The sequence below is a fragment of the Trichomycterus rosablanca genome, chromosome 19 (genome assembly GCF_030014385.1).
Source record: "Trichomycterus rosablanca isolate fTriRos1 chromosome 19, fTriRos1.hap1, whole genome shotgun sequence".
In the NCBI taxonomy this organism is placed as follows: domain Eukaryota; kingdom Metazoa; phylum Chordata; class Actinopteri; order Siluriformes; family Trichomycteridae; genus Trichomycterus; species Trichomycterus rosablanca.
Genome location: NC_086006.1, coordinates 14,920,115 through 15,163,907, shown reverse-complemented (window position 1 = coordinate 15,163,907; position 243,793 = coordinate 14,920,115). Strand labels below are relative to the sequence as shown.

The following is a 243,793-nucleotide window of genomic DNA, read 5'->3' as shown; positions in this document are numbered from 1 at the left end:
TTGTGTACTGCTGCGGGCAGGTGGTGGCGCTCGTGCACGCTGCTGTTTCTATAGAGCAGCACGCGAACGTTTTCACGCCGTTTTGCCACCTCGCGCTCATTTGCTGCTCTGGAGCCTCAATGAATGTACGCGCGGAATGACAATAAGGACACGGAGATTCTCCCGTTTTTCTCTATTTCCGTGCCTGAGAAACTGCTGAGAAATTTTGGAGCCCTTCATTTCTAATTTCGGACCCGTGGAAACGTTAAAAAGAGGAAAGAAATCGAGGGGGAAAGAGAGGGAATGAAATAGGCGCTTTTAGAGCATCCTCAGAGCTGGTGTACCTGGCGCGCGGATGCAGAGGTGAAGACGCCTCGGTCGCTTTTCTTCTCCGTGTGAAAGCTGAACTGCTCTGAGGAAAAAAAACAACAGAATTCAGCATGTTTGCCTCACCCGCCGACTTCCCACCGCGGAGTACAGCCAGCTGAAGAGGAACCTTTTTAAAGAAGGACGCGTGAAGTACGTTTTCTTATATTTCCTTCTTATTTACGTTATAACGGTCTGTGAGGGTTTTTACTTGAATGCGTTAGTATGGAATAATAATAGCGCGTCCCATGCGCGCGCGTGCGTGTGTGTGTTGTGCGTTTTGATGTGCTGACTGACAGGTTTGTGTGTGTGTGTGTGTGTTGTGCGTTTTGATGTGCTTGCTGACTGACAGGTGTGTGTTGTGCGTTTTGATGCTGCTGAATGACAGGTTTGTGTGTGTGTGTGTGTGTGTGTGTGTGTCATCGCATATATGACCAAAAGGACTTATGATTGAACCAGGGCCAGGCAGGAATACACACTTGAATACACAGGACATCAGTTTAATGCACGGCAACACACACTTATGTACACACGTAGTGGAGGAATTAGATTAGCCAATCCACCTTCTGTATGTTCTTGTGAGGTAGTAGTAGAGCAGAGTACCAAAATCAAAACCAATGAGAGAACATGTGAAAGATCTTACAGAGAGTAAACAGAGATAAGGATTAAATCCATGTTGCATGTTGTGTGGTACCCACACCATCTACTGCACCACTGTTCCACCTATTTTACTATACTTTTTTGTCTAGTAATATTAGTAATATGTAGTAAATAAATAAGCTGTAACAATGTATTTTACAGCTTCTTTTAATATGAATGCATTTTTTATGCATTAGGTTGAGCTTTATCTCAGTAAACCTTATAGTTATATGTTGCAAAATCTCTTTTTCTCTAAATTCTGATGTCATATTGCTCAACCAATCAAAAAAGATTTGTATTTTGACTTTTAAATCAAAATCTTAAGCAGGGTATTGCATCATAAAGACCAAAAGTGGCATTTGCTGTGTAGTAAAATTCTCTGTAACCCCTACTGGAACGTTGGGAAAAGTAAGTTTTATACTGGTTGCACAGTATTTCACAGTGCTCAGACCCTATCACTATTTAAAACAGCTGACATTCATCCTTAAATTTTAAATGAATCATATCCTAGTTAAACATAAATCATAAACATCTGCAAACTGTGTTGTCCTTTTCTTTACAATTTACAATTTAAACTAGAACTTAAACTTGATCATGTAATAAGCAAATCTGGGAACATATATGAGCAGTAGTCATATTATCTGGGTGGTTTGTGTTTTATTAGGAATCTTTTTGTTGTAGTAAAATGATCAATTATTATTTACAAAAATGCACATCTTACCTTTAAAAAGTATTGATATATAAAGAGAAGACAATTTACAGTGATATTTACATGTTGTACTAAAGCTGCAATACATGTTGTTATGTTAAAAATCGAAGATGCATTAAATAATTTCTCAGGGTCCTTATTATAGTTTGTATAAAAATGGTGGTCTAATAGTAGTAGTCTAAAGCATCATGGTACACACAGGGCATGCAATGTTGTAAAAAGTAAGTTTTATACTGGTAACTTAAAGTATTTCACAGTGCTCAGACCCCATCACTATTTTAAAAAGCTGACATGCATCCTTGGATTTTATATTGATCATATTCTAGTTAAACATAAATCATAAACATCTGCAAACTGTCTTTTTCTTACAATTTAAACTAGAACTTAAACTTGATCATGTAATAAGCAAGTACAGGAGCATATATGAGCAATGTATATTATTACATTGCAAAGCCTGATGTCTTCTCGTGGTAAAACTGATTGTTTTTTAATGTAGTAATTTAAGCAGTTTTAAAAGCTATTAAACAAGCTATTTGTGTTTAGATAGATAGCTTTTTGTGTTTTAATAGGAATCTTTTTGTTATAGTAAAATGATCAATTAATAATAAGAAAAAAACACTTATTATGCTTAAAAAGATATTGATATATAAAGAGAAGACAATTTACAGTGATATTTACATTTGCATTAAAGTACTGTACATATTCATTTATTAATAATTAAAGATTCATTATAATTTATCAGGGTCTTTATTAGAGTGGTCTAATAGTAGAAGTATTGTGAGGTAGGACTGCTGCAGGTACACATAGGGCAAGTATTTCACAGTGCTCAGACTCCATCACTATTTAAAACAGCTGACATTCATCCTTGAATTTTACATTAATCATATTCCAGTTAAATCATAAACATCTGCAAACTGTGTTGTCTTTTTCTTACAATTTAAACTAGAACTCACATTTGATCATGTAATAAGCAAATACAGGAACATAAATGAGCTCTAGTCATATTATCTGGGTGGTGAAACTGATTGTCATGTTTAAAATTAATTTAGGCAATTTTAAAAGCTATCAAACAAATATCAGTACATAGCTTTTTGTGTTTAGATAGATTTTTTGTGTTTTATTAGGAATCTTTTTGTTGTAATAAAATAATAAATTAATACTAACAAATGTACACATCTTGTAAGATAGTATTGTGAGGTAGGGCTGCTGCAGGTACACATAGGGCATGTAATGTTGGAAAAAGTAAGTTAAAGTATTTCACAGTGCTCAGAGTCTATCACTTTAAAACAGCTGACATTCATCCTTGAATTTTATATTAATTATATCCAGGATAAACATAAATACATCTGCAAACTGTGGTGTCTTTTCCTTACAATTGAAACTAAAACTCACATTTGATAATATATTTTTGACATTTTGTAATATAAGCAAATACAGGAGCAAATACAGGAGCATACATAAGTAGCGGTCTAACTAATACATTACAAAGCCTGAAGCTTTCTGGGTGGGAAAACTGATTGTGTTTTTATTTAGTCAATTAGGCAACTTTAAAAGCTATCAAACAAATATCAATACATAATGTTTTGTGTTTAGATAGGTAGCTTTTTGTGTTTTATTAGGAATATTTTTGTTATAATAAAATGATAAATTAATATAAAAAAATATGGACATCTTACCTTTAGGGAAGATTCATTATTATAATTCATCAGGATCCTTATTAGAGTTAGTAAAATAGCAGTTTAATAGTAGTAGTCTAAAGTACTGTGAGGTAGGGCTGCTGCAGGTACACATAGGGCATGCAATGTTGGAATGGTAACTTAAGTATATCACAGTGCTCAGACTGCTGACATTCATCTTTAAATTTTAAATTAATTATATCCTAGTTAAACATAAATCATAAACATCTGCAAACTGTGTTGTCTTTTCCTTACAATTTAAACTAGAACTTAAACTTCATGTAATATAAGTAAATACAGAAGCATAAATGAGCAGTAGTGATATTGTTACATTGCAAAGCCTGATGCTTTCTATTAATACATAGTGTTTTGTGTTTAGCTGTTTGTGTTTTATTAGGAATCTTCCTTCCGAAGTCAAATTATGGCGATATTTACATGTTGTATTAAAGCTGCAATACATACTCTTATGTTAATAATTAAAGATTCATTGTTATAATTTATCAGGGTCCTTATTATAGTTTGTAAAAAATAGTGGTTTAATAGTAGTAGTATAAAGTATTGTGAGGTAGGACTGCTGCAGGTACACATAGGGCATGGAATGTTGGAAAAGTAAGTTTTATACTGGTAACTTAAGTATTTCACAGTTCCCCGACCCCATCACTATTTAAAACAGCTGACATTCATCCTTGAATTCTAAATTAATCATATCCTAGCTAAACATAAATCATAAACATCTGCAAACTGTGCACTCACATTGTGAACTCACATTTGATCATGTAACTTAAGCAAATACAGAACATAAATGAGCAGTAGTGATATTGTTACATTGCAACGCCTGATGCTTTCTATCAATACATAACGTTTTGTGTTTAGATAGATAGCCATTTGTGTTTTATTAGAAATCTTTTTGTTGTAATAAAATAATAAACTAATATTAACAAAAATGCACATCTTGATATGTAAAGAGAAGTCAAATTACGGCTATATTCACATGTTGTATTAAAGCTGCAATACTTGCCTTATTGTTAATAAGTATAGATTCATTAATATAATTTATCAGTTTGTATAAAAAATAGTGCTGCTGCAGGTAACCCTGGAAACTGTCAAACGTGAAGTCTATATACAATGGATTCAGAGAGTGTTCAGACCTTTTGACATTTGCACATGTACACTTTAAGGTGTTACAGATTTAATTGTAAACGGATATAATTGCATCCATCAGCAATGGAAAAGTCTTGGCAGAACCTTGAAGCTTTCTAAGAATTGGTCATCAGTGCAAGAAAGGCTCTTGTCAGGAAGGTAAAAGAACCCAGTAGCCACGCCAAAGGAGCTGTAAAAGCCCTGTGCAAATGCTGGAGATGCTATTGGATGACATTTAGAGTGGCCACTGCTAAGTAAAGAAAAAGAACTCTGGCAATGTAAGGAAAAATAATTTCTGGTGGTTGAATTTGAAAGTGCTAGAAGAGAGAACCCATCCGACCTTACCTCCCTCAGACACAGCCAATGCTTTGCAATATGGAGAGTCATGCATGCCCTATGTGAATTCTCCACCGCTCATGCCGGCAACTTAACAGCACACAAAGTTTGAATTTTGAAGTGCTGTGAGGAGAAAACCCATCTGAACATACCTCCCTCAGACACAGCCAATGCTTTGCAGTATGGAGAGTCATGCATGCTCTATGTGAGTTCTCCACCACTTATGCTGACATCTTAACGGCACACAAATGTTGAATTTTGAAGCGGCTATAAGGGGAAAACCCATCCGACCTAACCTCCCTCAGACACAGCCAATGCTTTGCAGTACGGAGAGTCATGCATGCTCTATGTGAATTCTCCACCGCTCATGCCAACAACTTACCGGCACACAAAGGTTAAATTTTGAAGCGCTGTGGGGGGAAACCCATCCGACCTTACCTCCCTCAGACACAGCCAATGCTTTGCACTACAGAGAGTCATGCATGCCTTATGTGAATTCTCCACCGCTCATGGTGACAACTTAACAGCACACAAAGGTTGAATTTTGTAGCGGCTATGAGGGAAAAATCCGACCTTACCTCCCTCAGACACAGCCAGTTTTGCCATGGGGATGTCGTGCCGGATTGGTGGTGAGCTAGCTTATTAGGCTGCTGTGCCACTCGAGCACCCACTCATTGGTTTTATTTTCTTTCCTACATCTTGTTAAATGTATGGAATGTCACACTTAACACAGATAAGTGTTACATTGTGTTTACCATAAGCATTATTTTTTATTAATTACGTCCAGGTTTAAAATACCACTGTCAACTGTGTCTACACCTCTTTATTTCACACAAAAAAGTTAAAAAAAAAATTAAACACAAGTAACATAGTGAATATTTCTTATTTAAACATTTTTTAACTTTGTCCACACAGATTTGGTAGCATTTTTGGTGTCATATTTCATATTATGGAAATGTCCTCAAGTACCGTGATATTTTTGCCATAATCTTACACCCTTAGTGAGTGATCAAGCTGAGATCATGTTCTGCTTAAGTATTCCAAGAGCAAGCTCTCCACTTCCTGTAAAAATGCCACGCTGGATTGTGCTTCTGAATTTTTAATAGAAACATATGGTTTCTGATTTCGCATGAATTATTTACCTGAAGAGTTCGTTACATACAAAGACCTCTCGGCAGCTGATCAAAAATGTTGATTGCTTCTCAGCCGGACTTATGTTTGCGTTGGTGAATTGATCCGATATCATAACCCAGGACAGATTTTATTTCAGAAACTCAGGCTTGTGTCTCCCTCACCTGTCTGCTTAATTTTAGCTCTAGAATCAACATTATAATTATCATAATACTGGTTGCTCTTGAACAAATCTTGCAATCATTAAATGTGCCAGATGTTCAATATGACACATCTGCCATACACAGAATAAATGGATTTCAAAAGTATTTGCCATATGGAGCATCCACTCTTGAGTGCTGTTGTCTGAGCTGTTTTTAACCTTTTTTAACTTCCAAGAATATGTTAATTGTTAAAATACCATCTAAATAAACATTGGATTTCATTGCAATTTGCCGGGCGTAAAGGTTGTTGTATTTTACAGGTAGTGATCATGCTTTCAAGGCACTGATAAACAACCAATGGGAATGGGACCTTGAATTTTAATGAAATTAGAGAAGCATTCTGAGCCTTTTTCCTGACATAATGAGTGTCTATTACCCTAGGCTGAAAGAAGCATGTGTAATAAAGAAAACATTTTAATTAAGGGTGGAAGTATCAGATTGGCTATAGATTACAACCAGCTGATCTTTAGACCAGCCAATACTTCTTCAATTATGTCAATATTGAAGGCATAGTGTGCTGCCCAAAATCAACTACAACAGCAGAGGTAAATATCCACCTTCACAAACTCTTATATCGTTTATTTGATAATTATTTTTTTTTTACATTTACCTTTAGCTCTCCCTTTAACAAATAAAATGACGTTTGCTGTCTCCCAGTCATCTTTGATGAAGTGCACAGTTTTGTCGCCATACTGATTTATGACTCCACTGTACAACTTGATCACAGGTCTGTAGTAAAAAAGAAAAAAAAGAACATGACTTTATACATCTACACCTCCAGCTTGCTTCGGTGTTGTTGGTATAACGTTGGTTTAGCAACTGACCTGATTTATTATTGTTCTCGAAGCCATTGTTTTAATTATTGCTTTGAAAGGTTATTTCTTGACTGTCTATAGAGGAATCATGTCCTCGCATTGGTGGATTATTATTGCGTTAGTAATGTCGCTCAACAAACCGCACAGTATATAGTGGTTTACACTGTGTCAGAAATAAAAAAAAAATTCTAAACTGCCGGCACGGCTCATTTTTTTGGCAGGTTCTTCCGGTGCATTGTTGGTCTCCCTCTCTGTTTATTTTTTCCCCACCATATCGAGGAAGCCTCTCTCATCTGTTAACACTGGCTAACTAGTGAGCTGTACCTAATCTGCACAACGCTCCATAGCTCTTTTAGCAGCGAACAATATTATATGATTTGCGTCCTTTTGAAGCCCACAGCTGTTGTATTAACTGTATGTAACTGTACTGGTATGGCGGTATATGAAAAATCCATACCGTACGAGGAATCAAAGCCGGTATACCGAATGTACTGTCATACCGCCCAGCACTATTCTTGACCATTACAATTGTTTTAGCAACAGTGAATTTTGAGCCTTGATTTGTCAGTCAGCTTATGTTAAGTAATCAGTAAATTACAGTAGATTTTTACACACAACAAAGATAACACATATAATGCTAGGAGAGCACAATTAATATTATAATAAAATCTAGGGCTGGCACCGATCCGATACTCTGTATCGGTTTCGGTCCGATATTGGCCCAAATCGCTGGATCGGATATCGGAAGGAAAAAAAAGTGTAATCCTATCCGATACTGTTGCTTAATGTAAATAACACTTCATGTAAATAACACTTCATGTAAATAAGGCCATTGTTTGTGTGTAAAGCAAATAACACACAAAGATACGTTCCAACACAGTGCCGTTTATAGCCACTCACTCTTGATGACATCATTAACATGTGCCACTGATGTACAACTCATCTCTGATCTACTTCAACTTTTAGCATTTTAAAAAATCATATACTACTGCCACATCTAAAACACTGTTTAAACACAATAAAAATCGCTTCATAAATGTTAAATCGCTCACCTGAGATAAAGTAAATCTATCCTGTCCTGGCTTGGAGATCTCTCACATCCTCAACGATTAATCAATTAGTTTTATGAAATAAAACAAACTACACCAGCAGGGTTTTTAATAATCTAAAAATGTGACAGAACATTAACGGAAATTTCCATCGCGTTTGATTGACATCCACATCTTCCACTTGTAGACAGTTTTGTTAAACAAGCCAAAAATGCTGCTAAATGTTGTCTGTGTAAAAGTTACAATAAAAACAGCAGTTTTGCATAAGTGTGATGTTGTAGGTTCTGTATTTATTCCTTTAGAATATTTGTTTCACAGTCTGAGCATTGTTCTTTAGATAGCTAATTTAACCATGGTGCATTGAGACATGTATTATTAATGCTTAGTTGTTTGAGAGGAGAAATGACGGTATTGGATTGGTATCGGTATCAGCACATACTCAATTTGCAGTATCGGTATCAGACATAAAAAAAGTGGTATTGAGCCAGCCCTAATAAAATCATATAGTATCTTAAAGCAAATTCACACAAAAACAAACGTTCACATCAGAAAGTAGTGCTGTATGAAGTAGTTCATACAGTTGGCAGTTGGCATTAAATAGTGGAGAAGAATATTTAAAACAGGGTTTGTTATCCATCTAATGCTAGCGGAGTTAAGAGAACAACAACTGTTAGTCAAACACCTGCTTCCAGTTGCCGAGGCATAGATGAGGGGTTATCTAACACTTTTTTGTCATATGTTGTCATTATAAAATAATGATCATTGTTGGCTAAGAATACATTGATCCTACGCACCACTCTCCCAGACTGTTGTCATGTTTTGCTGGGCATGGTAAGGTGGCTAATGATCTGTGTTTCTAGCGATTATAAATATCGCTCCATTACTACGGGCGGTCACCGTAACTTCAGTACAGTGAAACCATCATTTGTTACACTTTAATGATTTTAGAACCAAGACTGTTTCCATTATTTTTTCTTGTTATCATTTTTGCAACATTTACACAGTAAAATCTGCTACATCTGACACTAACCTCACAGCTGTTTAAGTCAGAACGTAAAATGTGTTGCTTTTGTGGCTGGAATAATTTATTTTTAAGACCATCCTCAGCTGCAGAGGTGCACAGTGCTTTTATGCCATCTGTGAAACTTAGTTTAAAACAATGCTTAGAGATGAATGGTAATATGTGGAACCTGCTTTTTAGGGAATACTATTAAAACTTTTCTTTTAGCTATGCTATGACAAATGTGTCACAAACACAATAATTCTGGATTTTCTTCTATCTTTCTTCTAAAAATGTGATTTGTCTTTTTTAAATGTTATTTAATTGATATAAATGCAAGCATCTACAGAGTTATATAATGTCTGTTTTTCGAAGTTGAGCCCATGTTGTTGTAGCATGATCTGAGGGCCCAAAGGTCATGTATGAAAACAGTGGTTTCTGACCTTGTGCTAAACAGAATTGCCCAAAATCTCAAGGTTTGGGTGCTTTTATATGACAAGCAGCAAAACCGCAGTTTTTCTATGGAACTGCACTTCCTTCTTTTAAAGTTCACCTGATTAAATTTTGAGACAGTTTGCCCCTGATGTTTTCAGAGTGCCTTTAATGACACAAACTGTTTGATATGACTAGGGCTGGCTCGATACCACTTTTTTATGTCCGATACCGATACTGCAAATGAAGTATCTGCTGATACCGATACCAATCCGATACCGTCATTTCTCCTCTCAAACAACTAAGCATTAATAATACATGTCTCAATGCACCATGGTTAAACTAGCTATCTAAAGAACAATGCTCAGACTGTGAAACAAATATTCTAAAGGAGTAAATACAGAACCTACAACATCACACTTATGCAAAACTGCGGTTTTTTATTGTAACTTTTACACACAGAACATTTAGCAGCATTTTTGGCTTTTTTAAAATAAAAAATTCAGTTAAAATAAAATGTAAAGTGCAACTGTATCTGTATTTAACAATTATAATTATAATGAAATTATAATTTCAATATAAAATTCGAGATCTGTCAACTCTCAAGTCTACACCTTGAAGAGGCAGCAAAAAAAAATTATAAAATAAATAATCAAAAAAATATTATTTATAAACAATAAAAATAAAACAATTAAATAATAAAAAATAAACAAATGTATCTATCTTGTCCCATCTTGGAGATCTCTCACATCCTCAACGAAATTTAATCCATTAGTGTTATAAAATAAAACAAACTACACCGTTTCCCGTTTAGCCACAGATGTCCTCTTCACAATCCAGGAGGGTTTTTTAATAAGCACGCCTTGGTTTTTAATCATCTAAAAACATGACAGAACGGAAAATTTCAACCAAACTCTTTGTCAATTCTAATTGGTCCATCGCGTTTGATTGACATCCACATCTTCCAATTGTAGACACAAATAGAACGACATGCCGTAAAACAGTGGTTTTAGATGTGGCAGTAGTAGATAATTTTTTTAAATGCTAAGAGTTTAAGTAGATCAGTGTGTTTTAATTTCTAAATGACCTTATTTACATTAAATGTTATTTACATTAAGTGTTATTTACATAAAGCAACAGTATCGGATCGGATTACAATTTTTTTTCCTTCCGATATCCGATCCAGTGATTTGGGCCAATATCAGACCGATACCGATACAGAGTATCGGATCGGTGCCAGCCCGAGCTATGACATGGTAAAAGCGGCTCAGTACAAAAAACTCTTAATGTGAAAAATAAAGCTTAACGTGGCTTGTTGTACTAAAACAACGAACGAGGAATTTCAACAGTAAAAAAATACCTACAACTAGGGATGTCCCGATCACGTTTTTTTGTTCCCGATCCCGATCTTTAATTTTGATTCTCAAACCGATACTTGTATTTTCTAGATATTGTCTAGATAAGAACTAGATAACACTGTTTACACAGTGCACACTTCAAGTACATTACAGTTATTCAAATTAATTCAATGTACATGTTTAACAACTGAATAGCTCTGCAGTGCTGTAGGGAAAAAATTGCCTGCATCCAAGCTATTGCTTAATGTTCTTTTACAAAATAAAAGTAAACAAACCTAGTGCAGCATTGTAGTAAAAATGAAGTGAGATAATTACAGTTTCACTTTGAACTTTATATTCAAAGAACATAATTGTGTTTAATGCAGTGATACACTAAAAATGAACAAAAATCTCCACTCACAAGTGGTGTAGCAGCTTAACTTGAATATAAAAAAAACAAATAAGTTACTTAACAGCATTACAGTAAAACCTGAATACCAAAATAAAATGGAAAGTCACTCTTTTGTTATGAAGGAAAGCCAGTTCTTAAAGTGCTTGTATTGTGACAATGGTTTGATGGACGGGTCTACGCAAAGTGAGTGTGTTTTGACCCTTTGGGGCTTCCATAGTGCATGGGATAGCGTGCTCGGCTCTGGCTGTCCGCTATTCGGAACAGAAGAAGTTAATAAAGTGTTTTGCTCCCGACAATTGGTGAATATACCGTGTATTTTATTTCTTTATTAAGCGAGTGCATCACTACGACGCTCGGTTACATAACTAAGCCAATCAGAGAGCTTGATACTGAGATGTCGTTCAGTCTTGTAACACGTAAACTTGTAAAAGCTGTATGTTATGGTCCTGAAGTTTTCATACTCGGATTAAAAGTTATTGTTTTGTAAACCGGAGTGATCCTCGACTCACACACCATATAAATAGTAAAATTCTACAGTAATGAATGCAGCTCTGCTCCTATCGCCTCGTGAAACGCTCGCATTACAGACATTACACCGCTGTTGGACAGCGGACATGCTGACGTAAAACAAAAGATCGGGTTATGATCGGCATTAGTAAAGCCGATTTCCGATCAGTTAAAAATTCCTTGATCGGCCCCGATCCCGATCTGTGAGATCGGATCGGGACATCCCTACCTACAGCCTGTAAGAACCGAAAGAAATGTAGTGTTCTTATGTCAACTTTTAGTACATTAACCACATTAAGCTTTTTTTACAGGAAGCTTTTTCGACCCTCACGAGAAGCTGATTCTCAGCACCCGAGCTGCATAACACAAGTAAAACCACCACACAGTGAAGTAAATACAGCTAAACATAGATATATGTGGATGCTTTTAGAGTGGATTTGATGGTTATTTCAGACAAATAGATGTTCATGTTCGTGAAACAGTGTAGTGATGTGAGCACAGCGGCAATTTGGGTTGAGGGTCGCGGTGAGAGAAGCACAAAACGCTTCTCATGAATGCAACAATGGCGACAAACACGAGGAACGGAGTCGCCTTCTACGTCCTCTTATCAACAGTTAATAATTCGATGATGACGCGTGCTTGGCTGCCAAAAACTGGTGGGCCAATTCTCTAAAAACACCAAGGTTCAAAGAAACCCAAACAGAACCAGTTCAAGAACCAGAGTTCTTTTGGTGGAAAAGCGCTAAAAAATTTGCAGAATGTGGTGAGCCATGGTTCATCTTTGCATGTTAAGACAATAATATTTCTTATTGTTAAGTTAGCTTCAATATTCTATACACTATTTTGTGTGTGTGTGAGTGTGTGTGTGTGTGTGTGTGTGTGTGTGTATTTATAAACTCAAACCCAATTCCAGAAAAGTTTGGACATTTTGTAAAATGTAAAGCTTCATTGTAGTTTGTAAATATATAAAAAATATTTTAAATTTGATGCCTTCAACACACTTCAAAAAAGTTGGGACAAGAGGGATATTCCGCTAGCACACCAGCATTGAGATTCTGAGCACCCTAGTTCGAATATCGTCTTTGCTACCAGCCACTGTGTCTGCTGGGTGGGGAAATGACCGGACCAAGTGGGTGGGGTCTTGAAATTATGTGCAAGGACACTGGTTAGCAGATCGACAGACGTAAAGAAGGAGTCCGCTAGGATTGTGCACGCGTTGGAGGGCACGTGAGCAGCAATGTACCTTCCCCGAACGAAATCAGGGATCCACTGCAGTGGAAGACATATTGACTACGCTAAATCAGGAGAAAAAGGGAGAAAATGCATAAATAAAAAAAATAAAAAATCTTGGGACAGAGAAAGACTAGAGATTCTTTCACAAGTATTCATAAAGGCAGACAGATGATATGATTTTATACAACTGTGGGAATTGGACTAATTGAAACCCCTTAATTTAATGATTAGGAGGTGAGTCCCAATTAATTCTGTCAATTACCAAACTTTAACATCCCCAGGAACTGTTTACACACTCATCACTTTAACCTGTCTATAAGCTCGTCCAATTTGCACTACTGTTTATAATTGCACTGGTCATACCCAAAGACTAATCTGCATTATGTCACTTAATATCGGGACCTCTATTTTTCATATTTTACGACTCAGTGTAAATATATTTTGCGTTTTAGTGTGTTTATTCAATTCTTTTATTTTTCATATATTTTAGGTTTAGTGTTTATTTATTGTTTATTGTTGCACCATGGGTCTGAGAGTAATGCAGTTTTAATCCTCTGTATGTCCTGTACATATTGCAGTATTGACAATAAAACAGACTTTGACTTTTTTGTCCATAGTCAACACCTGGGCATTGTACGGCCCCCGGGCCACATCTGGCTGTCCCCAACTGGCCCGCATGAGGTCAGTGGTAATTGGAAATCAGACGTAAATACGTGTACATCATATGTGCAACACAATGCCACTGTTTTGATTTTATTCCATTGTTTTTAACAAGACATGGACTTCTAAGTATTTATTTACTGAAGTCAGATATAAAGCAGTGTGTTTAGTTTATGAAGAACAGGCCACTGTGTTAAAGGATTACAATTTAAATGCCATTACAGTTCTAAACACACTGAGAAATATAAGAACTTGAACTTGATATACAGTAGAGTGGGCATGGACATCTGAAGCTTTGCTAGCTGAACTGCAAAAGCAACAAGGACTTTTTTATAAAGTAGCAGTCCATAGCAGCTTTGTGATTTAAAAAAAGAATGTAAGAACAAAAGACTGAAAAACAGCAGCTGAGGTAATTAGACTCAAAACAAAAATAGCAATAGCGTAATAGTGTAGTGTAATAGTGTAAAGTTAAACACGTGCACATTTGAAAGTTAATTAAATAGTGATTATAATGTTGATGTTTTTACTCTGTCTGCTTCTCATTTCATTGCCTGATTGTAACATCTATTTTTAACTGTACATTTTACTGCCTTTTTAAAAGAGATAAAATAAGTGTTGAGTGGAATTAAATTCAACCTATTGGTACGGCCCTCCACAACAGTCCCAGTTTCTAATGTGGCCCCTTGCAAAACTTAATTGCCCACTCCTGATATAGTCTGTGTGTGGGGAAGGGGAGTGTATGAATATGCATGTATGTATACCCTGATTAGGCATAACATTTAAACCACCTCCTTGTTTCTACACTCACTGTCCATTTTATCAGCCCCACTTACCATATAGAAGCACTTTGTAGTTCTACAATTACTGACTGTAGTCCATCTGTTTCTTTGCATGCTTTGTTAGCCCCTTTTCATGCTGTTCTTCAATGGTCAGGACTCTCCCAGGACCTCTACAGAGCAGGTATTATTTGGGTGGTGGATTCTCAGCACTGCAGTGACACTGACATGGTGGTGGTGTGTGTTGTGACACCTCACTGTCACTGCTGGACTGAATATCCAGATATCCAGCCAACAGTGCCCCGTGGGCAGCATCCTGTGACCACTGATGAAGGTCTAGAAGATGACCAACTCAAACAGCAGCAATAGATGAGCGATCGTCTCACTGACTTTACATCTACAAGGTGAAGCAACTAGGTAGGAGTGTCTAATAGAGTGGACAGTGAGTAAGTGAGTGGACACGGTATTTAAAAACTCCAGCACCTCTGCTGTGTCTGATCTACTCATACCAGCACAACACACACTAACACACCACCACCATGTCATTGTCACTGCAGTGCTGAGAATCATCCACCACCTAAATAATACCTGCTCTGTGAGAGTCCTGACCATTGAAGAACAGGGTGAAAACAGGCTAAAAAGGTATGTAGAGAAACAGATGGACTACAGTCAGTAATTGTAGAACTACAAAGTGCTTCTATATGGTAAGTGGAGCTGATAAAATGGACAATGTGTGTAGAAACGAGGAGGTGGTTTTAATGTTATGGCTGATCGGTGTAGATTTGCCCACAAACCACTTCAGCTTTTCAGAAACAAAAAGCCATCTTTACGTTAAGCCTAAACTGATATGTCACTATTAAATCAGGTTGTCATCTGTTTTATATAAATTGCCTGTGGGCAACGCGCGAAGAAGAGAGCCAAAGATGATTTGTGAGAAGCCCTTTGTGAATTCCCTTCTCAGAACAACATTTTTGTGTGCTGTTTTGATGCCATGCTCTGGTAGCCGTAGAACCCACATTCTGGGTTGACAGATATATATAGAGAGAAAGGCTGCTACGTTGTTATTAATGGTTCTGTGTCATAGCAGAGCTGAAAGTCTCAGTCATTACGCCCAGGGATTTATTCCAATAGCCCCACCACAACTATTACTCATAGTCACTGAGTGGTCATCAGCAAATAGCTCTATTCATGTAAGGCTTTTCGCAGATGGGGTCAGGCTTTTTGAAGTGCTATTGCTGAGCTTATATCCGCGGCAATAACTATTGGCAATGTGATATGGAATCACGCTCAAACACCATTTGTTGCCGCATTAAATAAAAATGTATTGCTCATTTCAGCCAAGTTTATTGTATCGAGCCAATAAATAAACAAAAGAATACAATTTGTTCTAACTGAATTGCTCTTGCAGTTTATTAATTAGGTAATTCAGAGTTTATTAAAAGTGTTTAACACAGTTTTCCAGGATTATTGCCCAGGTTTATTTTAGCTAAAGAATCTGCTGTTTTTAATAAGCATTTTCTTATTTTTGCATACTTTATGCTGTCACTACTAAGGCTGATTCGATTACTAAAAATCATCGATGCAAGCGTCGTTTAATCCATACAAATATACACCGATCAGCCATAACATTAAAACTACCTCCTTCTTTCTACACTCACTGTCCATTTTATCAGCTCCACTTACCATATAGAAGCACTTTGTAGTTCTACAATTACTGACTGTAGTCCATCTGTTTTTCTGCAGGCTTTGTTAGCCCCCTTTTATGCTGTTCTTCAATGATCAGGACCCCACAGGACCACTACAGAGCAGGTATTATTTGGGTGGTGGATCATTCTCAGCACTGCAGTGACACTGACATGGTGGTGGTGTGTTAGTGTGTGTTGTGCTGGTATGAGTGGATCAGACACAGCAATGCTGATGGAGTTTTTAAACACCTCACTGTCACTGCTGGACTGAAGATAGTCCACCAACCAAAAACATACAGCCAACAGCGCCCCGTGGGCAGCGTCCTGTGACCACTGATGAAGGTCTAGAAGATGACCAACTCAAAAAGCAGCAATAGATGAGCGATCGTCTCTGACTGTACATCTACAAGTTGAACCGACTAGGTAGGAGTGTTTAATAGAGTGGACAGTGAGTGGACGCGGTATTTAAAAACTCCAGCTACGCTGCTGTGTCTGATCCACTCATACCAGAACAACACACACTAACACACCACCACCACGTCATTGTCACTGCAGGGCTGAGAATGATCCACCACCTAAATAATACCTGCTCTGTGGTGGTCCTGTGGGGGTTTGGATTACAAAAATAATTGATAGCTACAGCCCTAGTCACTACCATAACTCATTAGATGTGCATTATGCCAAGCTGACAACATGACATCAGTTTATTTGATCATTTTATAGCTCACAATCACATTTTGTTCACACTATACGACTGTCAAGGTGTTTAGATCGCTGTACAGTTCACACCACACATCTTGATCTCTTAATCGGGATTCATTTAAGTCATTTTGGTTTTCACACCACACGACTGATCGGCGATAGGGGGTCACACACTACACGATCTGTCACCAGGAAAAATCTCAGACGAGTCTATCTGGTTTTATCACAAAAACATACGCAAGTATTGACAAGGGGTTTAATGATACCATGTCCAAAAATGCACGTCAACAAGAAGCGAGCGATCAGAGTTGTTTGTGCGCTGATATGCAGCATAAAAGCAAAGAGGAAAGAGAAATGAATTTGGCTGAAGTGGATTTTGGCTACGCAGCCAGCAAGTCTATTCTGTTCTGCAGAGAGTGTTGGGAGTCTAATAAATATTTTTTTGCAATGCATCGTTGGTATTATGGTTTGGCGTGGACGATAAGTCACAAATACTGTAAAGCTTGTGTGTGCCGATGTATTCTGATAGAAACTATATTACGCCCCTCTTCCACACATTTACATCTCCTCCCCCGGGTTTTCCTTCTGTATTTTGCGTTCACATCAATCACAACCTGATCGCAACACCTTTCACACTAAATTTTAAATCACACTGATTTTGAGTTGCCGACTCTGTGAGTCTGTGAGTGATCGGCGAGTCGCTCGGATCGAGTCATTGAACAGTTCAAACATAGCGATCGAGAGCCATATTTTGAGACCCGATCGAATGCCGATTTGCCTCCGAGCTGCCACACACTGTTAGCCCGGACTTTATATCAAACATTTTTAGTACAACATACATAAATTATGTATGTTGTTTTTTTTGCTCTACTATAAAATGCAGAGTACATTGTACTCATTTGAGTACACATCTAAATGTGCTAAAAGATTTAAGTTTACTAAACAAAAAAAATTACTTTTCAATCAGATTAACTTAAAAAAGTTAAGTTAAGGTAATTAAACAGAAAAACACCCACCATTTACATGTAAGTCCGCCTTTATTCAGCTTGCTGTTGGTGAATCAGGCAAAAATGATTTTCTTGTGTTCGGGTAGCCATTTGTTTTAACTTTTGTAACCTGTTGTTGCAAATTGCTTTTTACTTTTCATTTAAGGCTTTTTGCAAAAGTAAACTTGTCTTTCTCAAATGTCTTTTGTGAAGTGGAACCTTTGTTAAACTAAGTCGAACATTTTCTTCCTCATTATGCTATTTTTGAGTAGCATGTACACCAGTCTGATGGGGCTTTTTCATCTTCCGTCTAATTTTGGTAAGTGTTGTACTTTACTTAACAATTTTGTTTAAAATAAATGATCTTAATGTTGACACTAAATAAATAATCAAACAGCGCTGCTTTATTTGCCGTATTTAGGCTACATGCTAGCATGTTAGCATGCTGGCCTTCATACGAAGCAAAGAGTGTGCTGGCTTGCTTTATTTTAATCCTTAAATGAATGGTATTAATGTTGATATTAATACTTCTGTTTCTTGTTTCTTTGTTTTGTTTTAGAGAGCTGCAGCAAAACGTTAAGAAATCAGCTTGCTGTGTGAAACTGAGTACAGGTTCATGGTTACTGTGAAGAGCTGTTTGTGTTTCATCAGAACTTTATATACAGTTTGTACAGTTTTTAAGATGTTTTCTTGACATGTTGTATTTTAAGTAAATACTTCTGAAGTGAAATAAAGAAAAATAATTTTATAATTCTGTCTGTTTTTCTATAAACATTTGTAATTGATATTTAAAATGTAAATAACATGAAAACTAAGAAGAAATCAATATTTTTTTCTATTGAGCTCAAGATAATAAGTAGAGTTATTGGGAAAAACAGTTGGTATAACAAAAAAAATTAAGTTTAATCAGCTTGCCTTTTAGGTGTAATAACTTAATGTTTTAAGTTATGCTAACTCAAGTTTTCATTATACATTACTTAACTTTTTTAAGGCAACCGGTTTCCTCAAAATTTTTAAGTAGATTGAACTTATCCGGGCTTATCTGGCAGCGAACTGCCGGTGAAAATTAGGGCAAAAATCGTATAGTTTGAACTAGGCATTACATGTACTTATAGGTTACACAAGATTCATCAGTTCAAGTTCAATGTCAAACACGTGGACATCATGGACAATTTTGTATCTCCAATTCACCTCACTTGCATGTCTTTGGACTGTGGGAGGAAACCGGAGCTCCCGGAGAAAACCCACACAGACACGTGAAGAACATGCAAAGGAGTGGAGGAGTTAGAGGAGATTTTAGAGCAGGGGTATTCAACTAAAATTTAAAGAGGTCCAGTTAGAGAAAATTTCTTGAAGCAAAGGTCCGGAATGTTATATATATATATTTACATTTTCAGCAGACGCTTTTATCCAAAGCGACTTACACAATGAGCTGAACACGATGAGCAACTGAGGGTTAAGGACCTTGCTCAGGGACCCAACAGTGGCAACTTGGTGGTGGCGGGGCTTGAACTATTCTGTTTAATAGTCCAGTACATTAACCACTGAGCTATCACTGCTATATATATATATTATAACATATATATAACATATATATATATATATATAACATATATATTGATATATATTATATATAAGTAGCCTAGTAGTTGTATCAACATCTGCATGTAATCAATAACTGACTGTCAAATCAGATGTCTGTTTATTTATTAGGATTTTAACATCATGTTTTACACTTTGGTTACATTCATGACAGAAACGGTAGTCACTCATTACACAAGACTCATCAGGTCACAAGTTTATATTGAACACATTCATGGACAATTCAGTGTCTCCAATTCACCTCACTTGCACGTCTTTGTACTGTGGGAGGAAACCGGAGCACCTGGAGGAAACCCACGCGGACACGGGGAGAACATGCAAACTCCACACAGAGAGGACCCGGACCGCCCCACCTTATCAAACCTTTCTCTTATCAAATTAAGAGAAAATAAAAATTAATTGTGCTCCAGTGGGAAGTAAGAACAGAGATGAGTCTCTCCATCACGGATTAAATGCTGTAATTTCGCTGTACACGTTTCTTTTTTGGAGAGCGCTATTTGTCTCCTGTCTCACTCGTCTTTTTCTCAACCTTCTCCTACACAGTCGTCTGTATCTCTCCCTTAGTTTTTTCTACGTTCGCTATCTTTCTTTTTCTTTCCACCGTCTTTTCACATGTAACTCGCCTCTAACTCTCTCATCTGTCTGCACTGTAGAGTCGCAGTGTTTACCGGCTGGAATGCACAGACTTGATTGGCTAAGTGGTGTCACGTGATTGGTCTGTGCGTTTTCTCATCCGCTAAACCGCTACCGTAAAGACTACAAAAGCTGCGCCGGTTAAAATAGAAGCGCTCCGTCAGGTTTCAAATAATAACTTTCTGTTTTGGCTGTAGGTCCGGGTCCGTATGGGACAGCTTCTGGGTCCGGACCCGGACCGCGGTCCACCTGTTAGTGACCTCTGTTTTAGAGGATAGATTTTTTTTTTTTTCATTTTTCATCGGCACCCTTGATGCATTGTGCATAGTCCAGATCACAAAATAACAACACATCAGTTTGATGGTATCGCAGCCAACTTACAGAAATCAATTAACTGGAACAGAAGGTAGACTTAATCATCTGTGAAGCACAGTGTTTTGCTGTGTGCACACCAGTCTTGTTACAGTGTTATAGTACTGCTGTAATTATTGGTAATACTGATTTACCAATAACCAACTAATATAATTTATATTTGCTTAATGGCTGTTTAAAAAAGTCACTTAATTTCCAACGGCTATTAGTTGAGTTGACTTGATAGTGGATCTACAGATCTCTATTCTCAATCTCTACTCTCAATAGAACTGAGGGTCCTATATGTAGCCATGTGTGTATGTTGATGTTTGTGTATATACACTGATCATCCTTGTTTCTACACTCACTGTCTATTTTATCAGCTCCACTTACCATATAGAAGCACTTTGTAGTTCTACAATTACTGACTGTAATCCATCTGTTTCTCTACATACGTTTTTTAGACAGCTTTCATCCTGTTCTCCAATGGTCAGGACCACCACAGAGCAGGTATTATTTAGGTGGTGGATCATTCTCAGCACTGCAGTGACACCGACATGGTGGTGGTGTGTTAGTGTGTGTTGTGCTGGTATGAGTGGATCAGACACAGCAATGCTGCTGGAGTTTTTAAATACCGTGTCCACTCACTGTCCACTCTATTAGACACTCCTACCTAGTTGGTCCACCTTGTAGATGTAAAGTCGGAGACGATCGCTCATCTATTGCTGCAGTTTGAGTTGGTCATCTTCTAGACCAGGGGTCACCAACCTTTTCGAAACAGAGGGATACTTTAGGAGTACTGAGTAAGCCGAAGGGCTACTTGTAGGATACAAACTTCCTGAATACCATAAAGTTGCATGGTTCACCTTTAATGATAATATTATGATAATAATAATAATAAATATTATATATATTTATTATATAATAAATAAATAAATAAATATAATAAATAAATATAAATATATATATATGTATATATACTGTATGTGTGTGTGGGTGAAGAGACTGTCTGATCACATGTTAATCATTCCTCACAATTATTAACAATGATTTAACATGGCAGAAAACACACATATATTTAAACATGTAACATTATTTATTTCTGTTAACCTCAATCAGTTTCAATATTTGAAAGTCAGTCATTACATCTCTGATATTTGTGTAAATATCAGACAGTTTTGTTGACAGTTTTGTATGAATGAGCAAATTTGTATCCCGTTTGTATCCCGTTTGTACAAATCATGTCCCGTTTGTACTTATCACTACCTTTGTAATAATATAAACATATAAACATACAACATTTCTGTTTTTAAAATGTTATATTCACTATTGTCATTTTCAAATCTACTGTACATCAATGCAAGTGTTATTGATTCAAAAAGAACAGCAACACAAATACAATTTTTAGACGGAGCTCTATAGTCACTAGTACTATTTTAGTGTCCTGTGACCGGGTTGGTGACCCCTGTTCTAGACCTTCATCAGTGGTCACAGGACCCTGCCCATGGGGCGCTGTTGGCTGGATGTTTTGGTTGGTGGACTATCTTCAGTCCAGCAGTGACAGTGAGGTGTTTAAAAACTCCATCAGCACTGCTGTGTCTGATCTACTCATACCAACACAACACACACTAACACACCACCACCATGTCAGTGTCACTGCAGTGCTGAAAATGATCCACCACCCAAATAATACCTGCTCTGTGGTGGTCCTGGGAGAGTCCTGACCATTGAAAGCGAGCTAACAGATGGACTACAGTCAGTAATTGTAGAACTACAAAGTGCTTCTATTTGGTAAGTGGAGCTGATAAAATGGACAGTGAGTGTAGAAACAAGGAGGTGGCTATATTGGCCTGACTCACTGTGCAATACCGTCACATGCCACTTTACTTGTCACATGCCACTTTACTATTTAATCATTTAATTACTATTTAAGGCTTACTTTTCATGGAAACTTCACCTCCTGCACATTCATTCATTCATTCGTTCATTCATTCATTCATTGCCTATAACTACTACACTGTACAGACGTGTTTGTGACACGGCAGTACTCATATATAGTCGTAATGTTGGCTGCTACAGTTATCCATTATATGTAAAGTTTGTACTGTTATTTCTTTGTTGTATCAGGATAATTAGGCTTTAATTTTCTTCGGAATCATTAAAGTATCTCTGTCTGTCTATCTGTCTGTCTATCTATCAATCTGTATCTCTGTCTGTTTGTCTGTCTGTCTATCTATCTCTCTCTATCTGTCTATCTATCTGTCTGTCTATCTACCTATTTGTCTATCTATATATATCTATGTATCTGTCTGTCTGTCTATCTGTCTGTCTATCTACCTATTTGTCTATCTATATATATCTACAGTGGGGCCAAAAAGTATTTAGTCAGCCACTGATTGTGCAAGTTATCCTACTTAGAAAAATGAGAGAGGTCTGTAATTTTCATCATACAGTGTATCACAAAAGTGAGTACACCCCTCACATTTCTGCAGATATTTAAGTATATCTTTTCATGGGACAACACTGACAAAATGACACTTTGACACAATGAAAAGTAGTCTGTGTGCAGCTTATATAACAGTGTAAATTTATTCTTCCCTTAAAATAACTCAATATACAGCCATTAATGTCTAAACCACCGGCAACAAAAGTGAGTACACCCCTTAGTGAAAGTTCCTGAAGTGTCAATATTTTGTGTGGCCACCATTATTTCCCAGAACTGCCTTAACTCTCCTGGGCATGGAGTTTACCAGAGCTTCACAGGTTGCCACTGGAATGCTTTTCCACTCCTCCATGACGACATCACGGAGCTGGCGGATATTCGAGACTTTGCGCTCCTCCACCTTCCGCTTGAGGATGCCCCAAAGATGTTCTATTGGGTTTAGGTCTAAAGACATGCTTGGCCAGTCCATCACCTTTACCCTCAGCCTCTTCAATAAAGCAGTGGTCGTCTCAGAGGTGTGTTTGGGGTCATTATCATGCTGGAACACTGCCCTGCGACCCAGTTTCCGGAGGGAGGGGATCATGCTCTGCTTCAGTATTTCACAGTACATATTGGAGTTCATGTGTCCCTCAATGAAATGTAACTCCCCAACACCTGCTGCACTCATGCAGCCCCAGACCATGGCATTCCCACCACCATGCTTGACTGTAGGCATGACACACTTATCTTTGTACTCCTCACCTGATTGCCGCCACACATGCTTGAGACCATCTGAACCAAACAAATTAATCTTGGTCTCATCAGACCATAGGACATGGTTCCAGTAATCCATGTCCTTTGTTGACATGTCTTCAGCAAACTGTTTGCGGGCTTTCTTGTGTAGAGACTTCAGAAGAGGCTTCCTTCTGGGGTGACAGCCATGCAGACCAATTTGATGTAGTGTGCGGCGTATGGTCTGAGCACTGACAGGCTGACCCCCCACCTTTTCAATCTCTGCAGCAATGCTGACAGCACTCCTGCGCCTATCTTTCAAAGACAGCAGTTGGATGTGACGCTGAGCACGTGCACTCAGCTTCTTTGGACGACCAACGCCAGGTCTGTTCTGAGTGGACCCTGCTCTTTTAAAACGCTGGATGATCTTGGCCACTGTGCTGCAGCTCAGTTTCAGGGTGTTGGCAATCTTCTTGTAGCCTTGGCCATCTTCATGTAGCGCAACAATTCGTCTTTTAAGATCCTCAGAGAGTTCTTTGCCATGAGGTGCCATGTTGGAACTTTCAGTGACCAGTATGAGAGAGTGTGAGAGCTGTACTACTAAATTGAACACACCTGCTCCCTATGCACACCTGAGACCTAGTAACACTAACAAATCACATGACATTTTGGAGGGAAAATGACAAGCAGTGCTCAATTTGGACATTTAGGGGTGTAGTCTCTTAGGGGTGTACTCACTTTTGTTGCCAGTGGTTTAGACATTAATGGCTGTATATTGAGTTATTTTGAGGGAAGAATAAATTTACACTGTTATATAAGCTGCACACAGACTACTTTTCATTGTGTCAAAGTGTCATTTTGTCAGTGTTGTCCCATGAAAAGATATACTTAAATATCTGCAGAAATGTGAGGGGTGTACTCACTTTTGTGATACACTGTAGGTACACTTCAACTATGAGAGACAAAATGAGAAAAAAAAAATCCAGGAAATCACATTGTAGGATTTTTTAAGAATTTATTTGTAAATTATGGTGGAAAATAAGTATTTGGTCAATAACAAAAGTTCAACTCAATACTTTGTAACATAATCTTTGTTGGCAATGACAGAGGTCAAACGTTTCCTGTAAGTCTTCACCAGGTTTGCACACTGTAGCTGGTATTTTGGCCCATTCCTCCATGCAGATCTCCTCTAGAGCAGTGATGTTTTGGGGCTGTCGCTGGGCAACACGGACTTTCAACTTCCTCCACAAATTTTCTATGGGGTTGAGGTCTGGAGACTGGCTAGGCCACTCCAGGACCTTGAAATGCTTTTTACGGAGCCACTCCTTCGTTGCCCGAGCGGTGTGTTTGGGATCATTGTCATGCTGGAAGACCCAGCCACGTTCCATCTTCAATGCTCTCACTGATGGAAGGAGGTTTTGGCTTAAAATCTCTCGATACATGGCCCCGTTCATTCTTCCCTTAACATGGATCAGTCGTCCTGTCCCCTTTGCAGAAAAACAGCCCCAAAGCATGATGTTTCCACCCCCATGCTTCACAGTAGGTATGGTGTTCTTGAGATGCAACTCAGCATTCTTCTTCCTCCAAACACGACAAGTTGAGTTTTTACCAAAAAGTTCCATTTTGGTTTCATCTGACCACATGATATTCTCCCAATCCTCTTCTGGATCATCCATATGCTCTCTGGCAAACTTCAGATGGGCCTGGACATGTACTGGCTTAAGCAGGGGGACACGCCTGGCACTGCAGGATTTGAGTCCCTCTCGGCATAGTGTGTTACTGATGGTAGCCTTTGTTACTTTGGTCCCAGCTCTCTGCAGGTCATTCATCAGGTCCCTCCGTGTAGTTCTGGGATTTTTGCTCACCGTTCTCATGATCATTTTGACCACACAGGATAAGATCTTGCGTGGGGCCCCAGATTGAGGAAGATTATCAATGGTCTTGTATATCTTCCATTTTCTTACAATTGCTCCCACAGTTGATTTATTCACACCAACCTGCTTGCCTGTTGTAGATTCACTCTTCCCAGCCTGGTGCAGGTCTACAATTTTCTTCCTGGTGTCCTTCGACAGCTCTTTGGTCTTGGCCATGGTTGAGTTTGGAGTCTGACTGTTTGAGGCTGTGGACAGGTGTCTTTTATACAGATAACGAGGTCAAACAGGTGCCATTAATACAGGTAACGAGTGGAGGACAGAAGAGCTTCTTAAAGAAGAAGTTACAGGTCTGTGAGAGCCAGAAATCTTGCTTGTTTGTGGGTGACCAAATACTTATTTTCCACCATAATTTACAAATAAATTCTTTAAAAATCCTACAATGTGATTTCCTGGATTTTTTTTTCTCATTTTGTCTCTCATAGTTGAAGTGTACCTATGATGAAAATTGCAGACCTCTCTCATCTTTCTAAGTAGGAGAACTTGCACAATCAGTGGCTGACTAAATATTTTTTGACCCCACTCTATCTATCTATCTATCTATCTATCTATCTATCTATCTATCTATCTATCTATCTATCTATCTATCTATCTATCTATCTGTCTGTCTGTCTGTCTATCTCTCTATATATATCTATGTATCTGTCTGTCTGTGATAGCTCAGTGGTTAAGGTACTGGACTAGTAAACAGAGGGTTGCCGGTTCAAGCCCCGCCACCACCAAGTTGCCACTATCTGTCTATGTATCTATCTATCGCCACAGTGTGCTGAATTGTGACTCACCTTTACCTTTAGGGTGCTTAGTGCGTATGTACCAGTTTTGTTAACAGATGCATCCAGAGTGCACTCTGCATTTCCAATCTGATCAACTTCTGTATGCAGTTTTGTGTGCCTTGAGACAGACGTGCTTGGTGTTACCCTGCACCATTGCCTGGATACAAATGAAAGGAAAATAATACCAAAAGGAACAAAAAATAAAACTCGAGAAATTAATAAAAACAAAACAAACACAAACTAGAATAAAGCGGATAGTCAAAAGCAAACTTTCAAATAGAAAAGATAGTCTTGATAAGTAGATTTTATCAAGAGAGCAGAAACACTGCTCCCCACACAACACGGTCACCAGAAAACCATGGGGAGCAAAGGGACAAACTCAATAAGAAACAACAGACCGTTTGGGTGCAACTCAGCCAGTTACTCAGTTCAGAAGCAGAAACACGACGGGAAACCTGTGGCAACTATAAAACTTATGCTACAGAAATGCTGTTGTTATAATTATATTTTATTATTTTATTCATTTTTTATGGGATAAACCTCATTTTATTTGAATTGTGTATTCAATACATTATTTTGTTAATTTTAAATAAAGGAAAAATGTATTAGGTGGATCTGCTCCCCATTTCTACATTTTATTTATTAGTATTGGCGAAAAGGTACATTCGAATTATCCAATGTGGATGTCTCTAAGGCTGCGTTCACAAAAAAAGCATTTTGCTTGTCATTTGTTTGCCACGAGGCTAAGTCATATTGCCCTTTATGAGTTTTGAGGCACTTAAGTGTTTCTACATCATCACCATGTGCTACTAAGCGGCAAACCTAAATAACTGGCAATTTATTTTCATGCAGTTTATAGAATTTTTGCTCATTCAGTCAAAAGAGGATTTGTAAGATCAGACACTGATTTTAAATATGAAGCCCTGGCTCACACTGTTAAAATGCATCCCAATTGTGTTTACTGGGGTTGAAGTTTCTTCATACCAAACTTGTCAAACCATGTTATTAGAAACCTCACTTTTTGTACAGGAGGACAAAGATGCAGGATCAGAAAAGCTCATTACTGAACTGTTGGCTGTATGATGTATAATTACGTATCATTTATTGATTTATTGATGTGTCATTTATCTCATTTGATCAAAAAAGTAATATTGTGTCACTGTCTAAAGTAGAAACCCCATTTTCAAAAAAGTTGGGACACTTTAAAAATGCAATAAAATTAATATCAATGTCTTATATAGAAACCACATTTTCAAAAAACAGTTAGGACACTTTCTAAAATGCAATAAAAATAAAATCACTGTCTTAAATAGAAACCCCATTTTTAAAAAACAGTTGGGACACTTTCTAAAAATGCAATAAAATTATAATCACTGTCTTAAATAGAAACTCAATTTTCAAAAAAGTTGGGACACTTTCTGTAAATGCAATAAAATTAAAATCACTGTCTTCAATAGAAACCCTATTTAAAATAAAAAAAAGTTGGGACACTTTCTAAAAATGCAATAAAATTAAAATCACTGTCTTAAATAGAAACCCCATTTTCAAAAAAGTTGGGACACTTTCTATAAATGCAAAAAAATTATAATCACTGTCTTACAGAGAAAGCCTATTTAAAAAAAAAAAAAAGTTGGGACACTTTCTAAAAATGCAATAAAATTAAAATCACTGTCTTAAATAGAAACCCTATTTAAAAAAAAAAAAAGTTGGGACACTTTCTAAAAATGCAATAAAATTAAAATTACTGTCTTACATAGAAACCCAATTAAGAAAAAAAAAAGTTAGGACACTTTCTGTAAATGCAATAAAATTAAAATCACTGTCTTAAATAGAAATCCCAGGGGCGGCACAGTGGCTTAGTGGGTAGCACTGTCGCCTCACAACAAGAATGTCCTGGGTTCGATCCCCAGGTGAGGCGGTCCGGGTCCTTTCTGTGCGGAGTTTGCATGTTCTCCCCGTGTCCGCGTGGGTTTCCTCCGGGTGCTCCGGTTTCCACAGTCCAAAAACATGCCACCAGGCTAATTGGAAACACTGAATTGTCCTATAGATACCTAGCCGCTAGATGCACAAACCAGTGCATTGTAGTGCCGGTCCCAAGGCCGGATGAATAGGGAGGGTTGTGTCAGGAAGGGCATCCGGTGTAAAAAAAAATTGTGCCAAATCGATGCGCAGATCGACCCCGCAACTGAACGGGACAAAGGCCAAGGAAAAGAAGAAGAAGTCTTAAATAGAAATCCCTTTTTCAAAAAAGTTGGGACACTTTCTATAAATGCAGTTAAAACTGAAATCGGCATTTTGTTAATTTACTTGAATCTATATTTGACAGACAAAAGGGACAAAGAAAAGATTTTCAGTGTCTTCAGTGATAAACGTAATTCTATTTGATAAATATAAAAAAAATAGAAATTGATGCCTGCAACACACAAAAAAAGCTGGGACAGACGCGTGTTTACCACTGGGTCACATCAGCTTTTTTTTCATTACAGTATTAACAGTATCCTGCAGTATTTTTTTTATTTACTTTGGCTTGTATTTTATTGCTTTTTTGGCTTGTATTTTAGGGACAGTATGAACCTGAGATATTTCATGTTTTGTCTGCTCAACTTTATTTCATTTATTAATAAACATCCATTCCTGCATTTCAGGCCTGCAACACATTCCAAAAAAAGTTGGGACGGTAAAGCATTTATTACTTTGTAATGTCGCCATTACATTTCATCTTCATCTGCAGTCCTTTTCATCTTTGGGCCATAGTACCTAGCATCTATTTCTACCATAGCATCTATTTCTCCCAAAAAAGATTTAAAGTACTGATTTGTCTGACCACAACACACATTTTCACTATGCGATGGCCCATCCCAGATGCATCTAAGTCAAGAGAACTTCACACATGTCTCTTGCCCATGTGGTTATATTAGCTATTGATGAATGACGTTTCTTGATGCACTGCCATCTGAAGGATAAGAGATCATGGGTGTTCAGTTTAGACTTGCGCTCTTGCTTCTTATGCACTGAAGTTCCTTAAAACAATTAATGATATTATGCACTGTATAGGGAGAAATATGTAAATCTTTTCCAATTTCTTTCAGAAACATTTCATTAATTTTCTCATGCATTTGTGCGAACTGGAGATCCTCTGCCCATATTTGCTTCTCAAAGACTCAGCCTATTGATGCTGCTTTTGTATCAAATCATGATTATAATCACCTGTTGACATCACATGTTTGATCTTACATCATTATTTACTTTTTTAACTGCACTCTAAATCTTTAAATTGCCCCAATACCAACTTTTTTTTTAATATGTTGCAGCTTTATTTTTTAAACTTGGTATTTACCACTGGTTTAAGTTTGTATTTGGAAATAATGGCTCTCATTGTTGTTTGCGTAGAGCCGTAGAGTCGTAGAGCATTAAAATAGCTTTATTACTCCTACTAACATAATTTATTTGATCATGGCAAGGTTGAGACCTTTCAGCCCATCTCACAGCACTGGAAAGATTCTGTGTAGGTGATGTTAAGAACCAGCAAGGCTGGTGGTAATCAAGGCTGGGTGTGTTTAATTTAGTTCAACTCAGTTATCAGTTACATTTGGTTATTTGGTTGATTAACAAAGAGCACAATAGCAGTGGCGGCTCCTGCCAAATCTCTCAAGGGGGGACAATTGTTGCGATGATGGCCAAGGTGACCCGTTCAATGGGTAAATTAAAGCTTAAATAATTAACATCTTAAGTCATCTGTCAGTTTGGCCTCACAAATAACTTTGAACATGGAGAGAGACCAGCTTTACCATTAATCATAAAATTAAGTAAAGCCTTCACACTAACAATTTAATCAGATAGCATTTTATTTTAGGTGCAGCAGATCCAGAATAAAGATTGGCATCGGGGCTGATGTGCAATGAATAAAGAAGTACAATTAAACAATTGGGGAGATACAATAGGTGCAATCACAATTCACAATTTATAAATTACATTACTTACTTGTAATTGACTTGTAACTTATATGATTTTCCCCCCTTTGTAGATGCTTGATGTTTAAATTTGGTCTGGGTGGCCCTAATTCTTTAGTTGCTAATTTATCCTGATTACTACGACGACTGAATAGCATTTCCCTTAATGACACGATGGAGTTGCTCCAAACTGAGGTAATGGTAGTCATGGTGACGAGATCGCAACACCAGGTTACGTGTGACGCAAGCACGTAAGTGCGAGCCCTCCTGGAACCCATACAGATTGTATTGCAGCGCTTGCTGTTCAAAAAAAAGTGCCTTAACATGAGAGTCTATGAGAGCAATCCGGGCGATTTTCAATCAGACTGAAATCGCCCAAAAGGGGCGGTACTGTACAGATCACAACTCGACGCTGATTGGACTACGATATTTTCTGAGGCAAAACAGACTGTCCAGAACAGTCACAGCTAGTGTAACACTGGTTGAATGTGATAGAAAAATTTCTTCCCTTTCGCCCTTTGGTGGTGCGTCGCCCGATCGCCCTAAGGAACACGCCCATGCACAGTAGAATATTTTTTTTTTTTATCCACAGGGCCTATTAGTACTGTGTAGCTCTTGTTTCCTTAACTTCTTCTTGTTCCTCAGCCTTTGTCCCGTTTTTCGATTACGGGGTCGGCATTTCCGGCTTCCTCGCCGGCGGGATTTGGCTTAGTTTTTACGCCGGATGCCCTTCCTGACACAACCCTCCCTATTCATCCGGCCTTGGGACCGGCACTACAATGCACTGGTTTGTGCATCTAGCAGCTAGGTATCTACAGGACAATTCAGTGTTTCCAATTAGCCTGGTGGCATGTTTTTGGACTGTGGGAGGAAACCGGAGCACCCGCAGGAAACCCACGCGGACACGGGGAGAAAATGCAAACTCTGCACAGTAAGGACCCGGACCACCCCACCTGGGGATCGAGGCCAGGACCTTCTTGCTGTGAGGCAACAGTGCTACCCACTAAGCCACCGTGCCGCCCCCTTGTTTCCTTAACTAAAAGACGTAATCATTTAAAAAATATTGTTTAGTTTACTCTGGTTTTCTTTGTGTTATATTAAGCTTTTTTGAAGATCTTAAAGTGTGACAATGGCAAACAAACAAAAGAATTGTGGCAGGGTGAATACTTTTCACTATTTGTCCACATTTACCCTGAAATATTCTCACTGATGCCAAGCCTGATGCCATGAGGCATTTTGGAAATCAATATAAGTTTAAATGTCACATCAATATAACTCAACCTGCCGAAATTGGTGTGTGTTATCTGAGGTTTGGCTTATTGTATTCCTTCAGTTTAAGCACTGCTCAGGCTTGGAATAGTTTAGATTAAGGCTATTTTCTATGTCTAAAAATGGCAAGGTGTCTGCTTAACGCTGGATAATTTACTAGCTGATAAGATATTATGATTGCTGTGTGCCTCGGGCTGCTTTTAGAGGAAGATTTTCTAAATACTGTACTCACTGCTGCATTGATCCTCCAGCAGTTATGATAGTTCTGAAACATTATAACTTAACAAATATAATAAAGTTTTCCTTTGGTTACCGGTATTGTTGAAACGCTGAACATGTCAAAGAAGATGCTTGGTGATATTATATTATTATATTTTTTCCTGATTTTGCATAAATATAATCAGCACAATTCTGTTTATACAGCACTTTACTGATTATTTTCCACACTCGTGTCATAATTTGATTGAGCACAAGGATGTTTTCAGGATAGATTCAGAAAGGATTCAGGCAAGATTAATGTTCTGCGTAAGTTTACTTGAAGCTGTTTCTATGTGTGTGTATATATATCTTTTCTGAACTTGTTACATCAAGTCTATAAGATGTAAGATTTTTGAAGGACTTCAAAAAGGGATTCATTTTTTATTTAGGGATTCATTGTTTGGTTCTAACAGGGTTTCAGCAGATTTATATTCTTGGACTGTTGTCTACTTAAACTAGACTAAGGTACTGTCTGCTATGGAAGCACTTCTGTACAGGGTGTAACTACTGGGGGGGGGCAGGTGCACTGGGGCCCATGGCTGAGGGGGGCCCTCCGTTTACATTTATATTTTTGGCATTTAGCAGATGCTTTTATATACAGTTGAAGCACTTAAGGGTTAAGGGCCTTGCTCAAGGGCCCAGCAGTGATAACCCGGCAGTGGTGGGGTTTGAACTGGCAACCTTCTGATTACTAGCCCAGTACCTTAACCACTAGGCTACAACTGCCCTCCACGACATGAACTCAACCCCGAACTCAAAGTTGTTATTATTATATTACAATATTGTTGCGGCGATATGTGAGTGACATTCAGCTTAGCCAATCAGAATGCAGAATGCAGCACCCGGTTTATACATGTGGGTTCGGACGTTCTGCAGTTAGTTAGTTTTGTATATGAGACTCACCATTTAAGTTCGGGTGTTGGAGCTAGGCAGTCTAAAGTGTTGTAACGCTCATTGAAGTCCTGACTAAACAGTTAAAATGAACTCTACCTTGTCGTGTGCCTTTATTCACACAACTCCACCACCGCACACAGCGAAAGACCCGTAGCATCCCCGCCGGATGAGCAGCACTCGCAGCGGCTAGGTGAGCCGCCCCTCTGCAGTAGCAAGTGGCTAATACTAGCGGTAAAGTGCAGCGATAATGAAAGTAAAAACACGAAAAATTTTTGTTAAGTAAAATATTAAAATAACTAAAAGACAATGAAATATCAGAAAACGTAATCAAAATATACAGTGAGTGCACAGCAAGGGATTTTGGGAATCTGTGTAACCTGCTTAACGTTACTAGACCAATATATATATATATATATATATATACAGTATATATACAGTGTATCACAAAAGTGAGTACACCCCTCACATTTCTGCAAATATTTCATTATATCTTTTCATGGGACAACACTATAGACATGAAACTTGGATATAACTTAGAGTAGTCAGTGTACAGCTTGTATAGCAGTGTAGATTTACTGTCTTCTGAAAATAACTCAACACACAGCCATTAATGTCTAAATAGCTGGCAACATAAGTGAGTACACCCCACAGTGAACATGTCCAAATTGTGCCCAAATGTGTCGTTGTCCCTCCCTGGTGTCATGTGTCAAGGTCCCAGGTGTAAATGGGGAGCAGGGCTGTTAAATTTGGTGTTTTGGGTACAATTCTCTCATACTGGCCACTGGATATTCAACATGGCACCTCATGGCAAAGAACTCTCTGAGGATGTGAGAAATAGAATTGTTGCTCTCCACAAAGATGGCCTGGGCTATAAGAAGATTGCTAACACCCTGAAACTGAGCTACAGCATGGTGGCCAAGGTCATACAGCGGTTTTCCAGGACAGGTTCCACTCGGAACAGGCTTCGCCAGGGTCGACCAAAGAAGTTGAGTCCACGTGTTCGGCGTCATATCCAGAGGTTGGCTTTAAAAAATAGACACATGAGTGCTGCCAGCATTGCTGCAGAGGTTGAAGATGTGGGAGGTCAGCCTGTCAGTGCTCAGACCATACGCCGCACACTGCATCAACTCGGTCTGCATGGTCGTCATCCCAGAAGGAAGCTGACGCACAAGAAAGCCCGCAAACAGTTTGCTGAAGACAAGCAGTCCAAGAACATGGATTACTGGAATGCCCTGTGGTCTGACGAGACCAAGATAAACTTGTTTGGCTCAGATGGTGTCCAGCATGTGTGGCGGCGCCCTGGTGAGAAGTACCAAGACAACTGTATCTTGCCTACAGTCAAGCATGGTGGTGGTAGCATCATGGTCTTGGGCTGCATGAGTGTTGCTGGCACTGGGGAGCTGCAGTTCATTGAGGGAAACATGAATTCCAACATGTACTGTGACATTCTGAAACAGAGCATGATCCCTCCCTTCGAAAACTGGATATCCAACAGGATAACGACCCCAAACACAACCTCCAAGATGACAACTGCCTTGCTGAGGAAGCTGAAGGTAAAGGTGATGGACTAAACCCAATTGAGCACCTGTGGCACACCCTCAAGTGGAAGGTGGAGGAGTTCAAGGTGTCTAACATCCACCAGCTCCGTGATGTCATCATGGAGGAGTGGAAGAGGATTCCAGTAGCAACCTGTGCAGCTCTGGTGAATTCCATGCCCAGGAGGGTTAAGGCAGTGCTGGATAATAATGGTGGTCAAACAAAATATTGACACTTTGGGCACAATTTGGACATGTTCACTGTGGGGTGTACTCACTTATGTTGCCAGCTATTTAGACATTAATGGCTGTGTGTTGAGTTATTTTCAGAAGACAGTAAATCTACACTGCTATACAAGTTGTACACTGACTACTCTAAGTTATATCCAAGTTTCATGTCTATAGTGTTGTCCCATGAAAAGATATAATAAAATATTTGCAGAAATGTGAGGGGTGTACTCACTTTTGTGATACACTGTATACTATATACCAATATATATATTTGAAGTTTGTGGAGGGGGCCCATGCACTTTTTTTGCACTGGGGCCCATGAGCTCCTAGTTACACCACTGATCCTGTAAGTCGCTCTGGATAAGAGCGTCTGCTAAATGCTGAAAATGTTGAATGTAAAATGTACATTTTTTATACAACTAAGCTGCCAGTTTATCTAAGTTGCTTACTATGTCCTCTGTTCTTCTTGCTGAAGTCCTAAGTCACATAGTTGTTTCATAGCTTCATAACTGTAAGATCAGCTTCCAGACTGCTTATGCCTAGTTCACACTACATGATTTTTGCCCTGATTTTCACTCGCCAACTGGTCAACGCTCAGAGGCAAATCAGCCTTCGCTCTGGGCTCGGAAATCGGCTCTAGATTGGTATGTGTGAACTGTTCAGCGACTCGATCCGAGCGGCTCGCAGACTCAAGAATAATATCTAGAATGCTAAATGTCTAGACCTGTCAGCGACTCAAAATCGTGTAGTGTGAAAGGCGTTGCATTCAAGTTGTGACTGGCAGTGAGTGCAGAGTCGAACTACAGCCAATGAGAACGCAAGATACAGGGGAACAGGGAGGTGAAACCCAGGGGAGGAGTTGTAAATGTGCATAATATAGTTTCTGTTAGAATACATCGGCACACACACGCAAGCTTTACAGTATTTGTGACATTATCGTCCACGTCAAACCATAAAACCTTTCTCTACAGAACAGAACAGACAGACCCTGTTGGCCACATAGCCCAATCCACTTCTTCACCCAGATTCTTTCTTTTTCCTCTTTGCTTTTACGCTGCATGTCAGCGCACAAACAACTCTGATCGCTCACTTCTTGTTGACGTGTATTTTTGGACATGGTATCATTAAACCCCTTGTCACCTCTCGCATGTGTTTTTGTGAATAACGTAGTTTGGCCAGACAGACTTGTCTGAGTTTCCTCCTGGTAATAGATCATTTAGTGTGTGACTCCCTTTTGCCACATGTGAACTGTAGAGCGATCTGAACACTTTGAAAGCTGTGTAGTGTGAACTTTTTAAATAAATATGGCATATGTTTTTTTGATGTGTTTTTTATGTCTGTTCAACGACTCAATACGAGCGGCTCACGATCACTTGCAGACTCTGTCTGAACCTGTCAGTGACTCAAAATCCTGTAGTGCGAAAGGTGTTGCGATCAGGTTGTGCCTGGCAGTGAGTGCAGTCAAACTACAGCCAATAAGAACACAAGATACGTGGTGAGGGTAAACCCGGGGGAGGAGTTGTAAATGTGTGGAACATGTGCATAATATACACTGATCAGCCATAACATTATGACCGCCTCTTTGTTTCTACACTCTCTGTCCATTTTATTAGTTCCACTTACCATATAGAAGCACTTTGTAGTTCTGCAATTACTGACTGTAGTCCATCTGTTTCTCTGCATGCTTTGTTACACCCCTTTCATGCTGTTCTTCAATGGTCAGGACCCCACAGGACCACTACAGAGTAGGTATTACTTGGGTGGTGGGTCATTCTCAGCACTGCAGTGACACTGACATGGTGGTGGTGTGTAAGTGTGTGTTGTGCTGGTATGAGTGGATAAGACACAGCAGTGTTGCTGGAGTTTTTAAACACTTATTGTCACTGCTGGATTAAGAATAGTCCACCAACCAAAAATATCCAGCCAACAGCGCCCTTTGGGCAGCGTCCTGTGACCACTGATGAAGGTCTAGAAGATGACCAACCCAAACAGCAGCAATAGATGAGCGATCGTCTCTGACTTTACATCTACAAAGTGGACCAACTAAGTAGGAGTGTCTCATAGAGTGGACAGTGAGTGGACACCTAGAGCAGCACTGCTGTGTCTGATCCACTCATACCAGCACAACACACACTAACACACCACCACCATGTCATTGTCACTGCAGTGCTGAGAATGATCCACAACCCAAATAATACCTGCTCTGTGGTGGTCCTGTGGGGGTCCTGACCATTGAAGAACAGGGTGAAAGCAGGCTAAAAAGTATGTAGAGAAACAGATGGACTACAGTCAGTAATTGTAGAACTACAAAGTGCTTTTATATGGTAAGTGGAGCTGATAAAATGTACAGTGAGTATAGAAACAAGGAGGTGGTTTTTAATGTTATGGCTGATCGGTGTAGTTTCTATCAGAATACATTGGCACACACACACACAAGCTTTACAGTATCTTTACAGATCTTATCGTCCACGCCAAACCATAATACCAACATTGCATTGCAAAAAAAGAAATATATATTTACCTCACTACAGAACAGACAATGTAGGGACAGTGGTAGCCTAGTGGGTAGAGCTTTGAACTATTAATTGAAAGGTTAAGAGTTCGAATCCCACTGTTGGGCCCATAAGCAAGCCGCTTAACCCTCTCTGCTCCAGGGGCGTCGTACAATGGTTGACCCTGCGCTCTGACCCCAGCATCCAAACAAGCTGGGATATGCGAAGAAAGAATTTTGTTTTACTGTACATGTGTATATGTATATATAACAAATAAAGGCATTCTACTTCTAAATTACTGCTGGCAACGTAGCCAAATCCACTCCATCCAGATTCATTTCTCTTTCCTACTTGCTTTTACGCTGCATATCAGCACACAAACAACTTTGACCACTCGCTTCTTGTTGACGTGCATTTTTGGACATGGTATCATTTAACCCTGTGTCACTTCTTGCGTGTGTTTTTGTGACAAAACGTAGTTTGGGAGACCAGACAGACTCGTCTGAGATTCCTCCTGGTGATAGATCGTGTAGTATGTGACCCCCATTGCTGATCAGTCGTCTAGTGTGAAAACCGCAACAACTTAAAAGACTCCTGATTAGAAGAGATCCAGTTGTGTAGTGTGAACTGTGCAGCAATCTGAACACCTTTAAAGTTGTGTAGTGTGAAATATGGCATACATTGATCAGCCATAACATTAAAACCACCTCCTTGTTTCTACACACACTGTCCATTTTATCAGCTCCACTTACCATATAGAAGCACTTTGTAGTTCTACAATTACTGACTGTAGTCCATCTATTTCTCTACATACTTTTTTAGCCTGCTTTCACCCTGTTCTTCAATGGTCAGGACCACCACAGAGCAGGTATTATTTAGGTGGTGGATCATTCTCAGCACTGCAGTGACAATGGCATGGTGGTGGTGTGTTAGTGTGTGTTGTGCTGGTATGAGTGGATCAGACCCAGCAGTGCTGCTGGAGTTTTTAACCCTCCTGTTATGTTACGGGTCAAATTGACCCATCTTAAGTTTCAAGCTATAGAAAAATATAGTTTAAAATATTTTTTCGGGATGAAACTTCTTCTGCTTGGCTTATTTAGTGAAATCAACATGTAAAATAAAAATGGTTTATTTCACATATTTGCAAACCCCCCACCCCTGCACGTTTATATTACATCAATGGTGTTCGGGTCAATTTGACCCGGCCATCAAAATGGAGCCTTAAAGGGGTCAGAAGTGTCAATTACTATTTGTTTCTTTGCAACTGTGAGACATATTTCACCCAAATCACCCCCCCCCCCCCACACACATACACACACACACACACACCCTGCGCGTGCATGCACACACACACACACACACACACACCCTCTTTATTCTCATGATTTCTTTGGCAAAGTGTGAAAATGTAGGTTTTGTTATGACTGTTCCTGTGTGCAAACTCCACTCACATTGAGTGGGCACTCAGTAAAGAGGGGGCAAAACATACACTATATTGCCAAAAGTATTCGCTTGTCTGCCTTCATTTTGCCCTCTCCACCAAACTTTACTTTATTTATAAAGTTTATAAAGTTTATTATAACTTTGTTATAATACCACTGACAGTTGACTGTGGAATATTTAATAGCGAGTAAATTTCACGACTGGACTTGTTGCACAGGTGGCATCCTATCACGGTACCACGCTGGAATTCAATGAGCTCCTTAGAGTGACCCGTTCTTTTACTAATGTTTGTAGAAGCAGTCTGCATGCCTATGTGCTTGGTTTTATACACCTGTGGCCATGGAAGTGATTGGAACACCTGAATTCAGTGATTTGGATGGGGAGTTAATACTTTTGGCAATATAGTGTATAAAGATTCTCTGCAAGCTCTGTCAGAGCTTTACAAAATGAGCAACCAAAGTAAAGGCCTGTCAGCCCAGGAGGTTCGGGAAATCATCTGACAATGTGAAGACGAGTATGACCTGTGTAAAATGTGCAAGATTAATTTGCACAAAGCACATTGTCATGACATATCACTCATGCGCTGTGTAGATGCACATACATGCACCTAGTTTAGTTCCATCTAGTAAATATTTATAATGTTGTTCTAGTTCTAAACATTGCACAGTGTTTACTGTGCACCGTGTTCATATTAGTAATCTTATTATTTTATCATAATTATATATATATATATACTGTATATATATATATATATATATATATATATATATATATTTATAATCATTTATTTTGATCATTTCTGGTTTAAAAACAGAAATATAAGTTTATTTTCAATATAAATCCTCATGACTCATTTGTATTGATTTTAAGTGGGTCACTCCATAAAAAGAAAAAAATCCCAAATGTAAAATAATATAAAAAATATATCAATGACAATATTAAATACTACTGTATTTAATATGTAGTTCGTTCAAATTTACATTTAAAAAGCTTTAACATGCATTTTTTATGCATTTTTTATTAAAAACAAATGAATTGTCTTTATTGAACCATGATCTGTGAGAGGTAAAGAACAAAATTGCACTAACTATTGATTGAAATAGTTAGTAATTGAGTTAATAATGAGATATAAACAATGATTATTGGGATTTTTTGGTTTCTGAAACTTTTGGAGAATTAAACATGCCCCGGGTCAAATTGACCTGGGAACATCATTGCTGTTTCTGAGAAACGAACATAACAGGAGGGTTAAATATCGTGTCCACTCACTGTCCGCTCTATTAGACACTCCTACCTAGTTGGTCCACCTTGTAGATGTAAAGTCAGAGACGATTGCTCATCTACTGCTGCTGTTTGAGTTGGTCATCTTCTAGACCTTCATCAGTGGTCACAGGATGCTGCCCACAGGGCGCTGTTGGCTGGATATTTTTGGTTGGTGGACTCTTCTCAGTCCAGCAGTGACAGTGAGGTGTTTAAAATACCAGCACAACACACACTAACACACCATCACCATGTCAGTGTCACTGCAGTGCTGAGAATGATCCACCACCCAATTAATACCTACTCTGTAGTGGTCCTGGGAGAGTCCTGACCATTGAAGAACATCATGAAAAAGGGCTAACAAAGCATGCAGAGAAACAGATGGACTACAGTCAGTAATTGTAGAACTACAAAGTGCTTCTATGTGGTAAGTGGAGCTGATAAAATGGACAGTGACTGTAGGAACAAGGAGGTGGTTTTAATGTTATGAATGGTCAGTGTATGTTCTTTTACAAAAGACCCATGTTCTCTCATGCTTGCACTTACTAAAAACCTCATAAAACTTATCATAAAAGACAAAGTTAATGATCTCTTACAGCTATTTAAACAAGTTCCCAGTGGCTTCTCCTCTACAGATTTAATCAAAATGTAATCCCAATTGCAAATTAGATTCAATAGCAAAATTTACAAACTTTTAACTGATTGCAATAAACCAACCAAACAAGAATAACTCAACAGAACTAATATAACAAGTGGTTTCTCCAAATTCAACACAAAATGCCACTTTTAATGACTTTTAATACTGCAGTCTCAGAATTATTCAACCCCTTCATGACAGGCATCTTTAAGACTTAGTAGAGCGCCGTTTTGCTGTTATGACTTGCTGCAAACATGATGCATAGCCAGACCTCAGCTTTTGGCAGCGTTCCTGAAGAGTCTAGATTCATTCCTCATTCTTGGGTTTGCATGCTGCAACTGCCTTCTTCAAATCCTTCATGTTTTATGGACTCATTTAAAATTACTTAAATTTACAAACAAAGTGGTGCATATATGAGGGATCTTCGAAAAGTTTCCGCACTTTTATATTTTTGTTGGAAACAGTGAGGGTGAGAGGAGTAGTAATTGATCATGTCTGAGAGACTAAGAGAGAACTTATAGTCTGGATTTAGCGGCATCTGATTTTCACCTTTTTGGAAAAGAAGCTTTAAGGGGAAGAAGTGGTGCATCAGTGGCTACACGGCATCTGAAGGTGACTGTAGAAAAGTGATGTCATTTGTTTTTTAAATTCTTTAATAAATAGAGTTTAAAAAGTGAGGAAACTTTTTGAAGAACCCTCGTAGATTGCATAAAGCATTTGGGAACATGGTGGACATGCCTTTTTAGGATCCCTTTTTCATGTACTCGGTAAAGTACGCTAGCTCACCAGAGTTGGGGTTTAGAATACATCGTATCGAATCTCAGCTCTACCTTTCCGGCTACATGAACAACGATTGGCTGTTGTTCAGGGTTAGAGGGCAAGAAAGTCGGATCATAGGTCCTCATAACTGGCGGCCCCTGCTGGCTGACTGATGGCTCCTGCACAGGGCTGAGGAATAATGCTGATGGGGGTGTGGCCCTCCGTACACAGTGCCCATCAAGTGTATGAACTTGAATACACTATCTGTATTGATTGTGCATACCGGAAGGGGGCGCATGTCAGTTGAGAGGCGTCCTCAGTCAGCGGTGAAGGGTCAAATCAGTATAGAGGACGCATTCAGGGTAATTGGACACGACTAGACTGGGGGATAAAAATTGGGGAAAAAAGTGGTGGTGGGGGGGTGATGCAATTGTTAATGACACTTGAGTACTCATGCTCATATTACTATACGGTACTTTGTACTGTTCCTCCCAATAGCACCCTAGGATCCTCTGGCACAGGCCTTCTAGTGGTTCCCTGTTTTAGACTTGTGTCGATTGGTGTCAGGTCAGCCCCCAAACTCTGGAACATTCCCAAATTTAGTCATATCCAATTACCTGATGGCATTACACTTCCTCTCTACTGATGCCTATCCCCACTGCTGTTTGAGAAGAGCAAGACTGACACATGCTTCCTCCGACACATGTGCAGTAGCCGACTGCATCTTTTCACCTGCACGAGGCGAGTTCATATGCGGATTAGCTTTGTGTATGGAGAGCCACAGCCTGATCACATTATCCCTTGACTCTGTGCAGGCACCATAAGTTGGTCAGCAGAGGTCGTAATTGCATCAGTTATGAGGTCCCGGCTTCCCACCCTGTATGAACAACAGGCCAATCGTTGTTCATGTTTCCGCCCAGCCAGATGGCAGAGCATCTCCTCCTTTAAAGGCCAACTAGAAACTTTCCTCTTTACTGCACATTATTCTTTATTCTCTATGTGTGAGTTTTGCTGTTTTTATAATGATGTTTTTTTTATCTTTCCTTTAATATTTACATTGTAAAGTGAAAAGTGCTACATAAATTGAACTTCTTATTACTGTAATTATTATTATTATCACTGCCATCCAACACAATTACATTAACACTGCGAGAAAAATTAATGCACAGTAAAGTTTCTCAAGCAAGATAAATACTGTAGCTGTAATACACTGATCAGGCATAACATTATGACCACCTTCCTAATATTTTGCCAGCTTGCCTTCTTCCCATAGTGCATCCTGGTGCCATGTCTTCCCCAGATAAGCAACGCACACTCACCCAGCCATCCTCGTGATGTAAAAGAAAACGTGATTCATCAGACCAGGTCACCTTCTTCCATTGCTCTGTGGTCCAGTTCTGATTGCTCACGTGTCCATTGTTGACGCTTTCGGCAATGGACAGGGGTCAACATGGACACCCTGACTGGTCTGCGGCTATCCAGCCCCATACGCAACAAACTGCGATGCACTGTGTATTCTGACACCTTTCTATCAGAACCAGCGTTAACTTCTTCAGCAAATTGAGCTACAGCAGCTCGTCTGTTGGATTGGCCAGCCTTCATTCCCCACGTGCATCAATGAGCCTTGGCCACCCATGACCCTGTCACTGGTTTACCACTGTTCTTTCCTTGGACCACTTTTGATAGATACTGACCACTGCAGACCGGGAACACCCCACAAGAGCTGCAGTTTTGGAGATGCTCTGACCCAGTCGTCTAGCCACCACAGTTTGGACCTTGTCAAACTCACTCAAATCCTTATGCTTGGCCATTTTTCCAGCTTCTAACACATCAACTTTGAGGATAAAATGTTCACTTGCTGCCTAATATATCCCACCCACTAAGAGGTGCCTTGATGAATAGATAATCAGTGTTATTCACTTTACCTGTCAGTGGTCATGTTATGCTTGCTATGTTGTGTGTTCAAAGGGATAGTTGACAGTTTTCCATCTGTTACTCAGCTATTTGAAAACTACAAATCCCATATCATGTTGTAATAGGCAAAAATAAAAACAAAACAAAAAATAGTTCTTGTCCCAAATTTTTATGAGTGCTTTGCAGGCATTACAATGGCAAAATACAAATAGATACAGTGTATCACAAAAGTGAGTACACCTCTCACATTTTTGCAGATATTTAAGTATATCTTTTCATGGGACAACACTGACAAAATGACACTTTGACACAATGAAAAGTAGTCTGTGTGCAGCTTATATAACAGTGTAAATTTATTCTTCTCTCAAAATAACTCAATATACAGCCATTAATGTCTAAACCACCGGCAACAAAAGTGAGTACACCCCTTAGTGAAAGTTCCTGAAGTGTCAATATTTTGTGTGGCCACCATTATTTCCCAGAACTGCCTTAACTCTCCTGGGCATGGAGTTTACCAGAGCTTCACAGGTTGCCACTGGAATGCTTTTCCACTCCTCCATGACGACATCACGGAGCCGGCGGATATTCGAGACTTTGCGTTCCTCCACCTTCCGCTTGAGGATGCCCCAAAGATGTTCTATTGGGTTTAGGTCTGGAAACATGCTTGGCCAGTCCATCACCTTTACCCTCAGCCTCTTCAATAAAGCAGTGGTCGTCTTAGAGGTGTGTTTGGGGTCATTATCATGCTGGAACACTGCCCTGCGACCCAGTTTCCGGAGGGAGGGGATCATGCTCTTCTCAGTATTTCACAGTACATATTGGAGTTCATGTGTCCCTCAATGAAATGTAACTCCCCAACACCTGCTGCACTCATGCAGCCCCAGACCATGGCATTCCCACCACCATGCTTGACTGTAGGCATGACACACTTATCTTTGTACTCCTCACCTGATTGCCGCCACACATGCTTGAGACCATCTGAACCAAACAAATTAATCTTGGTCTCATCAGACCATAGGACATGGTTCCAGTAATCCATGTCCTTTGTTGACATGTCTTCAGCAAACTGTTTGCGAGCTTTCTTGTGTAGAGACTTCAGAAGAGGCTTCCTTCTGGGGTGACAGCCATGCAGACCAATTTGATGTAGTGTGCGGCGTATGGTCTGAGCACTGACAGGCTGACCCCCCACCTTTTCAATCTCTGCAGCAATGCTGACAGCACTCCTGCGCCTGTCTTTCAAAGACAGCAGCTGGATGTGACGCTGAGCACGTGCACTCAGCTTCTTTGGACGACCAACACGAGGTCTGTTCTGAGTGGACCCTGCTCTTTTAAAACGCTGGATGATCTTGGCCACTGTGCTGCAGCTCAGTTTCAGGGTGTTGGCAATCTTCTTGTAGCCTTGGCCATCTTCATGTAGCGCAACAATTCGTCTTTTAAGATCCTCAGAGAGTTCTTTGCCATGAGGTGCCATGTTGGAACTTTCAGTGACCAGTATGAGAGAGTGTGAGAGCTGTACTACTAAATTGAACACACCTGCTCCCTATGCACACCTGAGACCTAGTAACACTAACAAATCACATGACATTTTGGAGGGAAAATGACAAGCAGTGCTCAATTTGGACATTTAGGGGTGTAGTCTCTTAGGGGTGTACTCACTTTTGTTGCCGATGGTTTAGACATTAATGGCTGTATTTTGAGTTATTTTGAGGGAAGAATAAATTTACACTGTTATATAAGCTGCACACAGACTACTTTTCATTGTGTCAAAGTGTCATTTTGTCAGTGTTGTCCCATGAAAAGATATACTTAAATATCTGCAGAAATGTGAGGGGTGTACTCACTTTTGTGATACACTGTAGGTCAGTAAAACACTGTAAATTTTTACTTTTTTACCTTTGTCAGTTAAGCAAAGGTTCAAGAGAATGAACAAATCACTCATTCTTGTTTTTATTGCATTTTACAAAATGTCCCAACTTTTATAGAACGTGGGTTTGATGCACATTGACACTAATATTTTCTATTATCTTAGTCTTGCAGGTCAGGATTTCCTCTAAAACAACTTTCCATTTGCAACCTACTGGATGCCGGAACACTGCCTTGCCTCTGGCAGCTGAAGATGAGGATAACATGGACACCGTTTTTTCTGCTGTCAGTCATGGAGTATCTCACAGGTAAAAACTGAAGGCAGTTTTATTTGATTTTGAGTGGGGTCTGACCTCTTGCTGGACAAGCCCCTTGTTAGAAAACACCTACAAGCTGGTGTTCTGTTTGGTTAGCTGGCTTATGTGATCTTGATCTTGTGTGTAGGGCTGGGCGGTATGACCAAAAATGTGTATCACAGTATTTTTAAAGATTCTGATGGTGTCACCGTACAGGTGCTGGTCATAAAATTAGAATATCATGAAAAATTTGATTTATTTCAGTAATTCCATTCAAAAAGTGAAACTTGTGTATTATATTCATTCATTACACACAGACTGATATATTTCAAATGTTTATTTCTTTTAATGTTGATGATTATAACTGACAACTAATGAAAACCCCAAATTTAGTATCTCAGAAAATTAGAATATTGTGACAAGGTACAATATTGAAGACACCTGGTGCCACACTCTAATCAGCTAATTAACTCAAAACACTTGCAAAGGCCTTTAAATGGTCTCTCAGTCTAGTTCGGTAGGCTATCATGGGAAAGACTGCTGACTTGACAGTTGTCCAGAAGACGACCATTGACACAAGGAGGGCAAGACACAAAAGGTCATTGCTAAAGAGGCTGGCTGTTCACAGAGCTCTGTGTCCAAGCACATTAATAGAGAGGCGAAGGGAAGTAAAAGATGTGGTAGAAAAAAGTGTACAAGCAATAGGGATAACCGCACCCTGGAGAGGATTGTGAAACAAAACCCATTCAAAAATGTGGGGGAGATTCACAAAGAGTGGACTGCAGCTGGAGTCAGTGCTTCAAGAACCACCACGCACAGACGTATGCAAGACATGGGTTTCAGCTGTCGCATTCCTTGTGTCAAGCCACTCTTGAACAAGAGACAGCGTCAGAAGCGTCTCGCCTTGGCTAAAGACAAAAAGGACTGCTGAGTGGTCCAAAGTTATGTTCTCTGATGAAAGTAAATTTTGCATTACCTTTGGAAATCAAGGTCCCAGAGTCTGGAGGAAGAGAGGAGAGGCACAGAATCCACGTTGCTTGAGGTCCAGTGTAAAGTTTCCACAGTCAGTGATGGTTTGGAGTGCCATGTCATCTGCTGGTGTTGGTCCACTGTGTTCTCTGAGGTCCAAGGTCAACGCAGCCGTCTACCAGGAAGTTTTAGAGCACTTCATGCTTCCTGCTGCTGACCAACTTTATGGAGATGCAGATTTCATTTTCCAACAGGACTTGGCACCTGCACACAGTGCCAAAGCTACCAGTACCTGGTTTAAGGACCATGGTATCCCTGTTCTTAATTGGCCAGCAAACTCGCCTGACCTTAACCCCATAGAAAATCTATGGGGTATTGTGAAGAGGAAGATGCGATACGCCAGACCCAACAATTCAGAAGAGCTGAAGGCCACTATCAGAGCAACCTGGGCTCTCATAACACCTGAGCAGTGCCACAGACTGATGGACTCCATGCCACGCCGCATTGCTGCAGTCATCCAGGCAAAAGGAGCCCCAACTAAGTATTGAGTGCTGTACATGCTCATACTTTTCATGTTCATACTTTTCAGTTGGCCAACATTTCTAAAAATCCTTTTTTTGTATTGGAAGTAATATTCTAATTTTCTGAGATACTGAATTTTGGGTTTTCATTAGTTGTCAGTTATAATCATCAACATTAAAAGAAATAAACATTTGAAATATATCAGTCTGTGTGTAATGAATGAATATAATATACAAGTTTCACTTTTTGAATGGAATTACTGAAATAAATCATTTTTTTCATGATATTCTAATTTTATGACCTGCACCTGTATATCACCTGAGACTCAGAATATAAGTCACTCAGAATATAAAGTTTTAATTTCACCATACACCGATCAGGCATAACATTATGACCACATCCTTGTTTCTACACTCACTGTCCATTTTATCAGCGCCACTTATTATATACAAGCACTTTGTGGTTCTACAATTACTGACTGTAGTCCATCTATTTCTCTACATACCTTTTTAGCTTGCTTTCACCCTGATCTTCAATGGTCAGGACCCCCACAGGACCACCACAGAGCAGGTATTATTTAGTTGTTGGATGATTCTCAGCACTGCAGTGACACTGACATGGTGGTGGTGTGTTAGTGTGTGTTGTGCTGGTATGAGTGGATCAGACACAGCAGCACTGCTGGAGTTTTTAGATACCGTGTCCACTCACTGTCCACTCTATTAGACACTCCTACCTAGTTGGTCCACCTTGTAGATCGCTCATCTATTGCTGCTGATATTTGTGGTTGGTGGACTATTCTCAGTCAAGCAGTGACAGTGAGGTGTTTAAAAACTCCAGCAGCGCTGCTGTGTCTGATCCACTCATACCAGCACAACACACACTAACACACCACCACCATGTCAGTGTCACTGCGGTGCTGAGAATGATCCACCACCCAAATAATACCTGCTCTGTAGTGGTCCTGTGGGGGTCCTGATCATTAAAGAACAGCATGAAAGGGGGCTAACAAAGCATGCAGAGAAACAGATGGACTACAGTCAGTAATTGTAGAACTACAAAGTGCTTCTATATGGTCAGTGGAGCTGATAACATGGACAGTGAGTGTAGAAACAAGGAGGTGGTCATAATGTTACGCACACACGTTGAGTTTAAGGGTACAATTCTCTCGTCAAAGATTTCGAGTTTAGATGATGTCGAGTTACAAGGTACCACTGTACTGTAAAGCACGAGAGATTACACCATGCTGTATTGAATATGTTTGCTCCTCAGCTCTACAGTTTGAGAATCATTAACTTTAGTCACAGTAAACTAACAAGATAAAGTGTTTTTTTTCTTCCTGGTGGTAGAAGGAGCAATTATGCACTGTCATTTTGAAAATGTATGCCGTTGTTTGGCACAAGGGTTAGGACTCCACAGTGTAGTGCTTTCTCTTGGGAAATAAAAAATAGTATGTCACAGTTTAATAGCCTCACTTCCTCATGATGGGGGTGTAGAATTATCCCTCTAAAATTTTATCCCGTAGTGTATCATGGTTTTCTTAAGATTTTTCATTTTCAGATCAATGTGAATTACCACGGAGAAATTTGTAGCCAATAGGGAGAGGAAATCAGTAAGGGTATTAGCAATTACTTTTACGACTGCATTAGGAAAGCATAAACACAAAAACAAGCCATTGAAACCTTAATTAAATAGTTATAAAACATGCAAATATATTTTTCATGTTTGCTAGCTTTATCAACTGCTTATGGGCTACCATTGTTTGTTTGTTTGTTTATTAGGATTTTAACGTCATGTTTTACACTTTGGTTACATTCATGACAGGAACGGTAGTTACTCATTACACAAGGTTAATCAGTTCACAAGGTTATATTGAACACAATTTTGGACAATTTAGTGTCTCCAATTCACCTCAGTTGCATGTCTTTGGATTGTGGGAGGAAACCGGAGCACCCGGAGGAAACCCACGCAGGCACGGGGAGAACATGCAAACTCCACACAGAAAGGGCCCGGACCGACCCACCTGGGAATCAAACCCAGGATGTTCTTGCTGTGACGCGACAGTGCTACCCACCGCACACATGTCGGAAGGGGGCATGTGTTAGTCATGGCTCACCTCATTCAGGAGTGGAGGTCAGCATCAGTAAAGAGGAAGCGTACTGCAATCAGGTAATTGGATACGACTAGATTGGGAGGAAATTGGGGGGAAAATATTAATTAATTTATTTATTTATATATTTATATTTTATTGACAATATTTATAAAAGCAAACCAAACTTTTTAGGATGTACCCAGCTTTAAATGCATTTAAGTTATGCAAATATTGCAATACATTTACAATTAAAATGTATTTAATTACAATGTATTTAAATTACAATAGTTAATATAGCTATACCAGCTTATTGATTAAGAAAATCGGTCCTGTCTAATGTAATATTTCTTATTAATATATTAGGATTTTAACGTCATGTTTTACACTTTGGTTTCAATCATGACAGGACAGGTAGTTACTGGTTACACAACATTCATCAGTTCAAGTCTTTAATATCAAACATACTCACTCTCACTTTCTTAACCGCTTATCCAATAAGGGTCGCAGGGGGGTGCTGGAGCCTATCCCAGCTTTTCAATGGGCGCAAGGCACACAGTAACACCCTGGACGGAGCACCAGTCCATTGCAGGGCAGACACACATACACACACCCATTCACCTATAGGGCAATTCAGTGTCTCTTATTAACATTGACTGCATGTTTTTGGACTGTGGGAGGAAACCGGAGCCCCCGAAGGAAGAACATGCAAACTCAGCACAGAAAGGACCCAGACCACTTCACCTGAGAATCTAACCCAGGACGTTCTTGCTGTGAGGCGACAGTGCTACCCATCGAGCCACCGTGCCGCCCATATCAAACACAGTCATGGACAATTTTGTATCTCCAATTCACCTCACTTGCATGTCTTTGAACTGTGGGATGAAATCGTAGCTCCCGGAAGAAACTCACACAGACACAGGGAGAACATGCCACACTGAAAAGACCTAGACTGCTCCATTTGGGAATCGAACCCAGGACCTTCTTGCTGTAGGGCGACAGTTCTACCTACCGAGCCACCGTGCCGCCCATATCAAACACAGTCATGGACAATTTTGTATCTCCAATTCACCTCACTTGCATGTCTTTGGACTGTGGGAGGAAACCGGAGCTCCCGGAGGAAACCCACACAGACACAGGGAGAACGTGCAAACCCCACACTAAAAGGACCCAGACCACTCCAACTGGGAATCAAACCCAGGACATTCTTGCTATGAGGCGACAGTGCTAACCACCGAGAATACCAAATTTGTCATTAACATAGACTATAGATACAATGGTGATAAACATAGTGCACTATGATCTTAAATCATTAATTAAATCACAGCCTGCTAGCGTTTCTGTAGTCAGACATCTGCAATGCAGATATCTGTAGCTCAGCTAAGGTTAGAAATCAAGACTCCACAATACTACATAGAGTCGGCAAAAATTCATGGAAGAAAATCACTGCAAGAAAAAAAATCTGTGCTTATTTGACATTTGCAGGAAAAAGAAAAGCACCTGTATGGGAGGATAGTTTTTTTTTTGGACAAACAAATCAAAATTGAACATTTTTGTTTTGGACTACAAGGATTTTATTATGTTTAATAAAGAAAACGACATTATTTCATAGTAAAAGCATTATCACTGTTTTTTAATCTATGCTTTCACATATTTTGCTCATAAATTCCACTGGCCCTGTGCAAAAGGCCTTGATAGTGGTTATACAGACTTTTTTGTTTTATAAGCTCTAAGAAAAAGAAAAACGTGGAATTTTGCAATTTCACTGATTCAGTGATAATTGCTGTCTATGACATTTTTAAGTGTTTGCTAGTGTTTTTAGATCATTTAGTCTGAGAGAAGACATACATATACACTGACCAGGCATAACATTATGACCACTGACAGGTGAAGTGAATAACACTGATTATCTCTTCATCACGGCACCTGTTAGTGAGTGGGATATATTAGGCAGCAAGTAAACATTTTATTCTAATAGTTGATGAGAAAAATGAGCAAGCGTAAGGATTTAAGTGAGTTTGACAAGGGCCAAATTGTGATGGCTAGACGACTGGGTCAGAGCATCTCCAAAACTGCAGCTCTAGTGGAGTGTTCCCAGTCTGCAGTGGTCAGTATCTATCAAAAGTGGTCCAAGGAAGAAAGAGTGGTAAAAAAGAAATAGGGTCATGGTTGCATGTGGGGCGCAAAGGCTGGTCCACGTTGTCCGATTCAACAGACAAGCTACTGTAGCTCAAATTGCTGAAAAAGTTAATGCTGGTTCTGATAAAAAGGTGTCAAAATACACAGTGCTGCACAGTAGCGTATGGGGCTGCATAGCCGCAGACCAGTCAGGATGCCCATGCTGACCCCTGTCCACTGACAGAAGTGGCAACAATGGGCATGTGAGCATCGCACGTGGACCACAGAGCAATGGAAGAAGGTGGCCTGGTCTGATGAATCACATTTTTTTTTGCATCACGTGGAAGGCCGAGTGCATGTGTGTCGCTTATCTGGGGAACACATGGCACCAGGATGCACTATGGGAAGAAGGCAAGCCGGCGGAGGCAGTGTGATGCTTTGGGCAATGTTCTGCTGGGAAACCGTGGGTCCTGCCATCCATGTGGATGTTACATTGACACGTAGCACCTACCTAAGCATTGTTGCAGACCATGTACACCCTTTCATGAAACGGTATTCCCTGATATCTGTGGCTTCTTTCAGCAGGATAATGCGCCCTACCACAAAGCAAAAATGCTTCAGGAATGGTTTGAGGAGCACAACAACGAGTTTGAGGTGTTGACTCGGCCTCCAAATTCCCCAGATCTTAATCCAATTGAGCATCTGTGGGATGTGCTGGACAAACAAGTCCGATCCATGGAGGCCCCACCTCACAACTTACAGGAGTTAAAGGATCTGCTGCTAACATCTTGGTGCCAGATACTACAGCACACCTTCAGGGATCTAATGGAGTCCATGCCTCGATGGGTCAGGGCTGTTTTGGCAGCAAATTGGTGACCAACACAATATTTAAAAGGTGGTCATAATGTTATGCCTAGTCAGTGTATGTGTTTTTATTTAATATCTTAATTAGTTAGTTTAGGTGTTTTAGCCATACCCACTGCAAACAGGTGTATAAAATTATTAATATACTCTATTTATATACTTATAACTTTGTGGCAACAGTTCAAGAATGGCTTTTACCTGTTTTAGCATAATTCTGCCACTGTATACAAAACAAAGTTCATAAAGACATGATTTGTTGATTTTAGTGCAGAAATTCCAGTGGCCTACACAGAGCTCTAACCTCAACCCTACTAAACACATTTGGAATGAATTACAGATGTTATAAATGTCATCTATAAATCTCAGATTATTGCTTCGAAATAAGACACCTTAGTAGGCAGCATTTCAAGGCATCTAAGAATTGAGACAGCCTCCTTCTCGGCTGCACCCGTAAAATGCTGTCTATGTATTGAGCTCACTAGGTTTTCATACAGACCCATTATCTGTGTAGGCATGTAGACTATTAGCAGAGCTAAGATTCGAACTCGCAAGCTTGTGATGTCAGTTTTGGTAGGTTAGTGTGCTTTACCGTTGCACCACCCAAGCACATTACAAATTGTCATTTCCATAGCCACACGATAAGATGTCTATATTTTTGTGATTGTTGTATTAGAATTGTTACAGATGGTTAAATAACCAGTAGTTAACACTATTTTGTTCTTCTCATTTAGACTGTTTGGATTTTAAATCTTTTCATGGGCCAAAATGGCGAATGGAGCCCAGTGATTTGATGGTACCCGTGGGTTTACCAGAAGAAGAGGCTACACTCACTTGTGATGCCAAGGGTGTCCCTACTCCTCAGTACAGGTACGTTTCTTGTTCACAATAATGGTTCGCAATAATGCATTTAAAATGGGTTAAGGAAAATTAAATCAAGTATTGCTGACTTGACAAGTATTGTAGTGCTTCTCGCCAGCACTGTGTGTGTGTGTGTGTGTGTCTGTGTGTGTGTGTGTGTGTGAATGTACCAAATGGAATGTACCATACTGAGTGTGCTCTCTACTTACTATACAGTCAGGGCAGCAGATTTTTTTTTAGCGCATCAAATTGCCCAATTGCATCATGCTTCCTCTCCACCAATGCCGATCTCCGCTCTGATTGAGAAGAACAAAGCTAACCCACACCCCCTTCGACACGTGGGCAGCGGCCGTATGCATCTTGTCACCTACACTTTGAAGAGTGCAATGTGGATCTGTGTACGGAGAGACACACCCTGACAGCACTCTTTTCCTGTCTCTGTGCAGGCGCCATCAATCAGCCAGCAGAGGTGGTAACTGCATTAGTTATGAGAGAGTCCCTATCCGGCTTAATATCCCACTCCTATCTGAACAACAGGCCAATCATTGTTCATGTGGCTGCTCAGCCCAGCCGGCAGAGCTGAGATTCGATACGATGTGTGTGTTTTACCGCTGCACCACCTGAGCAGCTAGGGCAGCAGATTTAACACCTGAGGTCAGTGAAGCACTTTTCAGTCCATTGACAATGTTCAGTAAAAAAGGGGTTTTCAACCGATTTGGACATGCGCCCCCCCTGCCCGTTTTTGCAACCACATCATAGAAATTTGGTGTTCAATATCAGTTACACCTAGTCGTAAATTCTAAGCGGTACTTGCTTTTTACGTATATGAGGGCAGAAAATGTTACTTCACAGAGTCAAGTAGAGGCAATAGTACATAAATTGCTAAGCTTGCTAGTTTAGGATACTGTTCTTTGACCGACAGACAAAAGATGTAGATTGCCCAATTGCGTCACGCTTCCTCTCCACCAATGCCGATCTCCGCTCTGATTGAGGAGAACAAAGCTAACCCACTCCCCCTCCAACACGTGTGCAGCAGCCATATGCATTTTGTCACCTACACTTTGACGAGTGCAATGCAGATCAGCACGGTGTACGGAGAGACACACCCTGACAGCACTCTTTTCCCCGTCTCTGTGCAGGCGCCATCAATCAACCGAACTTGCCAGCGTCACATCTGAGGGCTCCTCCATGTCACGACATGCCCACCCATTATGTTTTACCCCCCCCCCCCCCCTCCTTCCCAAGCAAAGTGGTCCAGAACCGGGGTTGATGGCCTCGCTAGTGGAGTCCTCCGCTGAAACAACGCAGGGTTACCTTTCCTGATTCCCACTTTCTGTCCGTAGTCAGAAAACTAATGGGAGCTAACGTTTAGTTACACGGACAGAACGAGTCTGACTTGGCTCTGTGGTATACCCATTTTAATTTAAGCCTCCCACCTGTAAAAAACAAACAAAAAAGAACACACCCCTGGACAGGTACTCCACGAAATTTGAATTTCACAGCAAATTGACCATATGTGGATTTGATTTGTGTGTATTTCTTGTGGTGTTTTATACACACATTTTTGTAATTTGCATCATGTCCCAGTATAAAAGTAAACCTCTGCTCACCATCTTATAATAACCACATGTCAGGAAAAGCTTTATTATACCGACTGCATTGCTATTCAATTTTTAAGCATGTTTAGTTAGCACTTTGCTACCGACTGTATAAAATCTTCTGAACTAGTTTTGCTCGCAGTGATTAAATTCATCTTAGGCTGCTTTCACAAGATAAGCATTTTTAGCACGTCATTCACCGTGAGGCTGGGCACACATACTGTCGCTTATCACAGCGTTTACACCTTTCACACGTTACAGACAAAACCAGCTTCTGCTGGCTGTTTCCCCAAGCAGCGAGTTTGAAATAATAAACACTATTAACATTATTGACTGACAGTACTGACAGTTTATTCACATGCAGTTTTGAATGAAATGTATTTGACTTCGTACATGAAAGCTCTGCAGTGGTCGTCATGGAGACATGACAAGATGAAAAAACCCAGCTAAGGAATAAAGTGGCTTGATGAAACTTTATCGTTTGGTTAATCTAAGGGTGAATTAATCATATCAAAGTCACGACAAGTGATTCCAGGATTAGGAAACTTGCTATCTGAAATGCAAACCTGGTTTTAACATTTCACAATATACTAATCACCTTGCTGGATTTTTCTGGATCGTAATGCTAAGTTTGAGTTTTTCTCCGCCATGTCTGTACTTCTCTCCTGATTTTCTTGTAAAAACAGTAGTTTTAAAAAGGATAGTGGAAAACTGGGTCAAATTTTAAGCAGTAAAACAATTGGCAAAAGCAATAACTATGCATGGTGCATGACACTAAAGGTAGCGGTAAAACACACTAGCACACCAGAGCTGATATCTCAAAGTCGTCGATTCGAATCTCAGCTCTGCCATCCGGCAGGCTAGGCTGGGCGCCTACATGAACAACGATTGGCTTGTTGTTTAAACGGGGGTGCCAAAGGGGATTCCTTATAACTGATGCAATTATGACCTCTACTGGCTGATTAATGGTGCCTGTACAGAGACAAGGGATAATGAGGATCAGGGTGTGTCTCTCCGTACACAATGCTGATCCACTTAAGAACTCGCCTCGTGCAGGTGAAAAGATGCAGTCGGCTACTGCACGTGTTAGAGGGGGCGTGTGTTAGTCACGGGTCTTCTTAGTCAGGGTGGAGATCAACATCAGTAGAGAGGTTCCTGATTGGGAGCCGATTCGGGTTTTTGTTTTTTTCGTTTTTTTTCTGTTAAAGCCAAGATGCGTGGTGGCGTTGGTGTGTTTACACTGAGCAGGAGGGGAGGGGTTACAGACACACAAACACACACACACACAGCGAGCACACGAACAAGAGGGGAGAGAGAGAGAGCAAGAGAGCTCGGCGCTTTACATAGCCAGACATTACACGCTGGAAAGGTGAGGAAAATGAGTGACAGGAAACATAGTAAAGTTTGGACATGAGAAGCCCCTTTTACAGAGAAGTGCAGACCCACTGAGCTGGTGGGAGACCAAGTGTTCAGTCTACCCACATCTTATACATGTGATGGCACATAGACTGTGTATTGTAGCAACATCTGCCTGAGAGAATCTTTTCCAAAACAGGGCAGATCATAACATAAAGGAGAAACAGGATCAACCCCTCAAGGATGAGCTCCTTGGTTTTTCTGAATGCCAATCTTCGCTAAAGACTTCACCTGAATGCTGCTTTTTCTTTTTGCACATTTTCATTTATAATTTATCATTTATAAAGTGATGCTTTGTTGATGCTGTGTTGTTTCACTCTAGATGAAATGTAGAAATAATATACACAATCAGACCTTTTTGTCTAATTGAGATGGGTCTTTGTTTTTGTATTTTATAATTTATTGTTGTAGCACTCTGTTCCATGTTGAGTATATAAATAAAGCCATTTAAATAATAACCATTTGATACAATGTTTTTACATTAGTAATTCATTTTACATGTAATTTGGCAATTAATTAATTTAAGCAACAAAAAAATCTAAGGAGCCACTTGGGAGCCGAAAGAGCCGGCTCTTTTTAGTGAGCCGAACCAAAAGAACCGGCTCTCTAAAAAGAGCCGGAATTCCCATACACAGCACAGCCTACCTTGATAGTTGAATGTAAAGCTAAAACATCCAGCGAGGCTCCGTCTTAAATATGAAAATACTCTTTCTTGTTTTGACATCCCCCCCCTCCCCTGCGTCCACAGAATTGGTTGGGAGTTTTCCAAACTCAGTTACTGGAGTCATGTTTTTAGCTGCTTTAGTCACATCTTGGCATTTGACTAACCGATTGCTAACCGAATTGCTGTAGGATTGTTAAGAATGCCTCATAGTGCAAATTAACCAGTAAACGTAAGACACTTGGAAGCTACGCAAATGAAAAACGTTAAACGTTAAATTTCATAGCAAATTGCATATTACACGGGAAACGGCTCACTTTACGGTCCGTGGCGAGATTTTCATTGCTGTGAATTAGATAGGGCCTTAGTAATAATGGTCAGTTATTACTTACAAGAAATTGGCAAATTTTGCATCCATAATTAAATTACTACATTTATTTTTGCTATAGCCTACTGTACAGTGATGTGTTTCCAAGCTGGATCACAATGTGTGTGTGTACATGTCGAGCCAAGCTGTGGGTTTGTGTGTGTGTGTGTGTGTGTGTGTGTGTGTGTGTGTGTGTGTGTGTGTGTGTGTGTGTGTGTGTGAAAGGGATTTCTTTCCCGGCTGGATAACATATAATCTGCCAGAGCTTGGTCATTGTACAGGTGCATGATATCTGTGAAGACCGGTGGAGAGTGAGAGCTGAGCAGATGAGCCCAAAGCTCTAGAGCCCAGAGGGTCAGTCTCATCAACATGTGTCTTCCTGAAATTGCAGTGAACAGCAGGGGTTGAGTAGAGTTCATCCACTGTTACACATAGGGCTCTGTGCTCTCCAAAAAGACCCTGAGGTGCTCATAATCACACTTCACACCTCGATCTCTACCTCTCTTGCTCTCTCACGCTGTGTGGGTGTCAATTTGCGACGGCTCTTCACAAGAGCTGATTTTACCTGTGTCTCTTTTAAACTATCTTATAGGAGTGAAACAGGATATCATGTTAAACAGCACTCCTCTCAGTTTCCTATTAAAAGCAGCCTGTGGTGTGATAGCGATTGCCACTACTTTAGTTATGATGCAAGGGACACTGACAGGGATAAATCGGTGGTAAAACATGAAAGTGAAATGGATCTCTAAACAGGATTTCTAAACAGTGTTGCCTCAGAAATAATAATTCCTTTTGTTTTCCACAACATGCATAGGTGTGGCTGTGGCATTTTTTTCATGCATTCCTTTATACATTTTCTCTCATTTTTAGGGTAGTCAATTAGTATTCAGCTGCTGGGGATCCCGATCGTGTCCAAGGAAGGTATGATTGCTTGCCCCACGCTCCCTCCGAATTATCTTTCGACCCCTTCTTATTCGCCTGACCTCTGTAAGGCGCCTCAGGCTGCTAACCAGGGTCCTTGGACAGCTTTTGAAGAGCTCACCAACTTATTAGTCCGGTCTTTCCCACCCAGCAGACTGGTAGCCAATTTTGTCTGCTGCAGACACAGCCAATTGTGCCTGATAGAGGTTGCCCAGCCAACCAGTAGCACAGCCGAGATTCGAACCGGGGAGTTCAGAATCCTAGCACTCGTTTGCTGCCACCTGGGTGCCCTTGGCTGTAGCATTTTTAAAACAACATTCATTTGAAAAGGATTTTGTGTGTGTTTGGGTGGCACAGATGTCTAATATGCTTGCCCACCAGCCTGGCTGGAAACTTAACATGCAGCTAGCCAGGTCTGAGATAGAGAAGGCAGGATGGGTAATCATCTTTCTGCAGGTGCAATGGTCGGTGCAACGGTCTGATTGAAGCACTTGCATAAGCAGTAACAAAGACAAGTGTTTAAGAAAACTGAGACCAATATAAAACAAAGAATAAATAATATAAGACTAATATTAAGAGCGGGCGGCACGGTGGCTCGGTGGGTAGCACTGCCGCCTCACAGCAAGGAGGGATTGGGTTTGATCCCCAAGCTGGGTGGTCTGGGTCCTTTCTGTGCGGAGTTTGCATGTTCTCCCCGTGTCTGTGGGGGTTTCCACCGGGAGCTCCGGTTTCCTCCCACAGTTCAAAAACATGCAGTCAAGTTAATTGGAGACACTGAATTGCCCTATAGGTGAATGTGTGTGTGTGTGTGTGTGTGTGTGTGTGCGCCCTGCGATGGACTGGCGCCCCGTCCTGGGTGTTACTGTGTGCCTTGCGCCCATTGAAAAGCTGGGATAGGCTCCAGCGACCACTCGACCCTAATTGGATAAGCGGTTAAGAAAGTGAGTGAGTGATATTAAGAGCACTGTTTTGTAATGTAGATATGATTAAATAAGAATTGAATATCTACACCAGCATTAGAGTGTTACAGTTTTTTCCACAACAGTAAGGTAGACAGTAAAGTGCAGCAGCAAACTGTGCTAGCCCATTGCCGCTGAGATCTGTGAAGGTTGTGTCACGAAAGGCATCCAGCATTAAAAACTCTGCATACCAAGTCTGGTATGCGGACCAGGTCCTCTGTGGCAACCGCTAAGTATGGAAACTGACGAAAGAAAAAAAACTACTGTGTGTTAAATAGAGATGTTAATGGTTAGTCAATACTCAAGAAAGAAGTCATGGTTCGATTAAGGCTATTGATTAAAAATGTTATTTCAATTCATTTCCATAGGCTGACGTTTGATTTGAATTGAGACTGGGACTACAGACTACAGTCTAAGCAGTCTTACCCACCCTGAGTATGTACACTGATCAGCCATAACATTAAAACCACCTCCTTGTTCCTACAGTCACTGTCCATTTTATCAGCTCCACTTACCTTATAGAAGCACTTTGTAGTTCTACAATTACTGACTGTAGTCCATCTGTTTCTCTGCATGCTTTGTTAGCCCCCTTTCATGCTGTTCTTCAATGGTCAGGACTCTCCCAGGACCACTACAGAACAGGTATTATTTAGGTGGTGGATCATTCTCAGCACTGCAGTGACACTGACATAGTGGTGGTGTGTTAGTGTGTGTTGTGCTGGTATGAGTGGATAAGACACAGCAATGCTGACAGAGTTTTTAAACACCTCACTGTCACTGCTGGACGGAGAACAGTCCACCAACCAAAAACATCCAGCCATCAGCGCCCTGTGGGCATCATCCTGTGACCACTGATGAAGGTCTAGAAGATGATCGACTCAAACAGCTGCAATAGATGAATGATCGTCTCTGACTTTACATCTAATAGAGTGGACAGTGAGTGGACACACAGCACGCACTAGCTGCTGCATTGCTGTGTCTTATCCACTCATACCAGCACAACACACACTAACACACCACCACCATGTAATTGCCACTGCAGTGCTGAGAATGATCCACCACCTAAATAAAACCTGCACTGTGGTGGTCCTGACCATTGAAGAACAGGGTGAAAGGGGGCTAACAAAGTATGTAGAGAAACAGATGGACTACAGTCATTGTAAAACTACAAAGTGCTTCTATATGGTAAGTGGAGCTGATAAAATACACAGTGAGTGTAGAAACAAGGAGGTGATTTTAATGTTATGGCTGACCAGTATGTGTCAGATACGTTTAAAGAACTACGTAACAAACGTAATAAACATTGAAACGTGTCAGTGTGGTGAGCATCATTGTGACAACCTCAAGATGCCGTCATGCAACCGCTGGGGAAACTCGAGAACAGAACGATGCTCATGGACACTGCACAGTCAAAAAGCTTATACCATTTACCGACTGAGCTACATCCAACACAAGCTTCAAATCGCCAGCGAAAATGCTAGCAAAAGAAAAAGAGTGTGTATCAGGGAGTCAGGCAGAGTTCAAAGAGAACTATACTGTGTCGACCTGCGCCTCACTACCCACTGGCTACGTGGGTATGGCAGGTTTCTTCTTGTTTCTTCCGCGGACCACTGATGATTCATTTTTGCTGGGGGTTTTTTCCTGCGGTTCTCCTGCTTTTAGCTATAAATGGCAGAAAGGTGGGTAAACAACGTTACACTGGTGATGCTAGGACCCCCCGCCAATCAGCTGCTTGCGTCATGGTGTTTTTGGTTCCAGACTAACAAGACTGTCCAGAATGGCATCAATTTTTTTGACTAAAAACCTGTGATTGAGGCGATGTTTGGGATCCGTTTGGGATTTTTGCACCATGCCGGTGGAAAAGTGCTGTCAGAAAACCAGCAGTAGCAGGATAATCCACTAGCACACCAGTGATTCTGAACTCCCATGTTTGAATCTTGGCTCTGCTACCGGTCGGCTGGGCGCCCTCTATCAGGCATAACTGGCTTATGCCTGAAGCAGATACAATTGGCCTCCAGTCTGCTGGGTGGGAAATGACCGGATTTAAAAAGGGGTGGGCCTGTGTAAGGACGCCAGGGCGCCTGCACAGAAGTGGAGGAGCGCAGAGGTCGGGGCGTGGCTCTCCGTGCGCAGAGCCGACCTCACATGCAAATTCATCGAAGTATTGGTGAATAAGAAGGGATCAGTGACTGCAAGACTGCACACACATCGAAGGGAGTGTGTGTCAGTAAAGACACCTCCTCCTTTGACACCGATGGGGTCCCCAGATAATAGATAATCAAAAAAAAGAAAACCAGCAGTGACTAAACAACCCAGAAAGCTGCCATGTCACCCCAGAAAAAACCCCACAAGAACAGAAGGATGCCCCCGGCAGCTACAGATCCAGAAATCGATCTGTTTACTGACTAAGTTCCCAAAAACAAAAAAAAACAAAAATGCTAGCAATAGAGCTAGCGGGAGCAACAGACAGAGCAGAGGACTTAGCCCAGCGCTGTGTCCCAGGTATGCTTTTGAACTGTTTCCCTGGGTGTATTGATGTGTAGTTTATAGAGAACTACACTTTCAACCTGCATCTCTTTATTCTGCCAGTCAGTGTTTTTATGGCAGGAAACTATTATGAATTCAAGTCAGTAATGGAAGCTGTTTTGTAAAGGAACTGCATTAATAAGGCGTGTGTGGGTCTTTGTTTAAGATTAATTTTTACATAAATGATTTAAATATTTAGCATCATGAACTCTGCTTACCATCTTATTTTAACCAAAGTTAAATATCTTTATTATTTTATACGTTTACTATTCACTTGTAATGAACTGTTTATAGCCGACGTGTAAAATTCTATATCTAAGGATGCTTGAAGGGCACGGTGGTCTAACACTCCAGTGCACCACTGTGGAGTTTTGGACTCTGGGGGGTTTACATGGAGCTTAGCGTGGCTCTCCATACATAATATCTGTGTGAAATCCCAATACTGGAAGGTGATAAGAAACTACTGCAGATTAAACATGGTGGAAAATGGATCTGATAGTTCTTGGTCAGTACGGGTGTTCCGCAAGCCGCAATAAATTCAAAATTCTCAAACAAACCACTAACTTCCATAATTCTTTAAATTCACAACAGAGATGAAGGGTTTGGCTATCTGGCACAAATTGAAAGCCATTCTCAGCTTCAGCTTTCAAGAGTTCCATAACCTTTCACATCATTTTTATAACATAATGGTTGAAGACAATATTTGTACTTGCAAACTACATTTGTTTAATATAGTGCAAAGCACCTCATGCAATGAGGAGACGAAAGGTTTCTGTTAATACTAGTTTTATAGGGATTTGCGCATCACATAATATTCCAGGTATTACTTTGTGGGTCTCTACTTTCTTTTTTGTGAACTTGCATGTGTTGTTATACCTAAGGTGATGTGACATCATGCATCACATGACATTGGTAAGATGTCAGACATAGTATGTACGAGGTTGCATGCATACTGCACACTTGCATACTGAAAGAGCGTACTGCTTTACCGACCGGTCACGAATTTAGTACGTACTGTTTAAGTGTGCGATTTTGGACACAGCCTGAGTTAGCATCTACCAGAAGTGCAAATTGTAGCATTGTGCAAAAAAGTAAAGAACAGAAGTAAACTTATACATCTATGGATTCTACAGTATAATAATTATAACTAGATATATTTACATATATGGTATTAGGTCTATATACATAGTAATATAGTAATATATACATAATAATAATAAGCATAAGAATTGGAATACTTGGTATGTATAATTATTAGGACTGTTGTTAATTGCGTTAATTCATGCGATTAACATGTTAAAATTTTAATCTTGATTAAAAAATTGAGAAATCATCACTAGACAAAACTACAGTTATTTGATCCAAGTCTTTTGACGCTTCACTATCATCTTAATACATTTATCATAACTGTTTTAGATTTTTTATTGGTAAACATTTTCTTGCAATAAAAATATGCATAACTGTTTTGCTTAGTTATTTTTGCAGTCGATTAATTGTGATTAATTTGGTTATTTAATAACGATTAAAAATTTTATTTGTGTGACAGCCCTAATAATAATAATGTAATATGTAAAATAAATAACTATACATAGGGGACTTAATGGGTATATAATTGTGCAGATATGTGTAAGGTAGACAGCTTTATGTAATGTGTAGGTGGTAAATGCTAATACATAATAGGTCCAGTGTGTAGTCCAGGGTGTTAGTGGTGTTAATGGTGTAGTGTTGCGTTCAGCAAGGTGATCGAGGTGGGGAAAAACTGTTTCTAAGCCGACTGGTCCTGGCACGGATGCCGCTGTATCTCCTCCCAAGGGTTAGGCTTCTTTATTTCCAGGATCAGTTTCTGTGCAGACGTATTTACTAATAGCCTGCTAAAGAAAACGACTGGCAAGCTAGGATCCTCTCTGGATTTTTTATTGAGCTTCCGCAGGATCGAATGGTGTTACTCTAGCGGGCACCAGTCTAGCACCATGGCGCATGAAAGGAGCACTGATAATGATCAAAATTTGTAATTAAAGACCAGTAAAGAAAAAGACTGAAGAAGTGCAAATGCCAACTAACTGGCAGACGTAGTGCGATACAGGCGTAGACGTAGACGATAAGTATATATGAAAGGGGGCTCAGGTGGCACAGCGGTAAAACACACTAGCATACCAGAGCTGACATCTCGATCTCATCTGTTCGAATCTCAGCTCTGCTACCGGCAGGCTGGGCGCCTACATGAGCAATGATTGGCTTGTTGTTCAGAGAAGGTGCAGGAGGGGATTCCTCATAACCGATGCAATTACGACCTCTGTTGGCTGATTGATAGCACCCACACGGAGACGGGGGATAATGAAAATAAGTGCGTGACTCTTCATGTGCGAGCATGAACTCACCTCATTCAAATTAAAAGAAGCAGTCAGCTACTGCACACGTGTCAGAGCGGGCGTGTGTTAACATCAGTAGAGAGGAAGTGTAATGCAATTGGGTAATTGGATACAACTCGATGGGGGGTTGGGGGGAAAAAGTATTTATCTAAGTATGTGACCATGAGATTGTTAGACATCCCACTCCAAAAAGCATAACCAATGCAAAATTTTGCACTGTGTTAAATATAATCAGGCCGCTTAGGTGGTGCAGCGGTAAAAACACACGCTGGAACCAGAGCTAAGGCTGAGCGGCCACATGAACAACAATTGGCCTGTTGTTCAGATATGAGCGGGACTAAGCCGGATGGGATCTCTCTCCCATGACTGGTGCAATTACGACTCTATCTATCTATCTATCTATCTATCTATCTATCTATCTATCTATCTATCTATCTATCTATCTATCTATCTATCTATCTATCTATCTATCTATCTATCTATCTATCTATCTATCTATCTATCAACTCTGCTGGCTGATTGATGACGCCTGCACAGAGATGAGAAAAGTGTGCTCTCAGGGTGTGTCTCTCTGTACACAACGCTGAGCTGCACTGCACTCTTCAAAGTGCAGGTGATAAAATGCATACGGCTTGCTGCCCACGTGTCGGAGATTGGTGGAGAGGAAGCATGACGCAATTGGGCAATTGGACGCACTAACGGAGAAAAAGGGGAGAAAAAAAAAAAAATATATATATATATATATATATATACAGTATATAATCATATGTACAACAAAGATTACAGACTGGTAGTTAATAGCCTAGCTAATTCTCTGCTAATAAGAAACTTGTGAGCTTCTGCAGACCCCACAGCCCTCTGACTAAAGCTAACCACCTTATTTTGTTATGCAATCATAATAACTAACAGCAAGGCAGCTTTGTACACTTAATTTGTAAATGTTTACTCGTAGGTGGACACTGAACGGCACACTTATCGATCTGAGAGCTGATTATCGACGCCGTCTCTCTGGAGGGAACCTGGTGATTAGGAACCTTGATCGAGCTTTTGACACTGGAATCTATCAATGCACCGCTTTTAACCCAGTGGGAGCCATTCTTAGCAGGAGAGCCAGCCTTCAGTTTGCATGTAAGTAACCTGTCAAGTGTAATGATTGCTTTATGCTATTATGTGTATATGAGTAAATGCTTGTACATATATAAGGCTGATGGTTGGTTAAAAAGAGAAAGGTCTTGCTAGCCCACTACTGCTGGGATCCAGGGATTATTGGGAGTCTACCTAAAGACAGGATTGACTGTGTCTTAAGGGGTGGTCAAGGCTCTGCAAAGAATCGGCATCCTGTCTGAGGTGTGTTAATGCATTGCACCATGTGATTCCAAGGAAGCTGGACCCACTGTGACCCTGGCTAGGATGAAGTGGTGGTAAAAACATGAAAATAAACTGAAAATTTGGCTCTAAATCAGAGGTTACCAACATCTCAGCCTGCCGTCCAAGTGATTGGTTATTAAACATGTATGAGTGGATGTGGGCAAACCTTTAACTTCACTGCTGGGCTAATAACAGGAGTCTGTGCCCAAGCACTTTAACAAGGCAAAACATTCCAAACTGCTACTGTACAAGATAGTCGTTTTCCATTTAGGACCAAGTGTATTTGTTAAGTAGAGTATAATGAGGTGGACTTGAGGTGGAAACATGACCCGAGGTGCAAAACAACCTAATTACAGTAGACACTTGACTTACGAATTTAATTGGTTCCGAAGGGCTGTTCTTAAGTCAAAATGTTCGTTAGTTAAACCTATTTTTCCCATAAGAAATCATGTAAATAGAATTAATCCATGCCAGACCTCCCAAACCACCCCCTTACCTAACCTCTTTAATGTCTTAAATGGTTTATTTTTTTGTTATAAGTATATTTTTCCTTAAATCTTAAATTATAAAATAGACATTCCTGTAATAAACAATAATAAACAACAATACACAGTAGTACTGTACAGTACATAAACACACATCACATTTCAGTACAGTACGTGTGCTATACTATACACCATAATACATTTCCTTCTTTTTTTTATAAAATGTATCTACCAGAAACAACAATAGCTTTCATATTTCTCTATTATTTCCTTCTTTATTTCAAAAGCATTGTATTTTGTAGGTGTAACTGCACGAAAGAAAGAATACTTTACTCAGCGGCTTCCTTCTTCTCTCTCACTCACTGTCCCCTCTGTCTAATACACAGTGACAGCTACTGGCAGGAGTAATTATACAACAACAAGTAGTAATAGATTTGTTAATTTTCTCACACTACGCTTTCTCTGCACTATCATTTTAATATAGAATTTTACAGAATATAAAGAAAACACCGAAAAACACACAGTCCGCTGTCCGAATGTTTGCTCACTGTATATATATATATTTTGGTTCGTAATCCGAAATTTGAAAAACACAAACAAAAACAAAAGTTGAAAAAGATCGTTCGTAATCCAAAATGTTTGTATGGTAAACGGTTTGTAACTCAAGGGTCTACTGTATAATTAAAGAAAGGGAAAAAGCCCTAGGTGGGACCCGCGATTATGGTAAGCCAACCAGCTTCTCAATCCACCGGTCAGCTGACACACGAGCCTGAATCCCGAATGCTTAAATAGTATATAAAAAAGAAAGTAAAAAAAATCGGTATAATGAGAAATCGACTCGCGAGTCAGATTCAAATAGAGAATCGAGTCGCGACAGGATTTACTTTCACCAAAGTAAGGGCATCTCAAAGACGGGAGCAGAAACACTACTTTCTTTTTAACTATAGCGCTAAGAGTATTCTTTTAAATAAAGCAGGAGACAAGTAAACGTTCACTGTCCAACTACCTTACCGACTGAGTTTGTCTCAGCACAGAGTAACGCTCTGGTTTTCCTTATGCCTAGTTCACACTACATGATTTCTGCCCTGATTTTCACTCGCCGACTGGTCGGCGCTAGATTTGCCAGCTCGGAAGCAACTCGGCGTTTGCTCAGCGATCGAAACTCGCCTCTCAATTACTGAAGCAATATTTCTAGCATGTCAGATATCTGGATCCGAGTTGCCCGACTGGCAATGAGTGCTATGTCGAACAGCCAATGAGAACGCAAGATACGGTGTGAGGGGAAATGCAGGGAAGGTGGGACAGGGGCATAATATAGTTTATATCAGAATACATCGGCACACACACAAGTTTTACAGTATTTCTGACCTTATCGTTCTCTACAAAACATAACACCAATGTTGCATTGCAAAAAATATTTATTAACCTCCAACTCACTACAGAACAATCCAGCCAAATCCACTCATTCATTTATTTTTTCTCTTTGATTTTACGCTACACATCAGCGCACAAACTTTGATCGCTCACTTCTTGTTGACGTGCATTTTTAGACATGGTATCATTAAACCCCTCGACACTTTTCTCGTTTGTTTTCGTGACAAAACGTAGTTTGGGAGACCAGAGAAGCTCGCTTGCGATTCCAGTTGGTGATAGATCGTGTAGTGTAAAACCCCCTATCGCCGATCAGTCGTGTAGTGTGAAATATACACCGACTTGAAAGACTCCCGATTACAAGAGATACAGTTGTGTAGTGTGAACTGTACAGCGACCTGACGACTTGAAAAGGTGTAACGATGCACCTTTTTTGTGTGTGGGGACATTTTACCATTTTTGCCAATGCCCTATTGCAATTTCCTTGTCACTTTGCACTACCCCTTGCTCTGGCCCGGGGAGTGCTGCTGGCTATCATGTGCCTGACTATCACTGTGACAATCTTTTTTTGTTGTTTTACCTGGCAGCGGCGCATTCCCACAGAGAGCCAGAGCCAGCAAAAAGAAAGCCACACTATGCCATTTTTAAATCATCCACCACTCGTATTTTATTTTAGTACAGTAGACCCTTGAGTTAGGAACGGTTTACCATACGAACATTTTGGGTTACGAACGATCTTTTTCAACTTAATGTACGAACAAATTTCGGATTACGAACAGAAATTCGCGAAACATATGACGTCACGAACAAGTTGACTCCAACCATCTCTCTCTATATATATACAATGAGCAAACATTCGGACAGCGGACTGTGTTTTTCCGGTGTTTTCTTTATATTTAGTAAAATTCAATATTAAAATGTTCTCAAAGAATGTGCAGAGAAAGCGTAGTGGTGAAAAAAATTACTATTTGTTGTGTTGTGTAATTATACCTGCCAGTAGCTGTCACTGTATCAGACAGAGGGGACAGTGAGTGAGAGAGAAGAAGGAAATCGCCCAGTAAAGTATTCTTTCTTTCGTGCAATTACACCTACAAAATACAATACTATTGAAATAAAGAAGGAAATAATAGAGAAATATGAGAGTTATTGTTGTTTCTGGTAGATACATTTTATAAAAAAAGAAGGAAATTTATTAAGGTGTTTGGTACAGCACACATACTGTACTGAAATGTGATGTTTTTTATGTGCAGTACAGCACTTTAAGGTTTAAGGGAAAATACATTTGTATTTATAACAAAAAAAGACCATTTAAGACATTAGAAAGGTTAGGTAAGGGGTTTGGGAGGTCTGGCACGGATTAATTGTATTTACATGATTTTTTATGGGAAAAATAGGTTTAACTAACAAACATTTTGACTTAAGAACAGCCCTTCGGAACCAATTAAATTCGTAAGTCAAGGGTCTACTGTAATTAGAATCAGGTCCAATTTAGTTTGAATCTCTATAAACTGTAGCTGTGTGAATAGGAGGACTGCTACTGTATATTCACACCACTACACAAAAAGCCCGCTAGTGTGAAACCACTGCAGTTGGTACAGTGTTACATATCCACAGCAGTTAAGAAGGAACAAGAGTCGTGTCCTTTGAAGGCAGAGATCACATTGTTTCTATTAATTAATGCCAAAACATATATTGTAGGTAATTTGTCAAAATGTGACACCAGTTTACTGAGTGTATACTAGAGTGCAGTGATTTGGATCTGAGTTTCATGTTCGGGTGTAAACATTACAGCCTAGCTCTGGCTTGTTAGCAAATCTGCAAGGCTTATAGCCGCTAATCAGATTTCAATTATATAATTAAAACTTAATTATCTAAGTTTACTCGGCTAATGCTTCCGTAAAAATTCAACTTTTTAAACCATAATGCTAAAACCAGCAGCCCCAAGTCACTAGCAACACACACACATACACCGATGAGGCATAACATTATGACCATCTTCCTAATATTGTGTTGGTCCACCTTTTGCTGCCTCATACACAACAAACTGTGATGCACTGTATATTCTGACAACTTTCTATCAGAACCAGCATTAACTTCTTCAGCAATTTGAGCTGCAGTAGCTCGTCTTCGCTCTTTGGCTTCGGCCAGCCCCACGTGCATCAATGAGCCTTGGTTGTCCATGACCCTGTTGCTGGGTTACCACTGTTCTCTCCTTGGACCACTTTTGATAGATACTGACCACTGCAGATCGGGAACACCCCACAAGAGCTGCAGTTTTGGAGATGCTCTGACTCAGTCATCTAGCCATCACAATTTGGCCCTTGTCAAACTCGCTCAAATCCTTACACTTGCCCATTTTTCCTGCTACTAACTCATCAACTTTGAGGATAAAATGTTCACCTGCTGCTTAATATATCCCATCCACTAACAGGTGCCGTGATGAAGAGATAATCAGTGTTATTCACTTCACCTGTCAGTGGTCATAATGTTATGCCTAGTCGGTGTACACACAAAGAAGCAGTATATTACAGACCTGCCTATAAACTAAACCAAAGCAATTAAACTAATAAATGCACATTCGAATAAAACTGCTCGTTAATGTATGTAATTTCTCATTATAAATCTCATAATTATCTCATAATTTATTTATTTTCTCATTTAATTTTTCATCATTACACTAATGTACACATGTCAAAATGGTTGAAAATTACATCTAAATGAATTGATTGGTTTAAACTTTCTTAGCTGATGTGCTCCTGATTTAACCAACGGTCTGTGTATTATTTTAGAATTATGGATTCTCTTGTGATAAACCTGTGTGCTTGTTATTGTTTATCAAGTTTATTTCCAGATTTGCCATGATGAAAATCTAAATAATAAAAACATTTTCTTACATTTACTTTGACTTTATTTGATTGCAGACAGGATGAACCTGAGATATTTCATGTTTTATCTGCTCAATTTCATTTCATTTATTAATAAACATCCATTCCTGCATTTCAGGCCTGCAACACATTCCAAAAAAAGTTGGGACAGTAAAGCATTTTCCACTTTATAATGTTGTCATTCCTTTTCACCACACTTAAAAGACGTTTTGGCACCAATGATACCAAGTGATTTAGTGTTTCAGCTTTTATTTTGTCTCATTCTTCCTGCAAACACGTCTTAAGATGTGCAACAGTACAGGGTCGTCGTTGTTGCATTTTTCATTTCAAAATTCTCCACACATTCTCTATTGGGGACAGGTCAGGACTGCAGGCAGGCCAGTCCAGTACCCGTACCCTCTTCTTCTGCAGCCATGCCTTTGAAATGTGTGCAGCATGTGGTTTTGCATCGTCTTGTTGAAAAATGCATGGACGTCCCTGGAAAAGATGACGTCTTGAAGGCAGCATATGTTGGTCTAAGATCTCAATGTACTTTTCTGCATTAATGCTGCCATCACAGAAGTGTTAATTACTTTTGCCAAGGGCACTGACACTGCCCCATATCATGACAGACCCTGGTTTTGGACTTGTTGCTGAATGGACTTGGACTTGTTGCTGAACTCTGGATGGTCCTTTTCGTCTTTGGTCCGGAGCACACAGTGTCCATTTTTTCCAAAAAAGGCCTGGAATGCTGTGTCATCTGACCACAATACACATTTCCACTGTGTGATGGTCCATCCTAGATGCCTCAGAGCCCAGAGAAGTCGACGCCACTTCTGGACATGGTTAACATAAGGCTTCTTTTTTGCACAGTAAAGTTTTAAGTTGCATTTGAGCATGTAACTCTGTATTGTAGTGCTTGACAAAGATTTGCCAAAGTAATCCCTCACCCATGTGGTTATATCAGCTATTGTTGAGTGGCGGTTCTTGATGCAGTGCCGTCTGAGGGATAGAAGATCACAGTTGTTCAGCTTAAGCTTGCATTGCATCTGTTGACAAACTGGAGATCCTCTGATCATCTTTGCTCATCAAAGACTCAGCCTTTCCTGGATGCTGCTTTTGTACCAAACCATGATTACAATCACCTGTTGACATCACCTGTTTAAAATTGCATCATTATTTAGTTTTTTCACCTCATTACTAGCACGAAATTGCCCCGTCCCAACTTTTTTTGGAATGTGTGTCTGAAATGCAGGAATGGAGGTATATTAACAAATGAAATGAAGTTGAGCAGATAAAACATAAAATATCTCACGTTCAAACTGTCTGCAATCAAATAAAAGTCAAAGTAAATGTAAGGAACACTGTATTTTTACTTTATCTGCATTTTCCATACTGTCCCAACTTTTTCTGATTTGGGGTTGTAAAATATTGCTAATACAAAAAATGCCTATTTGTAGCATTTTAGATATAAAAACAATTCAACTGTACTGGAATTGCTTATGTATGTTTGTCACTGTTTACACTTTTTTTTATTTTTTGTGATTTATTTAACTTATAAGTAACATAATCATCTTTTTCTTCCCCCAAAACGATAGACTTGAATTTCACAACTCAAACAAGAAGTGCAGTGTCAGTCCGTCAGGGACAAGGAGTAGTGTTATTATGTGGAACACCTACATATGCTGGAGGTAAGACTCTGAAGTTATACTTCTACAGTAGTACACCATGTTTCTATGTACAGATGATTCACAGTAGCAACTGGAAATTCTCAACCCTCTTACTTTAAAAGGTATAATGGTGATGTACAGTATATAGAACTAAAAGAAAATAAATATCAAGAGGCCTAATTAAACACAAAGAATATTTATTAATACATAAAACATGTAGTTCTCTTGACAATCATCCATGTACACTTTTATTCAAACCCACAGCCTCACTGCTTGATGGAACATCCTTTTGCCTTGATAACCTCTAATAAGTGATTTCAAAGTGCAAGTAATAAGCAATCTTGTGAAATCTTCACCCATTCTTCTCAAGCAAAAGCTTCCATCTAATTGAAGCAGTCTGGCTTTCATGCCCAAACTGCTTTCTTTAAAACCTGCCAATGATTTTCTATGGGATTAAATCTGAAGACTGAAAATGCCACTCCAGGATATTCCAGGACTGATTTCTTAGCCAAGCTTTGATTGACATGGGATCACTGTCTTGCTGGAGGCTCCAGTTTTTGGCAAGGTACAACTTCACCACAGAATGTGTAATATTTCTCCCAAAAAAGTTTTGCTATTTCTTTGAATCCATTAAACCAGCGACGTGGTCAAGAATGCCAGTTCCTGCAGCAGAAAAAAACATTCCCACATCATCACTGACTGACCTCCATGCTTGACTGTGGGAAAAGTGTTTTTCTGGTCATTACTCTCATTTTTCTTGCACCAGACAAACCGCTGATTTGTTTGGCCATACATTTCCATATGTTTTGATTTGTCACTCCACAGAACTGTGTCCCACAAAAGGGGAAAACAGACATCAAAACAGATATACATAATGTGGTGGCATGAGTGTGCACACCTTCTTATAACTGGAAATATGGATACGTTCAGAATAAACCAACCACATTCAATCTCACAGGTATCAATGAAATCTCATTATTGAAATGTATCAGTCAGGTGAAGGATACAAAAAAATTCAAGGCATAACATATACCATGGAACAAATGTGGCACAGTAATGACATTACAAAGAACTGGACATCCATCCCAAATTGATGAAAAGACTCTGCAGAAAAGTAGTAGGGCAGTTGTAGCCTAGTAGTTAAGGTACTGGACTAGAAATCGAAAGGTTGCTGGTTCAAGCCTCATAACTACCAAGGCCCTTAACCCTTAACTGCTTAGACTGTCAGAGTATTGTAAGTCGCTTCGGTTAAAAGCTACTGCTAAATGCTAAACATGTAAATTTTACATCCTTTTTCCACACATGTTCAGAGGTCAGTAGAGGTTTCCAACAGAATGCTTATCCAACACAATAGAGCATGCTCTGCTCTTTGTATTCCTTCACCATGCTTCCTGCTGGTGCTGCAATTGGACAGTAGTGTAGCCGGTGCAACAGCATAAAAATGATTCCCCATTCAGCCTTTTCTTTATCTGCAACTGTGTCTGTAGATCACCCGATCAGTCTGGTGGTATATAGCATATATAACCATTAAAACCACCTCGTTGTTTCTACACTCACTGTCCATTTTATTACCTCCATTTATCATATTGAAGCACTTTATAGTTCTACAATTACTGACTGTAGTCCATTTGTTTCTCTACATACTTTATTAACCTGCTTTTACTCTGTTCTTCAATGGTCAGGACCCCCACAGGACCACCACAGAGCAGGTATTATTTAGGTGGTGGATGATTCTCAGCACTGCAGTGACACTGACATGGTGGTGGTGTGTTAGTGTGTGTTGTGCTGGTATCAGACACAGCAGCGCTGCTGGAGTTTTTAGGTACAATGTCCACTCACTGTACACTCTATTAGACACTCCTACCTGGTTGGTCCACCTTGTAGATGTAAAGTCAGAGGCGATAGCTCATCTATTGCTGCTGTTTGAGTTGGTCATCTTCTAGACCTTCATCAGTGGTCACAGGACGCTACCCACGGGGTGCTGTTGGCTGGATATATTTTTGGTTGGTGGACTATTCTCAGTCCAGCAGTGACAGTGAGGTGTTTTAAAACTCAATCAGCACTGCTGTGCCTTATCCACTCATATTAGCACAACACACACTAACACACCACCACCATGTCAGTGTCACTGCAGTGCTGAGAATGATCCACCACCTAAATAATACCTGCTCTGTGGTGGTCCTGGGAGAGTCCTGACCATTGAAGAACAGCATGAAAGGGGGCTAACAAAGCTTGCAGAGAAACAGCCGGACTACAGTCAGTAATTGTAGAACTACAAAGTGCTTCTATATGGTAAGTGAAGCCGATAAAATGGACAATATGTGTAGAAACAAGGAGGTGGTTTAAATGCTATTGCTGATCGGTGTATACTTAGTTGTATATACTTGGATATACTCAGTTGGGGCACAACTGAGCCCCAACTTCTATTTTTTATTAATTAACTGAGCCAAATGCTGAAAATGTAAATGTAAAAGTAGAAATGTATAAATCTTTATTTTTGGGGGCTGAATTTTTCCGAATACAACTGTACTTGTGTTTACAATATTTACTTTATCATGATAAATAGCTTGCTGTCTGTATTAAAGATTGGTAAATCATTTTTATTGCATTATTTGTAATTTTACATCAATTAATTTAGTAAAATATTCAGTAAACATATATTACCTAATTAGTTCTTTATTGATTTTAATAGATGTGTATTAAAACTGCATGCATTACACATAACATTCTACACTGCCTATAGTGGTTTATGTATTTATACATTTACTCTTTAAACACTTCAAAGTAAACCCTAGATATTATATCACATCACAGATTCATACTGTTAATATAACACAATGTTCATAGAAATGCAACTGTGACTAACACTTTGCCTCTTGTCACCTTTTCAGAGCTGTCTTTTGCCTGGGTGTTCAACGAGTACCCATACTTCGTCCAGCAAGACAACAGGCGCTTTGTCTCTCAGGACACTGGAAACCTTTACATTGCTAAAGTGGAGCCCTCGGACGTAGGAAACTACACGTGTGTGGTTGTAAACCGCATTACGAAAGACAAAATGCTAAGCTCTCCTACTCCACTGGTGCTGAGAACAGACGGTGAGGATATTTTTACTCTGTACATGATAGGCTGTACATCCCATTCCAAAAACATGTGCATGAATCCCCTTTTTTTCAGCTATAATAGCCATCATTCTTTTGGTAAGCCTTATCCAAGATTTTGTGTGTGTGTTGGGGGTTGTGTTACTAGGATTGAAGAGGAGGAAAGTATTTAGTATCTTGTTATGCTTCTAACGTCTATATACATCATAAATACAGTGTATTTTCTGTTGTTTTCCTTTTTTGCTTCTCATGTAAACATGTCCAGTTCATCACTGCATTTGCGAGCAGCCGAATATGCACAGCACCCATGCTGGGCCGACAAAGGCTGCATGCTGTTACATACTCCTTTACAAACATGTTCAGAGGCCAGTTAAGGCTTATCCTGCACAATAGTTTCTTTACCTCTGTATTACATGTTCTCATACACCGATCAGCCATAGCATTAAAACCACCTCCTTGTTTCTACACTCTCTGTCCATTTTATCAGCTCCACTTACCATATAGAAGCACTTTGTAGTTCTACAATTACTTTGTTAGCCCACTTTCATGCTGTTCTTCAATGGTCAGGACTCTCCTAGAGTCCTGGTATTATTATTACTACAGAGCAGGTATTATTTGGGTGGTGGGTCATTCTCAGCACTGCAGTGACACTGACATGGTGGTGGTGTGTTAGTGTGTGTTGTGCTGGTATGAGCGGATAAGACACAGCAATGCTGCTGGAGTTTTTAAACACCTCACTGTCACTGCTGGCCTGAGAATAGTCCACCAACCAAAAATATATCCAGCCAACAGCACCCCGTGCACAGCGTCCTGTGACAACTGATGAAGGTCTAGAAGATGACCAACTCAAACAGCAGCAATAGATGAGCGATCGTCTCTGACTTTACATCTACAAGGTGGACCAGCTAGGTAGGAGTGTCTAATAAAGTGGACAGTGAGCGGACACGGTATTTAAAAACTTCAGCAGCGCTGCTGTGTCTGATCCACTCATACCACCACAACACATTACCACCATGTCACTGCGGTGCTGAGAGTGATCCACCACCCAAATAATACCTGCTCTGTTGTGGTCCTGTGGGGGTCCTGACCATTAAAGAAAAGGGTGAAAGCAAGCTAAAACAGTATGTAGAGAAACAGATGGACTACAATCAGTAATTGTGGAACTACAAAGTGCTTCTATATGGTAAGTGAAGCTGATAAAATTGACAGTGAATGTAGAAACCAGGAGGTGGTTTTAATGTTATGGCTAATCGGTGTATGTAATCCATCCAAAACTCTAACAGTGGTGCATGTACAGTAGTGTAAGGTTATCAGATCATGAGTTTAGTGTCACTAGTTGGTTCAGTTGTGTCACCTCTATTAACAATCAAGGGGAAATGGCCCTATTGTCATGTATACACGTACAGTGAATTGAATTGTTTCCGCATATCCTAGCTTGATTGCAAGCTGGGGTCAGAGTGCAGTTTCAGCTATTGTATAGTGCCCCTGGAGCTTAGAGGGCCCAACAATACCAGAGCTGGAATTTGAACGCATATCCTTCTGTTTGGTGGCCCAAGGTTCTACTCACTAGGCTACCTCTTACAGTTCATCATCTGTGAAACTAGGAACATACAGGGTGACACAGTGGCTCGGTGGGTAGCAGTGTCTCCTCACGGCAAGAAGTCCTTGGTTTCATTCCCAGTTGGATTGGTCTGGGCCCTTTCTGTGTGGAGTTTGCATGTTCTCCCCGTGTCCGGAGCTCCGGTTTGCTCTCACAGTTCAAAGACATGCAAGTGAGGTGAATTGGAGACACTAAATTGTCCATGACTTGAACTAATTAACATTGTGTAACCTGTTCTGTCATGAATGTAACCAAAGTATGTAAAGCATGACAGGTATACCTTTACTTTTATTAAAAATATTTATTTACTTCATTCCTTTTTTTAATGGAATTCTCAAAGGATGTGAGTAATCTGCACTTTGTGTAACAGATGTGTTAAAAAAATCCTTCCGTTGCTCATAAAATGAACATCGTCTAAAGAAAATATTTCTTTACAGTGCAAAAGCAGCAGCAAACACCGTGCATTGCCACGCCATGTCAGCTTCCAGATTGGCACATATAATTTTTGGCCTTTGTATTTCGGCAGAAAATCATACTGTTCTCCCACTTTGCATTCGTTCGTGTTCTTTTGAAGTTTTTAGACGTTTAAATATACATGAATTATACATGAATCTTGCTGTTTTCTGTGTCGTAGGAGTGATGGGCGAATATGAACCTAAAATAGAGGTACATTTTCCTGACATGGTTCCAGCTGCCAAGGGGTCTATTGTGACACTGGAGTGTTTTGCACTAGGGAAGTAAGTGGAATTTAATGCATTACATCAACACGGTTGTTTCTTATTCATTTACAGGAGTCCTGCCACTTAATTGCACTGTTTTTTAAGTGTAATTAGAGATGAATGTACAACCCCAAATCAGAAAAAGGACAGCATGGAAAATGCAAATAATGAATGTTTCTTACATTTACTTTGACTTTTATTTGATTGCAGACAGGATGAACCTGAGATATTTCATGTTTTGTCTGATCAACTTCATTTCATTTATTAATGAACATTAATTGCTGCATTTCAGGCCTGCAACACATTCCAAAAAAAGTTGGGACAGTAAAGCATTTACCACTTTGTAATTTAGTCATTCCTTTTCACCACACTTAAAAGACGTTTTGGTTTTATTTTGTCCCATTTTTCCTGCAAACACGTCTTAAGATGTGCAACAGTACAGGGTCGCCGTTGTCGCATTTTTCATTTCAAAATTCACCACACATTCTCTTTTGAGGACAGGTCACGACTGCAGGCAGGCCAGTCCAGTACCTGTACTCATTTCTTCCACAGCCATGCCTTTGTAATGTGTGCAGCATGTGGTTTTGCATTGTCTTGTTGAAAAATGCATGGACGTCCCTGGAAAAGATGAAGTCTTAAAGGCAGCATATGTTGCTCTAAGATCTCAGTGTACTTTTCTGCATCACAGAAGTGTAAATGACCTTTGCCAAGGGCACTGACACGACCCCATATCATTTTCATTCATTTTCATTTTCAGCATTTAGCAGACGCTTTTATCCAAAGCGACTTACACAATGAGCAATTGAGGGTTAAGGGCCTTGCTCAGGGACCCAACAGTGGCAACTTGGTGGTGGCGGGGCTTGAACCGGCAACCTTCTGTTTACTAGTCCAGTACCTTAACCACTGAGCTATCATGACAGACCCTGGCTTTTGGACTTGTTCCTGATAACAGTCTGGATGGTCGTTTTTGTCTTTGGTCCGGAGCACAGAGCGTCCATTTTTTCCAAAAAAGACCTGGAATGCTGATTCATCTGACCACAATACACATTTCCACTGTGTGATGGTCCATCCTAGATGCCTCAGAGCCCAAAGAAGTCAACGCCACTTCTGGACATGGTTAACATAAAGCTGCTTTTTTGCACAGTAAAGTTTTAAGTGGCATTTGTGCATGTAACTCTGTATTGTAGTGCTTGACAAAGGTTTGCCAAAGTAATCCCTCACCCATGTGGTTATATCAGCTATTGTTGAGTGGCGGTTCTTGATGCAGTGCTATCTGAGGGATCAAAGATCACGGGCGTTCAGCTTAAGCTTGCGCCCTTGGTCTTTACGCACTGAAATTCCTTCCGATTCCTTGAATGGTTTAATGATATTATGCACTGTATAGGAGAAATATGCAAATCCCTTCCAATCTTTCTTTGAGGTACATTGTTTTTAAACGTTTCAATCATTTTCTCACACATTTGTAGACAAACTGGAGATCCTCTGATCATATTTGCTCATAAAAGACTCAGCCTTTCCTGGATGCTGCTTTTGTACCAAACCATGATTATAATCATTATTTTTCCACCTCATTACTAGCCCTAAATTGGCCCCGTCCCAACTTTTTTTGGAAAGTGTTGCAGGCCTGAAATGCAGGAATGGAGGTATATTAACAAATGAAATGAAGTTGAGCAGATAAAACATGAAATATCTCAGGTTTATCCTGTCTGCAATCAAATCAAAGTCAAAGTAAATGTAAGGAACACTGTGTTTTTATTTTATTTGCATTTTCCACACTGTCCCAACTTTTTCTGATTTGGGGTTGTATAATAGCCACTCTTTTTGCCAAAGAGAAATTCTGCTGACTCGTCCCATTAGGGATCATTGCCTTAGGGAATATGGATTTGCCTTTTTGCCATTGGTCTTGCAAAATACTTAACAGCAGTCATGTTTGGTATAGTTGTATTAAATGTTTTAAGTACTTACATAACGGCTCTTTAAATATGCACTCAATTAAAGGCATCAGTACATCACTATGCAGTTACAATGGCGTAAACTATTTAGAATCATGAATTTTTCTAGAGGTCTTTAGGTTTACAAACTCTTACTACTAATAACACCATGTAGCTCATGTCTATACAGATATGGCACTGTCAAATTATGGTTTTAATTAAAGTACACTTGTTTTCTTTTAACTGCTTGGATGTTCATTGCTCATTTAGGAGAAAGTCATGCATATAATTAGAAAGTGATTGCATAGTTTTTCTCAATTATTTAAAAAAAGAAACATAATCACTTAAGCCTGTAAATTCTGATAAGTAAAAAGAGACCATGTGATTCACCGTATTATTAAACACGTTTATTATGCACCCTAGTGGAGCAGCGGTTTATTCCACTAGCACACCAGCGCCGAGATTCTGAACTCTTCATTTTGAAACTCGTTGTTGCCACCGGTCAGCTGGCCACCATCTAGTGGGCATAATTGGCAGTGCCTGCAGCAGACGCTAATTGGCCACCATGTCTGCCAGGGCGGGATGACCAGTCTATGTGGGTGGGGTCTTTAAACGCTCTGCAAGGAGCCTGATTGGCAGATAGAGGCACCTGTGCAGAATGCATGGGCGAAAAGAAGGGGTCCGCTAAGGACTGTGCATGGGTCATAGGAGTCGTGAGCAGAAAATATACCCTCCTTGAATGCAATCAGGGATCCCCCAGCAGCAGAAGACAAATTGACTATGCTAAATTGGGAGAAAATAGGAGAAAATGCATAAATAAATAGAAAAAAATGCAATTATTATTTACACTATCTTTCGCACTAGAAAAGGTAGATGAACCTCTGTACCTAATAGTGAGGTAGTGATGAGGCTGGTGAGGAAGACTTTTATGTTATACATAGGGCCGCCCTACTAAATTCATGGGAAAATGTGCTTAATTTCACTAACCTTGTATTTCAAAAATGCACAGATGTTACAGATTTTTTAAGAAAAGTGCCACATTTTACGACAGTCACATCAAATACTCGTAAAGTAGTAGTGTTTTTAGCTGCTTTACACTTAGACATCTTGGACATTTTGACTTACCAATTCTAACTGAATTGCCGTAGGATTGCCAGTATAACAGACTTTTCTGTGGTGTAGTGTGCTGACAATGATGATGTATGCGTTTACATATTGAGTGCTTTTTGTTCCTTTGGGGATTCCATAATCAATGGAAAAGTGTGCTTCTCTACGCACATGATCACCTCTCTGTAGTCTGTGCTGCGCCTCAAAAGAACAAGCCAGTAAAGTATTTTGCTCCCGATAGTTTGTCTATTTATAGTTTATTTCTTAATTTATGAACTCAGCAAACTCTAGAGACGCTCGGGTTCACTAGGACCGCCTCATAGTGCAAATTAATCAGTAGTCGTGAGGCACTTGGATGCTATGCGACTGAAAAATTAAATTAAATTAAATTGCTAAACACAAACCTTAACTTTTGATTTTTTCCCCCTATTTTATTTATGCATTTTCTCCCATTTTCTCTCAATTTAGCGTAGTCAGTTTGTCTTCCGCTGCTGGGGGATCCCCGATTGCAGTCGAGGTGGGTATATTGCTGCCCACGCCTCCTCCGACCCATGCGCAGCCCTTAGCGGAACCCTTTTTCACCCATTCATTCTGCACAGGCGACGCACTATCTGCTAACACAGCATTTGAAGACCCCACCCACATAGTCCGGTCATCCCGCCCCTGCAGGCACTGCCAATTATGCCCGCTAGATGGCATCCAGTCGATTGGTGGCAACGGCGAGTTTCGAACCAAGGAGTTCAGAATCTCAGCGCTGGTGTGCTAGCGGAAAATCCAACTTTTGAATTTTGCAGACATTACACACCCTCAACCAGGCATTAAGAGTAGGATAAAGATTTGTTGTTGGTGTGCAGTTTCTTCCGTATAGCTTGGCAGTGGGTTACAGAATAAAGTATCATGCCCACCTGCAATGCCACTAATATCTGGCAGGGCACATGGAGGCACATATGACTGACAGCACTGATTTTTTTCCTCTGGGTTTCCTGCACTTTTTTCTCTTGAATTTGTTCACAGGCGTGTATGTCAGCAGTCCTTATCTTCTTTCCAGGAAACTCAGCCAGAGATGCTGTTCTTTTTAGTTTTGGCTTTTTGCCTTTATGGTGAAAAAAAAAGCAGACTGGCAAGCTGCCTCCTGGGGCGGCATTACGGCACCTCTATTAGCACATTTCACATATAAATCCATGCTGGAAGCAAACGCCTCCTCTGGCACCTCCGTTGTGAGGCGCACTCTGCTCTGTTACACTTTGGGTTCAAAAACTTTGTTGAACATCAAAGTGATTCTTTGCAAACTTGAGATAAAAATGTTTTTGAAGATTAGTAGATTATGTTGTTTACCATTTTTGTATTATTTTTTTACATAATGGACACAAACTACAGTTATGGATCAAACAAAGTAATTGTAATTGGCTCATCTGCCATATAGCTTGGCTGGGGGCACGGATTACAGTATTATACCCACCTGCCTTGCTCCATGGGCATTTAGGGTCAGATCTCTCATTAGTAAGGCCCTACCTAACTACATATTACATATCTCATCTACTAATATTTACTGCAATTACACTTTTTTATATTACATACTATATTTCTTATTCTATTTATTTAATTACATAGTGTTGTACAATAATACAGTAGTACCTTGACACTGGGACTGCGGTTGAGTTTTAAAGGCGTTGAGTTTCAAGGTTTTTTTCCCCATTAGGATGTATGGGAAACCTGTTAATGCGTCCCATGCTCCCGTAGACTTGCATATATTTTAGGCTAATGTATAATAATGGGGTTGTTTTTGACAGGTATACACTAAAAATAACACAAATATAATATAAAACACTGAAATTAAAAGCTGATTCTTACAATTTCTCAGAACCCCGGGCTATAACACAAGTTTAAAAGTGAAACAGGAAGAAAATCCAGATAAACACAGATACATGGTGGAGCTTTGAGAGTGAATTTGATGGTTATTCCACACAAATGCAGATTCATGTCATATTCACACTTTGATCATGTTTTACTGCATCGCTGAACAAAACAGCTGTTTATTGTTATTTGAGATGAAATAAATAACTTTTAAAAAAATATATGAGTTTAGGGGAAATGTTGAGTTCAAGGGTACAAATTTTTCGACGAAGGGCATTGAGTTTCAAAGATTTTGAGTTTAGGGGACGTTGATTTACAAGGTACCACTGTACTTGTGTACTTTAATACTTTTTGCCTTAATGTATTTTGAGCTGCTGTAATAACTGACTTTCCCTATGGGATTAAAAAAGTGATCTATCTATCATGGGTCTTGCTCAAGGACCCAACAGTGGCTGCATAGCAGAGCCTGGATTTGAACCGCCAATCTTCCGATTGATAGCCCAAAGCTCTACCCACTAGGCTACCACTGTCCCTATCTATCTATCTATCTATCTATCTATCTATCTATCTATCTATCTATCTATCTATCTATCTATCCATCCATCCATCCATCCATCCATCCATCCATCCATCCATCCATCCATCCATCCATCCATCCATCCATCCATCCATCCATCCATCCCTCCATCTATCTATCCAACTATCCATGGGGGTGTCAAAACTCGGCCAAGAATGTTCATCTTTTAGATTGAGTCTCACACTGTCGCTGAATGTTCTAGGCTTACATTCAACTATTAAGGTAGGCTGTGCTGTGTATTGTAGCTTCCATTTATTGTGTCATTCAATTTATGAGTGTAATTTAATGACTGCCGTGAAATGTGGCACTTTTCTTTAAAAAAACAGTCCTTGAATTTAAGCACATTTTCCTGTAAATTTAGTAGGACCCTAATCATTAGGCATTGATTCACTTCAACTGAAGGAGTCTCTTTAAATCCCAGCATCATTGCCAGATCTTGCCTGTCTTTTCTGTTTACCCGTTACTTTCTTAAAACCATGATTCCAGTCTTGGTTCAGCCTGTGTCTTTTTTCTGCCGGCACATATGTCATTATTTTTATGTTCTGGTAAACTCAGCCCATGCAGCAGTACTTTGGCTGTGGCTCTTTTGCTGTCACAGTGAAATTACCCTATAAGGCATCCCCCACACAGGAATACTATTTAAGCGGTGTCATTAGGTGAAGTGGCTGTTCCGCTCTGTCTTTTCTTTTGTAACCGCTGCCAGTTTCCACTCAGTTCACTCCCTTTATTCTTTTTTTGAGAACTCTGGTTGTCACATTCTAGTGGATTGAGCAGCTGGCACATGGGTAACAATTTTTTTTTTTTTACTTTAGTACTTTGACCATTTTGTATTTTGCTATTAATGGCATCTTTATGTTGTGTCTTTTTAGCCAAATTATTGTTCTAACTTTAAAATAAATTAAGCCTCCTGCATATTGGAATCATACCTTAAAGGTGTGAGGCTCTATTCCTGTTAAAGTGTAAGATAAGTGTAATTTTATTTCTCTTCCTGTAATTCAAAAAAGTTACAGATCATTTGAATAGTTTAGAATCACATTACAGTACAGACTTTTTAGACAGTTTAACTATTGCTATGTTAAGATAAGATTCCTTTATTGATCCCCAAGGGGGAAATTCACGTGTTACATCAGCTCCAGCACAGAGTAAATACAGTTAGGGTAGAATTAAATAAAAATACTGACTATATAATGGCAATGACTTAAATAGTCAGACCGCATATTACAATAAATAATTCAGAGTCACAGCAAGAAGGTCCTGGGTTTGATCCCCAGGTGGGGTGATTTCCTCTGGGAGCTCCAGTTTCCTCCTACAGTCCAAAAACATGCAGTCAGGTTAATTGGAGACATTGAATTGCCCTGTAAGTAAATGGGTGTGTGTATGAGTGTGTGTGTGTGTGTGTGTGTGTATGTGTGTCTACCCTGCGATGGACTGGTCCCCATCCAGGGTGTTACTGTGTGCCTTGGGCCCATTGAAAAACTGGGATAGGCTCCAGCACCCATCGCAACCCTTACTGGATAAGCGGTTAAGAAAGTGAGTGAGTGAGTAATGTGTAATGGTCATACCTTGCCATTAAAGCAACCAAGGTCACAAATGAAAGACACAAAACATACACAGCCAGCAACAATGAAAGTGGATAGAAAAGGGATGGCACATGAATGAAAACTGGTAGTCATAATACGGCAAGCTGCTCAGAGCACCTGCAACAACCCAGTTCTTAAAAAAAGAGTAAACCTAAAACAGGGCAACTCAACAACAGCTGATTCCCAGACAGAAATAAAGAGTACCAGCACATGTATGGGTGGAATACCAGACCAGATCAAGCCCAGTATCACAGTTCCAAGAGAAATGCAGTTTGGCAAGTTCAAAAGTTCGAGAGAGGCTTTATTGTTATTGCAGCTATATACAGGTGCGTATTGAAACAAAACAACGTTCCTCCAGGACCAGGATGCAACACAGAACACAAGTGCAAAACAATACAATATACACAGTGCAGATAAAAAACAGTACAATAAATACAAGAGATGGTTCCAAACTAAAGTAAATGAGAGAGACTAGACTAGAGACAAGAGTAGTGTTGGCCAGTACATGGTACTGGTAATGAGAAAATAATAAGTGAGGTAAACAACATACAGTATTCTGTTATACAGTTAGAAGCGTAGGGTTTTTCAGCAGCAGAAATATAAAAAGAGTAAGGTGCAAAGAAACAAAATAACAGTGGATAAATCAAAACACTTCCACCTTGAGCGAATTAACACTTAACGAGGCGCAGGTAGTTAGGAGGAACTGACAAGCCAATCTTCTTTGCCTCTATGACTCCTCTGCTGGCCACAAATGGCAAGGCAGAAGGGCATGATTCTGTAACTGTAAGCACCCCCACCCCTCCCCTTTCTCTCACGGTATGTGGGCCCATTATTTATACGAATGATCTTCAAAAAGTTTCCGCACTTTTATATTTTGGTTAGAAACAGTGAGGGCGGGAGGAGTAGTAATTGGTCGTGTCTGAAAGACTGAGAGAGAGCTTATAGTCTGGATTTAACACCATCTGATTTCCACCTTTTTGGACCACTCAAAGAAGCTTTAAGGGGAAGAAGATTTTTATGTGATGACGATGTGAAAGCAGTGATTTATCAGTGGCTACGCGCTCAACCAAAAACATTTTTTGCTGATGGCAATAAAAATGCATCAGGTGGCACACCAGCACCTCGGTTTGAAACTCGGCTTTGCCACCGGTCGGCTGGGTGCCATCTAGTGGGCATAATTAGCAGTGCCTGCAGCAGACACGTTTCTGCTAGGGCGGGATGACCGGACTATGTTGACTACGCTAAATTGGGAGAAAATGCATAAATAACATAGAAAAATATGCAACAGAAGGTGACTGTAGAAAAGTGATGTCATTTGTTTTTAGAATTCTTCATAAATAGAGCTTTAAAAGTGCTGAAACTTTTTGAATAGCCCTTGTAATATAAATGTATACATGTAGAAATGTATTACCATTGCACTTTATGGCTAAAAGGATGTGGGAACCAGTACTAAGCAGTCCTCATTATTTTGTCTTCTTTTCCTACCCCAGTCCAGTTCCTGAGATAACATGGAGAAGAGCCAATGGAGTTCCTTTTCCCAGCAAAGTAAAGATGAAGAACTCTAATGTTGTTCTGGAGATCCCCAGTTTTCAGCAGGAGGACGCAGGTGGATACGAGTGTGTGGCAGAGAACAAAATGGGCAAGAACACAGTCAAGGGACGACTCTCTTTTTACGGTAGGTTTCTAAATGTGTGGGATTGCATATTCTATAAAACAGTTTGGTTTGCTTAAATTTTTGTTGGACAGTCGCTGAGCTACACCAATCAGCCATAACATTAAAACCACCTCCTTGTTTCTACACTCACTGTCCATTTTATCAGCTCTACTTACCATATAGAAGCACTTTGTAGTTTTACAATTACTGACTGTAGTCCATCTGTTTCTCTACATGCTTTGTTAGCCCCCTTTCATGCTGTTCTTCAATGGTCAGGACTCTCCCAGGACCACTACAGAGCAGGTATTATTTAAGTGGTGGCTCATTCTCAGCACTGCAGTGACACTGACATGGTGGTGGTGTGTTAGTGTGTGTTGTGCTGGTATGAGTGGATCAGACACAGCAGTGCTGCTGGAGTTTTTAAATACTGTGTCCACTCACTGTCCACTCTATTAAACACTCCTACCTAGTTGGTCCACCCTGTCGATGTAAAGTCAGAGACGATCGCTCATGTATTGCTGCTGTTTGAGTTGGTCATCTTCTAGACCTTCATCAGTGCTGCCCACTGGGCGCTGTTGTGTGGATATTTTTGTTTGGTGGACTATTCTCAGTCCAGCAGTGACAGTGAGGTGTTTAAAAACTCCAGCAGCATTGCTGTTTTATCCACTCATACCAGCACAACACACACTAACACACCACCACCATGTCAGTGTCACTGCAGTGCTGAGAATGACCCACCACCCAAATAATACCTACTCTGTGGTCGTCCTGTGGGGGTCCTGACCATTGAAGAACAGCATGAAAGGGGGCTAACAAAGCACGCAGAGAAATAGATGGACTACGGTCAATAATTGTAGAACTACAAAGTGCTTCTATATGGTAAGTGGAGCTGATAAAATGGACAGTGAGTGTAGAAACAAGGTGTTATGGTTGATCAGTGTAGTCTTAGTAATACTAGTCTTAGCTTTGCATTTAAAAAGTATGTTTCATCGCTGTCATGATTTTTAATTTTCATGAATTTTATAGTAACGAAACCTCATCAGAGTTTCATTTATTTCTTTTTTAGCACTTTTCTAATCTGTCATGACTCATATAGTTTCCATGACTACATAGTCGAGAACAAAAAAGAGCCTCATATAATTGGTGTTGGCAACACAGTGTTGGGTGCAATAACAAGTGTCGGTAGTGTTAAATGTTGTTGGAAACACAGTTTAGTTTATTTTAAAATTTTTAAAGACAGTAGGCCTAAACAATAGCAACTGTGCAAATTAATTGCATAGAAATTTTTTTGAAGATGTAAAATCTCTTCATAGTTTTAGTAGAAACTTAAGTCCCTAAGCAAGACACTTTACTTTCAGTTGCTTGTATGAGCACTGTAAGTCACTTTGAATAGAACCATCTGCTCAATACCATTTAAGTAAATAAGTAAAAACAACACATTTTGTATTGGTGGTGGTAGCTTAGTGGTTAAGGTCCTGGATTATTGATCAGAAGGCCACTGGTTCAAGCCCCATCGCTGCCAGTTTGCCACTAACACTCAATTGCTTCAGTTATAAGTCACTATGGATAAAAGCATCTGCTAAATGCCATGAATGTAAAGTAATGCAGAGTTGACAAAGCTGTTAGAAGGTGGTAATTTGCAGGAATCCACAATCTTAAATCAGAAAAAGTTTGGACAGTATGGAAAATGCAAATAAAAAGCAATGTTTCTCACATTTAATTGGACTTTTATTTGATTGCAGACAGTTTGAACTCAAGACATCTCATGTTGTGTCCTGTCATATTTATTTCATTTGTTAATGTACCTCAATTCCGACATTTCAGGCCTGCAACACGTTCCAAAAAAAGTTAAAACGGGGGCAATTTAGGAGTAGTAATGAGGTTACAAAGAACCTAAATAATGATGTTATATCTTTATAACAGTTGATGTGAACAGGTGATTTTCATCATGATTTGGAAGAAAAGCAGTACCCACAAAAGGAGTTTTTGAAAAGAAAAGTTGGGCATAGGATCCTTAGTTTGTTATTGAAATTATTGAAAAACAACGTTCCTTAACGACGAAAATGGGTTTTCATATTTCTTCCTATACAGTGCATTATATCATTAAACAATTTAGGGTCTCTGGAGAATTTTTTGTGCGTAATGGAAAGGGAGTACGCATAAGCTGAACATCTGTGATCTCTGATGCCTCAGATGAACTGCATTGCAAGAACCTGCATTGAGTTCTTCAACAATAGCTGATATAACCACATGGGTGAGGAATTACTTTGGCAAACCTTTGTCAAGCACTACAATACAGAGTTATATGCACAAATGCCACTTAACATTATACTATGCAAACAAGAAGCCTAATGTTAACCATGTCCAGAAGCTGTGTCAAGTTCTCTTAGCTTTGCGGCATCTGGGATGGACCATCACACAGTGGAAATGTGTATTGTGGTCAGATGAATCAGCATTCCAGGTCTTTTTTTGGAAAAAATGGATGCCGTGTGCTGCGGACAAAAGACAAAAAGGACCCTCCAGACTGTTATCAGCAACAAGTCTGTGTGTCAGTGCCCTTGGCTAAGGTCATTTACACTTCTGTGATGGCAGCATTAATGCAGAAAAGTACATTGAGATCTTAGGGCAACATATTCTGCCTTCAAGACGTCATCTTTTCCAGGGACATCCATGCATTTTTCAACAAGACAATGCAAAACCACATGCTGCACACATTACAAAGGCATGACTGCAGAAGAAGAGGGCCTGCCTGCAGTCCTGACCTGTCCCCAATAGAGAATTTTGAAACAAAAAAATGTGACGACGAGCCCGTAATGTTGCACATCTTAAGACGTGTTTGCAGGAAGAATGGGACAAAATAAAAGCTGAAGCACTAAATCGCTTGGCATCCTCGGTGCCAAAACGTCTTTGGCACCTCGGTGCCAAATGCGACAACGGCGACCCTGATCTTAATACGTGTTTGCAGGAAAAATGGGACAAAATAAAACCAAAACGTCTTTTAAGTGTGGCGAAAAGGAATGGCAACATTACAAAGTGGTAAATGCTTTACTGTCCCAACTTTTTTTGGAATGTGTTGCAGGCCTGAAATGCAGGAATGTATGTTAATTAATAAATGAAATGAAGTTGAGCAGAAAAAACATGAAATATCTCAGGTTCATCCTGTCTGCAATCAAATAAAAGTCAAAGTAAATGTAAGAAACTCTGTGGGTTTTTTTTACTACGTATTTGCATTTTTTATACTGTCCCAACTTTTTCTGATTTGGGGTGGTAGAATTAAATAAAAAATATGACAAGAAGTCTCAGTAAACAGAGAAATATTATTTATTGAAACAACATTATTTATTGGGAACATTTGTTTACCTAATTTTCAGTTTAAATGAACATCTAGTTCTCTTGACAAACAGCCATGTGCACTTTTATTCAACCCCTAGCCTCAGTACTTCATGAACCTGGTGGAACTTTCTTTTGCCCTGATAACCTCTAATAAGCAATTTCACTAAGTGCTAACAAGCTACTGACACCTCTCCTTTGGAATCTTCACTCATTCTTCTTGTGAAAACGCTTCCAGCTTATTGAGGTTTAATGGCTCTTATGCTCTGACTGTGTTCTTTAAATCCAACCAAATCTTTTCTATGGAATTAAATATGGACACTGGGAAGGCCATTCTACGATATTTCATGACTAATTCATAGACCAAGCTTTGATTGACTTGGAAGTGTGCTTTGGGATTGTTGTCCTGGTGGAAAGACCAGTTAACACAAAGGTTCAGTTTTTATCACAAAATGCATAACATTCTTTCCTAAAAAGCATTGGTGATCCAAAAGACAGTGGAAACGTGTTCTGTATTCAGATGAATCCATGATTCAGCTTGTTTTTGGGCATAAACAGGCGTCAAGGTTTTCTGTGTCAAAGATAAAAAGGACAATCCAAACTATTATCAGCAAAAGGTGCAAAAGCCAAAATCTGTCATGGTATGGGGGTGCATCAATGCCCATGATGTGTGACGGCGTATATTGGGATTTTAAAGAAACACATGCTGATACCAAGGCTGCGTCTTTTCCTTGGACATCCATGACCATCAACCATGAACCATGACTTTGTACACACAAAAGTACATGTGCTTGACTGGCCTTCCTGCCGTCCAGATTAGTCTCCTATTGACAATGTATGGTGCAGCATGAAGAGGAGAATCAGACGATGGCAACCATAGACTGTTGAGCAGCTGAAGTTTTGTATCAAGCAAGAATGGACAGAATTTCCACTAAAACTGCAACTATTAGTGTTCTCCATTAGTGATTCATTTTTGGAGTGTGTTGCAGGCATCAAATTCTAAATTTGATCAGTGTTGATCAGTGAAAACATCGGAAATGTTTTCTTTCTACTTTTATAAGTTTAATAAAAATTTAAGAGAATTAACAAATCACAAATTCTTCTTTTTTTTTATTGTGTGTCACACGTCCCAGCATTTCTAGAAATTGGGTTTTAGGGTATACGCCATTTTAACATATTTAATATACACTGCCTGGCCAAAAAAAAGGTCACACACTCTAATATTTCATTGAACCGCCTTTAGCTTTGATTACAGCAAGCGTTTCCACAAGCTTCTGCAATGTCACAACATTTATTTCTGTCCAGAGTTGCATAAATTTTTCCCCAAGATCTTGTATTGACGATGGAAGATTTGGACCACTGCGCAAAGTCTTCTCCAGATTCTCAATGGGGTTCAGGTCTGGACTCTGTGGTGGCCAATCCATGTGTGAAAATGATGTCTCATGCTCCCTGAACCACTCTTTCACAATTTGAGCCTGATGAATCCTGGCATTGTCATCTTGGAATATGCCTGTGCCATCAGGGAAGAAAAAATTCATTGATGGAATAACCTGGTCGTTCAGTATATTCAGGTAGTCAGCTGACCTCATTCTTTGGGCACATAACGTTACTGAACCTAGACCTGACCAACTGCAGCAACCCCAGATCATAGCACTGTCCCCACAGGCTTGTACGGTAGGCACTAGGCATGATGGGTGCATCACTTCAGCCGCCTCTCTTCTAACCCTGATGCACCCATCACTCTGGAACAGGGTAAATCTGGACTCCTCAGACCACATGACCGTCTTCCATTGCTCCAGAGTCCAATCTTTATGCTCCCTAGCAAATAGAAGCCGTTTTTGCTGGTTAGCCTCACTGACAAGTGGTTTTCCAACCACATTCCTTCCTCGAAGATGATGTTTCCCCACTGTCCTTCCACTTTTTAATACTGTGTTGGACAGTTCTTAACCCGATTTTAGTACTTTCAGCAATCTCCTTAGATGTTTTCTCTGCTTGATGCATGCCAATAATTTGACCCTTCTGAAACAGATTAACATCTTTTCCACGACCACAGGATGTGTCTTTCGACATGGTTGTTTAACAAATGAGAAGCTACTCACTGCATCAGTTAGGGTTAAATAACTTGTTGCCAGCTGAAACATAATCACCCATGCGGTAATTATCCAATAGGAGGCTCTTACCTATTTGCTTAGTTAAATCCAGGTGGTTACCTTTTTTTTGGCCAGGCAGTGTATTAACACTGATGCTAATTGGTTGGTGAAATAGTAAAATACTCTAGTCCACTACCGCTAAAATCTAGGATATCGAATCTCAACTGTGCTATTGGCTGCCTATATCTGAAAGGGGATGACCGAACTGCTTAACCATGGTGCACTTGTCAGTGCGCTGTCAGTACCATCCCAAGCCCAGATTAAATAGAACAAATTCTTTCTTCGCACCAGCTTGTTCTGGAAGCTGGGTTCAGAGCACAGGGTGAGCCATTGTACAGCGCCCCTGGAGCAGAAAGGGCCTTGCTCAACGGTCCAACAGTGCCTGCATGGCAGAGCCAGGATTCAAACTCTCAACCTTTTGATTAATAGCCCAAAGCTCTACACACTAGGCTACCAATGTCCCAAAGTAAGTAGGGTTGCATCAGGAAGGGCATCCAGCATTAAAACTGTGCCAGACCAGGAACTCTTATCAGAATGATCCGCTGTGGTGACCCCTAAATACATGAGCAGCCAAAGAAAATTATTTATTGATACTAATAGGATGATAATGAGACTTAGCTGTCAGCCTCCACCCCTACAAATTAACAGTCACCTAACCTCACAAAAACATCCAGGGTAAGCCTGGTGATGTGATACAGTCTAATGATCTCTTTATGAATTAATGAAAGAATTAAAGAAAGAAAGTGTTAAACAATATATAATGATATCATTTAAATGTCATTTGTCCCACAATGTCACTGTTAACAGCCGATTCTAATTAGTGTGCATAACTATAGAACATAAATCAGTCTGTTATACCAGGCAACTATTCTGCTTTCTACTGTCAAACACTCATAGCTGTGTAGTGTGCTGCAGAAAAGTTCCTTTCCATTTAAATGGACGTGTGTAAGCAGCTAAAAACTGAAATTTGTAAATGTATTAATTCACTTTTCTTTTAATTATAATATTGTTGCAGTTTTGTCAATTCTTGCTGTATATAATATTTGACCAGCTCAACAGTTTGTGGTCACCATTGTCTGATCCCCCTCTTCATAGTGAGCCATACATTTTCAATAAGATACAGCTCTGGACTGCAGGCAGGCCAGTCAAGCACTCACACTATATGACTATGTGTAACGTTTGGGCTAGACGAGACAAGAGAGGGCGGACACACACACAGAGACGTTTAACAGTTTTAATAATAACAAAACAAGACTAGACAAAGGTACACCAGACAGGATTATACAAGACAAGACAAACAAACATGTGACCTATGCTAATGCTAACGCTAATCTAAATACACAAACAATTCTAAGGCTAAGCTAAATGCTAATACTAATCTAAACTAAACACACATGAACAAGGCTAAACAGGAACTAGACTAAAACAGGACTAAACAGGACCAAACAGCTAAACATGGCTAACAAACAAAGGCTAAGACGAAGGCTAATGCTAATGCAAAGGCAGGCAGGCAGACAGACAGACAGACAGACAGACAGACAGACAGACAGACAGACAGACAGACAGACAGACAGACAGACAGACAGAGGCTAACAAGCAAACCAAACGGACAGAACAAAGGCAAATCAAATCCAAAATAGTCTCAGATGAGCCTTCCCTAGCTGCCTCCTTTTATTCCTTTATTCCTTATTTTGGACCAATCCAAATAGGGGCGTTGTCAGGAGACTGAGAGGGGCGTGGCACTTAAACTCCCTCTAAAATAGACATGGAGTTCCTTGGAAAAGATGTGGCCTTAATGGCAATACATGTCTCCAAAATACCAGTGGTACTTTTACATATAAGCCCTGGACACTGAGCGCACAGTCATATGAGAAGCAGCAAAACCAGTTTTTGTGCTGGCTGTGCCATTGTTTCCTATAGAATGTGGCAGTGCTGCTTATCTGGCATCCCTAAGCCGTGCGCATCGTTTTTTGCGCTGACCTATAGACACTGCATTTGTCATTAAATTCTGTAGTAATTATAAGCCACTCAATTAAACAAATGACATTCATTATGTAAATAAACTAAAGGAGCAATAAAAAGCAGCATGGGAGGTTTTAATAATGAAATGGTTAAGATTAACCAGTGTGATATTGATTCCTGAATTCTCATAGGTGTTTCAATCAGCAGGTCAACAAATGGATATTGGACTTTTTGCATGTGACAGGTTGCAATCAAACAAATCAGGGCTTGCTAAGACATGGCTAGTCCAGCATTTGTGCCATCACCCTGATGTGTAGCTTTAGGTTTCTAACATGGCAAAACCCTTTAGGTAACCACATATTACCAAATATCACATCTAGTTGTAACTAAACTTGGGAATGTAATAAAAATTCAAGTAGGCTCAGCATAATGTTTCTAAATAAAAGACCTGAGTTGTATGTACGTACCCAGATAGCCTAAACTAAGTGTCTCATATTTGCAGATTTGTTAGAAAACTCTTCACAAAGTGTTTTTGTGCAGCCTGAGCTAATTGAATAGCCCCGCTGTAAAGTGACAATAGTACACTTATGCCCACAAGAGACCAACTCGATGTCATTAGTGAGTTGCCATATCCTAATGTGAAAGTAGCTTTACAGCTTATTCTCTTTGCCATTTCACTACTTTCTTTGTACCCTCCATTAAATATCTGCAAGCTGGGTTGAGAAGATGTGATATGACATAAACTGTCATGATTTAGTGTGCTTTTGCACAGATATGCCAGTTTTGCCTGTCAGCAAAACATTTTATTTGGGGGGAATGAGCTGGAGTTTTCAATACTTATTTTACTTACTTTATTTTGGATTTTAAGGCTGCTTGAATAAAAACAAAAAACAAATACAATATATGGATTTAAGTATGTGGACATCATAGGTGATTTCATCACACCCATCTCTTACAGGGGTGTAAGTTTGTTTGTTTGTTGATTAGGGTTTTAACATCATGTTTTACACTTTGGTTATATCAAACAACAATTAAGCAATTAAGCATCTCCAATTAGTCCTCACTTGCATGTCTTTGGACTGTGGGAGGAAACCGGAGCACATGCAACATGCAAACTTCACACAGAAAAGACCCAGACCCACAGGGGTGTAAGTTACATTATATGCTTCCAAATGTTTGGCAGCTATTTGAGCTTGAGTTTTGTTCCGCAGTAATTAATAAAGACATGCTTTGGTGTGAAGTAACCCTGACCTTCAAAACACAAGCCAGGCCTTCTCATCCAACCAACCTGATTAGATAAATGCAGTTTTTTATTTATTTTATTTTATTTTTTTGCAATTATTCCCCCAATTTAGTCATATCCTATTACCCTAATTGCATTACGCTTCCTCTCTACCGATACAACCCTCCACTGCTGACTGAGGAACACCACAACTGACACACGCCTCCTCTGACACGTGTGCAGTACCGACTGCATCTTTTCACCTGCACGAGGCGAGTTCATATGCAGATCAGCTTTGTGTATGGAGAGCCACACCCTGGTTAACGCATTATCCCTCAACTTTGTGCAGGCGGCATCAATCAGCCAGCAGAGGTCGTAATTGCATCAGTTAATTAGGGAACCCTGGTCTGGCTTTCCCATCCTATATGAACAATAGCCAATCATTGTTTATGTAGCCGCCCAGCCCAGCTGGATGGCAGAGCTGAGATTTGAAACGATGTGTTCGAAATCCCAGCTCTGGTGTGCTAGCGTGAGATAAATGCAGTTTTAACTGGTTAAAGTTAAGAGCCAAAGTGATCATCTCAGTAGACCACTATCTATCTATCTATCTATCTATCTATCTATCTATCTATCTATCTATCTATCTATCTATCTATCTATCTATCTATCTATTTATTTATTTATATACGAGGGATCTTCAAAAAGTTTCCACACATATTTTTGTTGGAAACGGTGAGGGCTGGAGGAGTAGTGTTTGGTCGTGTCTGCATCGGAATGTGACTATGTACAAAAGAGATGCAATTTTTTTTTTTTATTCTTAATAAATAGAGTTTTAAAAAAGTGTGGAAACTTCTTGAAGAACTTCATATGCTTCCAACTTTTTGACAGCTGTGTGAGAAAGACCTTTTGTTCTCCAGTAGTTTAAAAAGAAATGGTTAGAAAAGTTTGGTGTGAAGAAACTAGACCTGAACCTCTCTGAAAACCTTTCGGATGAATCTGACTATTATTTGCAAGCCAGACCTTCTTATCCAACCCACCTGATTAGACAAATTCAGTTTTAACTGGTTAAAGGTGTCAAACAGCACAGCCAAGAGCCAAAGTGCCAGGGACCAGCGCAGTACACCACTACGACACTTGAGCACCAAGTTATAAATCATTATTTTGTTTGGGTGGTTAAATATTTCTAATTGTAACTGTATATGCCAGCAGCTTCACGTTTACATGTACATCATTTAGCAGACGTTTTTCCAAAGCAACCTACAATTGTGACCATATACAAAGTAAGCAATTGAGGGTTAAGGACCTTGCTCAGAAGACCTTCTCAGTGACCTTCTGATTACTAGTCCTGTTCCTTAGCTACCACTATCTCCACCCACCACAGTTTGACAACATAAGGTCTCAAAAACCATTAGTAGAGACTAAACACTGTAAAACCATCAGCAGCTATCAAAGAGCCACTTGTTTCCATTGTGGATTTTTATTCGGGTGCATGTATAGGAGTCGCATGAGCTGCCTCCAGGGTAAAACGACCAAAGCCAAAAGAGTGCCACATCACTGTCAGCGTTTCCTCAAAAGAAGAATGCTGACATGAGCGCTGGCAGAAAAAGCCAGAACAGATTGAGTCCAGCATGACAGTCTCAAAGAAAGGAAGAGCAGGAAAGCAGCCATGAGCTGGCAATGAGGCTGGAATTTAAAGGAACTCCTCCAGCTGAAGCAAATTAACGCTTAATGAGGCGGAGAGATTGCAGTAAAGGAATCGATACTGTCAGTCATCTGCGCCTGTAGAATGCCCTTATTTGTGTCATATATACATAAACAGGTGTACAGTACAACAAAATTCTTTCTTCGCATATCCCAACATGTTTGGAAGCTGGGATCAGAGTGCAGCGTCAGCCATTGTATGGTGCCCCTGGAGAAGAGGGTTAAGGGCCCAACAGTTGCTGCATGGCAGAGCTGGGATTCGAACTCTCAATCTTTCAGTTGATAGCCCAAAGCTCTTCCCACTAGGCTACCACTGTCCTATATATTCCTACTCTGTGCTCCCTGACAGCCCATAGTGTCATGGCAGGTGGTCATTATACTGTAATCTCTGCCCCCGCCCCCTTCTATATGACAGGTTTGGTCCATTGTACTATCTGGGTGCAGTTTGGCATGTTTCACAGTGCTTGTCAGGGTTTCCTTTAGGATTTGAAAGTCCTAAATTGAAAACATTTTCACTCATTTATTATTCTTACCTACCACTGCTTCTTGATCAGAGTCGCAGTGGGTTTGGCACCATCCAGAAACACTGGTTGCCAAGTAGAAATATACTCTGCAAAGGGGGACAATTTATTGCAAGGCAAAACCTACACATTGGGTCTGTCCGAAAACCTAGTGAGCTCTCTACATAGACAGCATTTTAATTCAGTACTTTTTTATTTAGGATTTTAAGGCTGTTTGAATAGCAGTGTTTAGTTGTCTGACAGTTAGTTTAGTTGTGGCATGGCAGGTGGTCATGATACTATAATCTGTGCCTCCTGCCCAGCTATACCTATATATATGGTTGGCACATTACACTATCTGTGTGCAATTTGGCATGTTTCAAATTGCTTGTGTGGTTTTCCTTTAGGGTTTCTTAGCAACTGATGTAAACATTTTCACTCGTTCATTATTTTCACTAACCACTGTTGTTTGATCGGAGTCGCAGTGGGATTGGCACCACCCAGAAACACTGGTTACTGAAGAGGAATTTACTCCTGAAAGGGGGTCAATAAATTGCAAGGCAAAACGTACACATTTTACAGCATTTTACATCACTCTACGCTCACTCCCGAGAAGAAGGCTGTCCGAATTCTTAGATGCCTTACAATGCTGCCTAATAAAGTGCCTTATTTCGAAGCTATAAAGTGCCTGAATAACAATGAAGTGAAGGCCATACCGGCATTTAGTGCGGCACTTTTCTCATAGACAATTACAAATATGCCGGACGGATGCAGGGCAACGAACAAAGAGCTCTTTTCAAATGTAAATAAATTCTCATTCTCATTTGTATAAAGGTGTGCAAGTGTCATTTATTTGCAAATTCTGGCTTGGCAGTGACAGTTTAACCATTTTCAGTACACAGAGGGAGGGTTTGTGCCACCTCAGCCCATTGGTTTGAATGGCTTGAGACTAACTGTTTTAGCTTTGTAAGCAAAAACTGCGGTGACGTAATAGCTGTCTATTTAGTGTGTCTGAATAATCTGCCTAATACACGATCAGCCATAACATTAAAACCACCTCTCTGTTTGTACACTCACTGTCTATTTTATCAGCTCCACTTACCATATAGAAGCACTTTGCTTGTAGTTCTACAATTACTGACTGTAGTCCATCTGTTTCTCTACATATCTTTAAAGCCCCCTTTCATGTTGTTCTTCAATGGTCAGGACCCCCACAGGACCACTACAGAGTAGGTATTATTTGGGTGGTGGATCATTCTTAGCACTGCAGTGACACTGACATGGTGGTGGTGAGTTAGTGTCTTTTGTGCTGGTATAAGTGGATCAGACACAGCAGCGCTGATGGAGTTTTTAAACACCTCACTGTCACTGCTGGACTGAGAATAGTCCACCAACCAAAAACATCCAGCCAACAGCGCCCAGTGGGCAGCGTCCTGTGACCACTAATGAAGGTCTTTAAGATGACCAACTCAAACAGCAGCAATAGATGAGCAATCGTCTCTGACTTTACATCTACAAGGTGGACCAACTAGGTAGGAGTGTCTAATAGAGTGGACAGTGAGTAAAAGATATGTAGAGAAACAGATGGACTACAGTCAGCAATTGTTGAACTACAAAGTGCTTCTATATGGTAAGTGGAGCTGATAAAATGGACAGTGAGTGTAGAAACCAGGAGGTGGTTTTAACGTTATGGCAGATCAGTGTAAGTTTGATGTTTTATTAGAATCCTCTCTACAGCAAGGCAGCTCACTAGGTTTTTGAACAGACCCATTCACTTACTTTCTCACACCAAGGGGCATTGAGATGTAGTAATGTGGAGAAGGGTGGATTAAGCCCAGGCTGTGCGGTCTTTTCCATCTGTGCTACTCTTGAAAATATGTCATGAATGTATTGACAACTATATATCACTAAATGTAATATTGTTTGAATAAATAAGTAAATGTGTGATTTCCTGCTTATGGCCCGGTCCCTTGTTTGGTTGTATTTCTAATTTACACTCTGCGTCCGACTATAAATCCAAAACCAAGTTTTACACAACACTTCTGCTTCGTCATGCAGCAGTGTTGACAATATTTCTCTCTGTTAATTAACACTTACCCCCCATCAGAGTTAATCAATATTGATATATCTTCCAATGCAAGACTTTTTTAATTATCTAGGATGTCTGTTTAATCACTGTCACTTATTTAGCTTGATAGCTGTCCAAATCCCGCATTAATGTAGCCTAGTCACAAGAGACGAAGTGCATGTTCCAAACCTCCTGCCAAAATCCATTCTAATGAGGCCCATTCCAAGATAATCAATGGAAGCAGAGACGGGCACTCTGACAACTCACTATTTGATCCTTTGTGAATAGGGGGGGCAGGGAGAGAATTGTAGCACGGCCGGTAGTGCAAAACAGCCTCTGGTTACTTCATGTTGTGTAAAGTTTGGCATGTTCTCTCCATAGTCTTGTGGGTTTTCTCAGTGTAGTGCAGAGGTCCATCCTTCCAACATGCAATTAGGTCAAATAAACACTTTAATGTACTTTCAGCTGTAATTGAATGGATTTGTGTACGCCTGGATGCCTGGTCTGTTGAGGTGGACGTATGCCCAAGAATCACATCGTGCATGGATATATACACCGATCAGCCATAACATTAAACCTACCTCCTGGTATCTACAAACACTGTCCATTTTATCAGCTCCACTTACCATATAGGAGCACTTTGTAGTTCTACCATTACTGACTGTAGTCCATCTGTTTCTCTACATACTTTTTTAGCCTGCTTTCACCCTGTTATTCAATGGTCAGGACCCCCACAGAACCACCACAGAGCAGGTATTATTTAGGTGGTGGATGATTCTCAGCACTGCAGTGACACCGACATGGTGGTGGTGTGTTAGTGTGTGTTGTGCTGGTATGAGTGGATCAGACACAGCAGCGTCACTGGAGTTTTTAAATACCGTGTCCACTTACTGTTTACTCTATTAGACACTTCTACCTGGTTGGTCCACCTTGTAGATGTAAAGTCAGAGACGATTGCTCATCTATTGCTGCTGTTTGAGTTGGTCATCTTCTAGACCTTCATCAATGGTCACATGACGCTGCCCATGGGGCGCTGTTGGCTGGATATTTTTGGTTGGTGGACTATTCTCAGTCCAGCAGTGACAGTGAGGTGTTTAAAAACTCCATCAGTGCTGCTGTGTCTTATCCACTCATACCAGCACAACACACACTAACACACCACCACTATGTCAGTGTCACTGCAGTGCTGAGAATGATCCACCACCCAAATAATACCTACTCTGTAGTGGTCCTCTGGGGGTCCTGACCATTGAAGAGCAGGCTGATGGTAAGTGGAGCTGATAAAATGGACAGTCAGTGTAGAAACAAGGTGGTGGTTTTAATATTATGGTTGATTGGTGTATGTATGTATGCAGTCCCAATAAGACTGCAAATTCCAAGAGTTGCATCACTTTTCAGTACTAATGCATTGCACTTCTATCCGGCCCAACAGTTGAAATCACAACCCAAATTAGGTTTATTAGCAAAAACAACAAAAATCCTTTATCTGTTTGCAAAAACAAATTGTTAGAACATCAAGAAATCTTTGTGCTTGGACCTTCTACTCCAGTGTCATTTGCTGAGTGTAAGAGAAGAAGCCCTGCAAAACCTTGAGTGTGCACAGGAACTCACACACAGACAGTCAGAGTACACTTCCGTTTTGTTGTAGTAGGAATTGAGTGTATATAGATGATCTGTACATGAGAATGTAAGCCCATGCCTAAGCTTATTTGAAGTTTAATGGTAGAGCACAAAGAGCCCAGAACCAAGTTTAAAAAAATGTTCAGGGGGCACTTGACAAGCTAAAGACACATCCTGTGTTAGCCCCAGTGCTAAAACTGCCTGACCTTGAGGTCCCTTTCATTAGCAGGGTTGATGCCTTTGATGTAAGGGTCAGGGAAGTCATGTCCCAACTCGCAGGGCCTGATAACAAACAACACCACTGCATATATTTTTCTCGATGCTTGTCTCCATTCAAGAGAAATTATGGTGTTGGGAACAAATAACTCTTAGCAGTCAAACATTCGCCCGTGAGTCAGGGTCTTGGTGGATTGAGTAGCTAAGGCACTGACCATGGTCACAGAGTTCACTATATATAAAGGAATCTTCATAAAGTTTCCACACTTTTATATTTTCGTTGAAAACGGTGAAGGCGGGGGGAGTAGTAATTGGTCATGTCTGATAGACTGAGAGTGAGAGCTTATAGTATGGATTTAGCGCCATCTGATTTCCACCTTTTTGGACCGCTCAAAGAAGCTTTAAGGGAAAGAGGATTTTCATGTGATGATGTGAAAGCAGCGGTGAATCAGTAGCTACACACTCAACAAAAAATTTTTTTGCTTATGGCATTAAAAAGTTAGTTCGACTCTGTGACCATGGTCAGTGCATTGGCTTCAATATATACAGTAGTTTAGAGTTTAGTTGGTAGATTGGAAAGGTGACAGATAGATGGATGAAGGGACTCAGTACTGACGGTACTGGCAAAAAAAACATTCCTTGGGTAGTGTTATAAGCCAAGCTAGACTAAAAACAACATTTATGTTTTTCAGTATAAACAAGATTGGCAATTAAGAAATACACCGATCAGCCATAACATTAAAACCACCTCCTTGTTTCTACACTCACTGTCCAGTTTGTCAGCTCCACTTACCATATAGAAGCACTTTGTAGTTCTACAATTACTGACTGTAGTCCATCTGTTTCTCTACATACTTTTTTAACCTGCTTTCACCTTGTTCTTTAATGGTCAGGACCCCCACAAAGCATATATTATTTAGGTGGTGGATCATTCTCAGCACTGCAGTGACAATGACATGGTGGTGGTGTGTTAGTGTGTGTTGTGCTGGTATGAGTGGATCAGACACGGCAGCACTGCTGGAGTTTTTAAATAGTGTCCACTCACTGTCCACTCTATTAGACACTCCTACCTAGTTGGTTCACCTTGTAGATGTAAAGTCAGAGACGATCGCTCATCTATTGCTGCTGTTTGAGTTGGTCATCTTCTAGACCTTCATCAGTGGTCACAGGACGCTGCCCATGGGGCGCTGTTGGCTGGATGTTTTTGGTTGGTGGACTATTCTCAGCCATGAGAATTCTCAGTCATTTTTATGTTTAAAAACTCCATCAGTGCCACTGTGTCTTATTCACTCATACCAGCACAACACACACTAACACACCATCACCATGTCAGTGTCACTGCAGTGCTGAGAATGACCCACCACCCAAATAATACCTGCTCTGTAGTGGTCCTGTGGGGGTCCTGACCATTGAAGAACAGGGTGAAAGCAGGCAAAAAAGTATGTAGCAAAACAGATGGACTACAGTCAGTAATTGTAGAACTACAAAGTGCTTCTATATGGTAAGTGGAGCTGATAAAATGGACAGTGAGTGTAGAAACAAGGAGGTGGTTTTAATGTTATGCCTAATCAGTGTATATGCTGTGAAAGTAAAATTAGAATTAGATTTTGTGGAACTATAGTTCTTTCACAAATTGAACTGTATTATTATATTGGTTTATTTGATAAACATACCAGAATGTTGGTCAAATAAGTTTTTGTTACAGCTGGGGATATGGGCATACATATTTCTTTTTAAAATTATTCATATAGGCATTGTTTTGTACATTCACACATTACATTTAATCCCAAATGTGTTTAATGGGGTTAATGTCAAGGTTCTGTACAACCCACTGGAGATCCTCCAAACCAAACCATGTCTATATAGACTTCTTATAGTTACATATTATTGTTTGAATTAGCATTTAAAAGATAATAATAATTAAAATGGTTCAGTCCAATAAAGTATTTATTAGTTTTGTAATGATTTCTTTACTTTTTAATCCCTTTAAACAGTCCTGTGCATTGCGAATTGTAGCTTAAGGCAACACATCCTGCAGGAATACTGTGTTAATGCTTTCCCATTTTTTGTTTGGGATAATATCCACTCATTATAATTTTACTACTGCTATTAAGCCAGCTTTAATATGTCCATATTCTTTGCTTTAAGATGTGGAAATCAAATTTTCCCCCGGAGTCCTTTAACGTTTATTATGTCTGTGCCATTGGCATTCATCACTCATATAAAATAGTAGCAGTTATTGCTGTGAAATACTTGTAGTGTACCATGAAATAATGATATTAAATAAAGCTTTGTGTGAAAGGTAAAACCTGTTTTATAAGTGGTAACACCCTTCACAGCGACCATGGTCCGTCTTAGACCTTACACACCATCATTACACACTTACTCACACATTTACTCCCACTTACACCTAGGGACAATTCAAGTTAGCCAAAGAAAAATGGATGGTTTGTTTCAGTAAGTGGAAGATTATAAGAGTATACACCAATCAGCCATAACATTAAAACCACCTTCTGGTTTCTACACTCACTGTCCATTTTATCAGCTCCACTTACCATATAGAAGTTCCATCTGTTTCTCTACATAATTTTAGCCTGCTTTCACCCTGTTCTTCAATGGGCAGGACCAGCACAGAGCAGGTGGTAGTGTGTTAGTGTGTGTTGTGCTGGTATGAGTGGATAAGACACAGCAATGCAGCAGCTAGTGCGTGCTGTGTGTCCACTCACTGTCCACTCTATTAGACACTCCTACCTAGTTGGTCCACCTTGTAGATGTAAAGTCAGAGACGATCGCTCATCTATTGCTGCTGTTTGAGTTGGTCATCTTCTAGACCTTCATCAGTGGTCACAGGACGCTGCCCATGGGGCGCTGTTGGCTGGATATTTTTGGTTGGTGGACTATTCTCAGTCCAGCAGGAACAGTGAGGTGTTTAAAAACTCCATCAGCATTGCTGTGTCTAATCCACTCACAACACACACTAACACACCACCACCAGATCACTGCAGTGCTGAGAATGATCCACCACCCAAATAATACCTACTCTGTAGCGGTCCTGTGGGGGTCCTGATCATTGAAAAACAGCATGAAAGGGGGCTAACAAAGGATGCAGAGAAACAGATGGACTACGGTCAGTAATTGTAGAACTACAAAGTGCTTCTATATGGTGGAGTGGAGCTGATAAAATGGACAGTGAGTGTAGAAAGAGTGTTATAACATCATTAATGTTATAAAAAGAGAGTAATGCAGACATAGGAGGAACATGCCAATCTTTAACTGGGGGTAATGTCCCTGGAGCTTCACAGCATCAACACTGCCTGCTGTACCATCATTCCACCCCTCTAAATGTTCAGTGTAATTTAAATATTCAAAGGATAAAAAAAGAAGAAGCTATAATTCGGCCTCCCCAGCAAACGTGGTCTTTAAAACCTTTTAAAAGCAGTTCAATTTTCTAGATAGCTTTATCAGTAGTCTAAAGCAATCAATTAGTGAAGTGGTGTGTTGCCACAAAAATGCACACACAATGATTCTCTGGAATTGCAGTTGCAGACCTTTTGTTTATCTAAGTGAATATTGATCATGGCAAATTGTCTAATGTCCTTCCAAGAAGATTGTATAGCTTGGTTCAGCAGTGGAGATACGTGATACGATTGAGCCCTGGGGAGTGACACTGATATCCCAGTAGGACTCTGGAAATAAGCTCACTTCCAATAAAGACCACCCACTGCTGTTGCGCATATTTACATGCGGTTATTTACATGCCATTAGGCACAGTTGTGCGGAACCTTTTCATGTTTTGCATCCAACACATTTTACAAGTGTTGTCTTGCTAATAAGCTCAGAGGGTCTTAAGTAGGTTTGCATCAACCTGCACTTTTCACAAGGGCTTAATTTGCTTGTAATGACAGCAGCATATGAGTGCTGTAAGAGGAATGTAGACAGAGGTAGACATGTTGTTAATGCATTGTTAAAATTTGTGTTTTTGAATGCACAGCTAAGCCTCAGTGGGTGCAGACCATGCGCGACAGTGCCTTGTCCATAGAGGAGCGGCTGTTTTGGGAATGTAAAGTCAACGGAAAGCCCAAGCCCTCGTACAGCTGGCTGAGGAACGGAGAGCAGCTTGCATCAGAGGTAAAGTAACACTATAAATAAACTTATTAAAAAAGAATAATTATGTATTGGCTGTGTGTTTGTTACATAACAGTGCTGCCAATTTTGGGGGTTTGATTGATGAACATTTATATTAAGATATTAAGACCTCTGCATGTATTAAAATGTTTAAATTTGTCTGCAATTGCTTTTTATGAATTTTAAGACATCTTAATATGAATTATATTGTTCTAAATTAGATGACAAACAGTTTAACTTGTTTGGATTCTCACTGGCTAAAACCTCCCTTTACTTCTGACTCTAAAGCAGCGGCCCCCAGCCGCTTTTTTGCACCACGAACCAGTTTCATATAAGATATAATTTCACGAACTGGTGGGAGGATTAAAAATAAAATTATTTAACGAGCATAATAAAAAACACAAACTGCATAACAATACTACTCACCAGTGATGGAAAATCAATGGGAACCCTGAGCTTCTTTGCAGCCAAGAGAAGCTCCCACCTAGGGGTGATAGTAGTTATGTCCAGTCTACTCCGTATCTTTGTGAAGCGGGATTTTCTGCCAGTGACGGCAACCAAAACAAAGATAGGATGTTGGAAATGGAAGCAGTGTTTTCCTTGCTTTTGTAGCAATCTCTGGATATTCTGCCTTGATTTTAATCCAAAACGCTGGCAGGTTTGAAGTTGACTGAGGAATACTTTTAAGGCCACCGTCATTTGCAATCTTCAGCAGTCGATCCTCTTCCAGCACTTCGTTAGTCATTTGTGGTTGGGAAGTAACACTCGAACTGATCTGAGAATCTGGTTTTTCAAAATAAAGCATCTTTTAGGGTGTGATTGTCAATGAAATAGAAGAAAATACATTATTTATTCTTTCTATCCGGACCGGTAATAGATGATTGGTCCATGGCCCGATGGTTGGGGACCACTGCTCTAAAGCACAGTGCATACTTTGCCATAAAACTTTAAAATGGGTACAATTGGAGTCAGTATTGTCTACACTTGAGCAAGTGTCATATTACCAGCTGTTGTGCTCCAACACTTTGTCTCAGTCAGTCCTCCACAAGAAAATCAACATTAGTGTCTGACTTTTGCTTAGCATATCATCTCCAGTACAGAGATCATTTAATTAGGCTTAAATCAGTTGGATTTGCTGTTTTTTTATGATTTTAATGTGATGTTTTTACACACTTTGGTTACATTCATGACAGGACAGGTAGTTACTGATTACAGTACTTTCATCAGTTCAGTATCAAACACAGTCATGGACAATTTAGTATCTCCAATTCACCTCTCTTGCATGTCTTTGAACTGTGGGAGGAAACCGGAGCTCCCGGAAGAAACCCACACAGACACGGGGAGAACATGCAAACTCCACACAAAAAGGACCTGGACTGCTCCACCTGGGAATTGAACCCAGGACCTTCTTGCTGTGAGGCGATATCTGCTATAAAATCAAACAGACAGTTTTCTTAAAATGGAATAATTTAAAAGGTGTTCTTGAATATCTTGATTGTATAATAAAAATGCCTAAATTGCATTTGAGATGCCATTAAATTCAAACAGAAGATGCATGCAGATAGCTTTTACAAATCTTACAGTCAGAATAACTTTGTGAAGGCAAAATAAATAATCATTGTGTTAATGTAACACAATGTACTAAACATTTATTGTGATGTACAATACAGGGTTCAAATGAACTGCACACCCAAACATCTATGCAATGTTTGCTACCCATGATGTCCTCTGTAGGGCTTTTTATTATATTTTAATACATGATTAATACTGACAGTGATGATGGTGATCAGTCTGCGCTTAAAGTCGCTACTCCAATTAGTGCCTAAATTACTAGTACTTTGATCAGGGGCTTCAGATTTAGCAAGCAGAACTTATGTTGAAACAGGAAGGTTCTTTACTTAATCTTTGCCATAATCTTATAAATAGGGCCCAACTAAATTCATGGGAAAATTGGCTTAATTTCACGGACCTCAAAATTCACTGATTTTTACAGATTTTTCACATTTCATGGCAGTCATTAAATAACACAGAACAAATGAAAGCTACAATACACAGCAAAGCCTACTTTTATATTTGACAGTAAATACAGCGTTCATGTTTTGACACCCCAACCCCCTTTACATTTCGACATCTCAGACATTTTGTCTTAACGATTGCTAACTGAATTGCCGTAGGATTGCTAGGACAACCTCACAGTCCAAATTAACCAGTAAATGTAAGGCACTTGAACACTACACGAATAAAAAAATTGTAATTTGCTAAACACAAACCTTAAATTTTGAGTTTCACAGCAAATTGCATATTACACAGGGCTCATTTCATGGTCCGTGATGCGATTTTCACAGCCGTGAATAAGATGTTTTATATGTAAGCACACAGTTCTGTATAATTTAGTTCTATTTTTATTTACTGAAACTGGAAGGGGTCCAGCCTAAAGGGACCATAGTAACTGCAGTTGCAAATTTCATGTGTCATTATACTAACTGTCCGATGGCAAAATGTCATTAGAAAACCTAGATTTTAATGCTCTAAGAAAAAAATATTTCCTGTATAAACAATGTTCACCATCAGAAAGTATTTTTAAAAGAACTATGTGCCTTATGGTCTCACACTGGATTTGATGCACTTTGTATGCTAGGGACGCCTCACTAGCTGAAACCTGGGCTGATATGGGCGAAATGGCTATGAAGTATGCCTTTGATTTTCTTTTTACCTTTTCTGTCTTATTTGTGTGTGTGTGTCTGTTTGTGTGTGTGTGTATTCTGCAGGATAGGATTCACATAGAGGAGGGAATGCTGACTATATTCTCAGTGAACCTGTCTGACGCCGGCATGTATCAGTGTGTTGCTGAGAACAAACATGGCATCATTTATTTTAGTGCTGAGCTAGTGGTGTTGGGTAAGACTGATCTTTCTCTCCCTCTCTCTCTATATTATGTGTTTTCTTACCCTTTTATGAGGCCCTTTTATTTGTACCACTGAGTGGTTTTGTGTCAGGAGTTTGGTATATGATGCACTACACTCTGAAATGCTTTACTAAGATTTTAGCACTGTTGTACTTAGGTAAAAAGATGTCAATGATGTGTTTAGAATTTTCGCAATCTGCATGGTATTCTACACTATTATTAGTACTATTACAATAAAATGCATTCACATGAGAAGTGTTTTGGTCTGTCCAAACTGCCGCAGAGACTAATCTGCATTTGTGGAATAACCATCAAATTCACTTTGAAAGCATCTGCATACATGTAGGTTTAGCTGTATTTTTCTCACTGTTTCACTTTTAAACTTGTGTTATAGCTCGAGGTTCTGAGAAATTCTGAAAATCAGCTTTTCCGAGAGAGTCTAAAACGCTTATCATTAAAAAAAAGAAAACCTTAATGTGGTTTAATGTACTAAAAGAGTGACATAGGAACACTAAACCTCTCATAATTATTACTGGTTATAGGTTCTAGAAATTCCTTGCTCATTGTTTTATTACAATAAGTCACGTTAAGCTTTGTTTGTGTTAAGCGTTGTTCGTACTGCCTAAGACACGTTTACCCCGTCATATCAAACAGTTCGTCTTATTGGAGTCAAACTTAAACTTTGAGCATCATAGCAAGCACAAAAATCGCGAGCCCAACGAGACAAAAGGGCTCTCCAAAGGAAACAACGGCACAGCCAGCCAACAGTGGTTTTGCCGCTTCTTATGTGAATGCGCCCTTAGAAGCACATACTAAAATTCACCAACCTCACCAACACAAGCCTAATATGTTGACATAAAGCAGGGTGGGTTACTTGATTTATGCTCTTGATACCATTTTCTGATCTGCATGTTATAGAAAAACACTCATTTCTAAGACCAGACAAAGCCCCCACCCCTCCAAGATTATAGTCATAAATACACATTACAGTGTGGTGGTAACTTACTAGTTACTGTGATTTAGTGTACTATTTGCTTTTTTAAAATAATAACTAAAATGCATTTGCAGCAAGCTTAATCAATTGACAGATTATTCACACAGTTTTTACTAAATGTTTTAATGTATTTTGGTTTAAAGCTCTGGATATAGTCGTAATTATGATAAAGACCCAGTGAAAAAGAAAAAGGGTTCAAAAAACCTTATTGTTTTGCCAAGGTTTCATCTTATAAAAGAGCTTTCACAAGCCCAGACAAGCTATTCCAGGTAAATATTTTAGGCTGGACATTACATTTACATTTCTGCCATTTACACTTACAGTTGTAACCAATTTTAGTGCAAACTATTGAGGGTTAAAAGCCTTGCTTAGGGGCCCAACAGTGGGAACTTGGCAGTGGTGGGGCTTGAACCAGCGACCTTCTACCATTACTTTAATCACCAAGCTACTTTTTCCCTTGATGGAAACAAGACTGATGGTCTCTATGATACAGGGTTTCTTAAATATGTTAGAATCAGTTTATCCTCTGTGTCTTTACATTGCATCCATGTAGAAAAAAGCTCATTGTTGGCCATTTAAAAAGGTTAGAGGCTGATTGAACTTTCTGATTAATCTTTGAGCACAGCGGCAAGCACTAAAGACAAAGCTCCAAAGCACTGAATCCACATGGTGCACGATACTCAAGGTAGAGCTTCACTCCTTAAGAAACATTGGACACACCAAAAATAGCGGGAGAAAAAGGGAGAAAATGCATTAAAAAAAAAAGACTCTAAGAGTATAATTTATTCACACTGACATTTAGAATAAATTGATGCCTGCATAACATCAGAAATAAGGCAAACACGGGTAAAAAGTTAATATTTCAGTTACAGTGTTTTGAAACATTCCACAATGGTCTCTTTTTGCAAGCAACAATGGGTAGTTAGTGGCTTACTGCTTTGTGCCAAACTTTGTGTAACAATTGTCAATCAAAAAAACTTTTCACAACCTAAGATAAATAATAATAATTTAGATATTTTAACATCTACCACACATGATCTTGTCAGAAGATTCAGGGAATCTAGAGTTCATGGAAAACTGTTGTCACCTAACACAGTCCACCATTTCATCAAGAAAGGCAACCTGAAACTAATACACGCACAAAGAGAAAGCCATACATCAACTCTATGCAGAAACTTACAGAGGTATCTGGGCTTGACCAAAAGACAGTAGAAAAAGTGTGCTGTGGTTAGAGGAGTCCACATTTCAGCTTGTGGGGAAAAATGATGATCTCTGTGCCAGAGATGAAAATAACCATGCAGACTGTTCATCAAAAGGGGAAAGAGCCTGCATTTGTGGGTATATGTGTGAGTGTACCATTCACATAGTTGATAGTGGCTTAGTGGGTAGCACTGTCGCCTCACAACAAGAAAGCTGGGTTCGATTCCCAGGTGGAGCGGTCCGGGTCCTTTCTATGTGGAGTTTGCATGTTCCTCTGGGAGGTCTGGTTTCCTCCCACAGTTCAAAAACATGCAAGTGAGGTGAATTGGAGATACATAATTGTTCATGACTGTGTTTGATGTTAAAACTTGTGAACTGATGAATCCTGTGTAATGAGTAACTACCGTTTCTGTCATGAATGTAAACAAAGTGTAAAACAGGACGTTAAAATTCTAATAACCAAACAAACTGTACACTTTATGAGTAACAGCATGGCTTTGTAGATGCATAGTGTGTGTGCTGGACTGAACTGCCTGCAGTCAAAATCTGTCTCATGAGGAGAGTCAGACAGTGTTGACCACAGACTGTTGTATCAAGCAATGAGCACCAATTAGTACCCCCAGTTTCGAAACAAATAAAAACTTCAATTAATAGGACAAGATGTAAATATGCCTCTGTGTCAGGCATCAAATTCCTTATTTGGTCAATCCATTAAATGAATGTAAATAAATATAACTAATGACAGACTTCTAGTTTTACTGTTCACGAATTATCCAGAATCGGGTTTGTATAATGGGAAGAGAGGAGAGTATATGATTGATCCCCAGACCCAGTAGCTAGGACAGGATATTGGAGGTCTAGCAAGTGGATGAGACAATTGCCAACCAACCCAGGGAGAAAATCAAGGTAAAAATCAATAAAAAAAATAACAAGTGCACCTCTGTAGACAGCTACTTACTTGCCTTGAGGGAAATCTTTAGCAGAATAATGAAAACAGGAAATCTGAACCAAAATAATAAAGCAGGAGAGCAACACAAATAACTCTTCATTCTATCTCTTTTCTTTTTGTTTTCCAGTTTTGTTATGTTAATCAAGTTTTGGCAGAGTGAAAAAATGAGTGAAGGAAAAATACCCGTAAGCTAGCGTTGACACTTGTCTCTCTCATCAATTCTGAGAGGCATGAGATAAGAGAGATGAGAATGAGAGTGGAAAAACAAACGACTGATATCAATGCTCTTCCAGAACCAATGTGACAAGTGTTGCCATTCTAATGTCTAATGACGTTTGTTCAGGGTTTGTCCGACCCCCACAGGTTAACTAAGTAATAGCACGGCTACCTCACAACGCAGTGGCCGTCAGCAAACCAGACACAACTATAAATATCCATTAGAATTGCTTACAGCAAGGACTCTTTGATCAGTTGGCACACTTCACTGCTCTCAAATGAGCTGGTGCTTTCTGTCGCCCTTGAATCAGATGACTTGGGCTGAGGTAATCATTTAAAGTATTCATCAGTGAAATTATCACTATCAGCAATATAATCTATGAAAGCGGCATTAAAACATACACCGATCAGCCATTACATTAAAACCACCTCCTTGTTTCTACACACTTTGTCCATGTTATCAGCTCCACTTACCACATAGAAGCACTTTGTAGTTCTACAATTACTGACTGTAGTCCATCTGTTACTCTGCATGCTTTGTTCATGCTGTTCCTCAATGGTCAGGACTCTCCCAGGACCACTACAGAGTAGGTATTATTTGGGAGGTGGATGATTCTCAGCACTGCAGTGACAGTGCACTGGTGGTGTGTTAGTGTGTGTTGTGCTGGTATGAGTGGATAAGACACAGCAATGCTGATCAAGTTTTAAAACGCCTCACTGTCACTGCTGGACTGAGAATAGTCCACCAACCACAAATATCCAGCCAACAGTGCCCCGTGGGCAGCGTCCTGTGACAACAAATTCAGTCCAGCGCATAAAATGTTCATTAATAGTGGTATATTAGTGTATTTGTGTTTTGTTTTTCTGTTTGCAAGCACATACGCTTTAGACTGACGCATAGAGCTTAATAAAGATAGCTTTTTTAATTGTTTTATTTGGAACAGTTTTATTTTAATTAAATATGCAAAAAATAAGTTGAACTAAAAATATGAACAAATGCTGGTTGGAGATGATCGACACTTGTTTTTTCTCAAATAGTCTTAGAATTTTATTTAATGAATTCACTGGACCTGCAAGCAATGGTTTGGGCTAACTTTGATTAATTAAGAGGGGTGTTTATGTACATTTGGCCATACAGTGTAGCTTCAACAACACGTTTTTGTTTTTGTAGTGGATAGAGTGCATCCTATGTCCTATATATGTATATATTTTTTTGCATTGTTCCCCCAGTTTTCCTCCCAATCTAGTCGTATCCAATTACCTGATTGCATTACGCTTTCTCTCTACTGATGTTGACCTCCACTCTGACTGAGGAGAGTCGTGACTAACACACGCCCCCTCCGACACATGTGCATTGTTTTACCTGCACAAAACGAGTTCATATTTGGATCAGCTTTGTGTACGGAGAGCCACACCCTGTGCACATTATCCCTCGTCTCTGTGCAGGCGCCATCAATCAGCCATCAGAGGTTGTAACTGCATCAGTTATGAGGAATCCCCTGCGGCACCCTCCCTTGAACCAATGGTTGTTCATGTAGGAGCCCAGCCAGTCGGTAGCAGAACTGAGATTTGAACCGACGAGTTTGAAATTTCAGCTCTGGTGTGCTACCGTTTTTTAATGCTGCGCGACCTGAGTGCCCTCTACATCCTAATTTAAGATATTAAGTAGCAGACCGGCCAATAATTTTTAGGTGTATGTATAGACACGTTTGGTCATTATGGCATTAAAAGCAGCAAAGCCAAAAGTTAATGTGTAAGCCACATCAAGGGCTTTACATTTTAAAAATATGTTTAAAAATGGAACATCTGGTTTAAGTAAGAAATGTAGCTTGATCAAGCATGCTATTACAGAAACAAACAGGGTGGTAGCGGAAAGACCATTTACCATCATTTTTCAGTTCAACAGATTAATTTAGACTATACAACAGCAACATGTCGATAATTACACATCAAAGTAGGACATCCTCCATAAGAAAAGTTCTGACTTTCACTTGAAGCATGGCAGAAGAATTCTATTTAACTGGGCCACTGTCGCCTCACAGCAAGAAGGTCCTAGGCTCGATTCCCAGGTGGAGCGCTGCAAGTCCTTTCTGTGTGGAGTTTGCATGTTTTCCCTGTGTCTGCGTGGGTTTCCTCTGGGAGCTCCGGTTTCCTCCCACAGTCCAAAGACATGCAAGTGAGGTGAATTGGAAATACAAAATTGTCCTTGGCTGTATGTGATATTAAAAAAAGGCTTGAACTGATGAATATTGTGTAACCAGCAACTAATTTTGCTGTCATGAATGTAACCAAAGTGTGTAAAACATGACGTTAAAATCCTAATGGAATAAATAAATTCTATTTAGCTTTATTCTTTATTTACAGTCACATAAAGACTGTATGGCCAGGATATCATAACACTGACAGCTGTAAAGTGTCACGTTTTGGACACCCGGTGCCTGCAAATCAGGTCTGCAGAACTGAACATTCACTATCTAAGTTTAAAGCTCCATTATGACTGTTATGAGTCTTTAAGCTGTTAAATGATTGGGCAAAAATGTCCCTGTAAAGGAACTGCTGCTTTAAAAATCATAATTAAGTAATGTTTCGAAATGGGTGAGTTTACACATATGTGGAATTTAACCTGCTAGCCGCACAATTTTACCATATTAAGTATCTAACAGTGCTGTTGTATAAGTAGTAGTAGTTGTGCTTGTTTTATTAATTATGTTTTTGGGATATTGTAAAATCATCTAAATATTTGTATTTAAGATTGCTTATCTAAAAGCTTACAAGCTTACACTATTTTTTTATTTCCCTACAATTAAAACATGATGGAATGTTATCATTAAGACTGAATTCACTTCAGTCAGTATACAGTAAAACCGCTTTTGCACAGGCTGCCACTGTTTCCAATGAATCGAGATGGTGCCTATTTTCTTACCACTGCACAATCTTGAGCCACTTTACAGCTCGGTTTTTACTGCTTGCCACTGCACAAGAAATCTTTAAACAAAGCTTAATTAAAGCCTAATTAAACTGACCTAGTGTATTGTTGACTTTTTTAAAGCAAAACCAATAAAGCAAATTGTTTATTTGATGTAGTCAAATGCAAAGCCTAAAAATGGAAGAAACTGATTCTCACTGTTTCACAAAACCATAAACTGTTTAACTTTAAATTAGAACCATAGCATTGTGAGGAAAATACAACACGGTGACTAGTAGGCTGTGAATTGTGGAAACCAGTTTACGAGGGTTCTTCAAAAAGTTTCCACACTTTTTTTTACCCTATTTCTTAAGAATTTCAAAAACAAATGAGATCACTTTTCTACATAGTCACCTTCCCAGGCATTTTTCCCAGCGTCTAACCAACTTTTTAATGCCATCAGCAAAAAATGTTTTTGGTAGAGCGTGTAGCCACTGAAGCACCGCTGCTTTCACATCATCATCACATGAAAATCTTTTTCCCCTTAAAGCTTCTCTGAGCGGTACAAAAAGGTGGAAATCAGACGGTGCTAAATCCAGACTATAAGCTCTCTCTTAGTCTCTCAGACACGACCAATTACTACTCCTTCCGTCCTCACCATTTCCAACAAAAATATAAAACTGCTTAAACTTTTTGAAGACCCCTAGTAAATAGTAATTCTACATTAGCTAATTCTGGAATTGCTTGTTGTGGCTTGGTAGGTTTTTAATGAGATGTAATGTGCAGTTTAATTGAAGCAATTTTTTCTCATGTCTCCAAATAAAGAGCTTTTCTTCTTTTAAATTCAAATACTTTTTATTAAAATCGGCATGTGAATAAACTGTCGATACTGTCAGTCACTATTGTGTATTGCGGTGTAAACGCTTGTGTATTGCAGTGTAAACGCTACAGTAGGCAGCAATATTCACCCAGCCTCACAGCATAATTATCACTAGGGCATCGATATGACCAAATGTGTATATTTATATTTAGCAGACGCTTTTATTCAAAGTGACTTACAGTACTGTGACAGTGTATTGTCTAAGCAGTTGAGGGTTAAGGCCTTTGCTCAAGGGCCCAACAGTGGCAACCTGGCAGTGGTGGGGCTTGAACCAGTGACCTTTCAATTACTAGTCCAGTACCTAGTCTGTCAGTACTTTCTGCTCTTAGTTGGATGTTCTCCGCTGCTTTAAGATCAATTTGTTGTCTCCACAGCGCACACATCAGTCGCTGTTCTTTGCTGCACTCAGACCTGTTTGCCTTTAATCACTCAGCTTTTTTCCCCTTCCAGCCTCACCTCCAGATTTTTCCAGGAACCAACTGCGAGCACTATTGAAAGCTAAAGCCGGCAGCACGGTGTCTATGGAGTGCAAGCCCCAGGCTTATCCCACTGCCATCAGCACCTGGAGGAAAGGCAATGAACTGTTACAAAGCAATGAGAGGTGAGAATATTACCTTTTTCTTCTCCTTTTCCCTTGTGGGACTTTTTCCTCCTTTCTTATTTCTTGTTTTGTATTATCATTCTACCTGCTCTCTCTCAGCAACACTCACTCCATCATATCTGTAGCGAATGCTACCCTTCCTCACTCTCTGTTTCATTGTCACTCCAGCCCAGGCCTCTTTCTCACTGTCGCCTATTGCTGGGAGCTTGCTGCATCCTAACAGCTATCAAAAAGTGGCAGAGCAGCCGCAATTGTGGTGGCCCACTGACCATAGCACTCATAAATTATAAAAGAGTCCATCAGCTTTGCCTGGTGGGTGTGTGTGTGTGTGTGTAGGGGGTGGTGTTACACATTTTGGAGCATTTCTGTGAGCTATGAAATGATTCGTGGTAGGAGTCCTTTTTTTTACTAATGAAGTTGGATTAAGTTGTTTGGGGATTATTGTGTTGAGGAAATTGTGGGCAACAGAGCAATTTGCATTATGCCATAGTGTGTTTGTCTCAAGAGCTCTCAGCAAGACATCCCCAGTCCAATTTAACCACCAGCACACACACAAACACTTAATCTAACAATATGATCGCATTTCCTTATAGACTATGTGGCATTTCATCTTTTTTCTTGTTTTTACCACCACTTTATTCTGGTCAGGGTCGGAGTGAGTCTGGTTTCCCCAGAATCACTGAGCGCAGTGGAGTAACACACCCCAGACAAGATGCCATTCCATCTTTACCCTCAAACATAGCCAGTCTATGTTTATATGTCTATATGTACACATTAAATAGCGTAATTTACCATTGTGCCACCAAGGCACCAAAAGCTCGACGTGTTAAATAAAATAAATAAATAAAAATAAATCAGTTTAGTTTGAAGTGACACTTTATATGCTTCTAGTTTTGTTTTAAACTAATAGTTTAGCAGTAAGCCACCCCCAAAACCAGAAAACACCAGCTTTGCAAAGTGCTTATGATTAATTTTAATTGATTAAATAAATATATCATAATCAATATATCACTTTGACCCCATCATTCCCCCAGACATAGCTAATCGTGTGTGTGTACACATCTGTCTGGCAGTTGTAGCCTAGCGGTACTGGACTAGTAATAGAAAGGTTGCTGGTTCAAGCCTTACCACTTTCAGGGTGCAACTGTTGGGCCCCTGAGCAAGACCCTTAACCCTCAATTGCTTAGACAAAACCCTGTGATGGTACTGTAAGTCGCTTTGGATACAGAGTCTGCTAAATGCTTAAAATGTCACAGGAATCACTGAGTGCAGTGCAGTAACATACCTGGACAATATGCCATTCCATCTTTACCCTCAAACATAGCCAGTCACACCTATAAGTAGACACTGGCTACATAATTTACCATTGTGCCACCCAAGCACCAAAAGCTTGACATGTTAAATAAGATTAATAAATAAATATAAACCAGTTTAGTTTGAAATGACACTTGTATCTGCTTCTAGTTTCGTTTTAAACTAATAGTTTGGCAGTATGCCACCCCAACCAGAAAACACCAGATTTGCAAAGTGCTTATGATTCATTTTTATTTATTTTATTTTCACCAAACACTTTATCCTGGTCTTGATCGCAAAGCCAACCCATCACAGAGATCCGGTCATTCCCCTAGACATAGCTAATCATGTGTGTGTACACATCTGTCTGGCAGTTATAGCCTAGTGGTACTGGACTAGTAATCCAAAGGTCGCTGGTTTAAGCCTCACCACTGCCAGGTACAGTCATGGTACTGTAAGTCGCTTTGGATAAAGAGTCTGCTAAATGCCAGGCTTTCCTGGAATCACTGAGCGCATCACACTCTGGACAAGATGCCATTCCATCTTTACCCTCAAACATAGCCAGTCACACCTATATGTAGTGCAAGGACTCTGATTAGCATAGGCGCCTGTGCAGAATGCATGGGCGAAAAAAAAGGAGTCCGCTAAGGACTGCGCACGTGTCGGAGGGCGCGTGAGCAGAAAAATATACCCTCCTCGAATGCAATTAGGGAACCCCCAGCAGCGGAAGACAGATTGACTATGCTAAATTGGGAAAAAATGGGAGAAAATGCATAAATAAATAGAAAAAAAAAGTAGCAAATACACTTTATAATACATTGTGTATGAAAATATGTAGTCTATTCCCTGACACTGGGGGTGTTCATACTTTTGGATAACACTGTACCTTTACTGTTTTTTGTCCTGCTCTTAACTAATGTGCAACTAAATTATATGTTGTATTATTGAATACTGGTACAGTAGTCCTCTCTTACCTGCAAGGGATATGTTCCAAGACCTTTTGCAAATGCCAAAACCATGGATAATACAGATTATGTAGTTATCAGATAATGCAGATAATTTCTATACATGTATAATTATGCTAAAGTTTAGTTAATAAATTAGGCACAATAAAAGATTTCTGAAAATAAAACAACAGTAACAATATCATAATGTAGCAAGTCAAGAGTTTTGGATACCCACAACCAGAAAACATCAGCCTTGCAAAGTTCTAATGATTTTTTTTTTTCATTTTCACCAACCACTTTATCCTGGTCGGGATCGCAAAGCGAATCCATCACCCTCTCTTTATCATGTCTGCGTACAAGTCTGTCTGGACAACAGCTTTGCTGAGATTCGAACCCTGGTCTCAGTGATAGTGGGCTTGCATTTTAGTTCATTGAAAGCTGTGCCAGCTGAGCACCCATGCTGCATAGACACTTAGGGTGCATTCACATGAGAAGCGGCAAAACCAAATGGCTCGGCACAAATTGTGCACCACGACATGAATATGCATCAAATGTGTACAAGCCGTAGTCTAGTGGTTAAGGCACTGGACTAGTAACCAGAAGGTTGCTGGTTCAAGCCCCACCACTGCCAGGTTGCTGCCGTTGGGCCCTTGAGCAAGGCCCTTAACCCTCAATTGCTCAGACTGTATACTGTAACTGTATACTGTAACTGTAAAAGTTGCTTTGGATAAAGGCATCTGCTAAATGCCGTAAATGTAAATGTGCCAAATAACCGTCAAATTCAGTCTGAAAGCGTCCACATGCATGTGCGTTTAGCTGTATTTTCCTCCTGTTTCACTTTTAAACTTGTGTTATCGCTCGGGGTGATGAGAAATTGTGAGAATCAGCTTTTCAGAGAGAGTCTAAAATGCGTATTGTTAAAAAAGCTTAACGTGGTTTAATATAGTAAAAGAACAACATAGGAACACTAAACTTTTCTTAATTATTACTGCTGTACCTCATAAGTGCTCTCCACTAATGAAATTCCTTTTTTGTTGTTTCAATACAATGTCACATTAAGCTTTGTTTACGTTAGGCATTGTTCGTACTGCCATATCAAAAGTACATCTTATTGGCGGTGCTTTGAAAAGGTTAGCGGCAAATTAGGACAAAGTTCAATCAGGTGAACCTTTAGCGCCACTGCAATGTGCCAGAAGTGTGTCTCACTCCATAAGAAACACAGCCAGCGGAAAAGCAGTTTTGCCACTTCTCATGTGAATGCGTCCTCAGAAAGTTAAATGTCGGCAGCAGGTTAATGTGTAAGAGTGACGTTACAGTGCTGAAGGCTACCTAAGTAATAGCATGTAGATGGGTTTGGAAATGCTGTGCTCCATTACAGGCTTCGTCAGCCTCTAGCATTCTAGGGATTTTTTTTTACTTGTAGTCATAAACATGCCTCAAAAATGCAACAGCCACCAAGAAGTGATTCATAGCTAGCTCCAGTGAAACACACCCTTATGACTCTTTTTTATGCTCCAAAAAGCAAAGATGAAACATTTCAGTGATCAGACTCACACTGTTATCTGTGTAGATTTGATCTTGGGTGACACTAGGTTCTGTTTTACAGGATAATTCTTCTCCCTGATGGAACACTAAGAATTGTAAATGTGACCAAGACAGATGGGGGCAGCTACACGTGTTTGGCTCGGAACCAGTTTGGGATGGCAAGTACCAGCGGAAAACTGCTGGTCACAGGTGAGTGTGTTGGTTTGCACTTTTTTTGGGTAGGGTATACAGGTCCTTCTCAAAAAATTAGCATATTGTGATAAAGTTCATTATTTTCCATAATGTAATGATAAAAATTAAACTTTCATATATTTTAGATTCATTGCACACCAACTGAAATATTTCAGGTCTTTTATTGTTTTAATACTGATGATTTTGGCATACAGCTCATGAAAACCCAAAATTCCTATCTCAAAAAATTAGCATATCATGAAAAGGTTCTCTAAACGAGCTATTAACCTAATCATCTGAATCAACGAATTAACTCTAAACCTCAGATTCCTGAGGCTTTTAAAAACTCCCAGCCTGGTTCATTACTCAAAACTGCATTCATGGGTAAGACTGCCAACCTGACTGCTGTCCAGAAGGCCATCATTGACACCCTCAAGCAAGAGGGTAAGACACAGAAAGAAATTTCTGAACGAATAGGCTGTTCCCAGAGTGCTGTATCAAGGCACCTCAGTGGGAAGTCTGTGGGAAGGAAAAAGTGTGGCAGAAAACGCTGCACAACGAGAAGAGGTGACCGGACCCTGAGGAAGATTGTGGAGAAGGGCCGATTCCAGACCTTGGGGGACCTGCGGAAGCAGTGGACTGAGTCTGGAGTAGAAACATCCAGAGCCACCGTGCACAGGCGTGTGCAGGAAATGGGCTACAGGTGCCGCATTCCCCAGGTCAAGCCACTTTTGAACCAGAAACAGCGGCAGAAGCGCCTGACCTGGGCTACAGAGAAGCAGCACTGGACTGTTGCTCAGTGGTCCAAAGTACTGTTTTCGGATGAAAGCAAATTTTGCATGTCATTCGGAAATCAAGGTGCCAGAGTCTGGAGGAAGACTGGGGAGAAGGAAATGCCAAAATGCCTGAAGTCCAGTGTCAAGTACCCACAGTCAGTGATGGTCTGGGGTGCCATGTCAGCTGCTGGTGTTGGTCCACTGTGTTTTATCAAGGGCAGGGTCAATGCAGCTAGCTATCAGGAGATTTTGGAGCACTTCATGCTTCCATCTGCTGAAAAGCTTTATGGAGATGAAGATTTCATTTTTCAGCACGACCTGGCACCTGCTCACAGTGCCAAAACCACTGGTGAATGGTTTACTGACCATGGTATTACTGTGCTCAATTGGCCTGCCAACTCTCCTGACCTAAACCCCATAGAGAATCTGTGGGATATTGTGAAGAGAAAGTTGAGAGACACAAGACCCAACACTCTGGATGAGCTTAAGGCCGCTATCGAAGCATCCTGGGCCTCCATAACACCTCAGCAGTGCCACAGGCTGATTGCCTCCATGCCACGCCGCATTGAAGCAGTCATTTCTGCAAAAGGATTCCCGACCAAGTATTGAGTGCATAACTGAACATAATTATTTGAAGGTTGACTTTTTTTGTATTAAAAACACTTTTCTTTTATTGGTCGGATGAAATATGCTAATTTTTTGAGATAGGAATTTTGGGTTTTCATGAGCTGTATGCCAAAATCATCAGTATTAAAACAATAAAAGACCTGAAATATTTCAGTTGGTGTGCAATGAATCTAAAATATATGAAAGTTTAATTTTTATCATTACATTATGGAAAATAATGAACTTTATCACAATATGCTAATTTTTTGAGAAGAACCTGTACACCTCCTATAGAACAGTGGCGGCTCCTGCCAAATCTCTCAGGGGGGGGCAATTGTTGCGATGATGGCCAAGGTGACCCATTCAGTGGGTAAATTACATCTGTCAGTTTGCCATCACAAGTAACTTTGAACATGGAGAGAGACCAGCTTTACCATTAATCATAAAATTAAGTAAAGCCTTCACACTAACAATTGAATTCAGTCTTTATCAGATAGCATTTTATTTTAGGTGCAGCAGATCCAGAGGTAATGGTAGTCATGTTGACGAGATCGCTAGCTGCTCCAATTATCGCTACACCAGGTTACGTGTGACTCAAGCACGTAAGTGCGAACCCTCCCGGAACCCATTCAGATTGTATTGCAGTGCCTACAGTTCGAAAAAAAGTGCAATCAATCAGAGCAATACGGGCGATTTTGAAAGAGGGGAAAAAATATCAATAAAAAAACACACTGGTTGAATGTGATAGAACATTTTTTTCCCTTTCGCCCTTTGGTGGTGCGTCGCCCGATCGCCCGAAGGAACAAGCCGCCCATGCCCTAGAACCACAATGCCTTCAGAACTTTGCTGTTTTAAAGTAATCAGGCCGTGTATGCCCTTAGGAAAGTCACAAAGTGGTATGAATTATGCATCAACATAGCTGCTTGACCTCTACACACCCGCTGGCTGCCAGAACAATAAATAGATTCAGACAAATTGTTGCCTGTGAAGAGAAATTGCAAAAGTGTTGTGGGCGTTGCGAGGTCTTGGGTTTATCAAGAACCTTTCTTCACTTTAATGTATTTGGAGAGGAAAATTCTGCCGGCTTTTCCAGCTTTCCATTCAATACCAGTATTTTGTGGAGCTTTACAGCAATATGCCGTTACGCCTGCCAAATTCAGTTTATCAGCTCTACTCAACAGGGATGCGATGCAGTTGCTTTTTTTTGTGTGTGTGCTGGTGTAATTACTTGTTTCACGCTTCACTTATGGCCTTGCAATTACCCAGCATTGCAGTTCAGGTTTATTTCTGTCTGTAGTGTGTACACACAGTGATTGTGATACCGTAGCATAAAAAAAAAAGTTTGAAATGAAAATAAATGACGCGTCTTTGTGTGGAGTTCGTTTTCTTGCAGATTGTGCTGAAATGAGTAACTGTATGAATGAAGATTAGCCTTTGTTTAAAGCAAATTGTTTACTGAATTGCTTATTCTCTTCAATTGTCAGGTGCAGGGATTCACAGTTAATAACATTAGCTTCTTTAAAAAAAAAAAAAATGTGAGTAGAGTCAGGCTGCATTCACATAATACGAGGAGGGGATCTTCAAAAAGTTTCCGCACTTTTATATTTTTGCTGGAAATGGTCTTTATCCTCGCAAAACTACTCAAGTATTTACAAAATCCAGGACCAACAGATACAAAAACCCCTGTTGAGCAAGCCGAGGGTGACAGTGGCAAGAAAAAACTCCCTTAAAATTACAGGAAGAAACCTTGAGAGAACCCAGACTCAGCAGGGCCCATCCTTCTTGGGTGGTCTGGAGGATACTTTAAATAAATAGGATTTACACAAATCATACAATCACAGTCTCGACTTCATTCCTTAACCTCAGGCAGGTAAACAGGTTTCTATCAGAACGACCTTGGGGTAAAACAACAGAAACTGTAGTTAAAAATGTTAAATGTGAGTTGAGTAAAATATCAGTTTTACAGAGAGTAGCTTTAGACTCCAGCACCCCTAATTATTACTACAGTGTATCACAAAAGTGAGTACACCCCTCACATTTCTGCAAATATTTTATTATATCTTTTCATGGGACAACACTATAGACATGAAACTTGGATATAACTTAGAGTAGTCAGTGTACAACTTGTATAGCAGTGTAGATTTACTGTCGTCTGAAAATAACTCAACACACAGCCATTAATGTCTAAATGGCTGGCAACATAAGTGAATACACCCCACAGTGAACATGTCCAAATTGTGCTCAAAGTGTCAATATTTTGTGTGACCACTATTATTATCCAGCACTGCCTTAACCCTCCTGGGCATGGAATTCACCAGAGCTGCACAGGTTGCTACTGGAATCCTCTTCCACTCCTCCATGATGACATCACGGAGCTGGTGGATGTTAGACACCTTGAACTCCTCCACCTTCCACTTGAGAATGCACCACAGGTGCTCAATTGGGTTTAGTCCATCACCTTTACCTTCAGCTTCCTCAGCAAGGCAGTTGTCATCTTGGAGGTTGTGTTTGGGGTCGTTATCCTGTTGGAAAACTGCCATGAGGCCCAGTTTTCGAAGGGAGGGGATCATGCTCTGTTTCAGAATGTCACAGTACATGTTGGAATTCATGTTTCCCTCAATGAACTGCAGCTCCCCAGTGCCAGCAACACTCATGCAGCCCAAGACCATGATGCTACCACCACCATGCTTGACTGTAGGCAAGATACAGTTGTCTTGGTACTTCTCACCAGGGCGCCGCCACACATGCTGGACACCATCTGAGCCAAACAAGTTTATCTTGGTCTCGTCAGACCACAGGGCATTCCAGTAATCCATGTTCTTGGACTGCTTGTCTTCAGCAAACTGTTTGCGGGCTTTCTTGTGCGTCAGCTTCCTTCTGGGATGACGACCATGCAGACCGAGTTGATGCAGTGTGCGGCGTATGGTCTGAGCACTGACAGGCTGACCTCCCACGTCTTCAACTTCTGCAGCAATGCTGGCAGCACTCATGTGTCTATTTTTTAAAGCCAACCTCTGGATATGACGCCGAACACGTGGACTCAACTTCTTTGGTCGACCCTGGCGAAGCCTGTTCCGAGTGGAACCTGTCCTGGAAAACCGCTGTATGACCTTGGCCACCATGCTGTAGCTCAGTTTCAGGGTGTTAGCAATCTTCTTATAGCCCAGGCCATCTTTGTGGAGAGCAACAATTCTATTTCTCACATCCTCAGAGAGTTCTTTGCCATGAGGTGCCATGTTGAATATCCAGTGGCCAGTATGAGAGAATTGTACCCAAAACACCAAATTTAACAGCCCTGCTCCCCATTTACACCTGGGACCTTGACACATGACACCAGGGAGGGACAACGACACATTTGGGCACAATTTGGACATGTTCACTGTGGGGTGTACTCACTTATGTTGCCAGCTATTTAGACATTAATGGCTGTGTGTTGAGTTATTTTCAGAAGACAGTAAATCTACACTGCTATACAAGTTGTACACTGACTACTCTAAGTTATATCCAAGTTTTATTTCTATAGTGTTGTCCCATGAAAAGATATAATGAAATATTTGCAGAAATGTGAGGGGTGTACTCACTTTTGTGATACACTGTATATAACTAAAAGGGAGAGCGAGCAGGTAACAAGATCATGAAGGCTTTCACAATACATCAGCACCCGACTCCCCCACCACCATCAAACCTGAGTGATCGGACAAGAGGCAGAACGACATGAGTATTTGTGTAATGAACAACTTGACTTAATTGAAACTAATGAAACAACTATATTTTGATAATATGCAGTAACTCAAAGCCTATTGCTCACTTTATCTTAAAATGCTGGATAGGGACCTCATAACTGATGCAATTATGACCTCTGGCTGGCTGACTGATGGTGTCTGCACAGAGTCGAGGAATAATGCTGATCAGGGTGTGGCTCTCCGTACACAAAGCTGATCCACATATGAACTCGCCTCGTGCAGGTGAAAAGAAGCAGCCGGCTACTGCACACGTGTCCGAGGGGGCATGTGTCAGTTCGCTCTCCTCAATCGGGGTGGGGGTCAGCACCAGTAGAGAGGAAGCATAATGCAATTGGGTAAAAATTGGACACACTAATAATCAGGAGAAAAAGGAAAGAAAGGAAATGCAATAAAAAAAATGACTAATGCAGCACAGACAAGTAGAAAAAATTGGAAAATGTATAAATGGCTTTGTAATTCAACTTTGAAACATCCATATTACTCATAGTAAGTACTATTTTTAAGCAACTTAGGACAGAAACAGATGTGGATTAAAAGCATCAGTTTTATTTTCAGTGAAGTTCTCTTATTATTGTATGAGGGATCTTCAAGTTTCTGCACTTTTATATTTTAGTTGGAAACGGTGAGGGTGGGAGGAGTAGTAATTGGTCGTGTCTGAGAGACTGAGAGAGCTTATAGTCTGGATTTAGCGCCATCTGATTTCCACCTTTTTGGACACTCAAAGAAGCTTTAAGGGGAAGAAGATTTTCATGTGATGATGATGTGAAACCAGCGGTGAATCAGTGGCTACACGCTCAACAAAGAACATATTTTGCTGATGGCATTAAAAAGTTGGTATGACGCTGGAAAAATGCATCAGAAGGTGACTGTAGAAAAGTGATGTCATTTGTTTTTAAAATTCTTAATAAATAGAGTTTAAAAAGTGTGGAAACTTTTTGAAGAACCCTCGTACATAGAAAAATGCTTTTAAACTGGCTAGGAAGTAAGTCGATACCTTGAGCATTACACACCACACAGATTTGCTGCTTTGATGCTCGGTTTTTACTGCTTGCCGCTGTGCAATCTGTTTAAACTATGACCCACTTTGCCTCTGACATTTTCAAAATCGAAATCAAAACACATACATGATGTAGAAGAACTGATTCTTTACTCAGCTTTAAATTAGAATCATGGCATTGTGAGATGTGAAAACCAGGTTTGCATTTTTAGATTGCAATCCAACATTTACTAATCCTGGAATCTGTTGTTGTGGTTTTGTAGCTCTATAATATGACTTAATGTGCTGTTTGATTGAAACAATAAAGCTTCATGAGCCTATTTCCTTTTTTATTGTTTTATTTCTCCAAATCGCAGCTGTTTCTAGATACATCTTATCAAAATCCGCATGTGACTAAAATGTTGATACTGTCAGTCAGTATTGTGTATTGTTTTTAAGCCTGCCGCTCAGCACAGTCAGTACAAAGCGGTTTGGATGCATATCGTGTAAAAGACGTAAACCACAGTAAGCGGCTATATGCGACCAGCCTTGCTGTGAACTAAGTGCAAAACCCTTATCGTGTAAAAGCAGCCTTAAGATTCTGAGCTGTGCAGACTGCCTCTTTCATTTAATGTTAGCACGGTGCTAAAAGGGTGCTGCTATTTCAGACAAAAAAACACACACAAAGTTAAGTGATCGGATAAGCTACGCTTTGCTTAGTGCTTAATAATAATAATAATAATAATAATAATAATACATTTTATTTATATAGCGCTTTTCAAGATACTCAAAGACGCTTTACATAAGACAATGCCACATGCACCCACTGGCACACTGGCAGACACATAAAAAAGACACACACACTTCTGCATACACAACATTCAACTCGTACGAGGGTTCCGCAGTTTTTGAATTCTATTTATTTTTTTGATATATTTTATTTATGCATATTTGTGCTTTTTCTCACTTTTAGCGCGTCCAATTGCCCAATTGCGTTATGCTTCCTCTCCACCAATGCCGATCCCTGCTCTGATTGAGGAGAATGAAGCTAACCCATGCCCCCTCCGACACGTGGGCAGCAGCCGTATGCATCTCATCACCTGCACTTTGACGAGTGCAATGCAGCTCAGCGTTGTGTACGGAGAGACACACCCTGAGAGCACTCTTTTCTCATCTCTGTGCAGTCGCCATCAATCAGTCAGCAGAGAGAGACCCCATCCGGCTTAGTCCCGCCCATTTCTGAACAACAGGCCAATCGTTGTTCATGTGGCCGCTCAGCCTTAGCCGGCAGGCAGAGCTGAGATCTGATACGATGTATTCGAGATCCCAGCTCTGGTTCCAGCATGTGTTTTTACCGCTGCGCCACCTGAGCGGCCCAAATTCTATTTATTAAGAATTTCAAAATAAATCACTTATCCTCATAGTCACCTTCCAATAGTGTCGTACCAACTTTTTAATGCCATAGCAAAAAAAATATTTTTGGTTGAGCGTGTAGCCACTGATGCACCACTGCTTTCACATCATCATCAAATGAAAATTTTCTTTCACTTAAAGCTTCTTTGAGCGCTCCAAAAAGGTGGAAATCAGATGGAGCTAAATTCAGACTATAAGCTCTCTCAGTCTCTCAGACACGACCAATTACTACTCCTCCCACCCTCACTGTTTCCAACAAAATATAAAAGTGCAGAAACTTTTTGAAGATCCCTCATACAATAATAGAAAGAACATCAGCACTGAAAATAAAACTGATGCTTTAAAACCACAGCTGTTTCAGTCTTAAGTTAGTTAAAAATAGTACTTACTTTGACTAATAAGGATGTTACTTAACGTTTTGAAGTTGAATTACAAAGCCATTCATAGATTTTCATCCAATTTACTTACTTTTTTTTTTTTTTTTTTTTACTTGTCTGTGCTAAAACAGTAATTTTTTGTGGTTAATGTAAAAAAACTGCCACTACACTGACTAACTAACATTGGTTTAGTGCACCTTTTAGTACACTCATCTCATACTTGAGCATTTTTGCCGGGATCAAAACATGTTTAAATGATGTGAGCACACAATTTTTAAACATTGTGGTTATTGATTTTTCAAAAGGGTTAGTGAAAAAATCCGATTAATTATAAATGGCTAAAAGCAACATATTAAAAAACTATTTGAAAAATAAGCTTACCATGGAACACAGCAAAAACAACTGAAGTAAAATAAATAATGAGTAACTTAAACTTGTTCTATTCAAATCAGTGGTCAAAATAAATGAATAAATTGTAATCATTGTTTGGTACAAAAGCAGCATCCAGGAAAGGCTGAGTCTTTGATGAGCAAAGATGATCAGAGGATCTCCAGTTTGTCAACAAACGCGTAAAAAAATGATAGAAATGTTTAAAAACAATGTACCTTAAAGGAATATTGGAAGGGATTTGCATATTTCTCCCTCTACGGTGCATAATATCATTAAACCATTCATGGAATCGGGAGGAATTTCAGTGTGTAAAGGCCAAGGGCGCAAGCTTAAGCTGAACGCCCTCAGACGGCACTGCATCAAGAACCGCCACTCAACAATAGCTGATATAACCACATGGGTGAGGGATTACTTTGTAGTCAAACATTACAATACAGAGTTACATGCACAAATGCTACTTAAAACTTTACTGTGGAAAAAAAAAGCCTTATGTTAACCATGTCCAGAAGCGGCATCGACTTCTCTGGGCTCTGAGGCGTCTAGGATGGACCATCACACAGTGGAAACGTGTATTGTGGTCAGATGAATCAGCATTCCAGGTCACTTTTTTGGAAAAAATAGACGCCGTGTGCTCCGGACCAAAGACAAAAAGGACCATCCAGACGATCCACTGTTATCAGCAACAAGTCTAAAAGCCAGGGTCTGTCATGATATGGGGCGGTGTCAGTGCCCTTGGGAAAGGTAATTTACACTTCTGTGATGGCAGCATAATGCAGAAAAGTACATTGAGATCTTAGAGCAACATGTGATGCCCTCAAGACGCCATCTTTTTCAGAGACGTCCATGCATTTCTCAACAAGACGATGCAAAACCACATGCTGCACACATTACAAAGGCATGGATGCAGAAGAAGAGGGTACGGGTACTGGACTGGCCTGCCTGTAGTCCTGACCTGTCCCCAATAGAAAATGTGTGGAGAATTTTGAAACAAATAATGCGACAACGACGACCCCGTACTGTTACACATCTGTTGCACATCTTAAAACGTGTTTGCAGGAAGAAAGAGACAAAATAAAAGCTGAAGCACTAAATCACTTGGTATCCTCGGTGCCAAATTGCCTTTTAAGTGTGGTGAAAAGAAATAGAAACATTACAAAGTGGTAAATGCTTTAATGTCACAACTTTTTTTTGGAATGTGTTGCAGACCTGAAATGCAGGAATGAAGGTTTATTAATAAATAAAATGAATTTGATCAGAAAAAACATTAAAAAATATCTCAGGTTCATGCTGTCTACAATCAAATAATTGTCAGTCAATGTAAGAAACTCTGTGTTTTTTATTGTTTGCATTTTCCATGCTGTCTCAACTTTTTCTGATTTGGGGTTGTACTTTAAACTCACTTTTGGAAGATAATAAAATGGTGTATCCTAAACTGCTTTTTTGTAGTTAACTATATACAATAAAAGGACAAAATATGCACCCCTGAGTGTCAGATTTTTACGTGTAAAATCAAATTGTGTTAACAATGGCTTGGCGGTAAGCAAAATACAAGGATTAAGCAAAATTGTCTGTGTTGTTTAACAGATCCCACACGAATCACACAAGGCCCAGTGGATATGGAGATCATAGTGGGTGAAAGCATTGTGCTGCCCTGCCAGATCGCTTGTGATTCCTCTCTGGACGCGTCCTTCTCCTGGGCCTTCAATGGCCAGCTTCTGAACAAACTCGATCCACACTATGAGCATGTTGGTGGGGTAAGTTTGAGCATTCGATTGGATTTATTGAATTTTGGACTGAATGGTTATACATACACCGATCAGGCATAACATTAAAACCACCTCCTTGTTTCTACACTCCAACTGTCCATTTTATCAGCTCCACTTACCATATAGAAACAGTAGTTCTACAATTACTGACTGTAGTCCAACTGTTTCTCTACATACCTTTTTAGCCTGCTTTCACTCTGTTCTTCAATGGTCAGGACCCCCACAGGACCACCACAGAGCAGGTATTATTATATTATTTTCTCAGTCCAGTAGTGACAGTGAGGTTTAAAAACTCCATCAGCACTGCTGTTGCTGTGTCTGATCCACTCATACCAGCACAACACACACTAACACACCACCACCATGTCAGTGTCACTGCAGTGCTGAGAATGATCCACCACCCAAATAATACCTGCTCTGTGGGGGTCCTGGAAGAGTCCTGACCATTGAAGAACAGCATGAAAGGGGGCTAACAAAGCATGCAGAGAAACAGATGGACGACAGTCAGTAATTGTAGAACTACAAAGTGCTTCTATATGGTAAGTGGAGCTGATAAAATAAGACAGTGATTGTAGAAACAAGGAGGTGGTTTTAATGTTATGGCTGATCGGTGTATATATTACGCCTGAAATTATTACCAAAATGCTTAGTATTATGCCAGATTATAAGCTTAGATGCATTAAGTCTTTAATTAATGGTATTAGTGATTTCCTGTTTAAAAAGTGTGACTGTAAAGAAAGAAGAACCAGTGTTTCATGTCAGTGTTGGTAATTTAATTAGTCTTAAATCTAATCAGCCCTTCAAATCAGTTTAAATCTTATTTATATAATAATGAATCACAGAAACTGGAATTGAATTGTGTGGATATTGATGCATTGTGAAATCGAATGTTGATAGCAATCATGAAAGAGGGTTTTTTTCTTTTGGCTTGGTTGCATATCTGATTAGCAAATTAGATCATACTTAATGGGACAAATCAGTCAACCTTTAGACAGATGTTTCCCCAAAAACCTGCATATGCACACATTACTGCTATGTAAGACCTAGCAATAAATTCTATTTGCAATCAATGTCATTTTTCACGTATTCTATAATGTCACTCATCTTGTGGGATTATCACTCTCAAGTTCACAGCTTAGTTTACTTTATTTCCATAATGAAAGCTAAGCTGCAGATGTGCATGCTGTTGTTTAAAAAGCCATATTAACTCCCAGACACTCGCTCCTACTCTCATTTTTCATTTTGTTTCATATTACCGAACTGATTAATGTGTGAACCCACATTGTGCAGATGAAAAGAAGCGGTTGGCAACTGCACAAGTGTCACAGGAGGTGTCTCCTCGGCCAGGGTAGGGGTCTGCAACAGTGGAGGAGAGATATAATTAAGGCCCTACCTAATTCATGACTGTGAAAATCGTGTCACGAACTGTGAAATGAGCCGTTTCTTGTGTAATATGCAATCGCGTAGCGTTCAAGTGCCTCACGTTTACTGGTTAATTTGTGGTCCTAACAATCCTACAGCAATACAGTTAGCAATTGCTTAGTCAAAACGTCAGAGATGTTGAAGTCTAAAGCAGCTAAAAACACTACTAAAGTAACTGAGTTTGGAAAACTCCCAACCAATTCTGTGGACGCAGAGGGGGGTGTCAAAACACAGACGAGAATTTTGGTCTTTGAGACAGAACATGAAGCCTCGCTCCACTTGCTGGATGTTCTGGGTTTACATTCAACCATTAAGGTAGGCTATGCTGGCTGCTCAGGTGGCACAGCAGTAAAAACACACGCTGGAACCAGAGCTAGGATCTCAAATACATCGTATCGAATCTCAGCTGTGCCTGCCGGCTAGGCTGAGCAGCCACATGAACGATTGGCCTGTTGTTCAGATATGGGCGGGACTAAGCCGGATGGGGTCTCTCTCTCATGACTGGTGCAATTACGACCTCTGCTGGCTGATTGATGGCGCCTGCACAGAGATGAGAAAAGAGTGCTCATGGTGTGTCTCTCCGTACACAACGCTGCGCTGCACTGCACTCGTCAAAGTGTAGGTGATAAGATGCATACGGCATGCTGCCCACGTGTCGGAGGGGGCGTGGGTTAGCTTTGTTCTCCTCAATCACAGCAGGGATCGGCATTGGTGGAGAGGAAGCATGACGCAATCGGGCAATTGGACGTGCTAAAAGGGAGAAAAAGGGGAGAAAATGCATAAAGAAAATATATATTTTTCAAAAAAGGCGCTAACTGTAACCAGGATGGATCTCACATGGCAGCACAAAATAAAATGTTGCCTGCTGAGTTCAAAATAAAACACCAAAAATATCAAACAGGTATTCAAAGCCCACTCATGGCTGCATTAAGATAATGCCTAATGAGGTGCGGAGACTGCCAATTAAAGAACAAACACTGTCAGTCGTCTGCACCTCCATGCCCCCTACAGACTGATAGTAACCTGGCAGGGGGCATGATACTGTAATCAGCACCTCCTGCCGAGCTATACAGCAGGTGGGCCAGTTACAGACACGTTAAATTGGTTCAGATCATCATACAACAAAACATGTTGAAATGCACAGCACAGTTTTCAAATTCATCATTTATTTATTGAAGGAAAAAGGCTTGTGCAGCATGTACATACTGAAAAAAAATCTTCTTGTGCCAGCTTTTATCAGCATCAGCTGCAGCCAAACACTAAAATCTGGTTTTTTTTTACATTGCTTTGGAGGAATTGTATCCACTCTTGTTATGAAATGGCTTTAATTTAGCCATATTAAACAGCTTTCAGACATAAACTTCACGATTAAGGTCCTGCAACACCAGCTGAGTGAGGTTCAAGTGAGGACTGCCTTCGTAACTCCAGCACATTAATGTACGGTGGTGTTCAAAAAAATAGCAGTCCAACACCATTAACCTGATGAATCACTGTTTTTAGTAGAAGTGATATGAAAACAAAACAAACCCAACAATTAGAACATGCATGCTGCTCATTCTGAGTAATCAAAGCATTGATTGAAAGGGGGTTGTTCAAAATAATAGCAGTGAGGAGTTCAATTGGTGACGGCATTCATTCTGCAGAAGAACAGGTGTCAATTTTGGCCCTTATTTAATATAGGAGGGTGGCAAATGTTGCACAGGTTGGTCATAGTGCATTTCCTTTTGAAATACTGGGTAAAATGGGTTGTTCCAGACATTGTTCTGATGAACAGTGTACTTTGATTAAAAAGTTGATTGCAGAGGGAAAAAACATACAGAGAAGTGCAGCAAATTATAGGCTGCTCAGCTAAAATGACCTCAAATATCTTGAAGTGACAACCAAAACCTGAAAGACACGGAAGGAAGTGTGGAACTACTGTTTGAATGGATCAAAGAATAGCCAAAATGGCAAATACTCAGCCAATGATCACCTCCAGAAAGATCAAGGAACATCTGAAGTTACCAGTGAGTACAGAAGATGATTAAGTGAAGCCAATTTACTAGCAAGAACTCCTTGCAAAGTTCCGTTGTTAAGAAAAAGACGTTAAAAAAATTTTTCTTTTTGGGTCTAGTGGCCGTAGACAGTATGTCAGACGACCCTCGAGCACTAAATTCAAGCCAAAGTACACTGTGAAGACAGTAAAGCATGGTGGTACAAAATTATAATATGGGATGTTTTTCTTACCATGGTGTTACGTCTGTTTATCGAATACCAGGGATCATGGATCAATTTAAATATATCAGAATACTTGAGATCATCATGTTGCACCTATGTCGAAGAAGAAATGTCCTTAAAATGGGTGTTTCAACATGACAATGTCCCAAAACATCTTGGTTACAGACAAACAAGATTGAGGTAATAGAGTGACCAGCCCAATCCCCTGACTTCAATCCCAGAGAGAACTTGTGGGCTGATATCTGAAATGCATTTTTTTGAGGCAAAACCCAAAATTGCAGAAGAACTGTGGAATGTAGTCTAATCATCCTGGACTGGATACCTGTTCAGAGGTGCCAGAAGTTGGTCGACTCCATACAACACAGATCTCGGAAACAATTGTAATGCCACTAAATATTAGTTCAGTAATTTAAAGTAAAGTGAAACCTCAAAAAAAAAATTCAGTTTTTTCAGTGCATTTGCATTTATGGAAATAAAAGTTATTATAATGATTTTGTGCTTTATTTGCTTTTTTTAAATCACTGCTATTTTTTTGAACACTACTGTAGTTTCTAATTTTACACCAGATGTAACAGGACCCCAGTTTTACTTATAGTCAACAGCATATTTCAAAAGGCAATGAAGCCATTAAGGGGTCTTTGGAAAAATGTAAGCTTATTCAGATTAGCAAGATTTGCAGTTCCTTAGAATTTGTCTGGGGTTTTTTTGGGGTTTTTTTTTTGTCACTTCACTCGAAGAGTCATCAGATGTGCCTTTGTAAGAATTTTGATTGGCTGGTCACTGCTGTTAAAATAATGGTAAAATGTATCTCAATGTGGTTTCCTGGAGACCCAGAGCCTTAGAAATTGCTCTGTAACCCTTTTCCTTCCTTTTGTTTTAATTGCCTCTAGAATATTTTTGCATAATATGATACAGTATGTTGCTTTAATACAGCATTTCACAATACAGTGGTACCTTGAAACTTGACGTCAGTTGGTTCTGGGAGTGACGTCGAGTTTAAAAGACAATGAGTTTCAAGGTATTTTTTCCCATAAGAATGTATGGAAACCTGTTAATGCGTTCCATGGTCCCTTGGAACTGCATATATTTTAGGCTAATGTTAAATAATGGGGTTGTTTTTGACACTTATACACTGAAAATAACACAAATATAATATAAAAACACTGAACTACAATTTGGGCAGCACGGTGGCTCGGTGGGTAGCACTGTCGCCGCACAGCAAGAAGGTCCTGGGTTCGATCCCCAGCCGGGGCGGTCCGGGTCCTTTCTGTTCAGAGTTTGCATGTTCTCCCCGTGTCTGCGTGGGTTTCCTCCGGGAGCTCCGGTTTCCTCCCACAGTCAAAAAACATGCAGTCAGGTTAATTGGAGACACTGAATTGCCCTATAGGTGAATGGGTGTGTTTGTGTGTCTACCCTGCGATGGACTGGCGCCCCGTCCAGGGTGTTACTTTGTGTCTTGCGCCCATTGAAAAGCTGGGATAGGCTCCAGCACCCCCCGCGACCCTAATTGGATAAGCGGTTAAGAGAGTGAGTGAGTGAAATACAATTTAAAAATGTTAAAAAATCAACATAAACATACAAAAAAACCTGCACTTTACCTTTACTTCTTTGTTGTTTTCTTATGCTTCTTCATTAGTGGTGACAACCTATGAGCAGTAATAATTAAGAAAGGTTTAGTGTTTCTATGTCATTCTTTTAATATATTGTCACATTAAGCTTTTTTTACGATAAGCGTTTTAGATTCTCTCAGAAAAGCTGATTCTCACAATTTCTCAGAACCCGAGCTATAACACAAGTTGAAACAGGAGGAAAATCCAGCTAAACACTAGTGGTGGTAAGTTTGATTTATTTTATGGACTCGGGTTAATCTGAGTCACACACTAATGTGATCCGGTTCACTTGAATCACTTCAGTCCCCCCCCCGTCCAATAAATAACATAAATTACCATTGTAAGGATCCACAGACACATTATTAGGTTACAGATGTTTATTTTAAATTGAACCGATGTTTATTTTAATTTAAATTCCACACACCAAAAACATATAAGTTAATCAAAATTAAAATATGTTAAATGTAGAACAACAACCAAATGAGACTCCTTAAGTGGTACAGTCCTAAAGTAGCCACATAACGAACACCAGTGTGTTTAACCGCTTGTTTATTGTAATATTTAATTTATTACTTAGATTCACGGACTGCAGTAAAGTCGGTTTAGCCAAATCACAGTCCGCGGTGTTTTTAGTGAGTCTGCTCAGTCGTCTTGTGTACTTAGCAGCAGCCAGTCAGAGGACTCGTAGGATCCGGGTTAACTGAGACCTCGGACTTGTGATTCCTGATTCAGTACAAAGATTCAAATCATTAACCCGGGTGATTCAGGAACCACCCAGCTCTACTAAACACAGATACATGTGGACGCTTTCAGAGAGAATTTGACGGTTATTTCACACAAATGCAGATTAGTCTCATATTTGCACTTTGATGATGTTTTACTTCACCGTTCAAGCCAAGCGCTGAACATAGCGGCAGTCGTACACACATCGAGTTCAAGGGAAACGTCAAGTTTAAGGGTAAAAATTTCTCAACCAAGGGCGTTGAGTTTAGGGTATGTCGAGTTACAAATGTATTGCAGTCTTATTTGTATATAGTCATACATTTATTTTACTAAAAATAGTAAGACTGTTAAACCATTCTCAATTTTATAATCTCATAATCAGAAATTTTAAGATAAATTTGCCCATGTTTAAGTAATTAACACATTGACTACAGATAGCAGTTGAGTTCCAGAGTTGTTTTTATTTATTTATTAAATGGAGAAAGAAAGAAAGTAGAGCTGATTCACCAGTGTAGTGTATGGTAAGGTCGTTCTTGTGCCCTGGATGCCTCCAAACCTCGTGTGGCATCTCTGTGTGATATCAATCGATGCCAAGCAGGTGAATTGCTTTGCTCAGGGGGATCCATAGTGAGAAAAGAGAGATGTTAGTGCCAGGTAGTTTACCAAACAGAGAATTGATCTTCTCCTTTTTCTCTAGCATGCAACTCTTTTGTTCTTCCAGATTAACTCTTTAATGCTGTGCTCAACCATTTGATTGATCTTAGTTTTGAGTCTAAATACTTGGGTGAAGATAAGCTGTATTTAAATAATCTTGTTTGGGCTGTATGTAGTCATTGGTTGACGTGTTAAACTTAAAAAATATTGGTAGATGGTTTTAAGGAAACCTATATGTCAGCTTAAAGCTAGCAGCTGAAAAATCATCCATGAAAAGTTCAATCATTTGTGTGATCATCTCAACTGTTTGGCTTATAAAAAAATACTGTGTGGGCCACTCAGGTGGCGCAGCGGTAAAACACGCTAGCTCAACAGAGCTGGGATTTCAAATACATTGTATTGAATCTTAGCTCTGCCATCCGTCTGGGCTGGGCGGCCACATGAACAACGATTGGCTGTTGTTCATAGGGTGGGTAAACCGGACCAGGGTTCCTCATAACTGGTGCGATTACGAACTCTGCTGGCTGATTGATGGCGCCTGTGCAGTAATGCTGTATCAGGGTGTGGCTCTCTGTGCATGAGGCTGATCCGCATATGAACTCGCCTCGTGCAGGTGAAAGGAGGCAGTTGGTACTGCACACGTGTCGGAGGGGGCGTGTGTCAATTGCGAAGCTCCTCAGTCAGCAGTGAAGGGTTGTATTGATGGAGGTGAAGTGTAACGCAATCAGGGTAATTAGATGTGACTAGTTTAGGGGAGAAAATTGGGGGGGGGGGGGGGGGATTTGGAGAAAAACAGAAAAAAAATACTGTTTGCACAAGTACAAAAAAATATTTATTGTTTGTTGTTGGTATACACTGATCAGCCATAACATTAAAACCACCTTACTGTCCATTTTATCAGCTCCCCTTACCATATAGAAGCACTTTGTAGTTCTACAATTACTGACTGTAGTCCATCTGTTTCTCTACATACTTTTTTAACCTGCTTTCACCCTGTTCTTCAATGGTGAGGACCCCCACAGGACCACCACAGAGCAGGTATTATTTAGGTGGTGGATGATTCTCAGCACTGCAGTGACAATGACATGGTGGTGATGTGTTAGTGACACTGCAGCGCTGCTGGAGTTTTTAAATACCATGTCCATTAACTGTCCACTCTATTAGACACTCCTACCTACTTGGTTCACCTTGTAGATATAAGGTCAGAGACGATTGCTCATCTATTGCTGCTGTTTGAGTTGGTCATCTTCTAGACCTTCATCAGTGGTCACAGGACGCTGCCCGCGGGGCGCTGTTGGCTGGATATTTTTGATTGGTGGACTATTCTCAGTCCAGCAGTGACAGTGAGGTGTTTAAAAACTCCTCCTGTGCTCCTGTGTCTGATCCACTCATACCAGTACAACAACACTAACACACCACCACCATGTCAGTGTCACTGCAGTGCTGAGAATGACCCACCACCCAAATAATACCTGCTCTGTAGTGGTCCTGTGGGGGTCCTGACCATTGAAGAACAGCATGAAAGGGGGCTAACAAAGCATGCAGAGAAACAGATGGACTACAGTCAGTAATTGTAGAACTACAAAGTGCTCCTATATGGTAAGTGGAGCTGATAAAATGTGTGTAGAAACAAGGAGGTGGTTTTAATGCTATGGCTGATCGGCAAAGAAATGCAAAGAAATATTATTTAAACATTATTTTCTTGGTGAGACCATTAAAGGGTTAATTCTCCTTTAGCTGGAACTTATCCTTATGCATGTGATGTTGCTGTTCTTGGTAAAGTTAGACTATGTTGCAGGAGGTCCAGCTTCAGTCTGTGCATTGCCTGTAACAATAAATGTAAGTGGAAGTCTTGCCAGTTTCCCATTCCTAGTGATGTATATTAAAAGCTGGTTTCAATGCCTGCAACAGAAGCTAACCAGTCATAAATTCTTCTTTAAGCACATATAATTTAACAGTAGTATGAACAGAACCACCACTTCAGTTGCCCAGAATGAAAACTTCTGCTCGCTGCACACTGTGTTCTTTTTTATTAATAAATTAACAAATGTGTTTCATTTTGTGATTGTGGATTCGTATTCATCTCATGCACTGTTACATATTGCAGGGCGTCTGTACACCAAATCCAATCACCGTGCCTCTTTAATGTGATTAAACTCTAATTAGGGCCTATTAAATGCAAGGTTCAGTGGCTGGTTCCTTCTCTGTGTTGCTGGAGCCAGAAGAATCACCATGGGAAATGTTTATTCATCGAAGAAAATTCAAACACTGCAGTGCACAGATTTTCCTAAAAGAAGTCCAGCAGTTACAATACACTTTCTTCCAGGCTGACACAACATTTGTGTGACGCAAACTGAATAAATGCACATAACAGCATTTCTTACTAAAAATTAAAATCAGAAGGTCTGATTGGTTCAGAAAGCAGTCTTTCAACCATTAGCGCCAATTCTGTAGGAGTGTTCCATTCATCCCAGTTGTTCCTGTGAAGTGCACTATGTAGGGTATTCCACCATTTAAAGTGAGATTCCAATCCAAAGGTAACAAAAATGTTCAAATGAAGTGAACTTCAAACTGTGTAGGGAGTAGGGAGCGACACTTCATCGCTACGCTGGAAGCTGGCTGTAACATTTACCCATTGCGTGCGTTGTGGGTTAAGACGGCCGGAGCGTTATTAGAGAGCAGAAAATGACACAATCAGAATGATGTCGGATCGACGTTTCATTCATCTTTAATAAAACTAGCAGTAATGTGACAATAACCAGTGAACGTCCAGAAACGCTGCACAATCCACCAAAAACACAAATGTAGCTCGTTAACTTTTATACCGTTAATCACAAACAGTAAAACACCATGTGATGACGTCACAAAGCGGCTGTACGGCGATAAAATCAGGTTTATTCCCAGATGACATCACAATATGATAGACGGCTGAGCTTCATTAGTTTGATAGTTTAGAAAATAAAGAAACATTCAAATGCTTAAAGAAATTTTGGTAACAAGACATGTCATGTACGTGATGACGTCACAGGGCGTCTGAATGAATTCGTTTAACCTGCATAAGATCACATGATCAGTGTGTAGGGAGCACAAGGGCACTCAGTAGGGACCATGTGGCTAGGGACTCTTGTTGTTTAAGATTTTGTTGTTGTCATTTTTTTTGCGAGTCATCAGTCGAGTCTGAGTCATTTGAAACGAGTCCAAGTCAAGTCTGAAGTCACTGTCTGTGCGACTTACGTGCAACTTGTTTGTTTTCTGATGTTTCTCACCTCACACGCCAACGTCTATCTGTTCAATGAAACAGAAAACATAACTCAGCGGAGAAGACAACCCTTTGCCAATCATTGAAGGTCCAATACTGATACTGCAGTGAAAATTGAAGCCTTTTTTGCCCATGCAACTTCGTTAGCAGAGGTGCAGTGACCGTCCATCTGATTCAGAGCCCCATACGCAGTAAGGTTTTCTGAACTGTTTTCTGAAAACATATGTCTAATATGGCCAGTGATAGCTCAGTGGTTAAGGTACTGGACTAGTAAACAGAAGGTTGCCGGTTCAAGCCCCGCCACCACCAAGTTGCCACTGTTGGGTCCCTGAGCAAGGCCCTTCACCCTCAATTGCTCATCGTGTTCAGCTCATTGTGTAAGTCGCTTTGGATAAAAGCGTCTGCTAAATGCTGAAAATGTAAATGTCTGGTAGCCCCCCAGTTCATTTTGGTGGTGAGCTGCTTCATTGTAGCTCATTGGTCCACCCTCACGCACCTTTATAGCCGGCGTTCACTTCTCACATCAATTACACGTGGTGAACCGCAGTTTTCACTTCACTTATTCTCAATGGTGGTATTTGTCCGCTCACAATACACCACCACAGCAGCATGTGAACAGTTAACAAACTGCACAGTTTCAGAAATACTGCCATCCTTGGCCCGAAAGCTTTTACCCATGACAGCAAAAAGGGATATGTGTGCAGACAGCCTATATACCTTATATACACCAAGCCAGCTCACGAAACGTGAATTCCTTCATGAGCTACGTGCTGCCGCCTTCAAAGTGAGACGTGGTCATAATAATGTGACTCGACAGTGTATGTTCTGCATTTACATTTGCAGCATTAAGCAGGTGCTTTTATCCAAAGTGACTTACAATTATGACTGAATACAACTTGAGCAATTGAGGGTTGGAAGCCTTGCTCAGGGGCCCAATATTGGCAGCTTGGCAGTGGTGGGGCTTAAACCAACAACCTTTTGATCACTAGTCCAGTACTTTAACCACTAAGCTACCACTACATAATCTGCAGAATTTCTGTGTTCACAGTGTGTTTGATAAACACGTTAAGTTCAACCCCTAGAATCCTTGACTCTAAATATATTTAGGTACATGTAGTTAAGTCTAAGTACCAATGTGTCTACTGTCTGGAAACCTGAATTTTAGTCGGCTGGCGACTGCTGTTTAAAGTTTTCATTTAAAGATGGTAATAATAGATCTCACTGTGATTTTCTGGAGACCCAGAGGCTTAGAATTGCTCTGTAATCATATTTATTTAGGTACACGTAGTTACTCTAAGTAACAAAGTGTCTGCTGTCTGGAAATCTTGACAAAACTTTAATACTGGTACAGAATGTGGCTTAGTTGTGCAATACCTACTATATATGCTGTAATATCTGTAAATGTGAAATGTATAACACAGATTCACTTTTTATACACTTTTTATTTACTTCTTATATACACTTATCAGCCATAACATTAAAACCACCTCCTTGTTTCTACACTCTCTGTCCATTTTATCAGCTCCACTTACCATATAGAAACACTTTGTAGTTCTACAATTACTGACTGTAGTCCATCTACTTCTCTACATACTTTTTTAACCTGTGTTCACCCTGTTCTTCAATGGTCAGGACCCCCACAGGACAACCACAGAGCAGGTATTATTTAGGTGGTGGATCATTCTCAGCACTGCAGTGACAATGACATGGTGGTGGTGTGTTAGTGTGTGTTGTGCTGGTATGAGTTGATCAGACACAGCAGCGCTGCTGGAGTTTTTAAATGCTGTGTCCACTCACTGTCCACTCTATTAGACACTCCTACCTAGTTGGTCCACCTTGTAGATGTAAAGTCAGAGACGATCGCTCATCTATTGCTGCTGTTTGAGTTGGTCATCTTCTAGACCTTCATCAGTGGTCACAGGACGCTGCTGGCTGGATATTTTTGGTTGGTGGACTATTCTCAGTCCAGCAGTGACAGTGAGGTGTTTATAAACTCCAGCAGCATTGCTGTGTCTGATCCACTCATACCAGCACAACACACACTAACACACCACCACCATGTCAGTGTCACTGCTGTGTTGAGAATAATCCACCACCCAAGTAATACCTGCTCTGTGGTGGTCATGGGAGAGTCCTGACCATTGAAGAACAACAATAAAGGGGGCTAACAAAGCATGCAGAGAAACAGATAGAGTACAGTCAGTAATTGTAGAACTACAAAGGACTGCTGTATGGTAAGTGGAGCTGGTAGAAACAAGTAAGTGAGTGTAGAAACAAGGAGGTGGTTTTAATATTATGGCTGATGTGTGTTTATCACTCTTTCTCTCTCGTGTTTCTTTTTCTGGTCTGTCTTTGTCTCTGCTGGTTAGCTGTAGATCTCTGCATATATTGGATGTATCTGCCTAGACACATTGTTGAAATTGACAAACAAATTATAGTTAACTGTTGAAAATTGATAAAAAATAATTATTTATGAATTATCACTCGATGTATGTAGGTGGTAAACAAATGACTGATTGATGTTCGTCTGTGCGGTAGGTGTTGTAAAATAGTCAATAAATATATGTACCAAATAATTGTACCCAGGGGTGAAAGTACTGCGGTCCACTAACACTAAAAGATTCAATGGCAATATGCAGTACCGGAAAGAGGAGAGAGCAGCTGCCTGGCTGTCTGACCAATCCCAAATTCACTTTAATCAAGGAAACACATCTGATAACATCATCTCCTTATTAATTGCTTCTAAGTCGTTCTGAATTGCTTCAGAACTGTCCCTGCTGTGTTTTGATCCGTGCTGGAAGAAGCCCAGCTGCCTTTTATTTCTGCATGTTAATGTTAGAGCCATCATACCACGTTGCAGCTGACTGATATCCAGTGCTGTGGGGTATTGGCAGGCAGGCGTTTGCTGTAAAATCTTCCAAATTAATGTGTAGTATATTCTGTTTTATTCCAACAACACAGACAGCAGCTCAGGTACAACATACACTATATTGCCAAAAGTATTCACTCACCCATCCAAATGATTGAATTCAGGTGTTCCAATCACTTCTATGGCCACATGTGTATAAAACCAAGCACCTAGGCATGCAGACTGCTTCTACAAACATTTGTAAAAGAGTGGGTTGCTTTCAGGAGCGTGGTACCATGATAGGATGCCACCTGTGCAACAAATCTAGTCGTGAAATTTCCTCGCTACTAAATATTCCACAGTAAACTGACAGTGCTATTATAACAAAGTGGAAGCAATTGAGAACGGTACTTGTCTGATTGCATTGTGTCAAGTGTAAAGTTTGGTGGAGGTGGATTATGGTGTGGGGTTGTTTTTCAGGAGTTGGGCTCGACCCCTTAGTTCCAGTAACAGGAACTCCTAATGCTTCAGCATACCAAGAGATTTTGACAATTTCATGCTCCCAACTTTGTGGGAACAGTTTGGGGATGGCCCCTTCCTGTTCCAACATGACTGCGCACCAGTGCACAAAGCAAGGTCCATAACGACATTGATGAGCGAGTTTGGTGTGGAAGAACTTGACTGGCCTGCACAACTCAACCAGAGTCCTGACCTCAACCAGATAGAACACCTTTGGGATGAATTAGAGTGGAGACTTCTCGACCTCACAAATGCGCTTCTGGAAGAATGTTAAAAAAATTCCCATAAACACACTCCTAAACCTTGTGGAAAGCCTTCCCAGAAGAGTTGAAGCTGTTATAGCTGCAAAGGGTGGGCAGACATCCTATTAAACCCTATGGATTAAGAATGGGATGTCACTCAAGTTCATATGCGTGTGAAGGCAGACGAGCGAATACTTTTGGCAATATAGTGTATATCTCATAAGCTGCATGTTAGGTGACGATGTAATTCATATGTACGGTACGTAAATGTGCATACGAGTCTTCATTTACTTAATTTACTTCCTAAACACAGTGCCTGTTAAAGCATACATTGATTTACTGTACTGTTCTTTTATTTTATTAATGTCATTTGCACCAGAACAGGGCAAATAATAAATAATTAATTCTTTGTATTTATTAATAAAGGCTGCACCTTAACTATTACAGCAATTTTTCGCTATACATAAGGTCGTGTTTCTAATTTTTTCAGCTTCACACAACTATTAACATATTAAAATATTTTATTTAAGAATGCATGAAACCGAGGTGATGAAGGTTGTGGTAGTAGTACCGGCAATGGATCCATGGATCAGACTTGTTTGTCCAGCACATCCCACAGATCCTTGATTGGATTGAAATCTGGGGAATTTGGAAGCCAAGTCAACACCTCAAACTTGTTGTTGTGCTCCTCAAACCATTCCTGAACCATTTTGCTTTGTGGCAGGGCGCATTATTCTGCTGAACGAGGCCACAGCCATTAGCGAATACAGTTTCTATTAAAGGGTGTACATGTAGTGCAACAATGCTTAGGTAGGTGGTACGTGTCAAAGTAACATCCACATGGATGGCAGGACCCAAGATTTCTCAGCAGAACATGACTGGTCTGCAGCTATGCAGCCCCATACGCAACAAACTGCGATGCACTGTGTATTCTGACACCTTTCTTTCAGAACCAGCATCAACTTCTTCAGCAATTTGAGCTCCAGTTGCGCGTCTGTTAGATTGGACCACACAGGCCAGCCTTCGCTCCCCACGTGCATCAATAAGATTTGGCCACCCATGACCACTAATCCTTCCTTGGACCACCTTTGATAGATAATGACCACTGCAGACTGGGAACACCCCACAAGAGCTGCCGTTTTGGAGATGCTCTGACCCAGTCGTCCAGCCATCACAATTTGGCCCTGCTTCTAACACATCAACTTTGAGGATAAAATGTTCACTTGCTGCCTAATATATCCCACTCACTAACAGATGCCGTGATGAAGAGATAATCAGTGTTATTCACTTCACCTCTCAGTGGTCATAAAATTATGCCTAGTTGATGTATGTATATAAGGCATTATTCTACGTCTACTTGTAGTTATTTAGAACCAAGTAAGGTCACTGAGTTTTCTAAATCAACTTTAATTAACCAGATACGTTGAGAATATTTCAGAACATAACACAGAAAAAAATTAAGAAATTTCAGATTAATTTGATTCCAATAATATGAGCTTCATCTGTTTCGAAGCATGTGGAGATAACCATATGATCAGACAGTTTGTGTGTGGTTTGTTTTTGTGTGTTATTACAGAGGGCAGCTGGAGATTTAATGATACGGAACATTCAACTGAAACATGCCGGAAAGTACGTCTGCGTAATTGACACTGATGTGGAGAGTCTGTCTGCAGCTGCCATACTGATCGTGAAAGGTAAAGAAAAACTGTTTAATAAAGCTCGTATTCATGAAGCACGGTGATTTGGAAATGCAGTTGCGTTACACATGAAGAGAATGTTGTATGAAAATGGCTTGATGCCCTTAGCTACTTTTTGTAATAATAGAGCACAACAAAACCATGGAAATAGGTTGTGTACACAAAGTTGGGACATTTTGTTAAATGCAATAAAAACAAGTATCTGCGATTTGTTCATTCCCTTGGAGCGATTCGAGTCCTTTCTATGTTGAAACCCGCATGTGTGGGTTTCCTCCCACAGTCCAAAGACATGAAGGTTAATTAGAGCTACTAAAATTTCCCTAGGTCTGAATGTGTGGGTGAATGTCTGAATGATTGTATGAATTAAATTGTAATTAATTAATAAAAAAAAAATTCTATTATGACTTCTTGAGTAAAAAATGACAATTAATTAATTTCCAGTCTAATTACCAATGTATAAAAACTCAGTGGGTCTGAAATCTGTCTGAATGCATTAAATAAGTAGATAATCATACAGTGGTACCTTGAAACTCAATTGGTTCTGGGAGTGGTGGCGTAGATTTTTAAGGTATTTTAAGGATGTATGGGAAACCTGTTAATGCGTTCCATGGTCCCGTGGAACTGCATATATTTTAGGTTAATGTAAAATAATGGGATTGTTTCTGACACTTATACACTGAAAATAACACAAATATTATATAAAAACACTGAAATACAATTGCAAAACACTTAAAAATAAATATAAATATAATAAAAACCTGCACTTTACCTTGACTTTTTTTATTGTTTCCTTATGCTTCTTAATCATGGAGATGCTTGATCTTGGAATTCTGTTCAGTAAAGGCGCATTCACGTGAGAAGTGACAAAACCGCATTTGCGCCGGCTGTGCCGTTATTTCCACACGTGGTGGTGTACAAAGCTTATATATTTTTTGTTTATGCATTTTCTCCCCTTTTTCTCCCTTTTAGCGCGTCCAATTGCCCGATTGCATCATGCTTCCTCTCCACCAATGCCGATCCCTTCTCTGATTGAGGAGAATGAAGCTAACCCACGCCCCCTCCGACACGTGGGCAGCATGCCGTATGCATCTTATCACCTGCACTTTGACGAGTGCAGTGCAGCTCAGCATTGTGTACGGAGAGACACACCCTGAGAGCACTCTTTTCTCATCTCTGTGCAGGCGCCATCAATCAGCCAGCAGAGGTCGTAATTGCACCAGTCATGGGAGAGAGACCCCATCTGGCTTAGTCCCGCCCATATCTGAACAACAGGCCAATTGTTGTTCATGTGGCCGCTCAGCCTTAGCCAGCAGGCAGAGCCGAGATTCGATACGATGTATTCGAGATCCCAGCTCTGGTTCCAGCGTGTGTTTTTACCGCTGTGCCACCTGAGCGGCCCAGTGCACAAAGCTTAACGGGACTTATTGTACTAAAACAACAAGCGAGGAATTTCATTAGTGGAGAGAACTTATGTACCAAATAATTAAGAGAGGTTTAGTGTTTCTATGTCGTTCTTTTAATACATTAAGTTGTGTTAAGGTTTTTTTTTTTACGGTAAGCATTTAAGACTCGGAACAGTTGATTCTCACAATTTCTCAGCACCCTGAGCTATAACACAAGTTTAAAAGCGAAACAGGAGGAAAATCCAGCTGAACACAGATACATGTGGATGCTTTCAGAGTGGATTTGACGGTTATTCCACACAAATGCAGATTCGTCTCATATTCGCATTTTGATGACGTTTTACCACACCGCTCAAGCCAAACGTTCATTGTTCATTTGAAATTAAATAAATAGTTTTGTTTTTTTTAGTTGAACACGTTGAGTTTAAGGGAAACGTCGAGTTTAAGGGTACAAATTTCTCCACAAAGTGTGTCTAGTTTCACAGATTTAAGTTTAGAGGACGTCGAGTTACAAGGTACCACTGTATTGCCTTAATACACACTGCTACATTCATATGAGTGGATTGTTGAACATCAGGATGAAGTCAAGAGCCATTTGTTGTCTGCCCAACCAACCAATTTAAACATTTACTACATAAACAAAATGATTGGGACATCTACACATCTAAAGTAGCTTTTATGACACCCCTATATAATATATTTATAAATCCATTTGTTCTTTGGTAGAACAAGATGAGACATCCTTGGCACTACTCCCAACTCATAAAAAACTGCCATCACATTGTATTAAGATTACATGTGCTCTACAAAACAAAGAACTTTCTAAAGCAGAAGATTTCCAGAGCACGAGAAGTTCAGCAGCTTAGGTTTAACCACCTAGACGAAGTGTTCACCAGCAAATATTTCGATTCATATAGCCTGAGGCTGCACATCCAGTGTCCCTCCTATCAGTAGTCTTAAACAGTTTGGTCCCCTGTTCGTTAACAGTGCACTGGATCTTTTCTCTGTGCACAGACTTCCAGTACTTCTCCTACATATACACCCAGGCAGTCATATATACAGGGGTTGGACAAAATAACTGAAACACCTGTCATTTTAGTGTGGGAGGTTTCATGGCTAAATTGGACCAGTCTGGTGGCCAATCTTCATTAATTGCACATTGCACCAGTAAGAGCGAGTGTGAAGGTTCAATTAGCAGGGTAAGAGCACAGTTTTGCTCAAAATATTGCAATGCACACAACATTATGGGTGACATACCAGAGTTCAAAAGAGGACAAATTGTTGGTGCACGTCTTGCTGGCGCATCTGTGACCAAGACAGCAAGTCTTTGTAATGTATCAAGAGCCACGGTATCCAGGGTAATGTCAGCATACCACCAAGAAGGACAAACCACATCCAACAGGATTAACTGTGGACGCAAGAGGAAGCTGTCTGAAAGGGATGTTCGGGTGCTAACCCGGATTGTATCCAAAAAACATAAAACCACGGCTGCCCAAATCACGGCAGAATTAAATGTGCACCTCAACTCTCCTGTTTCCACCAGAACTGTCCGTCGGGAGCTCCACAGGGTCAATATACACGGCCAGGCTGCTATAGCCAAACCTTTGGTCACTCGTGCCAATGCCAAACGTCGGTTTCAATGGTGCAAGAAGCGCAAATCTTGGGCTGTGGACAATGTGAAACATGTATTGTTCTCTGATGAGTCCACCTTTACTGTTTTCCCCACATCCGGGAGAGTTACGGTGTGGAGAAGCCCCAAAGAAGCGTACCACCCAGACTGTTGCATGCCCAGAGTGAAGCATGGGGGTGGATCAGTGATGGTTTGGGCTGCCATATCATGGCATTCCCTTGGCCCAATACTTGTGCTAGATGGGAGCGTCATTGCCAAGGACTACCGAACCATTCTGGAGGACCATGTGCATCCAATGGCGGTGCCGTGTATCAGGATGACAATGCACCAATACACACAGCAAGACTGGTGAAAGATTGGTTTGATGAACATGAAAGTGAAGTTGAACATCTCCCATGGCCTGCACAGTCACCAGATCTAAATATTATTGAGCCACTTTGGGGTGTTTTGGAGAAGCGAGTCAGAAAACGTTTTCCTCCACCAGCATCACGTAGTGACCTGGCCACTATCCTGCAAGAAGAATGGCTTAAAATCCCTCTGACCACTGTGCAGGACTTGTATATGTCATTTCCAAGACGAATTGACGCTGTATTGGCCGCAAAAGGAGGCCCTACACCATACTAATAAATTATTGTGGTCTAAAACCAGGTGTTTCAGTTATTTTGTCCAACCCCTGTATATACACACACAGTCCCATATACATACATATACATATACAATGGAGTCTCTCCTTTGAAGCTGTGACAGCTTCCACTTCTCTGTGAAAGGCTTTCCCATAGACACAGATATTAAAGTGTGTCTATTGGAATTTCTGCCCATTCAGAAAAGCATTCATGAAGTAAGACATGTTGTACGAGTGGGTATGGCTCACAACCTCCATTCTAGTTAAAGCCAAAAGTGTTTGATTGGGTTGAGGTCAGAGCTCTGTGTGGGTCTTCTTGAGTTCTGCCACACCAAACTCACCCAATCATGCCTTTATGGACCTTGCTTTGTGCACTAGGGGCACAGTAATGCTGAAAGAGAAAAGGGCATGAAGCAGGAAGCATACTAAACCCATTTGCCAAACCCAGACACGTCCATAAAACTGCTAGATAGCGAAGCATGATTTGTCACTACAAAACTTGTTTCCTCTGCTTCAACAGTCCAGTGATGACATGCCCTACACCACTCTATCAACACTTAGCATTGGTGGAGCAATGCCAATACATTGGTGATATAAGGCAACTGCTTACCCACAGAAACCCATATCATGAGACCCCTGGCTCACAGTTTTTGTGCTGATCTTAATGCTAAAGGAGGTTTGAAATTGTGCAAAGTCAGTAGAGCGTTGTCGATTTTTATGCACTTGGCGACCCCGCTCTGTAACTTTAAGTGGTCTTTAAGTTGCTGTGGTTTCTAAATGCTTTGACTTTTCAATAATACCACTTACAGTTGATCTTGTAATATCTATGAGGGAAGAAATTTTACGAACTCACTTGTTGCAACCGTAGCATCCTACTAAAGTACCACACTCGAATTCAGTGAGCTCTTTAGAATGACCCATTGTGTGCTCTTTAGAATGACAAGTGTTTGTAAAGGCAGATAACATGGCTAGGTGCTGGATTTGGTACATCTGTATTCATGGGAATGAATGAAACACCTGAATTCAGTGATTAGGAGGTCCCAATACCTTTGTCCATATAGTGTATTTATGTAATTATTTAATCAGCTAGAGTGGCAAAAGTGTAAAACTGCATAATAGCTTTAGTTACTAGGTAGTTAAAATGTAATCAGAGGGACATGACCCATGAGTAAGCGAGGAGCCAACCTGCACTGTGGAAATACTTCAGGTTGCTAGTGCTGGTGTATTGATGTGTGTGTATTGATTTTTTTTGGTTTTCTTGGCACAGCTTCTAATCAAGCCTTGTTTAAATGCAACTTAATATTTGATCATTCTTGCCAACCATGCAAATTCCTTTATTGCCACAGTTTACCATCCTAAAAGGGCTTTGTTTCCATTTCACAAAGCAAAAGTAATCCTAAACTGTTTTAATGAATATGGCAAATAATTTATTGTACTTTATTGCCCCTCACCAGTTACCAATAGAGCCTCTTTGAGCTTTAGTATCTTCTTCCACTCCATATCTTCTTATTCCACTCCATCCAGCCTGTTAGCAGCAAAAGCCAACATTTGTCATGGCATACGGGTGCATCAGAGTCCACAGCATGGGTCACTTGCATATGTGTGATGGTAGTCTTGACCATTGAGGTTCAAGAGAGTTATCAAATTACATATACTTGCTTTTTTTTGCATTTTGCAAAATGTCATAGTGAAAAGTTGTGCTTTTGCACATAAACCCATGATTGTTTACAATCTTAATATAAAATGTCAGTTTAAAAAGACTGCTGTGTTTACTGATCCTGATGGCTGCAGTGGCACCTCCAGAATTTTTTTATAGGGGTGGCCAGATGGGGCAACTGAAAACCTTGGGGTGGCACACCAAAACAAAAAGCCATAATTAGATTTCAGGAAGTTTATTATTGTAGTATGCAGACTAGTTGATATCTAATTATCTGATGTGCATAGACTTATACAGCACAATTAACATTTAACTGTACAACAACAATCCTGCACCAGAGAAACAAGACCGCGATTAGCTGCTGCACAGTACAACGCGAAGCATCAGGTTGGGGGTCTTTGAAGTGTGCTACAGCGATGGCGGTTGGCTGAATGCATTTTTATTTTCACATGGACTATTGTAAAAAATACATTATTCACTGAAATGGACAGCACCTAATGAAATATATCAGAAAGAAGCATATTATGCTTTTACAAGGGTGGCCGTGGACCCCCCCCACCCCCTTGGCAGCGTCGCTGGATGGATGACCTAGTGTGACTATTTAGTTTGTTAAGGTTAATGTCTTCTTGACATCTTTAACACTTTACATCACAAATTATCAAGATACATTTTCAACATTTTATAAAGTTCATGCGACTCAGAGCAAATGTGCTACCTAGTATAGACAGTGTGTTTCTAATAAACTGGTAGTAAGGGGAAAATTTTAAATTAAAATAAATATAAATAGCCGCTCAGGTGGCGCAGCGGTAAAACACACGCTGTTCACCAGAGCTGAGATCTCGAATACATCGTATCGAATCTCGGCTCTGCCTTGCCGGCTGAGGCTGAGTGGCTACATGAACAACGATTGGCCTGTTGTTCAGATAAGGGGCGGGACTAAAGCCAGATGGGGACTCTCTCTCAGACTAATGCGATTTTGACCTTTGCTGGCTGGTTGGTGGCGCCTGCACGGAGATGGGGAAGGAGTGCGGTAGAGGGTGTGGCCCTCCGTGCACAGCGCTGTACTGCACTGCGCTCGTCAAGTGTAGGTGATAAGATGTTCGATTGCTGTGCACGTGTCGGAGGGGGTGTGGAGCAACCTCTTCCTCCCCAATCAGGATCAGGGACCAGCATTAGTGAGAGGATGATTGACGGGTAGAAATTGGATGCGCTAAAGTGGGAGAAAAAGGGGTAAAATAAAAAAATAAAATAAATAAAAAATAAATAAATATAAATGCATAAAGTATGTGAAGACAAAGGCCGATCCTAAGCCCGATCCTTTGTTTTACGTCAGCATGTCCGCTGTGTGGAAATACTGTAAATTGGAAAGTGAAACAAGTCCAACAGTGAAGTGTAATGTCTGCAATGCGAGCGTTTCACGAGGCGATAGGAGCAGAGCTGCGTTCATTACTGTAGAATTTTACTATTTATATGGTGTGTGAGTCAAGGATCACTCCGGTTTACAAAACAATAACTTTTAATCCGAGTATGAAAACTTCAGGACCATAACATACAGCTTTTACGAGTTTACGTGTTACAAGACTAAACGACATCTCAGTATCAAGCACTCTGATTGGCTTAGTTATGTAACCGAGCGTCATAGTGATGCACTTGCTTAATAAAGAAATAAATACACGGTATATTCACAAATTGTCGGGAGCATAACACTTTATTAACTTCTTCTGTTACGGTACCGAATAGCGAACAGCTAGAGTCATCGCGTGCTATTCCATGCACTATGGAAGCCCCAAAGGGTCAAAACACACTCACTTTGCGTAGAAACGTCCATCAAACCATTGTCACAGCATTTTGAGTGTTCTACTTTTACTACTACAATGCTGCACTAAGTTTGTTTACTTTTTTTTTGTAAAAATAAAAGAACATTAAGCAATAGCTTGGATGCAGGCAATTTTTTTTCCTACAGCACTGCAGAGCTATTCAGTTGTTAAACATATACACTGGATTAATTTGAATAACTGTAATGTACTTGAAGTGTGCACTGTGTGAACAGTATTACCTAGTTCTTATCTAGACAATATCTAGAAAATACAAGTATCGGTTTGAGACTCGGTATCGGATCGGGATCAAAATTAATGATCGGGATCGGGAGCAAAAAAACGTGATCTGGACATCCCTAGTAATTCTTGTATCATGTCTTGCATCATGTAATTTTATTTCCAAAGCATGAGGTTTATTACAATAAAATCTGTAACACACTACCTAAACAGACTACCTATATTAGATTGAAATGTATTAGGTTATTTAATAAGTTATTACTGCAGTTATATTGTAAATGCGAATTTAAATCCTCCTGTTTATGCTGGCTAGCATTACAGGATAACAGAGAACACATTTGATTGATGTATTGGCACTGCCTGAACTCATAAGTGCAGTGACAGCTAAGCATACTAGTTTAAAAAATATTGCAAAATGTATTATATCTTTATTTATTTATATAAACATTCATCAAATGTCAAAAAAGCCTCGATACATAACATATTTTCAAGTTTAAAATTAACAATCATTTTTCAGTGCCAGAACAGACATGCATTCTTTGCAAGAAAATAGTAGAACGTTAACTCCGGTCCGTCCGGCTTAAAGTGAGAGCGAAATTTGACTGTGTAACATTATAACTGACACTTAAATAAAGCCTGTAGCACATACATTATATGTATTACACTCTGGGCATCCTGACCATTGAAATGCCAGTTTTTTCCCTTCAGAGTGCAGTTGGCAACAATTCTTTTGTGGAACAGCTTGCAGCAGAAAATGTTCCAAACACCTACTTATAAGTGTGGGGGGAAATAGGGAGTGTAAAGGGGCTGACTAATAAACCTAACAGCATAAATTTAGACCCAGTAAAATCATCCATTATGACCACAACAAGCCAAACGAGACTAATAAGAGTATATGTACTGTATTTATTTCTATTTGACATGCTGTGTATAGGACAGCATAGTGGTAACAAGGTAGTGTGGGTGCTGTACTGCTCCAGAGTCCTGTGGACCTGAATTAATACTAATCCAAAATCAAGTTTCTTATATTGGCATGTTCTTTTATATAGTCTGTGTGGGATCTCTTCAGGTACACTGGTTTTATCCAACCAGCCAAAAACATATCAGTATGCATTCTTATCCTGCGGCTACTTCAGGTTGACTCAGAAACTACCTGTTTTTTAAAAGAGAGAACATGTGAAACAGCAAATTATTATACTTTTATACTATTTGAGGTACTAGTTTTACCAAAGCATATACAGGGTATACAATGCATATATCAATTCTGTGCAAAAAAACGGGTGGCTCGGTGGGTAGCACTATCGCTTCACAGCAAGAAGGTCCTGGGTTTGATTCCCAGGTGGAGTGGTCTGGGTCCTTTCTGTGTGGAGTTTGCATGTTCTTCCCATGTCTGTGTGGGTTTACTCCGAAAGCTTCCTTTCGAAAGTTTCCTCCCACAGTCCAAAGACATGCAAGTGAGGTGAATTGTAGACACAAAATTGTCCGTGACTGTGTTTGACATTAAACCTGTGAACTGATGAATCTTTTGTAACAGGTCACTACCTGTCCTGTCATTAATGTAACCAAAGTGTGTAAAACATGACATTAAAATCCTAATAAATAAATAAATATGCTTAATATAACCTAAATATTAGTATTTTGCTGCTTGTGCATTAAATACATATAGTCGTTAAATCCTTACATTGTTGCTTGAGATGTGACTGGGAGTCTAAAGTACAGAGATAAGCAACATGTCTGTCATGTCACAGTTAGCACAGAATGCAGGTTCCAAAGTTCAACACCCAATGTGATGTGACTAGAGCAGTATAAAGAGAGGCCCACAGTTCTATTCCTTGTTCTTCAGTTCATACACTGCTGTAAAAACCCAAGACCGTGTCAATAAATTCTTCAATCCAGTCAACTGTAATCTTTGTTTTCTTTTATCATCTGACCTTATGTTTTTATGACAGCTGTTATCGGAAAGTTACGAAAGCCAAAATCTGTTATGGTATGGAGGTGCATCAGTGTTTGCATATGTGTGAAAGTAGTATTGAGGTTCAAGGGAATTGTCAATTCTTTTTTTATTGCATTTCACAAAATGTCTCAACTTTCCCAGAAATGGATGGAAAGTGTATGAGTATTGGGAAGATTGTAAAAAGTTGTGCTTTTGCACCAAAATCCATCATTATTTACAATCTTAACCCAATATTGTCAGTTTAATTATCACTGGATACAAACTTTTTAACCTTCTACCCTCAGTTGCCAACTCCTCAGTAAGGAAAGTAGCTATTGGCTGTCCTAAAAGTCGCTAGAAGTTGCTAAATGACGTCATCGCCTAATTTGCATAAGCAAGCAGTGCGGACCGTGACGTCATCTGTGGGCGTGTCACAGTGTAGAGGCTGTGAAACCACTATTGCGCTGTTCTTTCATATTTTAAAAGTTCATCTGATTAAATTTTGATATTTTCAAAGCGATGAACTGTGTGATATGAGGCGGTAAAAGTGCTCTAGACAGTACGAACAACGCTTAACGTGAAAAATAAAGCTTAACGTGACTTATTGTAATAAAACAATGACCGATAAATTTGGGCAGTACAGAGCACTTATAACCAGTACAGAGCACTTATAACCAGTAATAACGAAGAGAAATTTAGTGTCCCTGTGTGGTACTTTTAGTACTCCAAGTTACACTTTTTTTACGTAAAGCTTTTTCGATTCTCCCGAGAAGCCGATTTTCAAAACCCCGAGCTGCAGAACCACCACACAAGAAGTTAATACAGCTAAACACAGATACATGTGGAGCTTTTGGACTGGATTTAATGGTTATTTCACACAAATGGATGTTCGTGTCGTGGAACTTTTGTGATGTTTTATCGCTCAAGCGGAGAGCTGAGCAAATCAGCTATTTGAGCCAAGGTAAGAGCGAAGCGCAAAACGATTCTCACGTGATGCACTAAAGAAAGCAATAGCTACGACAAATACGTCTTCTTATTATCGATAGCTGATCGATGCTTTTGCATTAAAATTACCATCTGTAACAACAGCACAAATGCTCGCACATAACCTACACGCTCCGCATTACTCCACATCACTACTCTTTACTTTCTTTAAGTAACGCCCACCGTTGATGACGCGCACTTGGTTCCCAAAAACTGGTGGAAACGCGGGTTGTGAGACTGACCGCCTGTGAGTGCTTTGGGACGGGGGAGGGGCTCACGGCAGCACCCGCTGCTCGTTTAGGACAGTAAATGAAGAACAATATGTGCTTTCATGTCCGAGTCACCAAAAGTCTCCGATAACACCAGAAAATTTGCTAGATTTGTCGCTAGTCGCTTTTTTGAAAAAAAGTCGCTAGAGGGGTCTAAAAACTCGCTGTATTATACTGTTATTTCATTTTTAATTTTTACAGTATTATTTATCTTATTTTTTGTATATATGCACAATTTTGCCTAGGACGTTCAAATTTGTACATTGTTTGTGTTAGGCTCTGTGGCATCAGGGGAATGTACCATCTCTCCCTGATGCCACAGGCCTTACAGAGCAGAAACGAGCTGTGCCTTTAAATACCTGGCCAGCTCGTTAGGGCGAAGTGGCTACACCTGTGCCTTCCCTTATTTAAGGGATAGGTGCAGAGCTGTAGCCGTCGCACCTTCTGCTCATATTGGCTGATTCTTTTTTCTTTCTTTGAGTTTGTTTGACACTGCGGTGTCCTTTTATGTTTATTGTTTTTTTTATTATCTTTAGGTTGTGCCGCCGCACTGTGCCGCCGCCGCCGTGCCGCCGCCGCCGCCTGGTGGTTGCTCTCAGGTCGCTGTCGGGCCGCTGCCGCCGAGCCGTCGAGCCGCCGTGCCGCCGCCACCTAGAGACCCCATGACTGCGCCCAGAGGAACGTGACCCCCTCCCAGCTACCGCTGGTGACAGCGTCACGTTCCGCCCTCTGGAGCGCAGGAGCAAACGGCCACTTCCCAGCCACCCTGGCTGGTGACAGCGCCTTTGCTTTTAACTTTATAAATCCGCAAGTAAATCACACCCGGTGGATGGCATGGCGCTGACCAGCATTAACTGCTGGTGAGCGCCGTGCCATTTATCTACCGGCGGTGTCATCCCCCCTTCTTCGGCCAACAGCGCGAGGTTTCCCACCTCGCGAACCCGGTCGCTTCGCCTCTTTAGTGCTGGGAGCGGTTTTGCTTTCAGCGTTGCTGTGGCAGCGTGCTTAAGCTCCCAGCCTAGAGGTGAGCGACCAGGGTTCGCGCCTCGCGCTTTCCCTTTTTCCCTTTTATGTTTTTTCCCTTGTTTCTTTCAGTCTGGCGTCACCGGCTGCCTTCGGGATTCCCCGAAGTGTTTTTTGTTACTGTTATTCCTTTATTTTATTGTATATTACGTTTATGATTTTGTAAATAAAACCCTTTTAAGTTAAAACCTCCGCATCCTTGGGTCCTTCCCCCCACATCATAACAGTAAGGTGCGACCATTACTGGACCCAGCGGAGGACCCCGTCCTCTCCCAAAGATTTTTTTGGGGGGGCACTCCCCCAGTGGCTTTTAGCCACTGGTGGGGACGGGACCGCCGGCTGGAGACCTCAGGAGAGGTCTCCTTAAGAAGGGGGTACTGTTAGGCTCTGTGGCATCAGGGGAATGTACCATCTCTCCCTGATGCCACAGGCCTTACAGAGCAGAAACGAGCTGTGCCTTTAAATACCTGGCCAGCTCGTTAGGGCGAAGTGGCTACACCTGTGCCTTCCCTTATTTAAGGGATAGGTGCAGAGCTGTAGCCGTCGCACCTTCTGCTCATATTGGCTGATTCTTTTTTCTTTCTTTGAGTTTGTTTGACACTGCGGTGTCCTTTTATGTTTATTGTTTTTTTTATTATCTTTAGGTTGTGCCGCCGCACTGTGCCGCCGCCGCCGTGCCGCCGCCGCCGCCTGGTGGTTGCTCTCAGGTCGCTGTCGGGCCGCTGCCGCCGAGCCGTCGAGCCGCCGTGCCGCCGCCACCTAGAGACCCCATGACTGCGCCCAGAGGAACGTGACCCCCTCCCAGCTACCGCTGGTGACAGCGTCACGTTCCGCCCTCTGGAGCGCAGGAGCAAACGGCCACTTCCCAGCCACCCTGGCTGGTGACAGCGCCTTTGCTTTTAACTTTATAAATCCGCAAGTAAATCACACCCGGTGGATGGCATGGCGCTGACCAGCATTAACTGCTGGTGAGCGCCGTGCCATTTATCTACCGGCGGTGTCATCCCCCCTTCTTCGGCCAACAGCGCGAGGTTTCCCACCTCGCGAACCCGGTCGCTTCGCCTCTTTAGTGCTGGGAGCGGTTTTGCTTTCAGCGTTGCTGTGGCAGCGTGCTTAAGCTCCCAGCCTAGAGGTGAGCGACCAGGGTTCGCGCCTCGCGCTTTCCCTTTTTCCCTTTTATGTTTTTTCCCTTGTTTCTTTCAGTCTGGCGTCACCGGCTGCCTTCGGGATTCCCCGAAGTGTTTTTTGTTACTGTTATTCCTTTATTTTATTGTATATTACGTTTATGATTTTGTAAATAAAACCCTTTTAAGTTAAAACCTCCGCATCCTTGGGTCCTTCCCCCCACATCATAACAGTTTGCATGTTTTATTGTCTGCATATTGTAGAGCGCTACCAACAGCCGGAAACAAATTTCTTGTGTGTGCAAACATACTTATATGTTATTTATTTATTAGGATTTTAACGTCATGTTTTACACACTTTGGTTACATTCATGACAGACACGGTAGTTACTTGTTACACAAGATTCATCAGTTCACAAGTTTAATGTTGAACACAGTCATGAACAATTTAGTATCTCCAATTCACCTCACTTGCATGTCTTTGGACTGCGGGAGGAAACCCACACAGAAACGGGAAGAACATGCAAACTCCACACAGTAAGGACTCGGACCACCCCACCTGGGGATCAAACCCAGGACCTACTTGCTGTGAGGTGACAGTGCTACCCACTGTGCCGCCCGTGCAAACATACCTGGCGAATAAAGCTGATTCTGATTTTGATTAAAATGACGGAGGTGTTTACTGATCCTGATGACTGACCCAGCTGACTGACCCAGTGCAACCATTTAGTTTGTTAAGCTTAATGTATTGAATCATGTTTGTTTAAAAATATTTGCCTTTGATGGCTGTATACATTTTTTCAAAAGCAAAATTTACCTTGACTTTAGGTTTATCAGGTTCACAGGTTTGTCCTTGTGCTCTTGAGGGAATATATAATTGAATAACGATTTGATTCATGCTCTTTCCTATTAGTATGAGTTAATTAGAGGAACACATCAAAGCTGTTTATAATAGAATGTTAATGAGTTTCAAAGTGATCAATAACTTTCAATTAAGCTTAGCCAGATGGGGTTAACAATTCTTAAATGTAGTGTAAATAATTAAAAAATGCTTATAAATATTACAGCAGGCATAGTAGACTATTAAACATTATTAGGTACGTGTGTTAAATAAGGAGTAGTTTTTTAACAGATCTTACAAATTAATGAACTGCGTTGGTGGTTTTGTTTAAGCCGCTAAGGGAAACAAGACCCGTCTTGTATAAAGCTGCGTAAATTGAAATAGCAGTCTGTGTAAATGACCTTGTGGCTTAGGCAGTGGTCACACAAGATATTAATCAGGCCTGGTGACAAAGCATTGTAAATTGAACCTTCAGGGCGCATTAACTCTGTGTTTTTGCTCATGTTGTGAGTCTATCAAAAACAAGTTCATGCTTTGCTTTCCTCTGTCTAATAACGAAGGGTCTGCTAATTAGGCAATGGTTACATCAGACTTTTGGCTTGTCATTTATCCAGTTGCAGGGTAAAAAACCAAGCCACAGTGCCTAGCTTGTTACTGAATTTAGTGGTGCTTGGTAGATTTCAAAACTGAGCCCTACGCTATTGCTAAACTTACTAGGCTGACACTACATGATTTTTGGCCTGATTTTCGCTCACCTACAGGTCGCCGCTAAATGTGGCAGCTCTGAAGCAAATCTGTATTCACTTGGGGCTTGAAAATCGGCTTTTGATAACTGTTCAACAACTCAATCCAAGTGGCAGACTCAAGAAAAATATCTAGCATGCTAAATACCTGTACCTGTCGGCGACTCCAAATCATGTAGAGTCAAAAGTGTTGCGAACAGGTTGTGAATGTTGTGAACACAAGATACAGAATGAGGGGAGGAGATGTAAATGTGTGTCGCAGGGGCATAATATAGTTCCTATCAGAATATATCAACACACACAAGCTTTACAGTATTTGTGACCTTATCGTCCACGCCAAACCATAATACCAACATTGCATTGCAACTTCCAACTCTCTGCAGAACAGACAATCCCTGCTGGTCGTGTAACCAAATCCATTAGACAGATCGTGTTGTATGTGACCCCCTATCGCCGATCAGTCATGTAGTGTGAAACCACAACAACTTAAAAAACACCCCATTACAAAAAAACAAGTTGTGTAGTTTGAACTGTACAGCGATCTGAACACCTTAAAAGTCATTTAGTGTGAACTTATGCAACAATACATAATTGCCCACTTAAATAATAAACTGTGTAGAAGCTAAAAATAAAATTGTTGGTTTGAGTCAGGTCCCCCTGGAGCTCCGGACAGCATAACAGTGGAGGAGATAACAGACACCACAGCGCAGCTCTCCTGGAGACCGGGCCAGGACAACGGCAGTCCCATCCTCAGCTATATCATTCAAGGCAAAACGGCATTCACTGTGGGATGGCAGGCTGTAAACACAGGTAAACAATGCTTAACAGAATTAATTAGATAAATACACAAAACACTGTACTGTTCCAGCCACCCAACCGATCAAAGCCATTTGCTAAGACATGGTTTGCTCCTGGGTAATTAGTCTCTCTTTTGTTAAACTATGTCTTGTTTGTCTGCTTTTAGTACCTGAGATTATAGATGGGAACACTTTGACTGCTACAGTGGTGGACCTTAATGCGTGGGTGGAGTATGAGTTCCGTGTGCTGGCTAGAAACAGCGTCGGCATAGGGGAACCGAGTCCAGCCTCCTTGAAGACCAGAACTGAGGATGCTGGTGAGTCCCAACATTCTATGTCTATACTATTTTCGTGTGCAAGAAGCTGGACCACACCCAAAAATGGGAAAGGTTTTAGGCTTTTAATGGTCTTAACACCAAATAATTAAAAGTAAATCAAACAGAATTAAGAAAAATAAAGTAACATAGTTATTTGATAGCTTTTCTTTTTAAATTAAACTGACTTTTATAGTAAAGCAGTTTATCAGTACCAGCAGCTGTATGTGCTCCCAACAACATGGTAGAGATGCATTCACTGTTGGAACACTCTTTGGAACATCTCAAATCATGATTTGTTACTCCACAGAACATTGTGAACCACTCTGAATCAAGCTTTACTTATTCTTACAAAAATATAATTGTTTTTGATGTTTTTATTAGACAGCAAAGACATTTTAACATACCTTTAAGTCAGAAAACCAGAGACAGAAAACATGACAACTTTCTTGTATTTAGTTTTTATTTTGATGTCTTAGTAAGTGTTATTAGTTCCCTTCTTTCTGGCAGCATAAATTTAGTTTTATTTGATCATTTTTTATGGGCACTTAGGTGGCACAGTAGTCTATTACACTAGATTATCACTACTAAGATCGGGTTTCGAATCTTGGTGATGCTATCAGCTGGCTCTGCAATGGATTGGCGCCCTGTCCTGGGTATGCCTGTCCTGTTGTTTTTACAAAAGAAACTTGGTAGCAAGTTAGTTTTATTGGTTTGAGTGTATTTTTATTCCTGTCAACTGTACTGACCAACAGCTTATTGTTAAGAACATCAAAATCCTCACGTTTTGTTATTTTGGGCTTGCCCCTGTTGTCCACAGTATTATACAGGATGTACTGCTCTTTTGCTTCATAGGAATCCCTAACTGTGATTTTTTTTTTAATCATGACTGTCAAAAAAGCAAGAATCAAATGCACTATATAGACAAAAGTATTGGGACACCCCATTTTTAAATGCATGTGTCTGAGCCACAACATTTGCCAACAGATGTAATAATTAATTATATGAAGGCTTCCAACTTTGCAGCAACAGTTTTAGGGAGGCTCTTTCCTGTCCCAGCATGACTGCGTCCCTGTTCACAAATCAAGGTCTATAAAGACAGAAAGAAAAGCTTGGTTTAAGCAGCTTGCACAAAGTCTGACCTCTAAACTTTGAGGCTTTCTTTTATTAATTCTATTCATGCATTTTCCTTTTTACCCCAATGTACTTACATCTGGTTACCCTGGTGATATCCTTCTTCCTTCACTGCTACAGACCCCTACCCTGACAGAGTAGGGCTAGTGGTAACCTAGTGGGTAGAACCTTGGGCTATCAATCAAAAGGTTGAGAGTTCGAATCTTGGCTCTGCCATGATGCCACTGTTGGGCCCTTGAGCAAGGCCCTTATCCCTCTCGGCTCCAGAGGCGCCATTCAATGGCTGACCCTGCGCTCTGACCCCAGCTTTCAAAATAATATGCGAAAAAAAGAATGTATTATTTATTATGTATAAATGACAAATAAAGGCATTCCATTACATTAATACACTCCCCCTCCAACACATGTGCACTTGCCAACCACTTCTTTTCACTTTCAAGAGGCGGGTTCACACAGGGATCAGTATCACATACGGAGAACGTTTTCGGTACTGACCAGTCAGCTTAGGCCATAATTGGAGCCATGATGAGGAATCAAATCAGTGGTAATTGCACCCGTGATGAGAAATCTTTTCAGCCCTCCCATCCAGCACACGTTAGCCAATCATGTCTGCTGCAGACATTAGCCAATCATGTCTTCATGCAGGCACCCGGTTGGCTGATAACGGAGCTGAAATTCAAACTTGCAAGCTTGAAATCTCAACACTTCGTGCATAAATAAAAAATAGGGGGAAAAAAATAATAAAGGCATTCATTTATTTTTATTATCTATTGTATTCTGGTCAGGGTGGCATTGGGTCCAGCACCTGGCATGAACTTGGTTGAACTCTGATCCCCAGGATCCATGTTTTTGTTTCTTTCACAATGCCAGCTGCTTTACTTTTCCTTTTTTGTACCTTTAATAAAGACATAAAAGTACAATTGCTAGTATTATCAATTCAGACTGAACACATAGTTTAGGATTTACAATCTATTTTCAGCTATAGTTGTGCACTGTACACTTTATTTTAGACTTTATATTAAATAAACTAAATCCTTTTAAAGAAAGTAACATTTAAATAATACTTTTTTATTGTGTGTGACTAGTTCATGGTTTATTCATGTGTTTTGCAAATATAGAAAATTTGCATATCCTGTTTTTTGTATTGTATGAGTACAAAGTAAGGTGTGTGTGCATTATTATGATAAAACTAGTGAAATCCACCCGCATTATTAGCTTTTTTAGAGACTGCTCACTGAAGTTCTCAAAAAACAAGGTCTAAAAAGCAGTGACAGTTTGATCAGAGCTTTATTTAGTTATAGTAATATGGCTAAACATAAAGGAAGAAAAAAAGAAGCTTAGACAGGATCCTTATCTCTGCTCAATAAGGATTTATTTTTCTTTGTGTGCCCAGTTCCTGACACAGCACCGGCTAATGTTGGTGGTGGGGGCGGCTCTAAGTTTGAGCTGGTAATAACATGGGAGGTAAGTCATCCGTCTATATTACCGATCCCTCAGCGTAAGTTAATGGTTTTGCCTAATTGAATGGAATTGAGCGGCGGCGTTTATTACCCCCAGCCAAAACCGAATCCATTCTCCAGCTGGACCCTGGGGTCCTATAATGTCATTCACTTTTTTGCAGCAACTCCTTATTACAAACAAGTTTCCATACTGTGCATTCTCTACAAGCCATAATGAGCTGTAAATTAGCTCAGGGTGTGAACATGGTGTGTATGTGTTTTAATATCACTATAGTTACGCATTTTCTCTCTCAGTCTGTTCCCGAGGAGCTGCAGAACGGAGACGGTTTCGGCTACATTATCGCCCTGCGGCCGCTCGGCGAGATGACTTGGACGCATGTCGTGACCACAGTGCCGGGACGCTACGTTTACCGCAATGAAAGCATCGCACCGTTTTCTCCATTCAGCGTGAAAGTGGGTGCCTACAACGTCAAAGGACAGGGGCCCTTTAGCCCCGTCACCACTGTGTTTTCAGCAGAGGAGGGTAAGAGTACATGCTGCACTGCTCATACTACACACAGATGCACCCAGATCTACAAAGATTGATACCATCTTTTGTTTAAAACTGAAGTGGAACCCAATAGCAGTTCTCAGTACAGTGGTACCTTGTAACTCGACGTCCCCACACTCAAAATCTTTGAAACTCAATGACCTTCGTCAAGAAAGTTGTATCCTTAAACTCGATGTTTCCGTTAAACACGACATGTGCTCGACTGTTGCTTTGTACAGCCCTTGGATTGAGGGTGTGGTAAAATGTCATCAAAGTGCAAATATGAGACGAATCTGCATTTGTGTAAAATAACCGATTTACTCTGAAAGTGTCCACATATATCTGTGTTCAGCTGGATATTCCTCCTGTTTCACTTTTAAACTGGTGTTATAACTCGGGTGCTGAGAAAGTTTCTGAGAGTCTAAAGCATTTATCGTTATAAAAAAAAAGCCTATTGTGACAATGTATTAAAAGGACGACATAAGAACAGTAAACCTCTTTTAATTATTACTGCTCTTAAAATCTCTCTACTAATGAAATTCCTAGCTCGTTGTTTTAGTACAATGTCACATTAAGCTTTGTTCATGTTCAGAGTTGTTCAGACTGCCTGCTTGTATCGCGTCATATCAAGTGTGCAAATCGGCAAGCGCAAAAGTCGTGAGCCCAGTGAGTGCACAGTGAGTGCCGCTCAAGGAAGCACAGTGTCAAACTAAGCAGCACCGCCACATTCCATAGGAAACATTTTCAGTTTTTTTATATATATTATATGTGAGTTATTTTCAGTGTATAATGATCATAAACCCCATTATTTTGCATTAGCCTAAAATATATGCAGTTCTATGGAACCATGGACAACATTAACAGGTGTCTCGTACATCCTTATGGGAAAAAATACCTTGAAACTCAACACCTTTTAAACTTAACGCCACTCCCAGAACCAATTGACGTAGAGTTTTAAGGTAGCACTGTATGTCATTATTTTAACAATGTCAATGATGTTTTTTTTTTTGTTTTTTTGTTCATTGACTGTGTTATTTTGTATTTACCTCCAAAACCTCATTACACTGTATGTGTGGTAATGATTGCCCCTTGGTCCAGGTTAAATTCCTGCATTGAACTGAGTGTTTCTGATACTAATTAGGATAAAGTACTTAGTAAACATATATATACATATAAATATTATTTATGGATTTTCTCTCCTTGTTTTCCTTAATTAGCATAGCCAATTAGTCTTCTGCTGCTGGGGATCCCAATTGTGTCTGAGGAGGGTATATTTGCCTGCCCCACACCCCCTCTGACATGTGCACAGTCACTCAACCCCGTCTTTTTCGCCCGTGCCTCGGTGGATTTGCGCATGAGTCTCATCCACTTCAGCACATGCGCCTCGGGCTGCTAACCAGGGTCCTTGCACAGCGTTTGAAGACCCCACCCACTTATTATTATTACTGGTCTTTCCCACCCAGCAGACTTGATGGCTAATTTTGTCTGCTGCAGGCACTGCAGCCACTGCCAATTCTGCCCGCTAGAGAGCGCCCACCCGACCGGTAGCAGAGCTGAGATTCGAACCAGGGAGGTTAAAGTCTCAGAGCTGGTGTGCTAAAGGATATATAATATACAGTGTATCACAAAAGTGAGTACACCCCTCACATTTCTGCAGATATTTAAGTATATCTTTTCATGGGACAACACTGACAAAATTACACTTTGACACAATGAAAAGTAGTCTGTGTGCAGCTTATATAACAGTGTAAATTTATTCTTCCCTCAAAATAACTCAATATACAGCCATTAATGTCTAAACCACCGGCAACAAAAGTGAGTACACCCCTTAGTGAAAGTTCCTGAAGTGTCAATATTTTGTGTGGCCACCATTATTTCCCAGAACTGCCTTAACTGTCCTGGGCATGGAGTTTACCAGAGCTTCACAGGTTGCCACTGGAATGCTTTTCCACTCCTCCATGACGACATCACGGAGCTGGCGGATATTCGAGACTTTGCGCTCCTCCACCTTCCGCTTGAGGATGCCCCAAAGATGTTCTATTGGGTTTAGGTCTGGAGACATGCTTGGCCAGTCCATCACCTTTACCCTCAGCCTCTTCAATAAAGCAGTGGTCGTCTTAGAGGTGTGTTTGGGGTCATTATCATGCTGGAACACTGCCCTGCGACCCAGTTTCCGGAGGGAGGGGATCATACTCTGCTCAGTATTTCACAGTACATATTGGAGTTCATGTGTCCCTCAATGAAATGTAACTCCCCAACACCTGCTGCACTCATGCAGCCCCAGACCATGGCATTCCCACCACCATGCTTGACTGTAAGCATGACACACTTATCTTTGTACTCCTCACCTGATTGCCGCCACACATGCTTGAGACCATCTGAACCAAACAAATTAATCTTGGTCTCATCAGACCATAGGACCTGGTTCCAGTAATCCATGTCCTTTGTTGACATGTCTTCAGCAAACTGTTTGCGGGCTTTCTTGAGTAGAGACTTCAGAAGAGGCTTCCTTCTGGGGTGACAGCCATGCAGACCAATTTGATGTAGTGTGCGGCGTATGGTCTGAGCACTGACAGGCTGACCCCCCACCTTTTCAATCTCTGCAGCAATGCTGACAGCACTCCTGCGCCTATCTTTCAAAGACAGCAGTTGGATGTGACGCTGAGCACGTGCACTCAGCTTCTTTGGACGACCAACGCGAGGTCTGTTCTGAGTGGACCCTGCTCTTTTAAAACGCTGGATGATCTTGGCCACTGTGCTGCAGCTCAGTTTCAGGGTGTTGGCAATCTTCTTGTAGCCTTGGCCATCTTCATGTAGCGCAACAATTCGTCTTTTAAGATCCTCAGAGAGTTCTTTGCCATGAGGTGCCATGTTGGAACTTTCAGTGACCAGTATGAGAGAGTGTGAGAGCTGTACTACTAAATTGAACACACCTGCTCCCTATGCACACCTGAGACCTAGTAACACTAACAAATCACATGACATTTTGCAGGGAAAATGACAAGCAGTGCTCAATTTGGACATTTAGGGGTGTAGTCTCTTAGGGGTGTACTCACTTTTGTTGCCGGTGGTTTAGACATTAATGGCTGTATATTGAGTTATTTTGAGGGAAGAATAAATTTACACTGTTATATAAGCTGCACACAGACTACTTTTCATTGTGTCAAAGTGTAATTTTGTCAGTGTTGTCCCATGAAAAGATATACTTAAATATCTGCAGAAATGTGAGGGGTGTACTCACTTTTGTGATACACTGTATATAATATCCTACTGTCCACCTGGGCGCCTACGTTTTTTTTAATAAATAAAAAAACACATGCCAAGATTTAATAGGCCAAAATTGTGCCTGGCACTGTAGTAGGAATCTAAACTAACGCTTTGGTGACTTTGTCAGGATGTAATTCCAGTAATGCTATTGTTTTTTTTTTCTTTTTGCCCCTATTTTGTTACTTTCTACAGAGCCCCTTAGGGGTCACTAAGGAAAAAAAATATTTGAAGACAAAATCCGTACCCTCGGTTTAGTAAACCGTACCCTCGGTTTAGTAATCCGTACCCTCGGTTTAGTAATCCGTACCCTCAGTTTAGTAAACTGTACGCACGGATTTGTAAACTGTACTTTTAGTTTAAAGTCCGTCCGCAGTCACGCTAACTGCACTACAAGTTTTACTGCGCGCCTAAACATTGAAGAGGATAAAGCATCTTTTTGCAGCTTAATATACTATATATTAGATATAATAACACACACACACACACACACATATGTGTGTGTGTGTGTGTGTGTGTGTGTGTGTGTGTGTGTGTGTTATATCTAATATATAGTATATTAAGCTGCAAAAAGATGCTTTATCCTCTTCAATGCTTCGCAACTATATATACAGTATATATATATATATAGAGGCAACAAAAGACATACACTGGTAAAATTATGCAAATGTGAAATTTTAAAATTCCATTAAAACAAGTGGAATTGTTACAGACCAATTTGAAAGGTCTAAAATTAGCAAATCAAATTATTATCAAAGCACTCCACTTTTTTCTTTAAGAGCATTAACTCTTTTATTAATGGAATACATTTCAGACATCTTTACTGTAGTAATCTGGGGTGATGGGATAGCAAACTTATTAAAAAGTCAAATCAATAATAATAAATAAACAATAAATAAATAAATCAATAAATAACACTAGTACTCATCTTGTGATTTTGAGACTATTTTACCCTAGGAATTTAGAATAATAGGATTGCAAACCAACGTAAAGTAAAATGCAAATCAAATTATTATCAAATCACCCCATCAGACTCTTAAAGAATACTCCTACTTCTACTTACTGACTTTATGAGTCTCAGACATTTATACTGTACATTTCACTTTACGTTAGTTTGCAATCCTATTATTCTAAATTCCTAAGGTAAAATACTCTCAAATCACAAGCTAAGTACTCGTGTTATTTATGATTGTGGGGTGGCATTTGATAAGAATTTGATTTGACTTTTTAATAAGTTTGCTATCCCATCACCCCAGCTGTAAAAAGATGCTTTATTCTCTTCAATGCTTCGCAACTGTATTACCGTAAAACGGGGTGTGGGCGCACAGTAAAACTTGTAGCGCAGACAATCTGTGCGTACGGTTTACTAAACTGAGGGTACGGTTTACTAAACCGAGGGTACGGATTACTAAACCGTGGGTACGGATTACTAAACCGTGCGTACAGTTTACTAAACCGAGGGTACGGATTACGCTCTTCATATATATTTTTTTCCTTAGTGACCCCTAAGGGGCTCCGTAACTTTCTATTAGTGTGCTCAGAAAAAAGGAACTATATTTGGCAAATGAGCTTTGTAATGAACTACAGTATGTATACCTGTTAATAAAGGTTTTCATTTTGCTTTTTGTTTTGTAGTTGTTGGAATGCTAAGTAAAAAATTTACTTTATTTATTTATTTATTGTTATATGTATTGTTTGAAGTAAAAAACGTCCTACGCCTCTGAACTAGGTGTTCTGTTTTGTGAGAATTGCTGTCAGTACCACCGATTCGATTTTTCAGGTTTTTTTTTTCCTGTCTTTTCTCTGTTCTCTTTTCTCATGTCAGAACCCAGCCGTATGCCAGAGGGCGTGTGGGCTCGGAGTATTTCCGCCTCCGAATTTGAAGTGAGCTGGCAGACACTTTCTGGCTCTCCAGAAAGGGTTTTGGGGTATGAGGTGAGTCTTTTAGATGCATTAGGTACTACCAGGACCTGTCATTTCCCACGTTTCACCTGTGCTCTCAATGCAAATTAAAATAATCAATTTGGGAAAAAATTTATCTTTTGGCAGCTCATGCAGTTGACTGCAGCTCACTATAAATGATTCCTTATGCATCCTATTTCAGCTCTTTTTAATAATGTACTTTAAATGTATTTTTCTAGCCTGAGCTTCTGCTTTTATATATAGAACATTATATTTCATCAACAATTCATTATTATTGTATTAACACAATACTAAAAGTAACAAGGCTAAGTGTGTCAAGTTACAGGTTGCATGTATTTTTAATATATAAGTAAGTTGTTCCGGCATAACAGATATAGTTTTATGACTTTAGTGTACCTAGAAGAACTAAGGTAGCGGGCCGCTCAGGTGGAGCAGCGGTAAAAACACCCGCTGGAACCAGAGCTTGGACCTCGAATACGTCGTATCGAATCTCAGCTCTGCCTGCCGTCTAAGGCTGAGCGGCCACATGAACAACGATTGGCCTGTTGTTGAGAAATGGCCGGGACTCAGCCAGATGGGGTCTCTCTGTCTCATGACTGGTGCAATTACGACCTCTGCTGGCTGATTGATGGCACCTGCACAGAGATGGGTGTGTCTCTCCGTACACAATACTGAGCTGCACTGCACTCGTCACAGTGTAGGTGATAAGATGCATACGGCATGCTGCCCACATGTCAGCACAAATATTGTCAGCACACTACACCACAGAAAAATCTGTTACACTAGCAATCCTATGGCAGTTTAGTTGGCTATCAATTAGTCAAAATGTCCAAGATCTCAAAGTGCACAGCAGCTTACAACACTACTCAAGTAACTGAGTCATATTTGAGACTGTCAAGTATTAAGGTAGGTTGTGCTGTGTATTATAGCTTCCATTTATTCTATCATACAATTTATGAGTGTAATTTAATGACTGCTGTGAAATGTGGCAGTTTTCTTTAAAAATCCGTAAGATCTGTGATTTTTTAAAAATGTCTGTGAAATTAAGCAAATTTTCTTGTGAATTATGTAGGGCTCTACTCATAAATCTAATTTTTTATTCATTTTATTGATTGATGTTGCTTTTCATCAACAGTATATGTTCTAAGAGCTTTGGAATTTTACTGCAATGGAATTTCTGCAGGCTTTACAGCATGTCCTCTGCTGTTCTGTGTGAACACAGGTGGTATACTGGGAGGATGACACTAAACCAGAGACCATGGGAAAAGTGCGGGTGTCTGCAAATCAGTATACAGTAAATATCAGTGGCCTGAAAGGATTCACTCAATATTTCCTAACTGTGAGCTCCTTCAACACAGCAGGGACCGGACCACGAACACCTACCATCAATATCACCACCAAAAAGGCTGGTACGTAAAAAGTTAAGAAATGTGTGCATTTGTATTTGTCTTTGTTCTGTATGTACATAGGGTTAACAAAATATATTGGTTACTGGTAATAGGTATATAGCTGATCTTTACCATGAGAGACCTTGAAACTTTTTCAAAATTCCAGCATACAGGTATTAGTTGGTTTGGTATGGCATGTTGCACCATTATTCAAAAAGATATATTAGTTCTTAAAAAATAAAGCAGGTGAAGATAAAGACTTAAATACAGAGGAACCTTGATTTAACAGACTAAAGGGGAGGGCACTGTCTGTTTCTTTACATCATATTCCTCACATACGCAAGCCTTAGCAACACCACTTTCCACTTTCTTAATAAGTTCTAACTTTTTAGCAATTCCTAGATGCCCCCTCTTTCACTTACCACTTCAAAGTGAAGTTTACCATCTATCGAAGCCATAACTAAGCTCTAGAACTTGAAAAATAAGCATAAAACACAGAGATAAAGGTGAGAACAAAGCGAGCCACCTGGCAAAACAAAGCCTATCACTTATGTAAACAGAGAGACTTGGGGTAATGAACTACTGGTCTTGGTACAGTGTATCACAAAAGTGAGTACACCCCTCACATTTCTGCAAATATTTTATTATATCTTTTCATGGGACAACACTATAGAAATAAAACTTGGATATAAGTTAGAGTAGTCAGTGTACAACTTGTATAGCAGTGTAGATTTACTGTCTTCTGAAAATAACTCAACACACAGCCATTAATGTCTAAATGGCTGGCAACATAAGTGAGTACACCCCACAGTGAACATGTCCAAATTGTGCCCAAAGTGTCAATATATTGTGTGACCACCATTATTATCCAGCACTGCCTTAACCCTCCTGGGCATGGAGTTCACCAGAGCTGCACAGGTTGCTACTGGAATCCTCTTCCACTCCTCCATGATGACATCACGGAGCTGGTGGATGTTAGACACCTTGAACTCCTCCACCTTCCACTTGAGGATGCGCCACAGGTGCTCAATTGGGTTTAGTCCATCACCTTTACCTTCAGCTTCCTCAGCAAGGCAGTTGTCATCTTGGAGGTTGTGTTTGGGGTCGTTATCCTGTTGGAAAACTGCCATGAGGCCCAGTTTTCGAAGGGAGGTGATCATGCTCTGTTTCAGAATGTCACAGTACATGTTGGAATTCATGTTTCCCTCAATGAACTGCAGCTCCCCAGTGCCAGCAACACTCATGCAGCCCAAGACCATGATGCTACCACCACCATGCTTGACTGTAGGCAAGATACAGTTGTCTTGGTACTTCTCACCAGGGCGCCGCCACACATGCTGGACACCATCTGAGCCAAACAAGTTTATCTTGGTCTCGTCAGACCACAGGGCATTCCAGTAATCCATGTTCTTGGACTGCTTGTCTTCAGCAAACTGTTTGCGGGCTTTCTTGTGCGTCAGCTTCCTTCTGGGATGACGACCATGCAGACCGAGTTGATGCAGTGTGCGGCGTATGGTCTGAGTACTAACAGGCTGACCTCCCACGTCTTCAACCTCTGCAGCAATGCTGGCAGCACTCAGGTGTCTATTTTTTAAAGCCAACCTCTGGATATGACGCCGAACACGTGGACTCGACTTCTTTGGTCGACCCTGGCGAAGCCTGTTCCGAGTGGAACCTGTCCTGGAAAACCGCTGTATGACCTTGGCCACCATGCTGTAGCTCAGTTTCATGGTGTTAGCAATCTTCTTATAGCCCAGGCCATCTTTGTGGAGAGCAACAATTCTATTTCTCACATCCTCAGAGAGTTCTTTGCCATGAGGTGCCATGTTGAATATCCAGTGGCCAGTATGAGACAATTGTACCCAAAACACCAAATTTAACAGCCCTGCTCCCCATTTACACCTGGGACCTTGACACATGACACCAGGGAGGGACAACGACACATTTGGGCACAATTTGGACATGTTCACTGTGGGGTGTACTCACTTATGTTGCCAGCTATTTAGACATTAATGGCTGTGTGTTGAGTTATTTTCAGAAGACAGTAAATATACACTGCTATACAAGCTGTACACTGACTACTCTAAGTTATATCCAAGTTTCATGTCTATAGTGTTGTCCCATGAAAAGATATAATGAAATATTTGCAGAAATGTGAGGGGTGTACTCACTTTTGTGATACACTGTACGCTTCTCGCGGGAATTTTAAACAGTCAGACCGGACATTTGGTTTTCCAGAATTTGTCTTAAATGGAGGTCTGTTAAATCGAGGTTCTTCTGTATATGGTGTCATAAAAGCTATTTGACTTTATTCTTCATTTGTAAGCACTTGTAAATAATTTTATCAGGCCCATTTATCTGGGTATTATCATCCTGGAATTTGTTGGCCGTCAATCATGCAAAACAATAAGTTCTTTCAAAGTGATGTCGATACAGTTATGAATCCCCAGCTGTTAGCACCAGACGTTGTTGGCTGTAAACATCTCCTAGCTTCTGTTTAACATAAATCATGTATAAAAAATCTGCTACTATGTGATTTGAAATATTCTTAATGCTATGGGTTCTAGTTTATGTGTCTTAGAATTTGTGTATTTGCTAGTGGTGTGCAATACTGCACAATTTCATATCGATCCGATACCAAGTAAATACAGGGCCAGTATTGCTGATATTGATACCGATATCGATACTTTTTACTTATAAAAAGCAGCTTATTTACTTTTATGTAGGGAAGAGCAGTGTTATGATTTATGAGGTAAATGTATCATCAGTATGCTTTGACGACTAAATGATTTTCTTTATTAGTTAATCGCGTGCATGTTAAAACCCACTACAGAAAAGTTTTAGGCGAATAAAAAGAACTTTTGTTACTGTAATGAACTCTAATGAAGTCTATGGTTTTTATTTAGAAACAATTATATCATAAGAAAACATAATTTCTCCCTCTCTTTGCACTTCTCTGGCTTTTTTAAAATAAAGAAAGTACACAAAATTATTAAAGAACGTCAATTCTTTTTCAAGGGAAAGGTTTTTGTTCATAAACAATAATATAATAAAACTAAATTTATGCATTTCACTGCACTTCTTCTCTGACTTAAAACAAAGTACAGTACAACGTTATAACTGAAGAACAAATGTTTTAAAACTTTTTCATTTACTTTAGTTTTTCTTAATTTACTGATAAAAAATATCCACCTTTCACTTACTGCTACATGTATTTTCTCTCAGTGCCGCCTAGTCACGTGACGGCACGACAACAAAACAAAGCAGAGCAGGGAGGAGCAAGGTGTGCATGTTAAAGAGCAGTGTTTGCACACACACACGTCTACTTTTCGATAAAACGGGAGGAACGTACTGAATGTAGCGGAGAAAAAACTGAAACTAAAGTATCAATCCCATCATGTTTGTATCAGTCCAATTCCAATACCAAAGTTGGTATCAATACTATCAATATTTGGATCGATCCGCCCACCACTAGTATTAGCCTTTAATTAATGATTCTTACCTTCTTGCCTTCTTGTCTTGCCTTAAATTACAGTGTTGTGAAGCTTACACAGTTTATGTGGAGGCTGTGTCAGTCACAGTGGTGTGATTCAGTTCTGTTACTATTATTAAGGATGTATTTTTAAAAATGTACTGACTGTCATGTAAAGTGCCACTTCACCGTAATTCGTTGTTCCTTTTTGTCCATGTTTGACATAGTCTTTAGTAACTTGTAAGGAAATCTATACATTTAGCAAAAACTTGTTGATTGAGATTTATTTAAAATTACAATACACAAGACAACTGCTACTCTAACTGATAATGCTAGTGGCTAATTGCTAATGGCTAAACAAACATGGACTAATCTACCCTAAGCTAAGCTAAACCCCACAAGCTAATACAATGCTAAAGCCTAACATTAAATGGATGCTAATACTAAACATGAGTTAGACTATAACACTAAACAAGATGTCTAAACTGGAGCAAGCGCAGTCAACCAAACACCATGACTAATTAAAATATTAACCAACCACAGCAAAACAGCCTCTGCTAAATAAGCCACAGCAATGTCCTTAAATGCCTTGAGCAGTTACTCTATAATGAGGTTCAGCTGTGCATCATTAGCTAATTATCCAATAATCTTGAGGGGGGCATCAACTTAAAACCATAAACAAGGCCACCCCAACCATGTGCTCTCGGAAACAGGGGTGTGGCCCACAAACATGGCTAGGAGCTCCGGGAGCACAGAGAGGCTGGATTCGTGACAAATAAAGACAATTTATTATTTTATGTATTTATTTATTTATATAACTATATTGTCTTGCACCTATATTAAAAAAAAAAAAAAAAGTTTGCATATACAGTGGAACCTCGGTTTAACAGACTAAAAGTATCTATTATTAGTCTGAAGCACTGCTGATAGCTAATTGAGCAGTGTTGCTGCTGCATAACTAAGCACTAGAACTTAAAATTAAGCATAAAACAGAGAAAAAAGCGAGAACAAAGGGAGCCTCCCGACAGAATAAAGCCTCTCACTAATGTAAACAGAGAGACATGTGCCAACTAGTGGACAATTACTGAACTACTGGTCTTTTGGTTTTCCAGATTTTGTCCGTTAAATGAAGGTCCATTAAATCAAGGTTCCACTGTATATTTAGGACCCGTCTATGACATGGCAGTCTGGGCATGTCCTTTTTATTATTTCTATTATCTTTGTCCTTTTTTATAATTCACGTCTATTATTCATAAGGTGAAATGTTTTGGCTATGACCACTGCTCTTATTTTTAATATTTTGGTATAAACATTCCGAACACTGTCCCTAAGTGTCCATAATGGAACAGTTAATATCTGTAGCAGTGACTCCCAGAATCAAGAGTGAAGTTTAGTAGTGTGTATTGATTGTCTTGTAAATCTTTGTTTGCAACTACTACAACTTTACTGTTATTATTATTTTGCAAAAAGTTCTCCTGTTATCATGAGAGCAATGTTTTACTCTTAGGTAGAACAAGGGTTCTTCAAAAAGTTTCAGCACTTTTTTAAACTCTATTTATTAAGAATTTCAAAACCAAATGACATCACTTTTCTACATGGTCACCTTCCGATGCATTTTTCCCAGCATCATACATCAACTTTTTAATGCCATCATCAAAAAAAATGTTTTTGGTTGAGCATGTAGCAACTGATGCACCACTGCTTTCACATCATCATCACACGAAAATCATCTTCCCTTTAAAGCTTCTTTGAGCGGTCCAGAAAGGTGGAAATCAGGTGGAGTTAAATCCGGACTATAAGCTCTCTCTCAGTTTCTCAGACACGAACAATTACTACTCCTCAACAAAAATATAAAAGTGCAGAAACTTTTTGAAGATTCCTCGTATTAGACTTCAAGACCTTTAAAATGCAACTTATTATAACATAAACTGTGATACGTTTATGATAAAGCCATTAATTGCAGGTTATATAAACAAAGCTACTACAGTTGCCTCATGATTATTCTTTAAGTAATACTCATAAGTATTCTTTCCATTAGCACCGGGACAGCCACCACTTAATGTCGAATGGAACCTGATTGGCTCGAAGCTATCTGTCCACTGGGATCCTGTAGTCACAATGGAGATGGAGTCTGAAGTTACTGGGTATCAGGTAAGTTCCAGAATGTCCTCTAAACTGAGTACAAGAGGTCTGTTGAAAATTACAGTAACATGTTGAATGTATAAGTACCGTTTCACTTTGTCTCAAAAGCATTGTGCATAAATAAGTAGAAACCTGCATGTCAGCAGATGTATGTCCAAATTATTCTGTGGATCTGACACTTTCGGGATGCTGACTTGTTGTTCTGTTGCTCCACTGTCCAGGTGTCGTATAGAAGAAACAGACACAGTGAGATCAACACAATCACCACTAACCTTACTTCTGTGGAGTTTGTCCTTCCTGCCGACGACGATTACATCATCCAGATCTGCGCTCTAAGTGATAGTGGAGAGGGCACACTCACAGATCCCATTAACATTCATAAACTGAGTAAGAAACTATTTTCTCATTTAACTTTAGCTGGATTTATTGCCAATAGCAAACTAATCTCACATAGACTGATTTAAAAATAACTTATTGCAATATTAAATCCTCTAAGATTAGTGTCATACGTTGAAATCCCAGAAAAGATGATGTACAATATTATTAATGTTTGCATCATACCAAGCGGGGCTGTTAGCTGAACTATTCTTTTAAGTTTAAGTAAAGAAAACAAGATAGAAATGGAAATAAACGCTGCTCGAAAAAATGTGCATGGTATCAAATATGTTAATAAGTATGTTTGATTGACAGCTTATTGCGAGTATGGTACAAGCAGAGAAAACCAGGTTTGGTCAGTCATACATGCCAAACAACAGAATATGACATTATACAAGCTGGCTTGCATTTACTCACTTTGTACAGAATTTAGTCTCTTTAACTGTTTAACTGGAAGTGTAGTGTCAATAAAAGTTAAAAGGTGGGGACAAGTAACATAAGATGGATCCTAGGTTAAATTAAATCTTAAAAACTCCTAGTTTCAAACAGGAGATGCTAGAAAGCTTTTCAGTACCTCTGAACTATAAAATATGATTTTTAAAACTCCCCTTGAATATTCGATTGCAATTATTTAGACAGATTTGTGGTCTAATAGGGTTTCACACAGACGCCACATAACTGATGGGTGTATAGATTTACTCATCAAATCAGCCAAACACTTTATTAGATACACCTGTCTGCTCCATATACACAGATCAGCAATAACATTAAAACCACCTCCTTGTAGTCCATCTGTTTCTCTGCATGCTTTGTTAGCACCCTTTCATGCTGTTCTTCAATGGTCAGGACCTCCACAGGACCACTACAGAGCAGGTATAATTTGGGTGGTGGATCATTCTCAGCACTGCAGTGACACTGACATGGTGGTGGTGTGTTAGTGTGTGTTGTGCTGGTATGAGTGGATAAGACACAGCAGCACTGATGGAGTTTCAGTTTCAGACACCTCACTGTCACTGCTGGACTGAGAATAGTCCACCAACAAAAAATATCCAGCCAACAGTGCCCCGTGGGCAGCGTCCTGTGACCACTGATGAAGGTCTAAAAAATGACCAACTCAAACGGCAGCAAAAGATTAGCGATCGTCTCTGACTTTACATCTACAAGGTGGACCAACTAGGTAGGAGTGTCTAATAGAGTGGACATTGAGTGTACATGGTATTTAAAAACTCCAGCAGTGCTGCTGTCTGATCCATTCATACCAGCACAACACACACTAACACACTACCACCATGTCATTGTCACTGCAGTGCTGAGAATCATCCACCACCTACTTTAATAAATAAATTTATTAGAATAATAAATAAATAAATTAGACAGTAAGTGTAGAAAACAAGGATATGGTTTTAATGTTATGGCTGATCAGTGTATTTATATATGAATTTGTAAAAATTATTTATCCTATATTGAAAAAAAATATTTACATATATTTATGTGCCTATTTTTGGCACCCCATTCTATTACTTTGTGCACCCTACCCTTACTAGGATATCTTCTTGGAGATATAATAATCAGTAAGACTAGCAAGCACATGACAAGGAATCAAAGGATCAGACGCAATTTGTCTTAACTCTTTAATGGTCTCACCAAGAAAATATTGTTAAAAAAATTATATCTTTGAATATCTTAGTTTCTTGGGACTGCACCAACAAACCATTAATAATTTTACTAGTGTACACAGTTTTTTATATAAGTTAAAAAGACTGTTTTCTTAAAACCATCGAACAATATTTTTAAGTTTAACACGTCAACCAAGACCCAAACAAGATGAAATACATTTTAAATACATATATTTATACTCAAAGTAAGCTTGACCTAATGGTTGGGCAGACATATCATCAGTTCTTTTTGATACTTAGGTTCAGCATGTCTCCTCTTCAGCTTATTTTACAGGTTTCTATGTAGTGCAGGTCACATGACTGGAATGGTCATGGCAAAACCTTGATTCTGTGGTCAGCAAACCAATTATGTGTTGACTGGGAGGCGTGCATTGAATCATTATCATGGTGTTAGATTCAATCCCAGTTCAAGCTTTCTGGCTAAGGCAATTGGATTTTCATTTTCTGCTAGTATTTGAAACATAAAACCATGTATCTGAACACACTATTTAGGGACTTTGGAAGAAACAAAGCCACCATGATTCACAGTGGGAAAGAGGTACTATTCTACCTTTTGGCTACCATAGGCACTGACACTGTACACGTTAGTGAACTTTCATACATTGAATGACTGCAAAGATATGCAACAAACTACGTATAAGCTATAAGGTATTCAGCAAAAAAGTGAATACATAAGCCTAGCAGTTATTACCAAAAATGATAAATACAGTATTAAGCAGCTAAAACATTTTAGTAATGTGCTAAAATGCAGGATAGATATGCAAGAATACAAGGCCTAACTAGGGCCTACGTTTTCCCCAAGGCCTAACTAATGTTTCTAATTCCCCAGCTGTGATCCTTGGAGATTTTCTGACTATTGAACCATTATCCTCACTGTGCATGCAGCCAGTATAAACATATGTTTATTCTAGGCAGATTTTCAACTTCTGCAGTTGTTTTAAACTTCTTCATTATTGTCAGTATAGTGGGAATGAGCATTTATGTAGCCATTTAGTTCATTTTTTGCCATCAGTGTTGCATTTAATCACTGTCTTTTTCATAGTGATTAATGATTAATGAATAATGAATAAATAAATGAATAAATAGCCTTCTAATGTAAATTGTCAGCTCAGTGTCTGTATCTTTGTTAATATGTTAAATGAATGAAATCAAAAGGATAAGGAATAAAGAATGTATTTTACAACCAACTCGGTTTTTAGTGGGTGGCTAATATTTCTAAACAGGCCTGTATAAATAAAGTGGGGGCCAAAATTATGTGACAGTCTTCAATGTAGATTATTCTTTCTCATATTTAACAAATTGTTTGTTACAAAAATTATATTTTGGCTACAAATCAATGATTACCCTCAAGATAAATAAAGTATCTACAACCCCTGGCAAAAATTATGGAATCACCACTCTTGGAAGATGTTCTTTCAATTGTTTAATTTTGTAGAAAAAAAAGAAATCACAGACATGCCACAAAACTATCATTTCTCAAACTGTCAACCCTCTGGCATTAAGAAACAATAAAAAAAGAAACAAATATAATAGTTGTGGTCAGTCACAATTGCTTTTTTTTAGATCAAGTAGAGGAAAAAAATATGGAATCACTCAAATCTGAGGAAAAAATTATGGAATCATTAGAAAACACTGCACCATTATTACACCTCTGGCTTTTATAATGGTTTAAACTCTATGAGGCATGGAGTTAACTAATGACAAACAGTATTCTTCATCAATCTGCCTTCAACTGTCTCTTGCTGTTGCCAGATCAGCTTTGCAGGTTGGAACCTTGTCATTGACCAGATGGGGGACTATTGAGATCCGGACTATTTGCAGGCCATGCCATTGACATTATATGTTTTCTTGAAGGAAAGTTTTCACGTCCTTTGCCCTATGGCAAGATGCATTATCATCTTGAAAAATGAAGTCATCATCACCAAACATCCTTTCAACTGATGGAATAAGAAAAGCGTCCAAAATTTCAATGTGGACTTTGGCATTTATTGAAGACCATCTCCCCTGTGCCTTTACCCGACATGCAGGCCCATATCATCAACAACTGTGGAAATTAACATGTTTTCTTTAGGCAGTTATCTTCATAAATTTCATTGGACAGACACCAAACAAAAGTTCCAGCATCATCACCTTGCCCAATGCAGATTCACGATTCATCACTGAAGATCACTTTTATCCAGTCACCCACAGTCCACGATTGCTTTTCTTTAGCCTACTTTAACCTTGTTCTTTTCTTTTTAGGTGTTAATGGTGGCTTTTGTTTGGCTTTTCTGTATGTAAATCCCATTTCTTTTAGGTGATTTCTTACAGTTCAGTCACAGACATTGACTCCACTTTCCGGCCACTTGTTTCTCATTTGTTTTGTTGTGCAATTTCTGTTTTCAAGACATATTGCTTTGTTTTCTATCTTGATGCTTTGATGTCTTACTTGGTCTACCAGTATGCTTCCCTTTTACAACCTTCCCATTTTGTTTGTACTTGGTCCAGATTTTAAACACAGCTTACTGGGAACAACCAACATCTTTTGCGACATTCCACAATGATTTATCTTCTTGAAGGAGTTTTATAATCCTCTCATTTGTTTCAACTGACATATCTTGTGTTGGAACCATGATTCATGACAATCTGCTTTGTGCAACAGCTCTCCGAGGTGTGAGCACTCTTTTTAAACTGAAGAATAATTAGCAAATCTAATCTGCTGCAGATGTTTTGTTTGTAAACTGCAAATTACAGAGTGATTCCATAATTTTTTCCTCAGATTTGAGTGATTCCATATTTTTTTCCTCTACTTGATCTAAAAAAAGCAATTGTGACTGACCACAACTATTATATTTGTTTCTTTTTTTTATTGTTTCTTAATGCCAGAAGGTTGACATTTTGAAAAATGATAGTTTTGTGGCATGTCTGTGATTTATTATTTTTCTACAAAATTAAACAATTGACAGAACAACTTCCAAGAGTGGTGATTCCATAATTTTTGCCAGGGGTTGTATATATGTATCTATCTATCTATCTATCTATCTATCTATCTATCTATCTATCTATCTATCTATCTATCTATCTATCTATCTATCTATCTACCTATGTATCTATCTATCTATCTATCTATCTATCTATCTATCTACCTACTTATCTATCTATCTATCTATCTATCTATCTATCTATCTATCTATCCATCTATCCATCTATCTATCTATCTACGTATGCATCTGTCTATCTATCTATGCATTTAGCTATCATCTATCTGTCTATCTATCGAATCTATCTATGCATTTATCTATCTATCTATCTATCTATCTATCTATCTATCTATCTATCTATCTATCTATCTATCTATCTATCTATCTACCTATTTATTTATCTATCTATCTATCTATCTATCTATCTATCTATCTATCTATCTATCTATCTATCTATCTATCTATCTATCTATCTACCTATTTATTTATCTATCCATCCATCTATCCATCTATCTATCTATCTACGTATGCATCTGTCTATCTATCTATGCATTTAGCTATCATCTATCTGTCTATCTATCGAATCTATCTATGCATTTATCTATCTATCTATCTATCTATCTATCTATCTATCTATCTATCTATCTATCTATCTATCTATCTATCTATCTATCTACCTATTTATTTATTTATCTATCTACCTATTTATTTATTTATCTATCTATCTATCTATCTATCTATCTATCTATCTATCTACCTATTTATTTATCTATCCATCCATCTATCCATCTATCTATCTATCTACGTATGCATCTGTCTATCTATCTATCTATCTATCTATCTATCTATCTATCTATCTATCTATCTATCTATCTATCTATCTGTCTATCTATCTATGCATTTAGCTATCATCTGTCTGTCTATATCGAGTCTATCTATGCATCTATCTATCTATCTATCTATCTATCTATCTATCTATCTATCTATCTATCTATCTATCTATCTATCTATCTATCTATCTATCTATCTATCTCTCTATCTATATGTTTGTCTACCTATCTGTCTATATGTCTATCTATGTCTATCTATCTACCTACCTATCTATCTATCTGTCCACCTGTCGATCTATATATCCATCTGTATATCTATCTATCTATCTATCTATCTATCTATCTATCTATCTATCTATCTATCTATCTATCTATCTATCTGTCTATATGTCTATCTATATGTCTATCTATCTACCTACCTATCTATCTGTCTGTCCACCTGTCTATCTATATATCCATCTGTATATCTATCTATCTATCTATCTATCTATCTATCTGTCTATCTATCTATCTATCTATCTATCTATCTATCTATCTATCTATCTATCATCTATCTATCTATCTATCTATCTATCTATCTATCTATCTATCTATCTATCTATCTATCTATCTACTTAACTATCTACCTATATATCTGTTTATCTAAATCAAATGAAGCAGTTGCCAACCACTTTTTTCACCTGTTAGAGAGAGGTTCACACAGAGTAGCAGTATTGCACTGCTCTCCATTATTCATCATCTTTGAGTAGGTGCCTTCAACCAGCCAGCAGTGTCAGCAATTGCAGCGGTAATGATGAATCCCTTAGACCATCCCTCTTGCCAGACACAGCCAATCATGTGGGTGTGTGTGTGGGTGTGTGTAGGCGCCTGGCCAGTCTCTAGATTCGAATCTCAGTAGCAGTGGGATAGCGAATAAGGTAATATGCAAATAGTATCTGATCAGTGTGGGTCCTATGGGAATTGCATTTAGTAATTGTCAAAACAAGGTAGATGAGGTTAACCTAATAAGCCTGTAAGGTTTGCACCCTTGCCTTTTCGGCACTGAAATTCCTCCAGATTTCTTGAATTGTTTAATGATATTATGCACTGTAGAGGAAGAAATATGGAAATCTTTTCCAATGTTTTTGAGGTACATTGTTTTTAAACATTTCAATTATTTTTCTTTCATTTGTTGACAAACTGGAGATCTTCTGCCCACCTTTGCTCCTCAAAGACTCAGCACCAAATCGCCTGTTTGAAATTACATTTTTTACCTCATAACTAGCCCTGAACTGTCCCCATCCCAACTTTTTTAAGGCCTGAAATGCAGGAATAGATGTATACTAACCAGACAAAACATGAAGTATCTTGGGCTCATATTGTGTGCAATGAAATAAAAGTTAAAGTAAATTGTAGAAAACCTGCACTTTTATCTCCATACAGTCTCAACGTTTTCTGATTTGGGGTTGTAGGCAAATGTAATACAACAGTGGGCATGCAAGCATAGAAACAGGGGTACCTGGTGTGATGACTGACGTTTTCCTTCTAGATCATGTAAATGGCTGGTCTTGTATGCAAAAAGGCATTGTAGGAAGATCCTATTTGCAACATGCAGGAGTTAAAGAGTTCAGTTACCTGCTGATTATGTCCTGGTATTACATACCACAGGACCCATTCATATGTCTTGTGGAGTTCATGCCTCAGTGGGTCAGAGTTGTTTTGACAGCATATTGGATGGCTGTTTTGATTATTAGTGTATAATAGTGCTGGTTGAGTATGCTCCTAGCCTAAGTATTAACTAAGCATTAATATCTAAATAGAATAGAATGCCTTTATTTGTCATATACACATACACCAATCAGCCAGAACATTAAAACCACCTCCTTGTTTCTTTACTCACTGTTCATTTTATCAGCTCCACTTACCGCATAGAAGCACTTTGTAGTTCTACAATTACTGACTGTAGTCCATCTATTTCTTTACATACTTTTTTACCTGCTTTCACCCTGTTCCTCAATGGTCAGCACCACTATAGGTCCACCACAGAGTAGGTATTATTTAGGTGGTGGGTCATTTTCAGCACTGCAGTGACATCGACATGGTGGTGGTGTGTTAGTGTGTGTTGTGCTGGTATAAGTGGATCAGATACAGCAGCACTGCTGTAGTTCTTAAATACTGTGTCCACTCACTGTCCACTCTATTAGACACTCCTACCTAGTTGGTTCACCTTGAAGATGTAAAGTCAGAGACAATCGCTCATCTATTGCTGCTGTTTGAGTTGGTCATCTTCTAGACCTTCATCAGTGGTCACAGGACGCTGTCCACGGGGCGCTGTTGGCTGGATATTTTTGGTTGGTGGACTATTCTCAATCCAGCAGTGACAGTGAGGTGTTTAAAAACTTTAGCAGCGCTGCTGTGTCTGATCCACTCATACCAGCACAACACACACTAACACACCACCACAGTGTCAGTGTCACTGCATTGCTGAGAATGATCCACCACCTAAATAACACCTACTCTGTAGTGGTCCTGGGAGAGTCCTGACCATTGAAGAACAGCATGAAAGAGGGCTAACAAAGCATGCAGAGAAACAGATGGACTACAGTCAGTAATTGTAGAACTACAAAGTGCTCCTATAAGGTAAGTGTAGATGATGAAATAGACAGTGAGTGTAGAAACAAGGAGGTGGTTTTAATGTTATGGCTGATCGGTGTATACACGTGTACAGTACAACGAAATTCTTTTTTGCATATCCCAGCAATTTTGGAAGCTGATTAAGGGCCTTGCTCGAGGGCAGTGGCAGCACCTTTTGATAGATAGCCCAAAGCTCTACCCACTAGGCTACCACTGTATCCTAAATCCAAGATTACAAAATTATAAAAAATAATTTTAGGAAAAAATTGGAGAATTAAGAATGCAGGCTTTATTTTAAGAGAAAAAGTTTCAGCTGTTATTTTAGCTATTGGATTCTTATGAAATGAATTTGTAAAATAAAATGTTTTGTTTTTTTTTGTTCTTTGTTGCAGGTATGAGTGTACGAGGATCGAGAGCATGGCGACCAACCTCCACCCGTCTCTTCTTGCTTTTTATCAACGCATTAATGATCATGAGGCCAATTTTGTGAAACAAGTTATTAGGACCACTTGCTATTGATTTGATCATGTGTCTTCTAACTTTTGAATCATGGGAGTTGTGTTTTGGAACTATTTTTATTTATATTTCACTGAGGAATCTTCTGGATTTTTGATCAAACTGACAAGAAGAAGGAACTAAAATGGTAAAGTGACCGAATCTTGTGTGCATGTTATGTGCAGTCTATCGTGGTCTCAGACTGAATGGGACGGGTCATTTTTTTCGTACCGTACATGGATGTCATGACTCATATGCACTACTTTCCCCTAGGTCTCCATGACCACTGAGGAGAACAAAATGCCTTACTTCCATGTTACATGCCAAAGTAGTTGGAGTCCTTGTCTCGTCCTTCTCCTCTTGTCGCTAAGCTACTGATTGTCTAAGCATTTGCTTTTTATTACTTTTGATATAAAATATTGAGGTTATAAGTGTTTTATACAGTATTGTTACACATCGTTGACATTCAGCAGCTTCAGCGTATTCATTTACAGAATATGATTTGTTGCTGTGACTTCTAAAAGTAGTTTCCATCATGATACTTGTATTGTTTAGATTTTTGTGATCATTCAGAAGGATTTGTAGCAGCAGAGCAGTTATGCGTTATGAAGTATGTACTAGTAATGTTATTTTGTTACCATACACAAGCACAGAATAACATTTAATCGCTGGCTTAAATTTATTATTAGCTGTATGTGTGACTATGTGCACATCTGTAGATGATAATGGAGTTTGATAATAAGGATTTTTTAAGCTGCATTATATTTCAGCATTATATTTAACACATTTCTCAGAAAAAATTTGCAAACAAAAAAGTTGCAAACAAAATTATTCAACCCTTGCAAATTAAGTTTAGTAGCAAAATTACAAACATTAAGCTGATTACAATAAACCATTCAAACAAGAACAATGCAAATAGCTCAACACAACAAATATAACAAGTGGTTTCTCCAAACTCAACACAAACTTTAATGAATACTGCAGTCTCAGAATTATTCAACTCCTACATAACATGCATTTTTAGTGCTTATTAAAGCACTCTTTTTTCTGTTATGACCTGCTGTAAATTGGATGCATAGCCAGACACCAGCTTTTGGCAGCGTTCCTGAGGAAGCTTAGCCCATTCCTCATTGGTAATGGCCTTTAGTTCACTAATATTCATGGGTTTGCATGCGACAACCCCTTCTTTAAGATTTCCTACGTGATTAAAGCCAGGCAACAGTAATGGCCACTCCAGAAACATCTAGGATGACTCCTGAAACCAAGTCTTGGTGGACTTGCCTTGGAGGTATGCTTGGGATCTTTGTCCTGTTAGAAGGTCCAAGCTTCAGCTTCCTCACAGAGAGCATGACGTATTCTCTTAGGATCTCCTGATACTTGATTGAATCCATCTTGCCCATCACATACTGCAGGGTTCCTGTGGCATGTGAAGCACAGCAGCCCCAGAGCATCACAGAGCCACTTCCAAGCTTCAGTAGGCAAGGTGTTCTTTTTTTAGCATATGTTTCAGTCCTCGAGACATACCGCTAATCTATAGGGGCCATTCCAGCGAATGGGTGCCATTTATAACAAGTGGTTTACTCCAAAGTCAACGCAAACTTTTAATGAATACTGCAGTCTCAGAATTATTTAACTCCTTCATAATATGCATTTTTAGTGCTTAGTAAAGCACTCTTTTACTGTTATGACCTGCTGTAAATGGGATGCATAGCCAGACACCAGCTTCTGGCTGCGTTCCTGAGGAATCTTAGCCCATTCCTCATTGGTAATGGCCTCCAGTTCACTAACATTCTTGGGTTTGCATGTGGCAACCCCTTCTTTAAGACTTCCTATGTGATTCAAGCCATGCGACTGTAATGGCCACTCAGAATCATCCAAGACTTACTTACTTTTATCCAAAGCGACTTACAGTTATGACTGAATAGAGTTTGAGCAATTGAGGGTTAAGGATCTTGCTCAGGGGCCCAAACGTGGTGGTGGTGGTGAGGTGTGACCACTGAGCTATTACTGCCCATTACCACTTCTTCTAAAACCAAGTCTTGGTGGACTTTGAGGTATGCTTAGGATCTTTGTCCTGTTGGAAAATCCAGTGACACCCAAGCTTTGCTTTCTCCCAGAGAGCATGACGTATTCTCTTGGGATCTCCTGATACTTGATTGAATCTATCTTGCCCACCACTTACTGCATGTTTCCTGTGGCATGTGAAGCACAGCAGCCCCAGAGCATCACAGAGCCACTTCCAAGCTTCAGTGTAGACAGGCCAAAAAGTTCCAGTTTTGTTTCATTACTACACAGAACAGAATACTAGAACTTTGTGGTTTATTTATATGGTTTTGAGCATGTTGGCGTCAATTTGTGATTTTGGGTCAGTAGAGGTGTAAATCTTGGAGTTTGGGCATCATTTACGCTCCTTATTGTACAAACTATAACATCAGTGTCTTCTGCCACCAAATATTGCTGCAGGTCTTTTACAGTCACTTGGGTTTTTTTGACCACCTGCTTCCTCAGGAATCTAGGAAAAGCCAGTGAAAGCTTCCTCTTTCTGCCATGTCCAGGTAATGTAGATGTTCCTTTAACTTGCGAACTATGAACTGTATCTCTAGGAACATTCTGTGCCTATGCTTTTTTTGTATCATTTTCCTTGTTTGTGCAAGGCAGTTATTTCTTCTCCTAACAACAGCTCTTTTGACCTAGCCATATTTCTTAGACACAGTCAACAAAGCCCTAGCTACTCCAGGTATTTGATGTGTTTTATCTCAAGCACACCTGATGCAACTAATAAAGCCCCTGGTTAGTTGTATCAGGTGTGCTTGAGAGGTTAAATGATTCTGAGACTGCAGTAATCATTAAAAGTGGCATTTTGTATTGAACTTGGATAAACCACTTGTTATATCAGTGCTGTTAAGCTATGTAAATGGTTCTTGTTTGATTGGTTTATTGCAAACAGCTAAATGTTTGTAAATTTTGCTAATAAACCTCATTTGCCATGGGGGTTAAATACTTTTTCATCTCTAAGGTTGTGGTGGGCCTGGTACAGCATAATCATTTATACAAATATGTTTTTTTCGGGATTTTCCCCCTGTTTATCTAGTCAATTAAGGATTGTGTATCTGATGCCGCTTGCACAACCCCCGATCTGATCAAGTAGAGTCGGATCACCACACACCCTCTCCTACACATATTCAATCTGTAGTCGCTATGTATCACCAGCCAGTTTTGGGAGTGCCAGTACATTTATAGTTCGTCTCACTGCAAAGTGTTTTGCATAATCTTCAGACTGGATAAACATTTTCAAGTACCTACTTCAAAACAACTTAGTATTTCCATCTTCCTCTGTCATATTTTTATACTTCAACATTTGGATGATATAGTAGGATAACCTTCAGATTTATAATGGCAGAATCATTTAAAGCATTTACAGCTAAATACTGATTACAATGGGCCAATATACACTGATCAGCCATAACATTAAAACCACCTCCTTGTTTCTACGCTCACTGTTCATTTTATCAGCTCCACTTACCATATAGAAGCACTTTGTAGTTCTACAATTACTGACCGTAGTCCATCTGTTTCTCTACATATCTTTTTAACCTGCTTTCACCCTGTTCTTCAATGGCCAGGACCCCACAGGACCCCTACAGAGCAGATATTATTTAGGTGGTGGATCACTCTCAGCACTGCAGTGACAGTGACATGGTGTAATGTAAATGTAAATGGTGGTGTGCTGGTATGAGTGGATCAGACACAGCAGCGCTGCTAGAGTTTTTAAATACTGTGTCCACTTACTGTCCACTCTATTAGACACTCCTACCTAGTTGGTCCACCTTGTAGATGTAAAGTCAGAGACGGTTGCTCATCTTTTGCTGCTGTTTGAGTTGGTCATCTTCTAGACCTTCATCAGTGGTCACAGGACGCTGCCCACGGGGCCCTGCTGGCTGGATATTTTTCGTTGGTGGACTATTCTCAGTCCAGCAGTGACAGTGAGATGTTTAAAAACTCCATCACTCACACCAGCACAACACACACTAACACACCACCACCATGTCAGTGTCACTGCAGTGCTGAGAATGATCCACCACCCAAGTAATACCTGCTCTGTAGTGGTCCTGGGAGAGTCCTGACCATTGAAGAACAGCATGAAAGGGGGCTAGCAAAGTATGCAGAGAAACAGATGGACTACATTCAGTAATTGTACTACTGATTTGAACTACAAAGTAAGTGTAGCTGATAAAATGGAAAATGTGTGTAGAAACAAGGTGGTTTTAATGTTATGGCTGATCGGTGTATTCAGTAACATGATGAATAGCAATATTCAGTTCAAAAACGTAAACAGAAAACGGTTCCAGGGGGATCCTTCCAAATATAAAGTTGTAATAATGAATCCAATTCTGAAACTGGTGACATGATAAATGTGAACAGAATGGAGTGGGACAAATCTCACTGAAGCGAGTGAGTGGAGCAGCTGGCGTTGTCACATCAGGCTCCTCTGTTCCATTAAAATTTATTTTTATTTAGAAACATCAAACACAAATAAAATAACAAAAATAGATTATATAAAACTGTATTTATGACGTAAAAATATGCAAAGAATAAATTCACATGACAGATTCCTCTTAGAGTGCAGAGCGGAGCACTTTCAGCAGCCCAATGGCAATTTATAAACCAGTCTAAACTCTCCATCTCTTACATTTAGGTCCAATTTACCTTCTGGATTTACCTGAATCTTTTGGATGGTAGATGGAAAGAAAAGTACCCAGAAAAAAAAGGCAAACACCGGGACAACATGCATGACTTTTTAATGACATCGACCAGGACTGCAGAACCCTGGTGATATGAAGCACCACTTTATTCTCTTTTGTCACTGTGCTGCCCCCATTCTGTGTATGACCTTTTTAAAATGTTAAATCTGTGACTTTATACCAATGCTTTACCTTTGCGTTTTATAAAAATAACCGTTCCACTATCACCAGTTACTGTATTTTTTAACTACGCTCTGTTTGTGCTATAGATTTGACCTGCCTAAAACCTGCCAAGTGTTTACAAAACCTGAATTGTTAATTACTACACTTGTACAGACTACCAGAAGGTTTCATATGTAGATTTAGTGAAAGGTAAACCTTGCCACCAGTATCTTTCTTATCATAACAGATAAAGATCACACTCTTCACCTGACATTAGTCTGATAAACCACTAATAGCTGATGACCATGATGCATATGGGCCCAATACTTCTTAGGTGTCTTGCCATAAAGGCAGTATCTAAGCTATACCCCAAATCAGAATTTGAACAGTATGGTTTCTTACATTGACTTTTATTTCCTTGCAGATGGTATGAAACCAAGATATTTTATGTAGGTATGGTCAATTTCATTTGTTAATATACCTCCATTCCTGTATTTTAGGCCTGCAACACATTCTAAAAAAGTTGGGACGGGGCAATATAGGGCTAGTATTGAGAAAAAAACTAAATCATGATGTGATTTCAACCAGGTAACGTCAACAGGTGATTGTAATAATAATTTGAGACAAGCCCAAACACAATTTGAGTTTTTTAGGAGCAAAGATGAGCAGATGATCTCCACTTTGTCAACAAATGAGTGAGAACATTATTAAAATGTTTTTGAAACAATTATTGAAACAATTATGCTCCTCAAAGTTAGACTGAACAGGATTCTAATAATTTAAGGAATCTGGAGGAATTTCAGTGTGTAAAGGACAAGAGCACAAGCCTAAGATGAACACTCATGATTTCCGGTCCCTCAGGGTCTGTCATGGTATGTGGCTGTGTCAGTGCCCTTGGCAAAGGTACTTTACACTTCTGTGATGGCAGCATTAATGCAGAAAAGTACATTGAGATCTTAGAACAACATATGCTGCCTTGATGACGACATCTTTTCCAAGGACGTCCATGTATTTATCAACTACACAATGCAAAACCACATGCTTCACACATTACAAAGCCAAAGGCTGTGGTAGAAGAGGGTACGAGTACTGGACTGGCCTTCCTACAATCTTGACCTGTGTGGAGAAATTTGAAATCAATAATGCAACCAGACGACCCCGTACTGTTGCACACCTTAAGACGTGTTTGCAGGAAGAATGGAACAAAATAACACCTGAAACACATTATCATTTGGTATTCTCTGTGCCAAAATGTCTTTTAAGTGTTGTTACAAGGAATGGCAACATTACTATTAAGTAGTAAATGCTTTACCGTCTCAACTTTTTTCAAATGTGAATGCAGGAATTAAGGTACAGTGTATCACAAAAGTGAGTACACCCCTCACATTTCTGCAAATATTTTATTATATCTTTTCATGGGACAACACTATAGACATGAAACTTGGATATAACTTAGAGTAGTCAGTGTACAACTTGTATAGCAGTGTAGATTTACTGTCTTCTGAAAATAACTCAACATACAGCCATTAATGTCTAAATAGCTGGCAACATAAGTGAGTACACCCCACAGTGAACATGTCCAAATTGTGCCCAAAGTGTCAATATTTTGTGTGACCACCATTATTATCCAGCACTGCCTTAACCCTCCTGGGCATGGAATTCACCAGAGCTGCACAGGTTGCTACTGGAATCCTCTTCCACTCCTCCATGATGACATCACGGAGCTGGTGGATGTTAGACACCTTGAACTCCTCCACCTTCAACTTGAGGATGCGCCACAGGTGCTCAATTGGGTTTAGTCCATCACCTTTACCTTCAGCTTCCTCAGCAAGGCAGTTGTCATCTTGGAGGTTGTGTTTGGGGTCGTTATCTTGTTGGAAAACTGCCATGAGGCCCAGTTTTCGAAGGGAGGGGATCATGCTCTGTTTCAGAATGTCACAGTACATGTTGAAATTCATGTTTCCCTCAATGAACTGCAGCTCCCCAGTGCCAGCAACACTCATGCAGCCCAAGACCATGATGCTACCACCAACATGCTTGACTGTAGGCAAGATACAGTTGTCTTGGTACTTCTCACCAGGGCGCCGCCACACATGCTGGACACCATCTGAGCCAAACAAGGTTATCTTGGTCTCGTCAGACCACAGGGCATTCCAGTAATCCATGTTCTTGGACTGCTTGTTTTCAGCAAACTGTTTGCTGGCTTTCTTGTGCGTCAGCTTCCTTCTGGGATGACGACCATGCAGACCGAGTTGATGCAGTGTGCGGCGTATGGTCTGAGCACTGACAGGCTGACCTCCCACGTCTTCAACCTCTGCAGAAATGCTGGCAGCACTCATGTGTCTATTTTTTAAAGCCAACCTCTGGATATGACGCCGAACACGTGGACTCAACTTCTTTGGTCGACCCTGGCGAAGCCTGTTCCGAGTGGAACCTGTCCTGGAAAATTGCTGTATGACCTTGGCCACCATGCTGTAGCTCAGTTTCATGGTGTTAGCAATCTTCTTATAGCCCAGGCCATCTTTGTGGAGAGCAACAATTCTATTTCTCACATCCTCAGAGAGTTCTTTGCCATGAGGTGCCATGTTGAATATCCAGTGGCCAGTATGAGAGAATTGTACCCAAAACACCAAATTTAACAGCCCTGCTCCCCATTTACACCTGGGACCTTGACACATGACACCAGGGAGGGACAACGACACATTTGGGCACAATTTGGACATGTTCACTGTGGGGTGTACTCACTTATGTTGCCAGCTATTTAGACATTAATGGCTGTGTGTCGAGTTATTTTCAGAAGACAGTAAATCTACACTGCTATACAAGTTGTACACTGACTACTCTAAGTTATATCCAAGTTTCATGTCTATAGTGTTGTCCCATGAAAAGATATAATGAAATATTTGCAGAAATGTGAGGGGTGTACTCACTTTTGTGATACACTGTATATTAACAAATTAAATAAAGTTGACCAGAAACACTGTATTTCTTAAATGTAAGAAACACTGTATTTCTTTTTTATTTGCATAAACAGTGCCTTGCAAAAGTATTCAGCCCCCTTGAACTTTTCAACCTTTTGCCACATTTCAGGCTTTAAACATAAAGATATGAAATTGTAATTTTTTGTGAAGAATCAACAACAAGTGGGACACAATCGTGAAGTGGAACGAAATTTATTGGATATTTTAAACTTTTTTTAGAAATAAAAAACTGAAAAGTGGGGCGTGCAATATTATTCAGCCCCCTTGCGTTAATACTTTGTAGCGCCACCTTTTGCTGCGATTACAGCTGCAAGTCGCTTGGGGTATGTCTCTATTAGTTTTGCACATCGAGATACTGAAATTTTTGCCCATTCTTCCTTGCAAAACAGGTCGAACTCAGTGAGGTTGGATGGAGAGCGTTTGTGAACAGCAGTTTTCAGCTCTTTCCACAGATTCTCGATGGGATTCAGGTCTGGACTTTGACTTGGCCATTCTAACACCTGGATACGTTTATTTGTGAACCATTCCATTGTAGATTTTGCTTTATGTTTTGGATCATTGTCTTGTTGGAAGATAAATCACCGTCCCAGTCTCAGGTCTTTTGCAGACTGCAACAGGTTTTCTTCCAGAATGGTCCTGTATTTGGCTCCATCCATCTTCCCATCAATTTTAACCATCTTCCCTGTCCCTGCTGAAGAAAAGCAGGCCCAAACCATGATGCTGCCACCACCATGTTTGACAGTGGGGATGGTGTGTTCAGGGTGATGAGCTGTGTTGCTTTTATGCCAAACATAACGTTTTGCGTTGTGGCCAAAAAGTTCGATTTTGGTTTCATCTGACCAGAGCACCTTCTTCCACATGCTTGGTGTGTCTCCCAGGTGACTTTTTATAGATATCTTTGAGAAATGGCTTTCTTCTTGCCACTCTTCCATAAAGGCCAGATTTGTGCAGTGTACGACTGATTGTTGTCCTATGGACAGATTCTCCCACCTCAGCTGTAGATCTCTGCAGTTCATTCAGAGTGATCATGGGCCTCTTGGCTGCATCTCTGATCAGTCTTCTCCTTGTTTGAGCTGAAAGTTTAGAGGGACGGCCGGGTCTTGGTAGATTTGCAGTGGTCTGATACTCCCTTCATTTCAATATGATCGCTTGCACAGTGCTCCTTGAGATGTTTAAAGCTTGGGAAATCTTTTTGTATCCAAATTCGGCTTTAAACTTCTCCACAACAGTATCTCGGACCTGCCTGGTGTGTTCCTTGGTCTTCATGATGCTCTCTGCGCTTTAAACAGAACTCTGAGACTGTCACAGAGCAGGTGCATTTATACGGAGACTTGATTACACACAGGTGGATTCTATTTATCACCATCAGTCATTTAGGTCAACATTGGATCATTCAGAGATCCTCACTGAACTTCTGGAGTGAGTTTGCTGCACTGAAAGTAAAGGGGCTGAATAATATTGCACGCCCCACTTTTCAGGTTTTTATTTCTAAAAAAAGTTTAAAATATCCAATAAATTTCGTTCCACTTCACAATTGTGTCGCACTTGTTATTGATTCTTCACAAAAAATTACAATTTCATATCTTTATGTTTAAAGCCTGAAATGTGGCAAAAGGTTGAAAAGTTCAAGGGGGCTGAATACTTTTGCAAGGCACTGTATATTTGCATATTTCCATACTGTCCCAAATTTTTCTGATTTGTGGTTTTAATATAGGGACAACCAGACTATACTGAGTGGCCAACTGAGTGGCTATCAGGTAAAAAAAAAAAATCTGGACCAAGCCATTGAAGTGTATTTACTTTTGAGTTTTTTTTTTAATTAGACTACCAGTTAATGTCAAAAGTTTACATACACCAGACTTGTGTAGGAGACATATTTTCTATGACTAAATAATTGTAAAACTGCTTTAATAAATGTGATTTCTTTTATAAAAAAATATGTGGGATGAAATTATACATACATTAACCATGTAGGGCAGTTGTAGCCTAGTGGTTAAGGTACTGGACTAGTAATCTAAAAGGTCACTGGTTCAAACCCAACCACTGCCAGGTTGTCACTGTTGGGCCCTTGAGCAAGGTCTTTAACCCTTAATTGCATAGACAATATACTGTCACAATACTGTAAAGTTGCTTTGGATAAAAGCGTCTACTAAATGCAGAAAATGCAAATGTAAAATGTAATTCGGTGGCACCTAAATTCTTGTTAGTGAGCATGCTTAATTCTAGCTGGTGACTTATCTGTGTCCATTTAAATAAGAATATCTTGGAAAAGTTGTCTTTTGCCAAGGTCAGCGAAACAAAAACACCAAAAATGCACCTGCCTGAATTAGGAGCTGTTCAACTTGGGTTACACTGTCAACAGTCGAGCAGGCGGCATGGTGGCTAAGTGGGTAGCACTGTCGCCTCACAGCAAGAAGGTCCTGGGTTCGATCCCTAGGTGGGGCGGTCAGGGTGCTTTCTGTGTGGAGTTTGCATGTTCTCCCCGTGCCTCCGGTTTCCTCCCACAGTTCAAAAACATGCAAGTGAGGTGAATTGGAGATACTAAATTGTCCATGACTGTGTTTGATATAAACTTGTGTGAACTGATGAATCTTGTGTAATGAGTAACTACCGTTTCTGTCATGAATGTAACCAAAGTGTAAAACATGACGTTAAAATCCTAATAAACAAACAAACAAATCAACAGTCGAGCGAACAAGACATCCCCAGCTTAGAGCTTTCTGCACAAGATAGAGACCCTGCTCTAAAATTGGCACCTTAAAGCTAGACTGAGCTAGTTTCTAACATAGACACAAAAAAGGCAGGGGTCATGACATACATACATGTTTCCCACAAGTGCATGTAAACTTTTAACTTCAACTGTAAGATATATGTGAACCCAGAAAACATGTTTTATATCAGCCATGTATAGTCTTTTCATGTGTGTGAGCAAAAAAATACATTAAAAAACAGACACTAAAATGCCCATTAACACCACAACTCTAAAACAATTTAAAAAAGGATGTGCCAACTTAAAATATGTTTTGCTTTTTAGAAAAAGATTATTAGCATGTGTGCTTTTGTGTGTTGCAGTCAACAGGTGCAAATTTGTCCCATGTGTCCATGACTCCCATGTCTTTTATTCGACCAACTCTTTTGATAGTGCTGTATTACATGGATGTTTAATCTCTATGAGATGACATGTTTGATCAGAATGGTATTTTCATATTGAAAAGCAATTTCCTCATCGTGTACAGTAGTTGAGCATGTTTCTTATTGTGTCATATGTATATGTAACTTTTTACAACTTGAATAAACTACTTACTAGATTTACCTTAAGAACGCAGTTATTTATTTATGTATAATTTATGTGTTCGTTTCTTTTTAGTAAACAACTTAATAAAAAAAATATTGTTCATTTAAATTTGCCCAGGTTGTGTTAACTGACATGGATATCTTGCACGCTATAGCATTATAAGGTGTGTCATTATTGACATACAGTAGGTATAATAATAATTAGATTCAATTTACTTATGTACACCGATCAGGCATAACATTAAAACCACCTCCTTGTTTCTACTCTCACTGTCCATTTTATCAGCTCCACTTACCATTTAGAAGCACTTTAAAGTTCTACAATTACTGACTGTAGTCCATCTGTTTCTCTACATACCTTTTTAGCCTGCTTTCACCCTGTTCTTCAATGGTCAGGACCCCCAGAGGACCACCACAGAGCAGGTGTTATTTGGGTGGTGGATCATTCTCAGCACTGCAGTGACACTGACATGGTGGTGGTGTGTTAGTGTGTGTTGTGCTGGTATGAGTGGATCAGACACAGCAGTGCTGCTGGAGTTTTTAAACAACTCACTGTCACTGCTGGACTGAGAATAGTCCACCAACCAAAAATGTCCAGTCCTGTGACCACTGATGAAGGTCTAGATGATGACCAACTCAAACAGCAGCAATAGATGAGCGATCGTCTCTGACTTTACGTCTACAAGGTGGACCAACTAGGTAGGAGTGTATAATAGAGTGGACAGTGAGTGGACACGGTATTTAAAAACTCCAGCAGCACTGCTGTGTCTGATCCACTCATACCAGCACAACACACACTAACACACCACCACCATGTCATTGTCACTGCAGTGCTGAGAATGATCCAAAGAGGGAGGGGATGGGATGTGTTTGTTTTGTTTGGTTTAGCGTCATGTTAGCATTTATAGCTGTTTACATGACACACCAGGTTCCATACAAATTTACTTTCTTTTATAGTACGGGGCATATATTGAGGTCATAATGTGTATGCTGTTTTGGGAAATGCCATTCCAGGGTCCAAGTTCTGTAAATGAGGTTTGATCAGTGGAGGTAGGGGGTGGGATGAAATGGGTGGTAGTGGTGGGATGGATGGGGATACTGTTATTGGGAGCCGCCAAGTCGTTTACAACTTCTGGCAACCATATGGATAGTTTCTCCAGGACATCCTTTCTTCTGTCTTTTGGCTTCTATGACTAACTTAGTCATCCTCTAACTGTATCCATCCATCTTCTTGCCGGTCATCCTCTTGCTCATTAACCTTAGGGGATAAATGAGAGAGAAGGTTGGGATCAATAGGGGTAAAATTAATAAAGGTATAAGTGGGATGGTGGGATGAATAGGGAAAGGGGTTGGGATGGGTAGAATGGATGATGTGTCCATACCAATGTCCCTATTGGTAGTACAAATTAGTGCATGCTGTGTGGTTGTAGTAAAAAATGGCATTTTTTCTGGCCCTTGGACAACACTGGATGCTGTAAAGATTGCTGGGTGGAGACTTTCCATTTTTGTTCAAGAAGGGGTGATGCCATCACTAGAGGCATCTGTGGGTGGGGTTTTGCGGAAGTTAAGTTGTTGTGTCTGCATGACGTCATTGCAGTGGTCTGAAAAAATGGCAGTTTATTACTGTTTTCCTTTTCCTCTAAATGTTGATGTGCATGGAGAGTAACTTTGCTTTGGACGCCAAGCGGACAAGCGTGAATCATGGGTATTTTAGTCTTTGAAGGTTGGCAGTCTGAGCTGAGACGCTGGCAAGACGGAGGAGAGACTTTGATTCTGGGACTGTATAAAGTTCTAAAGGACGAACGTTTGAAGCAGGAGATTCTAGTTTGTGGACGTGGGCTGGAGAAAAAGGTGGTGGAGCTCGCAATGCTGGGATCTTGTTCTGTGGTTGTTACAGCAAGTTTGTGAGAAGAGAGTGCTGTTTGTTAGCGAATGTTGTTTGGTAGCGAGTATTCTCTCTGTTTGGTAGAGAGTACCGTTTGGTAAAGGAGTACTATTTGGTAGCAAGTACTATTTGTATTTGGTAGCAAGTACTATTTGGTAGCGAGTACTGTTTGGTAGCGAGTACTATTTGGTAGCAAGTACTATTTGTTAGAGAGTTCTGGTTGTTAGCAAGTACTATTTGGTAGCGAGTACTGTTTGGTACAGAGTACTGTTTGTTAGCAAATACTGTTTGGTAGCGAGTACTGTTTGTTAGCGAGTACTGTTAGAGAGTACTGTTAGCGAGTACTGTTAGAGAGTACTGTTTGTTAGCAAGTACTGTTTGGTAGCAAGGACTCTCTCTGTTTGGTAGCGAGGACTGTTTGGTAGCAAGGACTCTCTCTGTTTGGTAGCGAGGACTGTTTGGTAGCAAGTACTCTCTCTGTTTGGTAGCGAGTACTCTCTGTTTGGTAGCGAGTACTCTCTCTGTTTGGTAGCGAGTACTGTTTGGTAGCGAGTTTTCTCTCTGGTAGAGAGTACTGTTTGGTAGCGAGTACTGTTTGGTAGCAAGTGCTGTTTGGTAGCGAGTACTCTCTCTGGTAGCGAGTTCTCTCTCTGGTAGAGAGTACTGTTTGATAAAGGACTACTGTTTGGTAGCGAGTAGTGTTTGGTAGTAAGTGCTGTTTGGGAGCGAGTACTCTCTCTGTTTGGTAGCGAGGACTGTTTGGTAGCAAGCATTCTCTCTGTTTGGTAGCGAGTACTCTTTCTGTTTGGTAGCGAGGACTCTCTCTGTTTGGGAGAGAGTACTCTTTCTGTTTGGCACCAAGTACTCTCTCTGTTTGGTAGTGAGTACTGTTTGGTGGCAAGTAATGTTTGGTGGCAAGTAGTGTTTGTTAGAGATTACTGTTTGGTAGAGAGTACTGTTTGTTAGCGAGTACTGTTTGGTAAAGAGTAGTGTTTGGTAGCAAGTACTGTTTGTTAGAGAGTACTGTTTGGTAGTGAATACTGTTTGGTAAAGAGTACTATACAGTACCAAATACTGTTTGGTAGCAAGCATTCTCTATGTTTGGTAGCGAGTACTCTTTCTGTTTGGTAGCGAGGACTCTCTCTGTTTGGGAGAGAGTACTGTTTGGTAGCGAGTACTCTTTCTGTTTGGCAGCAAGTACTCTCTCTGTTTGGTAGCAAGTACTGTTTGGTAGCGAGTACTGTTTGGTAGCAAGTACTCTCTCTGTTTGGTAGCAAGTACTCTCTCTGTTTGGTAGCAAGTACTCTCTCTGTTTGGTAGCGAGTACTCTCTCTGTTTGGTAGCAAGTACTCTTTCTGTTTGGCAGCAAGTACTCTCTCTGTTTGGCAGCGAGTACTCTCTCTGGTAGCAAGTACTCTCTCTGGTAGCAAGTACTCTCTCTGGTAGCAAGTACTCTCTGTTTGGTAGCAAGTACTCTCTCTGTTTGGCAGCAAGTACTCTCTCTGTTTGGTAGCGAGGACTGGTAGCAAGTACTCTCTCTGTTTGGTAGCAAGTACTCTCTGTTTGGTAACAAGTACTCTCTCTGTTTGGTAGCGAGGACTGGTAGCAAGTACTCTCTCTGTTTGGTAGCAAGTACTCTCTGTTTGGTAACAAGTACTCTCTCTGTTTGGTAGCAAGTACTCTCTCTGTTTGGTAGCAAGTACTCTCTGTTTGGTAGCAAGTACTCTCTGTTTGGTAGCAAGTACTCTCTCTGTTTGGCAGCGAGTACTCTCTCTGGTAGCGAGTACTCTCTCTGTTTGGTAGCAAGTACTCTCTCTGTTTGGCAGCGAGTACTCTCTCTGGTAGCGAGTACTCTCTCTGTTTGGTAGCAAGTACTCTCTGTTTGGTAGCAAGTACTCTCTCTGTTTGGCAGCGAGTACTCTCTCTGGTAGCGAGTACTCTCTCTGTTTGGTAGCAAGTACTCTCTCTGTTTGGTAACAAGTACTTTCTCTGTTTGGTAGCAAGTACTCTCTCTGGTAGCAAGTACTCTGTCTGTTTGGTAGTGAGTACTCTCTCTGGTAGCAAGTACTCTCTCTTTTTGGTAGCGAGTACTCTGTTTGGTAGCAAGTACTCTCTCTGTTTGGTAGCGAGTACTCTTTCTGTTTGGTAGCGAGTATTCTCTCTGTTTGGTAGCGAGTACTCTGTTTGGTAGCAAGTACTGTTTGTTAGAGAATACTGTTTGGTTGCAAGTACTTTTTGGTAGAGAGTACTCTGTAGCGAGTATTGTTGGTAGTACAAAAAACACATCACAAAAAATAAGCTTGACTTTGAAGTGACTTAATCACTTCACAGCTACATGGTTAAACTTTATTAGGTTCATTGTTAATCAGTGGTCACAAGTGGAACCTTACTAACATAGATGTTTAATTTCCCAAAAGTATAGCTATTTAAACTCAATATTAAATACGCTCATCTATGTTCCAGTCTCAACAAAAACACCGTAGGTTTTACAATACTTATATTAAAGACAGCACTGTCATTCAGAAATCTTTTGTATTATTCATTTATTTATTCATTTTATTAGGATTTCAGCATCATGTTGTACACAATTTGGTTACATTAATAACAGGACAGGTAATTACTAGTTACACTTTACAAGATTCATCAGTTCAAGTCTTTAATGTGAAACACAGTCATGGACAATTTTGTATCTCTAATTCACCTCACTTGCCTTGGACTGTGGGAGAAAGCCAGCGCTCCCAGAGGAAACCCACGCAGACACTGGGACATGCAAACTCAACATAGAAAGGACCTGGATCGCTCCACCTGGGAATCAAACCCAGGACCTTCTTGCTGTGAGGCAACAGTGCTACCCACTGAGCAATATGAATATGTTACATGGTTTAATAAATCAACATATGCATTTTGTAAGGTAATTTATTTTTGGAAAAATCAACACAATGTCTTCAATCAACTGCCTCCTGTCAACTGTAAAGTATGATGGGAGATCCATAATGGTCTGGGCATTCTTCTCAGGAAAATCATTAAGGTCTGTGACAATATAATCTTGTTTCAATGACATCTGTCAAAGGGGGGGATATATTAGGCAGCAGGTAAACAGTTAGTGCTTGAATTGCAAGCGGATCATGTGGGGTGTTCTAGGCATGGAGTGGTTTGTACTTGGTAAAAGTGGATCAGTGCATTTTTAGGGTAACGTGAATTTATTAAACCTTTTATTTAATATTTTATGCTATAGGTGGTAAATCTTGCTTAGTACCTTTTTAAATACAGTGGTACCTTGAAACTCAACATCAATTGGTTCTGGGAGTGGTGTCAAGTTTAAAAGATGTTGAGTTTCAAGATATTTTTTCCCATAAGGATGTATGGAAAACATATTAATGTGTTCCATGGTCTCATGGAACTGCATATACTTTAGGCTGAAACTAATGGGGTTGTTTTGACACTTATACACTGAAAATAACACCCCTATATTAACACTAAAAAACACTAAAAACTATTGAAAACAGTTCAAATAAAATAAAAATACAATAAAATCTGCACTTTACTTCTTTATTGTTTCCTTATGCTTCTTAATCGTGGAGATGCTTGATCTTGGAATACCGTATTCTGTTCAGTAAAGGTGCATTCACATGAGAAGCAGCAAAATCACTTAGCACTGGCTGTGCTGTTGTTTCCTATGGAGTGTGCTGGTGCACAAAGCTTAATGTTATTGTACTAAAACAACAACCAAGTAATTTCATTAGTGGAGAGAACTTATGAGCAGTGATAATTAAGAGAGGTTTAGTGTTTCTGTGTCGTTCTTTTAATACATCGAGTCACATTAAGCTTTATTTTTAACAATAAGCATTTTAGACTCTTATGGAAAAGCTGATTCTCACAATTTCTCAGCACCCTGAGGAAAATCCAGCTGAACACAGATACATGTGGGTGCTTTCAGAATGAATTTGATGGTTATTCCACCCAAATGCAGATTCGTCTCATATGCACACTTTGATGACATTTTACTGCACCGCTCAAGCCAAGCGGTAACGTCGAGTTTAAGGATGCAAATTTCTCAATGAAGGGCGTCAAGTTTCAAAGATTTTGAGTTTAGGGGACGTCGGGTTACAAGGTACCACAGTACCTCACTATCTTAAGCTTAAAAGCAACGTTAAAATCTTCAAATCATGTCATAATTTTTAAAAAATAAATGAAACCAAGCTGAAAAAGTACAGTGGTACTTTTTGATATCCATGTAGTATGGGGCAGCACCGTTAAACAATGGCTAGTATAAAAGCAGGCCAGCACCAGGGACTCAGAGAGCCTTACATCTTGGTAACCATCTGTGTGTAACTATTTGTATGTTTTCCCAGTGTTCATGTTAGTTTTCATCATGTACTCTGCTTTCAAAGAACTTGTAAAAGGTTCTTCTAAGATTTCCTGTGATCCTATCTGCTTTTAAGGTGACCTCACATTGAAAAAAACACTACTAAAAGCATTATTTGCACCATTCCAGCATTCCAAATGGCACGTTAGGGCTGTTATTAGAGTTAACAGCAGGGAAAATGCTATGCTAAAATTAAACTGAACTTAAAATCAGAAATAACTGAGTTCTGTAATCACTGATTACTAGTCCAGTGATCCATAACTCACCTTGCAAACTTTGTCTCAGAATTGCTTTCTCTGCATGTGGTCCAGACTGCTGTTTGATAAATGCTGTATACTCTCTGTACCGTGTATGACAAACCATCACTAATTTCAGAGCGTTAGACAGCTGTGGGTCTTGTACAGAAAGCAAACAAATATACTTGGAGTCAGCCAAAAACATGCCTGTTTATCTGAGCCAAGTTGCTTTTGAGAATAGTGCTTACGAACTCGAAAGTCAAATTAATATGTAAAATTATTTAAAATGTTGTGTATTCTTTTATCTCATTAACTAGAAGAGCAATATTAGAAGAAAATAAGACATTGCTTGGCAGACCTATTCAGGAGTGTCTGTAAATTATACACAGTGGTCATTCAAGCCAGGTGGCATTTAAGTAAATCTTGTAGATCAATACCTCTTCTGGTTTTTACAGCCTCTTGGCACTGGAGCCAAGTGATCATTTAAAAGGAAGGAAGGAAGCCATCTGCACAGACCGATTAGATGAAATGTGTCCAAAAATGTGTCCTAGAAGCCAAACTACATAAAGCTAAAACTTGCTATAAGCTTTAGGTTATCCACTATTGAGTATTTAGAGTTTTAAATGTTGTAGCAATTACTATGTTAAATATCAAAGTTTCTTATTCAAATAAAATGTGTTTATATATTTAATAAAATACAATTACAGTGGTACCTTGAAACTCGACCTCAATTGGTTCTGGAAGTGGCGTTGAGTTCCAAGCAATTTTTTCCCATAAAGATGTTTGGGAAACCATGGTCCATGGTCCCGCGGAACTGCATATATTTTAGGCTAATGTAAAATAATAGGGTTGTTTTTGACACATACACATAATATAATAACACATAATATAATAAATAAATAAAAGGCATAATAGTCAGTATAACTATTATATAAGCAATAAACAATACAATAAAACCTGCACTTTACATTTACTTCTTTATTGTTTCCTTACACTTCTTAATTAGTGGAGAGAACTTATGAGCAGTAATAATTAAGAGAGGTTTAGCGTTTTTGTGTGTTTTAGACTCTTTCGGAAAAGCTGATTCCCTTCTGATTTCTCAGCACCCCGAGCTGTAACACACGTTTAAAAGTAAAACAGGAGAAAAATCCAGATAAACACAGACACAAATGCAGATTCATCTCATATTTGCATTTTGATGACATTTTACCGGTGCGCTCAAGCCGAGCGCTGAGCAAAGTGGCAGTCGCACATGTAGAGTTTAAGGGAAACGTTGAGTTTAAAGGGTACAAATTTCAATTAAAGATTTTGAGTTTAGGGGACGTTGACTTAAATGAACACACTGGTACAAATTACATGAAATAATGTTATATATAATAGATCCTGCATTTATTTAAACAAATAATATATATTTTTTCCATTTATATTTCACTGACTGCTTTATTTTTATCAGTGAGTGCCTTAGTGGGTCCTAAGCCTATGCCAAAACTCTGGGACACAAAGTGAGAATAAACATTAAACAGGGCGCCAGTCAATTGCAGGACATCATCTTTTTCTCAAGTTGAATACACTTGTTAGGAACATAACGTCTTGTTATTTTTCTGTGGCTAAATTATTAGAACATATACTTCTGTAAAAAAAAATTTTTATCATTTAACCCAACTAACTTTTTGTGCACATATAAATAAGGTTAGTTTGACTACACTCACTACAAAATCAACGGCACAGTGGTTTTTTGTCACCTTATCCTAATGGTCAGATGCAGAGTCTACACTCCCCTTTTAAAATGGCAGGTTTTTGTGGTTATTTTTATTTCTAGATTTATTTCCATCTTTAGTATGACCTACACTGATCAGCCATAACATTAAAACCACCTCCTTGTTACCATATAGAAGCACTTTGTAGTTTTACAATTACTGACTGTAGTCCATCTGTTTCTCTACATACTTTTTTAGCCTGCTTTCACTCTGTTCTTTAATGGTCAGGACCACCACAGGGCCACCACAGGTATTTTTTAGGTAGTGGATCATTCTCAGCACTGCAGTGACACTGACATGGTGGTGGTGTGTTAGTGTGTGTTGTGATGGTATGGGTGGATCAGACACAGCAGCACTGCTGGAGTTTTTAAATACCGTGTCCACTCACTGTCAACTCTATTACTGTAGACACTCCTACCTAGTTGGTCCACCTTGTGGATGTAAAGTCAGAGACGATCGCTCATCTATTGCTGCTGTTTGAGTTGGTCATCTTCTAGACCTTCATCAGTGGTCACAGGACGCTGCCCATGGTGCACTGTTGGCTAGATGTTTTTGGTTGGTGGACTATTCTTAATCCAGCAGTGACAGTGAGGTGTTTAAAACCTCCATCAGCGCTGCTGTGACTTATCCACTCATACCAGCACAACACACACTAAAACACCACCACCATGTCAGTGTCACTGCAGTGCTGAGAATGAGCCACCACCCAGATAATACCTGCTCTGTGGTGGTCCTGTGGGGGGTCCTGACCATTAAAGAACAGCATGAAAGGGGGCTAAAAAAGCATGCAGAGAAACAGATGGACTACAGTCAGTAATTGTAGAACTACAAAGTGCTGCTGTATGGTAAGTGGAACTGATAAAATGGACAGTGAACAAAAAAAATCTAATAAAAGGTAAAGTAAAATAATAACTAAAATAACGTGGTTGCATACAGTAAGTGTGCATACCCTCTTATAATTAGGGATGTGGCTGTGTTCAGAATGATCACATTTAAACTGATGTTAAATAGTAGTCAGTGACAGCTGCCATCAATTAAAGTGAAGTTTAGCTGTTCTCTGACGATTTTTCTTACATTTACAGCTAAGCCATGGTCCTCAAAAAGCTTACAAAGCATCAAAAGTATCTTATTGTTGAAAGGTATCAGTCATTAGTACAAAATTTTTCCAAGGCATTAAATATACCACGGAACTCAGTCAAAATAGTCATTAACATGTGGATTAAATATAGCACAACAGTTATATTACCAAGAACTGGATGTCCCTCCAAAATTGATGAAAAGACTTGAAGAACAGTGGTCCAGGAGGCTGCCAAGAGGTCTACAGCAACATTAAATGAGCTGCAGGAAATTCTGGAACATATTGGTTGTATACTACATGTGACAAAGATCTCCCATATTCTTTATACTTCTGGGCTTTGCAAATGCATGTAGGTCCAAATCCTAGGGCTTGAATGAAGGGTCTATATACTGTCATGGAAAAATAAGGTCAGATGATAAAAGAAAACAAAGATTACAGTTGACTGAATTGGAGAATTTATTGGCACAATCATGGGTTCTTACAGCAGTGAACTAAAGAAGAACGGAGAACAGAACTATGGGCCTCTCTTTACACTGCTCTAGTCACAGTTTCAACACTTCCTCTAAAATTTGGGTTTAGGACTTTTTTCTGTTTGTTATCTGCTAACAACAGCTTAACGACAGACACATTGCTTATCTTTGTGCATTCCACTCCCTGTCACACCTCAAGCACCAACAGGACTAAGGATTTAATGCAAGCATAATACTAATATTCAGGTTATATTAAGCATAAAATCTAATTTTATCCTTTTTGTGAATACGAGATCAGAGTTGTTGGGTACCTTTCTCATTGCATATTGCACCATAATCCCTTTGCTCCCACCTTTACTTCCACACTTGTTAAAAACAGATCTTTGTACCACTAACTTGCTGTGTCCTTCACGTTCTCTGCTGTGATTCTTTGACTTGCTTTCTATAACTGTCCAGTGTCCACATCAGGTTTGAAACACTGATACTTGTTTACAACGTAAAAAATGGACCAGCACCTATACCTCAAAGCATGGCATCACTCTTTCCGTAAAGAAAGAAAATCATCAAAGGGTAGTAAAATGACTTTTTATACCTGCCTAAACGTCTAGTTTTATTACTTATACATGTAAATACTATTTATATATAAATTTAGATTACTATTATAAATAGGTTCAGGAAATCCAGAGTAATCTTAGTCTTTGTAGGGCAAGGCTGAAAACCATTGTTGAATGTGCATTACCTTTGTGATAAATATGGCCACATGGGCTCAACACTATTTTAGAAAACTGTTGTCACTTAACACTGACCACTGCTGCATTAAGAAATGCAAACTGAAACTCTATTGCACAAAAACAAAGCCATACATCAGTTCTGCAGAAACATTGCTCAGTTCTTTGGGTCTGAGCTTATCTCAGATGGACCAAAAACATGGATACATGTGTGCTATGGTCAGAAAAGTCCAGGTTTTAACTTGTTTTTTGAGAAAACTGGATGTCGAGTTCTTTGTGTCAAAGGCAAAAAAGTAACATTCACACTATTATCGGTAAAAGGTGCAAAAGCCAACATCTGTCACATTGCAGGGATGGATTAGTGTCCACAGCATGGGTGATTTGTATATGAGTGAAGGTGCCATTGACACGGAGGTGTATATTGGGAATTTAGAGACACATGCTTCCGTCAAGTCAATGTGCTTTTATGGAAAGTCCATTGTTATTTAGTGTTAGATGATTAGATAGATAGATAGATAGATAGATAGATAGATAGATAGATAGATAGATAGATAGATAGATAGATAGATAGATAGATAGATAGATAGATAGATAGATAGATAGACAGACAGACAGACAGACAGACAGACAGACAGACAGACAGACAGACAGACAGACAGACAGATTTACACTTTTGGTTCATGACAGAAACGGTAGTTACTCATTACACAAGGTTCATCAGTTCACAAGGTTATATCAAACACAGTCATGGACAATTTAGTATCTTCAATTTATCTCACTTGCATGTCTTTGGACTGTGGGAGGAAACCGGAGCACCCGGAGTAAACCCACACAGACACGGGGAGAACATGCAAACTCCACACAGAAAGGACCCGGACAGCCACTAAGTGGGTAGCACTGTCGCCTCACAGCAAGAAGGTCCTGGGTTTGATCCCCAGGACCTTCTTGCTGTGAGGCGACAGTGCTACCCACTTAGTGTCGCCCTCCTGTCAGTGGTACCTTCACACATATGCAATTCATCCATGCCATGACAGATATTGGATTTTGCACCTACTACTAACTAGGGATGCACCGATCCGATATTAAGATCGGATAACGGTCCCGATATTACCAAAATGAGATGGATCGGATATCGGATAATCAGGCCGATCCATGGGTCCAATACGTTGACTTTAGTTCGTTTGCGACGCGTGCTAAGCCCATACAGGACGTGCTGCTGACGTATGGCGTAGAACACAAACAGGAACAACATGGAGCGAGCCAAAGAGTCAGCTGCATGGAGGTATTTCACGCTTGCTATGCCAACAAGTTCGATGGCAACATGTTTATTACTTTATTACAACATGTTTAGCTGCTATATTTTATTTTGAATTACTGTTTGCACTAAATATTTACGGATAAGTTTATCTGAAAAAGTTATTTAAGCTACTACTGTTTTTCTCATTGTCAGCAGCCACATTTTGGGTGTGTTCGAAAACCTAAGGAGCTGCCTTGCTGTCTTACTGTCTACATAAGCGGCTGCCTCAGTAGAGAGGATTCTAATAAGTCATCAACTTATAAGTCAGGTTATTCGAACGCGCTACTTACACAGCGATCCATCGGGTTTAGCATCTTGCCATTAAAAACAATGAACTGAGGTAGCACAGCGCTAACGCTAACGTCAATATAACATTTCCCTTCATGTACCGATAACGGTTACATTTCCTGACAAGCTCGAACTTGCAAATAAAAACACTCGGTACAAGTTTATACGAGTTAAAAATCAGTAATATTTTATTTACGTTTGATAATAACTCCATTCGTTTCTCCGCACTGTCAGCTATGTTTATTTTTCTGTAAGAAAAGCGCACCCGACCCGCAATGAATGCTGGGATTGATTTGGTCACCAAGGCAGCGTCGGATGCTTACTCGTTGAGTGAAAATAACACTGAAATATTAAGATGCCTGTTTATTATTTTATTGACAAATAAATAGCAGTTCAGTACATTTATATCTGTGTTAATTATATTTTGTTTTGCAAACTTAGTAATGTTTAAGTCGATCCTGATGCCTTAAGTCTTTCCCACATGATAAAGTATACGTTTTATTAATTCAACAATGGTATCGTATCGGTATCGGGTATCGGCCGATATGCAAAGTATATGTATCGGATCGGTATCGGAACTGAAAAAGTTGGATCGGTGCATCCCTACTACTAACAGTATTGGTCAAAGCCAGCTTCGACCCATTTGGTGCCCTAGGCAAGATTTTAGCTGGTGCCCCTTGCATCATTCATTCATCAATAAATCTGTTTATACACACTCACACCGACACTGCATAGCTTTATGTCTTTGAGATTGTCTTTGTTTTAGAAACCCCAAAAAACAGAATTATACAGTACAACAGTATTAAAGAAACAAAACAATGGAATGTAACAGTATGTAAATATACACACTGTATTTATACTGTACCATATTAATACTATTTCCTTTACTTTGCCTTTGTTGTTAATGCGTCAAACTCATAATGGCCTCTTAAACATCATTTTTGCATCCCAGACATTCATTCGCACTTGCCCAGACAAAATAACATGCAGAGTCATTTAAAGAGCCAGAATTAGTGGTGATTTGAGACTTGACTCGAACTTGGAGGATACTAGACATAAAACAGTAGACTACAACTGTGCATTATTATGTCTATACAATATGAGCATATTACTTTAACATATTTGCCCCTAGCATCTGCCTGTACTGCCTATGCCACGGTCCAGCTCTGTTCTGGATGGACCTTTTTGTCTCTGGCACAGAGAACTTGGCATTTGTTTTACTCAAGCTGGAACATCAACTTAATTCTGCATAAAATTGTTGAATGCTTTCTCTCTGCATCAAAGAGTTTTAGATTGCTTTTCCTAATGCAGCGGTTGACTGTGTTCAATGACAACGGTTTATTGAAGTACTTCAGAGCCCATATGATTATATTTATCAGAGTAGTATCTAGGGTCTAATAAAATGCCATCTGAGTGGTTAAGGTCATGCACACCTAACAACGGTTAACAGCCTTGCCCTACATGGACTGAGATTCCATAAATAATTTTACAGTATCATGTGCGGTAGATAATAAAAAACTAAACTAAACTTATTTGAAATCTTGTAATAAGTATTTAAGAATTCTCTCATAAAGTTTGGCACAAAGTGGTAAGTCTTAGCCCATCTTTGCTTGCAAAAACTGATGAAATTTCATGAGTGAAGACAAAAGCATAGAAAATCAGATGGGGTAAGAAAAAAATGGATGGTAAATTTGGTCAGGACAGGCTCCACTGAGGTCTTCAGATAAATGATCCGTCTGAAAAATAATCATTTCTTGCTACCTTTATATAACAGTGCTTTTTTTCAAAGGTCAAAGCAGACTTTTATCACCGAGGAGCCACACAGCTCACTTAGTGTAACCCATATTCAATATGATTGTATGAAAATAGGCTGTAGTTCTGGTGGACATACCGTGTCTGATACCTTCAAAAATATCCACTAGCCATTACAAAACTATATTTTATGTTTAGTGCTGAAAAGTAAAGACAATATGTGAATAATATCATACAGCTTTTTATATATAGATATAGAAAGGGTGGTTTAAAAAAAAAAAAAAAAAAAAAAAGGTTGCAGGACTTGCTTCATTAACTGGTGTGAACCACAACTACCATCTCTCCCCACAAAATGAGAATGAACACAGGTGCTAAGACAAAAAGTAATTTTTTTTTCTTCTCCTCCTCCAACTATCTGTTTCATTCCTGCTGTTTTTCCAGAAATAATAGCCATTATAAAACAAATTTACTTGTTTAAACTAAGTATATGCCTACAATAGCATTCATTACAAAAACACAGCATACATTTTTATATAAAATTGTGCAGACTGCCCAAGAGTACAGTACAGTAATCCAACTAATCTCAGTCTACTATTTTTGCACACAGTGGGTTCAGAACATATTCAGACCAATTTATTTTTTGCATGAGAAAATTTGCATTTAAATTCTTACTTTTGTTGTAAATTTGATTGAGTGAACATATTTACTACTTTTACTCTATTTGCACTATTTAACAGCCTATACTTAATAACCGATAATGACAAAGTGCTTTTGCTAAAAGTAATTACAAATCCAGATGTAAGATCTGGGTTTGAATCTTAGGGCTGCTGGGCATCTACACATACATGATTGATATGTATGTGGGGCAGGGGGATAACCAAAGCACTGCATTGGATTGGTGCCCTGCCCATGGTATTTTTGCTTTGTTCCTATAGTTTCCCAGTGGAAATGGGCCCACTGTGACCCTGACCACACGAAAGCAGTCGATGAAAACTCTTATAAACTCCTTATGATCTCCTCTTATATTTCTTAGATATTTCTGTCTGAATATCTGTTTCAGACCATTATTCTATTTTTTGTAGAAGCCCCATTAGCAAAAATTACATCTTTAAATATTCCTGGTTGTGTCTCTACAAGCTTGCACACTTGGAAGTTTGTCTCATTCCTCATAACAGATCCTCTCAAGCTCCATCATCTTTGACAGCAGGCATCTGTGATCTGCCATCTTCAGGTCTCTCCACAGATGCTCGATGAGGTTTAAGTCTGGACTTTGGCTGGCCACTCAAGAACAGTTAGATGTTTACTCTGGTTTTCTTCAAGGACTTTTCAATATTTGGCTGCAATCATTAATACCTCAAACCTGTACATGCTGCCATGAGTTTGTTTTATTTGCCATTTATCCAAGTGGATGTTACATGCCTTTTACTCAACAGTGACTTCTGCCTTGCCACTCTGTCCTAAATGCTTGATTGATGGAGTCCAACAGCATAGCATTATCGGAGCTCTTTTAGAATGACCGTTGTCTCACCTCCCTGACCCTTGGACATCTTTTCTGGGTGTCCAATTTGGCAGTACAGCCAACACTAGAAAGATTCAAGGTTGTAAAATTATTGCTAATCCAAATTATTAAGGCAGCTCTGGTCCTGGAAACACTCATGGATATTGTTTTTTTTTTAGCATCGTCCTGATTTTTGCCCTGCTACAAATTGAACTGGGAGATCCACAGATAGTACCTTGGACTTCATGGCTTGGATTTTGTCCTGACAATGCACTGTTAATTGTAAGCCCTTATAGATCCTGGTAAGTAACTTTACAAACAATGTTTAATTTATTCAAATCGGAAAATTGAATTCTAGACTTATCTCAAGGATATTTAAAGCAAACAGAATACAGTTGACCAAAATCTGGATTGCCACAGCAAAGAGTCTAAATAATTTTGTGAATAACAGATTTAGGTTTTTGGGTTTTTTTTAATATATAAAACTTAAACATGTTTTACCCATCATTATGAGTCAGCAAGTGTAAATTGATAGAGAAATATGGCAATTATATGTATTCAAAATACATTCACTAACACAATATGTACCTGAATACTTTATTAATCAACTGCATAAGCACAATACTGACTTTATCATACAAACATTCATCAACATAGGTTTTGCATTTTTTCCATACAGTTAAATTTCATCTCATCCATCTATAAAAAATATCCCAGAGATGCTGTGGAACATACAATTGGTCCTTTTTCAGCCTGAGCCAGTTCTTTTTTAACTTGAGGCATAACAGTTTTAGAGCAGCAGTTTTCTCTGCAGTGTCCTTTATTTAACACATTTTTGCATTTTTCTCATACACATGAACAAGGATTATTGCAGTTACTGTTGAGTTCTTTTTTCCCTCTATTTAGCAATGTACATCATGCTTTTGTTATAATCTTACAAAAGGCCCAGTAGCAACAATACTCATTATTCTGTATTTTTGGAACAATTAATGTAGTTTTTTATATTATTTTTCAATCAGTTTCAAATTTCAAACAATTTTATATTATTGTTTTTAATCAGGGCATGGTTCATAGGAACAGGTCAGTACATTTGTCCTAGACTCAATGTGACGTTTTATAAGACAGAGCATTTCTACACTTACAGTCGCATTTCCTAATTTTTGGAAAAAGTTGTTCATATTATATAAAAAATTCAGTTTACATCCTTTTCAGTTCAATTAATAAATGTGGGCCGCTCAGGTGGCGCAGTGGTAAAATACGCTAGCACACCAGAGCTGGGATTTCGAATACAATGTATCGAATCTCAGCTCTGCCATCCGGCTGGGCTGAGCGGCTATATGAACAACGTTTGGCTGTTGTTCATACAGGGAGAGAGTCGGATAAGGACCTCATAACTGATGCAATTACAACCTCTTCTGGCTGATTGATGGCATCTGCACAGAGTTGAGGAATAATGCGATCAGGGTGTGGCTTTCCGTGCACAAAGCTGATATGCATATGAACTCGCCTCGTGCAGGTGAAAAGATGCAGTCGGCTACTGCACACGTGTCGGAGGGGGCGTGTGTCAGTTCGCTCTCCTCAATTGGGGCAGGGGTTAGCACCAGTAGAGAGAAAGCATAACGCAAGTGGGTAAATTAACTGGTTGTGCAAAAAAAAATAAAATCAGGAGAAAAGGGAGAAAAAGCATTTTAGAAATAATAATAATTAATTTATGTGTTAGTAAAAGTGTACGGTTTTTGTGTATTAGTTTAAACAGATTACTTCTTAGTATTATTCTAACTTTGATTTGACAACACTGTATAACTAATTTATGCAGACAGAGTTCCCCAGGGACACAGTAGATAATCCTTTGAAAGTGAGCTAGACAGAACCTTTTTAAGTGTAGGACCTTGTGTAAGACAATGGAAAGACATTACATCAAATAAGAACCATGCAATGATGACATAGGCAGTACAGTACAAGCACAGAACAGCATAGGGCTTGTGAGATGTTATTAATGAGATGTCACTGGGTTCAGGAAGTGTGACAGCCAAGCCTATCAGTATCACGACATGGATCATGACTTCACAGCTTTAGCCTGTCAGCTCCAGTGCTGATGCACTGAGTCTGGGACGAAAGTAAATCTCTGAATGTCAGAGATTATCATTGATGTCTTCAGCCGCGGTTTCATGTTGTTGACCAAGTTGTGGGTTCTGTAATTTCATTTCCTTTGAGCAGTGGTACATTGACCAGCATCAGATTTTCTCAAACAAGCAGACTGTTATTAGGGTTTTTGAGGCATAAACCCCTGATGTATTGCACCTAATACCTGATCTTTTAAGTACATTGTGATTGATTTTTTTCATGAGAGTGTGATTGCTCTCACAAAGAACTACCAATCAATTGCAGGAAAGCACACTTAACCATTTGCTTACTTACTCACACCTTTGTGCAATTTAGATTAGCCAATCCACCTTGTGCATGATTTTTTTTTTTGCGCGTCCAATTGCCTCATTGCATCATGCTTCCTCTCCACCAATGCCGATCTCTGCTCTGATTAAGGAGAACGAAGCTAACCCACGCCCCCTCCGACATGTAGGCAGCATGCCGTATGCATCTTATCACCTACAGCAGCTGCATGTACGGAGGGACACACCCTAAGAGCACTCTTTTCTCATCTCTGTGCAGACGGCATTAATCAGCCAGCAGGGGTCATGAGAGAGTCCCTATCCGGCTTAGTCCCGCTCATATGAACAACAGGCCAGTCGTTGTTCATGTGGCAGCTTAGCCTCAGCCGGCAAGGCAGAGCTGACATTCGATACATTGTATTCGAGATCCCAGCTCTGGTTCCAGCATGTGTTTTTACCGCTGCGCCACGAGCGGCGTCTTGTGCATGCTTTTTGACAGGTGGGAACAAAAGTACCAGGAATAAATCTATGCTAAGAAAGAAAAAGGGAATAAATAACATGCCAAATGCCTTGTATAGTGTTTATTTATATTCTATTTTCTAAGGAAATCTAAAAAACATACATTTAGATCTGCTAGAACAGGTAAACAACAGGTTTTGTGTTGGTACTAGCTAGAATTGTGATCATACCGTATATAAGCACGATGGTATACATATGGTAAGGAAGTCCTAAATATTCATACTGTAATAGAAAATGATTGTACAAAAAAGGTTTACATACCTTTTAGGAGTTTAGTATCTGTAGTAACATAAGTTTACAGTGTTTAGCAGTCACTCATTTCCAGAGCAAGTTACAGAGCTGTTTTGTCTTTGGCAGTCTAGTTTAAAGAAAAATGAGCAAAACTAATGAAAAGTTTGAAGACAGCTAAAAATAAAAAGCCAGGAGACGTTTATTACACCACATTGGTTCCAGTGCAAAGAAAAGCCTTGATGCATGTTATCCTGGGGGCTGGGTCTGGTTAAGCCTGGCTTGTGGCTTGGAAAATAGGAGGTACAGTGTGAGGTATATTAAGTGATTTCTGAAATATGGGGCTTGTCTATTTTATGGCTGTATAAGCAAGCATTATTGTTTTGAATCCCATGTGGGCAGCAGTGGGATGATGTGTCAGTGCTTCGGTAGATAGATAACCAGACACAGTTGCATTTTGAATTAATTCCAGTGTTCTTTCAACTCAGAATTTAAGAAAACAATTTCACTAGTTTATAATACCAGGATTATTGAATATAGTATTAGTATTGAATTATAGTATTATCAGCCATAACATTAAAACCACCTCCTTGTTTCTACAGTCATTGTCCATTTTATCAGCTCCACTTACCATAAACACTTTGTAGTTCTACAATTACTGACTGTAGTCCATCTGTTTCTCTGCATACCTTTTTAGCCTGCTTTCATCCTGTTCTTTAATGGTCAGGACCCCCACAGGACCCCCACAGAGCAGGTATTATTAAGGTGGTGAATGATTCTCAGTCAGCACTGCAGTGACAATGACATGGTGGTGGTGTGTTTGTGTGTGTTGTGCTGGTATGAGTGGATCAGACACAGCAGCGCTGCTGGAGTTTTTAAATACTGTGTCCACTCACTGTCCACTCTATAAGACACTCCTACCTAGTTGATCCACCTTGTAGGTGTAAAGTCAGAGACAATCGCTCATCTATTGCTGCTGTTTGAGTTGGTCATCTTCTAGACCTTCATCAGTGATCACAGGATTCTGCCCACGGGGCGCTGTTGTCTGGATGTTTTTGGTTGGTGGACTATTCTCAGTACAGCAGTGACAGTGAGGTGTTTAAAAACTCCATTAGCATTGCTGTGTCTGATCCACTCATACCAGCACAACACACACTAACACACCACCACCATGTCAGTGTCACTGCAGTGCTGTGAATCATCCACCACCTAAATAATACCTGCTCTGTAGTGGTCCAGGGAGAGTCCTGATCATTGAAGAACAGCATGAAAGGGGGCTAACAAAGCATGCAGAGAAACAGATGGACTACAGTCAGTAATTGTAGAACTACAAAGTGCTGCTATATGGTAAGTAGAGCTGATAAAATGGACAATAAGTGTAGAAACAAGGAGGTGGTTTTAATGTTACTGCTGATCAGTGTATATTTCCCTACATAAAAGTAGCAAAAATGTGTCATGGGATGGTCTAATAAGTATCTTTGTGAGGCTAAATCATAGAAAAGTAATCTGAGGAGAGCTTACACAAAAAACACTGTACCTTGAAGGAAATCCTTATGGCAAAACAAGTTTCAAAAAATATTTGAGATAAAAAAGCAGCATACTTCTAAGTAGTAGCTTTAAAAAGCTGTAAACACTTCAGACCCTGCTTCCTCTCACTGCCATTGAGAGCAATTCTTACTCTTAAAAAAAAATGCACATTTCATATTGAAATATATCTAAATACTTTTTTACCTATCAGTGTGTGAAATATGAAGAAACAGTTGCAAGATGATGTTTGTGAGCTTACCTGGACTAAGCATTAATTATGCGTTAAATCAGATCCTCAGATCCACAATATATACTATAGGGCAGTTGTAGCTTAGTGGTTAGGTTGCCAGTGTTGGGCCCATGAGCAAGACCCGTAACCCTCAATATCTTAGACTATATACTAGTCATTTAGGATAAAAGCATCCACTAAATGCCAAAACTATCAATTAAAAAATATAAACATACTAACAGTCAGACAGATCCTGTCTAATAAAATAACACACAGTCCAATGAGTTAACTTTTTTTATTTAATAACTGCTAGAACCTCCTGTAGCAGCAGTAATCTGAACATAATCTAAGACTTAATGACATTCTAGACATTACTGCAGGTTTCTTGCTGTTGGCATTTGAAGTTTAGTTTAACCTTTTTCTTCATTTCCTGGGTGAACACCAATATCTTTTCCAGTTACATGCATCACTGCAATTAGTTTTAACCAGCTACTAGCACTGCTTTTGATTAGGGCATGGTTCATCTCTACAGATTGTTCCTAGAAGTATTGCACACCTCTACAGACCTTTAATATCCTTCAGTTTACTAAGAAAATCTGACTGAAGAGGTTCATGCACAAACCAATTTCCAGAAAGATGGGACACTTTTTTTTTGTAAACAATAATTTTATTGTTTTTTAAACTTATATGTTGTCATACATGTTATCATGAACACATACAAACATAGAACACCCCCCACCCCCCACCCCCCACACCCAGGTGTGTTGGCTATAGATAGTGCATAGCAAAGAGTATACATAAGAACACTAGCTTTATAAAAATACAGGAAAGACACAAAATACAAATAAAAATGCCAAATAAATAACAGCTTTAGCGAGAGCCTAATAAAGACCCCACTGATTGGAGCGCCTTCTTTCATTCATCAATAGTTCTTGACTGAGCGCCATGTAAACGAGCAACTGAAAGTTCCAATGAAATAATGTCCAGAGCAGACAAAATCCATTGTCGTCTTAAGATAACATGAGGATGCTTCCATCGGCTGGCTAAAAGTTTTTTTTTTTTGTGGCTGTCAAAGTACAGAGTATCAGTCGTTTCTGCTGGACTGAGAGATTGAGAGAGGAAAAATCATTTTAAAGAAAAATAGATACTGAGAACATCATAGTCTAGTAGGGCTGAGAGATCGGTGGCAACTTGGCGGCAGAAATTGAGGAACACAGATCACAAATCGGAGTAAGATGCATATGAAATGTTCTTAATGGTATTAAATAAAATCTATGCAAGAATTTCCAGTGTACAGCCGCTCAGGTGGCGCAGCGCTAAAGTACGCTGCTCACCAGAGTTGGGGTTTCGAATACATCATATTGAATCTCAGCTCTGCCTTTCCGACTAGGCTGGGCGGCTGTATGAACAGCGATTGGCTGTTGTTCAGGGTAAGAGAGTAAGAAAGTCGGATCATAGGTCCTCATAACTGGTGCGACAGCGGCCCCTGCTGGCTGACTGATGGCTCCTGCACAGGGCTGAGGAATAATGCTGATGGGGGTGTGGCCCTCCATACACAGTGCCCGTCAAGTGTATGAACTCGACTCGTGCAGGTGAAAAATGCACTATCTGTACTGACTGTGTGTACCGGAGGGGGCACATGTCAGTTGAGAGGCGTCCTCAGTCAGCGGTAAAGGGTCGAATCAGTATAGAGGATGCGTTCAGGGTAATTGGACATGACTAGACTGAGGGATAAAAATTGGGGAAAAAATATTTTAAAAATTAAATAAAAAAAGAATTTCCAGTGTATTATTTGGTGATTTGGTTGGTTTCCCAAGCACAATCTATAAAAAACTCTTGATCCTCCACTGTAATGTCTTTAGACCAGACCAAGCTCACTCCCAGCAGAGAGCAGGAAGCCTTAAGTAAGAAGGTGTAAATGTTAGAAACTAAACATGACTTCTTATTAGGATTAAGCATTGGATGTAAATGTAGCTTAGAGCTCAAGGGTGCTCCATAAGACCAGAGGGCAGATTTAAGTTGTAAGTAAGATGGGACACTTTTTAAAATCTAATGAAACAAAAACCTCTTATTTGTTAATTTATTTAACTGACCAACCTTTTCTAAATGTAAACAAATTTACATGTGATGCTTGTAATATTTAAAAAAAAAAGTTGGAACTGAGATATGTTTACCACATATTCTTCTTACCTAATAAGGATACTAATTGTTGCCGCTTTCCAATTGGAACTTTAACTCATTCTTGCTTGATACAAAACTTTAGTTGCTCTACAGCAGGGGTGCCCAATACGTCGTTTGCAAGTTACCAGTCGATCGCACAGTGCACACTGGTAGATCGCATCTCATTCAAACAGGTCACAGTGATTGACATGAAATGTGCCCACTGTTTCTTTAATTTGCGGTTTGTTGCCATAGCTATGCCTCAGCCTGCCTAAAGCACTGCGAGTCTAGAAAGTTTTTATTCATCAGTAGTCAGTTTGCACCATTTTTACATTTTTCCTTTCGTAACCTACACCGTTTGTGAAGATGAGTGCGCAACCAAGCAGAAAGAAACCAAAAACAGGTTCGATTCAGCTTAGACCACTGCAAAGACGGCTGTTTCGTTCATACGTGAAAGAAGCTGATGGAGAATATTTAGATGTCATGTTACATACAGAAATTTTAACCCTACAATCTGACATTCTGTGTAAGTGAAAAAGATTTTCCTAAGTACTTCCAAGCCCATTTGACTGTATTTATCACAGTAGCATGATGGTTTCTCATGCAATGTAGTCTAAAGGGCTTGAACATCACACACATTCTACAGTGTTTTCCGGCCTTGGTCTACAAAAATTTCTCAAATCTGGTAAAAGACCTATCTTTTATTTGCAAAGCTTGAGCCTTTGGTGGATTCTCCTTTATACCAAATCATATATCTACTTATAGTGGAATGTTTTAAGATATTCTATTAACTGCACACGCTTGTCTTTGTCTTATCTAGTGTGTTGCAGGCATGAAATTTAAAACGTGTTTAACTTCCAAAACCTTAAAATTCATTTCTTTGTACTGTTGTGAGTTAAATAAAGGTATAAGAGAATTAACAAATCACAGTGTTTTTATTGCGTTTTATGAAATGTCCAGACTTTTCTGTAAATGGACTTTAAATCTTCTTTACAAGAACGGTTCAACAGTTTGTGTGTGTTATTAGTTTAGGTAGAATACATTATCTAATGTGATCACTTCTGTGTAATATCTAGGTATTTGTAAAAGGGGTCCCACATTTTTCTTTGCAGCTATTTATGTGTTAGCAGGGAATTCCACCTTTTTTGTCTCTGCATAATTCAGTCATTGAGAAGAAAGCAAAGTTATTAGATTATTTTGATAAAAAAAAATGCATTAGAGAGGCAGAATTGCTAACAACAGCAGTAATTGGAAGCAGGTACAGAGTGCTTTATAAACCATGTCTCTGAAAGTTGACATATTCTATTATTATAATATTATATACATATATAATAAATTATATGCAGACATCCAAGTAGGGCTCCACAACCTCGTTCTTGCAACTGTATTTCAATATTGAAATATTTTTATAATTATAATAATAATCTTTTGTTTTTTAAAATCCATGCAGTGCCCATCATTCCAACACTTGTTCCTGCAATCAGTTAACAGCAAATACACAAATAACACAAACGATATACACAACAATTTATGTAGACACCTTATAAAGATGTGCACTATGCAGACATTTGGGATTTATGTTTGGGAGTGGGCAGTAACAAAATATATTCTTCTTTTCTCCTTTATTAATCGTCGACTCATATCTGGAGCAGGGCACTAAGCTGGGGCAGCGGTAAAACACACTGTAGCACTGTACCAGAGTTGACATCTCAAACTCATGAGTTCCAATCTCAGCTTTGCTACTGACAGAATACAACATCTGCTGGCTGATCGTTGGGACCTGCATCAGAGATGGGAGATAATAGAAATCAGTGCATGAGACCGAGCCCCAGTCCATGCCCGAGACTGAGCCTCATATGAACTCACCTCGTGCAGGTGAAAAGATGCAGTCGGCTAGTGCACATGCATTGGAGGGGGAGTGTGTTAGTCACAGCTCTCCTAGGTCAGGAGTGAAGGTTAGCAGCAGTAGAAAGAAAGAAAAATGCAATCGAGTAATTGGACATGACTAGGTTGGGAGGGGGAAAAAGGAAAGAAAAGTGGTTCTGCAGCCACCGGAACACTTAACAACATAAAGAACTCTAGGACTCTAGTCTTCAAATCATCATGTCATTAGAAATGTACTCTTTTCTTTACTCACACCTGAAACAATTATGTATTTAATCCACCACCTGCATGTTTTTGCAAAGTGGGACAGGTCCTAAGTACCCAGAAAAATTCATTCAGATACACTAATTACATAAACTCTATTTTCCATTTAAAAAGGTCCCCAGGACTCCCACACTACCACTCCCACTGGCACCATAATTAAACCCTCTTACAAAAAAGTGTTTAGAATACAGAAATAAAGTTTTTATTCAGTTCACCTTTAGGCATTATTCAGAATACATATATTTTACAGTGGGTTGCCATGTTTTTGCACATGCATTAATGGCAAGAACCGAAACCTTGATCCCAGTACATGTGTCTGTGCATGACCCACTTTACCAGCTGTATCACCATCCAGCCAGAAGAACTATCACACGATTTTTGTCACACTTACAGACTGTCTAAACACATTTAATTATTAAGAGCTAATACCTACATCATGCTGCTACTCTTTTATTCTGTGCAATAACTTAAGTATCTAAAACCAGGCATTTTATTTTATTTTATTTATTACTTCACCGGTGGCATGTTTACAGAAACACTGTGCAATAACAATTACCTTACCACTGCTAATTATGTGCAATATTTTTTTACTTTATATATACTTTACCTAATTTGTATTTTATGTCTGTCTACAATGTCTGTGCAGTATTTTTTACTTAATGTATATTTTTTTAAACTTAATGTATATTTTGTCTTTTATATGCTCTTTTTTTCAGATTTTGCACATTGGAGCTTGAGAAACGCAATCTCGTTCAGCTGTGCACTCCTAGTTGTATAGTCTGAATGACAATAAAGTTCACTTTGACTTTGACACTTTGACTTTGACTAGCCATGACTTAGGGAGGGAGGGTCAGATGGGTTTTATGCTTGTCCTATTAAGACGTCAATTCAAGTATCCAATAGAAGAGAACATACACATACAGCATAGTGTGATATTCAGTGCATGGTATAGTGGGATAACCCACTGCTTGCTGGTATAAAGAGGCAGCAGGTACCATCACATGTGTAGGAGGGGGCAGTGCTAATTTGTGGCACACTTTAGTCAGTGTGGGGTGGTGCAAGAGGCAGGGGAATTGTAATAGGGAATTTTAAAAAACTAAATTGTGGGGAAAAAGGGGTGTGCAAAAAGATTATTATAATAATAATAATAATAATAATAATAATAACACTAGTGCTGGGATTCTGAACTCCTCGAGTTCGAAACTCAGCACTGCTACCGGTCAGCTGGGCACCCCCTAGCAGACATAATTGGCAATGACTGCAGCATTAAGTCTGCGGATTGAAAAAAGACTGGACTGAAAAGTGGGTGGGTCTTAAACATGCCTGTACAGTTAGTGAAGGAGCCCAGAGACCAAAAGGTATGGGCGAATAAGAAAAGGTTGTGGACTGCACACGTGTCAGAGGTAGCGGAAGGCAGGCAAAAAAAAAACTTTTGGACACGACCGGAGTCTCCAGCAGCAGAAGACGAATTGACTGTGCAAAATTGGGAGAAAAAAAGAAAATGCATAAATAAAATAGCAAAAAATAAATAAAGAATCCTAGGATTTATCTATTTTCTAATTTAAATTTTTTTATTTTTAAAAATGTGTTAGAACCCATTTACCCAGCTGCACATCCAGTTGTTATTTAGCTAAAATTGGGGCTCATTATAGCTGCAGGATGATCACCAGAAGGTTTGTTTTAGTCACACCAGTTTCACACCAGTTAATCACGCTGGTGTTCTGTTATTTGGTCACTGTTGTTTGTAATTATTTTCCATATTTACAGTATAATGATGTCTTATTAAGCTCCAGTAAAATGCAGGTAACTCACAATATAAAGCATTACTGTGCACAGTTTCTAATTCTGTTCATTTCAGGTTTAGCTATTAAACATGGTGAAGATTACCTGTGACCAGCGCTTATATGAAGAGTGTTGAATAGCTATGTTTTCAAAGCAAGGTCAAGCATACAGGACTTGCAAATAAATCATATGTAAAAAGGATTAAATTTTCTCTGTTTTTCTATTCAGTATTACTAAAAGCAATGAACCTGTGCATAGCAACAGTTGCCATGTGGCATGTTTTGAAGGTTAAATGTATAGAACATTTCAAAACAATGTGCCACATCTGTTAAGGACCTACATGCCATAGAATGGCTGAGTGCAGTCTAGGTGTCACCCAGAGCTCCTGAAGAAGGTGCAGACGGTGCACCTGTGAATGTGCTATGTGTTAATTGGGTAGGTGCTGTTAATGGCACCACATGCAAAAACCATCTACAACTGAAAGTACTTTTGATCTCCTGGTTGAAGCTCTGAACACTACATTCTTTTAAAAATGTGTATGTAAATGAGTAAAATTGCAACATCTGTACCACATAAACAGGCATACAAATGCCTTTTATCCCATGTTAAAATTTAAATTAAAATGAATAAAAAAATTAAAATAATTTAAAAGTTACCAAGTACAATCACCATCTTCTTCTTCAGGGACAGTAAATAGATTTTAGAATTAGAGGCTAATCAGATTTTATATTTACATCATCATTAAAGGGTGGAAAATTTTGCAGTTCTCTTGCTATAACTAAATCTAAGTCTAGGCAAACTAGCCAACATGTTATCTGTGTGCTAATGTGACCAATACCAAATCATAGTTATAAAATATTTTAATATGTTTGGCTACCAGTAACATCACGCAATGTCACAATGCGACTCGAGCCTTAAATACATAAGCATCTTATTTGTTTGTATCTAAAAATAATAAGCTCACAGGTTCCCAACAAACATATGCATAACCTATGCGTCAGTGTTCTGATGCTCTTTATTTACCAGTGATGATTTTACTTCTTGGCTTATGAAAAGCTCATGAATGCAAACTGAATGACATTAAAAATCTAACCCTTTAATATGCAAATCTTTTTCATTATACTTGTGCAAAAACAGTCCCTAGAGTCATACATTTACAGCATGAATTTACTGCTAATGCTCTAATGAGTGTTCTAGTAAAAACAAAACAGTGCAGGAAGAAGCAAGGCATTAAGCGACAGAAGAGATTTATTTCCTTTTATTATGCAGCGATGTTGCATGCAGTGCTTCACTTAATCTTCCTCGTGGAAACCAGAGGGTCAATGCAATCAATGTATGCTCTGGCTCAATCAGAACGAAGTGTGGTTTGTATTGCATGCTCTATAACCACTGGGGAAGTCTTTATGATAGCAGTGTCTGACAGCTTGCTTGCTTGCTTGTTAGTCTCCAGCCCTGTTAGTCACTTCAAAATACCTCGTATGTCAGACTAAATGTGCTATAAAAAGTGTGTGTGTGTGGGGGGGGGGGGGGGGGCTGTAAGTAACATATTTAACCAGTGTACTAATATTATAAAGTATAGAGTTGGTTGTATACTGCATAAACATATTGTTTATTCACTGTAACTATTTTATCTTTAGAAGACTCAAATGTTTTCAGACTTCAAGTAATGAAAAAAAACACATTCATATTTATTTTTAAAGAACATAATACTGCATTTAATCCTAGGAAGAGGATCCTCAGAATGTAATACTTGCATTTAAGTATCTTGGCATGCTCTTCACATTGCTGTTGGATGATTTTATACATCCTGCTGGCACTTAAATTCAGGCAGCTTGGCTTCATTTGGTGGCTTGCAGCAATATATCTTCTTTTTGGTCACATTTCAGGTTTTCCAATGGGGTTCGGGTCTGGAGATTGGGTCGGCCATGACATGGTATTGATCTGGTGGTCTTTTATTAACACTTTGATTGACCTGGCTGAGTGGCATAGATAATTGTCCTCCTGGAAAATTAAACAATATCTGGGGAACATTGTCATAGCAAAAGAAAGCAAGTTTTTCCCCAGGATTACCTTGTACATGGCATGATTAATGCGTCTGTCACAAAAACACATTTGCCCGAATCCAGCCTTGCTGAAGCACTTCAATATCAGCACCAATTCCTCAACAAATTTTACAGTGGGTGCAGTACACTGTGGCTAATACGCCTAACCATTAGACAACCAGGTGTTTGGCCAAGCTACAAAATTGGACACAGAGAGGATAAACATACTCCAGTCCTCTACGGTCCAATTACTAAGGTCTTTTCTTTGCTTGACACTTTACAATACTTCATCCATGCCCCTGGTAGCCTGTTTTGAACCAACTTTACTCTAGTTGCCATTTAACACTCTTTCTGTAGGTCACTTGATTTCATCATTTAGTTGATGAGTGGCATTAGTCACTCTAACTCATTAGTTGATGAGTTAGTAGTCCTTAAGCACAATGTCTGCTGCTCATCTTTGTTCTTATGTACCACCAAATTTTAAGGATAAAGTATAATGATGCTCACTGAATCCTTCTCCCAGTACTGCTAACCTTTTTCTCACCAAAATCTTTCTTTTCCACACTTTTGGCATGGTCAGTAATAATAATACGTACGATTTATATAACGCCTTTCTCATACTCAAGGTCGCTGTACAAGAAAACTTTTTCAACTGTTTACAGGGTAAATTAATGAAAATATTTTAAAAATGGTATGTTATAAGTTGAGTTTTAAAGGATGAAAGTGAGGAGCAGAAACAGAGAGGTTGTGGTAAAGAGTTCTATAGTTTAGGGGCCATGACCAGTCTAAAATTAAGGATGGCAAGAAGACCAGCATCAGAGGATCACACACAGCTCCTCTTGTTCTATAGTAAAACATGACAGTATTAAATTAAACCAAAGCATAACAAGAATATTAACACAACTTAAAAAGCCCCTGAGCCATAAATATTAAGAAACACAAATGCTCCTGAGCAAAAATTATTGAGACACCCAAATGCCCCGACTCATAATTATTAAGACACACAAATGCCTTTGAGGTACATTTATTAAGAAAGCTACATGTTTCCAAGCCATAAGTATTGAGACACCCATTTGCCCTGAGACATAATTATTAAGACATTCAAATGCCTCTAAGCCGTATATAACTCACATGCTCCTGAGCCTTAGGTATTGAGACGCACATGCTCCTGAGTCTTAGGTATTGAGACGCACATGCTCCTGAGCCTTAGGTATTGAGACGCACATGCTCCTGAGCCTTACGTATTGAGGCAGACTGTTATGGGCTACAAACTTGAAGATGCACTTGCAAAACTAATTTTACTCTATCCTTACAGATCACCCAAACAGTGTCATTCACTATTAACAAATATTGACACCACTGAGCCATACATTCATTGTATTATCATCACCATTTATACTGGTCGGGGTCACACCAGGTCTGATTCCAACAAGAAACACTGGGCAGACACTAAGGCAGAAATACCTTGAAATACCACTGCAGAGCTTTGGCCACCCCTTGCCCCACAACAAAGCTAATCATAATGTCTGTGTAGATACCTGGTCGGACAATAGCACTGCTGAGATTCAAACCCAGGTTTTAGCAGTGGTGGTCTAGCATAATAGACCATTGGGCTACCCGAGCGTTGAGCTATAAGTTTATTATATATTTACACACTGTGTAAAACATGTTTAATGTTTTCTGATTTTTCATATTTCTGCAAATTTGTCACACTTAAGTATTTTAAAAGATCCTAAAATTAAAAAGATCACGGCTGGTGGAAGAGCGTTTTCCTACAAAGCTCCACAACTCTGGAATAATCTTCCTGCCTCTATTCGGGATTCGGACACAGTCTCAATGTTTAAGTCTAGACTGAAAACATATTTATTTTCTCAGGCTTTTGATTAGTATAGACAAAGGCGCAGAGCTTGGGGGTTCTTGGTCATAGAAACTTGTGGTGATCAGGGATGTTGGGTTGCTGTCGTTCTGCCTCTCTTGTCCGATCACTCAGGTTTGGTGACGGTGGGGAGATGGGCGCTGATGTCCTGTGAAAGCCTTCATGACCTAGTTACCTGCTCGCTCTCCCTTTTAGTTATGCTGTAATAATTAGGGCTGCCGGAGTCTAAAACTCTTTGTAAAACTGTTTGTCAACCAGCATTGTACATTATTGACTACATTCTCTGTTGTTTTACCCCGAGGGCATTCTGATGGAAACCTGTTTACCCGCCGAGGTTAAGGATTGAAGTCGAGACTGCCGGGACAACGATGCTTCTCCTGTCAGATGTGACGGGTCTGGAGTAATTGCAACGACAAGAAATCACTACAGACTTTATTGAAGACTAGAGCGGATAACAACTCTATTATTTAATTGTTTATTTATCTATTTATTACCAGTTATGACTTTTAGATCATTTAATTCTGTGTTTGTATGATTTGTGTAAATCGTGTATTTATTTAAAGTATCCTCCAGGCCACCCATGAAGGATGGGCCCTGCTGAGTCTGGTTCCTCTCAAGGTTTCTTCCTGTAATTTTCAGGGAGTTTTTCCTTGCCACAGTCGCCCTCGGCTTGCTCAACAGGGGTTTTTGTATCTGTTGGTCCTGGATTTTGTAAAGTTGCTTTGAGACAATGTCTATTGTAAAAAGCGCTATATAAATAAAGTTGACTTGACTTGACTTGACTATTTTAGCTCTTCAAGTAAACACAAAATACAACTGTAAAAGAAATACAATATTTAATAGTTTATACAGCTACTGCTTAATTTAATTCCAGCCATCAGCATGTGTAGGTATATAAATATATGGTATTTTTTTCTATGCATTTTTTTTTAGCTTACTCAAATTTAATGATGATCTCTTCACATCCATCTACACAGTTACTATCAAATTTAGTGACTTTGCCGCTAAAGGATATTGACATTTTTACTCTTAAGATCTGCATTGTTTTTTTGCAGCAATGTGTTTTGGGTCGTTTTATTATCAAAATGCTTAAAAAATACACACCATGCTTCACAACAGGTATGGTGCATTTTGGGTGGTATCCTATGTTTGGTTTTTGGTTTGCTATGTTGAGTTTAATCCAAAAATAATAAGAATAATTGTATTGGTCTTATCAGATTATAAAACATAAAAATCTTTGAATAATGCAAATGAGACCTAAAGGAAAGAAATTCAAATTGAATAATTCTAATTTCATTAATTGTTGTTTTTATTAAGACATTATAACTTTCAATGTGTAAATGTGGTGGGGAAAAAGATAGATTTAATTTATTTGAATCTTCTAATCTTTAAAAAATGTAATGTGGCAAAAAATATATAATTTATATAAATCCTATAATACTTAAATGTAATTTTAAAAATGCCAAGAGTAACTAAACTAATTGCATTTAAAGACACCAACAAACAACAACAAACCTTTAATGTTTGGGTTATGTATATTATGAATAATGAGGGCTTGAAAAAAATGTGTAGAGGCCAAAATAGAGAAGGAGTTCATTGTTATTAAAGCAAAACAATTCTGTACTGTATATAGCAAATGTTTCAGAGCACATACTCTGCAAAGGGGGAAGGAATATACAGTGGTGAACAAAATAATAGTAGCTTATAACAATATATTTATATGTAGAAACTAAAAGATAAACTAGCTTTCCCCTAAAATATTCATTTTTGAAATACTGTTATACATGTCCTAAGTAGCTTGTGGTGGAATATTGGACCATTTTCTCATAGAACATCCAGCTCCTTAAGGGATGAAGGTAGAGATTTACTTTGCAATTTGTATTCCTTTTGTACTTTTTATAAAGATTTATTGATATTTAATGCTGGTGAAAGGGGAAGTCATAGATAAAGCCTGATTTTATCCTGGTGTTCAAACCATTTTTGAAATAGTTAGCTGTGTGTTTAAATGTATTATCAGAACATAAAATCTGCTGATATTTGCTCATTTTTAGTTTTCCCATTTCTAAAGCATTCAAGCTAGAAAATGCTTTTATTTAACCCGCTTATCAGTAAAGGTTGCCAGACAAAAAGGTACAATGTGATGAAATGAGACAAATAAGATTTGCAATGCTCAAGGCCACAGGCAAGTACCTGTCTTGTAGCGTCTGGCCAAATAGAAATGATTAAAGCCATAGAAACTCACATTTGTATGTGTACATAACTTATTATATAATATATAAAAATATATATACATAGACAGGGTTGTGTGTGGTGAATAAAGCTGACATTTATTGATTTACTGTTCACTTTATTCATTATTCACTCACACACGGTTTGGACCCACTGTGCAGTAGAGAAAAAAAATATATAAAAGGAGTTTTGATAGTGCTTGTGCAACTTCAGTAGAAAGAAAAGTCCTAAGCCGGGTTTGAACCCAGGGGCGGAAGAATATTAGTAGTGTACTCTGCCCACTGTACACACAGACAGCAGTGAAGTGGGATGACTGTTATGCCTATGTGTATGCGCACACACGGTGTTACTAAAACGCATTTATAAAGTTTTTACAGTAATAACAGAATGCTCATGAACAAAATAAACGATCAGAGTGTGAGAAATTCTGACCACGCAGGTCTGTGCTTGCTGTACGGAACTAACTTAAGAGAAATCTTGTCTAGGTGAACATGAACAGCCCCCGAATCACCTGGGCAACACTGCTTACGTCTGAAACTACTTTCTGGATTCTTTCTTTTCCTTTCTATTATGTTCTTTTTTCTATTTCCAACATTAGTTAGTTGGTTAGTTGGTTGGTTAGATAGATAGATAGATAGATAGATAGATAGATAGATAGATAGATAGATAGATAGATAGATAGATAGATAGATAGATAGATAGATAGATAGATAGATAGATAGATAGATAGATAGATAGATAGATAGATAGATAGATAAAGTATGAACCAAAGACATTACATGTTTTGTTTGGTCAACCTTATTTCATTTGTTAATATTTTTGTAATATTTTTGGCACCAAGCAATCAAGTCTTTTAAATGTTATTTTGTCCTATTCTTCCAGCAAACACATCTTAAGATGTGCAGTAAAGTGCTGTCATCACATTTTTGGTTTTAAAAACTTGTATATCTTTTTACGCAGCCACAGTTTTGTAATGTGTGCAGCATGTGGTTTTGCATTGTCTTGTTGAAAAATGCATGGACGTCCCTGGAAAAGTTGACATCTTGAAGACAGCATACGTTGCTCTAAAATCTCAAAGTACTTTTCTACATTAATGCTGCCATCACAGAAGTGTAAATTACCTTTGCCAGAGGCACTGACACAACCCCTATACCATGACAAACCCTGGCTGACCCTGGACTTGGTGCTGATAACAGTCTGGATGGTCCTTTGTTTTTGGTCTAGAGTACAGGGCATCATTTTTTTTTCAAAAAAAGATTTGGAATGCTAAATTAGTCTGACCACAATATACGTTTCCACTGTGTGAAGGTCCATCCCAGATGCCACCAAGCCAAGAAAACTTGACGCCACTTCTGGACACGGTTAACATAAGGCTTCTCTTTTTGCACAGTAAAGTTTTAAGTGCCTTTGTAAATGCAAATGTAAGTGTATTGTAGAGCTTGACAAAGGTTTTTTAAAGTAATTCCTTGCCCAAGTGGTTATATCAGCTATTAATGGTTGAATTAATGATTGTTTAGCTTAGGCTTGTACCCTTGTTCTTTCCAACTAAAATTCCTCCAGATTCCTTAAACAGTTTAATGATAGTATGCACTGTAAATATGTAAATCCCTTCCAATGTTTCTTTCAGGAACATTGAACTGGAGATCTTTTGTCTATCTTTGCTCCTCAAAGACTCAGCCTTTCGTGGATACTGCTTTTGTTCCAAATCATGATTACAATCACCTGTTGACAATACCTGTTTAAAATAAAATAATTATTTAGCTTTTACCTAATTTTTAGCTCTAAACTGCCTCTATCAGACTCTTTGCTTTAATGATGCTCTGTTGAGTATTGGGCTGCAATGCTCTGTTGAGTGTTAATCTCCAGAGCTCTACAGCATTTGTATGATCCCCATTCAGGGTGATTTACTTCTTGTTCATTTTTCTGATTTCACCTCCCTGATTAGATTTGTGTGTCATATTTACTCATCGCCTTATTACACCAAACCCTGAGATAATTGAGAAAAAAATGTCCTCTCAATCATATATTATTATGGTTCAGTGATACAGCTGAAAGTGTGGCTAATCTGAATGTGTGTGTTGTTGTCAGTGCAGTAGTCTAACACTCTAACCTTATCAGCCATGTCATATTTCTATTTGGGAGCAGTCTGTTCTCTGACATGACATGCTGGGCAAAGGAAAATGAATTAGTTTGAGGCACATCATTAGTAGAGGTCCTTGTACATATTAAACCTGAAATATATCCAAGCTGTGCAACCTGTGCAGAAATCCATATCGGTGTGTGTCTAAAGTTAACAGTGCACAGACCCTCAGGGTCTGTGTTCATAATGAAGAGCCATTCTTTATCTTTCCAATCAATGCAGAGACATATTAAAAATCTGCTCTATGTTTGCTGCCTCCCTAGCAGGAAAAAAATCTTTTTTTTTTTTTATTTAGAATTGCTATCATGTAAGCCAATTTGTTAAGTCGTATGTAGGACAGATGCATCTCAAAGCGAAATTGAAGTGGGTTTTTTTTAATAAGATCCTTTTTGCTGGATCTAGCCATATTAAATGTAGGTACAAAGTGTTTGCAATGTCTACAGAACAGAATGGGTAAAATAGCAAACTCAAGCCAGATGTACAATATACACACATGACCAAAAGTATGTGGACATCTCTTTATAATATCAATTATATAAAATAAAAGCAAGAATGTGCATTTGTGCACAAATCAAGTTTCTTAAAGACATGGTTTGATGAGTTTGTTGTGGATGAATTCCAACGGCCTGCACAGAATTCCTCTTCGACCCCACTGAACACCTTTGGGATGGATTGAATTGTCGATTGCAAGCCAGGCCTGCTTATCCAACATCGGTGCCAAACTTCATGAATGCTATTTTGACAGTATGGGCACAAGTAAGCTTTCTAAGAATACTGAAGGCTGTTATAGCTGCAACAGGGGGTAGATCAACTCTATTTTAATGCTTATGGTTTTGGAATAGGATGTCCAATAAGCTCATGGTCATAAGTCCACATTTTGGTCATGCATGCCGGTATAAAACTGTTAATATACAGCAATTTTACACTCACAACAGTCTTCACATTAACATCCAGTAGGCAGCAATACTGTAGATAGAAAAAAACTAAAACCATCGCTATTTACCACCATGGTGAGCAAAGCTTTGAAGCAGATGGACTACAACAGCTGACCACACTGGGTTCCACTTCTGTCAAATAAAAACAGAAATCTAAGATAGTGGGCACAGGCTCAGTGCAAACTGAAGAGGTGAAAATAAAAATATGAGCTTTGATTAATCGTAATTTTCTGCTTCAATATGCATTGTAGTGTCTGAATTAGGCATAATAATTCATGGAACCAACCTGCCGTGTGTCAATAATGTATGGATTTTTTTCTTGGCACACATTGAGCTCCTAATATAATTGGAGCATTATTTAAATGATACAGCCTGAGTATTGTTGCTTATTATGTGCATCCCCTAATGGACACATTTGGCTATATTTATTCAAATAGCATGACAGTTTATTATGCAATGCTGTCTGAAGGCTCAAAATTCACACATATTCAACAGTGATATATGTCTTGTTCTAATATGATTTATCCAGATTCCCCAAAATGTTTACACAGTGTTATGTATGGTAAACAAATGACAAATTTCATGGATTATTTGCAATCTTGCACTGAGAAATGTTCTTTTAAAACCATCAACTGTTACAACATACCCAGTTATTGTGGAATCAATGTTTTACTCTTTTTGCCACAATCCCATGACTATTAATTAGTGCTGGCTTGATACAACTTTTTTATGTCTGATACCAATACCGATACTGCAAATTGAGTATCTGCTGATTCCGATACCAATCCGATACCGTCATTTCTCAAACAACTAAGCAGTAATAATACATGTCTCAATGCACCATGGTTAAACTAGCTATCTAAAGAACAATGCTCAGACTGTGAAACAAATATTCTAAAGGAATAAATACAGAACCTACAACATCACACTTATGCAAAACTGCTGTTTTTACTGTAACTTATACACTTTTGAACAGCATTTTTGGCTTGTTTAACAAAAGTGTCTACAATTGGAAGATGTGGATGTCAATCAAACGCGATGGACCAATTAGAATTGACGCAGATGTGAGAAGTTCTGTCACGTTTTTAGATGATTAAAAACCAAAGCGCGCTTATTAAAAAAACCCTGCTGGATTTTGAAGAGGACATCTGTGGCTAAACGGGAAACACATAACACTAATCATAACACTAATGGATTAAACATTGAGGATATGAGATATCTCCAAGCGTTAAATGTTATTTACATTAAGCAACAGTATCGGATCGGATTACACGTTTTTTTCCTTCCGATATCCGATCCAGTGATTTGGGCCAATATCGGACCGATACCGATACAGAGTATCGGATCGGTGCCAGCCCTACTATTAATTATACAATTCTTATTTGTTGTTGTTGTTTATTCTTTCAGTGTGCTAGCAAGGGAGACACAAAGGCTGAATCTCTTTTTTACAGCCCCAAATCTGGGACAGGATGGAAAATGCACTTAAAAAGTGTGTCTTACATTTACTTTGACTTTTATTTCATTGCATTCTTCTCCCTTTACTGTGCATTCTATCATTAAATGATTCAAGGACGAATTTCAGTGCGTAAAGGGCAAGAGCATAAGCTTAAGCTAAACACCCCTGATCACCAATCCTTCCGACGACACTGCCTCAAGAAACATCATTCATTAATAGCTGATATAACCACATGGGAAGGGATTACTTTGGCAAACCTTTGTCAGGCGCAACAATACAGAGTTACATTTACAAATGCCACTTTTCTGTGCATAAAAAGTATTATTTTAACCATGTCTAGCGGCGGGATCGAGTTCTCTGGGCTTGGAGGCATCTGGGATGGACCATCACACAATAGAAATGTGTATTGTGGTCAGATGAATCAGCATTTTAGGTCTTTTTTTGTAAGAAATGGACTTCGGACCAAAGGCGAAAACGTCCATCCAGACTGTTATCAGCAACAAGTCCATTAGCCAGGGTATGGGGCTGTGTCAGTGCCCTTGGAAAAGGTAATTTACACAACTGTGATGGCAGCATTAATGTAGAAAAGCACATTAAAATTTTAGAGCAACATATGCTGCCTTCAAGACAACATATTTTTCAGAGATGTCAATGTGAAATCCTTTCTGGGCACAGATTGCATCAAAAATGGGAGTGACAGTCCAGGTTAGTGGTCATTCTGCTGGGGGCAATCACACATTCCCCTGTAGGACAAGCACATGGCTAACTGTCTTTTCTCATTTTATGAGAATGCTATGGGTAGCTTAGGTGTATGACCTTGTTGGGCAAACATTCTCTTTTTCTTTTCTGAGTGAGCATGTGGAGTGTGATGAACCCTACTGCTTGTTTGTGCTTGTCTATCTGTTTTGTCACCACTCTGCTTTGAGCTGCAGATTATGATTTTTCTTTTCTTATTTCAGTTTTCCATCATTTTGGCCACTAGTTATTTGTAGTTTTCTTTTTATTTATGGTTCTTTAGCCACAGTATTGTCCTTCCCTAATGTGCCCTTTTTCCTCGCTTTCACCCATGGGATCCTTTACATGAAAATACACACATGACATGTTTACATATGCTGTTATTTAGATGTACTTGCAATATTCCTATATATATACAGTATATATATATATTATATTATATATATTATGGTTTTTTTCTATTTATTTATGTATTCCCCCCCCCCCCCCCCCCCCTTTTTTCTCCTACTTTAGCGCATCCAATTTCTGCCCGTCAATCATTCTCTCACTAATGCTGGTTCCTGCTCCTGATTGGGGAGGACAAGGCTGCTCCACGCCCCCTCCGACATGAGCAATGGAACATCTTATCACCTACACTTGACGAGTGCAGTGCAGTACATCGCTGTGTACGGAGAGCCACACCCTCTACCACACTCCTTTCCCATCCCCGTGCAGGCGCCACCAACCAGCCAGCAAAGGTCGTAATCGCACTAGTCTGAGAGAGAGTCCCCATACAGCTTAATCCCGCCCCTATCTGAACAACAGGCCAATCGTTGTTCATGTGGCCGCTCATCCTCAGCCGGCAGGCAGAGCCGAGATTCGATACGATGTATTCGAGATCTCAGTATTGGTGAACAGCGTGTGTCTTCCGCTGCTGGGGATACCAATTGCGTTCGTGGAGGGTATATTTGCCTCTTCCGACATGTGCGCAGTCCTCAACCCCTTCTTTTTCTCCCGTGCTTCGGTGGATTCGCAAATGTGGCTCATCCACTTCGGCACAGGCACCTCGGTCTGCTAACCAGGGTTCTTGCACAGTGTATGAAGACCCCACCCACTTATTAGTCCTGTCTTTTCCCACCCAGCACACTTGATGGCCAATTTTGTCTGCTGCAGGCACTGCCAACTGTGCCCGCTAGATGGCACCCAGCTGACCAGTAGCAGAGCTGAGATTCGAACCGGGTTTTCAGAACATCAGAGCTGGTGTGCTATATCTATTCATCCCACTGCGCCACCTGGGCACCCCCAGTTTTTAGTGATTTTATCCATGTTCCACCACAACAGCAGATAGGTAAGCGGAGTGTCACTTTTTTACATGTTCGCATACGACACCTTTGCACCTCCAAATGGCTTGGCTACTTCTGCAGCCCCAACCCTGAACATGCAGGCTGATATTACTGCAAAAGAGTCGAACCCCAGATCCCTGTATGTTAGGGGTAGTGGGCTAGCACACTTTTTGAAAGCACAATTCCATTTAATTTCACATACTAAAATACTCCATACAACAATCATAAAAAGTTTAACACAGCGCCCAGGTGGTGCAGCGGGATATTCCCCTGACACACCAGCTGGTGGCGGCACAGAGTTCAGAATCTCGGCGTTGCCCCCAGTCGGCTGGGCGCCATCTAGCGGGCATAAATGGCAGTCCCTGCAGGGCGGGATGCCGGACTATGTGGGAAGGGTCTTCAAACGCTGTGTAAGGACCCTGATTAGCAGATAGAGAGGGGCGCCTGTGCAGAGTGCATGGGTGAAAAAGGGTTCCGCTAAGGGCTGCGCGCGGGTCGGAGCAGCAATATACCCACCTCGACTGCAATCAGGAATCCCCCAGCAGCAGAAGACAAATTTGACTACGCCAAATGGGAGAAAATGCATAAATAAAATAGAAAAAAAAAGTTTAAGAATTTAGAGAAATGAGAAATTAATTAAACATTAAAACTATGGTTTCTGAAAGAGGTTAAAAGGTTCCGAAAAGTTTAGTTTGATTATTGGGCTTTTTCTGGATTATCCATAACCTTTTAATCGCCCATGTTTGCTGTTTAACTGTCCACTTTGTTGGGACCTACAGTTATGATGTTGTCGTTTATTTTTGTCATGGCTAATCTGCTCAATTTAAACTAATCTTACAATGCAGTTTAATCAAATAAGTTATCACCTTTGTAACGCATTACTATTCAATAGAGATGCATGAGTACCGATACTAGTATCGGGTATTTGCCCGATACCGCGCTCATTAACTCGTACTCGTACTCGCAAACGAGGCTCCGATACTAAACATCCGATACCGTTACATTACGAGATTTTTTTACTTCTAAAACTAAAGCAATTCATACGGAGCCCCTTAGGGGTCACTAAGGAAAAAAATATATATGAAGAGCGTAATCCGTACCCTCGGTTTAGTAAACCGTACCCTCGGTTTAGTAAACCGTACCCTCGGTTTAGTAATCCGTACCCTCGGTTTAGTAATCCGTACCCTCGGTTTAGTAAACCGTACCCTCGGTTTAGTAATCCGTACCCTCGGTTTAGTAATCCGTACCCTCGGTTTAGTAAACCGTACACACGGATTGTCTGCGCTACAAGTTTTACTGTGCGCCCACACCCCGTTTTACGGTAATACAGTTGCGAAGCATTGAAGAGGATAAAGCATCTTTTTGCAGCTTAATATACTATATATTAGATATAATAACACACACACACACACACACATATATATATATATATACAGTGTATCACGAAAGTGAGTACACCCCTCACATTTCTGCAAATATTTCATTATATCTTTTCATGGGACAACACTATAGACATGAAACTTGGATATAACTTAGAGTAGTCAGTGTACAGCTTGTATAGCAGTGTAGATTTACTGTCTTCTGAAAATAACTCAACACACAGCCATTAATGTCTAAATAGCTGGCAACATAAGTGAGTACACCCCACAGTGAACATGTCCAAATTGTGCCCAAATGTGTCGTTGTCCCTCCCTGGTGTCATGTGTCAAGGTCCCAGGTGTAAATGGGGAGCAGGGCTGTTAAATTTGGTGTTTTGGGTACAATTCTCTCATACTGGCCACTGGATATTCAACATGGCACCTCATGGCAAAGAACTCTCTGAGGATGTGAGAAATAGAATTGTTGCTCTCCACAAAGATGGCCTGGGCTATAAGAAGATTGCTAACACCCTGAAACTGAGCTACAGCATGGTTGCCAAGGTCATACAGCGGTTTTCCAGGACAGGTTCCACTCGGAACAGGCTTCGCCAGGGTCGACCAAAGAAGTCGAGTCCACGTGTTCGGCGTCATATCCAGAGGTTGGCTTTAAAAAATAGACACATGAGTGCTGCCAGCATTGCTGCAGAGGTTGAAGACGTGGGACGTCAGCCTGTCAGTGCTCAGACCATACACCGCACACTGCATCAACTCGGTCTGCATGGTCGTCATCCCAGAAGGAAGCTGACGCACAAGAAAGCCAGCAAACAGTTTGCTGAAGACAAGCAGTCCAAGAACATGGATTACTGGAATGCCCTGTGGTCTGACGAGACCAAGATAAACTTGTTTGGCTCAGATGGTGTCCAGCATGTGTGGCGGCGCCCTGGTGAGAAGTACCAAGACAACTGTATCTTACCTACAGTCAAGCATGGTGGTGGTAGCATCATGGTCTTGGGCTGCATGAGTGTTGCTGGCACTGGGGAGCTGCAGTTCATTGAGGGAAACATGAATTCCAACATGTACTGTGACATTCCGAAACAGAGCATGATCCCCTTCCTTCGAAAACAGGGCCTCATGGCAGTTTTCCAACAGGATAACGACCCCAAACACAACCACCAAGATGACAACTGCCTTGCTAAGGAAGCTGAAGGTAAAGGTGATGGACTAAACCCAATTGAGCACCTGTGGCGCATCCTCAAGTGGAAGGTGGAGGAGTTTAAGGTGTCTAACATCCACCAGCTCCGTGATGTCATCACGGAGGAGTGGAAGAGGATTCCAGTAGCAACCTGTGCAGCTCTGGTGAATTCCATGCCCAGGAGGGTTAAGGCAGTGATAATAATGGTGGTCACACAAAATATTGACACTTTGGGCACAATTTGGACATGTTCACTGTGGGGTGTACTCACTTATGTTGCCAGCTATTTAGACATTAATGGCTGTGTGTTGAGTTATTTTCAGAAGACAGTAAATCTACACTGCTATACAAGCTGTACACTGACTACTCTAACTTATATCCAAGTTTCATGTCTATAGTGTTGTCCCATGAAAAGATATAATGAAATATTTGCAGAAATGTGAGGGGTGTACTCACTTTCGTGATACACTGTATATATATATATATATATATATATATATATATATATATATATTATATATATACAGTATATGTGTGTGTGTGTGAGTGTGTGTGTGTTATTATATCTAATATATAGTATATTAAGCTGCAAAAAGATGCTTTATCCTCTTCAATGCTTCGCAACTATATATATATATACTGTATATATATATATATATATATAGAGGCAACAAAAGACATACCATGGTAAAATTATTCAAATGTAAAATTTTAAAATTCCATTAAAACAAGTGGAATTGTTACAGACCAATTTGAAAGGTCTAAAATAAGCAAATCAAATTATTATCAGAGCACTCCACTTTTTTCTTTAAGAGCATTAACTCTTTTATTAATGGAATACATTTCAGACATCTTTACTGTAGTAATCTGGGGTGATGGGATAGCAAGCTTATTAAAAAGTCAAATCAATAACAATAAATAAACAATAAATAAATAAATAAATAAATAACACTAGTACTCATCTTGTGATTTTGAGACTATTTTACCCTAGGAATTTAGAATAATAGGATTGCAAACCAACGTAAAGTAAAATGCAAATCAAATTATTATCAAATCACCCCATCAGACTCTTAAAGAATACTCCTACTTCTACTTACTGACTTTATGAGTCTCAGACATTTATACTGTACATTTCACTTTACGTTAGTTTGCAATCCTATTATTCTAAATTCCTAAGGTAAAATACTCTCAAATCACAAGCTAAGTACTCGTGTTATTTATGATTGTGGGGTGGCATTTGATAAGATTTTGATTTGACTTTTTAATAAGTTTGCTATCCCATCACCCCAGCTGTAAAAAGATGCTTTATTCTCTTCAATGTTTCGCAACTGTATTACCGTAAAACAGGTTTTAGGCGCACAGTAAAACTTGTAGCGCAGTTAGCGTGACCGCGGACGGACTTTAAACTAAGAGTACAGTTTACAAATCCGTGCGTACAGTTTACTAAACCGAGGGTACGGATTACTAAACCGAGGGTACGGTTTACTAAACTGAGGGTACGGTTTACTAAACTGAGGGTACGGTTTACTAATCCGTGCGTACGGTTTACTAAACTGAGGGTACGGTTTACTAATCCGTGCGTACGGTTTACTAAACTGAGGGTACGGTTTACTAATCCGTGCGTACGGATTACTAAACCGAGGGTACGGATTACTAAACCGAGGGTACGGATTACTAAACCGAGGGTACGGATTTTGTCTTCATATATATTTTTTTCCTTAGTGACCCCTAAGGGGCTCCGTATATTACCGTAAAACGGGGTGTGGGCGCACAATAAAACTTGTAGCGCAGACAATCCGTGCGTACGGTTTACTAAACCGAGGGTACGGATTACTAAACCGAGGGTACGGATTACTAAACCGTGCGTACGGTTTACTAAACCGAGGGTACGGATTACTAAACCGTGCGTACGGTTTACTAAACTGAGGGTACGGATTACTAAACCGAGGGTACGGATTACTAAACCGTGCGTACGGTTTACTAAACTGAGGGTACGGATTTTGTCTTCACATATTTTTTTTCCTTAGTGACCCCTAAGGGGCTCCATTTCACCCACGGGAGACATATTGAATTATTCTCACTGACCACGCTCACACGCACGTTTAATGTTATTTAGTTCCGTTTGACAAAAAAAAAAAAAAAACTTAAAATAGAGCTAACAGTGAAGATAACCGGTTACAAAAGCAGCGACCGCTGGACGTGTTTGTGTTCAATACTCTGTTCACAGTGTCGATACAAGTGATTCAGGAGTCGACTCATCTTTTCTCAGTCATCTCTCCGTGTTTACTGTTATAATGAATGATGCGGTTGTAAATAAACACCAACTACTACAGAACATTCTGTGTGACTCGCTTACCTTATAAAGCTCAGGCTTAATTATACTGGTTATTACCACAGAGCGGGAGCTGACTCAGAGTCGTTTACGATTAACCGAGGTGAACCACGAATGGATGTGCTGATAGAATCGGCTCAGATGGGATCGGACTGTATTATCTTTTTAAAGTAAATATTTCAATCAGCAGAATCGCATCGCATGTATGATGTGCACAACGTTAATTACGTGCGTTTATTAATGAACGTTTACGTTAGCTTGTCAGAAGCTTTCTCAATGTGCGGTGTTTTTTTTGTTTTTTTTTACAATTAGTGATGGCAACCGAAGCAACTGTTCCACTGCACTATTTAAAAACTACACTATTCCATAATGCTCCAAAAATACATGTACTTGTACTCGTACTCGGTTGGGAAAAAATGGTATCGATGCATCCCTACTATTCTACCCTACATCAATCTAAAATTCAGCAGCAGTTATTAAAAAATGTATATAAGAGTTGTTATGCAAAAGTGTGATTTCAAAAATCTGCTTTAAAAGTATTATGTTAATAAATCTATCAATCCAATATAGACTTACAGTGCCCCCCAGGAACATCGAAGGATGTGGAGCCAGCCCATTTCAGGACGTGATACTGACTATCCAATATCCTTTCTGGCATTGGTCAATATAGTTGAATTATAGAAGGAAGGGAAAAGCCAATACATTTGTAAATCATGTCAGTGTGCACTTCTATTGCCTTACAATCCAGATCTAATAGACATGTAGAAAAGCACTGGACATGCTCGGCTGAACAAAACTCATAATTCACAAATATAAATTTATTTTTACCTACATGCTGGAGATAATAAGCACACTAAACAAATATCCCACATGTGCTAATGTAATGATTATTCCATCTCATACTGTTAAAAATGTTCCTTTCATGTTGCTCTGAGTCATAGCCGCCTGAGTGAAATTTATCTCTCAATCAGAACTGTAAAAAATTAATCACTGTATAAATCAAGAGCATAATTATTTCAAACATCATTCAAAACTGTGTAGGCAATGAATGTGCATCAAGATGTTAACTTGTATTTTATAGCATTTATAGACAATCCTGGTTATTCGTCACTCACTACAGATTTTTTCCACTCAGGCCCTGATGATGCAGAACATGGGAACAGATGTTTGAATTAAAAAAGAAATTAATAAATAAACACCTGAGCCTCGTGTTAGGCTACATTGCAGTGCCAAAACTATTTATAGCATGTGCTAGCTCTAGCTCTCTCTCACCTTCTCTATGTCAGGTGTGAATCTCTGGCAGGGCTTGGCGACTGGATACAACAGTCATGTTTGTTTTACATTTGCTTTGTTTTTTCGCTTCCACCAAGCTTTTGCTCCTAATTCTTTGCCACCACTGCCATTTGCATGATTTGCATTGAAGATGATAGCAGCTAGAAAGGACACCAGAAGATGGTGGATTAATCCTCCGTTTGTGGTTCTAAAAATTGTGTTACACTCTTAATGACTTACCTGGTCTAACCTGACATGTTTGCAACTTGGCACTCACACTGTGTCATCAATAAAGTCCAGTCCACTGTAAATCCTTTAATTGTGAACTGGAACTATCAAGGAACAACAACATTCCAATCATAATCAGAAGGCCATACTAGCCCACAGAGAAGTACTATAAAAAGCTGTATAGTGCATAGAGCATAAAATCGTCGGTCCTGGTTGCAATACTTACTACTTTGTTCTAAATTGCATCTGGATACAACATCACCACAAGAGTTGGTGCCAGGGTAAAGCGATACACAAAACTATAAGCACTTTCAATAAGCATACCATGAGCAATGCCAATTTCTAGCTTTGGACACATCTAGATTGATTCATCATGATTATCTCTACTCATTGACATCCAGAAAGTAATGGTTTGCTGAGTTTGGTGTGGAACTTGTCTGGCATTATTCCATAGAGCCTGGATTTCAGCTACCTAATTCACAGCTGTGAAAACCGCGTCATGGAATGTAATATGCAATTTGCTGTGAAATTCAAAATGTAAGTTTTGTGTTTAGAAATGTATCATTTTTTGTGTAGCATTCAAGTGCCTCACATTACTGGTTTGCACTATGAGGCGATCCCAGTGTAACCAAACATCTTTAGAGTTTGCTAAGTTTATAAAGTAAGAAATAAAGCATACATAGACAAACTATCGGGAGCATAATACTTTACTGGCTTGTTCTTTTGAGGCACAGCACAGACTACAGAGAGATGATCATGTGTATAGAGAAGCACACTTTTCCATTGATTATGGAATCCCCAAAGGGACAAAATGCACTCAATACATAAACATATACTGTACATCAAACATTGTTAGCACACTACACCACAGAAAAGTCTGTTACACTAGCAGTCCTACGGCAATTTAGTTAGCAACTGGTTAGTCAAAATGTCCAAGATGTCAAAGTGTAAATCCACTAAAAACACTACTGTAATTTAATGACTGACATGAAATGTTCATTTTTAAAAACGAGGTCTGTGAAATTAAGCACATTTTTCCGTGAATGTAGTACGGCCCTACTTCACCAGTGATCAATTTGTAATTTACTAATGCTAAGCTATAAGGTGGTGGAGTAAAGACAACTTTGTAATAATGTTTAAGTGCATACAGTATATACTGTATGTAATGTTTAGTGGGCGACATACTTCTGGCCATGTATCATACAATAAGTATATAATAATATAATATAATAAACAGGTTTTCCACCTTAATAAGGTACATCATCTTACTTTTCTTCATTATTCTCCTCATATGTACAAAAATGTGTTTGAATGTATGCATGGTCTTTTATTTTCAGCTCTTAGTTCTAGCTAAAAAGATCACGACCTCTGTTGCCATTGAGGCAACATGTTGAATTTTTATTTGTGGTTTACACCCTGTTTTTGACACATACTGTCAGATCACATTGTCTCTAATAAAGGCTGAAGTGACAGCCCTGAAAAACTGCGGTTCTATGTTAGAACATACCCATTTGATTGCTGGTGACCGGGTCATCATTTGCTGTCTTTAAAACATGGACTTCAGACACAAGTGCAGTAATGTACAGATTATGTAGCGCCAAACATTTTACTGTTTGAACACAAGACATTAATTCAAACGGTGCAGCAGAAAAGCTGTCATACCTGTTAATGGTGGTTCTAGGATAAAACCTTAGCATACGAGGACGGTTTCTATTTTCTTCCACTGATCTTGCCAAGAGACCCATGTTGTGTGTACTTATTAATCAGTGCATCAATCCAGTAATAAGGGCACAGCAAAGTCACCAGCAATTTATTATTATAAATTAAATTCCCAATCCTAGCAAGTCTTCTGTTTGGGTCTTCAGGCTTTCCTCTAATTATATTTATCTATCTTGTTGCCGGCCTTTCTCTTCTTCTTTTACCTTAAACACTTCCAGGAATAATTTACTTTTCCAGTGAATTGTTTCTTCTAATAATGTGTCCAAATTAAGAGAGCTTCAGTTTGGTTCTCTATATTTCTAGATTTTAAGCAAGAGGTAAGCTTCTTTGCCACCCAGGGGAACTCTAAAGTCTTCCCAGCACTAAAGTTTAATGGCATCAATATTCTACCTGTCCTGTTTTTCCTATAAGAACCACAGAAAAGACTATAGTGTGGACATTTTTGATCTTAGTCAAGCATAACTTAGAATTAGAATTAGAAGGTCTGCACCATAAAGTTAATAATCAAAACTGCTATATGTATATTTTTGGCCCTTCATATTTTTAGAAAACCCATAACAAACTACAAGAAACAGATTTTTGGACAAAAACAGGATTCGTTTAATCATACTGTCATAGATAAAGAAAAGTTGCAGAAATACTTAAAAGTACTAAAACTCTCATACAGTGTATCACAAAAGTAAGTACACCCCTCACATTTCTGCAAATATTTTATTATATCTTTTCATGGGACAACACTATAGAAATAAAACTTGGATATAACTTAGAGTAGTCAGTGTACAGCTTGTATAGCAGTGTAGATTTACTGTCTTCTGAAAATAACTCAACACACAGCCATTAATGTCTGAATAGCTGCAACATAAGTGAGTACACCCCACAGTGAACATGTCCAAATTGTGCCCAAATGTGTCAATATTTGGTGTGAGCACCATTATTATCCAGCACTGCCTTAACCCTCCTGGGCATGGAATTCACCAGAGCTGCACAGGTTGCTACTGGAATCCTCTTCCACTCCTCCATGATGACATCACGGAGCTGGTGGATGTTAGACACCTTGAACTCCTCCACCTTCCACTTGAGGATGTGCCACAGGTGCTCAATTGGGTTTAGTCCATCACCTTTACCTTCAGCTTCCTCAGCAAGGCAGTTGTCATCTTGGAGGTTGTGTTTGGGGTCGTTATCCTGTTGGAAAACTGCCATGAGGCCCAGTTTTCGAAGGGAGGGGATCATGCTCTGTTTCAGAATGTCACAGTACATGTTGGAATTCATGTTTCCCTCAATGAACTGCAGCTCCCCAGTGCCAGCAACACTCATGCAGCCCAAGACCATGATGCTACCACCACCATGCTTGACTGTAGGCAAGATACAGTTGTCTTGGTACTTCTCACCAGGGCGCCGCCACACATGCTGGACACCATCTGAGCCAAACAAGTTTATCTTGGTCTCGTCAGACCACAGGGCATTCCAGTAATCCATGTTCTTGGACTGCTTGTCTTCAGCAAACTGTTTGCTGGCTTTCTTGTGCGTCAGCTTCCTTCTGGGATGACGACCATGCAGACCGAGTTGATGCAGTGAGCGGCGTATGGTCTGAGCACTGACAGGCTGACCTCCCACGTCTTCAACCTCTGCAGCAATGCTGGCAGCACTCATGTGTCTATTTTTTAAAGCCAACCTCTGGATATGATGCCGAACACGTGGACTCGACTTCTTTGGTCGACCCTGGCGAAGCCTGTTCCGAGTGGAACCTGTCCTGGAAAACCGCTGTATGACCTTGGCCACCATGCTGTAGCTCAGTTTCAGGGTGTTAGCAATCTTCTTATAGCCCAGGCCATCTTTGTGGAGAGCAACAATTCTATTTCTCACATCCTCAGAGAGTTCTTTGCCATGAGGTGCCATGTTGAATATCCAGTGGCCAGTATG

General features: G+C 39.7%; 1 protein-coding gene across 1 annotated transcript; it reads left to right on the top strand.

The window, feature by feature from the left end:
- Window positions 1-204: 204 nt before the first annotated feature.
- cntn3a.2 (contactin 3a, tandem duplicate 2) lies at window positions 205-183,518 on the top strand. The gene is made up of 23 exons (XM_063015224.1): window positions 205-498; window positions 44,889-45,030; window positions 52,309-52,444; window positions 64,205-64,380; window positions 70,939-71,031; window positions 73,902-74,105; window positions 76,343-76,445; window positions 84,967-85,151; window positions 103,891-104,027; window positions 106,793-106,922; window positions 114,524-114,674; window positions 118,521-118,648; window positions 128,496-128,665; window positions 143,748-143,865; window positions 158,803-158,961; window positions 159,116-159,265; window positions 161,790-161,860; window positions 162,151-162,379; window positions 167,475-167,584; window positions 168,795-168,981; window positions 174,471-174,583; window positions 174,796-174,961; window positions 183,421-183,518. The coding sequence occupies exons 2-23, from the start codon at window positions 44,976-44,978 to the stop codon at window positions 183,516-183,518; spliced, it is 3,069 nt and encodes a 1,022-aa protein (XP_062871294.1). The 5' UTR covers window positions 205-498; window positions 44,889-44,975.
- Window positions 183,519-243,793: the final 60,275 nt, after the last annotated feature.

Bases quoted from the DNA above. Each gene is read 5' to 3' on its own strand.
- cntn3a.2 (XM_063015224.1), top strand. From the start codon at position 44,976: ATGAGGATAACATGGACACCGTTTTTTCTGCTGTCAGTCATGGAGTAT. The intron at 52,445-64,204 runs GTACGTTTCTTG...GTTTACTCGTAG, and splicing joins GTCCCTACTCCTCAGTACAG to GTGGACACTGAACGGCACAC. The intron at 85,152-103,890 runs GTAGGTTTCTAA...TTGAATGCACAG, and splicing joins GGGACGACTCTCTTTTTACG to CTAAGCCTCAGTGGGTGCAG.